This window comes from Ictalurus furcatus, chromosome 13, assembly GCF_023375685.1.
Source record: "Ictalurus furcatus strain D&B chromosome 13, Billie_1.0, whole genome shotgun sequence".
Classification (NCBI taxonomy): domain Eukaryota; kingdom Metazoa; phylum Chordata; class Actinopteri; order Siluriformes; family Ictaluridae; genus Ictalurus; species Ictalurus furcatus.
Window position 1 is genome coordinate 9,236,909 of NC_071267.1, and position 242,335 is coordinate 9,479,243.

Here is a 242,335-nt window from a genome sequence, read left to right on the forward strand (position 1 = left end):
TTCGTAGTGTATGAATGGGTGTGTGAGTGTGTATTTGATTGTGCCCCGTGATGGACCAGCACCCTGTCCAGGGTGTACCCCGCCTTGTGCCCGATGCTCCTTGGGATAGGCTCCAGGTTCCCCGTGACCCTGAAAAGGATAAGTGGTATAGAAGATGGATGGAGGGATTTAAGCAATATCCAGCGTTGGGGATTCGATTCTTGCCTCCAGCCTGTGTGTGCAGAGTTTGCATGTTCTCCCTGTGCTTTGGGGGCTTCTCCGGGTACTCTAGTGTCCTCCCCGAGTCCAAATGTCCGTGGAGTGTGTGTGATTGTGCCCTGTGATGAGTTGGCACCCCGTCCTCGTGCCTGCGGCCTTGTGCCCTGAGTCCCCTTGGATAAGCTCCAGGCACCCTGTGACCCTGTGTAGGATACGCGGTACAGAAAATGGATGGATGGAACTAGAGAGCTTTTTTATTCCTGAACTTTACATCATCCAATATTATATCCTGATATTATTTATTGGCCCTACTTCTGTCCCCCCCCCCCCCCAGTTCTTAAGGTTTGGATTAAACCCTTTCAATTCAAGTTAACCAATATAATAACTGAAAGAATTCAACAATAAACATAACTGATAATGGTGAGTGTGTCAATATCCCTCGACTAGTCTGTAGGAATATTTGAGAGTACTACATGATCAGACTCCATAATACATCCCCGATATGATTAGTCCCCACTTCATACAGGGCACATTGATCTACTGGTAAATTACTGCTAACCATCCCACGTTCACGATTAAAACACAAGGGTGACCATGCGTTCTCAGTAGTTGCAAATAGACCTTGGAAAATGCCAGCTTTTAGAGTAAGATCTGCTTCAACCAATGACCAATTTAAATCTTGCCTTAAGACCCATCTTTTCTCCTTGGCATATGACTGTATCTAACTCTTGGTTTTTTAAAACGTGTTTACTTAGTAATAAGTTTAATAAAGGGGTTTATACTTTGTGTATTTAATGTACGTGTGTGTGATTTTTTTTTTTTATGTTACCCTGTCTTGTGCTGTAATGTTGCTGTATCTTTTGAACCTCGATTCCTGTCACACATTCCAGCATTTTGTTCAGCTTCGGCTGTTTAGAATCGAAACGGAATTGAAATGTAGGAAGGATTCATTTGAAGGGTTGAAGATCCATTTCTCAGAGGATTTGAAGGGTTGAAGATCTTTCAGAAACCTGAGTGCTGCAAACGTAACCCTTTTGTTCTTCTAGGTTTAATCAGCAGTTAGGTTGCCATAGTGTCCAACTGGACCTCTCTTTGACTGACACTGTAAGAGTCAATCAAACACTAAGTGCGCGCGCGCGCTGCGTGTTATGAGAATGCAGTGTTTATTACAGAGTGGCACGTGACTCGTGCGCTTTAACGTCATCTGTGGATGGAAGTTGGAATGTGGCTCGTGTTGAGTCCTCCTTTATTACCGTGTGTGTGTGTGTGTGCGCGCGCGCGCGTGCGCTCTGGGCCTGTTCGTTCCCCCGCTGACCCGCTGCTGACCCGCACTCACAGACCCTGACATGCGGGTGAACTCCGGCACCAAGCCTCGCCAAGTTCACAGTCCATCAAAGGAGCAGATAACGGAGCGCGAGCGCCACTAACAGCGGCGGGGATAAGCTCCATTATCTTTAAAAACACACACACACACACACACACACACACACACACACACACACACACACACACACACGCGCGCGCGAAAATGCATGCGTATTATGCACAGGCCTATAAGCTGTTGATATGCATGTTTTATACAGTAAGTGTATTTCGATTAAGTTAATTAAGTCGTGAAATAAAGGATTCCGCATTGTCTGTAGTAATAGTAATAATAATAATAATTAATGGTGAGGAAGAGGAGACAGGACTGCGTGCTCTCTCTTACTCACACAGTAATATTATAATATATTACATCATAAACCCAGGCTGTGCTTTTGCTCAGAGGCGACACGTGGCGCGACTTTGCTACTGAATCTGCGGCCAATGGCGGCGCGAGCGTCTTTGATTTATCGGTATACTGGAGGGGGAGGGAGAGGGTTTTACACACACACACACACACGGTTCACTAAAGGGTCAGCTGGTCACAGTCTTTAAGGTGTAACACAGGTCTCCTCTGTGCCCTGATGCTGTACTTCATTTCAATTGTTTAGAACAATTTTCTTGTTTAAAACCAAGTTGAACTAAAACTCTAATAATAAGTTAGTACAATATAAAATCAGAACGTTTAAGTTATGTTCGGAGCAACCATGAGGGATCTAAGCTGACTTAAAAAAATAAGCTGTTATGTTTGTGTGTGTATGTATATGTGTTATATGTATATGTATGTATATATGTATATATGTATGTATGTATATGTGTGTGTGTGTGCGTGTGTATATGTATGTGTGTATATATATATGTGTGTGTATGTGTGCGTGTGTGTATATGTATGTGTATATATGTGTGTGTGTGTGTGTGTGTGTGTATATATATATATATATATATGTATATATATATATATATATATATATATATATATATATATATATATATATATAATCCTTTTGCAGTGTATCCATCCATCATAGCTTTCTCACAGAGATGCTATCAGTTTATAGAATTACTCTCTTCAACAGGCTGTGTTTAACACCTTGACTGTTCGGTTATAATGCTGCATTGTAAGACATTTCAGGTGGTTAAACTCCGAAACGAAAGTTCACCTGATAATGACCTTCGTTTAACCTCAAAAAGTTATCTTTAACTAGTCAAGACAATGGATTACATTCAGTTTAATATTTTGAAAACGTATAAACTCGAGTTCAGTATCCAAAACTTGAAAATTGGAGTTGAAGAGAAGAGACGAGTTCACATCACTTGATGGGGCTGTCGTGTTTTACAGTGTGGCCAGAGGGATGTACTGATCTGATCTGATCTGATCTGAACTGAACTGCATGGTTTTGAGGCTGATTCTGAAAAGCGGGATCTGTATTTAACTGGATTTGTCATATTTCAGCATTTAATCCACCTACATACTGTACGTATTGAGTTGAGTGACACAAGTCGGATCTTGTTAATGCGCACAGGACACACAATGTCCTGAAGCAGTTCTCATAACTCGGCAACAGAACATTTCAGAGTTCATACAGAATGGCAGTTTCGGGTCAGTATCTGAAATCAGACTCTGATATCGATAGAAGTTGAATAAGTGGTAGTGATCCTTCACTAGCTGGCCAGTATTAGGATATGGTGTACTATATTTTGGAATCTATTGGTATGATCTGTGATTGATTATAAATCCAGCTGGATACTTTTCAGGGCAGAGTTTAACAATGGGTAAAGCTACAGAGTAATGCCATATGACCCATAATTTGGCCAGACTCCTGTGGGTCATATGAGGTGTGGTGGTGCAGCAGGTAGTGTTGCTGTCTCACTGCTCCGGTTTGGGATTTGATCCTGAGCTCCAGTTACAGTCCGTGGCTCCTGTTTGGCTGAAACGGAAACTTGCAATCACATAAGTCTTTTGCAGTCTAGTTTGGACACGCCTGTGTATTACATGATGTATGTACTATATACTGTAAATATACAGTATATACTCACCATCCACTTTATCAGGAACACATGCACATTCATGCAGCTATCTAATCAGCCAAGCATGTGGCAGCAACGCTATACAAACCGTTCTGCAGATTCAGGCCAAGAGCTTCAGGTAATCTTCACATCAAACATCAGAATGCGGAAAAATTGTGATCTCTGTGACTTTAACTGTGACATGGTTGTTGGTACCAGATGGGCTGGTTTGAATATTTCAGAAACTGCTGTTGTCCTGGGATTTTCACCCACAACAGAGAGGTCAGAGGAAAATGGCCAGATTGGTTCGAGCTGCCAAGGAGGATATAGTAACTCAAATAATCACTCTTTTACATCTGTGGTGAGCAGAAAAGCATCTCAGCATGCCCAAAACATCAAACCTGGAGGTGGATGAGCTACAACAGCAGAAGACCACATCAAGTTCCACTCCTGTCAGCCAAGAACAGGAATCTGAGGCTATCATGGGCACAGACTCATCCAAACTGGACAGTTGAAGATTAGGAGAAAAAAAACCCCCCACCTGTGTCCAGTTTCAGCGAGTCTGTGCCTGACATATGATGTGTTTATGTCTTTCTTTGCATTTTCTCTTGTGAAATTCCTCCAATGGAGTTCAGCAGTGTGCTCTGGTGTTGTACTAGTGTACCATTCAGGGTGTATTCCTGCTTCACACTCAGTGTTTCTCAGAAGTGTCTTCAGATCCACCACAACCTCAATCGGGATACTGAAGATGGACCAGTGAATGAATGAAATCGGATCTCGCACACGTTTCTAGCTGATACACACATGGCATGCCTGCTCCATCACATTCCTCAATGCTCATACTGTGTGGAGAATCAAATGAATCAAAAATCTGCTCGTTTTATTCTGTGCTTCTCATTCAGCCACACTTAACTCAGTTTTTGCGTGGACTCGACAACTTATACACTCAAGGGGGGGAAACAAAGGATACTAAACGGTACGCTTTCTGTTGCTTATCTTTTGGACCTTTTAATATATGTTTCCTCTGGAAACATGGATCTTTAACAAAGATTTAAGGTAGGGCTTCTCAATTTTGTCGTAGCTAGTGATTCCTTTAACTGTAAAATCATTTCCATGAATCCCCTTATTACAGGTGTGACATGGGAATTGTTTAAACGTGTACAATAATATTACGCCTATTTGTTAAGAGCTATAGAGCATTTTATTCCTGAACTTTCCACTGACCGAACACATTAGGTCCAAGATGACATTATTTACAGACCTACTTGTTTTTTTTTTTAGGCTTTAGCGTGTTGGATTAAAACGACCACGCTAATAACTATTAGAACTCGATCTTAAATATAACAACATTGGTAATGTTGAGTTGGAAATTCATAACATTCTCAACATACATAATCATGAGGTACATAATTCGACCGTAATTACCTTTCATAGTAAAGCTTTAACTGCCCTTTTCCAGGTTAAAGATACTAACTAACAAGTACAAAAAGTGTACACTTTGTATCTTTAGTACACTTAGTATAAACTGTGTTACTGATACTGTAGGTGTCAAAGTAGATAGATTATTTATAAAATGTATAGGTTTTAAAAAGGAGTAAGTGGTAGAAAATGAATGGATGGATGGATGGATAGGTGTTAGAGGTGAAAAGTCCAATAGTTCAGTTTGACAGTTTTGTTTTGTTTTTTTTTTCAATAAAGGCTGAAAAACTGCAGTTTTAACTCATCGGGACCAACCAAATGTCCTCACAAGTTCAAAACTGTCAGATATTCCTAACCTTTTGGGGACATTTGTTTATAAGAACATGCACTAAGATGAAGGAATGGGTCCAACAGCCAAAAGCATATTCTAAACAACACGGTTTTCAATTCATTATCACTGTTAGATGATGCTTTCATCACATTTCAGAAATGATCTCTTAAACAAACCTGGCCTGATCCTGCTCTTTTGTCAGGTATCATGTTTAATGTATCGTGTTGCCTTCTGGATCATCAGTGAATGTTTGCACATTATGTAATAGTCGTGTACGAGTCCATCAATCGTCCTCAGTGTGAAAAGATGGATCTCAACATCATAGAGTCGCTGATGGAAAGGAGTCAAATATGTAGAAGATGCTGGAAAAGTAAAGAATGTGCAGGACCTGGAGGATTTTTCTGAAGAACAGTGGGGCGGTTTAACTGAACAATCATCACAAAACATACACACGGTCGTTGATCATCCAGGTAACGACACACAGTATCAAGAATCAAGCGTAGTGTAAACTTTTAAACTGGTTCATTTGTGTAAATTCAGTTATTATCATGTCTTGTGGACTATATGTAAACATCTGTCATGTGAAATAGCTTATTCAGGGCAGGACTAAATAAAAAAATAAAACGCATTTAAAAAAAATTATTAGCATTTTACAGATTCCTCAAGGCGTATGTAAACTTATGAGCACACCGTGACTTGTATATGACTTGTGCTGGGTACTGGTTGAATCAGAACTAATTTGGTAATTCTACAGCAATAAATGTGGATGCTTATACAATCACAACACATCCACGTCAACATTACGAGCCATTTTGTGTAGGTTCATGATACCAAGTCTGCTTGAGTTCCAGGTTGCGACACTACAAAACCTGCTAAAGTTCAAGCGCGTGAATACTTGAGCAACAAACCGTATTTGAGAAGTGTGAGGACATTTCGAATTCAGCCCATTTCATTACACTCTCTTAGTGCAATTCCTTAACCTCCTTCCCCAGCATTGGATTTTCAATTGTCAGCCAAATTTACACAGTTATAACTTTTAAACAGGTCATCGATATATAACTGCTTGCTATTCTGACTTTCATGTTCAGAAGAACTGGCGTATGTCCATCTATTAATGTTGTATTTGCATATTCAAATCCAACTTAAGATCAGAGATCACAAGTTATCAGTAATAGTCAATGTCTTTGTGAATAAATTACACGACACACAATTTTGTTGATCCCGTTTTATTAAAGCAGACAAAAACAAATGCATTCTGGGAAAAGTTACGCTCTTGGGGAGTTCTCACTGAACTTCATGTCGGAGATATAATTATGCAGCATCACCAGCAGGCTGGTATCTTCTGCATTCAATAAGAAGGGGAGAAATATAACTAGTGCTGTTTCAGCCATAACAAACTGGAGGAAAAACTGACCATGTGGCATCACTAAGAATTATGAATAAAGTTTCAATGCGATTTATTTATTTATTTATTTATTTGTTTAGGGACTGGAACAAGCCCCAGCCCTGCACTCACTTCTTATGTAGAGAATTTCTAGGTTCCATTTTGTGGTTTGTACAACAACAATTTGAATTTCATAAGCATACATACATATATACACATATATATGTAAATACCTTACATATACATATGTAAATAACTTAAGTAATATTTGGTGCAAAGTCTGCGGAAAGACCAAGAGCAACCAAAAGTCAAAATGAAATGCAGCTTTGCTTTGGCGGCTGCATCCGGACCAGTTATTGCTCGCTTTCTTCCGCCATAGTGTGATTTCAAAAGCCTTCGAACTTAAAAAAAAAAAAAAAAAAAAAAAAAAAAAAAAAGCTTTCATTTCACCCTGAGGAAATAAAAATGAAATAAAAAATAGAATTCCACAGAACATTTCAGACACAAGGAACTGTTTTGTACATAATGAAATGCAGTTTTACAGCTGAAGACCATTATTCCTTTACAAGAAAAAAAATGGTTTAGAATAGATGCAAAAGTTATTCAATCATCCTGTCATTTTCAGCCTTAAAAAAAATAAAACCCATTCATGCAAGGTTTTTTCTCCCCAAAGCCATGAATTGACATAGTTTGAGCCGAATTGATTTACTTCAGATGTGTGGGAAGCATGATTTTATAGTAGTGTTAAATAGAATTTAAAATATTTACACTAAAATCTTCACGGCCTAGCCCACTCCGGAGAATTTCTCAAAGATCTCGGCATGAACGTCAGTCTCGCGTGAGGACTTCATCATTCGTCATTTCCACATCAGCACTCCAGAGTAGTGATACAATCATTTCACTTCCACAATATACAAAACATAATCCTTGGCCATTAAAAATACATTAAAAGAAGAAATTACCGCTTAATTGTTTGCATTTTTAAACCGACCACTTTGTTTTTTTTGTTTTTTTTTAAATCCCATATTTACATTATCGATTCAGTTTGAAAGGGAACGTGACACAGCGGGAGACGTTTTGGCAGAGGGAGGAGTCCGGGTGAGCGAGCTACGCTGCGAAACTCAAAAGTGGTTCGGTGGAATCCGAGCCTTCGTAGTCGGCGCAGGAAATAAACGACAGTAGTCTTGAAGTTGGTCTCGATTCTGCAGCGTGCGTTCACATGTGGGATTGGGGAGTGCAGGAGGGAAAAGGTAAAAGGGACGATCTAGGAGTGCTGCGACATGCCGTTCACTAAACTCCTCAGCTGCTTCACCACCGTCTCGATCAGCTTCTGCTTGTCGCGGTCGTTTTTGCGGAACTGGGAAAAGATGTTGTTCTTTTTGCTTGTGTCCTTCATCCTGGGAAAACAACAGAAGGAAGACTAGGCTGTATGTGTCATGTACAAGACGTTCACGGTTCACTGTGGAGATGTGAGCACGTCATTTCATCTACGGTTACACAGCGTGTGAAGACGTTTGGAGTGTGGCTTTCCGCTCAGTAATGACGAAATTAACCTTAAATGAACCTTCTACTGCATGAATTATTAGCTCTTGAATTGAACTTGAATTAGCTCAAGTAATAAAAATATATTGAAAAAAATGTAGTTGGTAAATTGGTGCCGGATGGTAACAATGTGCAATGGTGGAAAGTATCATATAGTCAAGATTAACACAACGTTTATGAGATTATAATTCCTGCATTTTCCAGACTATAAATTGCAGGGGGGGTTTTTGTCACCTAGTATGCATGTAAAAGTTATATCTTCTAGAAAGGAATTACAGTTGTAAAGTATGTGGATGGATGATGTATTATCTTTTTTATGTCATGTCAGAATTCCCACCGTGGCCCTGTGTGCACGGAGTTTGCATGTTCTCCCCGTGCTGCGGGGGTTTCCTCCGGGTACTCCGGTTTCCTCCCCCAGTCCAAAGACATGCGTCTCTGTGGGGGCTGATTGGCGTGTCCGTAGTGTATGAATGGGTGTGTGAGTGTGTATGTGATTGTGCCCTGCGATGGATTGGCACCCTGTCCAGGGTGTACCCCGCCTTGTGCCCCATGCTCCCTGGGACAGGCTCCAGGTTCCCCGTGACCCTGAAGAAGGATAAGCGGTATGGAAGATGGATGGATGGATTGATGTCATGTCAGAGTAAAAACCCCCTTTTTCCAGTTACATAGGAATACAGTAGTACTACAATAGTACTATTAAAAAAATTGGATTTTTAAAAATGTATTTGTTGACATATGGCAACACCATGCAGTACAGTGTTAACAGTTTCGTGATGTAAATTCGATTAGTTTCAGTGTTTAAGGAAACATACTAAGTTTTTCTACTCTTATCTCCTTGTCATTTTCACCCTATTGTATGTACAGAAGTAATGAATAAACACCACAGAGTGGTTGTGTATGTGATTTTTTTTTTCTTTCTAGAACAGCAAGTCCCCATATTTAAGAGGTATTCTATTCTTCTAGCACCACAGCAATCTGCCAATGTTCATTTATTTATTTATTTATTTAAAAAGTCTCTTAGCATGTTTTATCCATATACAAGTGAACTAAATGTGGAACGTCTGTGCAACAAGTCGGTTCCTTAAGTTATCACGTCATTCCCTCACCAGCCTGTATTTCTTCTCTTAAGTGCAAGGTCCTTTGTCCTGAAGATTTTCATGTTTAGACAACTTACCCTCACATACAGGTTTCCCTGTATGCGCCGAAACTGGAGACTTCTTCCAAACACGCTACACAAATCTCTCATTATGGCATCCGCCATATATACGTCCTTCCTTGTGTAAGCCGCTACTATAGAAATGTAGCGCATTGGCACTAGTGCATTAATATAAACCTGTGATTCACCTTGTAGCTGGAACTACGCTCAGAACCATGCTGTTATATTCAATTCGTCAGACCGAGTCGAGAATTGTGAGTACCGTACAGTAAATTTAGGATTTTATATGGAGAGTTGTTTCACCGGTGTATGCAAGTACATTGCAAAAGGGAAATTGTGTGAAACTGTTACTACCTACCCTCGGTTGACTCTGTCACATGTTAGCATTCAAAAAGAAAGAAAATCGCATATTAGGTGCTGATGGGAACAACATCAGTAATGTTTACGTCACATCAACATAGGAAGGGAAGCTTCTTTAAAACATATCTTAGGACAAACAGGATATGTAATTAAATAAAGGCTAAAGAGGAATACTGACTTTTCCAAAAGTGCAAGTGCAGTGGACGGGTTGACCCGAAGATACTTTGAGGTGGGCTGGCCGTAGTCTGCTAGGTAAGTGGACCAGTCCCACACCATGAACAAGTCCAGCAACTGCAATACAAACAAACAGATCATTACATACAGTGTGCTGATCACAGAAGTAAACAAGTTCATTTACACAAAGACAATAACCCAGTATTGCTGGTGATCTTAATCCGATGAAAATGTGAAGCGCCGCAGATTGAGAGTGGGGGAGGAGGTGGGGTATTCGAGCTGCCGGCGGGGGTTACTTGTGGAGAAGCCTGGATCTGGCATTCAAAATGCAAAAGGAAGAGCAATCCCTTGGTGACCTCTGGATAACCTGTACAGGGATTAATCCCAGCTCTGCTCTGGCCTGTAGTCACACTGGTACACACCTTCCAACCACTTCACACTTCCAATTGGGAAATCAGACACACTGAGAAGAGCAGTGTCTCACCGCAGCTTAAGTACAATGTATGCTAATGGCTATGAAGCAATAGGGGGATGATTGCTGGCTGGCTCGTTCATTACGGAGGGTCGAATTTAGAGCTAATTCCATTTCACACCTGCTATGCGCTCTGTATTGGGGAGGCCTGATTGCCAGAGTGTCATGTAGTGCTGCCTGCAGTTCCTGCTGGGTTGCATTACAGCCACTAAACGAAGGGGGACACCGGGGTGGGACTGTGGGAGAGAGTCTGTAAGTGTATAGAAATGCCAAAGTGTATAGATTCCAGGACGCGCGTGTTTAAGTCTGACACGAAGTTTGTTATAGTAACGATGCTCACAAAGTCCAAATAACAGAGTATTGCTGTATCCCGATGTACTATTGGTCTTTCGTCTGAAAGAACTGGGACTCTAGGACACCTGTAGCTTAATGCAAAAGTTTGCATACCCTTCGCAAAATGAAGACAGCATAAATTTGATTGATGACAAGAGATTTAGTGCGTTGTGACAGAAGGTTATTTATTTCCTTTCATTTTATATGCATTGGGACAACTGAGGAAAGCTTGGGGGTGAAAACTTTTTTTTTTTCTGTAAAATGTCTTCCATTGAGTACAATGGAAGCTCTCAGATTATCTCACCACAACTCTGACTCATCTCCATATTTTATTTGGGCTGATGTTAATTCTCTCTATTGCGGTTCATCGACCCTCCACAGTCACTCAAATGAAGAACTCTGCCCAAGCAACACTCAACCTGTCAGAAGCTGTAAGCGCGTCCGACCCGCCTCCAGTCTACCTTTCATGGCCTGATTCACGTTCTTCATTAGTATTTCTTCTCATCCTTCGCGTTAAAAAGAAAACCACCACCTGCTTGATCGGTATCATCAAATCTGGATCAACAAGTTCCATGTCGGCCATGTTTTGGGTCTGTAGCATCATTTGATCATTTGCAGTGTGCTTCCCTCAGGGCATTTAATTAAAACTAGAACTAAAAGATCCACCAAGATTACAGATGAAGCAATAAACTGCATAAATCATAAGAGCTAGGGCTTTTATAATCTGCATGTATGAGGAAAATAATTAGATTCTTCGCACGCAACCTGATAACCAGAGTTCAGACACAGTACACCTGAGATGCTTTCAAGAATAAAGAGTTCCCAAATATCGAATAAACAAAATCTTTGGTGTGAGCATCATCAGCTTTAAACATGTTTTTGTGGTTTAAGAAGTAAATCGGCTCGGTTTGTTCCGAACATCTTGGAGAACGTCCAATTTTTCTGCAGACTTTGGGGATTTTTCTAGAAGAAACGGCAAAACTGTTTGAAAACCACTCGATACGTAATATGCTTCTATTAGAGAAATGCTTCTATTACACATTTTTTGGAGAAATGTTTACAATTTGCTACAATTTTTCCTGACGTGCTATTGCGAAAATAAACATCGAAACAAACAACTAAGATTAAATTGAGGCTTTCCCCCCCATGGCACTGTGCGTACTGGAAAGAGGATGCTGTAGCCAGTTCGGACCCGCTTATAAAATATCTTTAAATACAGTAAAAACAAAACAGAATCTGTGTTTTTAGGGTGCAACCAACAATGTGTTTGAAGATCTCGTGACTTTTGTCAGCTAAGGGTTTTAACTTCGGCAGCTCGAGTTACAGATAACAAAGAGGTTTAAAAATGGTTTGAAACAGCCCAGAGTAAACAGGAGTGACCCCATTAGGGATCAGATGATTGGCAGTGACATTGTGACCTCTGCATTCGGGGTCAGTATGTTCTCGAACAGGCCAATTCCAGTGGATCCATCTTAGGCGCTGCCTGTAGCCCTTGTCAAAACTGATACCCAAGTATCTCCCCCATAGCACCGGGGTTCTCATTGGTTCCCTGGATAGCGAGATGTTTCTGTGAGTGGCGTGTATTGACCGAGAGGTTAATCTTAAAGGGAAGGGCAGGGTGAGGCGGTAAAGCCTGACCACTGGCACTCTCCTCATCTCCTTATCTGAGAGCAAGGCGCTTGACCCTGTCCTGAGCGCTCAATCTGACTGCTCCCTCAGCTTGAACCAAAATCAGAGGATACTTGAAGCACAAAAATCCTTCTGACATTTGAGCCAGTCTACGGAATGCCTTTATCACTCATCACTAGCTATCTGGTAGGCTACAAAAATTCAACCTCGTTCCAGATCACGCATTCCACCGTTATGGCCGTTTCTCACCTCTGCCTCTTTAAATTGTTAGCAATTCTTCATCTGTGAGAAAATGAAGGGCTGACAAAAAAGGGTAAGGGCACAGACGGGTATGAAACTGTACGTGATCAGCGGACAATAGAGAACGGAGCTCGGACGAAAGCTGTCTGAAAAAGCTTGTCACCTTATCTAGCCGGTTTCCCGTTACGACATGTATGCGACCAAACGACACGGCAGATTTATCATATTAGATTACACGACAAAGACAAGAAAGACGTGTCTACAAGACTATACGAGGCTTTCATTAAAATATGTATCTTTGTTTTTGCTATACAAAAGAGGAACGAGATCATGATTAGAATTTCCGCTTTCATTTCCTGATATTTACATCTAGTGTTAAATAACTTGCATCGTTAATAACGTCACACCTTTTGTTTGAACCCAACCATTTTTCGAGTGATCAAAAATATTGGAACAGGCGTTTCCTGTTGCCCGGGTGTGCCCTGTTAGATTGATTGTTTAAACAATTAATAGCTCTGAATGTCTAATCTTGGTTTGAGGTCTGGGTTTCGCCTGTGAAGACTGAAATTGTGAAAAAGTATAAACAAACATGAAGATGAGAGAGATGTCTATGGGAGAAAACCAAGTCATTCTGAAGCTGAGAAAAGTGGGAAAATCAAATCAGAGCCATTGCACAAGCATCGGGCATGGCCAGTACAACCATTCTGAATGTCCTGAACAACAAAGAACCCACTGGTGTACTAACGACCAGACATGGAACAGGTCGAAAACAGCAGCAGTTAATGACAAACATTGTGAGAGCTTTGAAAAAAAACCCCTAATCAACAATCTGTCAACTGACCGATTGTGTGTCTACCACCGGTAACAATCACTTCCGAGACATATTACAAGCTCCAGCGCACATTAAACATAATACAGATGACTAAATCTGATAATAGCTTAATGACTACTTGATAAGATCAAATCATCGCGCGTCCCATTACTGGCCCGCTGTAGCTTCTTTACCTCGGATCAGTTTGTGACACTGGGCTGCTGAGATCTGGTGCTTACCTGTCGAAGGTCAATGAATGCCAGCTGTAGTGTGTCCCCCTGGAATCCCGGCACAGGCTCTGAACTGGCAAATACTGCAAAGATAACAAGAACGCAATGTAATAATTCTCAGTACTCCATTACTCCAGTCTGACCGAGTCCATTTATGACTAGCAACTGTTTACTGTTATTTGTAGAGAGTCATTGTATTGTAGATTCAGAATGCTTCTCTCTGATGGATATATAGTATTGTTTCTTTCAAAGCTCTTCTTTTTAAACATATCCACTTACCAAACTGTAACCAGGTACTTATTCCACACAGGCAGAGCAACAGATATGAACTCGTTGTCAGAGGTTACTGGTATTAAAATGTTCCAGTGTTATGCCTGGTGCAAATTGAACCACTGGTGAATTCAACTGGATCGTGAAATGATGAACTTTTCCCAGTTCTCGATTCACAGCCAGCGAGAGGCCTCGGGTATTTCCTGTGCTGCTGAACCCCGGTATGAACTCTGATTCACCCCGTCATACCGGCTTCAGGGCTTTACGGGGCAGCTACAAACCCCACACACACGACCCACATTTCTCCACGTGCGACAGTGACGTAGCATACGAACGGTTGAACGGCCAGGGCACACAGGGCACAACGCTTCTCTCTTTGTTCTCCATATGCCTATTTAACAGAACGATGATTTGCTTTGGTCCATGATCTCCTGTGCACGAGACACAGGAGATCGTGTTCTGCATTTAAGCGGCACAACAATACGCACGCTTCACATAAACGCCGTGAGGTGTTCAATACATTTTTATATTAGGTGCAAGCATTCACTGTTTCTCAAGAAGGCTACACGCTACATTTGGAACAGGATGATCTTCAGAAGCTAAAGATGATATTTACATGTTTCCCAGAAGACAAAATAATAACATATCCAGAGCAACCTGTTCAAAAGTTTACATCCCCATGGCCTCACCATGTTATCCTCAGTGTGAAAAGATGGTTGTAATATGTTGAAGATGCTGGAAAAGTAAAGAATGTGCAGGACCTGGAGGATTTTTCTGAAGAACAGTGGGGCAGTTTAACTTCTCGGGACAAACAAGGGACTCATGAAGAACTCTCACGAAACATAAACACAGTCGTTGATCATCCAGGTAACGACACACAGGATTAATAATCAAGCGTAATGTAAACTTTTAAACTGGTTCATTTGTGTAAATTCAGTTATTATTGTGTCTTGTGGACTATATGTAAACATCTGTTATGTGAAATAGTTTATTCAGGGCAGGACTAAATTAAAAAAATATATATATACACAAAATGCAATTTTTTATGATCTTATTTAAAAAAAAAAAAAAAGAATAAATTATTAACATTTTGCAGATTCTGTATGTAAACTTATGGTCTCAACTTTATATGACAGGTTATTTACTGTTCTAGTGAAAAAATGATCTGTTTGCACATGCTCATTGAAGAATAAGCTCACTCTTTATTTGGATCACTGACACCAACAGGCACGTTCCAGAATTTCCAAAATTCACACGCCTAAAAGATCACCGTGTTCGACACATGAATGTTTTTGTAACTACATGCGGATCACGTGGACTCCTGTTGCTAATATAACTCTCAAAAACCAGCCGGAACAAGACACGAGCTCTCAGTGATGCTGTGGCAAGACGCGCCAGGGTTATTTTCTGAACTTTCCTCAAACACTTTACACTTTCATCAACAGTGGTTAAGGAGAACTAAGAGACACTGCCTCCGTGCATGCAGCCATCTTGGATTCTGTATTTAATACGCATGGACTGCATTTATCCAGCTGATTTATTCACGAGTTGTTCTAAGGAACATTTACACAAGAAATTTGGTATTCATGAAAATCCCATAATTTCAAGGTGAAAAAAAAAAAAAAACCTTCGTAACCTACGCGTGTGTAAATTTATGAAGACTTACTAACGTAAAGATCGAATGCAGATCAAATCAAGCGCTTCCTAAACTTACAGCCAGTCACCACAGAGTGGCGCAGGGATGACCCGTCTGGTTCCATCGTCCCAAAGTCGTTTGGTTTTTTTTTTTTAAATGGGATTTTGGTTCAAAGCCTGAAATAAGGTCTGTGGTGACACACGAGCTCAAAATATTTTCACGTTTTATTCAACGACATCATGTATTACTGGTGTATTTTAAGTACGTCCGACATAAAGTACACTCATGAGTTTTTAAAGCTTTTACGTGTATTGAAAAAGGCGGTCGCTGACAAGTTGCTAAATGGGACGACAGAGGATGTCGGAGACGTTAAACGTCATCATGCCGAACAGGAAATAACGTTGCGGATAAACCGGTTCAGGCACAATTCCCCCAAAAAACGTGGATGAAGATTCATCCACAGAGTGAATCTGTATTGTTAAACTGTTTTTAAATACAGTTTGGAGAAGTTGTGGGAAGCTTGGTGGCGATGACGTTGAAGTCGAGCGACCGTGGTGCAGTTCGTTTGTAGCGTACGGTTAGATGTTTATGTCTGGCTTCAAGCGTCATAAAAGTTGTGTTCATTTGTGAAAATGATCTTGATGGACAGAACGTGTTCGTGTTGTAAACTTTTGTTGATCACAGATTATTTTTTGCAATAATTCAAAACCCTGTGAGATAATCCTATTGTGTTTTCCTATTGAGGGAACCGGTGTGATGATAACTTCCGGGTTTCGGTACAAAATGACGTCACCCCTGCACCGCTCTATTGGGCGATTTGTCTGCGTCTCTCCTCCTGTAAACGCCGTTATTGCCTTTTCTGCATTCGCCTGAACTGTTTTCATTTGGTTGCATATTTGATGCATATTTTCATTTGGTTGATTGCATTTTTATTTTTTGGATACAATTTTATTTATATTTTGCTTCTACGAGACGATGCACTTTAAGGATCAGTCTAATTTGATGCAAAGATTTGTACATGAGCAGGAGTGTAGCACAACATGGAGGTGAAAGCAGCGGTCGGTTTATTTAAATGTGAAAGTGCAGTAAAAATACGTTGTCCCTAAAATCAAAGAATAATCGTGATGATAAATAATCGAGATCTCAATATCGATCAAAAATAATCGTGATTATCGTTTTGGCCATAATCGTGCAGCCCTACGACACCTGCACCCCTGCATGTTCGTGCAATTTTTCAAATCAGCCAATCACGTGACAGCATGGTGCGAAAAAACAAATAACATCCAACGAACACCGTGTTGAAGAGGAAGGTCAGAGGATAATGACCAGAACGATTAAATCTGAAAAACGGCGACTCTTTACAACCGTGCTGAGCAGAAAAGCATCTCAGAACCAACAACATGCCAAACCTTGAGGTGGATGGGCTGCAACCACGTTCTGCAACCCAGAACAGGAATCTGAGGCTACAGTGGGCGCAGTCTCAATCAAACTAGAGAAGTTGAAGACAGTTTTTTTTTTCTTTCCAGTCTTCAATATGTTAAGTTGGCACAGTTTGGAACAGTGCTGTACTTTCACTGTCCATGACGATAAGTTTTTGAATCTTGAATGAAACAGAGTTTCCTTTAACCGATTCAGGACTAACAGGATATTCTGGATGTGTTACTTGTGTAAGAAGTTCAGATTTGGAAAATGAACATTATAAACACATTATAGAAATTAATTCGTTTTTGTTCTGTTCTTCTGCTCAGTACATAGCAATGCTGTGTCCTATTGCCCCAGACCATCTTATTACATTTTAGACCAATACAGCTACTAAAGGGTGTTTTTAAAATACCTAAATGTACCTTCATTTCATCTTAGTGATGATCAATTATAAAGTTCTGACAGTCGAACAACAAAAAGCCCCTTTTCCATACCAGGGGTTCCTCCAAGTGGGTGCGCGTAGTACGACACTTATATCTCACCCTCATTAATATAGATTTCCAAAAAGTATTGCCTTTTAGAGAAACCAAGCTGATCACAAAAAAAAAAAAAAAAAAAAACTGAAACCATCCTAGTTTACTTAGGTTTCTCTCCATGAGCTGGTTTTTAGCCACATGCTTGCCATATTTTCTCCGTCTTTCATGGAGACAGATGGCTTGGTGTTGGCTTTTACTCATCCGGTCATATACTATGTATATACACAAAATGAAGTGCACCACAGTGAGGACATCCCATATTTGGACAGCCGAAATTCCATCGTACGCCTGTATACCAAGAGTCCATGAATAAAATGTGCGAAAAAGGCCTTAAAACCCAGATCAGACCTTGACCCGGTTTTTTTTTTTTCCCTACAAAAGGAAACGAGAGCTTTCAGAGTGTGCTACATGCCTTAGATGTGGATCTGTTTATTTTAGAACGTTTCTGAAAGCAGTAATTACGGTGTCTGGGCGAAATCCACGAACAGGCACAGTGGCGCATGAAATGGCGCAAAAGGCGTCACGGTGAATGACCTACTTTTAAAAGAAGTCTTTTTGGGTGAGAAAACCAAAACTGCTGGCAAGGGCAACAGTATAACATCTATTAAAGCATTCACCCAACTGAGCGTGTGGTCAAATCCACACACAGCTCCTCTGTAAGCTTACCCGAAGTTTCTAGATATCTAGAGATAGCATTCCGGACACAGATTAAATCTAATCCCCAGACTGGAAAAGTCCTCTGACTGCAATTCAACCTAAGAACTGTTTTCAAGAAATTACCCTTATTTATAGTACATTCAAAAAGAGATTTCATACTGTTTTACTGACCACAAAACTAGTAAAACCTTTAGAAACTGTACTTCGACAGCCTTCAGTTCAGGATCTGTTACGATCCGTGCCGTACCCAAGTACCCGTGCTGAGTTTAGTTACCCTTTCTGGTACCTTAGGTACCACATGAGCCAAGAAATGACATACGGTATGGGTGGGGTGAAAAATATTGTATACTGTCACATCGATCTAGTTCAGTCGCACAGATTAACATCGGAAATGAGTCTCTATCAGCACAAAAATCTACATTAGGCTAGTGTAGTTTCTTATTCTTTAGAAAAGTGGCTAATTTGAGAGGCAAAATCAGATTTAAACTGTTTAAAGATTCAGTTTCATTTGACCCACACTAATGTTTTATTATCCCTATTAAACACGAGCTCACATTTCTGCCCTATAATACGTCTGCCGTCAAATCCCAAATGGCTCCTGTACTTCGTTTGCACCCTAGATAGGATAAAATACACGCCCTATCTAGTGCTCTCATGCGTAACGCAGAAAGACACCGCCTCAACAGTCAACAAACTCTGTGTTTTGATTAAAGATGGAATTATTGCCACATTTGGCTGCATTTAGGTGTATGGGCAGCCATTAAGCACACACGCAGTCAGGATACAGACAGCCCTGGGTACGGATTTGTTCGGTTGAGAAGCACCATCAGATCCTATTCAACAGCAGACAGAACAGTATGACAGACAGAACGGAAGATGACGATCACATTTGCATTCTCTTGTTAAACCTGCACTTCTGACCAATCGGGACGCTGTTGAACCGTCTCGTATACTCAAGCCGACTCTGTATGATATGCAGCAATAGTCACGGTGTCGCGGTACTCACGTTCACACTGGATGACATCCAGGTTGAACTGCTGGATGGCTCCCATGCTGACCTGCTTGAGCTCCGTGTCCAGAAGCATCTGCATCATGGACGTGGCGAGGTGCTTGCAGGCTGACATGCAGGCCGTCTGAGCCACTTTCCCCTACACACACACACACACACAGAAAGACAGCACAGATGACCTCAAGCAGTGCTGTGTTACCATTCCTCTGTGTACCACATTACATTTAGTATCATGAGCTGACGAGAGTTACATTTGACCTATTTTGTGTGTGTGCGTGTGTGTAAATAAAATTCTGATTTATATGGAGTCAGAAAATTACCCACATTTTCAAACGTGGCTCCTCAAAAATATTAACACAATATTATTAAATGCTAGGATACAGCTCGGACCATGAGGACAGGTGTTACAGACGTTCTTGCATTTTGGACACACACGTTGTTAAATCACATACTGATAACGACTGATCATGCAGGTCGACGCGGCTCATAATGAGCAGGATTACACATAGGGCAGGATTAACCGACCAAATTCAGTACACACACACGCACGCACACACACACACAAACACTCATGCAATAGCTGCTACACAAACACACACATGCTGATAACTTCAATATATATATATACATATTTTGTATTGGTAACATTTAACATGGTTAAATAAATAAATATAAGCAGGCAGAACAATTTCTACACATCAACACCCTTGTTCATTATTAGGAAGTGAGAAGGAATTCATTACAAGTTGTGTGTGTGTGTAAAATATATGTATATATATACATACATACATATACATACATATATAGTTGGGGAAATAAGTATTGAACACGGCAACATTTTTTTTTTTCTTCAGTAAATATAATTCCGTTGAGGGTATTCACATGAAATTTTCACCAGACATCAGTATTAACTCAAGAAATCTGGAAATATAAAGAATTCACAACATTAAAGTCCTTAAATAAAGCTATGTGTAATAAAGAGGAACGACACGGAAAAAAAGTATTGAACACACTAACTGAAATGTATTTAATACTTAGTGGAGAAACCTTTGTTTATAACGACAGCTTCAAGACACTTCCTGTATGAAGACATTAATCGGCCGCAGTATTCAGGTGTGATTTTGGCCCATTCTTCTAAACATATTGTCTTTAAATCTTGTTCAATTGGATTCGAGTCAGGTGATTGACTCGGCCATTCTAACACCTTGATTTTTTTTCTCTGAAACCAATTGAGCGTTTCCTTTGCTGTATGCTTTGGATCGTGTCCTGCTGGAAGGTCCAGCCACGTCTCATCTTCATCATCCTGGTGGATGGCAGCAGATTCTTCTCAAGAATCTCCTGATAAAGGGCTCCATTCATCATTCCTTCAATTATATGAAGTCTGGATGAACAGCCCCACACCATGATGCTTCCACCTCCAAACGTCACTGTTGGTGTAGTGTTTTCAGAGTGATGTGCAGTGCCATTTCTTCTCCAAACATGTTGTGCAGTATGACAGCCAAAAAAGTTCAATTTTGCCCTCATCTGACCAGACTACACTCTCCCAGTATTTCATAGGCCTGTCCAAATGAATTGTAGCAAACTTTAAATGAGCTTCGACATGCCTTTTCTTAATTAATGGAGTCTTGCAGGGTGAGCGTGAGCAGTGGAGTGCATTGCCTATTGTTTTCTCTGTGACGATGGCACCTGCTGCCTCCAAGTGTTTCTGGAGCTCTTTCCGAGTGGTCCTTGGCTCTTGGGCTACTCTTCTGACTATTCTTCTGACTCCCTGGTCAGAAATCTTGCAAGGAGCTCCTGTGCATGGCCGGTTGATGACTGAATGATGTTGCTTCCACGTGCAGATAACGGCCCCAATGGTGCTTACTGGAGGATTCAGAATTTTTAAAATACGTCTGTATCTGATTCCATCAATATGTTTTGCAACGATAAGGTTGCGAAGGTCTTGGGAGAGCTCTTTGCTTTGATCCATCATGAGATGTTTCTTGTGTGACATCTTGGTAACGAAAAGCCTTTTTATAGACCATCGATTTACTAACCCAGCTGATATTAATTTGCACAGATAGGAGGTATAATTACTTACGGATTTCAGCTGGTTCCCTGCCTTACCTTGCCTCGGAGAACTGCTTTTTCTTAGTGTGTTCAATACTTTTTTCCCCGTGTCATTCCACTTTATTACACATAACTTTATTTATGGACTTTAATGTTGTGAATTCTTTATATTTCCAGATTTCTTGAGTTAATACTGATGTCTGGTGAAAATTTCATGTGAATAGCCTTGTTGGAAATATATTCACTGAAAATTTTTTGACGCGTTCAATACTCATTTCCCCCACTGTGTGTGCAATATAATCATCATATCATCATGCTTTGTTTTTAGAGACTACCTCTAACTCTTTCAAAAAAAAAATGGCCCTAAAAACGAACCATTAAAACCCTCGTTGTCTACATGAACTGCCACTTTTTTAACGCCTGTGTCTACAATACACACTTCCATTAAGCATAATTGCTTCTGCTCCAATTCAAGACTTATCATCTTATCAAGCAACTTCATATGATCAAGAGAACGATTCACACGAGAAACTAAAACAGCCAACACACTGACATACTGGCAGCTTTATTAAGCGGTGTATGAGGCTAGGCCAGAGAGTAGAATAAAAGAGACATAAAAATCCAATCTGTTACAAAAACAAACCACTTCATACTGACAAAAAGTCAAATGGTCAGTCTACATGCCAGTGAGTAGTATCAGCGAATCCATTTAAAATGCCTAGCTAGTGTGCAAGACAGCAATTCGCTTCACATACACAGTAAGGTTAAAAAGGTGAGTCTGCTCTTTTCTTCTTAAATAATACTGAATGTACTCCGAGGAGAACACCAACTGCCTTGTACTACACTGTATACGTATGAGCTTATGAACAAACGTGATTGGGAAAGGAGAACGAGGCCAGTTATGGATGCCCACTGCACCACTGGGATCCAAACACATGAATTCTGGGAAAAGTTACAATTATTATGAAAACATACAACTATATATGACAACTGAATGAGACTACTCTTTATTAAAGTGCACCTATTATGGTTTTTCAGATATGACCTTTCATGTAGTGTGTTATAGAGCTGTTTGTGAATGAAAAAACGTCTGCAAAGTTTCAAAAATCAAAGCGCACGTCAAACCGAGTTATTGACTCCCAAAAGAAGGAATCGATTCTGAACAGCTGAAACGATTCGTTAGTGATTCCAGACTTACTTCCTGTACTAACCTACGTAGGTGTGTAACAAAAAAACCCGCTTCTGGTCTTAATTTTATTCAGACGGAGCTGAAACTCGTTATGGTAGTGGGCGTTTCCTTTTCGACACACACTGACCGTGGTAGACCAATCACACCAGACTGGGACATCTGACCAATTAGAGCAGAGTATGCTCTCTGAAAGGAGGAGTTTAGAATGAATCCTTTAGAACGGCTCATTGAACGAATGGTAATGGTAATGCTGCAGTTTAAATTATGAGCACGTCAAACTGTTTTTTGACCTTGGATGCGTGTCGATCTATCGTAGGAGACCTTTAAAACAAAATTAGGCTCGTTTCAAAACCATAATAGGTGCGCTTTAATACAAATACAAGATGTTTTCTGTATCAACATGGACTTGTCTCAGACTTCTTGGTATTTGTACTTGGACTTATCTCTGTCTCAGGCATTGGTCTCACTAAATAATACCTCGGTCTTGACCAAAAGTTTGAAGTAATAACGTTTGTGTTATTTATTTATTTATTTATTTATTTATTGAGATAACCGAATTATATGCCTACGTCTATTCTCCAGAACTATTCTGCAGGATTCTAGGTAGTTCTCAAGAGAACTTGTCTGGGATATATGAAATTGATGCAAGGGCTTGGCCTCGAAAAGGATTTGATGGTTTTTCGGTCTCGATCTTGATCCGTCTTGACTTGACTTCACAATGGCAGTCTGGACTACAATCCTGCTACGTTCACACAAGCAAGTGACAGCCAATCATTCATCTTCCATGTATCTTTTATGTGCGACACTGAGCCACGATTTCACCAACAGCAGCAAGCGACAAAGCGACAGTGCAACAAGCAATGTCTGAATCGAGATTTTCTCAGTTCTATGCAAATCACTCATGACGTGTTAAAGCGACAAGCCAAATGACTCCTATGACCAGTCCAATGACATGAGTGGGTCTACATTTCTTCAGTTCCCCAGTCACCACTTCAGTTCCTACCTTATTAGTTCACATTTACTGTTTAACACAAACAAATGAAGAAAACCCTATAACCGTAGTTTCACCTTATCCGGTCATATACGACTTCTCGTTAAATATGTGTAGAGACGGAAGGAAGTTAGAAGGAAGTAAAAGATCATGGTTGCTTTTGATGAGTGTACGCAGCTCTTAAGGGAGACCATAGCTTGCTTTGCAAATCTGCCAACAAAGCTAGTACAAAGCCAAGAATGTAACATGTAAATTAAATATAATACGTTGTAAAAAAAAAAAAAAAAAGTAGGTGTACAAATCGTGTAATGGGTAGTAGTCTGGAGTTTATAAATTAGGGCTACGATCATTTCTCATTAGAAACCCACACAGGGTAGCATATGACGGACTGTTCTCAGTGAGGCATAATCACATGTCAGGCAACGCAACAATTTTTAAATTGTTAATCTACAGCTAAGGCTGGCATAGCCATTCAGGTTTAGATGATGTATTATTCAGATTCAATCCTGGTCAGGGTCGCAGTGGATCCAAAGCCTGTGCTAGGAGAGTTAGGCATGCAGTATACCCAGAATGGGATGCCGGTCCATTACATGAATAAATGATGAAATAAAGAGTGAGGAGCAGACTCAGGCTTTTGGACCGTTCTGTATAAATCCAAATCGACTTAAGACTTAAGCTATGTTCAGTGTACATGAATGCACATACCACAGGACATTTCAAACCACACATTTCATTCTGCTGTCAATGATCAGGCTGCATTCTGACTTGAGACTTGAAGTGGCAACACAAAAGATGGCGGCTTTTTTGGAAAACGAAAACCTCCGCGTGTGAATCTCAAGTGAGAATCCGTCCTATGTCGAGCGGTCAGGGGAAACGGATCAGGTGTTCACAACATTTGACCTGGATCATGTTTGGAACAACAATGTGGAGAAGGAAGCAAAGCAAGCCTAGAGGCGAGTCCATACAGCGGACACGAGCATGCGCTTTTTTTTTTTTCCCCCCACTCTGGGGGTGTAAGGAGGGTGTTTACTTACCGACATCGCAGCATGATCATTGGTGTTATTCTGAGCAGAACCCCCAACAAAATAAAAAGAACAAAGACAGGGAAAGAAAGTATGGCAACAATAAATGGACAGATAAAGAAAAATCTGATAACCAAGCATGCCTGGTAGAAAGAAATACAAGGCTACAGTCACTTGGAGGAGAGAGAGGACATTCCTGGATATAAAACAAAACAAAAAACAAAAAGCAGTGGAGATCAAACAGGAGACAAAGTAAGATTTTTCAGAGCAAGGGCGAACTGGAGAGTAAAGCAGGCAAGCACTATGTCTTTAAAATAAAAACAGAAATGTACCTGTATCTGATGTTTAGGTTCATGGTTGCATCATTTAAATATATATGAAAGTCTTAAAATGTGTGGATGATGTGGTCCTAGGTAACCAGGAATGCTATAAAGTGTTCGGTTTAGTACTAGTAAGCATCAGTGTCCAATATGAGCTGCTACTCTAATCCTCTGCATGACAAGTTAAACATTTGTTTTCTCTCTTCTCTCTACTCCTTGCGTCTTTGTTGGGGTTTCAAAAAGGCCCTTCTGTCCCCATAAAATGACAGACGCACAGTAAAAGGAACAGACACGCCAACATGATGTTCTACAGGACCATCACACACACACACACACACACGCACATACACACAGCTCAACAAACATCTCAAACTACAACCGGAAACACACACAGCATCGTGTATATAAATGAGCACAACACCACGACGAGGCTGTGCGTGCTTAGCGAGGCTCACCGGCAGGTGTGTGAAGACCTGGAAGGTGCTACGCAGGAAGTTGATGAGATCCATGAGGTAGCCACTGGCCCTGCCGTCCGACTCGGCCATGCTCCACTCGTAATCGGCAAGCTGGATGAACTCGTCGATCTTCTGGTTGAGCTTGGTGTAGATCTCGCCTTCCGCTGCATGCCTGGCATCCTAAAGACAAAGGAACGGTGTCATGAATGTTCGTTTTCACTCAAATGACTTGCCTTATAGGTCTTCTTGACCTTTAATCCCATAAAACAATCGGTTTATATGCTAGTAGGCTCAGTATAAAGGTTCTTAACGGTGTCTTCTGAGAAAGGGTGGTCAAGTTTAGGGAATTAAAAGCTGCAGGATTAGTTACTATTGTACTATTTTTTTTAAATTATTATTATTCTTGTGATTAGGGCATTTTCCACTGTTGGCGCGATAATCCCGGGGCAATAGCGTCTACCTTATTCCAGACGTCAACTCTTTGCCAGGTATCTAACCTTAAACGTGGAGAGGCCGTAGAGTCTTGTGGTGTGGATGGTTTCCGGAGAGACGTTGGTAATGTTGGTGATGAAATCTTCCAGGTATTTACACGCTTGCTCTAAGTGGGTGGTATTTATGATGATCTGAACCAACTGCAAAACAGTCACATAACTCGATCACGCCACACTTGTTTACATACATGCTGTCAAACTGCGCTGGCATTTGATGCGCAGGGTAACCGCAGAAACGTGATGCTGACCTCAGTGAGTCCTATATGAGGCTTTCGGATGAGGTTCTGTAAGCAGCCGCTCAGCGTCCTCGTCAGCAGCAGGTTGGTGGATTTACGGAGCATGTCGTCAATCTCAGTAGAGCTGGAGGGAAAGATGAACCGGTTAGGAGACACAGTGTGTACAGATCTACATTTTAGTACACGGCAAAAGAGAACGTGGTCTTTTCATCTTTCTGTTTATGACTACTACTTTTGTCTACTACAGGCCTATAGTAGGCAAGTACGCGGTTTGGGACGCAGCCGTGCTCTCTTGTTTGCCGTCAAGCGGTTGAGCACTGCCGTGTGATCGTGTCCCGTCGCAAAATGCAGTGAAAACTCCCACACGACGTTAATAATGTGATTAAGGTGTTTACATGTCTGTAATACACCTCGATAATGCGACTAAAACAGGAATACTCCACACGTCTTAATTCAATTTGTGTTTACTTCGAGTATGACTTTAATCAGATTAAGGTAATTAAAAACTGCTGTTTACATGCTAGTTTCTGAATCAGAGTATCGTCTTAATCGGGTTAATATCGGATTATTATTGTCCATGTAAACGCACTGATTGTTGGTGGAAAATAACGTATTACTAGAACCCCAAATTTCCAGTGACTCTTGTTAGGGCTAGCTCTTGTTCCGGGGGGGAGGCATGTAGCCTTTAACCTTAACCTAGCTCTCACTGTCAACCAACTCAGCAGCAGCAACTAGGTGTGAGTATTAACAGGACGTTGCTAGAGTGTTGATTTTGCAGATAGTGTGTGTGTGTGTGTGTGTCAGTGTGTGGAGGTGTTGATTGAGAGGGAGGGGTTTAGGTAAGCAAACAGTCAATAGTGAGGTCCAGAGGCCACTCATTACCACACCCTTAACATGACAAAGAAACAATTAGAGAGGAGTGTGAACTGTGCGGTAATTTGCATTGACTGCCCACAAGGCAATTATCGACCCTAACTCCACCACACACACTCCACCTTCTTCTCCTTCCAGGGAAACAGAGCAGTTACAGGCCTCGGTGATGGTACCAATTCAATTCAGTTTTATTTGTATAGCGCTTTTAACAGTGGACATTGTCTCAAAGCAGCTTTACAGAAACGTATAAACACAGGATACAGATTTGAAGCATGTGAACGTATCCCTGATGAGCGAGCCGGTGGTGACGATGGTGAGGGAAAAACTCCCTAAGATGATATGAGGAAGAAACCTTGAGAGGAACCTGAGTCAGAAGGGAACCCGTCCTCATCTGGGTCACACCGGATAGTGTGAAAGCAAAGGGAAGTTCATTATGGTTTTATATGAAGGCTGTTTGTTGAACTAATTCACTAAAGGAGACTTGAGTGCAAAGTTGTTCGTGGTAAGTGCAGTCCTAAGCCCAACCGTAGTCCCAGCAACCACAGTGAGGATGTCCATGTGGAATTGAGGTCCAAAACCATTTCCATGGTACTTCAAGCGGTACCATCCTCAGCAATCTCCAGGCCAATAGGGATAACAGAACATGACCACAAAGTTTTGCTCAAACATAAACATCATCCGAGTAGAGCGGTACTCTTGGGGGGTGAAAATGCTTCGGCTCCACGTTACAGATGATGGAAATGCCATCTGTAAGACTGCAGCTACTCAGTCCCTCTCTCTGTTTGGGCCAGCACAACACCGACCATGCGAAACACCTCGCTAAATACCGCAGAGCTTAAACAGAACAAACATTGGCAGACTGGCTGTAGGCGGGTCAGCATGGAGCTTCCCACTGAGAGTTTGATCGAGGATCAGTTAAATCACTCTCTCCAGCCATATTTTTCCGATAAGAGCTCCACATGCCAGCGCTAACAAGAGATGACTGACAAAAGACCTAAGCTGCTGCTCAAATCCTGCTCGGAAATCCACCAAATGTTCAGTGATAAAACCTGCTTGCTAATCTATCACCTCTTGATCAATTTGTTTGGCCAATGGAAGCAATAATGGAGCTGTAAATAAGCTTTACTTAGAACAAATATCTTTGGCTTAACTTTAAAAGTACCTCAAGTCCCTAAACTATTATGGCTCTTTAGCCAAGATAGCATGTGTCCAAAACCTTATGCATTATTCCCGATAATATAAATTTTTTTTTATAAAGACACAGTTTCAGTGTCTGTCCATTTGCAGTAGTATTAAAAACAAACAAACAAACAAACAAACAGCACACCGATAGGCAGTGTAGAAATGATATACCACAGGGGCCACGGGATACCCATAATTCACTGTATTGTTAGGTTTGATTCACTTTTCCAATAAGAGCACATATACAAAGTGTTTTACTCCTCTTACACCACAGCAATTTGCCAAAAATTCTGTTTTTTATTAATGAATTCGTTTTTCTTTCAGTTACGTTCAGTGTTGTGGAACATCTTGTTATCGCTTCCTTCCTACTTCCTGTTATAACTAACATTACAACAGCTATAAACAGTTATTCCCCTCTCTTGTAGTTAATACAAAAAAATGCAGCTTGTCATGTTACAAAGACAAAGCCACAAAGACTTTCCTGTGTCTTAACTTAAAGCTTTACCTCTGACCGTTTACAAAGCTCTCAAACTGGAGACTCCTTCCACAAACGCTAAGTAAAGGTCCGCTCATAGAAACCGAGGAACAAGTCCCTGTGTAAGTTGTTACTATAGAAACGATAACACATTCGAAAGAGCACATCAATACAAACCTTGCAGCCGGAACTATTCTCCGAATCGTGCTGTTGTATAAAATTAGTCAATGCCTTCGAACCAATCAGAATGGCGTATTCAACAAAGTTCAAATTATTGTGTGGATAGCAAGCGAATGTTGTGCATGTTGGACAAAACCGTTTACTTCAATCACTAATTCAGTTAGAACAACCTTCTAAGTAGTGCTCCGAATCAGAGAGTATTTTTAAACCTCTAATGAAAGATATTCGGAGCTTGAGCCTCATACGCTGAATCAGTCCCTCCAGGATTTCGCAGAGATGAACGCAAAATCAAGCAAACTCGGCAAAATTTGGACGCTTACGGCAGATTTTCTGCATGTTTGGGCAAAGACGACGCGTCTTCGACGTCATCAGGACGTGCGTTCGGCCAAAGCCCTCTTCGATTCCCGTGCGCCGAACATGAGTACAGATAAAAGGTCCCGATGACCAACAAATCACTGCGAAAGACAATTTTATGCAATTGCAATGTCGCCAATTCAAGTAGTTTTCCATAGAAAAAGTTTAAACAAAAAGAATAACAAAAAAAAAATAAATAAAAAACTCTGCGAAATGGCATTAGTGGCCTGGTGGTTAAGGCTCTGGGTTACTGTTCAGAAGGTCGGGGGTTCAAGCCCCAGCACTACCAAGCTGCCACTGTTGGGCCCTTGAGCAAGGCCCTAAACCCTCTCTGCTCCAGAGCGCTGTATCATGGCTGACCCTGCACTCTGACCCCAACTTCCTGACATGCTGGGGTATGCGAAGAAAAGAATTTCAGTGTGCTGTAATGTATATGTGATTAATAAAGACTATCATTATATAGTCGAACATGCATATAGTCGAAATCCTGTACGGACTGGCTGAATGTACATCACTCAGGAGTTATCAGCGTGCGTGAGAACTGTGATCAGTATGACCCAGATGAGCGGATGGGATCTCCAGGAAGTGCACTCACCTGCGATGCAGTGACTCGGAGAACTTTAAACTGGCATAGATGAACTCCTTGACCTGAATGTAGATCTGAGGCACTGACTGGGACATGGGCAGCTTCTTTGGAAATGGTTGCTATAGAATAAAAGCACAAAACACAGCGCAGTGATGGCTTAATCCTCTCTGAGGTGCACAACTGTTTAAATTCTGCGTTTGGTCATTAGCGACGCTCTCTATATAAATCTGGCTATGTCCGTCTGAGAAGGCTGAACAAACCTTTTCGATCTCGGCATCGTGGAAGGGGAATCTACTGACCACAAGCTTGTACTCGGTTTCGTTTTCTACAGGGATGGGGCTGTAGTTGTCCAGCTCAAATATTTCTCTGCCGGAAATAGAAAAAAAGCACATGACTCTTTCCAGGATGCAGCATTTATATATATATATATATATATATATATATATGCACAGGACTAAAGTATCGATTCGGTATTACCTGAACACCAGCGCCCACTTCTTCAGCAGCGTTTCATTGTATTGATCTCGAATCTCAAACAACAGGTCGAAGAGTCTGTTCACCGAGAAGCCATAACTCTGGTCAAAACACACACACACACACACACACACACACACACACACACACGATGGAGAAAAACAGCAAACGTGTCAAAACCACAATGTCATAGAACTGTTGATATAAGGAAACGTGTGTACATATTCAATATCACAGAGTGACCAGAGCAAACTGCAAGGTAAACCTCACAGCGTGAGAACATGAGGTGTGAAATACCTGCAATGTGTCTGCAAAGATAACGATCAGGTTCTTCAGCTCTAGGACCAGGTCAGGATCGTTGCAGTAAGACTGTGGCAGAGGAACATGATATTAAGATTCTGCACGTAAGACTGCACGGCTTCGAATTTCCCTTCTGTCAGTCAAATGAGTCGTGAGTCAAATACATGATTCATATACAGAAAAAAGTTCAATTAAACAATAAAATAAAAGTTAACAGTGCTTTAAACGCATCTTCACTCCTGTCCAATCAAGATCCTTATTAAATTCGCCATATACTTTTAACTAGAGATGCACCGATACTGAATTTCTCGGCCGATACCGATAACCGATTATTCAGAGTGATATCGGCCGATACCGATAACCCATACCGATAGTTCTGCCTTTTATACCTTCTTTTAAATGAATAATAATTAATTCCACAATTCTGAAAGAAATGCAAATAAAAACGTTATTCTCTCCATTTCAACAAGTTGTTTCACAGTAACTGGTCTCATAAACAGAAAACACATTACTCTAATGAACATGAACACATGAGCTCAATTCTGAAGAGTAAAGTAAGATTATTAACTTATTGAATGATATTAATCCTTTTAACATTGACTGAATTGTAAAAATCCTCCTGTTAGTCTCACATTCACTCACCACAAACACAAGCATTTCTACTTCATCACTGAACATCAAACTGGTAATATATAATAAACTTTTTTATATATATATTAAATATATATTTTTCTGTTTATATACTTTTTAGTCAACTCATCTTCATTTAAATCTTTCAACGGTGTACTGGTGCTTTAATTCAGCTCGAGCAGCGCGGGGAAAAAAAATTAAGACTCCCGCTTCACTGCTGATAAGACAGGATATAATCGGCCCTGATCATCTGATGTTTTTAAACTACTAGCCGATGGCCCATAGCGTGAAAAATAGCCTTTATCGGCCGATACATCGGTGCATCTCTACTTATAACCTTTAAACATTTGGACCACAAATTAAAACCACAGCACTGTTTAAATCTCGACTGTGATTAGTCAGGAGGTGTTGAGTAATGATCTATGACGGCCGCTCTGATAGTCGTGCTGACTGGGATTAATTCACAGGATTATTTTAAAGCGCTCGTTCTGACGTCATCGTTTCTATAGTAACAGCTCGTTCACGTAACCTTCAACATGTTCACGGACCGATCGATATTAAACGGTCTAAAAAACAGCTAAATTATTTAACAAATATTATTAAAACATAAGCAAAGCATCAAATCTTTTGATATGCTGAAGGTTTCTGTAAGGAGACATTTATTTTTACGTTTACAGTGGTGCTTGGAAGTTTGTAGAATGTTCTACAGTATATTTCTGTATAAATATAATAAACCTCATGCAGCAAGACTACGACCATAAGCACACAAGTCGTTCTACCAAACAACGGTTTAAACGGAACGGCCAAGTCAAAGTCCTGACCTTAATCCAATAGAAATGTTGTGGAAGGACCTGAAGTAAGCAGCTCATGTGAGGTCCATGAGCTCAGAGTTGAAGCTGTTGTGTACTGAGGAACGGGCTAAAATTCCTCCAAGCCGACGTGCAGGACTGATCAACAGTTACCGCAAACGTTTATGTACGGTTATTGCTGCACAAGACACTAAAAGCAAAGGTTCACATGCTTTTCCACTCACAGATATGTAAATATTGGATCATTTTCCTCAAGAAATATATGACCAAGTATAATATTTTTGTCTCTTTTGTTTAACTGGGTTCTCTTTATCTACTTTTAGGACTTGTGTGAAAATCTGATGATGTTTTATGTCATAGTTATGCAGCTGGAGTCTCTAGTGTTGGCGCTTTGTAACCATCAGTATAGTATAATATAGTATTTCACTGCAGAAGAGTATACAGTAGTACAAATTGTGCCTTGAGTTCTAGCCTTAACTGTAAGGATCTTATTAGATCAGCTATGGTAGTGAGTGAGGATGGCACTGATTGTGATATTTGCAATTTCAGTGAACACACTGGAATTTATTCATGGACACCAGCGTTACACAGTTTCCTTTTACACTGGGATATAAAGTGTTCGCTTTACAATAGGGATGCACCGACGTATCAGCCGATAATCGGTATCGGCCAGTAAAAGCGATTTTCAGCGCTATTGGAGGACGGACGAATGTTTAAAAAGAGCTAACGATATCCTGTCAATCAAAAGGGGGCAGGAAAACGCGTCGGACAATTAGCCTGCAACTCGTGCTGTGTGTGAAGGAAATGTCTCCTGTTGTGGAATTACTTCGAATTGGTTGACAATGACAACAGCCTTGCAATTCGTATGCTCTGCGCTGCTAGAATTTTTCACGAGGTGGAACTAGCGCTAAAACTTTGAACACAACCGATCTGATGACCCACCTTAAAGCTCGACACAGCAAGGAGTATGACGTGTTCGTTAAAGCTAAAATGTAGGCTGCTTCAGCTAAAAAGGGACAAGCATCATCCCATCCAAAGGCTAACGTTACTCAACAGCAAGAGAACAATCTAACCGGACATCACAAAATAGCCCGAGACATTACTCGGAGAGTAATGGAGTTTATCGCGCTGGACGATCAACCGTTCTCCGTACTGGAAGACACGGGCTAGCCGAACGTTAATGTGAGTTAATGTGTTTTCTTTTTATAACCGAGACCAGTTACTCTGAAACATGGAAAACATGTAGATACAGAGAGAATAAAGTTTAATGTAAATCATTTACATTTCTTTCAAAGTTGTGCAATTAATTATCATCAATTTGAAACAAGGTATAAAACAAAATGTCGTTCTTAAATAATTGGATATTGGTATTTTTTTTGTATCGGCTCATCTGAACGCATTATGAAGCACTATTGATCAAACTGAATTAGATTCAATATCACACTAAATGGCTAACTGGCAGCCAGTCACTTATTGATCAAATACTCTGATGTATTAATGGGTCATTAAAAGCCATTAGCATCAGAATAAGTGCACGGCCCATCTCTCTCCCCTTGTGAGTGCGGGTGAAGAGAGGAGCGCTGCGTTTGACCCAGCCGGGGGATGTGACGAAGGGCCGGATTACTGAATGCCTGCACGCACAAAGCTGTTTTTTAACCTCTGGCTCATCCACCTATCAGACACACTGCGCATCATAAGGCTTCAGCACAGTGAGGTCTCAGCACCATGGTCTTTGGGAGGTCGGTTCAGTTGCGTTGCCGGAAATGTAACGAAACCTTACGGCGTGTAAACAATAACATTTTCATTCCTGCATCCAGTGCTTTCCGTCATCTACAGGATGTGCTCCCCAAACCCCTTTTTGAAAATGTAGTCTGTTACAACACATACTGTGTAAAATAGCAGTTTTAAATAGGGATGCACCGATGTATCGGTCAATAATCGGTATCGATGATCGGCCATTGGCTGATAGTTTAAAAACAAGGCCGATATATTATATCCTGTTATTTTATATCCTGTCAATCAAAACAGGGCGGGAAAAAGCATCGATTTCGTGCTGCGTCAATGTTAATATGAATTAATAACATTCAATAAGTTAAGAAATCTTACTTTAATCTTCAGAATTTATAATGTGATCATTCTGTAATCGCTAGTTTAAATTGTGGATTTAAAACCGTGATTAAACTGAAGTGCTTTAATACCCGAACCTCTTGATACTGCTGAATACAGACGAGTGAAAACACTTCCGAAATGCTTTCAGTGAGAACTGACTCGGTTTCTTTTTTTCCCCTGGAGCATTTTACAAAGCAAACTCTCCCCAATTTCTATTCCTTATTCCTACAATGAAACATGGAGCTCTGCTCGGTTTTTCGTCTTTTTCACATTCCCGTTTCTGTAAATCTTGGTTTGGGTCATGTGATACTGTCCCCTAGTGGACGTGCAAACAGTACGTGCAAACATTAAGGACGCCTATGTGAGCATCTGTGCACAGCAACTGACATGCTCATGGGATATGCGATATAAAAGAAATATAAAATCAACCCTCGTCCAGGTAGCTAGCTGTCCACATGGAGATTTTGCCTCAGTGTTTTTATGTTGTACATAAGTTTGGACACACAGTGTGCAGTCAGGCTTTGAATGTACTTTGTGCATACAACCACAGATCCTGAAATCAGAAAGGAGACTTCTTTCTTGTCTTAGGCCAGGTAGCCAACTCTCTTGACCTGCATTTAAGCCTGGGTTTGTCCATGCCAAAAAGTGGTACACCCTGAATAACCTTGGTATGTAACTTGGTAATCAGTGTTGGATGTACTAAAATCATACCTGGAAACTTGAATCAGAATCGGATCAGAAAAAAAACGTATATAAATCTGGCTTGAAGCTGACTGAAGTTTATTTATTTAATTTTTTTTGTCACTGAGACTGCAGAAAATACAGCTCAAATCAGAAATGCCAAGAAATCACATTAACAAAAATCATCTCTGTATAGTCCGTACAGTATTTTGAAGTTTTTTTTGTGATTGTTGCATTCAAAATTGCTTGATTTTGCTGTGAGTTTTTGCGTTTTTTTTTGTGCAGAAAACTACTCGAATTGGTGAAATCGCAACTGCACGAAATTGTCTTTCGCAGCGATGTTTATTGGCAAACGAGACCTTTTAGCTGTACTCTTGTTCGACACGTGAACTGAAGAAGGCTTTTGGCTGAATGCGGTAATTGAGAAAAAAATTTAAAGCTCCTCCGAGTATCGTGGTGTTTGCTTGATTTTGCATCAAATCACGGATGGACTGATCTATAATCGAGAAAGAAACATCAAAACATTTTACGACTGTCCACGCCACTGCAAAAGAATGCGAGCAATAAGGAAATGTCATTTTCCTTCAACCTTAACCTGAACGAATAAAATATGGAAGCGTAAACTCAGATTTTGTGCTTCGGCTTTACCAGCGTAAACATGGCTACCTTCAGCTTAGGCTCCTCTGCGTGTACCATGTGTAAAGGAAAGTCCTCCTCAGACTGGCATGCGTGGGTGCTGCTTTTTTGATTTATGATCCCTCACACTAGCATGGTTCCCTTGTTAAACATTGACATAGGGAGCAGTGGCCTGCCTTTAGCCGCCTCAGTGAGAAGCAGGGAGCGAGTGCGTAAATCATGACGCTAAATGAGCGTCGCTGTGACACGCAGCGTCAGTCCCCACCTCTGGCAGCACACCTCGTGCCGTTTACACAGCACAGTATGTGTGCACAAAAACACACACAATAAAATCCTGAGGCACACTTTCTCTTAATGTAATCACATACATATTACCAACACAACTGCCACTAAACAGCACAGATCACTGACCGAGACTACATTATATAGACTACTGTTATATAGGCTGAGACTACATTATATAGACTACTGTTATATAGGCTGAGACTTCATTATATAGACTACTGTTATATAGGCTGAGACTACATTATATAGACTTCTGTTATATAGGCTGAGACTACATTATATAGACTACTGTTATATAGGCCGAGACTATATTATATAGACTACTGTTATATAGGCTGAGACTACATTATATAGACTACTGTTATATAGACCGAGACTATATTATATAGACTACTGTTATATAGACCGAGACTATATTATATAGACTACTGTTATATAGGCCGAGACTATATTATATAGAGTACTGTTATATAGACCGAGACTACATTATATAGAGTACTGTTATATAGGCCGAGACTATATTATATAGACTACTGTTATATAGACCGAGACTGTGTTACATAGGCCGAGACTATATTATATAGACTACTGTTATAAAGGCCGAGATAATATTATACAGACTACTGTTATATAGATCGAGACTATATTATATAGACCAGCGTTATATAGACCGCTATATAAGATATAAGACTATGTTCGCCCTTCAGCGAAGCATGAACAAGGTCCAGATTTAAGAAGGCTTTAGTCCCCCTCCCTACGTTTTTTTTTTTTTTGTGTGTGTGACGTTTATTTTCAAAACAAAGCATTCGGAATGATAATTGGAACCATTTCCTGGTGAGCCTTTTCAGTGGTCGTCTATTCAGTCTGATCTAATGGAGAGGTCAGTTTGGCCTAATGAGGACAGATTGCAACAATAACAGCAGATTAAGTGTGAATATTCTAAACCGCCGGGGCTGACGGTGTGTTTGGAGGGCCCAGTCAGTTGTAAATCAGCGAGGGATTATGCAAACGTCCCATGGCTGGGGCTCACAGCCTGAGTCCTGCGGCCCGAACAAAGAGGTCAAGCCGGCCCTCTCCCGCTGCTAGCTGACTTTCAATCACAAAACAAGAGAGAGGGACTTGGACCAGGCCATAGAGGTAACAACTATAAGAGTGAGGGGGTCGAAAATAAATCCTCTTCTCTTCATGCATGAAGTCAAGTAAGTCAAGGTGTACACTGTATGTGTGCGTCTGTGTGAGCAGAAGTATATTTGCTACTCACCGAGTGTGTGCGGAGAACAGCGATGATTTTGGACAGGGCCATGTTCCACAGCTCGTCTGTGAACGCTCGGGTAACTAAACCTTGCGTGGCGTGCAATATGTGGTCCTCCACGACAAAAAACCTGCAGAGAGAAGAACGGTTCGACACCAGCTTCTGGGAAGTGTAATAAAATCGTGTATGCAATATCAAAAACAGAAACATACCCAACTATCTGGTTAAAGTACTTTCTGTAGCCCTCCACTGTTTCATGCTGGGAACAAAACAAGAGACACATTTAAAGAAGGGCTTACTAAAATAAAAGTGGTGGTGGTGGTTGAGAATATAGAAAGCACTCACCATGTTTGATTGGGGCTGCAGCACCAGCCTTGCTTGTTTTTTCCTTTGCTTTCTGTAATAATTTTCAAACGTCTCGCGGTCGCCCTAGAAAACAGCCGCAACGCACGACGTTAAATGTACATAAATTTATTAGTACACCATTTCTAGTGTGCTTGCAAAGCAAGGGGTAATAAATGTAGAAAACACACCAAAACAAAGTTTTAAATATGTAAGTGTATCCATGTGGTTTAATGAGCATATTCAAGTTAGAGGCCTAACGGAAACAAATTAAACAAATTTACACTAAGAACCATCTAAGATCTAAGCTTGCTGCCACCTACCCACTGTAAATGAAACACACTTCACCACACTGCGATCTTGAAAACATCTTACACACTAACGAGAGACATCGCAGGTATTTTTGCGGTGACTCGAACATCCTGTGTTGACAGATTTACCCTATGTCTAGTGATTGAGGTGGCTAGAAGGAAATAAAAGCAGCTAACAAATCCTTTAATCGTAAACCCTGGAAGTGGGAGTTTCCAGCTTTTGGCTGCCAGCGGAATTTCAGGTGTGTCGGGCCTGTGCGAGTTGTGCCACGGGAATATGACATGTGAATCGTATCAAAGTATGTTGTTGAAGTGCATTAAACGTGACCCATACTGACATGTTTTGACATGATTATGCATTTACATCGCCGTAGGAAAGCGATAGCTGCCAGGGGTTACAGCTGGGGCAAATAAGGACAAGCACTACCGAGTGAAAGCACTGCGAAGTACATCAAGAGTCTGGTAAGGTTCCTTTTCTAACCTGCAATACTAAATCATGCAGCTGGAACCAGACCCGATCCTCAATTCTCTACCAAGCATTCACATGATAACACTGACCTGACCTTTTTTTGAACCGAGCTGAAGGGCTGAATGTTTACCTTGGCTGCATCATGACATTTTTCAATAGCGCAGACTCATATGAATAGTTACGTATACTCATATGAATAGTCTCTTTTCAATTTTGCTGCTAAATGAAGACCTATCACTGTCATTGCTCACCATTCTGTTGACTTACAGTATAAAAGATTTGGTATTGGATTTCCAGCCAAACTGACAACACATTAAAAAAAGAGGATGTGAAAGACTTGAAAATAATAATAAAACCAATAACCTCAACCACTATAAAGCATGAGACCCAGACAAAAGCTTAACACCAAGACCCAGACTAGCACTAAGACACCAACCAAGACTAACACCAATATCCAGAGCCAGACTAACCATGAGACCCAGACCAAAGCTTAACACCAAGACCAGGACTAACACCCAGACCCAGACTATCCAGGAGACCCAGACCAAGTACTGTGACCCACACCAAGACTAAGCATGAGAGCCAGACCAAGGCTAAGCACTAATATCTTAACCAAAACTAAGCACAGAGACACAAAGACAGACAAGAGCCAGCCTAACACTAAGAACTTAGGCACAGACCAAAACTACGCACAGAGACCTGGACCAAGATTAAGCACAAGCGCCAGACTAAGACTAAGCACAGAGACCAAGTACCCTAACACCAGGACTCAGAGCCAGACTAACTATGAGACCCAGACCAAAGCTAAACACCAAGACCAGGACTTAGACTCAGACTATCCATGAGACTCAGACCAAGCACTGAGACCGACACCAAGACCAAGCACTGAGACCCACACCAAGACCAAGCACTGAGACCCACACCAAGACCAAACACGAGACCCACACCAAGACCAAGCACTGAGACCCACACCAAGACCAAACACGAGACCCACACCAAGACCAAGCACTGAGACCCACACCAAGACCAAACACGAGACCCACACCAAGACCAAGCACTGAGACCCACACCAAGACCAAGCACTGAGACCCACACCAAGACCAAACACGAGACCCACACCAAGACCAAGCACTGAGACCCACACCAAGACCAAGCACTGAGACCCACACCAAGACCAAGCACTGAGACCCACACCAAGACCAAACACGAGACCCACACCAAGACCAAGCACTGAGACCCACACCAAGACCAAGCACTGAGACCCACACCAAGACCAAGCACTGAGACCCACACCAAGACCAAACACGAGACCCACACCAAGACCAAGCACTGAGACCCATACGAAGACCAAGCACTGAGACCCACACCAAGACCAAGCACTGAGACCCACACCAAGACCAAGCACTGAGACCCACACCAAGACCAAGCATGAGACCCACATGAAGACTTAGCACTGAGACCCACACCAAGAACAAGCACTGGAACGGAGACCAAGACTAAGCACCGAGATCCAGACTGAGCATTAAGTTCAGGAACTAGACCTGGACTGTATTTATGCGGTCCCAAGATGAGCAGTAAAGTCATTACTCCCTTCTACCCAATCGATTCGGTTACACTAGGTAAGCTACCACTATGTCCAGCTGGAATTTCCATTAAAATCTGAAAAATCATTCGATCCTATAGTGGACAAATAGGTACTGTGATTTCTCCCAAGCACAGATATACAAGCTAGTCTAACCTTCCATGTCCTTTTTACTCTCTTGAGGTTCGTGCATGTTCTTCAATTCGTTGCAGTGCTATGGTTGAAATCCCCCAGCTGTCATTAACAGAGCCATTCATGGCCAACACATGTGCCACTGACCTATCTATCCTCCTGCAGTGACCATGCAGTTTTATCACAACTTGTATGCCCAAATCTCAGGCTTTTCTCTCCGTTTGTCTTTTTGTTACAACAACAGGAGGTTATGGCTCGGTCAATCCTACTAGACGCTGGAGTGTTTCCCTGCATTTTTTTTCACCGTGTTTAAAGACACAGGATTAGTGCTGAACAATGCGTGATAGTGGAGCGCAACAAAGCACTAATAATCTCACTCTGAACTCCTGATAGTTTGCACTGGGTTCAAGAGAGAAACAATAGCGATGGTATGCCAGTCTAAACTATAAAAAAAAATCCCTGCGCCAATGTAAGCCATTCATGTTTGGTGAGCTACTTTGCAGAGGCGCAATTCATTGATTTCACACTGTCAACTCAGAGAGGGGATGACTGAGCAGTGAGCCCTGCAGGAATGTTCCTCAATGGAGCAAAAAAAATCCCAAAACATCCTTTCATAACTTCATAGCACCCCACTGGTGGTGTATATAACACTGGTGATGTGCTACGTACCAAAATAGTGTAGATGTGAAGACACCGGTAAACAGGAGAGAAGTCCACCAGATCCTGCACTGTTAACACCTGAAGACAATGATCAAACACGGAGCCTTAGTATGAGCTTGACTTTGGGACAGAACTAAACAATCCCAAGTGCATTAATTCAACACATTAAAGCATCGTCTTGTATTAGCTTACAGTATAGTCTATGCATATCGCTTTAAAACAACCAAATCTGCCGTACTTCCTCATCAGCCTCCTCTTCATCGACTGTTTCCTCTGCAGCCAGGCCATTGTGCCGGACCGATGTTCTGCCATTGAGGCTGTACAGGGGTTTAGCACAACCGAGATTCGCCTGCTTCTGCACGGCACTGATAAACGTCCTGTGCTGCTGGGCCTGGACCAGAACATCAGTCCAGTTAGGAAAACACACTGAACAGCAAAGGCAAACAAATTCCAAGGATTCTCTGGATTCATCTTAATCCACATGCTTTTTTCAAAAGGTCATGCAGACTTCTTGCTCACTCCAGGATATACATTGTATTTTGTATTTTTTTTTCTCATCTCTATATACCTTGAAGTCATGTGAAGATGTGCCTCCAAAGTGTGTAGCTCCAAAGCAGAGATAAAAACAATGCAGACTCTTACCTGTTTCATCGCCGTTTCACCGATCTTATCTGAGTGCTTTCTGATACTCTCCAGGAAGTCTTTCAGGTCCGACATAGAGATCTCCTTGATCTCCTCGCGGAGTTTAGGCAGCGTCTCAGCCATGATCTGACAGAAACGATACTGGCTCACTCTGGGAATATAAATGTTCTCCAGCTGCTCCATGGTTTTCAGTGCAGCATAGTATCTGGTATGGAGAATGAGAACGTCAGTGACAGCATTACTCAAGCACATTATAAGCTAAAGTTTATCTAAAGGATCAGTGTGAAGAACATTTTCACAGTACTTCAAAGCAATTGCAGAATATACAGTACGCACACACACACAATAGTAACTTGTAAACGTTGTTAAATAATGTTAATACAATCTCACTAGAAATAACAGTAATGGTTGCTAAAATAGTTTTCTTGATTAATAATCTATTATGGAGTAGAAGTATACAGTTCATTCTCAATTTCAATCTGGGCGGCAAAATGTGGTACAATGTAGAAAAAAACGTAAGATAATATTGTCTTTGCTTGAGTTTTAAGCCCTTATGTGTTTTAAATTCAGTATATGAACGAAGTGCAATAGGGACCTTTTATTCACAAAATATCATGTGGTAGCCTGAGAAAACCCTACACATGATGAAACGGACTATGAACTGAAATAAAAAATTATTTTCTTTATTATTGTTGTCTCTTAACCACAAGAAAAGGTTTAGCATTTTCAAAAATGTGGAAAAATAAAAAATAAAAAAATGGAGAAAATTGCGCTTAACAATTCCATTGAAAGACACCAACACACAGGGCTGGCCGATATGACAAAAATATCATATCACGATAACTGACGACATTTCTACGATATGCGATGCGCATCAAGCTAGATCATTTAGCTAACAAATTGTCCGCAAAACAGTAGTGAACTAAACAAAACAAAATAAAAACGTTAAACTGAGTTTTATGATATGTTTCTTTAATGCCTACAAAGACTAAGAAGATGAAGTTTAAAAAAACGTCAAATCAAAGGCATCCATTCATCCATCCATCTTCTATACCGCTTATTCCTTTTCCCAGGGAGCATTGGGCACAAGGCACGGTACACCCTGGACAGGGTGCCAGTCCATCGCAGCACACAATCACATACACACTCACACACCCATTCATACACTACGGACACTTTAGACACGCCAATCAGCCTACCATGCATGTCTTTGGACTGGGGGAGGAAACCGGAGTACCCGGAGGAAACCCCCGCAGCACGGGGAGAACATGCAAACTCCGCACACACAGGGCCACGGTGGCAATCGAACCCCCGACCCTGGAGGTATGAGGCGAACGTGCTAACCACTAAGCCACCGTGCGCCCTGCAGCCATTCATTACCATTTAATTTTTAATGATTAAAAACGTAAACAATACATCACCATACCGACGATATCTCAGAAAATTGTATCGCATAATCATTTATCACGATATCGATATCATATAGATGTATCGCCCAGCCCTAACAACACACTGACTGTCTAAAGCGACTGCTACACACTGATTTAATTTGCATTCGACTTAATATATGTAATAAACAAAATAGAAAAATAATCAATATGACCATGAAAACTGACAATCTTTATACCCGCTTTTAATCCAAGCTGTTTTTAAACTGGCTCCTAATGTGATCTCATCACTGCAGAATGAGAGGAGACGGCAAGCTCGAATCCCGATGATGCCACGGCCATCCATGGCCGGGTGCTCAAGTGAACTAAACTGGCCGTACTCTCAGCGCGGGTTGGCATATTCTCTTTCCCATATCAATCACAGCGATGCCAGCCAATCATGGGCGTCTGCAAGCTCGTGTTTGGATAGAGCTTTCCTCTGAGTGTTACGCTACCCCCGACATCGCATGAGCAGCAGTTCGAAAAGATGCGGTCGGCTGGATTCTAACCGTGTTAGCTTTCGCTCTCCCTGATTGGTAGCTGTCGTACGATGGCGAGAGCTGAACATTCCCCCTAATACTTAATAGAAATATCTTTCTATTATTATTTTATCATTATCATTATGGTCTGTTTGCCAGAATTCAGCCATAGCGACATCCAGCGGGATCTCCCAGGACGCTATACATTTAGTCTGAGCTACCGACACCCAACGTATACATCCAATCGTATACATCCAATCTGGTTATGCCAGGATTCTATTTGGTAATCTCTAGAAAGACAAGTGTCACACTTAGGACTGGCTGACATGATATTTACCTAGTGGCTGTGGATCTAGCTAATACAATCTGTAATAGTACAACTGGTGTCCATTGGACTCATGATAGTGTCTGGTGCTAGATCACTGCAATACCAGTAACTTTTCTCATAAGAGAGACATTTCCTGAGTCATATGTTTTAATCAGAGATGCACCGATACCAAATTTCTCAGCCGATATCGATAACCATATTCAGAGTGATATCGACCGATACCGATAGTTCTGCCTTTCATACCTTCTTACAAATTAATAATAATTAATTTAAAAGAATTCTGAAAAAAAAAACAATGTAAATAAGAACTTTATTCTCTCCATTCCAACAAGTTGTTTCACAGTAACTGGTCTCATAAACAGAGAACACATTACTCTAATTAACATTAACACATTCACTAAATTCTGTTTTATCCATGCAAAAAAGTAAACATTAAAGCTGAAAACTGAAACGAAAAAAATCTGAAGCTGCTCCCCAAAATATATTCACATTTGCTTCCTAATTATATTTATGGCCTTGACTGTGATGATGCTTTCAGCGCACTTGGGTTTTTTCATACATCCATTAACTAATGTTTCGCACTGAATCGAGCTCGGTGCCCTTCCCAGGAAGCATTACCGTGAAAGCATCCCTGTCTGAATGGAGCAGGTCCCGGCCCAGTCATTAGCGAGCAGGGGCGACCCGCACATTAACGTAAGGAGGCACCGCGCTAATTGCCTCCATTTGGTGGAGGCCTGCAATGGGCAAGCTGGTGTGGGTTAGTGATGTGCAGAAGGGCACATACAAGGTCAATTGTCCTTGCGTTTGAATAGGTTACTCATTTATGATGTGTTATGACCGGCCGGGACAACGCTGATGGACAAAGGAGGGTCATTATTTGGAGGTTCGGTGTGACCCCGCGTTGACCCTGTGCGTCTTCTCTGAATGTGGCTTAACATCTTTCAGCTGTTTTTCCTCAAACGAAAGCAATGTGACCGATGCAGTAAAGTTTCAACATCCCCTCGAGCAGCGAGGTCAAAAACCTTCATAAGAAAACGTTTGACAAGGACGAGGATTGTTACCTTTTGGATTCAAGCTGTTCCTTCAATTTGCTGTACATTTCCAACACTGTAGGAAAAAACAGGACAGAGCAAAATAGCATAAATGATAATGGCGACACAATATTTTGCATTAATAATAATGAAAAAAGCACAAGTGAAGCGAATTCAGTGAAAGAAAAAGGAAATCGAGTATTTGAAGAAAAAAAATAAAAAAACCCTGCACTGTCCTGACTGCTAACTTAAAAAAGGGTTTTGATTGTCTGAAAACTTGTTGGCCTGTTTATCCCGTAAATCTCTCATACACAGGGAGGGACAAATCCATTAGCTAGCCCAAGTAAAAGCTACAGTGTGCTGCCCAGTTGCATGTTTCAGTTTCGCAGAAATCTAACTGACTAGGATAAAAACGGTACCTAACATATCGTAATATAATGCGGCGAGCTAGATGGCTAGATAAGTGCTTCAATACTGACACAAACATGTATGGGGTCATGGCTTAGGGGTTAGCACGATTGTGCCTCGCACCACCGGGGTTGGGGGCTCGAGTCAAACCTCGGCCCCGTGTGCGTGGAGTTTGCATGTTCTCAGTGCTTCGGGGGTTTCCTCCAGGTACTCCGGTTTCCTCCCCTAGTCCAAAGACCTGCATTGTAGGCTGACTGGCATTTCCAAATTGTCCGAAGTGTGTGAATGGGTGTGTGAATGGGCGATGGGTTGGCACCCTGTCCGCAGGGTGTCCCGCACCTTGTGCCCCCTGGGATAGGCTACAGGCTCCTCCCGCAACCCTGTGTAGGATAAGCGGTATGGAAAACAGATGGATGGACGAACACGTATATAAATTCCCAAATAGAGGACGACTCGTCCATAGTCCGCATCCTTCTTCTAACAGTGTCTGAGCTAGCACATCGCATCCGAGTCCTCGACAAATACTCAGCAAGTCCTTGCACAGACCCACAATTGTGGGTCTCTTTGCATCTGTCCTCCGTATACAAGTTTAACTACAGGAGTATTACAGTACATGGTGGCTTTGCGCTGCACTTTATTTTGCTCAGTTTCTTCAAAGATCCACGTATATCTGCATTTCTGATTCTGAAAAGGTCATACGTCATCCGTGCACGCTAATTAATCTGCCTAGTAAAAATGTATGGAGTTGCTATAGCTACAGCATTAGCTATATTTCCATCCAAGGCTTTTTTTTTTCGTCTATAACGTTTACCGTTATAGCCGATGGAAATGAAAACAGTTTGTGTCAAGACAAATAGCATTCACGCAAAGAAAAAATGTGTCACATGACAGTATCTATCCATCCATCCGGGGAAGAATAGGGATGAATAGGGATGTGCGTGCCATCCTGCTCACCGTAATCTTGAGGCGCAAGACACGCCAAGGAATTACGGTATGCAATTTCACTGGCCTCCGCTACATCCGGCCGCCTGATATAACTCTGCATTATCTTTTCTCTAATAGCTGTATACACAGCATATTCACATCGATGGACGGTCATTTTACTAACCCCGAAAGTCTCCCCCACTAGTCTGTACTCGGCGCAGGTTGCCAGTTGAACAGGGTGATGGCAATCCGCTTTCAGGTCAGAACCGGTGGTCGGTTGGGCGCAACATCAGGACCGATTAATTGTCACAGCATCTCAGATGTGGGCGGTGCCTTTCTAAAATGTTGCAGCCAGAGATTTTCAGTGAAGCGTCTCTCCACCACAACCTCCCAGAACGCCCTATTGCACGGTCTCTCCCAGACCCATGGGCTTCGTAACATAAGGGGAGTTACTTGGAGCCCTATCAGAGGAGCAGCTGCTCCATTCTGACGCCGTCTTCTGATATTTCATACGATTGTTTGTGACATTTCACTTAATTGCCTCAACACTCTCTCCATTTTACAAAGTCTCGAGAACACGTTGGACGCAAAAGGTATATAATTTGCGATATGCACAAAATCCTGTATGGAAACGACTCAAGGGCAGATTTCTTCTGTGATACACCAAAACTTATCCGGCAATTTGTTTCGTTTTTATTTTTCTACCGATGACATCACGCAACACCATTGTATCTGTAAAAGACCAATCGGATGGAAATGGGCAGGAGACAGCAAATTTTGTAAAAAAAAATAAATAAAAATAAAATAAAAATTCCACAAAAGCGTAAAAAGTGGATAGAAAGTGGCTACTGAGGTGCATCATTTACATTTAATAACGTATATAATGTATAATAATGTGTGTGTATGTGTGGTTAACTTTACAAATCTTACCAGGGATACAGAGCTGCAGTTTCTCCACAGTGGTGGCCATGTTCCTCTGCTGAACCCTGCAGCGAATCACCTCTTCTGTCTGAGCAGTCACCTTACATAAGGGAAGGTCAAAGAGTACAGAGCCCTCATAATTAATGAGACGGTTTCACTCGGCGCGACTGTCCGATCTTTTCTGACAGCAGAAGTGTTCACAAAAGCGAGCAGCGTACCGTACCTCTCGCCCGGCGTCTTGAAGTCTTCGATTGGTGTCAGTCACTTGGCCCTTAAAACATAAGATCACTTTTGTTAGACAAATAAGCGCACAATGCCCCGTTGTAGCTGCTCACCCTCATAATCAGATCATGCTTGATGAGGAGTCAGGGACAAAGGAACGCAAATTCAAATTAAAATGTGCAGCGGGAACTTGAACTTTTGCTCGGCGCGGAGCTATTAAGCGCGATAATCGCTTATGACAGCCCTTTCTAACAGATTCTGTGACAAACTTCTCGATTCGACTTGGGCTTTTTGAACTCTGTTTGCTCCTCCGGTTCTGTCAAACAATTCAAATCACTGACCCAATTGACCACTGGTCCCCTTCTTGATAACCTCAATGAGCTCTCTGCGCCATTCATTGTCCGGGGCAAGAAGCGGATTGCATTTTCTGGTAATTAAACTTTCGTATGAAAGCGCTGGGTGGCTGATTAAGAGCGAATGTGGGCACGCTGCGGCAGTACAGCGGCGCAGGTGCAGGGACCGCGTGACCGCGGACTTTCCCACATGGCACGTCTCATTAGGTCATCGGAATAAGAAAGGGCATTTCAGCGTTTGTTAAAAATCTCATTAATGCCAAGACAAAGAGGGGACGGTGACCCTGCTGATGCAGGGTCTGCCCTCTTGTTATCTGAATATGCTTTATATAATTAAGAGCTTTTGGTGAGGCACTCCTGCGCCGCTCGCTGCACATCTTTCCCGCGCCGAAGTGTAAAGAGAGCTAAAGAGAGTTGGCCTCCGATTCAGCTCAGAGGAGCTATCTGACTAACTTCTCATGGGCAACACGGAACACGAACTTTACCACAGATCATGAACTCGCAGCTCCTCCGTTACATATAAGTGGCACGCAGTAAAGTTCACCTGCATTCGTATTAAGGAATAAAATTGGAACATGAATTTAAAACATAACACTCAAAGTAAAACATTTAGCATGAAAACATACTATACTTTATAAAAAATGACTCATATTTGTAAATAGTTAATATATAAGGTAAATAAAAGATGTACATCAAAAATGAATCGAAAAACACTTCAAATAGCACAACAAAATCTGTCAGTGATGGTTTTTATTTCGCCTCTAGGGGCCGCTCTCGCACTGTATAATGCCAGCAGATCACTTGGGCCACCTCTAGTTCAAAGGAAATGTTCTTCATGAATAAATGACTTAAAAGTCAAAAGTGCACATTTCCATAAAATTGTGTAACCTGTGATGCACTGAACTACATTTATTGACAGTTTGTATACATACGTACATACATACAAACACAAACTGTTGGCAAAGTAACACTAACATAATCCCATCAGCTTTCTTGCCAATACTAATTCCCTAATATTCAGAGACTTATCATTGTTCATATGGATGCACAGCCCGCCTGAGGTGCTATTTTTGAGCGAGTAAACTATTAACAGCCTACTTGCGGCTTGTTTACGTCACGTCCGCTTACCATCAGTTTCTCTGCATCCGCTCGGACTTTGAGGAGCTCTGTGATGGCATCGACGAACCCTTGATGGTGGAAGTTGCACATCTTCTCGATCTCTCGGTCATGGTTTCGTATTCTGGCGTCCAGTTTTTCCATAAACCGCTTGTGCGCGTTAGGCTGGTCATCGTACACGGATCTGAAACGACAAGCAAAGTTATATCTCTATTAACTGCTTGCTTTCCCAGACTCTTCCATCGCTTCAAATATACCTCGTGGTTTAGACGTTTTTGGATGTGACCAATCAGCGTTCGGCAAAAGATCTCTTGTTTCATCAACAAAAACAGATCAAAATGTGTATATAATACGTCTGTATTTGCTAATTGGGTTGGGTACATATGATTTTAACTTGGCAAGTCAGGCTAAGAACATACAACTTAAGAGTGAGCAATATAGCCAAAATATTATCAGTGGGAATTGTTTCACTTTGATTTCGAAAACTGCCGGTGGCCAGTTTTTAATGCTAAGTTTAAACGTGTTAACCAATCATAGTTTATTAGGCGTGATCGTTAATTGGTCTGTGTCTAAACTGTCTGGGAATTTAAACCTGGATACACAAACACGACTTTGTCTTCTTCAACATCGTTAGCTGCCTGATGTCTGGTTAAACGTTGCCAATGAAACAGCTTTTCCCGAAATAGAAAGATACGCAGTTTGCGGCAAAAACTTGTTTTATTAGTGCAAATTTTTTCAAACCCCATCTGTACCTCATCTGACAAAATCGCACTCCGTGGTTTGCTTGATTAAAACCTAAACGCAAACAAACTAGACTTCCACGTACACACACTTTGACTGATCGTTCGTTTTCCATATTTGGAGTTCATGTAGCTAATTATTCGTAAAAACAAAAAACAAAAAAAAAAACAGTGTGTATCTCATGCTGTGATTTTATATTAATAGCAAAGCTTTCCTTTCATGCTCACGTCGTGCAAAGTTGCCTGATGTTAGAAATTTCTAAAAGAACCACATTTTTCTAGTGTTTTTTTTTTTTTTTTTTATTAACCGTGTAATGCAGCTAGCTAATGTTAAAACACTAGCTAAAGAAGTAGTAATCTAGTTACTAGTAACTAGGAGGTCGACCGATTAATGGGTTTTAGCGATTAACTGGCACCGATTACCGGTTATCGTCAAAAATCCACAGCAGTTGCGTCCGGTGCAGGAGCGGCTGAGAAGGGTTCGCTGTCGTTATACAGTACGGAATAAAAAATAGCACTGATTGTGAAAACTAGTTATGTAGAGACTTTTACTGCTCAAGTAATATTCTAATGCAAATTCAGTAGACGGTTTGTAGCTTTGCTCAAGTTAGAAAAATCTCCAGTCAACTGGTATAGGCAGTGGTGTGGGGCAGTTGTGGCTTGGTGGTTAAGGCTTTGGCTTACTGCTCAGAAGGTCGGGGGTCCAAGCCCTGGCACTGCCAAGCTGCCACTGTTGGGCCCTTGAGCAACATCCTTAACCGTCTCTGCTCCGTACCATGGCTGACCCTGCGCTCTGACCTCAACCTCCTGGCATGCTGGGATATGCGAAGAAAAGAATTTCACTTTGCTCTACTGTATATGTGATCAGTAAAGACTCATCATCATTATACGTGCGCACGACAATAATACCACTGGCACGCCGGAAAGCACGTTAAGGGTCTTTTCACAACTACATCGTTTACTCCGTGTGAATCAAACCGGATGTTTTTCTCTTTGACGTGGTACTTTTAGACAGGTTTAGCGAGGTGGAATTATTCCAGTTCCAAGCAAACACTAGCAATTGAAGCGATAAAAGGGATTCAAAACCCAAAACACGCCACGTATTTCCGATCGCTGGCGGTACTTCTTTTGTAGGCGTGTTCTTTTGTGTTAAACCGACAGAATGTCATGTTCTGGATATTTGGACCAATGACCAAAATGGGGAAGAAAAAAAAACAAAAAAAAAAAAACACTGGACGCGATATCCAAAACATATTCAGTGCCAGCTCCATGTTCTGAACGCTCGAGTGATTTTAGTCATTTCTACACACACTTGACAAGAGGTCTGTTTACCTTTTCCCCATCCCATCGCTGTATTTCTGACCAGTCAACGAAAGAGTTTTAGGAGTACGTTTTCAGCTCTACACGCCCCCTTAGCCAACCCCTTTTTGCTTGTTGTTGCCTTTAATTATATGCACTGTGAAACCAAACCAAACCGTTTTGGACTCGGCAAAACCGACCAACGTGAACGAGCACACCACATCACTGCTCCAAATGTTGGCTGTTCGATTCCAGAGAACGGCCATCGGTATTAAGGTTATCGACTGTCCTTGCAGCACTCAACACGAGCTGGAAAGGAAAAGGAAACAGGTGTTTCATGCTGCGTCGAGGGCTGCTGGAGCGTTTGTGTTCTTCACCTCTCTGGCCATGGCTCAGATGCTCCAGATGGCCATGCACAGTGTCACGCTCACTGCAGAGACGGAGACAGTGTGTGTGTGCGCTCACATGCTGGAGGTTACATAAGATCTGAACTCACAACCTTCTAGTCACTAGCGCACGAGCTTAATCACTGAGCCACAACTGTAATCTATAGTTTAATCTCTGCTTGAATCTTGAATAAAATCAGCAGATCCGGATCATCTTAAGAATCATCATTATTTGTACATCACTGTGACGGACTGAACACCAGGGTGAGTTTTATCTCAAAAAGGCAACAGCACCAAGCTTTTCCTGGATAATCGATAGGGTTCTGATTATTTCTTTTATTCTCAGCAAGAAAAATGTACTGGACAGAACAAGCAGTGAAACGTGTAAATCCTATCTAACTGAATCGCGTAGACGAGACAAATGGATTCCATTCGTGCTCCAAGAGCGCCTCCTTGTGGATCCGAACGGTCAAATCATTCTCCTGTCACTGCACCAGTGATGGTTTATTCCAACACTGCTCCTGAAGATGCACCTTCTTATGCCACTGAGGCTACAGGCTTGGATTGTATGATTTGTAAGATAAAAAATGTATGTCAAGTTATATAGCGCTTTTTTACACTGTTTCTCATTCACCCATTCACACACATACCAATGGTAGCAGAGCTGCCATGCAAAGCGCTAACTTGCCATCGGGAGCAACTTGGGGTTCGGTGTCTTGCCGAAGGACACTTCGGCACGTGGAGTCACGTGGGCCGGGAATCAAACCGCCAACCCTACGATTAGTGGACAACCCGCTCTACCACCTGAGCCACAGCCGCCCAAAACAAATGCAAATGGAGTCAAAACGATGGATGTGAAGATCTAGCTTGTCTCTCCCTTGAGAAGATACCACATGCACTGCATAAGAAGTCACTCTTGCCACTTGTAGGTTATCTCTCGTGGGTGGGTAACGACTGATACTGTTGTTGTTCACGGACAATTTATTAGACTATACACCTGCTCATTCGTGAACAGCCAATCATGTAGTAGCAGAGCAATGCATAAAATAATGCAGATACAGGTCTATCAAACATCCATCCATCCGTCCGTCCATCCATTTTCCATACCGCTTATCCAGTGTAGGGTTGCGAGGGAGCTTGAAGCCTATCCCAGGGAACTCGGGACATGGGGCAGGGGGGACACCCTGGACACATTCACACACTACAGACAATTTGGAAATGCAAATCAGCCCACAACACATGTCTTCGGACTGGGGGAGGAAACCGGCGAACCTGGAGGAAACCCCCCGAAGCACAGGGAGAACATGAAAACTCCACACACACAGGGTGAAGGTGGGATTTGAACCCCCAACCCCAGAGGTATGAGGCAAACGTGCTAATCACATCAGAATGAAAAGAATGAGCTCAGTGACGTTGACCGTGGCATAGTCGTTGATTCCTGATGGGTTGGTTTGAGTATTTCAGAAACTCGATTTCCTGGGATTTTCATACACACAAAATATACGCACACAAAAGTGTGCGAAAACCAAAAAACGTCCGCAGTGAGCCACAGTTCTGTGCGCAGAAACGTCTTGTTGATGAGAGAGGTCAGAAGAAAACGGCTAGACTCGTTCAAGCACGCAGGAAGGCTTCGGTAATTCAAATAAGCAGTCTTTACAACTGTGATAAGCGGAAAGGCATCTCAGAATCCACAGCATGCTGGACCTTGAGGCGGGTGGACTACAACAGCAGAACACCACTGAGGCTATGTCCACGTAAACCCGAGAAATTTGAAAACGTATCTTTGAAGTCCTGTAGTTGTGTACTGAGAAAACGGAGATATTCAAAAACAATGGCGTAGTTTGAGTCATGTGACCCGTTCGACTCAAAACAAACAAGATGGTGGACGACGTTATACTGCGGTTGTTGTGCATCTTATTGATTTTGATGGCTTTGTCAAAGATGGACGTCACTTTGTACAACCTTCCGATTGCGTTTTTAAATAAACACCTGAGGGAAACGACGCAGGCCAGAGCGTCTTACGTTTTTGGACGTTTCGGTGTGAACGAGCGATCTTTAGAAAACGCCAGTGTAGACGGAGAGCGTTTTCAGATCGATCCGGATCAACGTGCACGTCGCCTGAAGGTTCAGTTGACACAAGCTCACCCAAACTGAACAGCTGAAAATCTTCCAATCGTCATAGAAAATAAATGGTCCGCTGTCGCTTGCGACTCTTTCTGGTGTGAAAGTACGATACACAGAATATGATTCGATACAATACAATTTAGAGATGTTCAGAGATGATACAAGTCAGAATTTTGGCCTGAACCTCTGCTTAGGACGGTCCTAATCCGATAGAATTGAGAAAATGAAAGGGACCTGCTATAAAATTAGAGAACCACAGTGTTTTCCAGGCTACTTCACTAAAGAAACAGGATGTTGTCTGTGATTGTGGTTAGACTTCATTTGTCTGTCAAAATCTCATGCAAATAACCCGGAGCTTCACCCAGAGCACCAGACTACAGGTGTGGTCGTAAAGGTCGTAAAGGGACAAAACGTTCAATCATTTGTCTTCATATAAATATATGCAGTCAGGATGTGAACCAGTATGCGAGTATGTCTGAAAGTAATTGATTGCTAGAACAGCAAAGGAACTTTTCAAAGTGATGGACTTTGAACTGTATACAACGGTAATAAAAGCTGAATTATATTATAACAACTAGATTTATTTACAATTGTCCATTCTGATTGGACAGAAGGTGTTCGATTACGGTTTACAGTTACGTTTATATAGCGCTTTACATTGTATGGGGAGGGATCTCCTCAACCACCACTAGTGTGTAGCATCCACCTGGATGATGGGACGACAGCCATAGTGCATCAAAACACCCATCACACACCAGCTATTGGTGGAGAGGAGAGAGTGATGTAGATGGGGATTATTAGGAGGCCCTGATAGAGAACGGCCAATGGGAGAATTTCACCAAGACACCAGGGTTATACATCTACTCTTTTACGATAAGGGTCCTGGGATTTTTAACGACCACAGAGAGTCAGGACCTCGGTTTAACATCTCGTCCCAAAGACGGTGCCGTTTTTACAGTATGGTCTCCCTGTCACTATACTGGGGCATTAGGCCCCACACAGACCACAGGGTGAGCGCCACCTGCTGGCCTCACTAATACCACTTCCAGCAGCAACCTTAGTTTTCCCCAGAAGGTCTCCCATCCAAGTACTGGCCAGACTCAACCCTGCTTAGCTCCAGTGGGAAACCAGGCGAGAACTGCAGGGAGATAAAGTTTTACGTGGAGACGTTTATTTTGTGTTTTTGGAAGGAGGCAACAAACAAATACATCAACTACATTTGACTATGTCACGCGCACATTTTCTACTCATTGTAAAACGGACTCCAGCTTTCTCAAAACATTCAGCCTCACCACATAGCACATACAAATGAACAGGAATGAACTTGAGGAGTTTAAAAACGCTTGGCGCGCTGACCAAACATAACCCAAATGGACAAAAATGTCTGGTTCAGGTATGAGCCACGTTGGCCTGCGCCTGCAACCGTTTCCACACAGGATGTGAAGTCTTAATGGTTCAAGCTGCAGGTGTTTCCTGTGAATCCGGTGCAGCCTTTGTTCTGGAAGCTGGATGGAGGCGCTGAGAAACAGGGGTACACATACTATTAACTATGAACTTTTAAATGACGACATTTTGTTTTCTAGTTCTTTACATGAAAAGTTAGACTCCTATTAGGAGCTCTCAATCTCAGACAGATGAGGGTTGGCATACTCTCTCTCCACTGTCAATCACAGCGACTCTAACCAATCAGAGGGCATCTCTGAGCTCGTATATGAGGAAGAGGGCAGACAGTCTTTTCCTCGGAGCGTCGAAAAGATGCGGCCAGCTGGGTTCACGTATCTCGGGGGAAGAACGCAATAGCCTTCAGTCGTATGATAGCGGAGACCTTAACGGAGGGTCGAAATTGGCCAAGACTAAATTGGGAGAAAATCAAGGGAGGAAAAAAAAAAAGAGAATAAAATCATATCAGCATGTCTAATCAACAATCAGCTCTTTCAAGCTTGTTGTTTTATGAATTAACTGTGATTTCTGGCTTCTCTGCGGTCTCTTCATTATCAGAAGGCAGAAATCATGCAGTCTAATCTCACTTTCTCAGCACGCATGCTACTTCCCAAAAGACAGCTGATTCTGGGAACAGACGAAGCCCGTGTTGCCAAAGCAACGCTCGCTCTCTCTCATATATATATATATATATATATATATATATATATATATATATATATATATATATATATATATATTCAGTTTTTTTTTTTTTACCTTTCAACTTCACATGGAGTGTGAATGTCACGAATGTCTTTAGCATACATGAGTGAGTCAGGAAATGATCCAACATGCCTACAGCTTCCTCACTGCATTCAGAAATGCTGAAACCAGAGAGTCCTGCTCCTCGCACCCTTGCCCGATCTGCTTCCCCTCAGAGAGAGAGAGCGAGCGAGCAAGCAAGCAAGCATCAGCATCGCCACGTTTCCTCCTTCCTGTTTTCGCAAAGCGTGAAAAGACATTTCTTTGTGTCTTCTCTTAGGAGAGACAGTAAAGGAAGGAACACAGAACCTTTTCCACTTCCAGCCCATTCACATGCAGGAAATACACGCTCAAATGACCTCTCGTAAAAACGCTCCGGATTAGCTGCTTACAACAAACTACAAAAAAATAATGAAGACGCATCGTTAGTGATGAGAACAGAGGCTTTATTTAGTTCATCTACTAAATATGAGTATGACTTTAGTCGGATTAAGGTGATCAATAATCATTCAGTACATTTACATGGACAACAATAATCCGATATGAACCCGATTAAGACGATACTCTGATTAAGAAACTAGCATGTAAACAGAGATTATTGATGACCTTAATCCGACTAAAGTCATACTCGAAGTAAACACAAATGGAATTAAGACATGTGGAGTATTCCTGTTTTAGTCACATTACAGACATGTACACACCTTAATCACAGTATTAACATCGTGTGGGAGTTTTCACCGCATTTTGCAACAGGACATGTACACACTCGGCAGTGCTGAACCACTTGACGGCAAACAAGAGAGCACAGCTGCATCCCAAACCGCGTACTTACCTCCTATATAGTAGGCAAGATACATGTGTTTCAGCTACTATATAGAAGGCAAGTACGCGGTTTGGGACGCAGCCCACGGCTTCAAGCAGTCATCTATTTGCACGTACAGCATGACTAATAATTAACCGCACTTGAAGCTTTCGTAAAAATAAAAAATAAAAACACCCAGAACTGTATACGGTTCCATAACGAAGACCAACTGTATGTTAATACGTGGAATTCTGGAGGGAACGTCGGACGGCGTGGCGCGGGGACGTAATGACGTGTGCTGTTAATCGATCTATGTTCTATAACATGTAAAACCTGAACATGAAAGGAGTATTCTAAAGGCGACTCATGTAAACACCTTAATCAGAATAAGGTCAATAAGTAATTACTGCTGTAATTACGTTCTCAGTACGATTATGAGATTCATCCGCATCGGTCTCCGTCTCATCACATGACGATGGCTTTAAAAACAACACACAAGCCTCATCGTCGTCTCCTCACTCGACTGATCCTCTGTGCGTTCGGGGAAATAATCGAGGGTACGCACGTGACGTCACGGTAGGCGGAACTCACCGCGGTCACGCCCACTGAGCGGCAAAAAGACTTGGTGTACAGCGTGAAAAAACACGTCTAAAATGTAGGAAAAAGCTGTTGTGAGATCGACTGTGCTAACAGATTCAACAAGAACTCAGAGCTATCCGTTTACAGCATGCCAAAAAACCATTCAGTCCTTTATTACTAAGTCCAGCACTGTAAGTGTAAGTTCTTTTGGCATGTGGTGTTCATGTTGTACAATGATGAATGATTTGAAACATATTACTTTTTAATCGCTGCCTGTTTCCATTGATGAATAACGGGGGGCTCGTTCATTCTCTAACCGTTTACTGTTTTACCTTCACAGATATATAACGTTAGGAAGTGGAAGCAGTGTTAGCCACAAACAAACTAGGACTAGCTAGCTGACGGTTTACCAGATAAAATTAGTGCGGGGCAGTGGTGGCTTGACGGTTAAGGCTCTGGGTTACTGATCAGAAGGTCGGGGGTTCAAGTCCCAGCACTGCCAAGCTGCCACTGTTGGGCCCTTGAGCAAGGCCCTTAACCCTCCCTGCTCCAGGCACGCTGCATCATGGCTGCCCCTGCGCTCCGACCCCTACTTCCTAACATGCTAGGGTATGCGCGGAAAAAGGATTTCACTGTGTATATGTATACGTGATCAATAAAGGACTCATTTTGAAACGCTCCGCTGTCGTGTCATGTGTACAGACGCTTTCCACGTGATGGTGCAGGTGCATCACAGACGTTTTGAAAGCAGGTATCTGATTACAAACTAAACTGATCAGGATTATGTCGCTTTCGCTACGACACACACATCCACTCACACATCATTTCTCTTTCGCCAAAGAAAAGCGCACTTAGACATCTTTAGTCAGACTGACTGTTTCTGTTTCTTACCCTGTTATTATTATTATTATTATTATTATTATTATTAAACTCTTTACTCAACATGATCTTTGCAGGCGGAAAGTCAAGGCAAGGTCAGAATGTCATGTTGGGTCAAAACCTGTATATTATCGATGTCGACATGTCAACGTAGAACTTATTATTATTATTATTGTATCTATTGTATATTTATTGTCTTGTATTGGATGTCATTATACACCGCCTGGCCAAAAAAAAAAATATATTGTGTTGCACCACCTTCATCGTGGTATCGTTTCGACACCCTTACGCAACATCGCAGCGTTTATTTCCGTCCAGAGCCACGTTCATTTTTGGCCGAGATCTCGCAGTGAGAGACGAACCGTCCCGTAAAGTCTTCTCCAGCACATCCCAAAGACTGCCAATGGGGTTAAGATCAGCATTCAGTGGAGGCCAAGTCATGTGTGAAAATGATTCCTCATGCGCCCTCTTACAATCCGAGCGCGATGGATCTCGGTATTGTCATCCTTTTAGTAATACTTTCACAGGAGCTCCTGAACAGTGAATTCATCATAATTACTGAATAATACGATTCAGAATAAATGGTTTTGTAAGTCAGTCAATCACTGTGTAACATCAGGAGGCTGATTTTCAGTCGGCGATTGAATATTTATTAATTAAACGGCATACAGTATGGACGTTACTGTCTAACTGTGTCCACGGTTCAATCCTTTCGGGATGTTTTCTCCTCGTGTCCTCACTCCATGGGTTTCCTCTGGGTTCTCTGGTTTCCTCTTACCTCCTAAAAACATGTCAGTAGATGGACTGGCTATGCGAAATTGCTCTAGGTGTGAATGAATGTGTGTGTGCGTGATGCCCTGTGATAGACCGGCGTCCCATCCAGCTTGTATTCCTTCCCAACTCCACCATGACCAGGATAAAGCAGGTACTGAAGATGACTACAGAGATCCTGAAGTTGTTTAAAAACCTCATTCTTCACAAGTCCCTGTGAAGCACCTGGAAACGCGCAGTGTTATTCGACGTGTTGACGGAATTTCCACCGAAACAGGAAGTCAGGACAGGACGTATTTCTGCTTTTTAAGTAGCGAAAAGCATTTACCTTACCTCCCAGCCCAAGCTCAACAATGGCAACGTGATGTTTTTAAAAAAAAAAATAACGATGGGGGCGGGACATTTCAGATTTTACTGAGCATTTGATTGGACGGAAAACCTGATGAGAAGCTGAAGTGCGGAGTGATGTCATCAAAACTGTTGATCCGTATTGGTGGTAGAGAGAGACTGTACATTTTGAATGCGTACATCTTGTAAACGCGAATTTCATCACTGTTTTGGAGCGCAATAGCTTATAAATAACCTTAAGGCTGATGTATTCATACTAAAAGCCACAAAACATCCATTTTGATTTCATGGGGACTTTAAGGAGTGGCAGTCTGTCTTATTAAAATTACACCGGTTTATCCAAATAACCAGCAATCAGACTGATGCAGATGTGATTGTGTGTGTGATGAGTAATATTGTGGTGAAACCTGACACACAGGTTCCTCGGGTTACATCGCTAACATTACATTCAGGTCGGGATTAAATCTAGCATTTAAACAGGAGCTGTTCGGAGATGGTGATATGAAGCGGTCATCATGTTAAGACGGGGCGCATGGTGGCTTAGTGCGTTCGCCTCACACCTCCAGGGTCGGGGGTTCGATTCCCACCGCTGCCCTGTTTGTGTGTGTGTGTGTGTGTGTGCGGAGTTTGCATGTTCTCCCCGTGCTGCGGGGGTTTCCTCCGGGTTCTCCAGTTTCCTCCCCAGGTCCAAAGACATGCATGGTAGGCTAATTGGCATGTCCAAAGTGTCTGTAGTGTATGAATGGGTGTGTGATTGTGCCCTGTGATGGATTGGCACCCTGTCCAGGGTGTACCCCGCTTTGTACCCCATGATAGGCTCCTGGTTCCCCCTGAAGGATAAGTGGTATAGAAGATGGATGGATGGATGGATGGATGGATGGATGGATGTCAGATGGAGCTCAACAGCAGTGTGTTTGAGATGCTGAGTCTCGGCCTCACCTAGTTCTCGTTTCCTCCCCAATCACTTCCTCTCTGACGCGAATGAACAACCGACAGCAGGAGAGATAATAAACCGACACAGCCGACATGGATCAGTTATCCATTACTGTGTCAGTACCTAGGCTCAATCTTAGCAGCATAGCCACAGTGACGTTAGCTACATAGCTGGCTAGCTTTAGCAAACAAAGGCCCAACTCCATCTTCCATCTTCAGCAGAGAGGACAGAGCACAGAGCTGTACATGACAAGCACTACAACGAGCTGAAACCTCTTACCGAAGCGTTGGACCGATACAGGCCGTGTCCGTGCTCTCGATCTCCTGCAGAATGCGCTCATGCTCGGTGATACTCTCCAGGGTTTCACTCTCCGCCATGTTGCTCTGTCTTCATCACAGCGACAGTTTATGACAATGCGGGCTGAAGGCGCAGCGACTAGCGTCCGCCGCCAGGGGGAGCCATGGGGCAGGGGACGGGTCTCAAACAACTCGATGCTCCCTATATAAGCGCACTACATAGGTCGCGAAATACTGGTTTCTAAACCCTGCATAGTGCACTGTGTATCAGATCCGGGGCTATTAGGGATACAACCGAACACTACATTCAGTAACAGTGAGTTGGTCGTGTAGTGTAATATATAATTATAGCTTTATGTGGTAATGAACGTTGCACCACTGTGTCAGAGTGAAGAGTAAATGATAGCTCAGGTGCGCTTTATATAGCTTAGGTACTTTTTTAAGTAAAAAAAAAACCAAACAAACAAAAAACTATTCATTATCGATCGATCTTATTTTAAAATAAATCAAAGCAATATAAATATACTGTATTTAGTAGTATTGAAAAATGTGGATGAACAAATTATAGTTAATACATGTCAGAAACAACAACAACAACAACAACAACAATAATAACAATAATAATGTACCTTAATATACACTGGACTTAACTGTTTGTTACTGTTAATTATTATTATTATTATTATTATTATTATTATTATTATTATTAGTGTTGTTGTAGTTATTTCTGAAATGTATTAACTATAGCCTATATGTTAATATGTTAAATTATATATACTATATGCCAGAAATTACAAAAAGAAGAAGGAGAAGAAGAAGAAGAAGAGGAAGAAGAATTGACCTTAATATACACTGAATTTAAATGGTGTTATTATTATTATTGTTGTTGTTGTTGTTGTTGTTGTTTCTGGCGTGTATTAAGTGTAGCCTATATTTTAATATGTAAACTCCTATATATTATATGCCAGAAATGACAATAATAATAATAAGAAGAAGAAGAAGAAGAAGAAGAAGAAGAAGAATTTACCTTAATATACACTGGATTTAAATGGTGTTGTTGTTGTTGTTGTTGTTGTTATTGTTTCTGGAATGTATTAACTGTAGTTTATATTTTAATATGTTAACTCATATTTATTATATGCCAGAAATAACAACAGCAACAACATAACGTAGCATGATTAAATACTAAAGTCATTTATTCCATTCAGAAATGCTTTTCTCAAACCCGTGCACAAGTCACCCTAAACATTAAGGCTAAATTGTAACGAATAACATAATAGTAAGCTGTAGTGACAAATTAGATGTTTGAATTTTCCACAGAATAAGCAGTCTACTCTGTTCAGTCTACTCTATTTCATTCTTTCCAAACAGCACAACCGTGTGACGTAGATGTTTTAGATGTTTCTTGAACAATCAGCACCTTGTAAAATTGGACCGACGAAACAGAACTCAGTCATAATGCAGAATATAAGGCAAAGGTCAGCAATTTCATGGAAATAATAAACTCATGATATGGATAATTACCTTAAGGTTGTCCCCAAAGGCAAGTCTACTGACTCAAGTTCTGCAAAAACATTGCCGTAGACCTTTTCCTCTCGAACATCCTCTTCTGGGGGACTCGGTGGTGGAGCCCTCACTCTGCTGCTCTCCATGATCCCTTCACCATCAGGAGTGTGTGAAAGTTTCAGACAGGATAGCACAGAAACCAGAGTCAGCAAAAAACTGCAACCCCTGCAAAAAAGCCTGTCCTCGTGATCCTCAGTACTTTGAATCCAACATAGCGGCCATCATTGCTGTGTTTGTTAAATATTTCCTTGTGCTACAGCGTCATTAACTCTGCCTTCATACTGAAGGGAGATTGTAAGGAGGTGTGTGGTGGCAGTAACAATCTGACCATGTTTTTGAAGATAATATAATTATATATCAATCATTTTAATTCAGATACTACTCGTTAGACTAAATACGGTACTATAAAATGTGTGTGTGTGTGTGTGTTAGGTATCTTCATTTCTTAAGATCAGCCATTATATTAAAATGGTCCAACGTCATTCATACTGTAATCCTCATATTCTAACAGTAGATTTCATGAGACAAAAAAGACATGTTGTGACTCAGGTTCACGCTGTAAGAGCAACCAAGGACAACCACATGATGAAACATTCATACTCAATATTGACTGGTGAAAGTTCGGACCCTTCTTTGCCTCTAGTCTTTGCGGTCCATTGACTGAATTCATAAAGGATTATATATACCAAAAATGAATTCCATAAAAATATTTTCCCTCACCACAAATGTTTGCTTTGAAGATTGGTTTGTTAGTTTTGTACTGGAGTTGTACTGGTACATTTGTATTCGTTTCATGCAACAGCAGAATAAGCAGATAAGTATGCAGATGTAAATCAAATTGTGATTATATTATCATTCAAAACACTTCTGATGTATAATTCCACCTTCAAACTCTTCGTATGCATGTGTGAAGTGACACCAAACCATTTACTGCTTTAACTTGGCTGTTAGTATGTTGTAAGCGACAGTTATTAGCTAACTACGTTGTTGAGATAACAGTGTAGTGTGCCACAGTGTCAGAAGCACATAAGCAAGTCCATTTCCGAATTGCACAATGCTAATCCTTCCTTGTTAGGTACATTAGATTCATAGCACCATACAAAACAGTAGAAAACTTCAGACACCAAATATGTTAAAAGTGGGACGAAGGAAATGTATGAAACTAATTTATGCTGTGGATGGGAACTGCTTATAGTCACCGAAACATAAGAGTTAGACGGGGTGAGACATATTTGACGAGACACTTCTAATCCTCAATGTCAAAGCAAGGTCGCCACAGGCTGATAAAAATAAGACGTATCTAAGGGTTAGTGGAAGACGATTGGATCATGACTTAACTAGGAGCTAACTAGAAACTGAGATATCTCATACACGCAGTTGCACCAGATCAAATCTGATTGGTCAGAAGGTGTTGATTAATTTTACAATTTTCTACAGCAGCGCTCATCGTTTTTCTGCAAGGCTACAAGGCAAATCACACATCAGATCTTAATGTGCGTGTTCTAATAAGTTATTGTTTCTAAAGTAGCAACTAATTCACAAGATTGTCTCACAATCTAAGTCTGATGATAAATGGATTTTTAAAAAAAACAAACAAAAACTTGCGGTTATTTAACAAAGAAAAATGTCTCATTGTTGATGTGGTGAAGTTTTCTGTAAGGACATATGTAAATCATGGAAGGAGTCTCCAGTGTCTCCGGTGCTTTGTAATGGTCAGTAAGTTTTCCACCATAGGAAAGTCTTAATTTTTGATTAATTTAGTTCCAGAGAAAATAAGAAAACAGCTGTTTAGTTGATAGTAGGAACTAACTTGTTTTATGGACGTTACACAACAATAAACGTAACTATAACCAGATCGTAATCGTTAGTAAATTGTTGTGGTATAAGTAGAATAGAACATGATGAGACTTGATGTTATAGGAAACTTTGGGGTGGTAAAAGTTTACTGTCCCTAATTATAAGTGAGGACTAGAAATAGAAGGAAGACAACAAACTGGAAACACAACTCACATCTACAGTATAAACACAAGCTAGGCCTCACAAGGACGTAAGAAAAACATAGGTACTTATCCATGCACTCACTGAGCACTTTATAAGGAACACTATACTAATACTGGGTAGGACTTCCCTTTGCTCTTAAACAGCCTCAATTCTTTACGGTATGGATTCCATAAGATGTTGGAAAAATTCCTCTGAGATTCTGGTCCACGTTGACATGACTGCATCACGCAATTCCTGCAGATTTTCCAGGTGCTACGAATCTCCTGTTCTACCACATCTCTCCCACAAGGTGCTCTATTGGAGTCTGGGAAGGCCAGTGAAGATCACTGAACTCATTGTCGTGTTCATGAAACCGGTTTGAGATGACTTTTGCTTTGTGACATGCTGCGTTATCATGCCGGAAGTAGCCATTCGAAGATGGTAAATTGTGGCCATGAAGGGATGCACATGATCAGGAACAATATGCAAATAGGTTGTGGCGTTCAAGCGATGATTGATTGGTATTAACGGGCCCAAAGTGTGCCAAGAAAACTTTCTCCACACCATTGCACCACCTCCATCAGCCTGGACTGTTGACACAAGGCAGGTTGGGGCCATGGATTCATGCTGTTGGCGCCAAATTCTGATCCTACCGTCTGTGTGCCTCAGCAGAAATCGAGATTCATCAGACCAGGCTACATTTGTCCAGTCTTCCTGTCCTGTCCAGAGTGTACCCCGCCTTGTGCCCGATGCTCCCTGGGATAGGCTCCAGGTTTCCCCGTGACCCTGAAAAGGAGTAAGCGGTAGAAGATGGATGGATGGATGGATGGATGGATATCAACCCATGAAATATCCTCAAGCCTAAACTGGTTGTGTATGGGACACATGGCCACCAGATGGCAACATAAAACCGAGAGTTTTCAGACTGACCTGAAGAATCTTGTGCTTTCTGATGAATTTTCAGAACATACAGTGATTTTCAGTGCATGTTTTATTAAAGCTTCATTAAGCTGTTCTTTTTTTTATTATCTTTTTGAAATGGGCCTGTCCAATTTTTTATGAGGCTAATAATATAATAAGGTTGATCTGTGAAGTGGTGTATTTTTGCACATTTTTCGGTTGATATTTTTTTTTAAAACTGCCTGTCTGGTTTTATACGTTCATTATAAAAAATACGTTAGACTTCATTGTTGTATAGACTTAGACGTTAGACTTCATTGTTTTATAGTTTGCAGTGATTTAAAACATTTTTTTTTACTATAATCAAATTAAATGTTTCAAACAGAGACATTATAGCACATTTGCATCTGTTTTTGGTGAATTGTCATATTCACAATTTTGCTTGAAATGTTTTTACAAATTTTGGAACGAATTTGAAGTGTTAGATAATGCGCTTCACCACCAACATCAAAGCATAATCTTTCGTAAGAGTGGTGCTCATCCCTTCAGTACACTTCCAGAGACCTGTAAAAAGGTGCGTTGAAGCTATTCTTGTGGCTTGTAGTGGCCCAACACTGAACTAAAGCACTTTAGGGTTTTGGTTTTTTTTTTTCCTTTAATTTGTCACCCATCTTTAGAGCTCAATCAAGTGATTTTTAATGGGTAAAAGTTTTCCTTCAAATTGTTTAAAGTATCTGTCATACATGACTGTATACAATTTCCCAAATGAACTGACATTTTAACATTCTCATCTACTTTGATCCTGCAGACAGGTCAAGTGCCTGCATGACTGAATCCTTATTACCTTGAGGCTCTCGTGTTAGTCATTGTTAAAAATATATCAAACGTATAATCATAAAATCAGTCGTTTATCATGGGCAAGTCTTATCACATACAGCATTTGAGTTCCTTTAGGGCGTAATCTCTCTATCTTTTCCATCTCTCAGTGAGTCATGATACTGTATCTGAATCACCATGAATCATGTTAAACAGGACAATCACTTATTATGTTCAGATCATAAACTTGAGAAGTGTCATATATTTGGTGTTACATTAATAGGAGCATGCCTCATCTCTGTCTGTTAGAACAGACTGCCTCAGGATGTTGTCCAAATATGAGCATATACTTTTGAAAGTTATTTCTATCACAAAACACTCACACACGGATGTGGATTCATCAGTTACCTTCATTGTTTGTTAGCCGGGTTGTCCTCCCATTATTCTCCCAAACATTGCATGACAAACTCAGACGGACTGTTCCAAGGATTTCACAGCACATATTATTATTAATACAGTTATGAGCCATTATGTGCTTAAATGTTACAAATAAAAGCTCTTTGACACAAAGAGAATCTACATACTTATATACTTTCTCCCACATAAAATGTTAGGTATCCCACTATACATTTTCTGCTTTAATTGCCTAACTGTTTACAGTACAATCCATGCAGTAAAATAAACACAATAAATTTGCAGCAATTGTTTACAGGGTTGTTGTTGTTTTTTTTTCTGTGGACAATCATTATATCGACTGAAACGCACTAAACGAGTGGTTCCCAATCCCAGTCCTGTTGTCATGTTGCACTGGGTCACCTGATTCAGTTCACAAAGACCTTGATAATGTGCTAAACTGAATCATGTTAGAGCAGAGGGAAAGTATAAACCACACAGTGCAGGGGTTTGTCTAAACACTGCAGTGAAATGCCAACCATTGTCACGTTGCTTAAGCACCAAGGACCTTTCGGCGGGTTGAAACGACACCCAGTATGTTCCCTTTAGTAGCTACTGTATAATATGAAATATATGATGACTAAGTAAGCAATCAACATCACGTGCCATTACCACCCCAAAGTGTTTTATTCCTGTTAGCCTAGCAATTTGCCAACACGAACAACGTTTGACTTATTAAAGAACAACATGTCATCATTTTCGATCTGTGTATAGTTACATTAAATGCTGTGGAACGTCTGGGAACTAACCAAGTTAGTTCTTGTTATCGCTTATGTCATAGCAGCGATATAACAGTTGTTCCCTTGCCAGCCTCTCTTTTTTTTCTCTTCTCTTCCTATTAATACGACGACAAATCCCACGGCATATCATATTAAAGAGAAAACTACAAAAAGCCCTCAGTCCAACAAAGTTTCATGTGTTGGAAAACTTCAAGCTCTTTACCTGTAATTGTTACAAAGCACTGGCACTGAAACAATGTTAAATAAATGAATCTTCACAGAAAACATCACCATCTCAACAATGTTTATGTGTAAGTTGTTACTAAACCGTAACATAGAACGGATGCATTAATATAAACCTTTTTGCTGCTATAGATTATTAACCTTAATCGAAATCTTCCGACCAATCAGATTTGAGAATTCCAATTTCGGCGTTGGGGTATGAATGAGAAATGGGCTATAATTCTGAGGGATTCATATCATGCGAAATGTTTTATTTTAACACTTAGAGAGTGGGTAGCGCTTGATTTGAATACCACATGGGGCCTTGATAACACATTTATAAGCACTGCATAAATATTTGAAAAAGTAATACTTGAGGTTTTATGGAAAGGCGTCAAAATTGTGCGGTGACAAACATTTGGATGAGGATTGTTCTCTCTTTATGCAAAACATAAAACACATAAAACCTGTGTTACCTCACAGGTTTTGACATAAGCCTTTCATAAATTCTCCAGCATTGCTTCATAAAAGATTTGTGGAATGCTTGTAAATATGTTGTTAAGACCCTGTATAGATACCCTTCATATAATGTGTTACAGTGAAGGGTAAGAGCAATAGCCATGTGTACTGTATCACTGATGACCCAAAAATGTGTCCCAAATAGACCTTCATCAACAGTGCTACTTTTTAGATCAAATGCATGTAGCACTCAAAGTGTACACTAATTGCATGTTCCCAGTGTTCCCTGGATAAGATCTGAATCCACTATGTTCCTACCAGGATAATGTTACTGAAGATGTATAAATGAATGAATGAATGAATGTCATATTTCCACCAGATATGGCACAGAACTACACTACCCATCAGCCCCAGCACATAACACGACCATGTAAAATGTCTCACTGATCACTCACACCTGTTTCATGTTACTCCTAATAAGCACTCCTATTTAAGTTCTGGTTTCTGTGTGTTTCATTGTCAAGCTATTGTTGTATTCATATGTTGTCATGTCTTCGTATATTCTATTCATGTTTATTGTCCTTGTTTTCACATCGTTGGTTTTGTTAGTACCTTATGTAATAAATCCTATCTGCACTTACCTCCCATACCTGACAAAATGAATGAATGAATGAATGAATGAACATTACCATTACCAGAAATGAACGCAAAATCAAGCAAACGCTGCAATATGCGGAGGAGCTTGCAATTATTCAAAATCACCGCAGATTTTCTGCCGATTTGGGATAAGACACATCATGTCACGTCATGCTAACGCTAAAGTCCACTTTGATTCACACGTGTCGACATGAGTACAGCTAAATGTATTTGCAATTTTGCCAATTCAAGGAGTTTACTGTAAAAAAAAAAAAAGCACAAGAAACTCGCATCGCAATTTTATTTTTAAAAAGCTGCAGCAAAATCCATTTTTGGCAGCAACGATCACCAAAAAAACCCTCCTGTACGGACTGGGCTACAGATGGAGATTCATATTTTAAATCAACACATTTTCTTGTACGGTATTTTAACAATGTAATCTTCAAATAAAATATAATCAGAAATTTATGAATACAAATTTGAACCCATGGTTTATGGCATATTCTCAATGAGCCAAGCTGAAAGCGTTTCAACTTAGAGACATAATGGAAGTAATAAACTGGCTATGCTTTGCAGTAAATACCACTGCTACATCTGCAAGTGAAACCACAACCATCTAGACAACCAAACACCGCAAACTTTTAATTCCACACCATTTCTAAACGATTCTTGCTCATCTGTGGGGGGGGGGGGGTTTTCTTATCGAATGAGGCTCTCAACCCAGCCCTCAGTGCTCCCTCTCCAACCATGCTTTTGTTTTTGTCCAGCTGCTGAGACAGGTGCGCAGGCTTAGGCATGCTGGAAGCATCCACAGGATACAACTCGCTGGACTATCTGAGGGCCTGTGATTAAAAACCTGGCATTTAGATGGGTATGTGAAGTAAGGCAGCAATATAAGAAAGGTAAAACAATAAAACCTTAATCTTAATTGACCTTTTCCTATTATGGCCACCTCATAATAATCCACCCAGAAAAGTGAGATTCCAGCGTTATATTGTATTAAATATTAAGTATTAATGAAGTACTACAGATCACAGTTGTCAGAAACATTTCTTAGTTTAAACTCAGACATTGCTGGTGACATTACAAACAGGTATCTTGTAATTATAGTGCGAGAGGGACTATATTTATGTGTGACCTACAGCAGGAGCCATCTGAAAACTGGACTTGACTTGACAGACTGTCTTTCTTTACTGTAGATATAAAGCAGACACAGATTTCCCGTTGGTGTTGCACATTAAAAATCACCACGTTTCCCTTCAGACAGCGAACACATAAAATGAGTCACGAGTCAAATTAGGAACAACTTCTTCAACCATGTCATTTTAATGTATAAAGAATATTAAAAAGTACCAATATGTACCAATAAAATAAAATTTTAAAAAATTAGACACAATACTCACAGAAGGGCAGTTTATTTTTACTCTAAGAGTGAAATGATCAAAAATAATAAATAACCCAAATTATAATTAAGACTTTAACTATAACTATGTCTAAGATAATATATGTCCAGTGTTCTGACTGGAATTGTACTAAGTTATTCAGTGTAGTATATAAATATATAAATATGTTTGAATCTCCTGTGTCTGAAGACTTAAAAACAAAAGTACAGGTTTGGTCTTTAAAGTGGTACCCATGCTGTAAAGGCAATAATTCCATTACAATATAGAGGATGGAATTTTAATAATACCTTCAGTCAAGCATAATTCAGAGTAATGTTCCTCTCTGCATTGGAGGACAAGCACAAAAAAAGGACACGACTGCACAGAGACGCAGGTCTGATGTGTCACCACTCCGCAGATGTGTTATGACTCACGCATACACCCAACGGACCGAAAATTCATTATCGATCTACATTACATGATGATTCCTTTCATAGTCATCTCCTTGGAATAGTCAGAGGCCTCTGTGCCGTTTTCAGTTCCTCTCTTTCAGTCTGTAAAACAGTGCTTTTGATTAAACAGTTTTAACAATTAAAAGCACTGATGAACTCTACAGGATGGCATAAAAGCATTCAGAATACAGTCTAGTATATCATTCACATATCATGACAAACAGCATGGGTCATTTGCTTCCAGTTACACTGTAAATTATTTATACATTATGAATGAGTTTAAAACCAGACTGTAGTAATTCTCTCAGTATTGCAGATGTTATTATAGGTTTGGAGCTCTAACCTCTTGCTTTTTCCAGGATCCAGTGCCTACAGTCGGCTTTACTACAACCACAGGAGGACGAGCCGGTCTGCTCACCTGTATTTGTACAGTAAAAAAATAAAGTACACCGAACAGAAACTGAACAATACAATGAAGTTAATATAAACAGGTAATTCATTCATACTGGGGTAACTTGCAACTGTAACTGCCAATTCCTTACTAGTTTCTTATTCTATTCAAGAGGGGTTTTTCTGGCAGTTTTAAGAGGCAAAAATCACAGTTTTAAACAACAATTTAAGGTGTCAGATTTGTTTTTATGTATTTTCCCACAGCAATGTTTTCTTTTTCGATATTTTGCTTTATATTACGTTTCTTCCGAATGACGCAAGTAAAATCCATGTGCCATTTTCGAAGGGAAATCCTTCAATTTGCTTCAAATCTACTGGAAAATCTACCTCAGGCATGGTGCAAAATCTTATTTGAGATTTAGCCACAAATGCATGACATTGGTGGGTTTTTTTTTTCTTAGCCAAGTTCCACCTACCAGCCGACTCTCCAATATCATACCACAACTACCAACTGGGAACGGTGAAGGCTAATACATGCTTTCTCTGAGACACATGAAGGATCGTTTCAAACTGCTGCATCACAAGACAGCGAAAGACAACCGAAGGAAAGCACTTTCTACGCTCTTCCTGACACAGCTCAGAGACGACCAAAATTAGCAACTCTGTGTCGCTGTGATTGACAGGGGAGAGACGGTATGCCATCTCTCCCACTCGGAGAACACGGCTAATTTTCATGTTCATGGATGGATGGATGTCGCATCATCGGAATTTGAATTTGCATTCTCTGGACAGCGTGGCAAACGCTTTCTTCTTGTGGCACTTGAGATGCCCAGGATTTTTAAAAAATGTGGTTTGGTACGTGTTCCTTCAAATGTGTCTGTATTATTTAAAGCAGAGGTTCTCAACCTTTTGTAACTACAGATAGATAAAAGGCAGGCTAAGCTCCGCCTCTCCCCAGCAACAAGAAAATACAGAGGGAGAGGAAACGCAGGGGTTTTTCATTTATACACATTCTATTTGAAAAGCAATAAAAACACTCCCCCGTTAACATGTTTGGGTATAGGGGCAGCCATGTTCACTATAGTGCAACATGTGGCACCTTACCGGTTTGGCATCAGCAGGACATGGAGGCTTAGAAGGAGGCAGAGGCTTCATTCGTACCTCTGGAATGGGTGGAGCTGTCTGAGGTGGCTGTGGGTCCGACATTTTAAGAGGAGGCTGCAAAAGTTGACCAAAATATGACGAAATGAATTGTTCTGAAACTTAAATTTGGCATCAGGCATCACACAGCCATTTTCTACACTGCAATTGTGTGGTGCTGAATGGTCGAGCACTCACTCGCGGAGCTGTCCGTGTCGGCATGACTGTGTACGAGGCGCCAGGTCGGGTCGCGGTCGAACTTATAAAAGCAGGCTCGCTGATCTCGAGACGATCCTTTAAAAGCGCTCGTTTTGCTCCGGGGTTCTCAAAAAGAGCATTCGACTGCTCTGGGTCAGCTTTTCTATAAAAAAAAAAAAAGCAAACAATGTGTAGTGTTTTACTAAGTGCAATCACAAGCACTTCACTGTGAACAAAAAAAAACCCCCAAAACAACAAACTTCTGCTGACTCACGTTCGACGCCTCGATCCAGTGCCCTTTCTCTTTTTACAATAAATCCAACTTCCAAATCCTGCTGCCAATAGTAGTAGGACTCCAGCTGCAACCAAGATGCCGATGATCGTCGTATTTTTTGCTGCGAACCAAATACACAGCAATCAGCTTGAGAATCTGATGCAAAAGTACCAGTGACCAGAAAGAATAGAAAAATGATGATTTAGATTTGTGCAACAGTCTCACTTTGGATGAAAGTAAGTAATTCCTGTGGTAGCTTACCAGAAGGCAGGTCTGCATGTTTGACATCGCAGTATGGTGGAGCCCATCCCGGCTCACAGTGACAACGGTTTCGATGATCACAAACCTATCAGTACACACAGGGAATTATGTTCAACCCTATAATCACATTCTGCTTATCATCACACGTCTGCAATGACATTAAGAGTCTCACCCCATGTCCGCTACATTTCCCTGAGCAGTCTTCACTCCCACCGTACACTTTCACATCCTGGCACGTGTTGTGAAAGCAGACCTGCGAAAATCAGCACAAAAATGTACTAATTACAAACGTGATAGCAGAAACAGCAGAAAGGTAGCACAAACACAACGTTCTGGCATGCTTACTTTGTTCTGGCCACATTTTGTTCCTGTAGGTACCATGCTTAGGTTCTCTTCCTCAGATCTCTCCCCGACTATGTTGCATACCTCTCCGGTTATTCTCAACAACTGAGCTTTTAGACCCGTAATGGGATACTTATTTCCCCCGGTGCAAAATATTGTTCCACAGTATATATCTCTGTGAGAAAGGAAAGTTGAACATTATTCACAATGAAAAGCAGTGAAACGACACAGAGATTTGTAACATCAATGTGTATGTGAGTCGACCTGGGAAAACCTTTCACACAGCGAAATTGTTACATTTTTTGTTTACTATATACATTTTGGAATACATACATACTGTACAAACCTCAAAAACTGCAGGTTTGTCTGAACCGAAACGTATCTCTCTATTGACTGCATCTCAACCACAATTAAACGTCTAGCATAACCCCAGGCACTTATGGAGAAACTATTTAAGAATGTCTCACTACCCAATGAGAGTAAATCACTGTTAAGCCCCGCCCACATGAGAGGTTTGTGCCAGAATGACAGATACCACAGGAAAGCTTAGAAAGCTAAAAAAATAAATAAATAAATAAATAAATTTATGATATTGGAGTAAGATATTTATGTTTTCTTAAGTACACGTGTCAAAATCAGGTTTATTATAGTTTTTAAAATATTGCTAGTTTTTATTTTTATTTCGTTTTGTATTTTGGTTTTCAGTCACAGTTTCGTTTCAGTTAGTTTTAATGGTGCATAAATAGTTTTGATTTCATTTTTTCGAAAATCATTACCTTTAGTTTGTATTTACTTTTAGTATCGTTTTAAGTTTTTAATATCATGGTAAAAGCTTTGATATTTGTAAACGTGTATGTGACAAAGGTGGAATAAATGAACAAAATACAAGATTATCTAATATCTAACAAGCTACAAAAATCACTCAATGTTGAATTTCGCTGCATATCGGTCATTTTTCATTCGTCAACAGTGATGGATCCACTCCGTTCAACCTCTGTCCTTAAGTCAGACCCCCCCCCCCCCCCCCGACATTTAAAATACGAAAACATACGTTTTATTCTCTGAAATTCCATGTAGTTTTTGTTCGTATTGCAGGTGGATGTTATAGTTGCAGTTTAGTTTTCATACTGAATGTATGAGCTCAATGATCGGTGCTGGAATTGGCTGCAATGCAAGGGGCACCAAGTTGGTCAGGGCCAACCCTGCAGATTATGATGAATATCCTCTAACAATAGACTGCTTGCATAATCAATCCGCTAAATCCAAGTGCATGCAGAAAATGGGGTTGTATAAACAGACCTTAAGGTCTGATCGTTTGTCGTTTTTGGATGAATTGAGACTAAACGACGTCCAACAGATTTTCCCAGACTGCTACACATTTACAGTGAAAGTTACAGTTTGAGTATTAAAGATATAGGAATAGCAATTATTTCTGGCCCTAGATAAAAAGTTTCAGGTGAGAGAGGATCTAACCTAATAGAGATAGTTTCAACTTACTTTTCTGCACATCTTCTGTAGCCATCTTTGCTCCTTCCACAGTGGGAATCATTTTCCCCTAACGTATTCCTTAAAAAGCATCCATGTGTAGCCACTTTGGCATCTACGAAAGAAAAGAAGTAGGTTCATACACGACCAGATCTGCCATATTACTACATTATAAATATTAAATCAGGAAAGTATGTGTACTTCATAAATTAGTGTAGAAACTTGGAATCTTTGTTAGCTACATTAGCAACATGTGCTTCTGAAATGTTCAGAGAAGCAGATCAATTTAGGTAGCTTTACAAACTGCTCCTTGTACATCTGCAATGCAAACTTTGTGTACAATTCCAAAATGACGGTATATTACACAGTCCAATCTGTATATACTGCCATGCTGTAATGCAAGCAGATAAACATGTTACACATCCTCTAACATTTTCCGTTTGTGAGATTTGATTGTGGTGCACTGCCAGTCAAATGTTTTTGATCACTTTATATTTTAGCATTCTTGTTTCAATGGCCTCATGTTATTTATTCATCACTGATTCATCTTGAGTAACTGCTTCATCCTGGTTTGGGTGGCGGTGGATATGGAGTCTATCCCAGGAACACTGGGCGTGAGGTGGAAATGCATCCTGGATGGGACGGCAGTTCATTGTAGGGTGTGAGGTGGGAATACATCCTGGATGGGATGGCAGTTCATTGCAGGGCACCCAGAGGTAATTTAACTGTAGTCATCAGTTCACCTACATGTTTTTGGGAGGTGGGAGGGAACTGGAGAACCCAGAGGAGACCCATGTGGGCACATGGAGAACATGAGAAACTCCACACAGACAGTAACCTGAGCTCAAGATCAAATCAGGGACAATAGAGCTGTGAGAGATGACAAAGCCACCCACTGTACTGCCTGACCTCATTTTAAATTGTCAGAATTTTCAAAATACATTCACCCTATTTATCAGTCATCTATGGACAGGAGCAAAATTGCCCATGGTCTCTGGTTGGGAGGGATGGCATACTCTCTTTCCCCTGTCAATCACAGCGACACTAGTCCCTCATGGATGCCTGTGAGCTCGTGTATGCAGAAGAGGGCAGATAGCGCCTTCCTTTGAGTGAGATAATGGGCTCTGTGATGCAGCAAGAGTGTCGGAAGGAGCATTCACCCTCTCCTAGTAGCTGTCGTGTGATAGGGGCAAGCTGACTGTTGGGCGGGAATTGTCAGATGACCGAATTGGGGAGAAACATAAGGGAAACAAATGTAACCAATTAATAGGTATAAGTGAATTGAGAAATGCTTTAGTTAAATGTGTAGTGAATTGAGAAATATTAGAAAATTACTATGCTTTTGGAACAACGTAGATCTAATCTACGTAGCATACCACATATTTCGGTTTTACAGTTAATACCAGCACTATATGCCTAGCAGGTTTATTTTTTAATAAAGAATTTGTTTCGCGCACCATTAGGGTCTGCCAATAAATAAAGTATCATTTTGTTTGCTCTGAGGCAATAATAATGATTCAACTTTAATTAAATATAATACGTTTGACAACATTTGGTTTATATGCAATATAAGTACCTTTTCCCCACAGTCTCTGGCAGTGCTGGAGATGAGTTGGACATTGACCATTGTAGCAGTAACTATCTTCATGACGGCAAGGTATCCCATTCATTTTAAAGCTGTCTTCTGGACACTGTTCAGACGTTCCTGTGCAGTACTCAGCCAGATCACACTCATTCGCAGAGGCCCGACACAGACTGCCGGCCTGTTTTATCTAGAAAGGAAACAAAACGCCAGGGTATATCCATCCATCCATCCATCCATCTCCTACTGCTTACTCCTTTTCAGGGTCACCTGGAACCTGGAGCCTATCCCAGGGAGCATCAGGCACAAGGTGGGGTACACCCTGGACAGGGTGCCAGTCCATCGCACCATACACACTCACACACCCATTCATACACTACGGACACCTTAGACACGCCAATCAGCCTACCATGCATGTCTTGTAGGAGAGGACTGGGGGAGGAAACCGGAGTACCCAGAGGAAACCCCCACAGCACGGGGGGAACATGCAAACTGCGCACACACAGGGCCACAGTGGGAATTGAACCCCCGCGACCCTCCAGGGTCGTGGGAATTGAACCCCCGACCCTGGAGGTGTGAGGCGGACATGCTAACCACTAAGCCACCGTGCCTGCCAAGGTATATGTTATAAGGAAACCCATCCCAATAAGATAAGCAAAGATAATCTTAGTGCCTACTCAGCGAGGCATGAGGTCCCTTTCCAGAACCTTCAAACTGACTGTCCCTCAGTGGTGGAACTTCCATGAACTTCCAACCTCAATCCGGACCACAGAATCCTTCACCATCTTTAAAAAACGACTAAAGACCCACCTCTTCCGTGAACACTTAACTAATCCCTAACTTGTCCCTTGTCTGCACCAACACTGGCTCTTACACCTCTACTCTGTGCACTCTGCTCCTTTAAAACTCATTAAAAGACCTTGTACGCTAGCACTACTTGTATTGTTCTCTGCTTGATATATCGCTTTGCTTGTACTTCCTCATTTGTAAGTCGCTTTGGATAAAAGCGTCTGCTGATAAATGAATAAATGTAAATGTAAAGATCATTCCTACAACTGTACCTTCTCTCTACGGGAGAGAAGATGTAAGGAAGGCATAATTTGGATGAATATTACTCTCTTAGAAAAAGCACACTACTGTTAAATATGACTTGTGTCACATTGTCAATTGTAGTACTCCTATTAGTATTTTAACAGCTGTCCAACCTTGTGCTTCCTTATTTTTATGGCAGTGAGAAATGATACACATTGCTTCAATGATATGTCATATGACACAATTTCCTTTGCTTCAAATACTGACATATCAAACACAGTAATTATTTAAGCGGTGGGGTTGGGGGCGGAGACCCTTCATGTCTACATAAAGTCATTTGTTCCAGAGAAACACACACACAGCTGCACAGATGTTAAAACTTGATTTGGTCACCCAAAGCATTTCCTGTGCAATCCCTTAACTTCTGTTTTGATGCAAGCATCGCAGCGAAAACAACATAGAATATTTTGCGCCAACAAATGCACTTGGTTTTGTAAGAATACACAGTGACTGCCACAATTATTGTCACCCTTCATTGAAAAAATGAAAAAAATTATTTATCTACACTACGGTACCCTCTTTATCCTGGTTGGCGTCACGGTGGATCCAGAGCCTATCCCAGCACCATGTACACATACACCCAAGCACGCACACATTCATTCACACCTAGGGGCAATTTAATGTAGCCAACTTGTCTCACCAAATGTTTTTAGGAGGAAAGGTGGGAGGAAAAAACCTGGAAAAAAACCCGGGAGAACCCGGAAAAAACCCACATGAACATCAGGAGAACATGTGAAACTCCACACAGACACAGACGTAAGCTGAGTTCAGGGTCGTACCGTGGACCTTAATGCTATCTGCTGCACCACTATTGTAATTCTTGAAAGCCTTTTTTCATTTGCTCTCGGTCCCGAGGATCTGTGTTGTTGCCTTTAACAATGTCCTGTTTCTCTGGGGTATAAAGATGATGCTATACACATGCAAAAACACAGAGCCAGATGGTAATGCACCTTTGAGTTTCCTTCGGGATTTTCAGTTTCCTCCCACCTCCCAAACACATGCCAGTCAATTGATTGGCAAAGATAAACTGCACCATAGGTGTAAATGAATGTATGAAAGCGTGTGATGATCTGGCTTCCCATCCAGAATGTATTCCTTCCTCACTCCCAGGTTTTCCGGCATAGGCTCCGGATCCACTGCGACCCTTCAGCGGTCACTGAAAGTGAGTGAATTTTTGCTCATTTTCATTGATGCATGCTAATCACACTGGAAGACACTGTACCTGGCAGTTTTCACAGCACTCGCCCTGTGCACACTGAGATCCTTCGGTCAATTTGCAGGTTTGGGCATTGCAACATCTGTTGTTGCACTCCTGCAAGAGAAACAGGACGTTACACAAGAGTGAGTGGTTGTTACGCAAGAATGCATTATATATACAAAACAAGCACAAGAATATCAAAGAGTTGAGCGAGCGGACCAAATCAACTGACTCTGCTGCAAATTCTGAGGGTTGTATTTACAGTGGAAGGAAAACAAAAGAGGCAGCTCACTTCTACTGTCCCACAGTCACACTCCTCCCCAGAGTCGAGGAAAGCATTGCCACAGACGGGTCCACCATAAATTCTGTCTGAGCTGGGGTGGTCCAGCAAGCAGCTGGGGTTGGCATTCTCCAGAAATGTACTCAGTTGATCAAGACTGCAATCACTGAACAGCGCTGGGAACACTGAGGCAGCTGAGCTGTGATAAACAACACAGAGAAATGTGAAGTTTGTTTGCTAAAATATAACGAATGTACACACTCGTAGGATTAACTGCAGAGCTGTATTCCCTTATTTATTCCACTTGGTACGTCATTTAAACAGCTCATTATTGATTTGCACGAATGAAAGTTCTTACTTTACAACTTCAGTCATAATGCAGTCTGAAAGGCCACAAGTGCAGCCCTGTTCATCATGGGACATACCCATGTTGTGGCCCATCTCATGTGCGATGGTTGCAGCCAAGCCCAGCGGACTCGTGCTATGATCCTGAGCAATAAAGGAACAGTCATCATCTTTTTCTATATCGCATAGAAGCGTAGCTGTTAGAGAGCACACATTTCATGTACTTGTGTATGCATAACTGGCCTGAGATTACCTGATTAACACCTCCAGAGGCTTTAGTGCACATTGCAAATTTGTTTGCCAACCCTACGGTGCTACCCAAAAAATCGGCACCACTGCATGAAACAGAAAGCAATGAATACACCGGACTTATGCATGACGATCGTTACTATGGTCCAGACTCCTGGGTGTACTGTAATACTCACGTTACAAATTGTGCATTGTCATGCTTGACTCTTTTGAGCAGTTCCTTCTGACGCCACTGAATAAATCTGGTTAGAGTGTCACTCTCACTCACACTGACCATGATCTGATCTTCTACATTCCACACCTCCAAGCCCACCAGCAGCACACGGATACCGTGTGGACGATAGAACTGAGGAAGGAATAATCTTAGTTACGAGATATGAGACATGTAACAGAAAACATGCAGGATATAATATACTCGACTTTACACTAGGGCTTTACATTTACTCATTTAGCAGACGCTTTTATGCAAAGCGACTTACAAGTTCAAGTTCAAGTTCAAGTGGTTTCATTGTCATTTCAACCATACACAGTGAAACGAAACAACGTTCCTCTAGGACCATGGAGCTACAATAAACAACACACTAACCACATGATACGACACAGAACTAAATAAGATCTACAAATGAGGAAATACAAGCAAAGTGATATGTCAAGCCGAGAACAATACAAGTAGCGCTACTATACAGGAACTTTTAATTGAGTTCTAGAGAAGCTAAGTGCGCCGTGTAGAAGTGTAAGAGCCAGAGTAAGTTTTTTATTATTATTTATTTATTTATTTATTTTTATATAGAAGGATGATGTGGGGTTGGCATTTTAGGGTTTAGTTACATGTTCACAGAAGAGGTGGGTCTTTGGCTGTTTTTTGAAGATAGTGACCGATTCTGTGGTCCGGATTGAAGTTGGGAGTTCATATAAGCAAATATGAATAAATTATTTGGATTGAGCAGATCCTTTGGTCTAAACAAACACAAATACAGATTCGAATAAGAGGGGAACTTATTCATTTTTTGTTTTGTTTAGAAAGCCTGCCATGTCGACACACTAGAACCAGGATCTGGGAATCAGGAATGGGACACCAAAACTGGGACACAAAAGAAGTTGTGTTAGTGTCAGGTTTTTATTTTGATTGCAAGCTTGTTGGAGAAAAGTTAGTAAGGAATTGAATCGTATGTGAATACACTATTCGCGACTGGAAAGATAACGTGTTCTAAACGTATACAAATACAGGTGTAAATATGAGCAGCACTGTTTTACGTCTTTCTTTCTTTCTGTTTCTTTCTTTCTTTCTTTCTTTATTTATTTATTTACTGGAAAGCCAGAAAGGTTCACAGAGCATCTGGTTTAGACTAGAGGTGTGCGTCAGGATTGGGATCCAATGGAACGCGACAAAAAACACACGAGTGGGAGGTATTTCATTTCAAGTGATATGGGTGCATATGTAAAGGGTACAAGTATGAAAAGACCACATTAATTACCGTATAGTAAGCGCAGTATTATGAGTTTTCTTTTTCCTGGTCTATTAATCAGAGGTTTGCTCCAGTAGACCCATCTAAACACTGTCTTACTGATATTTCTATTATATTTCTGTACAAACTGGCCCCAGATTCACAAATATGGACATATGCTTTTAGTTTTAGAGCTGCTGCTCCATATAGCACAGACCATGCACTACATAATATTTGAGAACGAGGAAGTTCAGGAGTTGAATAAATCTATGTTGGGTAAATTACCACTTTATTTTTTGTTATAATTTACGAATGACGAGTTACTTCTTTTTTAAAGCAACCCTGGGGTTTATTTCAGGGTTTTCCAATGTTTCTGTGAGCACAGAGGTAAGGTCTTCCGCTTTAGACAAATATTTCGAAAGACACAAATTTGTACAGATAGTGAGAGATAGTGGCATTGTGTTCCACTCGTATATCAGATAGCAACAGTAAGAAAATAATACCTTATCAACATGATTTATGGCTTCCAACATCCTTGCCCGTACCATCTCGTCATTTGACTTGAATCTTCTGTACTGCAAGAGGGAAATACAAATCGTCAGTTGTGACCTTCTCATTCCAAAGAAAGGGGAATAAAGCCTTTGTGTGTGAATAAAGCTCTTACTTCACTATTGTCAACCACAAGAAACAGCTCCACGTATCTCTGGGTCTGAAATACAGTCTTCATCTTCTACAAAGATGAGGAAAAGCTTTAGACATAGTGGTAGTACAATAGTATTTTTGCACATAATGCGATCCAGATGATGACAGGAGTAATTTTAGAAACACATACCCAGCTGCTGCGTTTGAAGAGGGCTGAATTTCTGGGTTCCTTATCATAAACTGTGATAGCGGAGTCTCCATAAGCACTCCTCTTCTTCCTCAGGTATTCCTGCTTATAGAATGCATGGTCTCCCTCATTGTTGTCACTCAGGGGCTCGATCAGGTACATCTGCTTTTCAACCCTTATAAAACCTCTACAGAGGAAAAAATTCGACAGCCTATATGGTCAAACGTCATATTTATGTCTTTATGTCTAATGTGTTCACGTTACCCTTCTTCTCCTGTAGTAGCTATAATATTGGACATTACCTCATGCCAGAGCAGACTCCAACACTCACTGATGAATCCTCTATTCCATCAATATGGCCATGATAATAACAGTGGTGCTGCAAAACAGAAATAATCTATATTCAGCTGATGATACTTTGTAAAAGACGAGCAATAAGTATACAATACTTATATGTATAAAATATGACATCCCATTTGAAGGTATGGAATTGTAGAATTAATGTGCCTTAGATCAGATTTAAGTTGAATAAAAAGAAGTAAACTTACGTCAAGCTTTGGAGATGTGATCACAGTTGAACCGTCTGCTTCATAACGTATTTCAGTGTAATTGGGTCCAATGAGAAATCTATGATTTTGTTAAAAAGTTTTAAAATCTTTTTAATAAAGAGGCATTTACTTGGTTATCAAAATTATTAAACCCAGTAAACGTTTAGGTTTTTAATCTAAAAACTATTTATTCAGTGAATTATTCAGTAGCTATGGTGAAACTACGGTGCTGTGAAAAAAGTATTTGACCCCATCCTGATTTCTTCTGTCTTTGTGTAGATCTCATACAAAATTGTTTCAGAAATTTAAACAAACTCTAAGATGAAACAAAGGCAACCTGAGTAAACACAAAATACAGTTTTAAATGATAATGTTATTTATTGAAGCAAAAAAGTTATCCAATACCAACTGGGCCTATCATATTTAGTATGAGATACCCAAAAGTAGAAGAAATCATGACTATAATAGGAAAGGTTACAATTAGTGACAAGACTGATAAATGTGTGTTCTGGGAGTTTAAGGTAATAAAACTGCAAAACATATATAATTAATAATGCATAATGTTCTGTTTGTTTTGTTTGTTCGTTTGTTTTACCTGTTCTTTTGCAAGTGAACTGTATGATTATTTCCATTAAAGAACAACTGATATAGAAGTTTCTCAGGATACTTTTCATGTTTGTTGGATTCCAAAGCCTAGGAGATAAAACCTTTATTGATCTATACAGTATATGTGACAGCTTATCAAATGAAATCTTTTAAAGACACAAAAAAACCTAACACTATTAGGCCATAGTACAATTTGTCCACTTTTATGTAAACCCCAATTCCACTTAAAGCCATGGGTCAATGACTGACCTGTTTACTGACATGCTTGTGGTGCTCACTGAGTCGTTGCGGTCTCACTACATCATACCTCTCAACATGACTCATTGAAGGGATCTCAGTGAAGCTTCCTGTGAATAAACGGCCAGAACTTTGACAAAACCGCACAATTTTTAAATAGGTCAAGTCAGGTCAGGTCAAGTCAAATTGGTTTCATTATCATTCCTCGATATAACTCACATAATGTACAGTGGAACGAAATGTTTCATTAGCACCATGGTGTAACATGATGCAGTAGCACAGTACACAGGACTACACAAAGTGCAAATACACAACAGTGTGTGAGACAAGTACAAAATATGCAATAAATACTCAGGACAGTGCATGATAACTAGTCAGGAATACTGAACATTAAGGGTTTTTTTTTTTTTTTTTTAAAACAACTTAAAATAAAAGTGCAAAAAAAAAAAAAAAACAACAACAAAACAAATGGGCCAAGCCAAAATGGCAAAATATTAAGCTTTTAATGGTATAATCCAGTGGTTTTCAAAGTGGGGGCCGGGGGGACTCAACAATTTGGTGTGAAAAATAAATTCTCACTCTCAGACAACCACACACACACAATCAATTCCTAATGTAATGTAATGTAAAGATGTAAGATGTAATTATTAATGAAAAAAAAGGGGATATATTCAGAAGTCTGTATTTTTAATGTGTTTTAAAGACATCTTGCAAAAGGGGGGCCTCAGTCAAATGTTAATGCCATTTGGGGGGCCTTGCCCTGGTAAAGTTTGGGAACCCCTGATCTAACCAACAAATCATTTGCTTGTTTACTTTTGCTGTAGTGAACTGAAGCTAGGAAGTAAAATAAAATAAAATATAAAAAGTTGTTTACCCACAAGGCTTAAACATTTAAAGAAATCAAAGGTAAAAACTATCCCATGCTAAGTTACTTTATCTATTTGTTTCATTCTTGCTATTTTCCTGACCAATGATTTGTTGTTAAGAACATTAAAAACTTCATATTTTGCCATTTTGTGCTTGACCCGTTTATTTGCGCAGGAGTGTACACTCGAACAGCATGAGCAGTAAACAAACAAACAAACAAAGTGTCTTGTTACAACAAAAAGGGTTTCATAGCAGTTAATCGGTGTTGCATACTTTGTAGAGTCCTTGGGTGTTTACATAGATATAGACAGACAGACAAATATACGCATGTGTGTATGTGTGTGTGTGTGTGTGTGTGTGTGCAGTCTGTATATATTCTCCTTCAATTTCAACAACGCAAATCATCCCCAAAATGTCACCCAAAAGGTTTTCTCATACTGATGTTACAAGAAAGTTGAATGTTGGACACTGATCATAGTGTGAACTCATCTGACATATTCAGATCCCTGTTCATCTATAACTGCACCAGTACATTTCACTCGAGTTGCTTGCTGTCACTCCTTCATCTTTATTATTCATTTCTAAAGTGCTATAAAGAAGCTATTCCTTTTCCCTGAGAATGTAAATGATTCACTTACCCCAGTCACACAGACAGCAAAAGATGACAGCGATATAACGCATGGTTCTTCAAGTTCATAAGCGGGCATAGTTTATTCTCTGAGATAAAGAATGGGGAAGACTGAAAACACGCTTTGGCGCAAAGCCACGCCCCCTTAGAGTGGTGACGTAATGCTGTGAGAGCTCCAACTGTTGTAGCTAGGTCTGAACCCGAGCATTACACACACACTACACACTTATTCCGGGAACATTACACTGACTCTCTTCAGCTAGTGTGGGATCTTTTCTGTATACCTCTTATTTTAAAAAATAATAATAATAATAATAAATAACTGTGTCATCTTCATCCAGATGAAATAACACAGTTTATCCATGAAAAAGAGACAGAATCACTTATAGTTGCATCCCAGATTTTTGTTTACTATTTTATAGTCTTTAGTTTTTAGCACTAATCTGTCTAGATCACTATTTAGGCACACTATTTGGGGAAAAGCTAGAAAGGCACACCTACTATTCGGAGAGAGTCCAGCAACCGAATTCAGACGCACCACGTGATATCCTGTAAGAGGCTAATGACTCACGGTATTTTATTAAAGGAAACACACTCCCTGTTCCGCAGGCAAGATCAGATATCTTGCATTAAACAATTAAATAACTGCATAAATAATGTCATACTCTCACCTTAGCCTTAATCTCAGTATCCAAAAGGAAATGTTTTGCCTACATTTGAGTTAAAAGCACTCACAAAAGACTTTCTAACATTTTGTAGTGTTGCAAAGTGGAACAGAAATGGATCATGTTTTTGGGATTATATATCATGAATCTACACAAGGGCGGAGCTACAGGGGTGGCATGGGGTGGCCACCCTAAGTAAAAGCATTGCCACCACAGCATTGATATCCCAATGTATAAAATGTTAAATGTTTCCTGGACAGATTTATAGCAGCGTATTTTTCATGTATTTTTCAGATGCATATGAAATCCATCAGTTATAATGTAATGTTTTAATTTGTATTCATTTAGAAAATAAAACTATTGAGTGTAGTGTACAATTAGAACGCTAGATAGTCTAAACTGCATACTCATTGCATCTTATTATATTTTATCCAAGTAATAAGTGAAGATATTTGTTGGTGACTTGAATGCATCACAGCTTAACTTGTGACAGGGGTGGCTTGGCAGTTAATGCGCTGGGTTACTGATCGGAAGGTCTGGGGTTCAAGCCCCAGGACTGCCAAGCTGCCACTGTTCGGCCCTTCAGCAAGGCCCTTAACCCTCTCTGCTCCAGGGGTGCCGTATCATGGCTGACCCTGCACTCTGACCCCAACTTCCTGACAGGCTGGGGTATGTGAAGATGTGCTGTAATGTATATGTGACCAATAAAGACTCATTATTTGTTATCTGTCGGTGACTTCAATAAACCACTGAAGTCACTTGATGCATTGAAAGTTCCTAATATAATCTACATTGTTTGTCATGCTTAGTAAATTAATCTTGGCATTATAGTCTTAAACTTTACAAGTTTGTGTAAAACTCAAGAAATGTGTCAGAAGTTAAATATATCTTACCATCTAATTTAATTTATTTATCCATCCATCCAATCCAGTTGTCAGGTTCAGCCTAAATCAATCGCACAACAGTCGATTGCTTCAGTATTGCCACCCGTCCCACCCCATAAATAATTTTTTAGATCCGCCCCTGAATCTACAAAAAATAGACCATAATATTGAAATGGGAGGAAAGTCAACATAGCTTGATAAAATATTTACAACCAACTTGTGACTGCATAAGTATTCACCCCCATAACTGAGCTCTTGTGTAATCAGTTCCATCAGAAGTTATACACGTAATTAGTTGAATGGGGTTGTGTGCAATTAAGGTGTCACATGATCTCAAGGCCCCTGAGTTTGATAGAGGAAATACTTAAACAAACAGCATCACGAAGACCAATGAGCTCTCAAAATACAAATTAAAAATCCTAAACGTTGAACATCCCATGAAGCACCATTAAATCCATTAGTACAAAATGGGGAAAAAAAAATATGCCACAACTGCAAGTCTGCTTAAAGGAGGTCGTCCACTAACTCAGTGACTGTATAAGGAGGAAATTAGTCAGAAAAACAACCAGGGGGGCAAGGGAAATGCTCAACATGATGCTACCACCACCATGCTTGACACTGGGAATAAAAACCTAAAACTTTTTTCAACGACCAAAAAGTTACATTATGGACTCACCAGACCTCAGACTCTTTTTCCACATGTCTCCAACACGCATTTCGGCAAGCTTCAAACAGGATTTCATATGACTCACTACTCTTCCATAAGGCCAGCTTTGTTGAGTGTTCAGGCTGTGAGCCATGGATCATGCTCATTCAGAGTTACCCTTACCTCTTGTCTGCTTTATATTGTATAACCTAATATCATGCAATAAAGATTGAAATCATTTACAGATATTTCAATCAAATGAGCACAACTGTACCATGTAAGTACTGTATGTAATATCTCATAGTTCAGCATTACCAGTTCTGATCATGCAGTTGACTTTGCTCTTTGGTTCTGAAATGACCAATGGATTTGCAATATAACACAAAGGATTTACTGGTGAGACACTCCCCCATAGAGGGCAAACTGGGATAAGAGTCCCCTAATCTGCTCCCATGTCCACTGTTATATTAGCAAAACAAGGTCGATTGGATTAACAGTTTGCTTGGCATGACACACAATTACTAAGAACATGATAAAATTATTCACTTATATAATTACTCATATAATTACCAACATTATGCATAAAAATAGGCTGATGTGATGAGTAATGGGCACAAATTGTCTCATATTACAAATCATACTATCTGCAGCAGTTGGCTCAGGATGTGTGTGTGTGTGTGTGTGTGTGTGTGTGTGTGTCTGTATGTGTGAGAGAGACCGAGAGAGAGAGAGAGAGAGAGAGAAAGAGAGAGAGAGAGAGAGAGAGAGAGAAACTAAAGTAAAGCAGAAATGTGCATAATCAAATACTGAAGAATAAAAAAAACTGTGGTCAGTTAGAATATATCTTAATAATAATAATAATAATAATAATAATAATAATAATAATAATAGGACGGCACGGTGGAGCAGGGGGTTGTGCTGCCACCTTATAACTCGTTTGTTCTGGGTCTGATCTTGAGTTCGGATTACTATCAGGGTAGAGGTTCTGTGAATGTTCGTCCCATGTTTATGTGGGTTTCCTCCAGGTTTCCTTTGGGTTCTCCAACTGTCCTGCAGGGAAGTGAATTGGCTATGCGAAATTGCCCCTAGCTGCCCTGTGATGGATTATAGCATCCCATCTGGGAAGATGAAGAAGAAGAAGAAGAAGAAGAAGAATGAGCTCTTTATTATCTTTTGTTAAAAAGTGAATCAGTTTTTAGAGTATAGCTTACGGAGTGGATCATGCTTTAGGACATTGTGCCTCCACACCGGAACCAGACTGGACAATATATAACTCCCAATCACATGATTATTCATTGCACCTATTTCCTGTTAAAACCCTCATTCAGGTCACTGTATACACCAGTTCACTTACCAAGATCCTTTGCCAGGTTTGCCATTTCTTGTATGCGTCTCTGAGTGCTGATTTCTCTGTTTGTGACGCTTTGTGTGATTCTTGCTTCTGTCCTTCCTTTTTAATGATCGTGCTTCACTACTTTGTATTTGTCTGATCGATTGATCCCTGTCTGATTACTGACTACAGGTTTGTCTGCTGAATTGAATTATCAATGAAAGGCTTGCACTTTCATCCTCTTGCCTCCACTTTGTGACGTACAGAATGGATGTGTGTTATTTGTCATCCACCGAACAGCAATTTAGAATGTTTATAATTTTCCATAAAAAATTTTACAGTAAAAAGAGCTGCTTTTATTTATTTATTTTTCTTAGCTGACCAATGCAATCTATTTTGTTTCTTAAAAAAGCACACCACTTGTAAAAAAGAGGGTTAAGTGTTACTGAAAATGAATATGGGCTGAAGGTCTACTGCTTTTCATGCAAAGTACAAAGTCACAGCCTTCTTCTTATTCACCAGCGCCAGTAGGTAAACTTGTCCAGCAAGAAAAAGATGAAAACCATTGACTTTGTAAATTGCTGTCCTGTTAACTTTTTTGAAGTAGAATTTTTATTGCATCTGGATTATTACAAATTAAAAATATTTACGGAGATGGACACATACATGTACATACATGCCTTTGACTTGCTTAAGGCCTTCTATTTCAGCTCTCTGATAAATGATCAAACTTTTTATGTAAATTTCATGCAAATACGGTGTCTAAAAATGATTTTCATGTGTATACAAGTAATTTAGCTTCTGTTGAAAACATACTTGTATTTAAAATGGGTGTTTTTACACAAACTTAGAACACTTTTCGAGCCCACTGCTACCTTTTTCCTAAACAGCTCACCTCTTTTGTTGAAACTGCCTCATAAGTTACCTTTTAGAAATAATGCAGACTTGAACATCTCTGTTCTGGCTGGGAGCCAAACTAATTTCTCGCTCGTTCTTTGACTTTCAGTAAGCTCTTTATCCTGGTCAGGGACATGGTGGATCCCGAGCCTATCCCAGGAACACTGGGTGTGAGGCAAGTATACACACTGGATAGGTTGCCAGTCCATCGCAGGGCACCATGCACACACACATTCACACACTCATTCACGCCAAGGGGCAGTTTACAGTATTTTAACTAGTCCACCTGAGAACCCAGAGGAAACCCGCTAAGAACATGCAAAACTCCACACATACTAACCTGAGCTCAGGTGCACTACTCCAAGAAACTATCTAGATCAAATACATAACAATATTACCATTATATACCATTTTATGTTTGTATTTTTTCATTTAAATGATTAACACAGGTCTAAAATAGTAAACATTTAAACATCGAGAACTACACCTACTAGGTTAGAGTTAGGTATGTGCTTAGCATGTCTACCTTTCATTAATATGTGCTTTCACTGATCTGAAATGAAATAAAACTTACTCATATTGCCATTGTGTAAAATTTGATACTGCTGTTCGCGTGAACTTTTTTACACTGCAATTCTATGCATCATCTTCTGTAGTTTATATGACAAATCCTATAAGTGTTCCTATTAATTTACTTGTCAGTTGGTCTGATCAGATCTGCTCTGTACAAAACAAAACCTCTTTAATCTACGCTGCGCTCAGCCTGAATTGCTCTCAAACAATTATTAATAAGAACGTGTGCTTTTAAAATATTGCCTCAGTAATTCTTAACTAATCCAAATAATTATGCACTTGAAAAGACCATGCGAAAGTTCCATGCAAGAGATCAGGACTCTTTTAATTTTGCATCCTCTGACAGTGGTTTGAGGAGAGCTTACATCATGCTGGAAAGACTTTTTTGTGTGCGTGTCCCTAATACAGAAAAAAATTACGGGGAGTATAAGCTCTTTAGAGACGACATTTTATAGGACAGCCAAGGCTGCAGGATCGTGTGCCAGAATGCTGAAAACCAAATAGCCTTCACACACACACACACACACACACACACACACACAGAGAGCTTTCAGTCACTCATATTCGCTCCTATACACTATATTCCTTATATGTACAGTAAATATCAAATGTGCTATTTGAATATGCATGCAAGATTTTGCAAGTACCTGAAATATTTTATAACATCTTTCTTCTTTGAACTATTGATCAGCAGTGTTTTAGCAGTGTTTTGCTTAAAATGCAATTCAGTTTTATTGCTATAGTGCTTCTATGACAGACCGCCAAGAATCACAATTCAGCTTTGCAGAAATCTACACTACATGTCAAACATTTGGATACGCTAGATTGAATATAGTTTTCATTCAAGACATTTTAATAAAGGCTTCTTGTAGAAATTTGTTTCTAAAACAAATGTAAACGGTGACATTAATACCCATGTATATTTGACATTTTAATCATGTGGCAGAGGCTTTTATCCATAGCTTACAATTAAGCGTGAGCAGACAGGAGTGACAACTTGGCAGTACAAACTCACAACCTCTCAGATGTCAGATGTCCAGAGCCCAACCACTGAGTCACTTCTATCAAAAAAATTATTTATAAGTTTCCCCGTTTAATTTCCCCCAAAGTAGCAAGTTTCATTTTTGATCAAATGCAAAGCATTAGGTCATGGGTCTTTTGAAAAATATGAGGGTGTTTTGTTGCATAATTTTCAGATAAATAATATGAATTCCACAAAAATAAAATGAGATCCACAATTTACAAAACAAAATGCATATATACAATATACACTATATGGACACCCGACCATCACACCCATATGTTCTTGTTAAACATTGTTTTTCAAAGACGTCATTAACTTTTTGCTCTTATAACAGCCTCCAGGGCTTTCCATAAGATTTTGGAGTGTGGCTGTGGGGATTTGCCCCATTCATCCACAAGAGCATTAGTGAAGTCAGGCCCTGATGTTAGGTGAGGAAGCCTGGGATGCAGTCGGTGTTCCAGTTTCCACCTTTGTTCAGTCGGGTTGAGGTCAGGGCTCTGTGCAGGCACCAGGTTATGGAGCTCGCTTTGTGCACAGGGGCATTTTCATGCAGGTTTCGGTCTTTTAGTTGCAGTGTGGAATCTTAATGCTACAATGCTATACATCCTTTACAATGCAAAGACATCCTATACAATGGTGTACTTCCAGCTTTGCGGTGACTGTTTGGGGAAGGAAAACACACGTGTGAAGGTCAGGTGTCCACAAACATTTGGCCTTATAGTGTATATTGTGTTCTATAAATAAAAAGATTCTTTCAAAGGTATGTTTGTAGTCCACAAACAAAGTTTGATCTGCCGGCATTCATTTGTGGATGTGTTTGACTCGGCCAGTCAAAAGGACTGGCTCTGAGTTCAAGCCCCAGTACTGCCAAGCTGCCACTGTTGGACCCTTGACCCTCTGTTCCAGGGGAGCCTTATCATGTCTGACCCCAACTGCCTACCTAACTGGGATATGCAAAGAAAATAATTTTACTTTGTTGAAATGTATATGTGACAAATAAATGCTTCTTCTTAAATTACATGAAACATGCAGTTTCCCAGTTGGTAGAGCTTGGCAAATGTGGTTAATTCTAAATAGATTATTATTTTGTTCCTGAGCCTGGGAAATATGTGTGTGTGCGTGTGTGTGTGTGTGTGTGTGTGATACCAATGTATGTACAGGTTACAGGTTTCTGTTATTTTGTCCATCCCCAAGTACATATACAAGTGAAAGCAGCAAATGGAACATATATATCTTTTGTTGATGGGACTTCATGAATCAAGAGAAGATGAAGTCACACTTGGCTATGATTGAAATGATCATCATGCACCGAGTAAGTATAATGAGAATATAGAGAGCATATTTGTTCCATGCACTAGATCTTCTATGACCCTAGTAAACCGGGGCAAGAAGATTAAAAGTGTAATTACTAAGAACACCCAAAAGAAATTGAATTACAGTCCATGTTCAAGGGCAAATTAAAAAGCAGTAAACGTGTCTGCAAAAATAGAGAGCCCAAAAAATGTTTGATTAACATGTTAAACATTACTGATTTTTAAACAAAATTTAAAAATATAATCTTAATCTTAAGACTGAAATTAGAAACTCTTCAGTGGAAATAAATTCATTTTCATTTCCTGCGTATCCTGCATTAGTTTTTTATCTCTTTACTGTCACTAATTATTAATTAATTACAAGGCATTACACTGAATATGAAATATCTCACCTGTTATGTCAGTGCCTCTTTAAAGGCACGCCATTTACTCATATCATTGATTTTGATACCTGCTTTGCAAACAAAAGTATATACACTAAAGGAAAGCGTTGCATAACGGCTTGAATTTTATAGCTTGAACTCTCATGGAGTGCACGTCCGTTCAATCTCAAACAGTTTTATATATTACACGTGAGGCATGAGGGCTCACACTATCATAGAGCTTAAGCTTATTTATATTTAATGTCATTGCTGAGCCCTTCATAGCACGCTGGCTCACTGGTTTTTATCCCAAGCCATCTTTCTTAATAGATTTATATCCTTATTTGGTTTTTTAAAAATATCAAATTGATTTAAACTGCTTTTAAACCACACTCATTTTTATAGCCATTGGAAAACCCTTGCACTTCATGCAGAGGATAAAATAAGAAGGGAATAAATATACAGTGTAGTCTGGAAGCACTTAGAGACACGGTTTTTGAAGTCCGGCATTTTACCAAAAGAAACCGGACAATTTAACATTACAAAATAAAATGGCTTTCAGTTCCCGCTTTCCCCTGCTGCTGTAGGCTTTTACCCTGTCTTCAGTCTTTCAGCAAGTAAAATGCAGCTCAGTCATGATCAGTTTATGTAAGTAACTAGGTCAGTCAATGAAAATTTCACTTTGTAGCTTTGAAAAACGCCTTCTTTGCTGTCTTGAAATGTTTGTCGTTATGACCTTGCTGCCAGCTGAAGCTCCATCCACTACTGTAGTATACATTCCTATGGCACTATGTTTCACAGTTAAAGTGGTACGCTTTAGGTCAGGGGTGTATACACTATATGGCCAAACGTTTGTGGACACCTGACCATCACACTCTTATGTGTTTGTTGAAAATCTCATTCCAGATTTAGTCCCCATTTGCTGTTATAATAACCTCCACTCTTCTGCGAAGGCTTTCCATTAGATTTTGGAGCGTGGTTGTGGGGATTTGTGCTCATTCAGCTACAAGAGCATTAGTGAGATCAGGCACTGATGTCAGGAGAGAAGGCCTGGGATGTAGTCGGCGTTCCAGTTCATCCCAAAGGTGTTCAGTGAGGTTGAGGTCAGGACCCTGTGCATGGGCACTCAAGCTCGTACACACCATCCTTGGCAAACTATGTTCAACATTGAAATCTTGTACAATTGTGTGCTTCCAACTTTGTGGTAACAGTATGGGGAAGGACCACATATGGGTGTGATGGTCAGGTGTCCACATACTTTTAGCTATATAGTGTGTATATATAATATAAAAAAAAAAGATTTCCAACAACACTTGGAAAAAATATTGTAGGTAATATACAGTATGTTTAAACAGTTTGTGCATTCAGGATGTACTTTTCAGATAAATGCCAAAAAATGAACACATTTAAGAGAAGTTGTTGTGTAAACAAGCGATTGATACCAGGCAATGACTTTCCAGACTTAAATTGTCCATTTTGGTTGAGATGGTGCCCACTGTAACCTCAGATTTCTGTTCTTGGCTGGCAGGACTGGACCAAGATGCGGTCTCCTTCTGCCGTAGCCCATCCGCCTCAAGTTGAGGCATGTAGTGCATTCTGAGATGCTTATTTGGTCACCACAGTTGCAAAGGTTGCTCATTTGACAAGCTTTCCTGTCAGCTTGAACCAGTCTGGCCATTCATCTCTGACCTCTCTCATTTCTGCTGCAGAACTGGCACTTATTGGATTTTTTTTTCACCATTTTGTGTCATTTGTAGAGACAGTTGTGTGTGAAAATCCCAGGAGATCAGCAGTTTCTGAAATAACCAACAACTAGACAAGAGCACATTTTCCCCCCATTCAGATGTTTAAAGTGAACATTACCTGAAGCTCTTGACATCTGGTATCTGCATGATATTATGCACTGCGCTGCTGCCACATGATTAACTGATTGGATAATATAGTGAGCAGGGGTACCGGTATTCAATTCAATTCAGTTTTATTATTATAGAACTTACACAATAGACATTGTCCCAAAGCAGCTTTACATAACTATATAAATTCATGATATAGATGTACGAATTTATCCATAATGAGCAAGCCAGAGGCAACACTGGCAAGGGGAAAAACTCCCTGAGACAGTATGAGGAAGAAACCTTGAGAGGAACCAGACTCAAAACTATCCCCATCCTCATCTGGGTAACAATAAATAAATAAATAAATCCCTTCTACAAATGTGCTAATGCTACGTGGTCAAATAGTGCAATTATGTAACCAGGAAAATTCATTACATTTTTTACATGAAGTCTGTTTTGTTGAGCTTATCTACTGTTCACTGATGGAGACTTGAGTGCAAAAAACGGTTTGTGGTAATTGCAGGGGTTCATATTTAAGTGGATGGTGAGTGTATGGTTAAAAAATTGTTTGGAAAATATGTTTTATAGTTGATTTATGTTCAATACATTTGTGTATTCAGAATGTACCATTCAGTTTAATGCCAGTTGTTGTGTTATTAGTCACTAGACAATTCTTTTGGTCTTCCCCACCTGCCATTGGACTAAGTGTAATGTGGCCTGTTGCCTAAAACAAATTTGCTTTAGTAAACCCTTTCTTTAGATCATGAGCAGTTACTCAATATTTTTCCTTCCTTCGTTTTGGTATAGATTGACCTATGACATCTTCCGACATCCTGGTTCTGTTTGTTTGACACATCTACATCCTACAATAATCTTGGCTTATTCAACAGTTGCTCAGGAATTCCAGTAAGGGAAGAATCTATTTAGTAAAATTGCTAATGCAAAAATGGCATTTATTAGTTTTGTATTTTTGAGACAACAAATGACTCTTTAGAAATGTCCACACTTTCTAAAACCATCAATATTTTGCTGCTTAAAGTAAAATTGCACATATGAAAATGTAATAAAAGAATAAAAGCAGCAAATTGAACATTTTGAACTCCATTTACTGCAGAATTTCATTTACACTGTATAGACAAATGTTAAGAACTCGTTCTGAGGTATTTTGTGAAGAATGGACTACTACTATCTACTTTATCTTAACCATTCGTTCTTCTGTCAAATCTCTCCATCTCTGTCAAGAAAAGGTACCTCCTACCCATAGATCACTGGTGACACTGACAGCGAAATACTCACACCGAGACAGAGAATCAGCACTGTGCCTACGTGATTCTGGTACCCTTTGACCTTTAATTTCTACCTCATATTTTTCTCATGATCTGTAATTTTCCATCTCATAGAGTAGTCAGGCACGCTTTCTGAATTGCAGGTTTGACAGAAATGGAGGGCAGAGAAAAGTGGTGCTGATGTGCAACAGTGGGAGATTTATTTGTACTGAGAGCCTCACATTTCTGCAACTGAGGAATTGGTGGGCAGCAGCATTAAACCACATATCACGATTGACGTGTCCTCGGCAGCACCGTTAATCCCTGTCTTCACCACTTTCTCCTCTGCCAACTGGCTTCAGGTTTTCTGACCGTTTCACTCCATACATGCCAGCGGATTTAGGGTTTACTATCCCAACGTCATGTGGACTGTCTGTAGCATGATCATGACATGATTATTCAGTGTGCTTTTTTGAATTTTTCCCTTAGATGGATGTATAGGTTTTATTGGTTTAATCGGTTTGGATGTGTTGTCAGGTTTGTGGCTTCTGCAATAACAGTTATCGAGATGATATGGACACTGGCATACAAGACGCATACAAGGCCAATGGCATAAAATTTAAGCATAAAATGAAAAGCACTAGTAATTAAACATCATCATTGCTAAAACACCATAATTATTATTATTTTAATGTTTGGTTGAAAATCCTTTTTGATGAATGACTGCCTCAAGTGATTCGCTGGGTATTTTGTTTTCCTTTGTGATTCTAGCCAATTTCATCGAATTTGTTTTTGTTTTTGTTTTTTGCCTTCAGACTTTGCCTCAGTTGTACCACTTTTGTTAATGCATATTTAATGCATTAGCTATCATGAACAAACACTGAACTTCAGCATTAACAAACCATAAGGATTATTAACAAAATAACTTGTTTTAATAGGTTTTTTTTAAATAATAAACCAAATAAACCAAATAATCAACATCCATCCATCTTCTACCGCTTACTCCTTTTCAGGGTCATGGGGAAACCTGGAGACTATCCCAGGGAGCATTGGGCACAAGGCGGGGTACACCCTGTACAGGGTGCCAATCCATCACAGGGCACAATCACATACACACTCACACACCCATTCATACACTACGGACACTTTAGACACGCCAATCAGCCTACCATGCATGTCTTTGGACTGGGGGAGGAAACCGGAGTACCCGGAGGAAATCCCGGCAGCACGGGGAGAACATGCAAACTCAAACCCCGGACCCTGAAGGTGTGAGGCGAACGTGCTAACCACTAAGCCACCGTGCTCCCTCCAAGGTCAGATGAGATCGGGCTTTGTCAGAGTGGTATGGCCGTAAGCCCAAATAATCAACAATTTGCATTCATCAATGTTCATCCCATCAATGAGAAAAATGAAGCCCACAATGATCAATATAATCCACTGTACAATATAATCCATTAAGTGTACAGTAATTAAGTAGCAACATTCAGGTTTTTTAAACGTTTAGAAGCATTCTATAATGACATTTTTTGGATTTATTAATCATTGATTATAAATATTTGAAATGACCAAGAAGATGTATTTGGTTAACATTTAAACAAACATCAATTGTGCAAGTGTTAATTACTTTCTAAACATTATGTATGGATTATTAATGCTGTAGTTCATGGTTTGTTAATATATAATAATGTTAGATCAGGGAACCTTGATGTATGTAAGTGTTACTGCCTCAGTAAGTGAAATACAGCTCAGTATGTATATCTGGAATGGCCAGTCAAGAACGATTCAATTTGTAGAGATGAAAAAAAACATAGTTGCTTTAGTAGATATAATCTAAACAATATGGCAGGGAAGATGTATAGAACGTCAATGACATTTCATCTTAATACAATTTTGAAGAAGTCTGTGTCCTCGATGATATATGTTTTAGAATGTGTAATTGAACACATCCAATATGTTTTCTTTCATTTTTTCTGTTCTATATTGTTAGGAGCTAGTATTGTATGGAATCTGGAGCCACTGTGTACTGAATATCATTCTGCATACATCTGGTGGTCTTCATGATTTTACCCATGTGTCCAGGAAATGATTAGAAGCTTATACAAAGTATTTCAATGATAAAATATATGTTTACTTCCACCGCCAATGCTCGAGATAATGCTAAATGCAGATGTGTGTGTGTGTGTGTGCAGTTTTGAAGATTGTCTCTTCTGTGTGTGAGTAATTCATAATTGGAACAGCAATAGAGAATTATTTTTGCTTTGTACAATACAAATTCTTTTCTGTACAGTAATTCATTTTAATGAACACTCATAGATAATCACCAGTAACCAATGTGAATTCTGATGAACACCTTAAACAACCTTTCAAGGACTCTATTCAAGCTGAAAGATGAGAAAAGAGCCGAAGGACTGAAAAGCTTGCTTGTCACAGGCACAATATACTAGCCAGTGGCAATTTACATCCATTTTGGTACACAGTTACATCTGTTTCATCACTTGCATAAGGTTAAACAAGTAAAATATATTAGTAGCAACAAAGAAAAAACAACAACAACACTGATATAATTTTTTTCTCTCCTTTATACTTCTATTCTATTCTGTCGTCCAGTCCAATTCACATGCGCCATCTTGTGTGTTTATTGTCCTGTGTATTAATTGTATTGTTGTACTTGTCTCAGACTGGCTTCCTGTCCAGGGTTTCCCCCGCCTTGTTCCCTGAGTTCCCTGGCAAAGGCTCCAGGATCCCCACGACCCTGTGTAGAATAAGCGGTAGAGAATATGGATGGATGGATGTCTCACACTGTCATGAATTTGCACTTTATGTACTATAGTCCTGTGTACTGTGCCACCGTGTTGCACCCTGGTCCTGAGGAAACAACATTTTGTCCCAATGTATACAAGTTTTATAGAGGAATGACAATAAAAACCACTTGACTTGACTTCCTTACAAATTAACATGACCAGCAAAATGTAATATGATATTTTTTATATTAGTCTAATTAACTCTTACAGTATTGAACTAGGGCTTCTCAATACAGACAAAATAGCATTTTTGCACACAAAAAACCCCAAAAATTATTTATGAATATAACCACAGACTAATTTTCTGGATTTTTCTGGAATTGTTGTTTGTTAGAGCGCTCATTTTTATGTTGCCAAAAAAACCCAATATTGCAATAACAAGTAAAGAAATAATGCTGTGCAACCATATACTGAACTCACCGGGTTTTAGTGTTTATATAAGTTCAGTGTTCAGTGCTGTAAGAGTGAATTCTATACTGAAAGTGTTAACTGAACACTGGGGAATTTGTTTTGTATTCAGGCATATATCCATTAACCAAATACAGTCTCACACACACTTAAAGCAGACATGCTTTTACCGCTGTTTAATCTGTTACTGAAAATGTAGAGGCCTGTCCATCTCTGCTTTCCACTGCTGTATTTTGTGGATGATGCACAGGACTGAAGTTTGAGGGCAGAGTTCACGGAGGATGACGGTCTCTGAGACGCATTAAAAACAGAGGCCATTTTCTCTCTGTAGCTCTTCCTGAACCTTTTTGCAGACCTGTACAGGTCGCCTACAAAGCAATAGCAAAGCGGGTTGAGTGCCGAGTTGGTGAGGCCGAGCCACTGCGCAAAAGGTCGGCTCTGCAACACCCAACTGTGCTCAACGTGGCCAGGAACTTCTCTGTCCAGAGAGCCTGGCATGTTGAAGTCAATCCAGATATCGGCTACATAGAGAGGAAGCCAGGAGAGGGTAAAAAGCACCACCAGCGCTAGCACCATCTTGGCTATTTTCTTGCGCGACTTCAGCCGCGCTGCTGACCGGGTTGAGCTTGACATGGCAGCTTCGCTAAACTGGTCATCTGCACTCCACAGTTTCCAGGTAGTGAGAAAACATATGATGAGGTTGAAGAGGACTGGGAAGCCATACAGGGCGCAGAACAGTAAAAAGTTGTAGCCTAGGCGCAGCCGTGCTTTCGACCAGGTCTCGACGCACACCGTTATCACGTGTGAGCCATCCATTGTCAAGGAGAGCATCTTGGTTTCGTTCATAAAGACCAACGGAGCACACAGCCCGGATGACACCGTCCACACCGTGGCTATCATCGCACCAATCTTCCTACCGGTGAAGAAAGATCGTGCACGTAGTGGACTGTGAACATTGTAGTATCGGTTCAAGCTTATGACAGCCAGGCTCAAGACACTCGCAGACACAGACACGGCCTGAACGAACGGCACGGCACGACACAATAAGTCCCCAAACACCCAAGCATTGTACACCTGGTGGCCCAAGTTCACAGGCATGCACACACACACCACCATCATGTCACACACAGCCAAGTTTATCAGCAGCTTTCTGGTAGTGGAGGCACCAGCTAGTCTGTTCCTTCTTCGACTCAGGACCAAGAGCGCCATAATATTCCCCACAAATCCTGTCAGAAAGGACACCAAATACATGACCATCAGGACAATCGTGCCAGGTTCGTGTCCTGCAAAAAGAAAGTCTGCAGCAAAGGGCACTGAATCATGAACCATACTCCCATTATGGTCCTGTCTCAGGAAGGAAAAGTTGGTCGGCAGAAGGTGTCCAAATTTGGCATAAATGCTTGAAAAATTCATGTTTTGTCTATTTTTGTCCTAATCTGCTCATCGTGTACTCACAGAACAATCCAGTAAACCAGTTTAAAAATGAAACATGCAGGTGATCAGGACGCTTCACTCAGGCAAAACAAATCAAAAGAGACATGTCGTTTCATCATCATTTACAGCACGTGCGTAATTAGTCATGAATGATTATAAGGTACCGTCGGTCGCCATCACACGGAGCGCGAGCTGCAGGAGTGCTGTGCTGCTCGGGGAAAAGAGCGTGCAAAAAGTAAACGCACGCGCCTCGAGTCTTTACTGATGATGCTCCAAAAGTTGGTCCGTCCACACATCCACAGCCGGAATGTCTGCCTTCATTGTGAAGAAAGGTTGTAGACCTGGGGAGAAACAGGTGAGTGTACAGTACAGTACGCTGTCATCAAACTGCCGCTGTCATGAAGGTGAGAAAATTTGGCGCACGCGGATAGGAGGCGTGTGCACGCGCTGACAAACCCTCTGGCACTGTGTAGGCAATGTGCTGCACATCTGTGCCCGTGAAACCTTCCTGATGATGATGATGATGATGATGAGCCCAGGTTCCGAAATACAGTAAATCCAGTAATAAATAAATAAATAAATAAAAAGCCTCGGTTCTTAGCCAAGGTTCTTTCTCGCGACATGGTAGTGTCACGTGACTCACACACAAACAATTTCAGAATAAAATTATTTACATTATTATTAAAATTGACGGTGTTAAAAAGATCGTGTTTTGTGCTACTTTTTTTTATCCTATTTTGTCTACTTTACTAATGTGACCTGATCAGAAAATGCCTCTAGTAAAAATATAGTTTGATAGTGTGAATTGTTTTGTATAAATAGATAAATAGACAGATAGATAGATAGATAGACAAATAGATAGATAGATAGACAGATAGATAGACAGACAGACAGACAGATAGATAGATAGATAGATAGATAGATAGATAGACAAAAAGATAGATAGATAGATAGATAGACAGATAGATAGATAGATAGACAGACAGACAGATAGATAGATAGATAGATAGATAGATAGATAGACAGATAGACAGACAAAAAGATAGATAGATAGACAGATAGATAGACAGACAGATAGATAGATAGATAGACAAAAAGATAGATAGACAGATAGATAGATAGACAGATAGATAGATAGATAGATAGACAGCTAGTCATGTGAAAAAAAATTGGATTACCTTTGATGCTCTTTGTAACAATGTCTATTAATAAAGGTCATACACTTTATTAAATGACACATAAAATTGACATTTTGTAGTAATTTTCACAATTTAAATTAACAACAACAAAAAAATACAGATCGGTCACATGGGAAAAAGTAAGTACACCCCTACATTTATCACACCTTCAAATACCATATAATTAGAGTCATGTGTTGAATCTCATATCTTATCTCATATCTAGTGTCTGGTGTTCCCTTTGTTACTGAGGTGTGTGGTGTGAACTGCATCATATCAAAGTGCTTGAAGATGATGTGAGGCCATCTGTCCGAAAGTTGAGGTTGAACCGAAAGTGGACCTTTCAACAGGATAGTGATGCTAAGCACACTAGCAAATCCACCAAGGAATGTCTCAGAAAGAAGAAATAGAGGGTTGTGGAATAGCCTAGTCAAAGCCCGGATTTGAATCCCATTGAAATGTTGTGTGGGGATTTGAAACGGACAGTACATGCAAGAAAACCCTCAAACATCTTGCAACTGAAAGAATACTGCATGGAAGAGTGGTCAGAAATTCCAGAAAGCCGATGTCAGAGACCGGTGAACAATTATGCAGAACGCCTACAAGAAGTTATTTCTGCTAAAGGAGGCAATATTAGCTTCTGAGGCCAAGGGTGTACTTACTTTTTCCACAGAAGAATATCACATCTATTGATATTTCTGTTGAATAAATGATTGAAAAAGCCATTTTTACTTGTGGTTTTGTTCAAGTATATCAATTTCTTTAATAGGCACTGTTTCAAAGATGATCAAATGTTTGCTTGTCCAAATATGTAAAACATAAATAAATAAATAAATACAGTTTTTCACATGACTATAGATAGATAGATAGATATAAGGATAGATAGATAGACAAGGACCTAATTTTGATGGCTAGGAGACTGGGTCAGAGCATCTCCAGAAGGGCAGGTCTTGTGTGTTCCTGGTATGCAGTGGTTAGTACCTACCAAAAGTGGTCCAAGTTAGGACAACCGGTGAACTGGCGACAGGGTCGTGGGCACTCAAGGCTCACTGATGCATGTGTGGAGCAAAGGCTAGCTTGTTAAGTCCGATCCCAAAAAAGAGCTAAATAGCTAAGTAGCACAAATAGCTGAAAAAGTTAATGCTGTCTATGATAAAAAGGTGTCAGAACACACAGTGTGCATTACAGCTTGCTGTGTATGAGGCTGCGTAGCCGCAGACCGGTCAGAGTGCCCATGCTGACCCCTGTCCACCACCAAAAGAGCCCACAATGGGCATGTGAGCATCAGAACTGGACCATGGAGCAATGGAAGATGGTGGCCTGCTCTGATGATTCACGTTTTCTTTTACATCATGTGGACGGCCGAGAGTGTGTGCGTCTCTTACCTGTGGAAGAGATGGCACCAGGATGCACAATGGGAAGAAGGCAAGCTGGTGGAGGAAGTGTTCTGCTGGGAAATGTTGGGTCCTGGCATTTATGTCGATGTTACTTTGACAAGTACCACCTATTTAAACATTCCCTGTTTGGTATTCCCTAATGGCAGTGGCCTTTTTCAGCAGGATTATGCGCCGTGCCATACTGCAAACATTGTTCAGGAACGGTTTGAGGAACATGACAAGTGTTGATTTGGCCTCCAAATTCCCCAGATCTCAATCGAGTATCTGTGGGATGTGCTGGACAAACAAGTCTGATTCCCAGAGGCCCCAGCTTAAAGGATCTGCTGCTAATGTGTCAGATACCACAGCAGACCTTCAGAGGTCTTGTGGAGTCTATGTCTCAAAGAATCAGAGCTGTTTTGGCGGCACAAGGGGAGGGGGACCTACACAATATTAGGCAGGCGTTTTAATGTTATGGCTTATCAGTGTACATAAGCATGCACCCATGAAGCACTCATGCGCAGAAATGCTTTAGGTAGGTAGGACATTTGTCAGAACACTCCCTTGAAATAAAATTACTCTGATTATATGAGCTTATGTGAGGTAAAGACAAAGTAGCAAAATAATGTAAGATTGCAATACACTCCTACTGTATATTCACACTGTATGCACAATAATATGTGCACATGGGTAGGGGGAAGGTGATTTTTAAACCCTCAGTAATCCAGTGGTCCATGTGGTCTACATAGTTATTCAGAATAACTGTTTATAACTGCTTATTTTGAGATAAGCTGGACAGTTTTCACACCACAGATGTTTATTTTCATCTTAAAGCATGCTAAGTGGTGTCATTGTGCTGTCTAGTCCAGCATGGACTTTGTATTTATATACATATTTATATATCCTGTGTTTTCGCCATTTTTAGCCTCTTATCACAGAAACAGTTACTAAGATTTTTTTTTCCTTCGGATTCTGCAAAGGCTCACATGAAGCTATAACAAGCAGATTACGTCAGACACGAGTCAAACAATTCCCTGTAACGATAAGGTGCTTGAGATGAAGTCCATCTGCTCAGCTCCTATAAGGTGAATTAAGAGAGAGGAACGCACCTGGTGTTCTTGATACCTCAAGCTTTAAAACCAACAGGTAGATAAAAGACCCTACAGTCAGCTCCAGGGAGAAAGAACAAATTAAACAGATGAAATCTAATACTGACTGAACATCTAGGAGTCGATGACAAATTGTACTATGAAATCCTACTCAGAAAATAACAGATCCTCTAAAAGAGTGTACATTTGAACTGATGTGATAATGTGGCCTTTTTTTTTACATGCCTACAAACACTCCAGAAAATCACTGCAGATCATTTGAGCACCAACTGGAAGTTAGATGAATGTCAGTGAATGCAAAGTCTAAACCAGCTTTGTAAACCAAGTGAACTTTATGAACTTTTTCCAAAAGCACATTCATATTCCTGCTGTCTGAATGTACGTATATTAAGACGTTCACATTTGGTGGGGCTTTATTTTAATGCTGCTGATAAGAGCACTGCTTTGATTTAATGTAGCCTGAAGGCATAGTCCATAGTTTATTTATCTTTAAAAAAAAAAAAAAAAAAAGGCATTTAATTTTGTGAAATGAGGCAGAAAATAGGATTTAATGCACCAGGCACTTAGAGGAGGAAAAAACTTAGCAGCTGTCCAGTTACAGTCAATTCAGGAATTATTGGCATCCTTTTAAAAATGAGCAAAGAGAATATATTAAATGAATAATATATTCACTGAATGATATACTAAGTTTAAAGAGTCTTTTTCTGTTGAAAGCTGTTCAGCTTTCCCCTTAATGATGGATGATGGGTTTTATGTGTGCGACTGAAATGTTTTCCAAGGATGAAAATCTTTCGCATATATTCTTAAATATTTCTTATATGCCAGTAATTTTGCCATGCAGATTTTGAGGAAAAATACAGTTATTTCTCAAAATCCTTTTTTTTTAAATTATTATTATTATTTTTATATATATATATAAATCATTTTTGTGGTTGTTTGAATGAAAAATCTTTGTGCGTTTATATCATACAATCTTTTTGTTCATTCTCTTAAAGGGTGCAAATAATTCTGGAGCTCTGTGGATGCTCTAAATGTGTTTACCTACATTTCGATAAACCGCTAGACTCTCCCACTAGACAATTCTCTTTTTTCCCCCAACAAAGATCAAAAACTTTATAAACAGTCTTTCCAAATGAAGATGGATAAGGAGCTTTAAACCATTTCCTCAATGTGCGACCGGAAAAGAAACCCTCAGAAAGGAAATTCCTTTAAAACTAGAACTTTTGTTAACACTAAAACACTTCAGTTACAATCCTAAATATTATTCTCCGATAGGAAGTTTTAACATGTTTCATGTGAATCTCTTTATTGAATTAACAAGGAGAAAAGCTTTCTGAACAATTTATTGCACATAGTATCCGCACCGTTTCTCAGACTGATTGATGACATTTTTTTTGTCACTGCTTCATGCACACTTGAAGAGCTCCAGCTGTTTAGTTCATCTTTCTCCAAATTCCACCCAAAGTACTGAATTAGGTTTTAGACATGAGTAGTATTTTGTATATTTAGTTAAATGGACATGGAAGTATATACAGTGGTGTTTGAAAGTTTGGGATTTTCTATATACAGTACTGTGCAAACGTTTTAGGGACATGCAAAGAAATGCTGTAGAGCAAAGATGCCTTCAAAAATAAGGAAATTAAATGTTTCTACATTTAAATAAAATACTGTAAAGAGCAGTTAAACAACTAGGACAAAAATATTATACTTGGTCATTTATTTATTGAGGAAAATGATTCAATATTACATATCTCTGAGTGGCAAAAAGTATGTGAACCTTTGCATTCAGTATCTCGTGTGACCCTCTTGTGTAGCAATAACTGCAACTAAACGTTTGCGGTAACTGTTGATCAGTCCTGCACATCGGCTTGGAGGAATTTTAGCCCGTTCCTCAGTACAGAACAGCTTCAACTCTGGGATGTTGATGGGTTTCCTCACATGAACTGCTTGGCCACTCATAGATATGTAATATTGAATCATTTTTCTCAATAAATAAATGACCAATTATAATATTTTTGTTTCATTTGTTTAATTGGGCTGTCTTTATCTACTTGTAGGACTTGTGTGTAAATATGATGATATTTTAGGTCATATTTATGCAGCAATATAAAAAATTCACAAACTTTCAAGCACCACTGTTCTTAGAATTTAAGGACTACTGTTGTACATTTACACCATGACTATGGCTTAGGGTGCAAAAATGTGTCCTTTTTCTGGCCAATGTTTCTAATTTCAGTATGCATTTTAACAATGAACAATATAGATTACTTCCTCCAGAGAACTAACATGTAAATTTGTATGGATTTTCTAAAGAAGTTATTGACGTGACCTGGGAGAATTCCTGTGGTAATCATTTATCGTCCCACTAATTAAATATCGGCTGAAATTTTCCTCTAGCATGACAAAGAGACCGCGTTACTTTTTAATGACCCTCCACCAATCTTGCCCGGATGGGACAAAAATGTGAGAGACATGCTCATCAGCGTTGAAATAAATGAGCTGCCAAATGATATCTATAGTGCTGTCATTGACAACCTTTCAATATGTGTTACATGCGAGTTTATTAACAGACCACTAAGATTACAACCCCACACAGATCAATTTTTATTACTCAACACTCCTTGTGCATCACCAAAGGAGGTGTTTGTTCTGTTCGCTGCAATTACAAAATTCAATCAAATGTACATTAGTGAAATTATTAACAGCAATGGATGTTAATTTGCAGTCACTGCTAGTTGTTGCTGCTATACGGCAGTGATAAAATGAAGAAGGTTCAAGATGAAGAAGTCATCTGCATACTCTAACAACAAACATCAGCTAGTTTAACTTTAAATGCTTGATCAGCTGATGATCTTTTTTTTTCTATGTACAGGCACACGTAAAATACTCCATAGTATGTTATTGATTGCTGCATCGAGCTTAGACACTGATAAGGAACATGAGAAGTGCTTCATATTTGTGCTACACATTAAAAATAATTAAAGACATAAGGAAAATATACATAATAGGTGAAAACAACATAAATCAAAAGTAATTCAATAAAAAAAAAAACTATCAGATGGTGCACATGGATGCAACGCCTCTTAACCCTTTGAAAGTAAACATGACAGTAAATCCTGAAAATTTGAAATGTTTACTTACATGATATTAACAAGTACTGGTACATTTTACATAGAATTCCTTACAGTTCATAATGTTCCTGATAAATCCCTCACACAAACCTTGGGGAACGTAACAGGAACTGTAGAAGGAAGGAAGCTCTAAATTACCTAGTATTCAGGGCCAATGGAAGGAAAACATCCCACACCATCTGCTATATAAAAAGTTCATCAAAATATTATATGACACATATTGAAGGCAATCTGAATGTAAGCTCTTAGAGATGGTAAACATAGGAAGCATTCCTGTCATCTTAACTCTTTTTATCAGAGGCCAAAAAATGGAATTTGTGCCTGTTTTGGGGTGCCCATGTTCAGCATTAAATTTATTTGTGATGTCACAGTCTACAGTAGTGGTTAATGGCTGATGTGATAGTTGACACTCAGGGCTTTAAGAATTTGCAAGTTTTTTATAAGTATTTCTTTTTTTTTACCTAGCCTACTCGGTTTAAATGTTATGATTTTATTGTGACAGTTGTTATACAGTGTTTTACTACCAAAAAAAGCTTTAGTAGTACTGTCCGTTTTATCTCTGTACCAGTGATATTGTAGAGAGGTGTGAATTATTTACCCAGCACAGGGCTCACACCCGTCCCATTTCCCATCACGCTGCTCACCAGCTGCTGAACACAGTGAGTAACATGAATCATGATACTCTACACACAGAAACCCAACAGTGTCCTGACTAATCTTATAACAGACTTGCAGCGATAAAGTAATTAGTTTGTTTCTACTGATTGAAAATGTCCGATAAATCGATTCCATTCTGCCGGCAGAATGAAACGCCAATATACATTAAATCAAAACCCAAGTGCTATCAGTTTACAATGATTTGACCTACATCACATTTACATACAGGGAAATAACCATTCCACCATATTACCGGATTTTTCCTCCTCAGCTTTGAATAATAACTTGAGATTTGGTTGATGCATGACAAAGTTGCCAGCACCATTCTTCTTCTACTGTCAGCCTCTTTTACTCAATTTAGTGGGGGTCTGTGTAGATGATCTCAAGATGGGCGAGTCACATGGGATCAGGATTGAATCGGCGACATGGCAGTTCATTTTCTTCTCGTCGACTATGAGTCATTAATCTGGGAATGAGGTGTTTCTCTGGTGGCAGCTTGGAAGAGATATTATAATGTATTGTATTCACAGCCTGGTGTTGACAAGCTTCACATTCATAGATGCAACAGAGATTATACACACTCAACAAACTTAGCAAAGTTCCAAATACCACAAAGTGAAGACAATGGTCTATTATAGTGGCTTCAGGTTTTCAGCAGTCTTTATTATGATTAATCACACACTGGATTTCCATTCACACCTCAAAGTCAGATTACCCAGATGTTAAAATGCATCAAGATCTGACTTCTGAACCTCTTAGCTGGTCCACTGTCTCTGTTGGTTGAAGGCTCTGTTCTAGAGATTCAAAGTAAAATGAGGAACCTTGGAGTAATTTTCGATACCAGCCTTACATTTGATTCTTTTGTTCAGAGCACTGTTAAAGCATCCTTTTTTTTACCTCAGAAATATAGCAAGACATATAGCAAAATATATGCGCCCTATGCTAAACTGCTCTGTGGCTGAAAAGCTGATTGACTCATTTGTTATCGCTCGTCTAGATTACTGTTATGCCGTTTTAGCCGGAGTGTCTAAATCCACAATAAATAAATTGCAATACGTACAAAACTCTGCTGCCAAGATCCTGACTTGGACCAGGAAATCTGATCATATTACTCCTGTTTTGGAGTCCTTGCACTGGCTCCCGGTCAGGTTCCGTGTCGATTTTAAGATTATGATGTTGACATACAAGGCATTACATGGATTGGCTCCTCATTATATATCTGCTTTATTAATTCCTTACACCCTAAATCGCAGACTGCGCTCCTCACAGTGTAATCTGTTAACTGTTCCACAAACACATTTAAAATCTATGGGTAAGAGGGCTTTTTCTGTCTATGCGCCTTCCCTTTGGACCTCTCTTCCCCCCGAACTCAGGGAAGCTCAGACCTTTGGCATTTTTAAAGCTCAACTCAAGACACACTTTTTTAAATTTGCATTTGACTGTTGATGTCTACTTTTATTATTATTATTAATGTTGTTATTCTTATTAACTTTTGTAATGTTTTATTTTTTCTGTGTACTGCTTATTTTGTGTACAGCACTTTGAGAAGCTGCTTTTAAAGGCGCTTTATAAAATAAAGATTATTATTATTATTATTATTATTATTATTATTATTATCCATGAAGCATGATCAGAATTTTAAAAGTTTAAAATCTCAATAGCCACCCGATTCCTGCCCAGAACCTACAGTACAGTGGTTTAACTAGAGTTAGCATCCTAATTAGATTTAGCATTAGCAAGGATTGCCATGACATCACTTTTAAGCACACTCAGTCATTTAACTGCTTGAAAGCCACATTATAACACTATAAACACACAAGGTTCAGCTGATAACAATTTATTGAGATGGTCAAGAGTGACTTTGCTGCCCTAATTTTTTTGTTTGCTTGTTTGTTTTGAAATAATAAGGTTTGGTATTAGCATTGTTAGCATTGTAAGCCACACAATAGGTTATTCAGCTGCCTTATAGTCAAGTTACAACATTAAAAATATGCAAACTCCGGCTCAAACCGATTTTTGAGAATGCTCAAAAGTTCCTTTGCTGTCCTGTTTTTCTTTGTAATGCAAAAATATCTACTTGATTTGTTACATAAAGCAGACCAGTCAAACAATTTAAATCTTTATACAGATTGCTCACAGGAGAATTATTTGGCTGCGCTGAGTGCTTACCAATTTTCTCATCTACATAATACAGTTGTGCGGAGGCCAAAGCTTAAGTAATTTTTTTTGTCGTGTTCTACATATTTTCCAGGTTATTTTTTTACGAATAAGTAGTAATAATAATAATAATAAAGACTTTTGCACTTTTAATTCTGTTCAAATTTCAGCTTTAGTTATATATATATATATATATATATATATATATATATATATATATATATATATTATATGTATAAAGGATAAAGAAATATTTTTGAGTTGCTCATGTGCAGAACAATATTCCACTATATTATGCCTGTGCTTCTTAAAATAATGGAATAAACTCATGACATAGCGCCTTTAAGAGTCTCCAATAGGGACAACCAAAGAATTTTATAAGGATGTATGCATGTGTATATATAACATATAACATAATTGTGGGTTAAGACATTAGTATGTTTTCTTAAGGCCTAAAGTGCAATGTATAAAAGGAATGATCAGCAGCACTACATTTGGTCGTTTCCTTTTGTTACAGTTAACTACTGCAGACTGTAATGTTCATATGTTTTGTATTTGAACTTGACCCAGGGGCCCTGGCCACTAGAGTCCCTTTGACAAGCATAGCTTTGGAGAGAATATTTAGGCCATTATGCTGTCACACAACATGATACACCACGAGCCAGTGAAATGAGTCATTGTTATTGGAATGTGGCTCTAAATTTGTAATCATTGAGTGGTCAGTTAGGTCCTAACTCTTTTTAACAGGAGCTGGATAAGTGGATGAAAAACAAACCCATGGATTACCATAAAACCACACTAAGTAAGTCGACACTAAGAGAAGTCAGATAAGATAAATTTTCCCTAAATGTGTCTGAGTAAAAATGAACACCAAACTAAAATGGGCTAAAGAAGACTCAACATGCTATCACTGCTAGCCACTGAGTTGCAGGTGAGTTAAACAGATGGGTGATTTGGTTAATGAGTTTGCGAGGTGAAAAGCAAGGAAGAAGCCAATTACCTAAAGTAAGACGGCCTTCTGCTTATCACGGAGACTATTCAAATACCCATCATGGATGTGTAATGTGGTAATGAATCTGTTCTACTGTTCATATTTTATGTAGCTGGAAGAATGCATTGAAGAATAAGCCTTTATATTTGTCATATATACATAATATCTTTTAGTCAGTTAGTTACAGTTACATTTATATAGCGCTTTTCTCAAAGTGCTTTACATACTATGGGGAGGATCTCCTCAAAGCACCACTAGTGTGTAGCATCCACATGGATGATGGGATGACAGCCATACTGCGCCAGAACACCCACCACACTCCAGCTGTTGGTAGAGAGAAGAGAGTGATGTGGCCAATTCAGGGATGGGGATTATTAGGAGATAGGCCCTGATAGAGAAGGGCCAATGGGGGAATTTCACCAGGACACTGGGGTTAAACACCTACTCTTTTACAATAAGTGTCCTGGGATTTTTAATGACCACAGAGAGTCAGGACCTCGGTTTAACATCTCATCCCAAAGACAATGCTGTTTTTACAGTATGGTGTCCCTGTCAATATACTGGTGCATTAGGCCCCACCCAGACCACAGGGTGAGCACCACCTGCAGGTCTCACTTCCAGCAGCAACCTTAGTTTTCCCCAGGTGGTCTCCCATCCAGGTTCTAGCCAGGCTCAACCCTGCTTAGCAGCAGTGGGGAAACCAAGCAAGGGAGATATGGCTCTGGCAAACAGTGGCAGCTTGGCAACCTTCTGATCGATAACCCAGAGCGTAAACCGCCCAGGTTCATGTGAAGTGGGATGGGGAGGGAGGTGCTTAGGTTCCTGCCCAGAGGCAGATGATTTACCAACCCATCCCTTTCCTGACCAACATCAGTATGTAAACTCATAGGTTGGCAAAAACATTTTCTCACTGAGGGTAAAAAGAATAATCAGAGCACAAGGTCCACCACCTGGTCTGTTCAGTTTAGAAGGGCCTCTTGAAGCAAATATCTGTTGGGGGTATTTTTGCCTCTTTGATGGCCCTTTTCAAACTTCAGCACTTCAGGTCAGCAAAGAAGCTAGTACTGTTTCCATCTACAAACCTGATCTACAGTATGTGTGTACGCTGAATAACAGAACAGTGTTCAGAAGATAAATAAAGCACGGTGAACATGAATCAGCTACTGTTCAGCAGCACGGTGTTATCATGTACTGATGGTAGATAAATCACCATCCCAAATATATCATCACCAATTTGTAGGCTTTAACTGAAGATGTGTATAACCGATAAAGCACAGCGTCATTAATCTTAATGCAACTGAATGCTGCTGATACAATTATCACGTTTCTTTTTCTGTTTTGTTTTGTCTGTGAGAAGGAAACTTTATTTACTTAATGTCACTTATGAAGGGAAATATAAATGAGATTTAAATTACTCCTAAAAAAAAAAAAGGCAGTTCTTTAGGGACTCTGATTATGTAAAGTAATATATCATTTCATTAACGTTTCACTGAAAATGTAATTATTTAATGAATTATATCATCATCTCCTTTCTTCCCCTTTCCTCGCATTTGTTTCATTGGGGTTTTTTTTTCATTTCTCATAATCCCCCCCCCAACCCCCAGTTATATTAAACACAATTTTCTTTTGTTGCACACAAACGCAAGGGAACTTTTAGTTTGTAACGCTGGTTGTTTTGGCGGGTTTGTCCGAAAAAAAAAAAAAACAGAGCTTGTTTGTTTCTAACTTCACATTAGCGATGTTACTGTTGTTAAGAAATGAACCAAAAACTATGGTAATGTTATTTTTGCGTGTCTTTAGCTGTACGTTTTTGCTAAACAAAAAAACAAAAAAAAAAACGACAAATTGTTAGTACCAACAGTTCCAGCGTTACAGTATATATAAGACTGTTGGTGGTTGGTAGCCATGAAACATTGCAGGGTTACGGTAAATTCCAAATGCATACGTAATGGACATGAAGTGCACTAGATAGGGTGTAGACGCTATGCTGGTGTAGTGCACAGATATAGGGAGTAGGGAGCCGTTTAGATTCGCCCTTTGTTAACGTTCGAACCAGCTAGCGGGGCAATACTAAGACGATGGCGTTACCGCTATAGGCTAGCTTGCTGTGGTGGGGGAAAAAAAAACAAAACTAGCCGTACGTTCAATTTAATGTGGAAACCCCTGATGTTTGAGTTTGTTTAGTTATTTTACTCTGCAATTAAGGTTTACTGGTGCGTTAATGTATTCATTCGACTATCTAGAGAGTTAGCCAGCAATAGTTCTTGTTTGTTTTTCGTGTCACTCCAGGAAGGATAAAGTGAAGCCATGAGTGAGTTCAGGATACACCATGATGTGAACGAGTTGCTCAGCCTCCTTCATGTCAGAGGAGGTGATGGGGCCGAGGTGTACATCGATTTACTGCAGAAGAACAGGACTTCTTATGTTACCACCACAGTGTCTGCACACAGTGCTAAGGTAGGCACTGGGTTAACATGCATGAATCCCCACTTTAGATAAGATACCATGTCTGTCTTTGACCCACTTTTCTAGTTAAAAACTTAAAGGAAACAATGCACCCTGAACGACTTTCATACTCATTCATTATTTCTTCACTAAGCTTTATCCTGGTCAGGGTTGGAGCGGATCCAGAGCCTATACTGGGAACACTGGGTACGAGCTGGGAGTACACCCAGGATGGGTCTCCAGTCCATCTCAGGACGCACACAGTCACACTTAAGGACAAGTTAGAGACGCCAGACCGACTACCGGCATGTTTTTAGGATGTGGGAGGAAACCCACACAGGGAGAACGTGTGAAAATCTGCATATCTAGTAACCCGAGCTGGCGAGAAAGAACGAAGCCTTTATTTGTCATGTATACATTGCAGCACAGTGAAATTATTTTCTTCGCATATCCCAGCTTGTTAGGAAGTTGGGGTCAGAGCGCAGGAAAGGCGCCAATGGAGCAGGGAGGGTTAAGGGCCTTGCTCAAGGACCCATCACTGGCAGCTTGGTGTTCCCGACCTTCTGATTAGTAACCCGGAGCCTTAACCGTTGAACGATCACTGCCCATTAAACGTGTTCACGATGCCGCTGTTCTCACATCTGTTGTGACTTTTTTTAGTTTCAACTTATTCTTCTACACATGCGTCCGTTTTCACTTTGGTTTCCTACATTACCAACAATGACGTTTGCCTTCCTCCTGAATAGTTTTGCTGTAGTATTTAAGTTCAGTTTTATTTGTGTAGCACTTTTAACAATGGACATTGTTACAAAGCAGCTTTAAAGAAATTTAAAGCTGGATCTAAATTGATCAATTCAGCTCTAACGAGCAAGCTGGAGGCGACGGTGCTGAGGGGAAAAAAAACTCCCTGAGACGATATGAGGAAGAAACGTTGAGAGGAACCAGACTCAAAAGGGAAGCCATCCTCATCTGGGTGACACCAGATAGTGCGATTATAAATAATTCCCTTCTATGATCGTGTACTATATCTGCAAAAAAAAAGTGCAACTGTGAAACCAGGAAATTCATTATTGTATTAACATGAGGTTTATTTTGTTGACGTTACCAACTGTTCACTGATGGAGACAAAACTGATCGTGGCACTTGTAGTCCTAAGCTACCGTAGCAAAATTGTTCGTATCAATTGCAGTCCAAAGCCATCTTCATGGTTTCAAAGTGTATCTTTAGGCTGTCCGTGTGGGGCCATCCTCAGCAACAGGAAGTGGTTTCCAAATGATGAGAACTCCAATCAGAAGAAGCGTCAAGATGGATCAGGGAGGTCCGGAGAGCAGAAGGGGTCATGATCACTGGTATCTCACTGGTATCTCAGGAGTAGCATGTGTAGCTCGACCGAGAGAGAGGGGGAGAGAAACATGGATTATTAGGTATTAACCCTAACGCCATCGTGTGTTAGAACGCCACAGATCACAAACTAGCTGAGCCGAGTCTCAGCCGTAAATGTTTTGCCACAACGTCCCCACTAACTCTACGCTGGATTCCTAAAAATGTCGAGTGAGAAAAGGTTTATTGTTTTTAGGAGCCACTAGTGAGCTATCAAACTCTACTGTAACTGAGCTAGCAGTGTCACTCTGTGAGGTCAGTATGGCACACAACTGCAAAGTTCTCAGTGGAATAATGAAAGCACAGCACCAACGAACAGATTAGCACCACAATTGCTCAAATCATCACAAATATTTCAGTATAAACATTTGGCGTGTTTCAGGGCGGCGTTTCACCTTAAGGCCTCAAGTGTGATTGCTGTCTGTAATCTGACTGATGAACATTGTATCTCTGCAGTACATAGTGGAACTACTAAACCGTCACGTTTTTCAGGTGAAGATCGCAGAGCACTCTAAAACACCCGAGGACTTTTTGAGGAAATATGAAGAGCTGAAGTCGAAAAATGCACGCAACTTGGATCCTCTGGTTTATCTTCTCTCAAAGCTGACGGAAGATAAAGAGGTATGTTTGAAGGCTGATATAATAAAATATTTAATTGTATTAGATTAGATGATTCATGCTGTTGGGCAGGTCTGCAATGAGTGCCATGCAGACAGATGCATTTTGTAGGTATACCGTTACTAAAGTGTTTGTTGATATATAGTTTTTACCCCCTCTCTGTCCTGTCCATCAGTGAACAGGGACCACCAGGGGACCATTTTTAACCCAGTCATGACACTGAGATAAGACGATATAAGTGTAAAAATCTCAGCGTCATTGCTCGGGTGAGAACAGTCCATCGACCAATATATCCATTTGGTAGCAGTCCTGGTGTCGGAAATGGACCATTGATGACAGGATGAGGACCGTGAACAGAAGCTCTACATGGACTGAATGAGTTATAATCTACTGGTCTAATAAAGTGACCTATAACTGTATGTCTGTTGTTTTTCCTCAGACTCTGAAATTTCTGCAGCAAAATGCTAAGGAGAGATCCGAGATGGCGGCGAACGCGACATCAAGCAGCACAACGTCCTTCAGTATTCCCCCAACCAGTAGCAAGATGTCAATGCAGGAGCTGGAGGAACTGCGCAAAAAGCTCGGGAATGTCACAGCCAGCTCCAACGTTCCACAGGTGTGACCTTATTTATTTAACTTTATAAATTTTAACAATCTGGAAAGTTTATTTAATAAATAAGAACGTGTTCAATCAGTGATTACTGGCACATGCCTAATTGATGACTTCAGATTTTACAGTTACACAGTTTATTGTGATATTCAACACAAAAGATGCTCTGTTCTCTGACCGGTCGTTCAGAAGGAGATTGAATGGGTAGGGAGCTTCGTAGTGTAGTGCTCGTGATTCTCAGATTAACTCTGTCCCATTCGCAAGATAGTATAAAGGTAGTTCTAATGGTGGTTGTCTTTCAGGTTGTCTTACTTTGGACCTCATGCATCCCTACTCTGAGGAAACAATCCCAAAATTCTGTTCACCTTACAAAAGTTCAGAAACGCTCAAAAGAACTGTCACTCCAACTCTTCCACCTGAGGAATCTTTGGCCATTTTTTAATGCATGCTTAGCTAAAGGTGTTGTGGTTTTTTTTTTTCTTCCAAATTATTGATGATAACGTTTTCTCATATTGATCTGGGCATTGGTGGACATAAGTGACCATGGTATAAGGAAACTAGTCACCCTCCCCATGGTTATGGTTAGATCTGGGAAGATTTTTTTCTTGCTCCCTTCTTGGTGCTTTTAATGACAACATTTCAATGTTCTGTAAACTTATATACAATAATTCTTTTCTGTATAAATCCATATTATTTGTTTGTCTTGTTCTTGAGGAGTGTGTGTAATTTAGGCCAGGGCTTAACTGTTATTTATTTATGTGATTTAAGATTACATTCCGACATGGCATTAACCTTTTAATTAAATATTTAACCAGATCTACACCATATGGCCGAAAGTTTGTGGACACCTGACCACCATACCCGTATGTGCTTGTTGAACATCTCGTTTAATCCTACCTTTGCTGTTATAATAGCCGCCACTCTTCTGGGAAGGCTTTCCACTAGATTTCCGAGCATGGCTGTGGGGATTTCTGCTCATGCAGCCACAAGAGCATTAGTGAGGTCAGGCACTGATGTTAGGAGAGGGTTTATTTGGTGTTCCAGTTCATCCCAAAGGTGTTCAGAGTTGGAGTTGGAGTTGAGGTCAAGACTCTGTGCAGGACACTCGAGTTCTTCCTGTCCAACTTTGGCAAACCATGTCTTTATAAACCTCGTTTTGTCCAGCTTTGTGGCAACAGTTTGGGGAAGACACACATAATGTATATACGTGTGGTGATCGGGTGTCCACAAACTTTTGGCCATCTGGTGTACATAAGAGGTACCCTGATATGAAGAAATAACAGACACCTGCTGGCCAATCAGAAACGATTATTTGTGATAGTCATGGTATGACATGATGACTAGACAGTCACTAACTGCTTGTAACTTTGATTATAATGGCATGCGGTTAAGGTGATATGACAATGTAATATTCTTGTTTGGTTGTCTATGTGCAGTCTGCTGAAGTCACTCGCAAGCTGCTAAGAGACAGACACAACAAGAAGAACCCCACACAGCCTATTCCTGTCTTCCCAAACTGGGTGTATGACAGACCTGCGCTGATCGGAGATTTTATCACTAGCTCTGCACCAATGGGAGATCCAGTCGTGGCTATCGGTATGTATTGTGAGCCCATAAATGTCCCTGAGTAACCAACTCCTTTAAGGATCCATGTTGAGTTTTACAGCCAGGGTTGCAAAGTCTGATTATACAGATATTCTGATATAACTAATTTTAGATTGTTTCAACTTATCCCAGCAGCAGTGTGTAAATTGGCTGAGGTGATGCAGGCTTAATCTCCGTTCATTATCTTTTGCTGGGCACAGAAGAACACTGATGGCCACACAAGTTGTTGCGTAAACAATATAAGCCTTAATATTACTTCTGTCTATCAGCAAAAGTGAGTCTGTACACCAATCAGCCATAATATTTTGCGCTTGCTGAAAAAGTTAATGCTGTCTGTGATAGGAACGTGTCAGAACCCCTGTCCACCGATGAAAACCCTACAATGGGCGCATGAGCATCAGAACTGGACCATGGAACAATGGAAGAAGGTGGCCTGGTCTGATGAATCACGTTTTCTTTTACATCATGTGGACGGCCAAGAGTGTGCGAGTCTCTTACCTGCGGAAGTGATGGCACCAGGCCGCACTATTGGAAGAAGGCAAGCTGGTGGAGGAAGTGTGATGCTCTGGGCAATGTTCTGCTTGGAAACCTTGGGTCCTTGCATTCATGTGGATGTTACTTTTACACGTACCACCTACTGAAACATTGTTGCAGAACAAGTACCCCCCTTCATGGCAACGGTATTCCCTAATGTCAGTGGCGTCTTTCGGCAGGATTATGCACCTTGCCACACTGCAAAAAATGTTCAGGAATGGTTTGTATGGAAGGTGTTGATTTAGCCTACAAATTCCCCAGATCTCAATCCGATCGAGCCCCTGTGAGATGTGCTGGACAAAAACGTCCGATCCACAGAGGCCCCACCTCGTAACTTACAGGACTTAAAGGATCTCCAGCTAACGTTTTGGTGCCGGATACCACAAGCACACCTTCAGAGGTCGTGTGGAGTCCATGTCTCGACGGGTCAGAGCTGTTTTGGTGGCACAAGGGGGACCTACACAATATTAGGCAGGTGGTTTTAATATCATGGCTGATTGGTGTATACAAAGAAAATAAATCAGATGTTATATTAAAAGGGCGGTTTGCCAAATTTAAAGCATTCTGTTAACTGGAGAATTACAAATGCAATGAAAACATTTAAACTGACATTCCCCCTGCGTTGAAACCATGTATGCCTGCCTCATGGGTTTGCTTTCAGGGGAGAGTCAAGCAACTGTTTTGACTGTGGGCAGAAAATCAGCAATAAAAGATTCTCTCTTCTTGGAATAGTCTGGGTATTTACATTGTAGTTATTTTACTATTCATTTATGTAGACGTGGGCGAATACAGTGTCTAGAATAAACACGGTATAGAACAAAGGTCTTACTCTCTGACATTCCTATGTTTTTAAACGTACAACCTTCCAGCCACTGACTCTCAGAGCCTTAAGTGCAGAGGTATCATTGCATTGTTTTTACTTACGGTGTTATATTATTAATTCGGCTGTGCACGAGTTACATGGGCAATGTGCTGTCTATGTTTGTGTTTCCAGGTACAATGCCGCTGACCGTGCAGGAGCAAGCTCTGGTTGAGGACCTGCTGTATGTACTGATCGGTGTGGATGGGAGAGACATCACAGCACAGCCCGTGCTCGGCAGACAGAGTCGCGCTTTTATAGTAGACCCTTCTCTGGACATGTCCATTAAGGAGCTTGTGAACCGGATATTACCTGTGGCGTCCTGTTACTCCACTGTCACCCGGTTAGTGAAATTATCAAGCTGATCCATGAAGCAGTTTGGGTTACAATGTCAGTATTTTGGTTTGAGGTCTTGAAAGTAGATGCAGGTTCATACTATTCAGGTTTGTTTTCAAAACTCTGATTGTTATTTAAACTCTCTTAATTTGAATCGTGTCTGATTCGATGCTTTGGATGGCCCTGCAGCTTCACAGAGGAGAAGTGTTCCTTTGAGTATGGTCAGGTGAACCACGCGCTCACTGCTGCCATGAGGACACTGATGAAGGAGTATCTCATCCTGGTGACGCAGCTAGAGCATCTTCACAGGCAGGGCATGCTGTCCCTACAGAAGCTCTGGTTCTACATCCAGCCCACCATGCGCACCATCGAGGTTCTGGCCTCCATCGGTAAAGATGTGGTTGCATTATAGTGTGTAAGGCTTTCAGTATTTTACTGAAGGTTTGTTTTTATTTTTTCTCAAATATGAGCCTGATTCTAATAAAATTGGCTAATATGTCTTTTGCAGCTCGTCAAAATGGCAGTTTTATCAATCGTCTTATTTTTAAACTTTAATAGAAGTACTGTCCGGTGAAAATAATTATAGGGTTGTCGTGTCTGAAAACACATCTACTGCTCCACTTAACATGCAGTTATTTTCATGCTGTGGATTTTCTCAGCAGCACAAATGCTGTTGCGCAGAAATACTGCGTGCTCATAAAGGTTCCTCTCAAATGAAATGCAGAGGAGGTAGCAATATTTTGAAGTGTCTGTTATTTCAATACTGTGCATGCTGAATATTGTATAAAAATGATGATTATTATAATTATTTAGTAGTAAACATTTAGTAGTGGTGTGGCTGAATGCTTAGATTATCTCTGAAGCATGATAACCACACTATAAGACATGCTTGTGTGTATATATCGATGTGTGCGATATATCCAGAGAGTCAGCTAAGAGCTATTTCTCTTGTCCTGTGTTTTATTTTTTTGTGTGCAGCCACTTCAGTGGACAAAGGAGCCTGCATGGGTGGCTCAACGTTAAGTCTACTTCATGACCGCACCTTTAACTACACTGGGGACAGCCAAGCCCAAGAGCTGTGCCTCTATCTCACCAAAGCAGCCAGTGTCCCGTACTTTGAAATGTTGGAGAAATGGATCTACCGGGGAATCATCAAAGATCCATACGGGTACAGACATTAAAAACAGCAGTCAACCCAGTATTGCTGATCTTGCTGCTTAACTCTTTCTGCTTCATTCTGATCACTTTAGATTTATTACTTTTCACTTCCTATATGGGAAGTATATCATCATAGACAATTGAAGCAATATTTGAATGAGTACTAAACCAGATATATTTTTTTTTGAAAGCGAGTTCATGGTTGAGGAACACGAGCTTCAGAAAGAAAAGATCCAGGAGGACTATAACGACAAATATTGGGATCAGAGATACACCATTGTGCAGCACAAAATCCCGTCTTTCCTTCAAAAAATGGCAGATAAAATCCTTAGTACAGGTGAGATTAACATCAGTGTTATGTTAAATTACACAAGCTATAGGTGAGATGTTGTTGATCTGCTCATTATATATCTTGTCTTCTTGTCATTTCCGTTTTCTCAGGGAAGTACCTGAACGTCGTGAGGGAGTGTGGGCGAGACGTGACCTGTCCGGATGCGAAGGAGGTTCTGTACACTTTAAAAGAGAGAGCGTATGTGGAACAAATTGAAAAAGCCTACAACTATGCCAGTAAGGTTCTCCTGGACTTTCTCTTGGAGGAGAAGGAGCTGGTGTCACGGCTGAGGTAAACGTCCTGCATGCAGATGAGCTTCGCATGTTGTAATTCTGTTTCGCTTTAATCCAAACAGCAGACGGTTATACTGTTCACATGTGCCGAACATATCTTGACAAAACGACACAGAAATGCTTTTATTTATTGAATCATTTCCAAATTGCTTTGGTATTAGAGAAGTAAAACACTCCAGGGTGTCTGTTATAGGAAAATAATCAACTCCAGGGTGCTTACACATTTTATGTGTTTTTGAATATTTCCTTATCTAAAGGAATGCCTGATCATGATTTATTCCTTACATTTTTGTGAATTTTCTAATTGTAAACGCAATAGTATTAAAGTTGGTAGTTTAATTAATTGACCAAGCTAAAAATCGTGTCGATATGAGCATGTAGCCCTGCCGTGCTGTTATGATGCTGTGCAAATTTATGAAATCAACAATCCTGTGTGTGTGTGTGTGTGTGTCTGTGTGTGTGTGTGTGTGTGTAAGGTCTATCAAGCACTACTTTTTGATGGACAAGGGAGACTTCTTTGTGCACTTCATGGACCTCACTGAAGAGGAGCTGAAGAAGCCTGTTGATGACATTATCCCTTCTCGCTTAGAAGCACTGCTGGAGCTGGCTCTGAGAACAAGCACGGCCAACACAGACCCCTTCAAAGATGATCTAAAGGTCTATTATTTAAGGTTATTTATCACTGCCTAAAGCTCTGCCTAAACCCAATTTAAGTAATTTAATATTCCTGACAATAGCATTAACTATTAGGCATCCGCATGACGGCAGGGCTTTTATACACCATGGAAACAGTGTGTGAAATTCACAAACTGTCAGGTTAATGGGCCATTTTTGTACCTGTACAAAGTAATGAGAGGTTACAATGTTCATGTTGTTCCGGTTGTTTTCCAGGTTGACCTGATGCCCCATGATGTCATTACACAGCTACTGCGTGTCTTGGCCATAGAGACCAAGCAGGAAAAAGCTATCATCAACGCCGACCCCACCGAGGTGTCCCTCAGTGGCCTCGAGGCTTTCTCTTTCGACTACATTGTCAAATGGCCGCTGTCGCTTATAATCAACCGGTAAACAGCTATACGTATGGCGTGTGATGTGCAGTCTTGTGGTATTTGGTATGATTTGTAGCAGGGAGGACGTCAACACTGTATTTGTTCTTGCAGGAAAGCGCTGACAAGGTATCAGATGCTCTTCAGACATATGTTTTATTGCAAGCATGTTGAGAGGCTGCTCTGCAATGTTTGGATCAGCAACAAGTCGGCCAAGCAGTACTCCTTACACTCCGCTAAATGGTGAGATTAAAACCCGTTGACTCTGGTTGTTCAAGCATAGAAAGTACATTAAATGCATAAAAGCGTATTAATCTTTGCGTGTGTCATCTGAATGTCTATTTCTCTCTTCTATCTCTAGGTTTGCTGGTGCGTTTGCTCTCAGGCAGCGCATGCTAAACTTTGTCCAGAACATCCAGTATTACATGATGTTCGAAGTCATGGAGCCCACATGGCACATCATGGAGAACAACCTGAAATCGGTGAGTAGAATTCATTTCATTCAGTTTCTTTATTTAGAGGAACACCGTGAACGTTTGCGGACTTTATTCGTTCTCCTCTATCGTTCTGGAACGTAACCTAGAGACTAAAGGGATTCATCTTCATTTCTTTGTCTTTGCAGGCGTCCAATATTGACGACGTTCTTTGCCATCACACAAGTTTCTTGGATAACTGTCTGAAAGACTGCATGCTGACCAACCCTGAACTGCTGAGGATTTTTTCCAAGCTCATGTCCGTGTGCGTCATGTACACCAACTGCATGCAAGTGTGTATCCCAGAATTCATAGTGACCGTTTCAGGATGAATTAGTCAGGATTGTTAAGCCGTTATACGCGATGTTAAGTTTCTCTTTCTTTTTTTCAAATTTGAGTTGAATGACTTATCTTTTGTGTTTTGTGTAGCTGTCCATTTTAAGTATACTAATCTATGGTAGTGTTCTTGATCGACTAAACACCTGTTAAACTGGAGATTTACCTCGAGACTTGTCATTTTACAAGAGTTTACATTAAGGTCAACTAACTCAACTAACCATAAAATTTAATAAATCAGATGTCATTTTAAAGTGACAAAATAAGTTAACTACACACAGTGCCCTCCACTAATATTGGCACCCTTGGTAAATATGAGCAAAGAAGGCTGTGAAAAATTGTCTTTGTTGTTGATCTTTTGTTAAAAAAAATCACAAAAATACTCTTCTCTCATGGATATCAAACAATTGCAAACAAAACACAGGTTTATCTGAGTCTTCTCCTATAATGTCTGATGAGGTTGGAGAATACATGGCCAGGGATCTGAGACAATTCCTCCATTCAGAATCTCTCCAGATCCTTCACATTTTGAGGTCCACGCTGGTGGACTTTCCTCTTCAGTTCACCCCACAGGTTTTCTATGGGTTTCAGGTCAGGGGACTGGGATGGCCATGGCAGGACCTTGATTTTGTAACAAAATGTTGAGGTCCTCTGGCAGAAAAACAGCCCCAAAACATTCATCTGACCATGACCTGATCATCTGACCACAGAACCCGATCCCATTTTTAGTTCTAGTAATGTCTGGCAAGCTGAAGACGCTTGAGATTGTGTTTGGATGAGAGTAGAGGCATTTTTCTTGAAACCCTTCCAAACAGCTTGTGATGTAGGTGACTTCAGATTGTAGTTTTGGAGACTTTCTGTCCCCAAGGCACAACTAATTTCTGCAGTTCTCCAGCTGTGATCCTTGGAGATTTTTTAGCCACTCGAACCATCTTCTTCACAGTGCATTGGGACGATATAGACACACGTCCAGTTCCAGGTTGATTCATAACATTTCCAGTTGACTGGAACTTCTTCATTATTGCCCTGATGGTGGAAATGGGCATCAATGCTTGTGCTATTTTCATATAGCCACTTCCCATTTTGTGAAGCTCAACAACCTTTTGCCACACATCACAGCTACATTCCTTGGTCTGACTCATTGTTATGAATAACTAAGGGAATTTGGCCTGTGTGTTAACTCATATTTATACCCCTGTGAAACAGGAAGTCATGGTTGAACAATATCCTGTTCCTACTCACCCAAGTGTACTAAAAAATGTAAAATATCAATGGGAATATACTTCAAATATATATTTCTCTTATGAGTTCATGGAGTGCCAATAATTGTTGCACACCTATATTTAAGAGAGATTTTTTTTAATAAACCTATGTTGTGTTTGCAATTGTTTTGATATCCATGACAGCAGAGTATTTTTGTGATTTATTTATTTATTTTAAAAGATCAAACGGTTAAACAATAAATACAAATTTTCACAGCCTTCTTTGCTCATATTTACCAAGGGTGCCAATATTAGTGGAGGGCACTGTACAAGTAAATTGACAAATTTTTCTTCAATCCATGACTGAAAATAATTCCACATAAATTACCACGATTAAATTACAGCACGTTCTTAAATGTTGATAACTTAAAGAACCTCGGCTTCACTTCTGAATTTTGCCACTTAACAACCAGAAACATCTTACTGGTAGTGTGAACGTTGGTTTCTTCAGATGTTGATTATTTGGCTAATTTGGTTTATTCTTCAAAAACCATTTATTGCTTTATAAACTGTTAGCTACTTTGTTAATGCTACTGTGTATTAATGCTAAAGTTCATGGTTTCTCCACATTAACGTGCTAAATCATGTTATTTAAAGGAACCTTAATGTAAAGAGTTACCATTTAAGTGTTTACCGACGAGAAACAGGATTTTATTCGAGTACGGAATAGTGTAAGTTGTTTTTACAAATTTCTGTATTTGTATTTCACTGAAAAGCGAGCTCCCTCAGTAATAGTCACGTTTGAATCGATCTTAAGGTTATGCAATTTGGTATGCGGTAAGAGACCGCCAAGTGCAGGTTTCATCCCTTGTGATGTCTGACCCCAGGCTTAAGAGCACTCGTTTTGTTCTAGCGATTCACCCAGAGCATAAGGATGGACAGTGAGATAAACCGATTAAGTCTGGAACATGGCACCATGGAAGGTCCTCCAACACAGAGCGAACGCACTGAGGAGGCTGAGAAGAAAAGACTGGCCTCCAAGGTAATGGCGTTTTAATGCTGTGTGCAGTGTTATGTCACTAGATTAGCTTAAATACAATATATATCTGGTTTGTTTACTTAAACAGCACTGTTTAATAGTAAATGTTTGTTTCTGTCTACGTGCAGTTTTTAGCTGAGCACGTGGATTCGCTGCAGTCAGACTCGGGCTTTGAAGGCACCATCAGTAAGTTTGACAGTAATTTCAGCACACTGTTGTTGGACCTGTTGGACAAGCTGAGCATTTACAGCACCAATGACTGTGAGCACAGCATGATCAACATCATCTACAGGTGAGTGAGCCCTTAATACTCGGGGATAAAGTATAATCACAGTGGCCTGGGAAAACTCATGGAATGTGGAACGATGGAAATTCAGGCTTTTTTATTTTAATTTTTTTAACTTGTGTTTGAGATGCATGCAAAAGAGAAACATAGTTCAGGAAAGCCTGTAGTTGTAAGAAGGATATGTAGTAAAGAATGTTAACTGGACCATGTGAAGGTTTTCCCAGGCCGCTACTCATATACAGTTCTAGCAAACATAATGTAAGCTATGTAAACTCTTGCAATAGTGGAGTGCTTTTTGTTTTTTGCCAGGCTTGACTTTAACGGGTTCTACACTGAGCGTCTGGAGCGAATGGCGATTGAGAGGGGTCAGAAGACTGCCACGTAGCACTCTCCAACACAAGGACCTTCATAAAGTCCACATCAAACAGCAATAAGGGGCTTAATGGCATGTTCTGCTCCTTACAGTTGTGTTTAAAATGAACACCCTATACCCGTCACGTTACCTAAAAGTCTATTCAGAAGAGTTTTCCTGTACATTTAAATAACAGCTCGGCCGTGGCTGAGTAATTTGATGCGTCTTTATTCATCCACAGGACATGTAGCAGCGTTGTGTTGTAATGTAATATAAACAATTCTTTAAATTCTAACAAAATGAGTAGTGTTTGTGGGGTTTGTTTTGTCATCAAGTGTTATTGTTGTAAAGTTCAGAAACATTAAAGCGATCCTACGCTTATGGATCATCTGATTGCAACGTTTGCACACTTGCTAATACCCCAGAGAATAATTGCTAGAATTATTGTTTTTGACCCTAGGCTTTTTGTCCGAACAATTATCAAAGTTAGTACAGATTGTTTCAGTAAAATTGCATTAAGTATAACAGTAATGTGCAAATAATATGGATCACCAAAGTGAGACCGGACCTGTGATGCATAATAGGTTTACAGCGTAAAAACACACTGATTCATTAGCTGATGCTAAAACTGAGTAATACCTAGGGCTGAAATAAGGCACAATAAAAATCAGACTGAAATAAATACAGCACAATACAATTACTGAACAACACGAAGTGCAAAGATGCAGTGAATAATATGGTGTACTGTATAAAAGTGTGCAAATGATGCAATATACTGTACAGTTTATGACCAAAGGTTTGTGGACACCTGACCATCACACCCACATGTGCACGTTGAACATCCCAATCCAGCTTTATTCCCCCTTTTCTGGTATAATATCCTCCACTCTTCTGGGAAGACTTTCCACTAGATTTTGGATCGTGGCTGTGGGGATTTGTGCTCATTCATCCACAAGCTCGGGTGAGGACGCCTGGGTCAGTGTTCCAGTTCATCCTGAAGGTTCAGTGGGGTTGAGGTTAGGACTCTTGAGTTCTTTCATTGCAACCTTGGCACACTATGTCTTCATGGATCTTATTTTGTGCACAGGAGCATTGTCATGCTGGAACAGGTTTGGTTCCAGTGATGCTACAGCATTCAAAGATATCCTATATCATTGTGTACTTCCAACTGTGTGGCAGCATTTTGTGGAAGGAACACATGTGGGTGTGATGGTCAGGTGTCCAAATACGTTTGACCATTTAGTGTATTTATGCAATAGACATACAGTGCCCTCTATTAATATTGGCACCCTTGGTAAATATGAGCAAAGGTGGCTGTGAAAAATGGCCTTCTTGTTTAACCTTTTGATCTTTTGTTTAAAAAAAAATCACAAAAACACTCTGCACTCATGGATATCAAACAATTGCAAACACAACACAAGTTTATCAAAAAAATCTGTTAAATATAGGTGTGCAACAATTATTGGAACCCCTATGAATTCATATGAGAAAAATATAATTTCAAGTATTTTCCCATTGATATTTTACATTTTTAGTACACCTGGGTGACTAGGAATACACAGGCCAAATTCCCTTAGTCATTCATAACAATGGGTAAGAGTGAGGAATGTAGCTGTGATGTGTGGCAAAAGGTTGTTGAGCTTCACAAAATGAGAAGTGGTTATAAGAAAATAGCACAAGCATTGAAAATGCCCATTGGACGTGTGTCTATATCGTCTCAACGCATTGTGAAGAGGATGGATCGAGTGGCCAAAAAATCTCCAAGGGTCACAGCTGGAGAACTGCAGAAGTTAGTTGCGTTTTGGGGTCAGAAAATCTCCAAAACTACAATCTGACATCACCTACATCACCACAAGTTGTTTGGAAGGGTTTCAAGAAAAAAGCCTCTGCTCTCATCCAAAAACAAACTCAAGCATCTTCAGCTTGCCAGACATTACTGGAACTTCAAATGGGATCGGGTTCTGTGGTCAGATGAAACCAAAATAGAGCTTTGTGGCAATAAACACCAGAGGTGATTTTGGCACACACAGAGAGGTAGCCATATGGAAAAGTACCTCATGCCTGCGGTTAAATATGGTGGTGGCGCTTTAATGTTTTGAGGCTGTTTTTCTGCCAGAGGACCTGGACATTTTATTAGGATACATGGCATCATGGACTCTATCAAATATCAACAGATATTAAATGAAAACCTGACTGTCTCTGCTAGAAAGCTTCCTCGCGGTGCAATTAGAGGGTGCTTCTCAATACTCAAATCAATGCTTCCTCGTTTCCGTCCTCCAGCCCGTTACTCAGAAATCAATCAACGTCAACCATATTAAAGGACATCTCAATTCTCTAACTGTACCACGAGGAGGTGAGGAACGAGAAGTGAGGAAGCTTCCAGAGGAGCGAGGATACACAGCTGTATCCTATGCGGAAGTGTTGCTTGTCAAAAAACTTGACGTACGTATCAATTCCCCTCCTCCTTTACATCTCATCCTTGCATCCTTCCCTCGCATCCTGAGGGGGTGGAGCTAAGATGCACAAATAAGGAATGAGAAGCACAGAGAGAATTAAGATTTCCGGGTCACGGGCTGGTGGACAGAGGAAACGAGGAAGCATCAGTTTCAGTATTGAAAAGCACCCAAAGTATTGACTAAAATGGTGGCAATAATTGTTGCACAATAATTGTTGCCCCCCCCATTAATATTTAAGAACAGGCAGTGCATAAAATCATAAAGATTTGCCCAAGTTGAGGGTTTATTATTCACACAAATCTAAATATTTAAAATGAAAAAATTCTCATTTACATTCTCCATGCTATTGAGTACTTCTTATATACAGTGCTCTCCACTAATGTTGGCACCCATGGTAAATATGAGCAAAGAAGGCTGTGAAAAATTGTCTGTTGTTTAACCTTTTGATCTTTTGCTCAAAAATTCACAAAAATACTCTGCTTTCATGGATATCAAACAATTGAAAACACAAGTTTATAAAAAAAAAATCTTTGTGTTATTTAATTAACAGCTCGGAGTGGTGTAAAATAGCCTTAATAATTTTACTGATGGTTCTTGTATCTTACTTTCCCTTACTCTGAAGGACAAAAATGTGTGTATATATATATATATATATATATATATATATATATATATATATATATATATATATAAACTTATTTTTGAAAACTACCTTTTACTGTAAAAGATAGTGTTCAATAAAGCTGTCTGTATTGACATTGTGCACACTGTGTGAGAGAGAGAGAGAGAATGTACATAATGTTCACCACTAGAGGGCGACAGAGAGCCGCGTCTCCGTTCACTAACTACACCTCCTTTATAAATGTGATGCTCATGGATATTTTGTTCACCTACTGCTGCTTTAAACTTATTCTTCTACACGCTCAGCTCATATACAGAAAATAAACTACGTGCTCTCCGCATTCCCTGATCTGGTTCATTATTAGAGCAGGTAGGTATCATGTTGAATGTGTGTAAATCCACACCCTCCTCCCAGTGTCCTGCCCTACAGATCCTTTGCTTTAACTTCCATGAGGAAACAAAACTGAGGACTACAGCAAAAACACGCAGACATGATGGCAGGATTAAAAAAAAAACCTTAACAACTTTTTTTTTTTTGGATTGTGTTGGGGTTTTTTTGACGTGCATCAGTTATGCTGCGTGTTGTGGTTGAGTCTGCTTCGGGTCTTCCTAAAAAGAAGCTCGGCAGTCCGGACCCCATCACATCTGTGGTGTTTAAAGGTAACTACTGAAAGAGGCACACTGGAAGACCAGAGTCTATGCTTTTCACATGACTAAATCTGGGAAATTTAGTCCAGACTCCAATAATTAATAATATTTGCAGGATAAAAGATGTTTGAAGATAAAGATAAAAGGATTTGAAGATGTGTTTGATAGTTTTGGGAAACTGGAGGAACTGTACAGTTTCCATAGACTGCTGCAGAATATCATACAAGTGTTCAGTTAACTCTCTCAGTGTTCATAACTCTTACAGTTAAAAATGAACACCTACAGGGCGAAAGTTACTTTTAGTATTTAAAAAAAAAAAAAAAACTCCCAAAGAGTTACATCTACAGGGTAAAATGAACTTTTTGTCTGCTTAAAGAACATTTACAGGACTAAATTATAGCTCATAGAGTTGGATTAACAATTAGGTGTTTAATAAACAGCTAGGCTAAATTTAAATGTGAAATGCTTAAAGAACACTTTAATATTGAATGATGTCTTTAATTGTTTAAAGAACACATACAGAGATAAAGTAAAGGTTAGTATTGAATTAAGTTTTTATTGATGTTGATTTATTGGCCCTGCGATGGATTGGCACCCTGTCCAGGGTGTACTCTGCCTTGTGCCCCATGCTCCCTGGGATAGGCTCCAGGTTTCCCCATGACCCTGAAAAGGAGTAAGCGGTATAGAAGATGGATGGATGGATGGTTGATTTATTGATTGATTGATTTTCTCGTCTTTGCTGAGACTGGTCTTTCTTGGCTGGTGTGGGTTGAGGAAACAGGTCTGTCAAGGATAGTTGTGTTTTATTTTGTTACGGAGTGTGCGGGTCAAAACAATGATTCAGGATGTTCTGGTCATATAATTATTATTTCTGTCATAAGCATAATGGCATGGTCCTGTTTTGGAACGTTTTCCACATCAAAGCTGTATGTAGACATTGAATGACAAATTCTTGCTCTATTCTAAAACTTTTTGTTGTTGTTGTTCACTTTGTGCTTGTGTGCTGAAGGTTTAACCCAAAATCTGAGCTTCTTACACATTTTGCACTTGCATTAATAAATACATACAGTTGCAATCAAAATGATTCGACCCCCATTGCAAATCAGGCTTATTGTCAAAATGTACAGACTTTCAGCTGTTTGCGACGAACAAATCAAACAAAAGTGATTGAAATAGTTCAAAAGAACGAATTCAACTGAAAATGCAAATTCAACTGAAAATGCAACTTATAATGATTTCTCCAGGTTCAAAATGATTCAACCCCCTGAATAGAATCCCTCACAAATATGCAAAACAGGTGTTTTCTCAAGCACACCTGATACAACTAATCAAGGGCTTCATTAGTTGCACCAGGTGTGCTTGAGCTGGAACACAATAATAATGTATAATAATAAAACTGAAATACCTGAACTGGCTAGGGGTAGAAAATGTATGAAATACCTGGATGGGACAGAAAAAGGAAGCTATCAACACCTGCAACCAGATTTCTGAGAAGGCAGGTTGTGAAAAACCCTCGAGTGACTACAAAAGACTTGCAGCAAGACTTGGTGGCAACAGGCACTGAGGTTTCAGTGAGCACAGTAAAGGCACGTACTAAACGTAGAAAGTTTCCATGCCAGAACTCCAAGACGTACACCACTACTGACCCAGAAGCACAAGAAAAGTCGGCTCAAAATCATATAAGTAAGACGCAGAAGTTTTGGAATTCTGTTTTGTGGAGCGATGAAATAAAACTGGAACTTTTCGGCACGATGGATCAGCGGTATGTCTGGAGAAAGAAGAATGAAGAAAGAACACTCTGTCCACAGTCAAGCATGGTGGTGGCTCGGTGATGCTCTGGGGCTGCTTTACATCCTCTGGCACTAGAAACCTGCAGCGTGTGGAAGGCAAGATGGATTCATTGAAGTACCAGGAAATCCTAGGAGAAAACTTCATGCCGTCTGTGAGGAAACGGAAGCTTGGGTGTCACTGGACCTTCCAACAGCACAATGATCCCAAGCATACCTCAAATTCCACCAAGGCTTGGTTGCAGAAGAAGTCCTGGAAGATTCTACAGGGCCATCACAGTCACCTGACTTCAACCCCATAGAAAATCTCTGGTGGGATTTGAAGAAGGCGGTTGCAGCACGCAAACCCAAGAATATTTCTGAACTGGAGGCCATTGCTCATGAGGAACGGGATAAGATTCCTCAGGAACGCTGCCAGAAGCTCTGCATATCGTTTGCAGCAGGTCATAACAGCAAAAGCGTGCTCTACTAAGTACTAAAGATGATTGCCCTGAAGGGATTGAATAAATTTGAGTCTGGAGAAGTCATTATAAGTTGCAATTTCAGTTGAATTTGGGGAAACCACTTGAAGCGTTCTTTGTGTTGAACTATTTCAACTGCTTTTGTTTGATTTGTTCATTTCAAACTGCTGAAAGTCTGTACATTTTGACAATAAACCTGATTTGCAGTTGGGGTTGAATAATTTTGATTGCAGTTGTACTTAAATACAAAAGACCTGCATACACATTGCATACACTTACACATATTTAGGTATTTACAGTTAACTCAACTTTATTGTTCTTTTCTTTTTAGGTGAAACAAAGAAAACTCGGTCCATCAACAATGAAATTAATCCTGTCTGGAAAGAGGTAGGACTGCAATGATGCACACTTAAAAAAATGCTTGGGCTCTCAGCTCCAACCATCAATAGTTTATAATAGTTTATTAAGTGTTTAAACCTTCATTTGGTTTTTCAGTGAGATTTCCCTGTAGCACAAAATCCGAAACAGTTCTTTCTATGTAAATAAACACAGTACAGACTGAACTCAGGATGTGCTCTTTTTTCCCCCAGACACTCGAATTTGATTTAAAGGGTTCCCCTCTTGATTCCTCCTCCTTCATTGATGTGATTGTAAAAGACTTTGAGACTCTTGGAAAAGACAAGTAAGTCCTCTGCTCCTCTGCACAAATGTAAACGTCTGTACTGGGCCACATTTTGTTTTTGTAGCTAGTTTATGTTTTTAATAAAAAATTCCATTGCTAAATTAATTGCTAATGTATTGCTATTAGACAGGGAATCTAATAACATATCATTTTTAAAAGGTACTATAATTTAGAGGCCTTTTATACACAGGTCCAGGGTCATTTTGATTTTTAATTCAGATTTTGAAGCATTATTATAGAGGTGTAACGATTAGTCGATTTGGACTGATGCATCCTTTCTCACAGTACACTGGCATTCGACTAGAAATCGACTTATCGGATATTTTCAATCAGTATAAACAAGCGAATTATTTTATTCGCTGCAAGTCTGTTATAAGATTAGTCAGGACACTGTTGTGTTTCTGTGTGTAGAGTATCATTGCTCTGTGTTTAGCTGCTGGTGAGCAGGCGAGGGGTGTGAGCACCTGCTGGGCAAATAATTCACACCTCTCCATAATAACATTGATACAATGATACAAAACAGACAGCACTACTAAAGCTTTTTTGATAGTAAAACACCATATACAACTGCCACAATAAAATGATAACATTTAAGCTTAGTAGGCTAGGTAAAAAAAAAAAAAAAAGAAGAAGAAATACTTATGAAACTGCAGATTCTTAAAGCCCTGAGTGTCAACTTTCATATGTGCATTGACCACTACTATGGAGGGTGGCATCACAAATAAATTAAATGCTGAACACAGGCACACCCAAAACAAGCACGAATTCCATTTTTCACTCTCTGGTAAAATGAGTTAACAGGGAAGTAATAATAATATTTTTTCATTTGTTAACTGGATTTTATATGCATTTTTTTAAACTGCACTGATTCTGTAAAATGTGATTCATTACAAGATATTACTGTAAATATTATTACAGTCAGAGTTACAAGTGTAGCTCAATTGATAACGTAAAATAACAGTACAGTTTTATGGTAATTTCATGTAATGTTATTCGGTAGTAATTCATTGTAAAATATATTGGATTATTTTTTCACAGTCTAGGCATGTCATTCATTTGCAGTGTGTGTGTGTGTGTGTGTGTGTGTGTGTGTGTGTGTGTGTAAAATGTACTAAGACCAGCAGAATACCACTAAATCAAGGGATTATCCAGTTGTCTCAGTGTCTCAGATACAGTATGTCTCAAGACCACATTGTTGATCCCATGAAGTCAGTCATCACACCCACAGAACCAGGTTGAGACTTGTTGTGTAATGCTGTGAAACGGGGAGGAGAGCAGAAAAACATTTGCTAATATTGGAGGTTGAGACTTGTCGTGAAATGCTGTCTGTTAGACGGGAGGAGATATTGCTAATATTGCAGGTTATTCAGGAAGAATTAATAATAATAATAATAACAATAAAAAAGGAATGTAGTATTATAATTATTGTTGTTCTGTAATACGATAATACAAAAAGAGGCTACTGTAAATGTGATTTTAATGAGTTTTCACATTTTTTTTCCAAAACAATTTATGAATGGATGTAAATGCCTGAGCACACACTTGACATCCAACACCCACTTCCTCCACTAGCACCCCACCCCGTCCATAGATAAAAACACAGTTTTTATAGAACAACTTCTTTAAAACATACAGAACTGAGCAAAACATTTGGGCACTGTAGAGTCTGAACACTAAACATTCATTCATGCCACATGACAATCAGTCCAAACATTCAGAGTCATTAAGAACTTAAAATCGTTCAACATTAAAACCTTCAGCCAGAAGAACAACAAGGAGACCTGCAACAGATGGTCCTTCAACATGTTCCCAAAAATCATTTAAAAACATGGTAAATGTGGGCTAAAAAAAATACTGTTGTCCTCAAAAACCTAACAGATGAGGACTCATGTCCATCAGTAAGATAGGCCGCATGCTTCCCAGGTGGGAAGACACTGCTTGGTGTAATTAACATCAAACACAAAGGAAGCCTTGAAACAAACATCAACAGCCTCTAGCAAAGAGTCTGTTTCAATGGTCTGAAACAATGGTGAAGGTCACTGGTATGTCACTGTCCCTAAGGCACAAAATGTGCAGGAATGTTTGACTGGTCTCTACATTTTGCAAAAATTCCACCATGTTGGTCCGCACCTGTTAATTACACAACACTCACTTAATGTTGCAATTTTACTGACATTTAAGTTATCAGGCTTATTTTGTGGACGTATCAAAATGCAAAAATAAAATCACCAACACAATTGATTGCAAACACTGTTTAAACATTACCAAATAGGACCAAATGCAAATAAAATTTGTATTTTAATTCAGTATTTGCAAACTGAATTTAAAAGTTATTTTTAAAGTAGTTTTTTTTTTTTCAGACTATTCATATTATCATTAGTAATACTTTACATACTGGTAGCTAAGACAACATTACATTTTTAGGTAACAAATAACGTTGCATACCAGTATGCAGTAATCTCGTGGTGTAACGTTATTAAAGTAAGGGGGCATAGCGTTTCTAGCTAGCTACTTAATGCAGCTAGCTAGCTAAAAAAGATGTGGATTTGCTTAACATGAAAATGATGTATTTCTCCTTAATTGGATTAGTTGTTATTTAGGCAGTAAACATTGCACGTCATGGTGCATTAACTTGAACAATTATCAAGTTCTCAAAAGTTGAATGTTTTGATAAAATCATTACAGAAGACATACACAAACTGTCATTGAACTTATCCCCATCGCTTCTTCTGATAAGTATGTTCGTGGAATATGCAAACAGACTTACACTGGTGTGATTTTGCGTGTGAAACGCTAAAATATGGGAAATATGGCTGTGTACTGATTTAATACGGAACATGTTTTTTTTCCCCTTTTAAATATATGATGATTCCATAATATATGGAATGGTTGGCAACCCTAAAGGATAAAAATTAGCTAAAGCCAGATGAATTAAGCCAGGAGACATAATTTAAACTGCATATTTCAAAAAGACTGCAGATATAGCTGGTTTTCATCTAACAATATAGCGATTGTCGAGGCATTTTATTGTCAAAAAATACAACTTGGTAGCCAATTAGCTATTTAATGTTTCACAGAATAAAAAACATTAACCTCCAACACCACCAGTATCACAGACTGTATTTTTAACAGTGAAATGAACTTGTTACCACAACTTATTAAAAAAAGTAGGTAAATATTAACTTACCATAAAATCTTACCCGCTGCGAGTTGTGTGAAAGTCTGAAGGCAAGTGAAGAATCCAGAAAGTTCTACAAAGAATGAAAAATGAATAAACCAGTAGCTGGGTCAAAATAACCCAACCGGCTGTTTAGCTGTGAATGAACCCCTTACCAGGCTTGGGGAGTAGCGGAATACATGTTACGGCTTTACGTAATCAGGATACAAAAAACTGGTAACTGTAATTACATCAAAAAACAAAGTAATCAGATTACATTTACATTATGTAAATACAACCGCAATTCCAAAAAAGTTCAGAAACACTCAGTAACACTTTCCAGCCTTTTGTTGCCCCGTCCCAACTTATTTGAGACGTGTTGCGGCCATCAAATTCAAAATTACCTTATTTTTTTTCTTAAAATGGTACATTTCCTCACTTTAAACATTTGATATGTTTTCTGTGTTCTGTTGTGAATAACATATCGGTTTATGAGATTTGCAAATCATTGCATTCTGTTTTTATTTACATTTTACACATTTTTTTAAAAAAAAAAAAAGCTCTAAAATAAGCTCTAAATAAAAGTATCTTAGATCATATTGCTTTTCTCCTGACTTTATTTACATATGTGACCTTGAAGTAATCCAAAAATAATCATATTAAATTACTTTCATAGTGTGATACTTGGATTAAGTTACTGATTACATTTTTATGAAGTAATTTGTAATTGTATCGGAATACATTTTTAAATAAACCCTCCCAACCCTGCCCCTTACAACCGATTTGACCCAGCATGAGCAACCCAAGTGTTTACAGTACCACAAACAACCCAGAATTTTGACTCAGCACAGTCAACCCAGCAACATGTTTACAAAAACAACCCAGCACTTTTTGAGTGTATAGGTGAATGGATAACAGCTTCATTCAAATCATTGTTCAATGCATAATATTATTGTCCGTAGCCGGTAGTCAGGGTTAAACGGGTTTTAAACTGGCATGTTGAGCTTAAGCAGCATCCTGCTGCCACCTGGAGTTTGTTCACTTCTTGCTTCATATCATGAGCACTTGTTTCTTGTTCCTTTGTAAATTGGCAGACAGAACGTTCCTGTAAACTTCTGAATTCATTCTGCTGCTACCATCATGAGTTACATCATCAATAAAAGATTAGTGAGCCTGTTCCTGAAGCCGCCATGCAAGCCCAAGCCATCACACTACCTCCACCATGTTTCACAGATGAGCTTGTATGTTTTGTATCATGAGCAGATCCTTTCCTTCTCCACACTTTGGCCTTTCCATCACTTTGGTAGTGGTTAATCTTGGTTTTTATAAGTAATATTTACTTATATATATATATATATATATATATATAAAAGAAAAATGCTAGTTAAACATTCTTAAATTTTTTTATGAGAATAATCTTGGTCACATGTCAACCCTACTTCAAATATTTTTAGTTAAATGTAATAATTGGTATCATGAGTAAATCTCACTGCATATTTTTTTAGTGTACAGAGTCTTATTTTTATAGTTGAATGGATAAGATTTTCATTCAAATAATTGTTCAGTGCATAATAAAACTGTCCGGAGCGGGAAGTCAGGGTTAAACAGGATTTAAACCGGCCAGTTGAGATTAAGCAGCATCCTGCTGCTACCTTGTGTTTGTTGGCCTGTTGCTTTATATCTTGAGCTCGTGTTTCTTTGTACAATGCGTGTTAAATATCTAGGTCTTATTCTGTTTGCTTTAGTTGGTTGTGTGCTATGTTGAAGTAAGATTAGTCACATACATTGTGTAGTCTCAGGGTGGAACCGAGTGAGAGTCATGCATACAGAGTGAGAGAGGAAAGAGTCTTTACTGTGCTGATTGTCCAACCGAGTGAGCGAGAGAGGAATCAAAGCCACCACATTTATAATGATAAAACAGTATGGAGTCCAAGTTCACTGTGCAAATTCTATGTACTTCTAATGCTGTCAGGAGGAACCCATTTTTCGGAGAACACTGTGCCAGATTGTAGCCCACTTCCCAGATTTTCATAATACAATTCATTATTGTTTGCTGTGTAGTGAACTGCGTCAGATTTGGAAACAGAAGGAGCTGTTAGAGTCATTAGCTAGCGAGCGTCTCAATAGCTCGTCCTACATGCCCTGCAGCTGTAACTGTTTCCATGCTGTACCGAACCTCCCTCAATTGTGTTAAGCAAGGAATAAAACACAACAGGGCATGTTATTACTGGAAAATAATCAGTGATTAGGTGATGTGAAACTGTGAGCCAGTACCACTTCGAAGTTGATCACACTCCTATAACAGCATGTCCTGAAGTGTGTTATTCCTATTATACCATAGCAAACTGTAGGTGGGTGCATTTTATTTATTTATTTTTTTCGAGTGAAAGAATGACACATCATAGTTTTAGTTAGTTCAACCATACATGTCCCCAAAAATGTTGAAAGCTTACTGACTGTTACAAAGCTGTGACACTAGAGACTCCTTCTACGAATATTAAGTAAACATGTCCTTATAAAAAGCTTTGCCATATCAGTGCTTATACATTTTACTTTGTTGAATAACAGCATTAAAAATATATATATATATATATATTATTAGTCTTAGATTATGTGGAGCATCTGCCATATAAGTCCCTGTGAATTAACTGTTACTATAGTAATTATATATATATAAAAAAAAGTATTAATATACAGTAAATGCATGAATTTAAACTTGTTATTCTTTGAATAGATGGCACTATTGTGGATGCTGCTGTTTCAGAAAATTAATCAACACTGTGGTGTGAACATATTTGCATTAACAGGTTTGCCTCCAGAAAAAAATTGTGACGGACAGTTTGGCAGAATAAGCAACCAGGAATTGCCTCAGGATCAGTGACTGAAAATGAGCACGTGACCAGGAAAATAATTGATATGGAGTGTTTGTGTTTGAGGGTGCAGTCAAGGCTTTCGCACACACTGATATACAGTAGATCATTGGTTGCTGGGGTTTAGACTGAGACTATACGTAGCAAACTATATGCTTCTGTTTTATTGTCATATAAAGATTGATCATCACTGTGTGTATACCGTATTGATCCAAAATCATGCTTTTAAGCATACCACTGCATGTTTGGTTATGAGAAGACCATAGAATATTTCCTTATCTGTACTGGTGGCTCCATTATGCTGTCAGGGGCATTTATTTGGGTTGTATGGTTTGTCTCCACTTGTCTCGTTAGAGTGAAGCATCACTGCAAATCAATATAAAGTTGTTCTGACTGGTTTCGCTTCCAAGAAACTCCGCCCCCATCCACCATGCACGAGGGCCCGCCGAATGATTTGTTGACTCTGAAAATGATGTCAATTATATACCACGGCCTTCACAATCACTAGATCTCAACGCAGTTGAACACCTACAGGAGATGTTAGAGTGATGCCATCATCAAAAACATTAGGACGTTTGACACGTACCTCCAGGGTTGGGGGTTCAAATCCCACCTCCGCCCTGTGTGTGTGGAGCTTGCATGATCTCCCTGTGTTTCAGGGGTTTCCTCTTGGTATTCTGGTTTCCTCTCCCAGTCCAAAGACACGCATTGTAGGCTGATTGGCATTTCCAAATTGTCTGTAGTGGGTGAACGTATGCGATTGTTGCCCTGTGATGGGTTGGCATCCCATCCAGGCGGTACCCCGCCTTGTGCCTCGAGTTCCCTGGGACAAGCTCCAGGCTCCCCCACAATGGATGGACGATGGATGGACTATTATAATGTTTGTATTCCAAGAGCAAATTCCAGTTATTTCAATTATCATACACTGGAAATAATATTACCTAGGCTAGTATAGAATAACATTAACATTAACATTACAAGTGCTCTACACAAGAGAGACATAACATTCTTCACTCCCTCTTTAAGTTTCAAACCAACAAAACACACACCAATGGAGTTGAATTAATATTAGCCAAACCATGACTAACAATTAATTAAAATGTGTGCTTAAGGAGGTCTAGCATGTTAATATCCACATCATGTATGTTACGAATAAGTCAGTGTTTGTAGATGAAGCACTCCCAGTATGCACATAAAGTTCCACAGCAAACATTCTCTCTCCGGTTAAGCTTTGAAATACTTGTGATGATAGGCTGGCAAAGCCTGTATGTCTTTAGTGAGCTAGATGAATGTTTGCACTGGGAGGAGGTTTCCTCTTTGCCTGACATGTCACAAAACACACAAAGCTTCTTTTTTATGGGAGTCAGGCTTCAGATAAACTCAGCTTTGCTCTTCCTGAAAAATTCCTGATTTTTATGAAGTGCAGACAGTGCAAATCTCAGTTTGCCTTGGCCTCTGTGTCCGGAGCTTTAAGCAGAATGCTAGGCATTTCCCCTCTACATCATTAACACAGTGCCTTGGTCTTATCAGGCAGTGTTGCCTCAAATTCCAAGGCTCAGTCAAATGAAAACCTTAAAAGTGTGACAAATTTGATAAAACAATGAATGTTTCCCTGGTAAAAATGTGGTCCATTGTTCTCAGTAGCCCATTCTACTTTTACCAGAGGCCAAAAAATGGAATTTCAGTCTGTTTTGGGGGTGCCCATGTTCAGCATTGAATTTATTTCTTATGTCACACTCCATAGTAGTGGTTAATGGCTCATATGAAAGTAGCCTACTAGGTTTAAATGTTATAATTTTACTGTGGCAGTGTTTAACTATCAAAAAAGTTTTAGTAGTGCTGTCCGTTTTATCTCTATATCAAGGTTATTGTAAAGAGGTATATGAATTGTTTGCCCAGCAGGGGGCTCACAATCCTCTTTCCCATCACCCTGCTCACCAGCTGCTAAACAGTCAAGATAGTCTACATACAGAAACCCAACAGTGTCCTGACTAATCTTATAACAGACTTGCAGACTTTAATTTGATAAAATAATTCTTTTATTTACATTATTTGAAAATGTCTGATAAGTATGGAACGCCAGTGTATTGCGAGAAAGGGTTAAACCTGATACACTTTTGTGGCACCTAATTGCAATAAACAATGTAAATAAATACAATTATGGTTTTAATTTGTCTCACTCTGATATTAAAGTTTTAATAGTTTTGCGTTCATCGTCATGATCTGTTAGCCGACACAATCACTGCAAAATTTGATCTGACCTTTTGTTACAGGTTTATTGGCTCTGCAAAAGTCTACTTAAAAGACCTAGCAAGTGGTCAAGTAAAGTCAATCCCTTCAAAGAATTTGGCTTTAGTCAATGACAGTGGGCAAAATATTGGAGTAAGTGCTCTAACTTTTTCATTTTTATTGTGTATTCATTTTTATTGTGTTTACCTTCATTTTTAACGTGTAAAAAAAAAGATTAAAACAGCTTTCCACTTATAGTTTACCTTACTTGCCATGTTCATAAACATTCTACGCGTTATAAACGTAGATTTCATTTCATAAAGCACATGAGAGAAAGCAAGCCTAATGTTCTTAATCTTTAAAGCCAATCTCTCTAACTGTAGGCCACGATCGATCTCGTCATTGGTTATGAACCGCCAGCTAACGCTCCTCCGAACCCAAATGATCAACATGATGGTGGTGTGGCAGGGAATGCAGGTATGTGTTAGGTCACTCTGTCTGGAATTTGTTTTTGTCCTTCTAGGAATTGTTACTGATACACCCTAAAGCAACAAAAATTTAGATAGGTAGGATGCTGGACTGCTTTTTTTTTCCAAAACAGCTTCTATTCTCGGTGGAATGCTGTTGAACTAGTTTTCAAACATTGTAATGGTATCATCTATTCATTGTATAAAACCCAATATCATATTACCAACATATTGTTTACTAAGGTCTACATTTTATGTTCTGGTCATTTAAAAATCTCGGGCTAATATTAGCTCACGAACCTCATGTGAACCTTCTAGTGTAGTTTTGACAGAAAGAAGGAGATTTAAATTGGATCCTTCAGCCATTTGTAGAAAACTCCTAAAATAACTCTTTTTGTTGTTGTTGTTGTTTCTGTGGTTTTTGTCTAACTGGCACACCTACATCTCGTATACCCACTGCTTTCCTTCACTTTTTGAAGACTTTTGACATTTACATCAAATAAAAAATGTAGGTGTACAGGCAGAAAACTTAATTGCTACCTATTAGTTAAGTAGTCATTTGGTTTTAATTGAACCTGATGATTGTTTCATATTTTCTGTACCTTTTAAAAAAAAAAAAACATGACTTTATTACTATTTACTATTTACTTTATTACTTCAGTTAGATAACACAAACACACAAGAGATCTTAATATACACCAAAAAAAAAAAAAAAGGTTACAAGTGCAGTGAAGCACAAAGGCACGCTACGAAGAAAACACTATGAATGCAAACAAGAACAAGCTACCGTAGAGTAAACACAAAGGCGGTATACAGTGCTAAATGAAAACAGAAAACTGGTTATCCGGTAATTGGGTCCGTGTGATTTGAATTGTGGTGAAGCAGAACATTGGCCACACACCACTGAGACAGTGACATTACCCTAGTCTTAGTCTACTGCAGGGGCATAACCTGGCTTTTATTTCGCTCCCGAATAATTCTCCACTTGGAGCGGTTTGTCACTACATAACTGAACATCAGTAAAAGAAGACAGCCTGTCATTTTATATCTTCAGTGAACGGAGGTTAGACCAATCAGACAGGGTTTACAGTAAAATACGTGGAAACACTCATGTTTTATTGGCTGACAGCTCTCAATTCTGCCAAACACAAGCTCACAGTCAGTGTGGAAAAAAAATGGATAAAATGTAAAAACGCTGATTATTTATTTATTTATTTATTTATTTACCAGTAAATGGGTTGAAACTGAAACCGTAACATCCTCTCGTTCTGAGCAGGAAAACATGGTGTGTATTTATGAGTTTGTGAGTATATTTATGAGTTTATGAATATGAGTTCGTGAATATGTATAAGTTACATGAACATGAAATGAGTAGAGCATAAGGGAAGATAAAGTACTTTTCATGACACTGTAGCAGCTAAACCCATACAGTGATAGCTTAGTTGTGCCTCTCCTTGGCTAGCGACACCAAACTAGCCTAGTCTCATGTTAGATCGCCAGAAGTTTTATATTTTATCTGTCTGGTCGTCCTGCAAACAGTGATAATACCCGAGGCAAGTTTTATGATAAATACAACTTTTTGTCCAATTTTCAATTAGCTTTTATAAGCAAGAAAAAGATTCATGCAAACAGTCTATTTGGAAGTACGTTTTAAAAAGTTTTTTTATGGAGAAGAATCTCAGCAGTTCAGCTAACACCCCTGTTCTGCTGAACAAGTTTCCATTATGTCTTTATCAGCTGACATTGTGGATTTGACATTAGTGCCATGTCGGTTTCAATAATGCATAGTAGTTTGGATTGTGTTTTGATTAGGCAATGATTAACCCTTTGCTGCATGGTTTTGCCATGTGGCAACAATGAATGTTCCTCCAATTTTTTGACAACAATTATTTTCCTATGTAACTGGAAAAGGGGGACTTTTAGCCTTGAAATAACAAAAAAATGCCATTTCACATGACCAGGAAGTGCTGTTTGCCCTTTGAGTATTTGAGTATACATTTTGAGTATTCTGTTAAATGGTCAAATGTAATTGTTGTCATAGCAACAACATGCCATAACAGAAGTGTGGTATGTGCATTCATGAATTGAAACAGGCCTACATAGCAAAAAAGACACTAGGCTTCTCTAATAGTATATTTACATATTTTTTTTTACATTCAAAGTAAGAAAAACTGTTGTAATTTCAGACATTTTGCGATTGTGCCTTATTTTCTAGATTTTACGCTTCAAGAGAGACAATTAGGAATTCAAGAGAATTAATTTAAAAGATGTTTTGATCAAATTGTGCATTTACTTTGAGTGAGTAAATCCATCCACATTATTTTTACAGCTGTAATTCCTTTCTAAAAGATATACCTTTTACATGCTTACTAGGTGGCAAAAAAACTCAATACATTTTGTGTTATTTTTGACTGTCATGTAATGTGGGATGGAGACGGATGCAAGTTAAAAGGTTTTTTTTAAAGAGACAGGCAGACAAATCCAAATCAATAAGCAAAAACATAGTCAAGCGTGGGTCAGGCGATCTACAAACGGGCATAAACTGAGTGTAGACAAGAAACGAGGAAATGAGGGTAGGATCAAAAACCTAAAATCCATCATATGGTTCAGGGGTAGTCAGGAAAGTCCACTGAGAAAAAAGGATGGCGTTAAGTGCTGGCATGGTTATCCTGGTGCCACCACTCCTCTGCTTTTCCATGTTGAAGTACAGTGGGATGGAGATGGATGCAAGTGCAGTTAAAAGCTTTATTAAAAGAGACAGGCAGACAAATCTAAATCAATAGGCAAAAACATAGTCAAGAACAAGCGTGGGTCAGGAAGCACGCTTGACTGGATGATAGTTTCCACCATTGCACATTGTTGCCAAACGGCAACAATTGAATTTTAAATTTTAACATTAATGTAATCTAAAAAATATATGTTTTTTTCTCTTGAGCAGGTGGGGCTGATGGAGATGAAGATGCCGCTGATACGGGGGGTTTACCATCTTCTGCTCAGCCGGGCCAAAATTCTCAACGGAGGACTAGAAAACAGCGGCCTTTATCCAACAAACCGCAGGACTTCCAGGTACAGTGACTTCCATACCTTGCATAAGAAAGGACTTTATTCCTAAATCAGTGCCATTTAACTTTAGTACTGCTTCAGTTCAGACACCAGCTTTGTAAGTGACCAGATTTTTCTTTCATAATCAAGATCCGGGTCCGGATCATCGAGGGTCGCCAGTTGCCTGGAAACAACATAAAGCCTGTTGTGAAAATAAATGTGTGTGGAGAGACCCACAGAACTCGCATCAAAAGAGGAAATAACCCCTTCTTTGATGAGGTACCAATGTAAATCTTTACTGACAGGATCGATGTTGCTAGGATGTACATAAACACTCAAGTAAACTCTACTCTTTGTCAATGCGCTGCATAAATAAATAATTATTTTATTATAACTTTTTGCAGATGTTCTTCTACAATGTCCACATGCTGCCATCAGACCTTTTTGATCAACATGTCAGCATTCGGGTTAGTACAAACGATTCACATAGGAATGTGCTGACATGAAAATATCATATCAGGTTCAATCAAAGTTTATTATATTGTTGTGTTGCCTTTAAAACCACTATTATATGTTTACCTCTATCTGTATTGTAGTACAAGCTTTTAGCCAAAAAGGACCTCGGCAGAATTCAGATCTTCTTTGAGTGTCATCAAATCGACTCATTTTTTTGGCACAGAATGTTTTGTATTGTCAACACTAGCCTAATCATTGTATATTTTACTTGATATTTTTATTTGCTTCAAATTTGCTTTTGAGTATTTTAATGACATTATACAGTATGTTCTATGTTGTCTTAAGCGTATTCAAAAATGGAGAGATAAATAATTCTCTAAACTATATGAAGAAGCTGTTCACTTCTGCTACAGGTGTACAACTCTTCATCACTGAGGTCTGACAGTCTTATGGGAGAATTTAAGGTACTCTATATATTCTCTACATCCAGTAGTGTAAAAGAGTGAATTGCACTATGGGATTCATGACGTTAAAATTCATTTGTTTTATTCTCCTTAATGTCTCAGATTGATGTCGGCTACATCTACGACGAACCAGGTATGTTTTTGAAATTCCCCACTGCGGCTTGATTAACATATTATTGCTAATGTTCACTTTAACGGAACAGTGACATTGTGTGTGCTTTTTACTGTTGGCTGTAGCTCACTGTGTCATGAGGAAATGGCTGCTTTTAAATGACCCTGATGACTCGAGCTCTGGAGCAAAGGGCTACCTGAAAGTCAGCATGTTCATCGTGGGGACCGGGGACGATCCTCCGGTACTCATTTTGTCTGATTATGTCTGCATGTCCTCATTATTGTTTTAAGGAATAACACTATAATTGACAAAATAATGGAGGGTAACACAGTAACAAGGTGCTCAGTAGGCCTCCTGAGTGGGGAAAAAACTGACTAGTATTCCTGCCTAATTGGACAGGTGGAGAAGAGGGAGCGAGACAGTGATAATGATGATGTAGAGAGTAATCTTCTGCTGCCAGCTGGAGTCGCACTGAGATGGGTTACACTGCAGCTCAAGGTGTTTCGTGCCGAGGATGTCCCCCAAAGTAAGCCAGAATCTCACAACACACCATTATATCAACTAATATTTCTGTACATCATGCAGTGCTGTAATGTGTTTAATGGAGAACGTCTGGAGCATACCTGGTTCATGACCATGTTTGAAGCCTTACATTATACAGCCATTTGTTTTAGTCCTGTTTTAGCAGAATAAGTAAAGAATAGAACACAAAATGTGTGCTGTTATAGAAAAACAATCACGTAATCATGTTGATTATTTTCCAATAGCAGCACATTGGGAAAAATGTTTTACAGCAGCAATTTGCCATCAATTGCAAATTTTTATGTACTAAAGAATAAGGTCATACTTTTTAATCTGTCTATAGTGAATTTTTTTAATTAATTATTATTTTTTTTGTGGAATGTCCATGTGACAGTGTAGTTCCTGTTATTGCTTATGTTATAATAGTTATAAACAGTTGTTTCGGCACTAGCTTCAAAAAAGGTTACAGCTTTACCTCCTGGAGAGGACACTGGAGACTCCTTCCAAAAATGTAAGATGTAAAACATCTCACAGAAAGTAAGTAAGTAAGTAAGTGTTACAAAACGAGACTATACAGGAAGCAAATGCAGGTCAAAGTCTTTATTTACAACTAAAGTCGACGTACAAGAAAACGGGAAACAAGGTCTAAACATAAAACTTGAACAGGAATCTAGAACATGGCCTGGAAATACTACCGCTTAGCACAATTACACATGTAAACATTTACTCATCTATCATTTAACTAGAACTAAGGCATGAAACAAGAAACTTGCATAAGACATGGAAATGCTACCGCGTGGCACAACTACCATTTAAACCTTTACTCATTTAACTAGAACCGAGGCGTGAAACATGAAATCAGAGCAGGGCATGGAAACGTTACCGCGTGGCACCATTACACATGTAACTCCTTTACATCTAATCCTGTGCGAAGTGTGCAGCAACACGAGGGCTTTAAATAACTAATGTCATTTACCTTAAACGCTGACAGCTGGTAACAATTGAGACGCGCCCTCGCATATCCACCAATAACTAAACAAGGAATAGACAAAACAGAAACAAACGCACATGTCCATTGTAAACAAAGTCTCCGTGGTTCCTATGTAACTCGTGAGCATGTGCTCGCTCTGGTTCGTGCATGCGCGCCCTCCGGCTCTCCGCGCACATCGCCGCCGCAGCACCATCTGCTGGCGAGATCGTGATAGAACCCCCCTCCAAAGGCGGTCCTGGTCCCCTGGGTAACCTGTCTTTTGCTGCATCAGGAAACAGAGCAGCCTCCGCCGGGCAGCAGACAGGCGGAGCCCCAACCTCAGCGGGGCTGGGGCATGGGGCGATGTCTACCACGGGGCTGGAGCTCGGGGCAACGTCCTCTGCGGGGCTGGAACACGGCGATACGTCCTCTGCAGGGCTGGAACGCGGCGAGACGTCCTCTGTGTGGCTGGAACGCGGAGAGACGTCCTCTGCGGGGCTGGAACGCAGAGAGAAGTCCTCTGCGGTGCTGGAATGCGGAGAGATGTCTTCTGCGGGGCTGGAATGCGGAGAGACGTCCTCTGCGGGACAGGACAACGGGACAGCTTCCTCAGCAGGACAGGACATCGGGACAGCTTCCTTGGCGGGACAGGACAGTGGGACAGCTTCCTCCTCTGGACAAGACAGCAGGGCGGGTTCCTCAGCAGCTGCGACCTCCGCGTGGGTCTCCAGCTGGAGCTCCGAGGTCGCGATGTTGACCTCAGGCAGAGGCTCCGAGGTCGCCTCATTGACCTCGGGCTGGGACCCAGAGGTCGCCACGTTGACCTCGGGCTGGCGCCCCGAGGTCGCCACGTTGACCTCGGGCAGGGACCCTGAGGTCGCCACGTAGACCTCGGCAAGGACCCCGAGGTCGCCACGTTGACCTCGGGCTGGGACCCCGAGGTCGCCACGTTGACCTCAGGCGGGGGCCCCGAGGTTGCCTCGTTGACCTCGGCGGGGACCCCGAGGTCGCTACGTTGACCTCAGGCTGGGACCCCGAGGTCGCCACGTTGACCTCGGGCAGGGACCCCGAGGTCGTCACGTTGACCTCGGGCTGGATCTCCGGAGCTGAGACCTCCCCGTAGGTCTCCTGCTGGAGCTCTGAGGTCACCATGTTGACCTCAGGCGGGGTCTCCGAGGTTGTCTCGTTGACCTCAGGCTGGGACCCCGAGGTCGCCACGTTGACCTCGGGCTGGGGCCCTGAGGTCGCCACATTGACCTCGGGCGGGGACCCCGAGGTCGCCACGTTGACCTCGGCTGGGGACCCCGAGGTCGCCGCGTTGACCTCGGGCTGGGACCCCGAGGTCGCCACGTTGACCTCGGGTGGGGGCACCGAGGTCGCCTCGTTGACCTCGGGCAGGGACCCCAAGGTCGTCACTGAGCTGAGACCTCCCCATAGGTCAGGAAACTAGAACATGGCCTGGAAATACCCTCCAGCTCTCCGTGCACATCGCCGCCGCAGCGCCATCTGCTGGTGAGATCATGACAGTAAGTAAGTAAATTTTATTTATATAGTACATTGAAACACAACAAAGCTGACTAAAGTGCTGAACAGAGTAAGAAATGTTTAATAGAAAACAGAATAAAACCAAATAGAGACAGATAATAGCCAATAGTAAAAAATAGATTAAAACACCTGGGAGAAGAGATATGCTTTCAGCCACTTTTTAAAAATAATAATAGAAGGTGCAATGCGGATATCCACTGGCAATTGATTCCATAAACGAGGGGCACTGACTGAAAAATCTCTATCTCCCTTAGTTTTTAAACGGGATCGAGGGACTTACAGAAGAAACCTATCAGAAGATCTTAAAAATCTGCTAGATGAATATGGTGTAAGAATATCTTTGAGATAAGATGGCGCTTGATCATTAAGAGTTTTAAAAACAAACAACAAAATCTTAAACTGGATCCGAAAATGTACCGGGAGCCAATGGAGCGATGCTAAAATTGGGGTCACATGATCATATTTCTTTGCACTGGTCAACAGCCTTGCAGCTGCATTTTGAACCATGTGGAGATGAGCAAGAGACGACTGAGGAAGACCCAAGTACAATGAATTACAATAATCTAAGCGCAATGTGATAAAAGCATGAATATAATTTTCCAAATTTCGGAAAGATAAAAATGTTTTAAGTTTGGAAATAATCCGTAATTGATCCGTAAATTGATCCGTAAAGGATGATACCAAGGTTCCTAACCTGGGATTAAATTGAGGGGAATTGATTACGAAGCTCATTAATGAGACCATCTCTCAACCTTGGGGGACCATCAATTGCAAATTTTTATGTCAAAAAGAATGAGGTCATATTTATTTATTTATTTATTTATTTATTTTTCTTCACCATATCACCATAATTACATTTACATGTTTTTTTTACTTCATTTATGTGGAGCGTGTAAGTTGGTACTATAGAAATGATAACATGTTAAAGTGTATTAATATATTACTGCACAAACATATTAGTATAAACCTGTGATTTGCCATGTAGCTGAGCCATGCTATTATAGAAACTTAATCAACACCTTCTGGCCAATCATAATTGAGATTTCAACAGTGTTGTGATATAATAAGGCTATAATAAAGATTATTATTATAGCCTTTATCCTGCAGCCCTATCCCCATTTCATGTAGCACTATTAGTAAAAGAGTGTTTTTGTACTGTATATCTTGCTGTATACAGGAACGGAACCACATTCTCTCACTCATATCAGTCCTATTAGCTTTTTGTAACATCCCTAACACAGTTTACTGATAATGTTCTACACTTTCAGTGGATGACTCCATCTCTCAGTCTTTGAAAGAGGCATTTGGAGGAGAAAGCAATAAAAAGAATCTAGTCGATCCATTCATCGAGGCCTGGTTCGCTGGGAAGAAGGTATAGCATCATCAGGAATTTTACTCTCAACTGAGAAAACTTTGGGTGTAATGTATCTTTGAGTTATGCTTTTTGTTTTTCTCCATAGCTGTGCACAAAAGTAATTGAGAAGAATGCAAACCCTGAATGGAACGAACTGCTTAATCTTCAGGTTAAGGTAATAATGATGGGCGGCTTTGCGATTTCTTTATGTGTATGATTATTTTATATATATATAAAATAGCTTAATGGAAATATTTTTCCCCATCTGTAGTTTCCATCTATGTGTGAACGGATCAAACTGACTGTATTCGATTGGTGAGTTCCTTTAACACATTCTTGGCTGGTGACTCTGAGGCAAAGCTGTAGAGGAGACGAGAAAATGAAGCATGCTTGTAGTGTTGCTTTGGGAGACTGTCGCAAACTAAACAGGACTTTGTAATGGGAGATTGTGAAAGCTGGGTGGATCCCGGCAGACTGTATGAGTCAGTGTGGTGTTTTCCCTCCCTCTCCCACAGTGCATTCCTCTGCTAAAGCCCACTGAGAGAACTGTGGAAAATCTGAGGAGATCCAGTGCTGGGCTGTGACTGCCACGCATATCGACTCACATGCTAACTCATTTTAACTCACTGAGTCTCTCAATCCCTTCCCCCTCTTTAGGGATCGCCTCACGAGAAATGATGCCATAGGCACTACGTACTTGAATCTGACATCAATAGCGTCCTCTGGTGGTGAAGTCGAAGGTATGGCATTTAGGGTGTAGTCTGAATTATAGCATTACATCTCAGTGTTACAGTATAAACCAGCACTTAGTTGGGGTACTGCACTGTAATGAAATGGGTTGTTCTGGGGTTTCCTTTTTAAATGTCTTTCCTATTTTTTTTGTTCTGCTGTACTAGACGAGGATCCAGGAAATGGGTTTCCAGGATATACAGGTTAAATAGGTTCACCTCCCTTCAGTATTTTCATAGCACTGTGCATGCTGGTCAGTAGTTACAAGCACAATAAAAAAAAAAAAAACTAAAAAAACCCCCAGATTTGTCAGTCACTGTTTCTTTGCTTGCTTGTTTAGTGTTCGTTAGTAATATTCTATAACTATGCCGCATACCTAACGATATAATGTTATGTCATATACCCTGAAGAAAGGGTTGCAAGTAATCGTATATTACTTGCTCTATTAAGCAAATTACCAGTAGTGCATGGGCTTATATATTTAAACCTTCTTTTGTTGTATGGAATGGAATGAAACATGGAATGTCTTTTGTTGCCTTTCTTCTTCTATAATGCATCTTGACAGATACACTGTATCGATAAGTGAGTTGTGAAAATACTGTTATTCACAGTGTATGACATTTAAGTAGTTTTGTATTGTGCTAATCGGTATTGTCAATGTAGATATAGCATCCTTAATACAGCATACCTCAATCAACTAACACGTGTAACGCTTATAAACCTCTGGAATGGCTTTAGCATTAACAGTGTGCTTAAACCGTGCTATATCTACAACAATGTTGTCATATCTCTAACATCTCAGTCTACAGTAGATACCCTTCTCTGGAATGCAATAGCTCAGCTAACCCTGTCATCATTTTAAGAAAGCCATATGTAAATAAAAGATCTGCCTTTCTCACAGGAGAAACTGGGGAGTCTGGAATTGGTTTTCTGCCTGCATTTGGCCCAAGCTACATTAACCTTTATGGCGGCCCAAGGGAGTTTACAGGATTAATTGATCCTTATGAAGACCTTAACTTTGGAAAGGCAAGTTCTTGTTGATATTGACAGCTTTTCTGAGAATGTTGTCATCAGAAAAAACATTTTACACTTAATATACTCAATAGAACTGAACATTTTTTAAATAAACTAATGATTTAAAGTTGCATTTGATGATAATTATTCAAGATTTCCTATCAGCTTTTCTCAAGTGACAACTTATATTTCATTTAACAATATCCTCAAATGTTTCTCAAAGGGTGAAGGGGCTGCCTACAGAGGACGAGTACTCATCGAGCTTTCCACGAAACTTGAGGGAAAGGCAGATAAGGAAGTGGAGGCCATACCGAATGATGACATCTTGGTTGCTCAGGTAGTTACATCAATTGAGCATTTGTGATACTAGTGATCTCTGGCCTTTTGTTTTGCATGTCGTGTTTTATGTCATTTTAATTCATGAATTGATTTTACAGAAATACCAACGAAGGAGGAAGTACTGCCTGTGTGCTGTGTTCCACAGTGCCACTATGATACAAGAGCCCGGGGAGCCTATTCAGTTTGAAGTTAGCATTGGGAACTATGGCAACAAGCTGGACTCTACATGCAAACCTCTCGCTTCAACCACTCAATACAGCTGTGCCATGTTTGATGGTAAAGACCATAAATAGACTGATGTACTAAAGAATCAGACCTGGCAATAAAGCCACTTGACTTGGTTTTGAGTACACTGAAACTGAGTATTGTATTGAGTACTGTACAGAGGAATCAAGATGGTATCTAAGTATCCTACAGGGTATACTAAATGTACTGCAGAATTTAAATGTTTTAGAATATAATATTAACATACTTAAGTGCATTGGAGTGCTTTGGAGTATACTGAGAGCATTCTGTGAAATCAGAGTGATTTTAATTTATAATGAGAGTATACTCTGAAATCAAGGTGGTTTGGAGTATACTGAGAGTATACTGCGGAGTCATGGCAAATTTGCAGTGTAGTGACAGTATATTGTAGAACTGGTTTGGTTCCATAGTGTATTGGGAGCATAATCACTGTGGTTTCAGAGAAAACTAAGTTCATACTGTCGAATTAGTTTGGTTTCAGAGTGTTCTCTGGAATCGTGGGTCTGGGGTATACTGAGGCATATTGTGGAATCAGTTTGTTTTCAGAGTATATTGAGAGTATAGTCTAGAGTCAGCGTTATTTCGGGGTATGCAGACAGCATATTGTGGAATCATTTTAGTATCAGAGTATGTTGAAGTTATACTGTAAATTTAAGGTTGTTTTGTGGTATACTGTCAGCATACTGTGGAATCAGGGTTGTTGTGTGGTATACTGACAGTGTACTTGGAACCAGTTTGATTTTTAGAGTATATTGAGAGTATACTGTGGAATCAGTTTGATTTTTAGAGTATATTGAGAGTATACTGTGGAATCAGTTTGATTTTTAGAGTATATTGAGAGTATACTGTGGAATCAGTTTGATTTTTAGAGTATATTGAGAGTATACTGTGGAATCAGTTTGATTTTTAGAGTATATTGAGAGTATACTGTGGAATCAGTTTGATTTTTAGAGTATATTGAGAGTATACTGTGGAATCAGTTTGATTTTTAGAGTATATTGAGAGTATACTGTGGAATCAGTTTGATTTTTAGAGTATATTGAGAGTATACTGTGGAATCAGTTTGATTTTTAGAGTATATTGAGAGTATACTGTGGAATCAGTTTGATTTTTAGAGTATATTGAGAGGATACTGTAGAATCAGGGTTGTTTTGTGGTATAATGAGAGCATACCGTGGAATCCGTTTGGTTTTTAGAAGTATATTGAGAGTATACTGTAGAATCAGTTTGGTTGTTAGCTATTGAAAGGATACTGTGGAATCAGGATTGTTTTGTGGTATACTGAGAGTATACTGAGGAATCAGGATTTTTTGGGGTTATCCTGAGAGCATATTGTGTAATCAGTTTGGTTTCAGAGTATATTGAGAGGATACTGTTGAGTCAGTTTGGTTTTTAGGGTATATTGAAAGTATACTTTGGACTCAGGGTATATAATGAGTCTACAGTTGAATGGTGGTTTTGGATTATACTGAGTATATTGCAAAATCAGGTTGGCTCCATCTTAATGATTCTCTCCATTCTGGCTTTATAGGTAATCACTACTACTACTTGCCCTGGGCTGACACAAAGCCTGTTGTTGCCGTGATGTCATTTTGGGAGGATATCAGTCATCGCTTAGATGTTGTTAACATCATTCTCCACATTGCAAACCGTTTGGTATGTATATTGTTGACTGGTTATAGACATTAATTCTGCACTCTTAAAAATTCAGATAACTTAATTCTCTCTGAGATTAACTGGAGTTGTAAACTGTTTGCCATAACCTGCTCACTAATTCCAGGAAGATAATATCACCGAGCTGAAAACTGCAGTACAGGCTAAGGTCTCAGACACAAAACTGTTTGAGATTTGGAACAAGCTTTTAAGCCAACTCATGGAGGACATTAGCAGGTGAGGCTATTTTTATTTCTTGTTGCACATTTTACAGCATTATGCTTTAAGTATTAGAGTTTATTTACACATGTAGTATCAATATCATCATGTAAAGATTGGCTGATATGAAGGTTTGCCATCAGTGTTTCATCAGTATTTCTAAATCCAAAATCATTCCCCTTAGCTGTAAACTCCCAGACCTGGAGGGTGTGGCTAACCTCACAGCCCTGGACATCCAGATTAAGAAGCTACGAGACAGCACCTTCAAGAGCATCCTGACCGCAGCTCAGTACATGTTACAGGAGAGTGATAACATTACAGAGAGTGTGGCCACTATTGACAGCTGGCTGGACAAACTTAAACAACTGGCTGAGGAGGTGGTTACTTTTTCAGAGCCTGTTAAACAGCTATTTCCTTTTTATGTTTCATTTTAAGTTTCACACAACTCACTCTCCTGCTCTAATTCTACAGCATGATTAGAATGTGAATTGTATTTGCAGTTCATATTTTCAATCTTATGAGTTTTATATGTTCTCTACAGCCCCAGAACAGCATGCCTGATGTGATTATCTGGATGTTGAGAGGAGAGAAACGGGTGGCCTACAGTCGCATTCCAGCTCATAAAGTTCTGTATTCAGTGCAGAGCGAGGAGGCGTGTGGCCAGTTCTGTGGAAAAACCCAGACCATCTTTCTAAAGGTACTATTTTACTATTAGACCACTTCTGCTAAAGTAATAATATTGAGCATTTCCACTACTTGTGTACTATGTACTAATAGCACTGGCTAGAACTTGACTCAGTATAACACTATGTCCTGAAAAGCTAACTGTCTTCTTCTGCAGTACCCAATGGATAAAAACAAGGGTTCCAAGATCCCTGCAAAAATACGGGTGAATATGTGGCTGGGATTAGCTGCAGTCGAGAAAAAGTTCAATGCTTATGCTGAGGGCACATTCACTGTTTTTGCAGAACTGGTAAATCCATTTATATTTACATTATATATATCATCTACCCAATCACGTTCGCTCTTCAGTGAGGTTGCTGGAGAAATGATAGATTAGGAAAAAAATTTTTTTTCTTTTTGACAGTATGAGAACCAGGCGAAAATGTTGGGCAAATGGGGTACTTCGGGTCTGCTGAATCGCCCTAAGTTCTCTGACGTAACTGGCAAAGTGAAACTAAAGCAGGAGTATTTTATGCCCCCTGGAGGTTGGCAGTGGGATGGTGACTGGTTCGTGGATCCAGAGAAAAGGTACAAAGATTAGCTTGATGGTTAGCTCGATTTTAAGTGTACAGTGTATAATATCATAATTAGTGACTAGTATGCTAACTGTAATTGTATTGTGATATGTGTGATAGTTTGCTGACGGAGGCTGATGCGGGACACAGTGAGTTTGTGGACGAAGTATTCGAGAATCAGACTCGTTATCCTGGAGGAGAGTGGGCAGCAGCGTCAGAACCGTATACAGATGTGGTACGAATATCAGTACACGTACAATATACAGTACCTTAGACTTTAATAGTTGGATGCTTTCAAGGGATTGCTTTGATGTAGAAATAACATGTATAAATAACCTGACAAACTTTTTTGAGAATTCTGAGCATAGTAACTGCTTACAGAATGGAGAGAAGGCTCGTCCCCCAGAGGAGATAGAGTGCCCACGTGGATGGAAATGGATGGATGAGTGGACCTTTGATGAGAAAAGGGCAGTGGATGAGAGAGGTTAGCCTCCTTACATACAGTACATTGTCGCAATAGGGTTTAAAAAATTAATTATGCTAGACAACTGCCTATTTTGTCTGTATTGAGAACGTGTTTTTGGTTGAAGGTTGGGAATATGGCATCACGATTCCTCCTGATGATAAGCCTAGGTCATGGGTGGCAGCTGAGAAAATGTACCATATCCACCGCCGTAGAAGAAAAATCCGACCGCGCAAAAAAGTGGCTGGTGATGCCTCAGCAACTGAGGTATGGTAAATCTGCTATCTACTCAAATACAATTTAGTCAGTTGTTTAATCACATTATTTTCCCAATAACAAATTCTTATTAAATATGGATTGACATTTTGAGCTCACCTCATCAGTTTATTGTGTTTCCTTTCCGCGTTATTCTTTTCCTTACTAGAAGAAAGATACAGGAGATCCAGAAGGTTGGGAGTTTTCTTCTCTTATTGGATGGAAGTTCCACCAAAAGGAGCGCTCCTCTGATACGTTCCGCCGACGCCGCTGGAGAAGGAAGATGGGACCTTCTGATAGCATCGGGGCGTCAGCCATCTTTAAATTAGAGGGGGCACTGGTGAGTAAACTTAATGAAGCTGTCAGCACTAATTTACAGTGTGTAAGTTCCTGAAAGAAATACACGAATTTAATTCATTTATAATAACTATTCTATGGCTTAGGGTTTTGTATTTGGTTTACTTTACAGGGAATTGATATGGAAGGAAAGGGGGATGAGAAGGGTTCAAAATCAGATGCCACTAACTTGTTTGGAGCCAATACACCCAATGTGTCATGTACTTTTGACCGTAAGTAAGATGTCGTTAACTCTTAAGTTACTTTTCATGAAAAAGATTGATATTCCCAATTTTAAAAAGGTAATTTATTCTGTTTAGTTTAATACTGTTCTAAGTAATGTTTCTGTGCTGTGTAAATGGTAATAGATTGTCTTTCTTATTCATCCATTCATATGTGTATGTTAATCATTTCCAATCTTCTATTGTTGCAGGAGCCTATGAATACCACCTACGGGTCTACGTTTACCAGGCCAGAAACCTGCTTGCCTTGGACAAAGATAGTTTCTCGGGTTAGGGAACCACTATCTGACTTTTTTTTGTTGTTGTTGATTTTATGTTAAGTCTTGTGTTTTGTAATGGCCCTTGATTTTTTTTGTATTGATTTGTTTACAGATCCATATGTGCATGTGTCATTCTTGCACATGAGCCAGACCACAGAAACAGTCAAGTCCACCTTGAACCCAACTTGGGATCAAACTCTTATCTTCAACAGAGTGCAAATCTATGGGGATCCCCAAACCATTGCCTGCAACCCTCCTCAAGTTGTGTTGGAGATATTCGACAATGACCAAGTGGTTTGTCCTTATTTTCCTAAACTACTTTAAAAAGCTGTAGGTTTTAAATTTTTTTTTACATTTATGGGATTTTGCAGATGCCCTTATCCAGAGCGACTTACATTAATCTCATTTATACAACTGAGCAGTTGAGGGTTAAGGGCCTTGCTCAAGTAACTCCTGACATTCTGGTCAGTAACGCAGAGCCTTTAACCACTGAGCCACCACTGCTCCAGTAAGTAAGGAATAAAACATGACAAATCATACTGAAAATAATCAGTGTTGGGGTCAATTATTTTCCAATAACAGCATGTCCCAAAGTGTTTTATTCCTCTTTACAGGATTACATTTAAATCGATTAACAACTGACAAGTCATACCTTTTTTGTTTATACTTGTACTTAATATACGTTTAATGGCATATCAGTGATAAAGTAGTTCCTGTTATCAAATACATTAAAACAGCTCTGAACAGTCATTCCCTCACCAGTATCTCTTTCTCTCTCTCATTATGTTAATAAGCCAAAAAGGTACAGCTTGTCATGTTCCTGAGAAACCACAAATCCCTCCGTCCTAAAGATCATCTGTGTCTGAAAACTTAATGGAGCAGCTTTACTGCTGACATTTACAGCTTTAGCACTGACCCTGGAGACTGACAAAACTAAACCATATGAACAATTACATGCGTTTAAATCTATTTATGTCAAGTGTCTGACATACAAGTCGCTGTGTAAGTTGTTACTCCAGAAACGATAATATATTAGAATCTGTGATTTGCATTGCAGCGATGTAAGGGCTGCTAGCTGTATGTTCTGACCAATAAGATTCAAGAATTTAACAGCGCTGTGGTATAATGGAATTTTGTCAAGCTCTAATGTTTAATATAATCTTAGTGAAAAGTACTGAGGAAGTTGCAGATGAAAATACAGATTTTATGCTAATGTTTATAGTTTTACGACGGGCTTATAAGCTTATATATATATGGTATAGTGGTGGTGTATATACGTTGGACATACAGTGCCTTGCATTGTATGACTGCTCATCACCTCAAGAACAACATCCAGACAGTGAAGCATGGTGGTGGTAGCAAAATGTTAAGTGTTACCCATGGCTTCATGATTGTTTCTCTGACTGCCCTCCTTAGATGTCACTGACATGAGTTGTCATGGCTGTGTCTTATTCTATACTTTTTTAAATAATGGGTTTAACTGTGCTCTATGTGAGGTTCAAAATTTTGAGATATTTTTTGATAATCAAACTCTGAGTGATACTTTTCCAGAACTTGTTCTTCGTGATGCTGTTTCTTTAGGTCAGTTCTCTAACAAAACCTGGGGCCTTCAAGAAAGACATGTATTTATATTGAAATCACATGACACTTTAACGTCATTCAACTAATTATATGACTTATTTCACTTTGCTTATAAATTATGACTAATTTAGTGGTTTCACAGCAATGGGATTTAATAGCTGCAGTGGGGGGGGGGGGTGTTACTGTATTGTGATGTAACTTTGACATAATTTCGAGATACTTCAACATGATCATGCATGTTCCAGGGCAAAGACGAGCTGTTGGGTAGGAGTATCTGCCTGCCATTAGTGAAACTGAACCCAGCCATGGATGCATCTCCTAAGCTTCTCTGGTGCCCTGTCATGCACAAGGAAGTGCCTGCTGGACAAATACTGGTTTCTGCAGAGCTCATTTTAAGGAACAAGGTATCTAATTCCTGCTAAGAAAGTATCACTGATCATGAACTGATACTAATTCTGTGTAGTCGTAATGTGATATGTCTGTGATTTTTTCCTCAGGGAAATGAGACTGAACTTCCCCTTGCCCCATCAAAGAGAGGAGACATGCTATACATGGTGCCTCAGGGGGTTCGTCCTGTAGTGCAGCTCTCTGCCATAGAGGTAAACTGAGCTTTAAATCCTTTTGAACATAGATATGCAGCAATATTTGTTAACTGAATACCATTACGAAAGATGGTTTCTCTTCTCTAATCAGTTGCAATCACATCTGGACCCACAGTATGTGTCATGTCACATCAAACCAGTGACTACCTTTTCCATCCTTCACTGTGGCCTACAAACATGGCCGCCATGGACTGCAATTCCCAGAACACTCATTCATTCTAATCACACACACCTGCATCCAATCTCACACACAATCACACCACAGTTTAAAATGACTTTCGAGGCACGTTAATGTGGTCAAAAACAGGCAATGGGTCAGGCGATCAGCAAACAGGCATAAACAAGGCATAAACAAGGCATAAACAAGGCATAAACAAGGCATAAACAAGGCATAAACAAGGCATAAACAAGGCATAAACAAGGCAAGAATCGAGAACAAGATCAAAGAACATGAAACAAAATGAGGAACAGGGTACAAATGCTTGGTATGGTGATAACACTCAGTAGTTCGCAAAGAGTGAAAGCCTCGAAAGTCCTTTTAAACTGTGGTATGATTGTGTGTGAGATTGGATGCAGGTGTACGTGATTAGAATGAATGAGTGTTCTTGGAATTGCAGTCCTTGGAATGTTTGTAGGCCGCAGTGCAATATGGGAAATGTAGTCACTGGTTTGCTGTGACATGACAGTATGTTTTGGACTGATGGAAAACTTTGTAATTGTTGATCAAGTTGTTTTTTTTTTTTACATTTTAATGTGATTTGTATAGATTCTGGCATGGGGTTTGCGCAACATGAAGCCCTACCAGTTGGCACCTGTGACCTCCCCAAGCTTGGTGGTGGAGTGTGGAGGTGAGAGGATTCAGTCTGCAGTCATCAAGACCATGAAAAAGAGCCCCAACTTTCCTGGAAATGTTCTTCTTTTGAAAGTGGTAAGATCTGTTTTTGTGTTTTTATTGAGAACAAACTGATTTGGATGTTAATGAACTAAGGCATCTGTTACCTCATCCTGAAGCTCTTGCCCAAAGAGGAGATGTACACACCTCCAATTGTGCTGAAAGTTATTGATCATAGGCCATTTGGGAGGAAGCCTGTAGTAGGCCAGTGCACCATTGACTCACTGGAAGAATACAGATGTGACCCGTATAGCACCATGGCTGAAGTGGCTATGTCATCTAAAGGTACCATCTTCTATATATTAATCCTCTAAAAGCCACATTGTCTCTGTAGGATGTTGTATTGTGAAGAGAAAAGGTGTGTTGTAGATTTTGTACAGTACTTTGCTGTGAAATTGTCATATATGGTTTTCCTGCAGTGGCTTTAATGGCAGCCGCCCCTCAAGAGCTCCATATAAACATAGAGGAAAGACCTCTTCTCGAAACACAGGTGGAGTATTTGGCATAATCTCATTACTTAACCTGGATTATGTTTAGGGCTCTTTTGTATCCGTGTCTATGAGCGTGTTTTTACTGTCAGCATTGTGACTTTCAGTTTATGCACGGCATCTCAACAGCGTTTGACAAAATGGCCCCATCTTTTCCACTCCGTGTATGTATGGTATAAATGACCTGAACAAGTTGGGAAATGTTATGGTCACTGTGAAAATCCCTCATGAGAATCTAAAATCACTTAATTGTTCTTCTTTCCAAAATTCACTGCTTTGGAAATTGGGGAGAAATCGCTGAATCCACACATTAGCAATGCGTCTGTATCATTTGCTCATCGCTTACCTTCCTGTGATTTAGAGTTGATTTAGTTTAAACCTGACTAACACAGAGTCTCTGCTTTCAACATTATTGCTATTGTTATATTTTCGGCTCATTTAATGTTTAACATTATCTTCTTTTTCTGTTCTTGGGATCAAACCTGACAGCAAGAGAAGGTGAAGTTTTTTGTTGTTTTGTTTTTTACATATTAAGTATTCGAATAATACTCAGTATTCCAAACATAGTGCACATTGAAACATTGAAGTTGTTGTTGTTTTTTTGCTTGACATTGTATTACAGGAGAAAGAGATGATTGATTGGTGGAGTAAGCTTTATGCTTCAATTGGAGAACATGAGAAATGTGGCCCATACCTTCAGAAAGGATATGACACCCTGAAGGTAAGCTCTTAGTTACTGTACGTTAAATATTTACCTTTGTCAAAGGAGTGTCTCAGATAAATATGGGCCAGATATTTTATGTAAGATGGAATTCTCTCAGACGGCATGTAAAGGTGTTTCACATGCAGCTCAGATGTTCATATGCCTATATAAACATATTACGTAAGCTAATAATCGGTCAACGAAATTAAGCACAGATATTTATGTCAAATTTTGAATGTTGCTGAATTGTTAATATTGTTACAGGTGTTCAACTGTGAACTTGAAAACGTGGCTGATTATAAGGGGCTAACAGATTTCTGTTCCACCTTCAAACTCTACCGTGGAAAGAGCGACACCGGTGAGGACGATCCCTCTGTAGTCGGGGAGTTTAAGGTAAAAAAAAAAAAAAAACGTTCTGTGTGGTTTTTCCTGAACAGATTTTTAAAAATGGATTAATTAAGAGTATTAAAATGTATACTATAGGAAGAATCATTTTTACTTTCTTAAATGACTGTATGTTTGTATGACCAATTGTTTTCAGGGATCCTTCAAGCTCTACCCGCTTTCAGATGACCCGGCCATACCTTCACCTCCACAGCAGTTCAGAGAGCTTCCTGACAGCGGCCCTCAGGAGTGTATCGTCAGGATCTATGTGATCAGAGCAGTTGACCTGCAACCCAAAGACAACAACGGTTTAGTAAGTGTCGTGCGCGTTAACACAGCATAAGCATTTCACCTAAATCACAAACTGTATTTCTAAATGATACACTTCTGTTAAATGTCACTTAAACTGTTTTCTATGTAGTGTGATCCATACATTAAGATCAGTTTGGGAAAGAAGACTATGGATGACAGAGACAATTACATACCGAATACCCTAAACCCAGTGTTTGGAAGGTAGTGTGATTTTTTTTTTTTTTAAGAAAGGATTACAGTCATTAATGTTTTTGTTCGCCATGTCATTATAGTTAACCACATTTTCTTTCTCTCATCAACAGAATGTTTGAGATGTCCTGCTTCCTCCCTCAAGACAAAGACCTGAAGATCTCCGTTTATGACTTTGACCTGCTTACTCGTGATGAGAAAGTTGGAGAGACGGTGATTGACCTGGAGAACCGGTTACTTTCTCGTTTCGGGTCCTACTGTGGTCTGCCGCAGACTTACTGCATGTGAGACACCATATACGTAAACCTTTAAGTTATTTCAAATAGGGCTGTAAAAACTCAATAGGAAAGTGTCTGGCAACAAACTTTGTTATGGATTAGTTGGTTTACGTTATAACGCACACTGTGGCACGCACTACGTCACTTAGCTTATAGTTAAACCTTTTTTTTTTTTTACTGTTGATAAGCGCTACATTGTTAGGGTTTTATTATGTACTGTATATTTTGTGTAAAATCACCATCCTGCTTCTTGCTTAAATCAATTCATCATCCTGCTTTTGGCTCATATCAAAGGTGCTGTGAGTCGATCCCAAAAAGAAGTGATTCACTGACTCCATAAACTGAAAACGATGGTGATTCAGCTTCAAAGACTTGGAATCGATTCCAACCACCAAAAATGATTCACCTTGTGCAAACAGAGCAGATACTACTACCATTTTACTGACTGAGATACTGACACACACTGCATATAGATATTGGGTTTTATTTTGAATTTGACTGGTCAGAAATGGGGAGGCACGGTGGCTTACTGGTTAGCATGTTTGCCTCGGACCTCCAGGGTTGGGGGCTCGATTCCCACCTCCAACCTGTGTGCGTGGAGTTTGCATGTGCTCCTCATGCTTCGGAGGTTTCCTGCGGTACTCTGGTTTTCTCCCTGAATCCGAAGACGTGTTGTAGGCTGATTGGCACTTCCAAATTGTCCGTAGTGTGTGAATGTGTGTGCATTGTGCCCTTGGGTACAGGGTGTCCCCCGCCTTGTGCCCCTAGTCCCCTGGGATAGGCTCCAGGATCCCAGCGACCCTGTGTATTATAAACAGTGCAGAAGATGGATGGATGGATGGATGGGTGGATGGATGGATGGTCAGAAATGAACAAATCAGGGTTTGAAATATAAGTAAGACCTGTTATTAGTTGCAAAAAAAAGTGTATGGAACCAGTAAAAGTGTACAGAATACCATGACCATACAGTGTCTGATTGAAAACAATCTTGGACATGAGCATTTGACAGTATTCTCATATAACAACAGTAACAATGTCTGACACATGTCAGTAATATTTCATTGTATTTCATGACCTGTTATTTAATTAAGCCTATGTAAGAGCTGTGTAATAATATTAGTGGACTGAAATGCTGGGAAAACGCTTTTTTGGATACAGAGTTTTAATATTTAATATCATTTAAATTAATCCAACTAATCAATTCATACGAAAAATAATGATAAGCTTAATTGGTTATCAAAATAATCATCAAACTATTGTGAATGAGTCTCTGACCTGCAGATGTTATTCCTGAGAGAATAGATCTGGGTCAAATCAGTGGCGAGATCAGCTGAAGCCGTCGCAGATTCTTCAGCACCTTGCACGTCTGAAGGGAGTGTCTCCTCCTAGATCTGAGGACAACGGGAACACCTTAACGTTCAATGGGCGAGAATATCAGCTCTCTGACTTTGGTGACTTTTTTTTTACGTTTTATTATTAACTGGTGTGCTAAACCTTCCAAAGTATTCAGTTCTCTAATTTATTTGAATTAATTATTAATGAATACTTTTATAAATATCTGTAGAGGCTAATAAAGAAATTCACCAGCACCTGGGCCCACCGAATGAGCGGATCGCACTGCATGTTCTCAGGACACAAGGCCTTGTTCCAGAGCACGTGGAAACCAGAACACTCTACAGCACCTTCCAACCCACTCTGTCTCAGGTTTTTACTATATAATCGCCTCGTAACGCACCACTCTGAACATCTGTGTTACTGGAACAGATTTTGGAAGTAACTTAATATGTAAAGAATAAAAAATGACAGGACATTCTTTTATAGGAAAATTATCAATAGCAGGGTGGAGTGATGTACGCTGTTACCACCAGTTGATTATTTTCCAATATAGACACATCCTGAAGTGTTTTATTCCTCTTAAACCTCAACAATTTGCCTATTACAATGTTTAATTTATTAATGAACAGCATGTCATTCAATGTTGTGACATGTCTGTGGGACAAGTTAGTTCCTGTTATAGCAGCTATAAACCGTTGTTCCATCACCATACACTTTTTTTTTTTTCGCTTTCTTGAAGCTAATAACACGAGTAAACGTAGCTTATGTTACAGAAAAACCAGAAAATACAAAAAGGCCTCTGTCAGGAATATTCTGAATCCACATACATAGCACTGACACTACAGACTCCTTCCATAAAGCTTCAAATAAAAACCCCACAGAGAAAAATGCCTCAATACATTTTTAAATCCCTTTATTATTAGCCTTAGATTATCTGCCATACAAGTCCTTGTGAATTAGCTGTTACTGTACAAATGATGATGTATTAGAACAAGCACATTAATATAAACCTGTGAATTACCCTTGAATTACAGCTGACACTATTGACACTCAGAGTTTATGACCAATAAGATTTGGGAATTCAATAGAACAGTAGTATAAATACACATCATCTTTAGAATGCTAACCCTAAGTTGTATTTGTACTCCGTCTGTTATAGGGAAGTCTTCAAATGTGGGTTGATGTTTTCCCCAAAAACCTTGGACTTCCTGGACCTCCTTTTGATATTACCCCACGCAAGGCTAAAACGTAAGGAAAAGTTACTATTAATGACCGTGAATGACTCTTAACATTTCTTATAGGTGCGCAAATAACTAGTCATTGTTCCATTCTTTTCCACCAGACATATGTTGCGCGTCATCATTTGGAACACCACTGATGTCATTTTGGATGAAACCAGCATCACTGGAGAGAAGATGAGTGACATCTATGTGAAGGGGTACATGCAAAAACCTCACATTGTTTAATAGATCTATCATCAGTGCTTTCTTATTTAGAGAAACAGCATTTTATGTTGTTTGGCTGCGTGTACTTCATAGGTGGATGGCAGGAAAAGAGGAGGACAAGCAAAAGACTGATGTCCATTATAGATCTCTTGATGGTGATGGAAATTTCAACTGGCGATTTGTCTTTGAGTTTGATTATCTGCCTGCTGAGCAACTGTGCCTGGTTTCCAAAAAGGTAATGCACCAATCTATAGGTAAATGTGACAAGATGACTACTATATTATACCATAATGATATAATTAGGGTATGTACATTGAGTGATTGAGTGTGTTATTTAGCACAGTAGGCTCTGGTTAGCTTGACACTGAATATGGCTGCCTGAATTGCACTATGACTCCAAAATCATTGGTGTTTTGGCATTGAGGTTCTAGACCAGGGCTGGAGAAATTATCCTCAAGTAAATGTATGGATAACGTCAAAATCTTACTCAATTAAAAGTGGAAGTATCCAGCCAAAAATGTACTCAAGTGAAGAAAAAAAATGTTGCTCCTTTTAAATTAAAAGTTGCTACTTTTAAACAATGTATTCATTGTTTTTTACTGAGGAAATCTAGTCCATGTCATGTTTTGGTATGAAAAGTAACTTGTATTGGTTATCCAAAACTGTTAGAAGATGATGTATGATAAGATGATAAAACAACTACACTGTTTTGCCTGAAAACATCATTCAATCTCTGTAAATTTGCTGCTCATATGCATGACTATCAAGTAAATAACCAATATATACCATTATCTAGAATGTGAGTTGCTGCCTAGCCAATTACTTTAGCTACTGGAATGGATGCTAGCATTAGCAAAGAAAACCTGGCATTAGCAAAGAAAACAGGCTAACTTAATTAAATATGGTCCGTTTATGTGATGAAATGAGCAAAATATACCTCAACACGTTTTTTCAAATGAAATGGAGTTCATTCTGTCTAGAGAGGTAAAGGAGTCTCATTATTTTATACAAGTCTTTGCTTACTTACTCCAGAATATTGTAACATTTTACCAAGGTAGGGCCAGGAGCGCTCATCTTTAGTGGGTAGCTACTTCATTGTGTAGCATGATAAGCATGTCACAGCAGATTACAAATTGTCACGATTTTTGATCGTTTTGATAGCACTGATGTACTTGATCGGATGCTAAACTGAAATGATACAATAGGATGCTAAACTGAGCCCATTCAATTGATGCGTATATAATGCCCAGTCATTGTCTAGATGAGAAGAAGAAGCCTTTGTGAAGGAGTACTTTGAAGGTCTATATAATAATGTAAGGAGTAAAAAGTACATTTATTTTATTGGAAATGTAATGAAGTAAGAATACAAGAATACATTCAATTTCAATATCACTTGAGTAAAATATAAATCCTTAAGTAAAAGAATACTTAAGTATAGTAACCAAGTACTTTACACCCCATTCCAGCTCACTAGTAAATCATAAAATGCATTCAAAAGTTAGTATATGAAGATGAATACCAGGACGCTTTGTTTTATAAAAATACTCAGAAGGTGTTTCCTCTGAACAGGAACATTTTTGGAGTCTCGACAAAACAGAATTCCGGATTCCACCTCAGCTGATCGTTCAGATATGGGACAACGATAAGTTCTCCCTGGATGATTATCTTGGTAAGATTTCTCACCTATTCTGTGTATGAGACATCTGAAATTCTCTTGCTCATGTAGTAGAGGGTGCTAATTTGCCGTGTTTTACAGGCGCTGTTGAACTGAATCTGAACAATCTCATCTCCCCTGCTAAAATACCTGAGAAATGCAGCCTGCACATGCTGGATAATGTAACTAAATCACCTCAGAAATTCGACCAGTCCAAGTCCCTGTTTGCCCAGAAGTCGGTCAGAGGATGGTGGCCCTGCTACATTGAAAAAGATGGAAAGAAGGAGCTTGGTGTATGTATAGCTTAGACAATGGCAGGAAATATGAGATTTATTTAAGACTTTGTAATGTAATTCAATACATTCATCAGAGATTAATAAATAAATAAAAAGGCACTACTTTTTAGGGGAAAGTGGAGATGACACTGGAGATAGTGAATGAGAAGGAGGCAGATGAGAGGCCAGCAGCAAAAGGCAGAGATGAACCCAACATGAATCCAAAGCTCAACCCACCAAAGTAATCACCAGCGGCCATGACAAAATATATAAAGTTTAATACAATGCTGACATTTGGTAACGTCTCGTTTTTTTATTCATTTAGCCGACCAGAAACTTCCTTCTTCTGGTTCACCAACCCATGCAAGACCTTGAAGTTCGTTGTCTGGCGGAGATTCAAGTGGCTGTTTATCGGCTTGATTATATTGATATTAGTGCTGCTGTTCCTTGGAATTCTTCTTTATTCATTACCGGTAAGGACAAGATTGAATTTACCAAATAAAGAGCTCATAGTGTTCTTCGGATCATAGAGTGCTATATTATAGTGAAGGCAACTTCTTATTTCCTTCATATGGCAGGCAGTGCATTAAGGATTTGTATTTTGTTCTTACAGAACTACATCTCAATGAAAATTGTGCAACCGATTAAATGAGATGGACATCAGCTGTGGAGCGACAGTCAGCCAGAACACACATTTTGTATTAACGGATCCAAAGTATTGTTGAGGAGCTATGCTGAAATACAGAGTTTTACCGCACCCACTATACATTTTTATATAGGATTTTATCTTATTCACACCATCACACTCACGACAATGGGCTGTTTTAATAACAGTCATTTAATAGCTTAATCTATGTTATTGAATTCAAAAACTCATATGTAAAATACATAATAAAGAACATTTTAAATGATCTTTGCACCAAAGGTGTGTTCTTAGTTCCCTGCTTACGGACATCAACAGGTATATACGGTATACACTGCAATCTTTAGACAAGGAACAGTAATATGATCAGAATTTTAAGGCAAGACACTACAGGTAGAAATGACAATTTTGGTCACATCAGTTTGTTAGGTTTTTTGGGTTAATGGCAGTAGTAATAAAAATCTCTACACTCAACAGAAAAGCGTTAATTTCACTCTTTTCTCCACTCACAACCACTACATTATCGTTACATTATATACATTATTATGATATACCTATGAATCTAATAAACCACTATGGTGGTCATAACACATGAAATCACATTGTGTTTTAAAAACTGTTCTCAGTTTTTTTTTCATTTAGAACCAAAAAATATCCTGATGACCTGCGTTCATGAATATCAGAAGGAGATCACAGAAAAAGTCATTTCCCAAAATGTTGATTATTGTTGGATTTATGTCAGATTTCATACTGGGGGGGAAATAGCATATAATATTTTTTTTTTTATAACAGTACGTGGTATTTTCTTGTTTAAGCAATAAAGAAATGATTTTCCAGCAACCTGTTCTGTATAATCACTTCTCATGAAAGTGAAATAAAGATTTATGTTCGAACAGCATTAAAAGGTGAGATTTGTGGTTTTATTGAGTATGCAAATATATGCATATGTAATTAGCCTCATTTGCATAAATACATTTCGGAAAATTCCGATGCAAAAAAAAAATACTTTTAAGAATATGAATGATCGACTGGCAAAGATTAATGTTGGGGATGTCTACTGTTAATTTTTTTGTTTAATTATATCCTTAAGTTAATTTATAATGACGTTTATTTCAGGTTGCCAGCGTGACGCATTTGATGACGTCAGGAATCAAGGGGGTGGGGGTTATAAAGTGGTGGAGCTAGGTCTGTCATCATTACTACATAAACTCACCGAATATTCTTTCACATATTTTATTTTTAATTATTTAAGTTAATGCTTGGGGGTTTTTTTTAATGTATTTATTCCTTAGGAAAATTAGTCTCAAGGCAGTCGGTTTTGTGGAGTGAAGGTAAGTGGATGTGTTAGAAAACACTGAGAAAAACTGACTAGCAAGAAAACAAACAAACAAACAAACAAACAAACTAGCAGCCGTTTGAATGAATGAATAATGAATGAATGAACAAGTCAGCTGTAAACTGGTTTATAGCTGCCGTATTTTGATGAAGATATATAAATATGATGTTTTGAAAGCACTTAGTTAGCTGTGTGTCACTGCTGTTATCTATCTGGCTAACTCACCATTTATCACCAGCTAACTAGCTAACTTCCTAGCTTTACTTTTCTACTCCCCCCTAGTGTTTTTGGATGGAAGTAAAATAATAATCAAGGAAGTCAGAGGCAACACCCATGACGAAAATATTTTTTTAAAAATGACAACAAACAAGAGTTAAACCAAGAAGTAAAGACAAATTGGGTCAGAGAAAAAAAATTAAAAAAAGTCAGGAATTGATGGAACATTTTACCTAGAAGAAGTTAAATCCTTTTTGCTGTTTGTGTTGATTTTTATTTTATCTATAAAAACAAACCCAGCTCTGATTAATCTAATGTCTTAACCACAGGGGTGGCTGGTATAAATTTGCCAAGAGGGCTACAATAGTTTAGGCCTAACTTACAGTTTAAGCTGATTTTTATTCTTATTTTTTTTTTAATGAAACACGAACGCAGGATGAAGTTGATGTGCACAGTTAAATATCTGAGGATGTAATAGTAAGGTTAAAAAACAGAACGCGTCCAGGGACGGGCAGTATTTCTCATGATTACGAGCTGTTGTATTTTGCATTTAAGTGGTAGGTTTTTGTTCGAGCGGGCTACACACCTGAACTGCTCTATGGGTAGTTATTCTCTGCAGCATCCAACGTTTCAGAGACACTATCTGTATTGTAAACTGTTCATGAACAAAACAATGTGTTTCCCATTGTCTGCAAGTTTCCAGGGAAGAGATGATGATGATGATGATGATGATGAAAAAACGGCGGCTGTTAGTGCATATTTAGTAAGTGTATGAGATTTAACATACTCCCTGATGTCCTTTATTATTCATCACACTTTTTACTAGTTGTCAGTCAGTTACAGTATATGTTCCGATGGTTATCTCACTGCTGACTTTTTCATCTATTACCCTCTACTTGGGCGCACGGTGGCTTAGTGGTTAGTACATTCGCCTCACACCTCCAGGGTCTGGGGTTCGATTCCTGCCGGGGCCGTGTGTGCGCGGAGTTTGCGTGTTCTCCCCGTGCTGCGGGGGTTTCTTCCGGGTTTCTTCCGGGTACTCCGGTTTCCTCCCCCAGTCCAAAGACATGCTATGCAAGCCTATGGTAGGCTGATTGGCATGTCTAATGTGTCCGTAGTATATGAATGGGTGTGTGAGTGTGTATGTGATTGTGCGATGGACTGCGATGGACTGTCCAGGGTGTACCTCGCTGCTCCCTGGGATTGGCTCCAGGTTCCCCCGCGACCCTGATGAAGGAGTAAGCGGTAGAAGGTGGATGGATGGACCCTCTACTTGTTCCTTTTTTTTTTTTTCTTCCACTTGATCAAGTTCCTTACTCCATTGCTTCTCATTATTTTTGTGTCTGACTACGATTCCCTAAAAACTTCAGCATTTTTGAGAACCCTTGATGGGCCATGATCTAATTCTGTTCATATTTAATGCATTATGATCTATTGTGATGATTAACACCAGTAGGCTCTGAAAGTAGAATAGGGTGTTTTATAAGAAAAAGACGAATTAACAGAAACTGCATGCATTTTTTAGGACAGTGTGATTAAATTAATTGTACTGATTAAAGTTGGTGGGTTTAAAAATATATATATATTTTCGTATAGCCGTTTTTCAAATCTTTACGCTCCATCAACTTTTCTTTTTTCAGTATATTTACAGGGCCTGCAGTCCTTGAGTTTGACGTCTGTGTCGTAAATGACACAATAGCAACCTCTATTTTTCTGCACTCGGACGTGACTAAGCTGAAAGCCCTTTGGTTGTGTAAACAGCTACTGAAATAAACATGCTGTATTGCTTCCTGTGCTGCAGCTATCAAACTCACATCTCAGCATGCCATTGCTGACCAGAATTAAACCAAACAAATATAAATTATTGTATTTATTTCTGCACACTGCCAAGCTAGTTAGACTTCTTATTTTTGGGAGGGGGAGGAATTTTAAAGGAGGTGATGGGGCTTGCTCTCTCATTTACCTTATAATATTAATGACCATGTGACCGATACTGGTATCTCTTGTGTGTCACTGGATTGTTTGTGTGCTTTGTCTTCCAATATTCTCTGCAATTTGACTATTTGCCAATTCCCACCCACTTGCAAGCTCTCCCCATCATACAACAGCTACCAACCAGGGAAGGTGAAGACTAGCATGTGCTTCCTCAGACACGTGAAACCAGCCAACTGCATCTTTTCGAACTGCTGCTCATGCTGCATCACAGGGCAGCGTAACGCACTCTGAGGAAAGCGCTACCTGCCGTCATCCATGTACCTGAGCTCACAGACACCCGTGATTAGTTAGTGTCACTGTGATTGACAGAGGAGAGAGTATGCCAGCACTGCCACCCAGTTTTTCTCTTTTGGACTCCTGGATGGCTGTGGCATCATTGGGATTAGTGATGAAACACCTTTTCACCATAGAAAAGTAACACATTACTGTTGACTCTGGGCTACCATGTTGTTGTGATGCCAGGCTTGATCTGTCACACAATTCGGGCAAGGTAGATGTTGCCCGATTTCCCAACTTGGAATTCAGATTCACAGGGCCATTTCCGTTGCGTTTGGAGATTTGGATTATTTCTGAGTGATGAGTACAATGGATTTCAGCATAACTTGTAATCTCCAGTTTGCTTGTTTTTGAATGGTTGTTAATACAGTGATACCGTGAAACTTTGTATTTCTTTTCTTCTTTTTTTTGGCTAGGCTATCACATGGTGAAAATTTCAAACTGTAACATTACTGTATGATTTTTATTATTATGTATATTTTTTTGTGCCTTTTTCTCAGTGCACTTTCTGAAGGAGTTCCAGTATTTATAACGTGCTCCATATGGCCAAAAATTTGTGGACACCTTGTTTTAGGTGATCGTTTGCTTATCCGGGAAGCAACGATCCCTTCGGTTACGTGACTTGTTAGTATATCCCAGTAGTTGCATACTTTTTTGGCCGCACACAAAATTATATACGTGGTTTTTTTTTTTGTTTGTGTGTTTTTTTTTTTTTGTTTTTTTTTCTCTTCACAAAAAGTGTTCATATCTTTTAGCACTTAGTCTAGGAGAATTGGAACACAGCATACGTCTTCGTGGATCTCGCTTTGTGCACGGGTGCATTGTCATGCTGGAAGGGGAAATCTTCGCGCTACAGCATCCAAAGGCATCCTATTATACAATTGTGTGCTTCCAACTTTTCCAGGTTTGGAGAAGAGGCACGTGTGGGTGTAACAGTCGGGTGTCCATTAGTAAAAAAAATAGTATAGTATTTTTATTTTTCAGTTTTATTCGTATAGCGCTTTTAACAGTGGACATTGTCTCAAAGCAGCTTTACAGAAACGTATAAACACAGGATACAGATTTTAAGCGTGTGAATTTATCCCTATTGAGCAAGGAAAAACTCCCTAAGATGATATGAGGAAGAAACCAGACTCCGAAGAGAACCCATCCTCATCTGGATAGTGTGAAAGTAAAGTTAAGTTCATTATGGGTCAAAAATATATATATCTTTTTTTTAAAAAAAAAAAATTTTAATTTAAACTATTGTTTATAACAGTAAGTCTACATTGTGAGGTGTGTGTGTGTTGGTTGTCTGTAGTCTGTATGGAGTAGCAGTGGTGGACACTGACGTGAAATGTGATCTGCGGGTTATTCTGGTGGTGTGTGTCTGTGTGTGTGTTTGGTGTCTATTTAAGAGCCTCAGCTCGCTCCTCCTCTCCACCTCTCCTCCTCACTGAGCTGCACAGAGGCCATATTGGTGTTGTTGGGATTCAGGCGCGAACAGAGCTGCTAGTTTTCTCCCACACAGCTTTACAGCAGGGTTTGTTCGCTTTATATACGCCCACCACGACACACCTAAACGTCGTGTGTGTGTCGCAGACTGCGAACAGGTGGCTTTCGAGCTGTAACCTATAGCAGGACGCGCTTTTTTTGTTGTTGCGCCGCGTTATTATTATTATTTATTTTTTTGTGTGGGGAGGAAAAATTACATAATTGTCGGAGGCGCTAAGCTCATGGCACTGCAGTGAATCGCTTCACAAAGGTACGTGTTTCTTCACACTGCCGCATCTATACCATTTAGTTTCTAATCCCAAACAATGCACGTCCTAACCATTTGTAGTCTTTTGTGCTCTGGAAAGCGGACTAGTAATGATCAGTGTGTCGTAGAATGGAAATTCACTCCGTCCCATCTGCTTGACCTTGTATCTTCTTTTATCATTCTTTATTATTTGCTGTTTTAATCTGAAATGATCGCAATCCATCATGTCTGCTCTGGATAACATTTCTTCTAATTTTAGTTCGGCCACATGCTTTTTAATTTCCCTCTGTGTAAGGGTTTTGGGACAGCTTTGGGATTGTAGGACAGAGCTGAGCTGAGCTGAGCTGCTGGGAGTGCCTTGGCCTTATTCCCTGGCTCAGCGCAGAACATTGTCCACATGATCCTACAGCTAGATAATGTTAGTACTTAAGACATGAGGCAACCCAGAATGCAGTGTAGATGTGTGTTGAGATGTTGGTGGAGGTGTTTGTGTGACTGGGACGCTCTCTCTGCAGAAACACTGCGCTCTTTGCTGAGTAAACTCCATTGCCTTGACTCTTGCAGTCTGAGCTGAAAGGAGACCATGGTGTATTCTAAAGTGCACACACACACCACCGCTCAACAGCATGATGCAGACAACACGGGCTATACCTACTCTCTCAGGTGAGCGCAAGCTTCGAGACTGCTTTAGTTATCTATTTATTCTTAAACTTTTTTTCTTTAATGGCGATGCGAGACTTGATGGCTGGGAAAGGATTACTTCGGTCAACCCCGTCTAAAAAGAAATCCTTATTCGTTTGTGCTGATATGTGCCCCGATATTGTTTTTGTTCCAGATTGGTTTTGGACATATTGCCTAAACTGATGTTAAAACCAAAGCCAAATCACTAACCTAGCCTATTTAGAATCGGTCATTCCTGCTGGACAGAAATGGTTCATGTCTCCTCTTATTGTGGTTTTTTTTTTTTTCTTCTTCTTCTTCAGATATTTGATGTTCTAATTAATGATTGCCTTATATTGATTTATATAATGCAATCAAGTCTCAAACAAAACAAGCACAAATGCAGCACAAACAAATGGTTTTATTTCATTTCTATTTGTAGCACGGCCCAATATCGCGAAAGTGAATTTATTGCGAGATTAAAATACTTTTTTATTATTATTATTATTATTATTATTATTATTATTATTATTATTATTTTTATTATTAAAGTCTTATTTTACTAACAAGGTTTAGTATGTTTTTTAACAGCTTATTTTTTTATAGAGTTAAACTAGAATTTTGATTTTATTCCTCATTTTGTCATGTAGAATTGTTTTAATCCATTTTATTGTTAACACTCCATATAGTAGTTGCATACTTTTGTCAAACTCTAAGTCAAAAATTCAAACCTAAAATATTAACAAAATTCTGCTAGCGATGAGAGCCCCCCCCCCCCCCTTTTTTGGTTGTTGTTGTTGTTTACATGTAGCTAATGTGGCTGCAAACTAACATTGACTCCAAATATCTACAAACTGTCTCTGTTGTATTGACACACAATACAGAGGTTTCCTTTATTTCTTTAAAAAAAAACAAAAAAAAACTATTTCATACATCAGTAATATTCTCTTATTTTTAAAATCTTTCATTTTGTTGCAGTGTAAATAATAATAAAAAAATACATATATAATATATACACATAGACTTGCCTTTATTCGGCTATGACTTCAAGGGGTTGTGTTTTTGTTTGTTTGGGGTTTTTTTTTTTTTTTTTTTTGGGCCTCTTACTCTCATTTCATCTTGATTATCTCCCGACCACAGGCTTACACATGCAAGCTCAGTTCTGTATTTGGTTTTTATGTGGTTGTATTCCAGCCAACTTTACAGCACATCTCATTTGCATCACATGTATTCAGCCAGTATGACCTGTTTTTGTTTTAAAAGGTGTAAAAATATTGTATCAGGTATTAAACATGGCGATAAGTGTAACCCCCCCCCCCCTTTGCAGGATGTGCATTCCTAAAGAACTCTCATGTTGTGTCACATTTTCTGTTTCATAGCCTCTTCATAATGTGCATGAACAGGCATGACAGTGTAACTGTATGGTGCTTGTGGTGTTCTTTTAAAAATCTGAATTTTGGGTCTGGTCCAAGTAAATGGCTTGAAGCTCTGAGCCCTTCATCAGTGTATAGACTTTTTCTTTCTTTTTTTTTTAATGGCCAAAAATCCAGCTTGCAGTAGTTAGTGTGATTTATGTTGGACATGGAGAGCCGATGAACTGAAATGAGAAATGTACTGTGCGTTCTGAAATTGTTCTTTCAATGGGTGTGTTCCTCTTTCAGGAAGTTATGGAAATAGAGTGTGTGTGTGTGTGTGTGTGTGTGTGTGTGTGTGTGTGTGGGGCACTGTTGCTTAGTGAACCGCTGTAGCATGTGTGTGTGACCAGTTGTCCAACTGAAATAAATTTTCACCGTCATCTCTGGTTCATTCAGAACAGCACTAGTTTGAAATGGAATTGTAATAGCACTTCCTAGTTCTGAGCCCAAAATATTTACTTGTAGTATTAAAAATGAAATAAACTATTTATTAATTAGAACTGGCGTACAAATGCAAGTCAGCGTGGGTGTGAGAGAAAATAAGACTGAAATAATGATTGACATGGGCTCTGTCTGTCTTGTTATTCAGGTCTGAAGAATTACTTTTTTTTCTCTTTTCTTTGTTTTATCTTACATGTTGCACACCCCAACTGGTATTAATGTCTTTTACAGTGAGTCAGAAAAGCCTGCAGGCTTCTTGTCTGTTTGCTTAAGTAAATACAATAAACATTTCTGGAAGGATGCAGTGTCTTCATCATGGTATTTTTAGCATGCAGATGATTCTGCTGCAGGAGAACAAGACAGCTAAGAGATGGCTTATTTTCTACATCATAAACTAAATACCTCAGTTGATAAAATGAAACCTGAACGCAGGATCTTTTGTACAAAAATTTTTGCTTCAACTGTTTTATTCAGAAATGGTGTGCTTTTTTTTTTTTTTTTTTTTTTTTTTTTTTTTTTTTGTAAAGTGCACACTAAAGAAGATCTGAGTCTGCCTTGCTGTTTTGCTTTGTCATTGAAAACCTGGCTGCCGTCCTCAAGTACAGCGTGTTAGTGCTGACGTGCATTCTTGCTGATTAGGTTTTCTGGATTGGGTTGGACGACCTGCTGCTACGCTATCAGCTTCTGGCATATTTGTTCACACCCACCCTTCAGCATGCGCTTCATCCAAACATCTCTCAGTGCTGTGATGTCGTCATGTGAAGCAGGATCCGGAAATTTAGCAGTGCTACACTGATTGATGTTGTAAAACGGACTGCTCCCAAGCTCCACCTTATTTTGGGTGGCTGTGGCTCAGGCGGTAGAGCGGGTTGTCCACTAATTGTAGGTTGGCGGTTCGATTCCCGGCCCACATGACTCCACATGCCGAAGTGTCCTTGAGCAAGACGCTGAACTTCGAGTTGTTCCTCATGGCAAGTAAGCGCCTTGCATGGCAGCTCTGCTACCATTAGTGGAAACGCTTTGGAAACACTATATAAGTGCAGACCATTTACCAGACCATATTTTCTTCATCTTCCAATCACTGCACTGTCGCTGTCCTCTATTACCTCGCGTTATCAGCACTTGCATTTCCCATGGACGTACACTATGTAGACAAAAGTTTGTGGACACCTGACCACAAACGCATACTGTATGTGATTCTTCCCCAAACTGTTGTTACAAAGTTGAAAGCACTCAATTGTACAGGATTCCTTTGTATGCTGTAGGATTTCTTCAATTTCCCTTCAGTGGAACTAAGCAGCCAAAACCTGTTCCAGCATGACTGTCAGTGTGCACAAAGCGCGATCCATAAAGACATGAAGTGTGCTTGCGCACATACTTGCACGCTATTCTGTGTCATTTTGTAGTATAAATAGTGCGAGTAGTGTGTTCACACTGAAAATTCCAAGAAGAAGAATTGCGCTTCAAGTTTCCAGATAATGCGTGCATTCAACTGAAAAAACGAAGTGAGGATGCTGGACACTTCCTGCACTTAACAGTCGCAGCATCGCTTACGTAGCGGTAGAGGGGAGGGGCTACCAGGCGCTGATGTCAGCACAAATCTGCTCAGAATCAAAAAAAAGGTCATGTTTGTGCATAAAAGGTAACATTGACGAACAATAAACTGAAGAAATTCATTTTCGTTGGCTCTGGGTATTCTGCTAAAGCTAGTGGCATCGCATTACGTGCGTTTGACGTCATACGTCATCGACTGGGAAACGCCTTATATTTCCCAGATTGTTTAATACCATGTGTTCGCTGCACTAGAATTTTATTTCGGTCTTAGCTGGTGGAGGTTCTTATATTTGTGCTCAGAGGTGCAGAGTTGGGTCTAATTATTTTTTGTTGGTTGAAGTAATTGTTTTTTTAATTATTATTATTTTTTTACCATTACCAATCCTTCTTGTATATACCGAAAGGCTATACTCCAATTCTACCCAAAGTCTTTCCTGATCCTTAACACTGAGTACTTGAGGTAGCCAGCTTAACTCCATGACTCCGATCTCCATTTTTAGAAACTTGACCTAGATAGTAACCAACCCTGCATGGAGCTAAGGATCAGTCAGATAGCAGTCAGATCAGTCACTCAAAAGGTAAACGACAAAAGACGTCCAAGTCTTGGTTTTTTGACTAGATAACGGTGTTGTGTATATTATACTGTTCAAGTTTGGCTGGTTAACAGATGACACCAGAACCATGTAAAATACCTGGCTCCATTTTCCAACACCATCAAATCCTCTCTGTCTTTCGAGCACCGTTCTTTTTATTCGTCTGTTTTGTAACACAAGCTGTCAGCGATTTTGAAATGAAAACCTTTTGGTCCAGTCATTTCAAGCATTGCTTTAATAAGATGTCAAGGGTTCACTCGGCTCTAAACATCCTAATCCAGCCGGATAGTGTATGGATTTATTTTTTAGTTGATGAATACCTAGACATTTCCTTTTTCATAGCCTGTTTCTGAATGATCATAGCCAGGCTATAACAGGATATAGACAGTTTATCAGAAGCTGTTTTTTTTTTTTATTTTTTTTTAAAACAGTGGGGGGAGAAAAAAGAAAATTGCTTTCAGCAGCTTTAATGTAATGCTGCATTTGGTTTAAAACTTTTAACTTGACATTTCCAACCTCTGACTAGGGGGGAAAAACCAAAGAAAACGCCCCACCAACTTGGGAAGGTGTCCTCAATCCCGAGTAAAACCAAAACAACAAAACAAAGTAGCACTTCTTTACTTTTAAATGAGAGATGCTGCGTATGCAAGTATTGTTTTTGAGCAGTCAACATTCAGTAGGTTTACATGGACAACATTAATCCGATGTTAACCCGATTAAGACGATACTCTGATTAAAAAAACTAGCATGTAAACAGCAGTTTTTTTTATTACCTTAATCCGAACAAAGTTATACGTGAAGTAAACACAAATGGAATTAAGACGTGTGGAGTATTCCTGTTTAAGTCGCATTATCGAGGTGTATTACAGACATGTAAACACCTTAATCACACTATTAACGTCGTGTGAGTTTTCACCGCATTTTGTGACAGGACACGATCACACATGGCAGTGCTCAACCGTTTTACGGCAAACAAGAGAGCACGGCTGCGTCCCAAACCACATACTTGCCTCCTATATAGTAGGCGAGATACATGTACTGCATAGTAGGTGAGATGCATGTATTTCGGTTACTATATAGTAGGTAAGTATGTGGTTTCGGACTCAGCCCACAGCTTCAATCAGTCGTCTATGTGCAGGTATAGCATGACTAATAATTAACTGTACTTGAAGCGTTCATAAAATTAAAAACGAACACTGTATATAGTACCATAACGAAGACTAACTGTATGTCGATACGTGAACTTCTGGAGGGAACGTCGGACGGCGTGGCGCGGGGACGTAATAACGTGTGCCGTTAATCAAACTATGTTCAATAACATGTAAAACGGGTACATGAAAGGAGTATTCTAAAAGCGACTCATGTAAACACCTTTATCACAATATTGTCTTATTCAGAATAAGGTCCATAATTAGATTACTGCTGTCCATGTAAACGTAGTCACGTTGTAGCTTGAAATCGAAAATGGAGTCCTTCAGAGTTGCAGACGAATGCAGTCTAAGCTTAACGTGAGAGAAGAGAATCAGGAAAAGGAAGCAAGGAAGGCGGATAAAGGAATATCCTGAGTCATCTAAGCTGCGTCGTTAAATGCTGAGGCTTTTTGTTGTTTCATGTGCAGAGCATATCTTCCTGTCCTGTTCCTATAAAATGCATTATTTTGGCTTTCAATAATAAGAAATATCCCCTACATGTCGTTTCTACTTTGGGAGCTCTCAAATGTTTTTTGTTTTGTTTTTGTTTCCCCCTCATTTAAATAAAATTTGCATTTTGGTTAAGTTCAGTTATGGCCTTGGGGAGAGATTGTAGGACAGCGAGAGAGAGAGAGAGAGAAATAACATAACAAATCAGCCACAGCATAACAGAAACTCCTCCTGTGTGACACAGCAGAAAAGTGTTCCTTGAACCCCAACATCCCTGGAGTCCACGAGATTGGTTGTGCTGTCTGCGTGGGAGGGATGGCATTACTCTCAGAACTTTAGCCATTCATGAGCATCCGTGAGCTCATGTATGCAGAAGACGGCAGTTAGCACTTTCCTCGCGTTGAACAGATCGACAAATTGTTAAAGCTTATTCCCTCCAGGATTTTTGCGATCGCAGAAATGATCACAAAATCGAGCAAACTCTGCAATATTCTAAGGAGCTTGCAATATTGCAAAATTACCGCAGGTTTAGGCCAAGACGCGACATCATCGTGATGTGCATTCATCCAAAACCCTCTTCGATTCACGTGTCAGACATGAGTACAGCTAAAAGGTCTCATTTAACAACAAACATCACCTCGAAACACTTTCAAGCAATTGCAGTTTTGCCAATTCAATTAGTTTTCTGCAAAAAAAAAAACAAAAAACCACAAACTCGGCAAGTTGCATTGCAAATTTTGAAAAATGCTGCAGCAAAATTAAACAATCACCAAAAAAATCCTTCAAAATTCTGTACAGACTGTGTAATTAATACTAGTTTAGTTTCGAGCTCAAGTTTGAAATTCATATTTAAAAAAAAAAAAAAATAACATTTAGAGTCCGACTCTGACATACACGCGCGCACACACCCAGCAACAACCAGAATCTTGTTAATCACGACTCGACCACACCTGGTTCCTCCTCTGGAGTTACTCCAAAACCCTGTAAGAAACACCTCTGTAAATGTTAGCACTCTTGAATTAGCCTAATTTTTGCATGTTGTCCATTATGTAGATGAATTCATTTTCATACGCCAGGTACTGCACGGCTGTTGTGTAGCTGTCCATCAGTAAACTGAAATACTGTTCAACCAATAGCTGGGAACTAGGAACGTAGGTGAAAACTCGTGCACCATTGGTTTAATGATTTTTGCAAAATATCAGTTAAAATCATTCTCACCGAGCTGAGCACTTGTATGTTGGTCAGTTTTGTATGACCTATGCACTGGTTAAGTTGATCATTGCTCTCTGAAGCATTACTTCTTATAAGAACTGTATTACTGAGTTTTTGAAAAGACACTTCGGTTAATATAATGTGAAGCAATGCTAATTTAAAGGCATGTTTTTCTACGCAGATCGAAAAATAAGGGGGTGTTTTATCTGCATAACATACAGTCCTGAAAATCTAGCTTCATATTGTTCATCTAGTACTCTGGTGTTTTTTTTATGTGTATTTTTAGAAAAGAAGGCCAAGGTGGCACTGAGCAATAAAGAAAAGCAGAAACGCAGGACTCGGGAGGGAGGGAGGGAGTCGTATGAGTCATTGAGTGGCTTCAGTGCTTCCAGCAGGAAGTGGAGTAAGCATTGATGTCCCTCCCTCAGAGTTTGCCCAGATCTGCTGACTAGCTGTACGTTTGTGCGTCCGCGAGTCCGTGTAGGTGGTAACGTATGTCCACTGGGATTTCTCCATGGCATGAGTGTTGACGACAGGTGGAATTTGGAGAGCTGGGGCTGGACTGTGCTGTGTGTATTGCCCTACTTTCAGGTTTAACTCTTTAACACTTTTTATTCTTATTTTCTCCTCTTCTTGTGGACGTGTGAACTGTGTGCATTTGAGGTCATGTTCTCGATTAGCTCTGAGCGTTTGTGTTGCACAACTATAAACCTTTGAGGCTGTGTCAAGGTCATCCTGCAACATTAAGTGAAGTTGTAGTTCATATCGGTGCATGCCAGCTGCCTGAGTTTCAGCTGTCTAGGCAAATGTAGCAGGCCTGTTGCAATCAGAACGGCTCCAAAGTTCAGGAGCATGAACGCTGGAATTGTTTCCAGAGAAATGGCAGTTGGTGGTTTTATGGAATTTTTTTTTTCTTCTCTTTCTCAGATTCCCCCCCACACCACCGCATTGGAAACATTTAGTCGACTAGAAACCATGGTCAGGGGCAGAATGTGGAAACATCCCACCCCTCTTTTTTTTGGGCTTTAACGTGTGGCTGAGATTTGTTGTTCGGGTGGGCGGTGCTTCCTTCTGTGTTTAGCGCCGAGTGTGTTTCCTGGTCGTTGGGTCTTCCTGTGCTGGTATACAGCCGTAACCTTTCTACACTTAACCTTTTTTTTTTTTTTATTTTGGAGAGATTAAGTTATTTTTAGTGTCCTACTCCTCCATTCCAGTATCCTCACATGCACATGGCGTGGTTTGAATTAAGCCGAGGCAGGAAAGACGAATGCTGCCATTTTCTTTATTTGGTATGAAGAACGAAAAAAGGCAGAGACAAATCGGTTTATTTGACGTTTGAGCTCCAAAGATGCTCAAAACTCAATAGTGTTCAAAATAACTCAAAATACTCATACTCAATAGTGTTTAGTAGATTGTAGATTGTAGTTCATGATGCTTTCTCTTTCGTTTTCCGATTGTCTTTGTGTTGCAACGGATAATAATATCATCACCGTGTGTCCCTCAGCTCCAGCTACTCTTCGTCTGCTCTGGAGTACGAGAGGGAGCACAAACTCGCTCCTGTGTTCGAGTCGCCCAGGATGTCGCGACGCAGCCTGCGCCTGCACACCAACTCCACTCACTATGGAGACGACAGCCTGCTGGACTCCTCAGTCAACCGCGGCGCTTCCTACAGTACCGAAAGCCGGGTTCACCGGGAGAGCAAGTGAGACAGCTTTACTACTAATCAGGATAATCTAGATTTACATTAGCGGTGACTGGAGACTAGTCAGTTCCAACGTGAGCGCACAACCCAAAGATTTATTATTCGGACACAGTGACAGGATGATGGAACAAATAGAATTGTTATATTTTTTTATTTTTGACCTGTCCTGACTTGACTGTCAATTAAAATGCAATAAATGAGCAATTTCTGGTCGATCTTTTGCTCTATGCGCTCAACAACTCATCTAGTTACTTCCGATTACTTTCTGCTATTTGTGTCTTAACCTCTATAGTGGTCTCTGTTGATGTTCTGCATACAGTTTATAATGTTTAGTATTTGTTTTCGTTTATAGTGACAGCCTGACAGACCCAGTTTGCTCATTATGTCCCATGCTTATACTTGATTTAGTGATGTGTGCGCTGTCATTTTATAAAAAGTGAGCAGTAAAGATTTTAAATTGCATCAAGTCTCCAAAGTGTGGCTTTTGCACCATAATTACAGTCTAAAAATATCGCAAGGGTTTCATGATTTTACATTTAATGGTTGTGCTTGTTTATATTAAAAAAAAGAATCATAGGCTTACTCCTGATGATGTCAACATAGATAAGAAATGTCAGTGGGCATTTGATGTTTTATATCATTAAAAAAAAAAAATTCCTACTTAAAACAGGTATGTAATGAGCATTTTCCAATCTTCACGTTTATATTGGCAGTGTGTGAGCTATATCTATATCACCAGCTTGGTGAGCCGCTTCCTCTTCCATTTTGCCCTATATGGAAGCCAATTTCCTCCAGGTAAAAAAGAGAAAAATTGCGTACCATATTTTTGTCCGCCTTATTTTTGGCGGCAGGAGCAATATGTCAACAAATTTTGACTTCTCCAAATTTAGACTTATCCCAGAAGTTTGACTTCTCACTTTTTATTTATCTCGGAATTCTGGATTATCTCAATTTTAACCTATTATCTCAAAATTCTGATGTATTATATTTCTCTGAATTCTGACTTATTTTAAAGGTTGTTTTTATTATTTAATTAAGTCTGACGTATTATCACAAAATTTGACTTATCTCGAAATTCAGACTTATTATCTCATAATTCTGACTTCTGAAAATATTAATGAATTAGAATTAATATTATTAATTATATAATATTTGACTTATTATTTAAGGGGTTTTTTTCTTGCTCATTTATTATTGCAAATTAGCTTGGACTATATCGAATGCTTGGCCAATATATACCAAAACAAAGATTTATGTTGGATTTTTAAATATTTGTAACGGGCAAATCTTCTTTTTAAACACAATTTTGGGATTTGGTTCAAAGGAGCTAGCCCCTCTTGTATAGAAAACATGTGTTTAACAACGTCCAGTATTTTTTTGATGCATCATTTTAACTGCTATTTATGTTGGCTTTCAAATGCACTTGCCTACAAAGCTGGCTAATAAGGTTATCCTGCTAAACCGCTTTGAGATGTGCATTAGATAAGTGTGAGATAGGGCTATGCAGGTAGTGAAAATATTCTTCTCTATTACCATATGTCAAAAGGTTTATGATGATGATGATGATGAGAAGTCAGACATTTCAGATAATAAGTCAGTATTTTGAGAAGTGGGAATTTTGAGATTAAAAGTCAGAATTATGACAAACCAAATGTTATGCAATTTTTAACTTTCCCCTCATGGTTTACTTGATTAGCAGCACCATTTGCTGTGTTCCCTCCGCCGGCTTCCTGTAGCTGCCCACATCAGATTTAAAACACTGATGCTTGCCTACAAAGTCAAAAATGGACCTGCGTCCGCCTACCTTAAGACACTTATCACTCCCCACGCTGCAACATGCTCCCTCTGAGCCTCTAGCACAACTCGACTGGACCCACCGTCCCTCAGGGTACAAGACCTGCATCAAAACTCCTGGCATTCAGGTGGTGGGATGAACTGTCCCTGTCTGTCTGAACAGCTGAGTCACTGTCTGCCTTCAAACAAAGACTAAAGACCTACCTCATCATCAAGCACTTTCCAGCTACTTTTAAACGAATGACTGTAGTCACTACCTGTTTATTATTTATTAAAAATCATTTCACCATCAGAATGTTCAACATTTTGCATCCTATATACTGCATGTCCAAGATATCCTCGACGCATGACACACAAAAATTACCCATAGTGATCAAACTGTTAGTCAGTGTCGAACTATAAACGCGTCCCAGTAGTCCATTCGTATAGCTTTGCTTGTCCGATGTTCCATCTGTGCTCTCGGTGGGGTGCGTCTCCATCAGCTCTCTAGGTCGTGAATCAGTATATCGTGTACACGAGTTCGGGTGCGGGTAACGACCCTGACTCACTACACACTGGGACACTGATGGTTCAATTTCCGGTGACATGACCACGTACTCGCGTTGTAAAACATCACCACTGCCATTTATCAACAGGCAGGACTGATATCTGTCAGACATTATATGATAGAAATTTGTTCGCTTAATCACACACTGTTCCGACTTCAAGCAGGATTGTAGGCTAGCTTATTATTTATTTTAATTCATTAATCCCTTAAGTCGTTCAACTCAAACAAACCGCATATAGAATGTCAAATAAAGTAAAAAAAAAATCACTAAGAGCTTGAGAGCTACAACAATGATAACAAACTACTTTTTTTGTAGGTGAAGTTGGCTGAGAGTCCACATCACCCCCCCCTTTTAATATATATATATATATATATATATATATATATATATATATATATATATATATATATATATATATATATATATATATATAAATAAATATAAATAAAGGGAGTGAGAGCTCTAGTGCACTGGAAGGATTTTGCAATTGAGACGGCCCTTATAATGGCTGATCAGTGCTCTGACCGCTGAACTAGGGAGCTGATTGAGATGCATTCTTGGTGACCTACGAGATTCATGGGAGGAAGGATTTAAAACAAAAAAAAAAACCTCATGAATGATTTTGAATCTCAATGAAATGTATTGGATGCAGTAGTGTGCTCTCACCGAGCTTTGCAACAGCGTCTACAGCAAGTGTTCCATCCTGCAGGATCACTTTGGCTTAAATTGCTCATTTGTTTATATTTTGGGAAATGCAACCAATGAAATTAGTTAGAAAAATATCTCTAATAGATACCGACAAAAATAAGAAATGCTGGTTGCATACCACACACCTTCATTTATGACATTTACTTACCATTCATTGTGGCGTTATTCCTTTTTATGGATTAATTATTTATTTTTTTAATTCCTTCTCATCTGTCCTGTTTTCTGGTTTGTTTGTTTGTTTTTAGGACCGTGAAGAGCAGGAGGTCTCGACGCTCCGTATCTGGTTCAAGTACGCTACTTCAGACTCCGGTGAAGGGTCAGTCCTTGGCACTGCAGGCCCACAACAGCAGCATGCACAGCTGTGCTGCAAGCGACGCCTCACTGCTGTCCTCCCTGCTAGACGAATCGAGCATCCAGGAGCGCACACTCGTCGACAGCTTTTGGGGTCAGTGCCCTTTACCAGAGTGTCTGTGATCACATTAGTTCATATTCTGGGCCACGTGTTGCTGATTGATTGCTGATTGATTGCTGATTGATTGTTGTTTTTGTTTTTCCCCCTCCATCCTGATTTAGGGTTGGATAAGGATGGAGATCTCAAAGGTATGCCATTCACTCTTATTTTAGAGGACGTTAAGAAAGCTTTTGTTGTGTTATACAGTGTGGATTAATGGCGATCTCTGGCTAAACTGAATAAGCATAAGTGTGTGTCACGCAAGGATAAACGCTAGATATGTATAATGTCTTATTTCTTCTTTGCTGTAAAGAGTTGACTCAAGCGTATCTATATTAACTGAAAAAAAATTACTTTACACAATTTTTCATTTACCTCAAATATAGTCAATCAGCCAAGGCATTTTCTGGGTCTGGGATCATTGTTCATTTTGCAATTTATCTCCAAGACACTTGAATATACACTCACCGTCCACTATAAAAGGAACACCTGTACAGGTCAGATTGGTTCAAGCTGCCAGGAAGGATATAGTAACTCAAATACGCACGCTTTACAAGCATAGTGAGCAGAAAAGCATCTCTGCATGCACAAAACATCGAACCTGGAGGTGGATGAGCTACAACAACAGATGATCACACTGGGTTCCATTCCTGTCAGCCAAGAACAGGAATCTAAGGCCATCATGGGCACAGAATCGCCCAAACTGGACAGCCCATCTGGTACCAACACCCATACCACAGTCAGTCACAGAGATTACATTTCTTTCCCATTCTGGTGTTTGATGTGAACATTAACTGAAGCTCTTGATCTGTATCTGCATGATGTTATGCATCGTGCTGCTGCCACATGATTAGCTGATTGGATAACTGCACAAATGAACAGGTGTTCTTATTAAAGTGGACAGTGAGTGTATGCTCAAATCTTGTATATATTTTATATTTTTCCCTCCAAATTTTATAACATAATTAGAATAGTTCTTTAAACATGGAACCATACAATTTACAACTCTCTGCTTTTGTCTCCTGGAATCATAACAAGGTGTGCCAAGTCATTCCAGTTTTCCAAGGTGGCAGTCACTTTTCATTTGTATACGTCAGACAGTAATAACTTAAAGCTACAGTGTAATTATTGAGTCAGGTGAGGAAAAAAGTACTTTTTAATGAGAAGTTCCAGAGCTGCTGTGAGTCACAGTTCAGTCAGTGTAGGTTGTTTGGTCAGTATTGACGAAGGATTTGTACTTTTGTAAGGCAACATCAAACATCACACACAACTTTAGCAAACATTAATTAGTAATCTGACTACACAGACCGGTGAGAACCCGCAAGTCCACCAGTCGAGAGGGAGAGAAAGTGAACGCGAGTCAACACTAATCAATAAGAAGGAAATGGATTGATGAGATGCGGCTCTTTTAGAGCTGCAATAACTAATACATAAAATCGATGACTTTCGATTATGATCATCGTTGTCTGTGAATCTCATTATCGATTAGTTGGGGTACATTTTACTTCCGTTCCGAAAACGTGCATCGTACAGATAGTACAGACCATAAGTTGTGTGTAAACCAAATGACGTATTATACACTTGCACTGTGTACTCTACCGTCTAGTGCAGTGGTTTTCAAATTGGGGGCCTCCCGGGGGGGCCTCAAAAATTTGGTGTGAAAAATAAATTCTCACTCTCAGACAACCACACACACACAATCAATTCCTAATGTAAAGATGTAATTATTAATTTTAAAAAAAAAAGGGGGATATATTCAGAAGTCTTTATTTTTAATGTGTTTTAAAGACATCTTGCGAAAGGGGGTCCTCGGTCAAATGTTAATGCCATTTGGGTGGCCTTGCCCTGGAAAAGTTTGGGAACCCCTGGTCTAGTGTATGAATTTTAGAAAGGTAATATCATCTCAAATAGGACACGAGCGGTTTTTTAGTAACCGGAACCATAAGCCGTTTCCCTGTCAATGGGACATGACGTCAAACACACGTAGGGCTGCAACGAATGATTATTTTGATAATTGATTAATCTGTCGGTTATTTCTTCGATTCATCGATTAGTTGGATTAAAAGGCCAGTTTTTATTTTCTGTATTTTTTTCGAAAAAACATCTTATTTCACATTCTGCCTGATGTTGTCCTTCAGTCATTGTGCAAATTGAAGGCTATGAAAAAGGTATTAAATGGATCTATGTGGGCCATGATGTACATTGTGCAAAGGATTAAAAAAAAAAAAAACATATTTTGAAAACAAAAAACCAGCTGATTGTCCACAAGCTTTAAAGCAGAAGTTAAATCACTATATTAAAAATGCTGAAGACAAACAAAAGCACAAACTAAGTGTTAAATGGTAAGAGGTTGAATGTTCTGCAGTAACACACACATTCACTCATCTGAACACAGTAACGTTACGTGTGCGACCCAAGTATATAGTCAGTTTGTGGATTTTATTTTAAATATACCAAAATTTTTTTTCGAAATTCTGCCCCCCCCCCAGTCTGATTAATCTGAAAAATAATAGTCCGATTAATCATCGTTAGTCGCAGCCCTAATTTCTTTTGTCTTCCGAGTTGATGAGAAGAGTGTAAATCACGGTCGTCTTATTTATCCTGATTGTAGAATTTGTCACGCAGTTGTGAAGTCGTTTTGGATAAAGAGATAACGGTTGCTTTATAATGTACATTTTATATAGCTATGCGCAGTCGCGCCGTGGTATCAGCGATGCACTGATTATGCTCTGTGACAGTAACACTGACTATTTTATCTTCATAACACTTCTGTAATACCACAACAGCAGCAGATGTTTTGGATTCTGAGCGTCACAAATACTTCGCACTCCAAACTGCATATCGCCCTACTAAATATTATGTCGGTGCGTCTTACAGTGATCTTATGTAGGCAAACCAATTAGTGCTCAATATGTGGCTTGGAACACAGTCTTGTTAAGACAGATGTGAGATTAATCCGCATGGTGGAGATCAGCGCTGCACAACCAGCAGTAGCATTTTTCTTCCCTAACTTCTGATCTTGCGTTCAGTAGCTTTGGGAACTGGACATGGTTTGAGCCATATGCTCTATTTAAACCTTTTTTTTTTTTTTTTTCCCCCCCTTTCTTTCTACAAAATTAAGTACAAAGATAGAGAAACAAATATCAGCAACGCTGATTGATTAAATTTGGGGTAATTGGAAATGTAAACTAGATTTATTTTTTTTAAATCATTTATTTTTTAATGGTTGCAAAACTGTAAATAAATACCAGCACGTTGTTAACATTCACTCTACGAGGAACTATAAGGTGCCTGATGTGCATATACTTTCCGGATGCTTTCTTTAGATCGGACTGTCCATGCGGACCACAGCTTCTCCCTCAACAACAGCGGCACGCACGTGGCTCAGACTCAGACCTCCACAATACACAACAGCTATTTCTGCAATAACTGCGTGGCCAGCCGCTCTGACAGGAGAGATGCTCTCCAAGCCTACACCTCCTCTAAAGCCTGCTCCTCCTCCTCCTGTTCGTACTCCTCGGCCGCTCTGCACAGCACCGCAGTGGATGGAGCCGCCTCGGCTGCAAGCGCGTCCTTCTCCTCTCCCCACACTACAGTGTACAGCCGAGAGCGGAGCCGCCGACACAGAGCCGGTGAGAGATCTCGGTGTTCTCTAGAACGTACTGCCAAGGTGTGGGAGTGTGTTATGTGCTCTGAGCATTTTAAACTTCCTTTCTCATGCTCAAGCTGCACATTGAGTCCTGCGGGTTTACCGTAATAACTGAAAGAGACCTGCTCAATTATCGTTGGCTCATAATTGATGTTCAGAGCTTTGTACTCCCATCAAACTCCCATGAGTTCCTGATCTTTGATTTTGAGTTCATATCTCGATGCCACTTTTTTTTTTTTTTTTATAAATGCGTGTTATTCGATGATTTTATGTTGGATTACAGGTTATTGTGGAGCACCGTGATTCAATATCCGGATGGATTTTAATATCTGCCTGTGGTTTGTCTGTAGGTGTGCTCGGAGTGGTCTCAGAGGCCTTCCTGCATTACAGCAGGAGAGTCTGTGCCTCTGTAGTGTGTGTGTTTTCCATACTCGTGCAGAGCGTTCTCAAGACCGGCCAATTAGGCAAAGGTATCAGTGTTCCATCTGCCCCTGAACTTTTTTCTCTTTTCACTCGGGCTTCTTAACTGGTGCATGGTGTGATCTGAACATTTCACCTTGTTTTACCTTCTCTCCTATGGCTCCAATCAGCACCCATGGTTGTTAAATGAATGCATTTGATAATAAGTAAGCAGGTTGGGGTGTTACCATGACAGCGAGTGTAAATATTGGTTTTTGCTGGGCCTTTTATTTATGCTATGAGAGAAATTTTAACGTCAGTTTTTTTTTTTTGGGAAGAATGGAAGGAAGCAGAGTTGGCACTAGAGAATCCAGACAGTCGATCTACAACACGTTGTCAGTCTGACTGCGACTCCTCTATACTAATAGTGATGGGAATCTACTAACCCAAAAAAAAAAAAAACCAGCACAACCCATTCAACGTTTAAGTATGAGTAACGAACACGGTGGATTTATATTGGTTAAGGCTGGTGTAAGTAAATGAAGTGTCCCATGTTGGGTTGGGACTTGCAGAGGAGGCACCACAATGCCTCGACCGTTATCGCCTGGTATTAGGACACTTTGTTGGGTGTTTTCTTCATAATGAAAAAGAAATATGCTGTTCTTGTCGTCGTCTCCCCCCCCCCCCCCCCCCATGTCCTTTCATGTCAAAATGTGTCTTGTGTATTTGACTCGACTAACTCGCCGGAATGACTTCTGTCCTGTAAACACCTCAGACTAGGATTCACACTGAGATTCACACTGCATGCAAATCAGTGTCCACACAGCTACCGTGCTAGTACTCTGAGTTTCACGGCCGTCTTTAACCTCTGTCCTCAACTTCACAATTTTTTTTACCATCAAGAGATTTTCTCATGCTGACAGTGTTCCTGTTTCTGTGTGTTTATCTGTTGAAGTAAGAAGGTTATTTAAGTTGTATTTGTGTTCACGTGTTGCACTTTGTGTGTGTGTGTGTTAACCTCGATCTCTCTCCAGTCCAGCTGTGCTCACTGACAGACCGGTGTGTGAGGGTGTGCAAGAGGGCAGGTGCAGCCCTCACACGTCCGGCCCAGTTTATTGGGCTGGGGAAGACCAGCAGTGGCCGTGTTAACGGAGGTAATAACGGAGGCTCGAGCGCTGCTGTCTCTCACCGCTTTAATTCTTTGCATGAATGACGAGTCCTAAAAATTTTTCTTGGTTAGGTTGAACACTGAATCTTTTACTGTGTTCTGATTTATTATTTATTTATTTATTTATGTATTAATTTTCCCCCAAAACTGGGGCTCCTGCTGTTCTTGCTATTTCTGTTGTTTTCTAATCGGAGCGTCACCTCTGGCGCTCGTCTTGTCGTGTCGCCTTTCGTCCCCTGTCTTTCATTTCTGGTGTCGATGTTACGCTGGTCATAGAATGGTTTGCACAAAGTGCTGATTCGAATTCTTTCATTCTATATTATCTTCTCGCGCCGCTTCAAGTCCTGACATCTGCACGTTTCACCCACCAGCCACTTCTCCGCAACGTCCAACACTATTTAACCCTTCGGGCAGAAGAGCCGAGCACGATGTGTTTCACATAAACAAATGGCTCGCTCTCTCCTGTGGACATTACCTTGGTTACATGCAAATCCTGCCTGTCTGTATCCACCCCTTCACATCCTGGGCTCTGATCAGCGGGAGAAAGGGCAAAGACTGCAGGCGGAACTGAGGGAATAGAATGATATTTTTTTTGTCTTGTTGTGCTGGTTTTCTGTAGGTCATGCTAGTTACTGTGGAACCATGAATGTAAATGAAACGGTGACTCAAAAGGACCCGCACACTCTTAATGGCCCTCTGTGTAAGTATAGCTCTACATGTCTCTCTCTCTCTCTCACACTCACACACACCCTACAAAAAAGAGGTGCTGTACCTACTCGCGCTACAAGTCTGTATGGATTAAGTTCGATGCTCCACACTGCATTGAAAACTGTTTTCTGAAAACTTTAGGCGGGCTTTTAGTGCATTGGTGTTTATTCCACTACCTGTGCTTTAGGAACCGGTGAAGGTGTGTTGATTCGTTTGCCCGGCATAATGCTCAACAGATGAGTCATGTCCTCGGGCACAGCAAACAAAACGTACATGACTCACAAGCACGTGGCAGCAGAACTTAAACATACTTTGCATTTGTTCACAAAGACACATCTGTTTCATTTCTCTACAGCAGACCACAAATCGGTTTGCTTCTGGACGTTATGTTTACCATAGTTTACTCTTTTGGTTTTAATTGAATCTAGTTCACATGCATGATTTTTTTATTTTATTTTTTTTTTTTATAATCCTTTTGCCATACATGTTGAATCCCAACAGGCGACGACTGCAAAGAGAAACAGACTTCAAGGACAATCGCGGTCTCCACAAGTTCTTCCGGAGCCCCGTGGCTAGTAGAGGCTTTGTGGGTCCTTGTAACATTCACAGGTTTTGTACTCGCTGGTTCTTAACTTGCTTTTGTAGTCTGTTCCAGTTTTTGCTTCATGTGCTCAGTAACTATTTAATAATATGTATTGGGACATGTGTATGTGTAATCGGATCAATAAAAGGGTAAATGACTTTGCTTTCCCTCCCATTGACGGTGTTCAGGCAGCAGTGTGTTAAAGGTGGGCCAGGACGTTGTTTCGGCAGCCTGGTTTATCACGAGGAAGATTCTTTCTGTTCTCTATTTGGCTGCAGTGTCTCCAGGTCATTATGATGGGATTTTCCAGCTTCTTACAAAATCCCTGCATGAGATGTTGCTGTATCCAGTTGCAAAACTCCTGGGCATTATCTGTTTCCCTAACCCCTTCTAATCCTGTTTCAAATACTGTACCTTTTTGTGGCTTTTTTTTAGCATGTAGGCTCTTATTAACATCGTGCCTCTGTGTCAGCACGAAGGCAAATCATTCTAGTCGACACAAGCATGAACTGTTAGTCATCAGTGAAAAGTTTCTAGGCGGGTTGCCTTGATTTGGCAGGGGGACAGTATTCTAGCTTTTATGAATTACTCCAGCTTGGTCGGTTCTAAGTCAGAAAGAAAGGCATTGCTTTGTAGCTGTTTTTAGTTAAAGCCACAATTGGGCAATTCAGAACCGCAGTAGTAGTCATGATACTGAGCTTTCTAACACCGCCATGAATAACAAGCAGCATCCTGAGGCGTGTAAACAGTCAATGATTTAAAGAAACATGTTAAACCTCTTATTTTGATTATCTAAAGGGCTGAATTGACCTCCAATTGTGGCTCTAACTGGAATAAAATCTACCTTTTCATATATTGTCGAGTCCTTTTGGCATCAAATGCTTTCCTCACACAGCAGTACATGTCCTACATGTGCTAAATCTTTGCTGTAGTGTGTAAGGTGACCGTGCTTCTCTCCCTAACCCATTGACTAACACAGCGAAGTGAAGGCGTGGCTTCCTACTCCTCCTCTCAGCTGATTACTTACTCTAATCTGTGTGGTCGCAGCCCCTGCAAACTCCCTAACCCGTTGTGCTTATCTTCTCTGTGGCCTGATTTGTGGCTGATTGTGTGTGTGTTTACATGTAGGCAGTGCAGCTTCAGGGGCGTTCCAGTGGCTGGGAACGGCCTGGTACCAGTTGGTCATGCTCATGTCTCTGTTCAACGTCTTCTTCTTGACTAGGTGAGTCTTCATAACCGTTCATTTTCAGTCCGAGATTTGGATCTGTGCATGTAGTAGCCTGTCAGATTCCATTTGAAATGGAGTTCGGACTTGAATCTCTTCCCTACGTTTCGCCATGTCTTTGAAATCGAACAAGACTGAATTCATACCATCAGACATAACTTTTGCGGTGAGCGTAGCGCTGTACTGTGCATTTTGTATTGCATTAAAACATTGGAGGTGAGCAATATCATTTTTATGATTCATGGCATTGTAACATCTGCCTAGTGCACCATGTGCTCCATTGAACACCATTCGCGTGTCTGTCAAAGTATTATGTGATATCACTTTTAGGGCAGGTAGATTAACTTAATATTTGTCTGTTCCATAATTTAGAGCTATGTGAATCATGTATATTATATTACCTGGATTTTATTCAGAGCTCTTTTCCTGCATCAAGCAGAATAACATGAGTCTTTTGGGCTAAAATTTAGTTTTGATAGACTTTCATTAGGCAACTAAACATTGACTCTATAAATATTTGAATGTGCATTTTTCAGCCTTCAGATTGATCAGGACTATGATAATTCGGTGTGAAATTTGTTCGGAGACCTGTTTAACATGCGTAATCTTTTTCTGCAGGATCCTGCCCATACTTCAGAAACTTTTCCTGGTTGTTCTTCCCTTTGTGCTTACTCTTGGTAAGTTCCTTGGAGGCTCCTATTATGAATACCTGATAAACCTTATGTCATTTTCATCTCCTCTATCCTAATCTGTTTTCCGCTATGTAGCCGTCCTGTGGTACTGGGGGTTGTTCAGCTTCTCGACCATTTGGCCTGTAGCGAACGTGACCAGAGACTCGGCCGTAAATAAAGCCGTTGACGTTCAACCCGAGATCACGTTATCACACCCGACCATTGAGGTTCAACCTGAGATCACGTTATCAGACCCGACCAGTGAGGTTCGACCTGATCTTGCAGTATCAGATACGACGTCACGGGTAAATGAAGATCCCATATGTTAATTCTGCGTATCAAGATTAACCAGTGCAGTATTAAAGTTGACGTGGTTTCAGCAGGAGCTGCCGGTCGTATCCGAGGCCGATTCCGAACGACTCTCGCGGATCGAGCAGAGCCTCGAGATGCTGTGGGAGAAGGTAACGACGTCAGGCGGCAAACAGGACGAGCGGCACGCCGAGGTACTCGGGCTGTGCAGCTCACTAAAAGAAGAGCTGCGTACAAACACAGATAAAGAGACCATGGACCAGTGGGTGGGCAAGCTTCTAGAGCAGAGAATAAGCCTGCTGAGAGAAGAGATCGCAGAGAAAGAGACTGAGCACTCGCAGCAGGTACGTCTGAAGAAACTAATCCCGTATTTCCAGGCAGTACCAGTAGATTAAATGGCCTCATGCCAGGATAACTAGCAGAGAGCATTTTTCTCTTGTCTTATTCCTCCAGCATCCGGAAGAGTTTGAAGCCGGCTACCACACTCAGGAGTCCCGGCTAGCCAAGATCGAAGCTCTTCTTCAGGACCTGGCGCAAAGAACAGAGGTACTATAATTCACTAACTGATCCTAATCACGTCTCGTTTCTGTATGGCTCATATAGCTGAAAGTGTGCTGTTTTTTTTTTTGTATTTAAAGGAGTTGCAAACAAGACCAGAGGCTGAGACACCGTCTATTGTCAGGTCTGTCTGTTGTTGTATTATAATTGTTACCATAAGACTCACTTATCTGTATTAGAGATATAACATTTCTTTAACTGCTGCATTTTTAAAATTACACTTATTTCTAGCATGTTATTCAGTTTCATTTGAGTGTTAATGAATCTAACGTTTTACACTGCCACAAACAAAGACGCGGCATCAGCGGTTGCGCTATGCTATACGTTCATATCACGTAAACTAACTGTTATCAAACCGAGGGCCTCAGAAAAGTTCCAGAAGTACTAGGTTACGTCTGTGTTTAAAAATAGACATTATTACAATTGTATGTCACGCGTTACAGCCAACCCGTGCCCGCTTAATAAGCTGTAATGCCATTACAACTGCACCAGGTCTGTCGTGTGTCCCAAGTTAATGTCTGCTGCCGGAAAAATAGCAAGTTTCTGGTAAGACAAGGTCATAAGCCGTCAACTTAAAAACCATAAAGATGGCTTTGAACCTCAATTCATGTGAACAGTTATGTTATGATTGCTAGGATTTTCTTGCTATTATAGCCTTAGCACTGCAATTACCACAAACAGTTTTGCACTCAAGTCTCCATCAGTGACCAGTGGAGTAGTTCACCAAAGTTCACCAAAACAGACTTCATGTAAAAACTGTAATGAATTTTCCTGGTTACACAATTTCACTATTTGAGCACCTTTATAGAAGGTACTTGTTTATAATTATAAATATCCGGTGATACCCAGATGAGGACAGGTTCCCTTTTGAGTCCGGTTCCTGTCAAGGTTTCTACTTCATTTCGTCTCAGGGAGTTTTTCCTCGCCACCGTCGCTTCTGGCTTGCACGTTAGGGATAAATTCGTACATTTAAAATTTATATTCTGAATGTATATATTTCTGTAAAGCTGCTTTGGGGCAATGTCCATAGGGGGGGGTTTGCTGCATGTGCTTTTGTCATTCAGCCAAAATGTGTTCGGTGGGGTTTTCTTTTTTTTCGCGCTGTTTTCAAATGAGTATAAATGAAAAGTTCAAATAATATAAGGTCTGTGAAATTTGTTGTGGTGTTCAGCTGAACTGCAAGGGAAATTTTGCCCCAAAGCCTCTCAATCACACCTGACCATGACTTTCTCTGTAGTGGGGAAATGGATAGCGCTTCTCACTTGACTCTGTTGGCACAAGTGCGCAAGCTGGAGGAGGCTCTGAGCGACATCAGGGCGGACCTGCAGGGGGTGACGGGCTGTACAGGACGGTGCGGGCAGCTGGATTCTCTTCATGACACAGTAAGTCCCATACTTGGTGCCATTTAAATCCTTACTGTGTTATTCATGTCATGTGGCTTGGTGGTGTCATCTGTAATAGCATTTCTTTCTAGTGGCAGTGGTCATGACGTTTTAGACGACAAGATGTATTCATGCCAGTTCGATTTGCCTTTTAGATATCTGCGCAGGTCAAGGAGGAGCTTCGGGTTCTTCTGTACGGCAGCGAGCAGAAGGACATGAAGCTGCCAGGTTCTTTAGTGCAGTGGCTTTCGACTCAGTTTGTGAGCAACTCCGACCTGCTGGCCTCACTCGGTGCTCTGGAGAAGAGCATTCTGGGTAACTTGTCTCTTCAGCTAGAGGAGATGCAGCAAAAACCAAGTGAAGAGATGATCACGCAGAGTGTCCTGCAAGCCACTGAGCTATCCGGCTTATCAGAAGAGGTAAAAGTGTCTCAAATCTAGCTGCACTGATTGAAAATTATTATTTTTTTAGATAATTCCTCTACACAATCACTCACTCTTTACTCTACTTTACTTTTTTTCCTCACCAGGCTGTCCAACTGATTGTACAAAATGCTCTGAAGCGCTACTCTGAGGACCGCATTGGCCTTGTGGATTACGCTCTGGAGTCTGGAGGTACAGTATCGAAACCAAATGCAGTAGTGCTGGTTTGAGAGGAACCCTGACTAAGTAGTGTGGTTTTGGTTATGAATTAATAATTAAAGTGCTGATCGATCGGTTGTTCTTCATGGCTGCACCGATGCAGTAGTGTTTGCAGTAAGCAGTATTTTCTCAGTCTGCGTATACGTAACAGAGGAGCAGGTTCTGCATGGAGTGGGATATAGCCTCCCATTGTTGGATGTAAAAAAAATAAATAAATAAAAATGCGGCTAGTTGAGTCGAGTGACGGAACCAAAACATCTCATGTTTACCGAAAGCTTATCACTGTGTGTTCATCTGCGTTTTACCTGTGAAGCTGGAATGGGTTAGTACAAATGCCTGATTTTAATATAAAAACATCTGCACTGGAATCAGTTTTCTCCTTAAAGCAAACAAAGCAATAATAATACATGCAGCTGTTTTGTGTGTGTGTGTGTATATGTGCAAGTTCAACGATTATTTGGATTAGTTCCGTTATAAGGATTAGTATTATCACTAGGCATTGCAGAATAATAAGGACCTGTGGTGTTCTCTCTATACTATACAAGAAGTGACTTGAATTAATTATGCTTTACATGTTTTACCCAGCACACAGTTCTTGTTTAGAATTTGGCGATAAAGCTAGAAGCTTCCTCCAACTAACTTGCTCGTTTATTTTGTGTTTTTTTTTTTTTAATTCACCTGTCTGTTCCTTAGCCTCTAACCTAGTTCGTAGATCATCTCCCCTCGGCAGATACTGATTTATTGTATTTGGCGATGAACGATGATTCAATCTCGTTTATCCTGAGTGAATTTATCGTCTAATCATCATACAGAAGTACTCCGCTTGTTCGAACGGCGAGCTATGGTGCTGGTGTTTTAGTATTTAGCTTTTGCCCACTCTGACATTCAAGTGATTGAAACCAAAGTTAAAGCGGCTCGTAATTCGGCTCGTTCTGATTAACGTTAGATTAGATTTCACTTATCCCGAGTGACGGTGTTACACAGGTACTCTGCTTGGAGTGAAGGGCTGTTGGTGTGTGTCAATAAAATGAATCCTATCCAAACAGTTCCAGTCCAAAGTGAAGTGTATCTTCAGTTTTACAAGTGTTTTAATACACTCATGCTGAGGCTGTGACTTAACCCATTAATGTTTTAACATATTCTGAATATTTCTTTTTTATTTTTGGGAGGAATTTTTAAAAAATCGACTATTGCTCTTTTTAAACCAAATCCCAACTAGATTTGTGAATAGTGCAACATATGACATATTGAGAACTGTTAGAGTGAGACAGATGAGGAAATGTGGCGGTTTAAGAGAGAGAACTATAACCCAGTAAAATTTATACAATTGTTTTATAAATTTGAGCAAAAAAAATGAAGTTAAACTTGCTCTTAAGTGTCATTTATTTCTTACATATGACACCACTGTTCTAAATTTTGTATACTTTTTTGCTGAAAAATTTTATACTAGAAACCTGTGATTTTTTTCTGCCTTTAGTAAAATGTTTAATTGTACTGTTATTGTGGTTGGTAATGTTAGTAGAAGAGTTGGAGTGGTCTGATTTGAGCTCAAGCGAGACTTTTTTCTCGCTTTAGGAAATTGAGTTTTCAAATTAGTCGTGTAAATGAAGAGTTAGAGATTCTGTAGTTGCTTAAAACTGAGGAATCAAGGTTCGATTTCTTCAATGGCGATCTTCCAGCTGCTGTTCTGAGCGTGTCTGGTAAAGTCTAAGCTGCATGACAGTTGTACGTATGTGTTTTGTGTTTAGGTGGCAGCATCCTGAGCACACGTTGTTCTGAGACGTACGAGACAAAGACTGCACTGATGAGTCTGTTCGGTTTTCCTCTTTGGTATTTCTCCCAGTCTCCCCGTGCAGTCATACAGGTAAGATCCGTTCTATATTCATTCAAATAATGCTATACAACTTCTTCATGCTAATTTACTCCCTTTTTTTCTTCCTTCTGTTTTTTTTTCTTCTTTCCTTTCCCCATTTTCCCCACATCAGCCAGATGTACATCCTGGTAACTGCTGGGCATTTAAAGGTTCCACTGGCTATCTGGTGATCCGTCTGTGTGTGAAGATCGTTCCCACAGCCTTTTCCCTGGAACACATACCTAAAGCTCTCTCACCTACCGGCAACATCAGCAGCGCCCCACGCAACTTCTCAGTCTATGTAAGGCATGCTACTGAAAGTAGAATTCCATAGATATTTTTTTTTTATTGATGTGATAGGGAAATGGCCACACCTGGCTCATTTGGAGCGTTTGATTCGGAACCTGGTACACCCCCCTCACCCCCTTGGTTCGGTTAGTTTAGACGTATATGAACACTGCAATCGTGCTCGGATCCGCACCAATACAATCGTTCCGGTGGTCTCGGACAAATTAGCTCTGGAGCGGTTCACTTGTAGTGAGAAAGCAATCCGACCCAGCGAACCACAACCTGTATAGCAATGCATGATGGGAACTCCATTACATAAAATGTGTTTTTGTTTTGCTAATGGCTCGCAGCGTAAATCGCAGTTTAATTTGGACCAAAAACAAGGTAAAGTGCCTCGTTGAAATTTGCTCGGATGAACATATTTCTGAACAATTTTCAAAAACGCTTAAAAACACAGAGGTTTACAAGGTGTTTAGTGAGTGTCTCTAAGAGATGGGCTTGAATCGCTCTGTGGAACATATAGATTAGATCAGTTATAATAACTACAGCTAAAAAGAAAGTCACAATAAGCTGGCGGAGCTGCTGACTGCTGACGGTGCGTCTTGATGGATGACCGCTATGAGCGGAACCTTGGATAAATAAACAGGCGCGCTCTGTCCAATGAGAGGACAGTTTACTTACGGGTGACTTGCATGAACACATTTTGACACGTTTTGAAACGTCTCCTTGTGAAAGCGAACCGAGCCAAGACGAAAACGCAACACTGTAACAACTTGAGTCCCCGTTTCCGAACAAAGCACAGATCTACAGGTCTGAAACATTTTTGGCACGCAAAGCTAAATGAAGAAATGTATCTTCTGTCGTGACAGATGCATGGACTGTTGCACGTTTCAAATTCAATATATTTATTCTATTCTGTTTATTCGATGGGACTTTTGAGGCGTTGCAGTCTTGTTAATGACAGAAACAGTGCTAAAGTCTAGGTAGCCATCTATTATAGTCATTGGAAAAACTTGCTCCATGCTGCAATAAAATGTGATGACTTCTCACTCGCTCATACCAGGACTCTCGTTTCATGAATTAACTCAGATTGGGGGAGGGGACCCTATTTATTACATGACCACTTTAAATGATTAATTACTTAGCGTTAACATCTGAAATGTGTTTACTGATTTTAAAATTCTTGCCAGTCAGATGTTGAGTATCGATATGCTTTGATGGGTTGAGTTCAGTGCAATAAAAGTTCAACAGGTCAATCAGTTTTTCTCTATAATTACAGTTTTGGTATTTAAAAAAAAAAAAAAAATGGTATTAAAGATGTGAAAGCTTTACAGAAAAGCATGTCTCATGTTTATGCCACTCATTTGTGAGTCAGCTTAGTGAGATATTAAAAATATTAAGCTATTGTTGTATAAGATTTCTTTTTTTCTTCTGCCGTTCTATAAAGGGTCTAGAGGATGAGCAGCAGGAGGAGGGGCAGCTGCTCGGGCAGTACGTCTACCAAGAGGACGGAGACGCTCTACAGACCTACCCAGTTACGGTGAGGGAAGCGCACTGCATGCTTAAGCCCTATTTGGATGGGATTCAGTCTGCATGGGGTCCTGGAGTAGTTTCCTATTTTACAGGAGCTCCTCTATGATTTTATTTCTGTCCGCGTCGTCCTTGTGGTTTTTTTTTCTCCGTCCTTCTAACCCTAAACCTTTCGGTGTCCTCTCCTTCTCCAGCTCTGTGAAAGCTCAATATTTTCTGACTTGTGAGAGCGAGTTTTTCTGATCCCATTGATTCGTAGCTTTTCCGTTCACAGCGCCTGTTTTGCATCCTGTTTGTTAAATCTTATGTAATGAAAAGCTCACAGTAAACGTGTCACCTGTTTAGGTTATTAGACTTAAGGCTCATTCAAATAAATTACCTAGCCTAGGAGTATTTATCAAATTTGTGAATTGTCAATCTGTATAGAATTATTTGTTTACAAATGTCCAGACAAACAACTAGCATGAACTAAATGACTGAAATCTGTGGAAGTCTGTTAATGTTTCCGTTCTTGATCTCCCTTCAGGTCAATAATCTATATAAAGCATGTGATTGCTGAAGCCCATAGAGGACCTTGAGCATATCAGTACTTTGAGCTTGCTATTAGAGCTGAATGATGATGATGATGATGATGATGATGATGATGATCATAGATTTAAATTAAAGAAAGTGTAAATGAGTGGAATGTATGCGTAACGTAAATAAAGGGTACATACTACAATGGGGGTTATATAGATTAAGTGTAGTGCACAAAGTTTCTAGAAAATAAGCCCTTTTTTCCCCAGAAGCCCTTCAGAGGTGTGTGTGTCAGAAATCCTTTGCTGTTGAGTTGTTAATCATTCTACTAGATATGAAACAAAAAGGGTGTTAAGGCGTATGCACTTTAGAGATCAGGACAGTGCTGAGTCATCAGTTCAGCACCTGTTGGTAATATTGTTTTACATTATCATCTTGCGCTTTCCAGGAAAACAACACTGAAGCCTTCCAGATTATCGAGCTGCGAGTGCTGAGTAACTGGGGTCACCCAGAGTACACGTGTCTGTACCGCTTCCGGGTGCACGGCGAGCCTGTACAGCAGTGATCAAACACTAAACTGGATGTGGAGTTTCACAGAGGAGGTACCACGCCACTCTACTCTGTCCCAGTGTGGAGACACGTTACATGATTGCTTGCTTTTAACCGTCAAGGTTTTGCCTCTACGCCTTGCACTCCTGTATCTCGGACAATACGGACAATTCATCTCCATCTGGAACTTTTTGTTTTTATTCCCCCTCCTCTGTGTGATTTTTACTCCAGCATGCGACACAAACGCAGAGCAGCGAACTCGGCGTGGTCTGAACTGCACTGAACAACTCAGTATGATTAATCGAAACAAAATGGACTACAGTGTATTTTAAACAGCATGTTGTAAATATTGTCAATAGTTTGTCCGCTTTAAGTGTGTCCTAATAATTTTGCATTTTCCTATATATAGTGTAATGATTTTCAAGTGCCCAGCTAAGAGAGACTGTTATTAATCACTATTTATTTTTTTATGTATTTGTGTTGATCTTAGTAAGACTTTATATTGTGTATTTTTGTAAATGCTTTTCAAATCATTTTGTAATTATTGAGGGACCACAGGATGGCTTTTGCAATGAAGTTATATTTTGTTTGTGTGGGATGTTCAAATAAAGACTAATTTTTTTAGATGTTTTGTGTAAAATGTATTCTTTGTGATTTGTAGTATTTTGTATAAACAGAAAGAGGGGAAATGTACTGCTCTATAAACCACATACACACTTACTTGAAGACCATAATCTTTTTCTGTAATGAATAGTAAATTATTTGACATGGCAGTCAGGGTGGGGAGGGGAAACACGGTCAGACCCCAGATGGTGGCATGATGCAAACTGGAAACTACCCATAAAGCCATTCTGGTAAACCTTTGATTCATATAATACACTCCGACCAAATGTTTGATCACACCCATATTATTCTTTCCCAAACTGGGAGTATACAAATGTACATCCTGTTTTTGTAGCATTATAATTTCCTTTTGCTGGAACTAAGGAGTCCAAACCTGTTCCAGTATGACCATACCCCTGTGCACAAAGCGAGCTCCATGAAGACATGGTTTGCCAAATCTGAACTGGAGTGTCCTGTACAGAGCCCGGACCTCAACCCCACTGAACACCTCTTTGATGAACTGTAGCGCCAACTGAACCCCAGGACTCCTCTCCTGATATCATTGTCTGACCTCACTAATGCTCTTTTGGCTGAATGAATCGGCACAAATCCCCACAGCTACGCTCCTAAATCTAGTGGAAATCCTTCCCAGAAGAGTGGAGGTTCACAGCTAAACAGGATTACATCTAGAAAGGGATGTTCAACAAGCACGTACGGGTGTGATGGTCAGGTGTCCACAAACTTTGGGCCATATGGTGTATATTTTATGATGCAGGTACACTGATCCTTAGTGAGCAAGCCAGAGATGACGGCAGCAAAGTAACGACTTGAAGGAAGAACCAAACACAAAAGGAAACCCATCCTCATCTGGGTGACGGCTGAGAGTGCAGATTATACAACCCCTGGCAAAAATGATTGAATCGCCACTCTCCGAGGATGTTCACCTCGCCTTTTTACTTCGTAGCAAATAAACAAATCACAGATATGGCACAAAACAATTTTTGTTTAATAGATGAACTTTCCAGCTTTATGAAACACCTCAAATTAATTAAAGTACATTATTTTAATTAATGGCATACTTTTTCCAGATCAAGTAGAGGGAAAAAAAAGAATGGAATCACTCAATGTAGAGGAAAAAATTTCCAAATTGTCCAGGCTCTGTGTGTGTGTGTGTGTGTGTGTGTGTGTGTGTGTGTGTGAACGAGATTGTGCCCTGCAATGCGTTGGCACCCCATCCAGGGTGTGCCCCGTCTTGTGCCCCGTGTCCCCTGGGACAGGTTCCAGGCTTCCCCATGCCCCTGTGTAGGATAAACGGTACAATGGATGGACGTATGTTTCAAGTTTATTTGACATATGCACAAAATGTTAGTGAGAACATTGTGCATTGTAGTGCTTCTTGTGAGCCCCAGGTACTCTACAGCTGTGCAATATAATACATACATACATACATATATATATATATATATATACATATACATACATACATATATATATATATATATATATATATATATATATATATATATATATATAGGGAGAAGAGGGGGAAAGAGATTATTTACAAATAAATTATATATATATATATGTGTGTGTGTGTGTATCTCTCTCTCTCTCTCTCTCTCTCTCTCTCTCTCTCTCTATATATATATATATATATATATATATATAGGGAGAAGAGGGGGAAAGAGATTATTTACAAATAAATTATATATATATATATATATATGTGTGTGTGTGTGTATCTCTCTCTCTCTCTCTCTCTCTCTCTCTCTCTCTCTATATATATATATATATATATATATATATATATAGGGAGAAGAGGGGGAAAGAGATTATTTACAAATAAATTATATATATATATATATATATGTGTGTGTGTGTGTGTATCTCTCTCTCTCTCTCTGTATATATATATATATATATATATATATATATATATATATATATATATAGGGAGAAGAGGGGGAAAGAGATTATTTACAAATAAATTATATATATATATGTGTGTGTGTGTGTGTGTGTGTGTGTATCTCTCTCTCTCTCTCTCTCTCTCTCTCTCTCTCTCTATATATATATATATATATATATATATATATATATATATATATATATATATATATACACACATACATACAGAATAGCAGAGCCTAACTATAAACACTGGAATGTACGCAATATGAATTTAATTCATTCTTATGGTTTTGTAAATCACTCGTCTATTCTTTCACCTCAATGAAATGAAACGCTCAAAAACAACAAACATTCCTACGTCGCCCGTTCCCCCCTCAGCTTCAGAATAAGCCCCGCCTTCTGTATTAGGATTGGTTAGTGACACCTGTGGTCAGTAAATCTGTCCAATCAGCTTTGTGAGTACTATTAGCCAATCATAGTACAAGGACGATGTCCGTCATAATACGGATAGTAAAAAAAATCAGAGGGAAGGAGTTCATGGCAATGGGAGCAAAAAGAGGGCGTTAAAGGTTTATTCCGAGTTGTTTCTGGGTGGTGGCTGCTGTCTGTTTAACTGGAACTTTTCTCGCTAAGTAAAAGGCAGTTTGTTAACTCAGTTTACACAGGAAGTTCTCATAATACGGTTTGATTTACTGTAGGGATTTTGCTGTTGTTGTGAAGGCGGTTTAACTCCAGTGAGAGAGAGAGAGAGAGAGAGATATATATATATAAATATAAATATATTTATTTGTTTATTTCTTTAGTCTGGTCAACTAGCAGTGACATGCAGGCCATAAAGTGTGTGGTGGTCGGAGACGGGTGAGTGTGTGTTTATTTACCTGCTCTTTATTTACTTTAGAGCCTCGCGCCTCCTTACATTACTAACTAACTAAATTAATTAATTTCTTAATTAATTAATGTCATTGTTAGTGATTCTTATCATCTGTTACTGTGAAGCTTTGTCATGAGACTCAGAGGCAGAGCCTAGAAAACTAAATAACCCAACATCACCGTGCACAGCTATCAGACATGGCAGGATTCATATCATCTCTCTCTCTCGCGCGCGCGCTCTCTCTCTCTGCCTCCCTCTCTCTCTCTCTCTCTCTCTGCCTCTCTGTCTCTCTCGTTCTCTCTCGTGCTCTCTCTCTCTCTCTCTCTCTCTCTCTCTGCCTCTCTCTCTGCCTCTCTCTCTCTCTCACGCACACTCAGGCACGTTCTTCGGCTCCGGTAGTTTTCCGCATTCCTTTAGTGTTTGTCTTTATAATGGAGTCAATCCTGTGTTGTTAAAAGCTTAACGATAAATAACACGCTTAATAATCTTTATATATAATGTTATTGGTTGGTCATAAGTACAAGTGCATGTCGCTAAACAAATCTGTTTATCCAGTTCGCGTTTTAAACATGTAGATATGTTTGGATCATTTCATGGCCCCTCAGTAGTGTTATAGTTGTGTCATGTCAGCAAGACAGTACAGTTTCCACTTAAAAAAGTTTCTCAAATAAATACACCCTCTCACCTTTTGTTAATGAAAGTGATATATCATTATAAACAGCCATTTAAATAACTAAAGTCATTTCATTCAGGTTGTAGGAGAGATGTGTGTAAAGCAGTGCTTCTCAATGTGGAGCCTGGGGTTGGTTTGTTTTGACTGATAGAGTTGGTGGTGGTGGTGGTGTTGTATTTGTGTAGTTTTTGGTCTGTTTGGTCCCTCAAATTGAATGGGTTTAATGTTGACTTGCAAACAACAAACCAAAAGGTCTGCAAGTACAGCAAGGTCAGCTTGGGCGTAATGTGTTTTGGACCGTTCGGGAATAAAAAGCATTAATAAATAGACACAACATTATTGTACATGTATAAATCTGTACTGAGGGGTACATGGGATTTCTTTTACAATGAAAGGTTACCAAAAAAAAGTCTGTACAAAAACCTCCTGGTTTAAAGGGTAAACTAGCTTTTAGGGACATGCAGTTCAGGGTATAAACTAAATGTTAAACTCGGGGGGGACCCTTTTAAGCGTCAGGATTTTATGGGAACATGAATCAGAAAAGGCTCAGATAATCCTGTGATAAATTTAAGAATATAAATAATTCCGAGCTCGATCAGTCAAGCACTTCTGCTTATAAAGTTCTGTTTGACTTTTCACAAAATAGTGTTCTAATGTTATATAAATATATTCTGTACATGCCACTGAATGCGTGTGTGTGATGTATGAAAGTATTGTAACAACAAGGCCAGTTCTGTTTTCACTATACACCGAAGATATTTGGGTTTGAGATCAAACGATGAATTATGAGATGACAGATAAAAATTTCAGCTTTCATTTCCTCATATTTACATCTAGATGTGTTACAACAACTCAGAACATGGTGCCTTTGGTGGCAGACTACCAAATTTTTTAGATGAGTAGACGTATCGTAACAGATAGTCTTAAAGTAAATAACACTTGATATTTGGTTGCGTATCCCTTGCTTGCAGTAATGGCATAAAGCCTGTGACTCATTGACATCACCAAACTGTTGGTTTCTTCTTTTGTGATGCTTTTCCAGGCTTTTACGGCAGCCTCTTTCAGATGTTGGTTGTTTCAGGGGACTTTCTCCTTTCAGTCACCTCTTCAGGAGGTGAAATGCTGCTCAACTGGGTTAAGGTCCGGTGACTGACTTGGCCAGTCTAAAACCTTCCACTTTTTCCTCCTGATGAAGGTCATTGTTGTGTTGGTAGTGTGTTTTGGGGTATCGTCTTGCTGCATGATGAAGTTCCTCCCAGTTAGATTGGATGCATTTCTCTGTAAATTGGAAAACGGATTGTTTCTGTAGACTGTAGAATTCTGCCACTATATTTCTGCACTTGAAGTCTTTTGTGAGACCTTCACCCCTTCCCCGTGGAGGTTGTTGATGTCACTGTGTCATTTTTGGGTTTTTCTTCACAGCTCTCACAATGTTTGTCATCAACTGCTGTTGTTTTCCTTGGCCGACCTGTTCCGTGTCTGGTTGTTAGTACACCAGTGGTTTCTTTCCTTTTCAGGACATTCCAAATGGTTGTGTTGGCTGTGGCCAATGTTTGTGTAATGCCTCTGATTGATTTTCCCACTTTTCTCAGCTTCACAGTAGCTTGCTTTTCTCCCTTAGAGAAAAGTCTTCATGTTGGTTTATCCTTTTTAACAACAAATGCAGTCTTCACAGGCAAAACCTAGGGCTCAAACCAAGAGTAGACATTCAGAGCTATTAATTCTTTAAAGAATCAGTTTAACAGAGTGCACCTGGGTAGCAAGAAACACCTATCAGTCGCATGTTCCAATATTTTTGATCACTGGAAAAAAAGGGTGGGTCCAAACGAAAGGTGCCATATTCTGAGTTGTTTAACACATCTAGATGAAATATGAGGAAATGAAAGCTGTAATTCTTATGTCGTCTCATAATTCATCTTTTGATCCCAAACCCAAATGTCTTCACTGTATAGCAAACAGAATTGGCCTTGCTGTTCCAATACTTTCGCAGGGTCCATATAAATACGGCACTTTACTGTTTGAGGATAGACGCTCGCCTGTGTGTGTTTTAAAACATTGAGAAGTGGCCATTTAATGTTTAAAACTTTATTACTTTAGAGCTAAATATCTTTGTCATGTAAAATAATCGATCAAATCACATTAAATGACTTATTTAATTAGAACCGTCATTTTCCATAAAACTAGAGAGATCTGTGTTTTAAAAAAATCTTGTAGTATCTCTACATTTGAAAATGTTTTCTTATCCAGTATAGGGCAATATTAACACTGGTGCTATTTGAAATTTGGTATCATGGTACGCTGTAACACCAATAATGTACACTTTTTCTTAGCGGATGGTTTTTATTTTATTTTTTAAAATACAGGGCAGTCGGAAAAACATGCCTTCTGATCAGCTACACCACCAACGCCTTCCCCGGAGAATACATCCCCACAGTGTGAGTAACATTATACTCTCCTGTGTTAAAGTCCTGAAAATCCACTCTGAACAGCCTCTTATTGTGTGTCCATTCATTTCTCAACCACACTGTGTTCAGTAGAAGTATTTGTCATGTACATTCAAACAAATTCATTCATTCATTCATTCTCTCTATTTCTCTCTCTCTCTAGGTTTGATAATTATTCTGCAAATGTGATGGTAGATGGGAAGCCAGTGAACTTGGGGCTGTGGGACACAGCAGGACAGGAGGACTATGACAGACTCAGGCCTCTCTCCTATCCTCAAACGGTACAGCGCTTCATTCCATCCCCACCCCCAACTCCCCATATGAGCCTGTCGTGCCAGTGCCAATTGTAATGAAAAATCTGTGCTTATGTGTTTCGCGGTGCATAAAGTATCTTATTGTGTCCTAACCACTACTTATTCTGGTAATGAAACTGAATGCTTCCTCTGTTTGCACTCTACTACCTATTAAAGATCTCTCTGTTTCTACTTTCATACCAGTTCCACAATGCAGTGCTGAATCAGGAAAGGGAACGGAAATGATCTTGCATATTCTATATTTCTGATGAAGTTTCATCTCATATTTGAGTGTTTTGTTTTTTCTCTCTCTCTCTGATTTCTATAGGACGTGTTTTTAATTTGCTTCTCGCTGGTGAGCCCTGCCTCGTTTGAGAACGTCCGTGCCAAAGTAAGTAGCTCCCCTATCGAACCTGTGTGGTTAAGAAAGTAAAATTAAATGAAGTGTTGGACACGTGTAGAAGAACATCTGGATGGCAAGGAAAGAGGAAGAGCCCGATATAATGTGTCTGGTCTGGAGTATTGCATAAAGCAGTTCCAGTATTTTGTGTGCACAGAGTCTTGTGGCTGTAATGTTGTGTGTGTGTGTGTATGTTTTGAAGATTACGGGCCTCAAAAGTTGACTCATCACATCACCTGAGAGGTGCAGTAATTGGGACTGGGTTTGTAGGCGAGTTATCATGGTGATGTGTTTGAGTAAGAGAATAAATGAAGAGCCACTGTATTAAACTGGATGAAGGTGAATGTCGGTTCAATGCGTGATGGATGTCGGCTGGATTTAGTGCAGCATAGGTCAGTGGTTGCTCACACTTTTGCACCAACTCCCTTCTAACGCAATCCGACTATTGGGAAAATATGGATCACCATACTTATTTATTTATCACAGCTTTGAAAGCTTTTATTTCCTGAACCATCCACCCAGTTACACTATGTGAAAATGTAGATTTTGTTTGACAGTAACACCACTTCCTGTCAACCACAGTAGTGTGACTGATAAGATGTAGATTTGAGTACATTTTGGTTACTAATTAACTTGCTACCGGAATTGAACGGCTAAAAAAAATTATTGCCTGAAACAAACATGGCGAGAAATAATACTTAACCATGCGGTTTATAAATTGAAAGACGGACAGGTAAACGTCATGCATCCAGGAAGAATGGTCTTTTTAAGGCAGAATGGATGCTTGTGTCATTTCAAAAATTATACAGTCCCTGCATGTCTCGATTTAATCTCCTTTGGCGTTTCAAACTCGTGATTAACCTATGACGGTGTTCTTATTTTAAACCTGTTACAGTATCAGTCTATCTCTGTGATCTGGGTAAGTGTGTGTGTGTGTTTAGCTTCTCACACAGTGGATAATGCTTTGACAGTGATGTCAAGTTTCAGAGCCATGTCCAAGCAGGTTTACTTATTAAAGAAATATATATTTGTGTGAAGTCTGAGTGAGCTGTCTGCTCTTTTTTCCCCCCACAGTGGTATCCTGAGGTTAGACATCACTGCCCCAACACCCCAATGATTCTTGTTGGGACCAAGATCGACCTAAGAGACGACAAGGACACTATTGAGAAGCTGAAAGAAAAGAAACTCACCCCCATTACTTACCCACAAGGCCTTGCTATGGCTAAAGAAATAGGTTAGTAGTAGAGTTAATGATAAAGCCTGTCGGGTTTACAGTTTCAAAAACGAATCGTTTGCTCCAACTTGCACAATTATGCGATTTTTAATTTACCCTAATAGCTACTTAGAATTTAGTTAGCGTGTACCTGTAGCTTTGCACACACGTGCACTATTTGTGCTTGGTTTTCTTGTATGTGGCATCCCATGAACCATGCATTTTGTGTATGCGATTGCACTATTCGATACGTTTCTAATCTATGTCCAGGTTCTGTGAAATATCTGGAATGCTCAGCCTTAACTCAGCGTGGCCTTAAGACGGTGTTCGACGAAGCCATCCGCGCAGTCCTGTGCCCACCGCCCGTCAAAAAGCCGAAGCCGAAGTGCCTTGTCCTCTGAAGAGGCCGTTCGTAAAGAACCGTCTGCAGTCTGCACTTGCCTGAGGAGAGATGTCGGGAACAGTGGGGAGGGAAGATGTGTTGGGAGAAAGAGGGAAGCATACCCGTATGTCTTTCTTAACTATTGTAATTCTAATTAGAATTGCTTCTCCAAGTCTGTTTTAGGATCCTAGAGTTTGTCTCCAGGAGATGGGGACACTTTTCCTCATTATGTCCATTCACCCTTCGTAATTCCTGCTGCCTTTTAATAATGTGTTTTTCATGTTTATGTAAAGGTAAACCAAATGATCTTTTTTTTTTTCTTTATTCCATCCATGAGAGCCTTTATATTTTGTTCACACACTGTTTTTTGTTGTTGTTTTTTTTTTTTTTATAGAAAATGAAAACTTGCCAAAAATGCAAGGCTACCTAAAATAGCTTTTGCTTATTCTCTAAACACTAATTTAAAAAAAAAGTTAAACTCCTTGACTTGTTTACAAGTCCACAATGTATAAGTTGCTGACTGCTTATGAGATAGATAGATAAAGGTTATTGATCCCTGAGGGGAAATTTGGGAATTGCTTTTAGGATTTTTTTGTTTGTTTGTTTTATTAGTATACTCATTATTTAGTGTACATATTGGGGTCAAGCATTTGGTACATAAATCTTACACTAGGAGGCAGGGGGGGGAGCACATTTTCACTGATTCACTGTCATCTGAGCACTCTAAATTACAAAACAGAATTTGGCTCTATGCTTATTATAATATGTGCAGTCATTGTGAAAGATGTTTTTATTGCAACACAGTATTGTATAAAGTCTGTAGTTTGGGTGATAAACGGATAGATGTTTTGTAAGCATATAGAACGAGAGCTGTTTGTCCAAAATCTGCTGTCAGTATGAAATTCCGTAGTGTATCTTGGATAAGCAAGTTTAATTGAAATTCCTTTCAACATTGAGAGGACACAAGAGAACAAAGATACTTTAATAACAAGTCGAGAACCATTCCCAACAGATGGCTTTATTTTTTTTTTTCCCCTCTCTATTTCTTATGTAAAATTTCAATCATGTCTGAATTGTTTGTTTTTAGTGTGTACACCACTACACTTCTAATGTATTAATGAAAAACAGTGTCCTCTGTCCCAAGCTTTAATGATTTCATACAAGTGTTAATCAGTTAGTGAATTAGTTTCCACTGTCATGATTATGTCTGGTGAATAGAGATTTACTTCATGTCTCTTTGTGCTCCGTTTCTGAAATGAGAGTTTCTCTCTCTGCTGACGCTTCACGTCATGTCCGTCACTGGCTGCTCTTCCACTTGTCAAACACAAGCTTAGCAGCGACTGCATCTTGTATCCCCATTCCTGCATTGCAAAAGAGAAACCATACTTAATCCACTTCACTTTACACCCAGCAGCTGATGATTTTCTCAACACTTGACTCATAGTTTTTGCCAGTCGTTTATAAGCATGTATGAGCAACAAGCAGAAACAGATCTTAGCGAATATACTTTAAGTATGTTTCATTTCTAAGACTGAATCATCACTAGCTGGAAACAGTCAAGCTTTAAATAGAGCCCCTTTTATTGTCTCAGGGGAAACAAAAGTAAATCTCAAGTCATCTAGCAAGAAAGCAAACATTAATGAGACTTAGCAGTTTATATTTTCTTATCAGCAGGAACTCTGTCTACTTATGAAAAACAGTGCGACTTCTTCCTTGAGCCTAATTTTGCCTGTCCTAAACGGAAAGTATTTACCCAGTGACTTAAACACTGTCGTCTTGTTGCGCAACGCAGGTCGAGTTCCATTTAAAACTTCTCCAAGTTCAGCAAAAACTTCTGCCTGGAGGAACACCAAAATTAGATTCAGATTAACCCTTGAAGTTAATACATTTATTTTTTTCCGCAGGCATGTCCCCAGAACAAACTGGCAAGAAGTGGAGTTTGTGCTTAAATGTTTAAAACTAAGTGCGTATTCAATCATGAGTACTGGTGAAAGTGATTACTACAGATATTATTGCTGTGATTCCAAACAGGACAATAAAGTTATGATTAAGAACACCTTGCATGTTTTCTGAATTTCATTTTAAATGAGTCGCTGTATATGAAGCTATAAATAATCAGTGACGAAGTGCAGGCTTACCCCAGACAGAATGATGTCTCCTGACTCCACTGCGGCTCCGTCTCTGCTGTCCACGTAAATTACAGCGTCTCTCATCAGCACGTCGTCGAGTTCTCTCCAGTCTGGCCGACAAGCCCCTACCGCTAAGGTTGCAGAGAAATGTTACACTATACCTGTATGAAATTGTTTTTAATTAATGTGCCATGCCGAAAGATGCAGATGCAGATGGTTCTAACCTGCAACATGAGCACCGGGTTTAACCCACTCCCCAAACAGCACTGGTTCACTAGAATTAGTGACGGTAACGATGATGTCCGCTCCATGCACTGCCTCTTTGGCAGAAGAAAATACTTTAACAGGACCGGGGACACCCGCAGCAAACCGCTCAGCTGTCTCCAACCTCCGGCTCCACACACGCACCTAATTATAATACAGTGAATTATAATACATACTACACGTAAAAATATTAAATAATTTATAACTAAATAACCTTATCATAGGTTATCATAATATAACAGATGAATCTGGTGCTGTTAAAAAGCAGCTGAAAAAGTTCCGAACAAGTATCGATCAGTAGTCCTCCATTAGAGTGACTGGGTAACGAGGGCATTAGTCAGAGAAGCAAGAGCACAAAGGTAACACTCAACATGATGCTACCGCCACTGTGCTTCACTGTGCTGATGAAGTTCTCAGGGTGATGAGTCAAACGTAGCACTTTGTCCCAAGACCAACAAAACATTCAGTTTTGGTCTCACCAGACCCAAATATCTACCTACACATGCCTTTTAGCACAATATTTTAAGGTGTCTAGAATAACAATGTGTATTGAATATGTCAGGAATAATAATAATAATAATAATAATAATGGTGTGATTTGGCTCAACCGCACCAAAGTCCTGTAGTATTTTATTCCTCTTGTACCACCGTAATTTGCCAACAATTACATTTTTACACAAATCCATTTACTAAAGCGCCATACAAAGTGCTTGCATCCATTTATAGTTACATTTAGGTTTATGGAATGTCCATGCAATAAGTCAATCAACCATGGGGTGGTGTAATGTGGCATGTGGTATATTGCCAAACATTCCTACTCTGAACACTGAGGTGCAGCTATGGCATATCGCAAAGTGAAACAGAACTGATGGATGTTTTCACCTTTGGATGGATGGAGTTACCTCTTTAAAGGAAAAAAGCTGTGTGAAGATTTCATAATGGCTGGAAGCCTGGTGTCCACAGCCGAGGATGCACAAGACGTCCGACTGAGCTGGCATCAGAAGCTAGTGGAAGAAAAACAGTGTTTAAGTGTCACGCCTGCATCATATTGTGACACTATATAACCTGATATCCAATAGCTTAATAAGGGACTTACTTTAGCAGAAATGGCTGACACAGCTGCTGTTCTTTTATGGGTGATATCTGTTCCATCCATAACCTGTCCAAGAGAAAAAAACAACTACAGTAACTACAGTATATATCAGTCATCCATGTGTATATTTTCGTATATAGTTATACTATGGTAATGTCTTACAGTGCCTTCAATAAGTATTCACCCCCTCTTAAACGTTTCCACTCTTTGTAGTGTTACAATCTAGACCTGAAATGGATATAACTGGGATTATATATGTTATAAATTCACACAAAATAGCCCATGATATTGAGGGATCGGTATAATCTGCAAAATTGTCTGCAACTATCTCCATAGTCACGTAATTTACTGAATAGACTTCACCTGTGAGCATTTATAGTGTCATGTGATATGAGTTTGTTAGAGGGGAAAATACCTAAAGAAACGGCATCGTGAAGACCACGGAGCTATCAAAACAAGCTCAGGACAAAGCATCAATCACTAGTCCTTCATCAGGAGGACATTCACCAAGTGAGTGACTGGTTAAAGAGGGCATTAGTCAGGGAAGCAAAAGCCCAAAGGTAACACTCAAACTGATGCTACCGCCACTGTGCTTCACTGTGCTGATGAGAATCAAACGTAGCACTTTGTCCCAAGAACAAAACGCTGTTCAGTTTTGGTCTCATCAGACCCAAAAACCTACCTACAGCATGCCTTTTAGCAGCAAACTCCAAGTGGGATTTCATAGGACACTTTTTCCATACAGAATAGCTTTGTGGTGTTTAAGACTACGGCTGTAGCGGAAGTGAATACTAAAGCAATATACTGTGTATATAGCATTGTGCCCTATATTATAGTATTATTTATATTAGTTATACTTTAGCTGTAATAAATCAGTTTACACTCAAGTATGTCAATTTTATCCCTCTATACACACACTATAGGAAATTCTGGGCAAGTTTGCTGTAAGGGTTGTTGATTTCCTGGACTAACCACTGTGACATTGCCATATTCAGGGTTAAAGAGTAACACAGTGGCTTGTGTGGATGGTAAATTTAAGCTTTCTTCACGTCTGTAGAAAGCCACCATCTTCATGCACAAAGTGTCCTCATGTGCAATGTATGCAGGCATCATCCCCAGAAACCTGTGTACAGAAATCAGTGAAATGATCAGTTAGATGTATGGTCTGATTCTGAGTGTGAAGGATCATGCTCATACCCGCTGTGATTTTGGATGGGGATCACAGATCTCACGGGCTGCACCACATCTGAACTGTCGCTCCGGGAAAACTTTCCCAAAACTTCTTCCAGGCGCGGGATCAAATCGTCGTAACTAAGGAGAGGTGCAACGACATCGTTGTTTAGAAACACGGGCTGTTCTGTCATTTTTTTTAACTCCAAACTCTTCAGCCAGGAGATGTCTCGTACAGCCTGTACTCGCTTCTGACTTCGACTTTGAACTAAACGGTGCATTCGTGTACACCATGACAGGCCCCGCCCACCTGACAGCCATGCTCTACGAACCCGGAAGTAAATCTGTTTTTACGTCAGCATTAGCTGAAATAAATCGAAAACGGGTTGTTTTTGGTGTCTTAATTGAAGACAAAACGCAGAATATGTTTTCAATAATCGATTGTTTCTGTGAAAACTTTTTATACTGGAATCAAAATACTTGAAAGATGACTTATTTACTCTGAATCAATCAATATTATGACAATAAAAATGCTAAAAAGCGTAATCTTTTGTCTTAGGCCTCTAGAATGCAATTTTTAAATAATGAATTATTTAATTATTTATTTAATTATTATTTAATTATTAATTATTATCTTAAAAAATGTTTGTGTGTGTGTGAGAGAGAGAGAGCCCTGTGATGGACTGGCTTCCCATCCAGTGCTCCCAGTTCAAGCTCCACCCTGCCCAGGATAAATCAGTTACTTAAGATGAATGAATGATGAGGACTTGTGTCTGGATTGTACTTCTTGTTAGCACATGATAATACAAATGTTATTGTTTATAAATCCTATTTTCTTATTGATTAAATAAATAAATAAATAAATCATGGCAGTCTGTTAGGTCTGTACCCTGTTGAATGGATTGTAAATATGTACGGTATACTCAATGGCCACTTCAGTAAGTACAATATGTCCATCTTGTATCAATATTTGCCTGAAGTTGAGAGATAGTGTGTGGTGTGTACAAGCGCATCAAGCACAGCAGTGATGTACACACAAAGAAATGTAGATGTCTAGTTTTATTGTCACTGCTGAGCTAAGAATAATCCCTCACTAAATAAACAACACTTGAGCAATTATCACATTTCTAATATTTATTTTTGCATACAAAAAACAGGAGTAAATGTAATGTCACATATAAGAGCAACACATCAGCTAGTGATGAAATGTAAATCAAAAAGCCCTGATCTCAATAACGTATTGCAGCCATTTATATGAAAATTAGAAATCATAATCATTATTACATTTGGGATACAACACTGTAACCCAATTGAAATTGGTTATCATATTACTTTCCCTATACCTGCTCATGACAAAGGAAAAACTCCTTAATCATGAGGACAGCACAAAGGTTACAGAAATTAAACACAAACATTAACTCGACTTTCAAGTTAAAAATTTTAAAAATTAATAATAATCACAACAGGCTCACACCAACAGTCTCTCAATCGCCATTTGCACAGACTGGATCTGAGGTTTCAGCTGCGATCCTTCCTTAATGGTGACCGATGTGGCAATAACTGGTCTTGACACACCACAAGCTCGTCCAAGGGCCTGCTTGGACCTCACGAAGACGTAAGGCACATTTTTGTCCTCACATAGTAAAGGAAGGTGTAGAATAATCTCCAGTGGTTCAGCATCAGCGGCCATAACGATGAACTCAGAAATTCCACGGTTCAGTGTTTTAGTGGCTGTGAACGATACCAAAAGAGCATTAAATACAGTACCAGGCATAAACAAGCCATTACATTTTACATACCATTTACATTTATAGCATTCAGCAGGGTGATTTAGAGATGCTCCAGGTTGTCTACATGGAAAACAAAGTCTTCTCTATTACGTCTGTTACAAAGTGCTGACACAGGAACTCCTCCTGTAAATGTTAAATGATGTTCTGTCTCCTTACAGAAGGCTTTGCCCTATTAACATTTATACAGTGTTCTTTGTGTTTATTATTAAACTTAGATCATGTTTGCAAACAAGTCCCTGTGTATGAGATGTTAGAATGAACACATTAATACACTATCTGGCCAAATGTATGTGGACACCTGACCATGACACCCATATGCGAGTCTTAACCAAACTGTTGTCACAAAGATGGAGGCACATAAGTGTATAGGATGTCTTCATATGCTGTAGCATTACAATTTCCCTTCAGTGGAATTAAGGGACCTGCTCCAGCATGACAATACCCCTGTGAACAAAGCGAGCTCCATGAAGACATGGTTTGCCAAGTTTGGAGTGGAAGAACTCGAGCATCCTTCACCTCAACCCCAACGAACACCACTGGAATAAATTGGATCACCAACTGAACCCCTGGCCTCCTCACCCAACATCAGTGCCCGACCTCACTAATGCTCTTGTAGCTGAGTGATCACAAATCCCCACAGCCACGCTCCAAAATCTAATGGAAAGCCTTCCTAGAAGAGTGGAGGTTATTATAACAGCAAAGGGGGACTAAATCTGGAATGAGACACTCAACAAGCACATATGAACTGTGATGATCAGGTATCCAAAAACATTTGGTTATACAGTATATAAACCTGTTATTTGCCTTGCAGCTTGCACTACTTTCAGACCTGCTGGCACAGAAAATGAATTAATGTGGATCCTAATTTTGAATGATCTGCCAAATGTCTGAGGAAAACATAATCTTGGCTTCTTTTTTTGCCTCAGTGCACTGCAGCTGGACCTAACGCCGAGTATACCAAGAACAGGAGTCAGATCAGATCCAAGTAAGAAGTCTCATAGATCCATGTGTAAACTTTACTGTACATTAATTGCTTGTGGGGGAACTCTTACCCTCGTTTGCTCCTTTGCGCAGCTGCTTGTAGTTGGATGCCTGCTGCACAAGATCCAGTATAGTTTTGCTCAGAGTAGCATCAGCCAAAGGGTAGGCCTTGGGATTGACTTCAGTTTCAGTCTGAAAGGAAGGCAAATAAAATGCTGAGGATTGCAGATCACAGACTTAAATGTGAAACTAAGCCTAGTTTTCGATTTCATGCATTACCTACACAAGTCTACACAAAGTACAGGGCCAATGATCATCATGTGAGTTCAGAATAATCCACAGGTTTAAGACTAACTATACTCTACTTAACATAGATCATCATCATCATCATCATCATAAGTATTTACACTAATGTGGAGTTAGATAAGCCGCTAGCTGTTTTAGTTACACATTTATTTACATGGATAGAGGATCGTGTCTAAAGCAGCAACTGGTTTTGATACTCACCATGATTTTAGAGATTTTATCAGGTCCTCTCGGCGAATGCTTCACAGAGGACAAACACCTACAGGCTTGAAACAAAAGCTTGAAATACAAATAAAATAAAAATAATAATAAAAACAAAAAATATATTGCAACACTACCCCTAACGCACAACGTTAAGAATACGTACTGTGTTACTGCTGGTTGCAACACGTGTGTTGTGAGAGGCACTGCGCATGCGCACGTTTCTTCTGGACCGGAAGCAGGAAGCGGGTTTCAATTTTTTTTTTTCCAATAGTAAAACCCAAGTCAGAACTGGAGAGAAGAATGTTATTGAGATTTTGAGTTTATTGGAAACTGTAGGAATTACCTATTTTTTAAAAAACATGTTTAATTATTTATTTATTTTTATTTATTTAGTCAGCTGTTGTTTTTTCAATTATTTGATATATGGAAATGTGTGCGGTGTGTATGAATATGTATATACCATTTCAGTCGTATGTTATTTGTATGTTATATTATGTTATTTGTTTATAATATATAATATGTATATATATGTATTTACCTTATATAAGTTCTGCTCATTTCTTATGTTCAAGTTTGGTATCTTGTTTTGGCTCGGTTGTTCTACATTGATACATTTTGGGGGGAAAAGCAAATCAAGTCATACAGTACATACATCCATCTTCTATACCGCTTTATCCTTTTCATGGTCACGGGGAACCTGGAGACTATCCCAGGGAGCATCGGGCACAAGGCGGGGTACACCCTGGACAGGGTGCCAATCCATCTCAGGGCACAATCACATACACATTCACACACCCATTCATACACTACGGACACTTTTGGACACGCCAATCAGCCTACCATGCATGTCTTTGGACTGGGGGAGGAAACCGGAGTATCCGGAGGAAACCCCCGCAGCACGGGGAGAACATGCAAACGTGCTAACCACTAAGCAGGAGTGAGGGGAGGGGAGGGGAGGGTACAGGGGAGAAAAACATAAGACAAAGTTAGTTCCAATACATTGCTTTATCTCTGATGACAAGATAAATAATGTCCCAGAAAATATATTAATTAATTAAACCAAACTAACTGGATTATCATTTAATATTATCACTAATCTTAACAAGAAGACGAGAGTTCTTCCAAGCGTTTTCCATTGTTGTATTATTTGGTGTGGATAAGGCTTTAGATTTAATTAAGACATTGTGTACAGTAATAAATTAAATTAGTCACTTCATAGTTTCCCTGTAAATACTTAAATAATTCTATCCGAATCTGAATATGCTTCACTATTCTCTAAAGAGGCTTTTGTTTGTTTGTTTGTTTATTTACTTGTACAAGAACAGCGTACAACAATTTTCAATAGCCATGTCAAATATAATGTCTATGACAAAATATTCAAATAATAAAAAGAAAAATAAATGAACAAACAGAATACCATCCGAGTTTTAAATGAAATTGGGACACCTAGGCCAAGCAGTCGGGGAACAAAATGTCTTGCTTTACAAAATGTCTCTATATTTGTTAATATAGACTCCTTTTCATATGTGCTTGAAGAACATTGCATTCCAGATTTATTTCCCCTTTGCTGTTATAATAACCTCCACTCTTTTGGGAAATCTTTCCACTAGATTTTGGAGCGTGGCTGTGGGGATTTGTGTTCATTCAGCCACATGAACATTAGTGAGGTCAGACACTGATGTTAGGTGAAGAGGTCTGGGGTTCAGTCAGCGTTCCAGTTCATCCCAAAGGTGTTCAGTGGGGTTGAGGTCAGTGCAGGACACTTGAGCTCTTCCACACCAACCTTGGCAAACCAATGTTGCATCTCAGTTCGCATACTTATACTATGTACTAAAGGTATGTACTCTTTTTGTGAAGAAAAAGAGTATGCAAGTACTAGGACATACTAACACATCACGTAACAGAAGAGAACGTTGCCTAGTTACGCACACTGTCACCGTAAACAAGCTCCTTGTTGCATTTCAACTTCCTATATACATTATATAATTCGATTCACCATTTCCTTGACTTATTTATCCACCTTTCATTTACACCTCTCTAAAATGTCTCAAAAAGCAAACTGTCACAAAACTCCTGCTCCCTCATGCAAGGAGTTGTGGGAAATACATATTAGCTGAAAAAGTGTCCATGGATCCACACTTCTACCGGGAACAGTAGACCATCCGGGTACATTTGGGAAACTCATTTCGACATACTACCATCTGGGACGCACTAATTCTAATCTCCAGATACTATTTAGGACGGAGAGTAGGCGAATTGGGACGCAACATGTGTTTATAAACGGCGCTTTGTGCACAGGGACATTGTAATGCTGGGACAGGTTTGGGCCTCTTAGCTCCAGTATCTTTGTGCTTTCAGCTTTGTGGCAGCAGTTTGGGGAAGAACCACATATGGGTGTGATGATCAGGTGTCCACATACTTTTGGCCATAGTATAGTGTATGTGAGCTTGGCTGTGCTCCGGTCCAGCAGGTGTCAGTGTTGAGCTCGAGCGTGTCTTTAGGTAGAAGAGGAGTGAAACGTGGGTGCTTGTGGGTAGGACGTCCAGGTCAGCCATATTGTCTTCTTCAACCGCTTGAAGGAGAGAGAGAAAGACAGAGGGAGAATGAAGGGGATCCGGGGAATAAGCCAGCTGTCGGTGAGCATTTTAAAAATTATTATTATTGCAGCTTGTGAATGCGTTGTAAAGAGGTGCAGGTTGAGTTTGTAGTAATGTGACTAACCCCCGGTTCCTCTCCTGTGACAGGCTTCTTGTACACCGCATACTAACCTCCATACTATACTATACTATACTAGCTAGTATGACAGTATAGTGCGCTGTCAATGGCGCTGTAACGTTCCCACATACTGTTTAGTGTGTTAGTATGCGGCTTTAGCCCTAGCCATTAGTGTTAGCCGGTGACAGGTTATCTTGGCCTTGCTAACGTGACCTACACTTCAGTTGAACAATTTGGAGACATTATCTAGTGCAGGAAGTCTCTCAGTTGTGTTTCTGAACACTTTATTGCCCTCACAACAACTTTGTCAATAATAAAGCCAGTTATGTCGTTTACCTTGAATGCTAACTGGAGCTAAACAGCTATGATAGCAGGTTCAAACTGTTTTTTTTGTTTTTGTTTGTTTTGTTTTTTTTTCGTTTTTTTTCTCTATTGCGTATTAGATTTAAAAGTTTTGTCTAAAGTGTAAATTAACGCCATTTTGTTTTTAGGAAAATGACTAGTTGAAACTATAAATGCTCTCTTATAAATGCTCTCATCAAGCCATTGCTGGATTCTCAAATGATTTTGAAGTGCCCCTGAAAACAAAATTTTGTCTTTCAAGGCTTTTTGTACTTGTCCTTTAGTGTTGTGGACACCAATAAAAATAATACACTTAGAAACCAAAATGTAGTTTTGGAGAAATTCATCAAGTTTTTGATCATTTAACCTAGTACTAATCTTTTGTTTTGTCCAATCAAATATGCTCTAGAATGTCTGTCCTGCCCCTGGGGGTGGAGCTTGCTGTACAGTAACAGCTTTTAGTAATAAATATGGTTCATTAGTATTTTTTCTTTTTCTTTTCTTTCCCAACTTCCTTGACTGAGGGGGGGAAAAAACAGTTTGAAGTTTATTTCTCAAGTATTACTAACTTGGGGCTGTTCAGTGTCAGAATGTCTTATTACCTCAGAATCATCAAGAAGCCAATGCGGTCTTAATACGCTGTTTGGGTCTTCTCCATCAGTAGGAGGAAATAATGTAAATCAATTAGCATAACATTTTAAATGAATTATAAGCTTACCAGTCAGACCCGTCCTGGTGTTCGACCTCGGTTCAAACGTGTACGACGTAACTCCAAAAACCCACAGCGCCTCGTCCTCTAGGATATCGTCACTGTGAAAGCTGGCAGTTGCGGGTCTCCGTATATACAGTTGCAATCAAAATGACTCGACCCCCCCATTGCAAATCAGGTTCATTGTCAAAATGTACAGACTTTCAGCTGTTTAAAATGAACAAATCAAACAAAAGCGATTGAAATAGATTAACACAATGAATGCTTCAAGTGATTTCCCCAAATTCAACTGAAAATGCAACTTGTAATGATTTCTCCAGTCTCAAAATTATTCAACCCCTTGAATAGAATCCCTCAAATATGCAAAACAGGTGTTGATGTTCTAGAGTGTATTTGATTGGACAAAACACAAGACTAGTAGCAGGTTGGATAATTTTGATAGCAGCTGTAGCTAGTTCCCTAAGCTACTATCACGTTAGTTTATGATTCAGCAGGGGTGTGGTCAGTCAGTCTGGACAGGATTTCGCAGAGTTTTATTGTGATGGCTGTGGCAAAGAAATGCTTGATTTTGCTGCAGCTTTTTTCAAAATGTTTGTCAATTGCGAGTGCACTGAATTGTTTTGCACGCAGTGCTGTTTGTTATTAAATGAGACTTTTAACTGTACTCTTGTTCGACACACTTGAATCGAAGAGGGCTCTCACAGAATGCGTGTCGTGATGATGTCACGTGACTCGTCTTGGCCCAAATGTGCGGGAAACTCAGCAGTAATTTTCAAAAATTGCGAGCTCCTCCGTACATGACGGACGGCGTTTGCTTGATTTTGTGTTCATTTCTGCGGTCGCAAAATCCCGGAGGGACTGCTCAGTCAAGCACTTCGATACGCCGTCAGTCGGACTTCCTGTTTCAGAAGACAGTACGTCAACATATAGAATCAAACGAAGCCGTTTTGTTGGGACTTTAATTACTTGGATACTGTAACAACAAACTGGCCAAATTGTTCCGTCTCTAGAATCTCTTCATGAGTTAAAGTGGGTGTTTTAAAGGTTTGAGCCATTGGCATCATGTTTCCAGTTCCCATACCACCCCGTGAGTCTGGATACAAGATCCTTTTAGAGTTATAGTCCTGAAGATAAGATGTTGCTCTGTTTGCTTTTGGATATGAGTTGCTCTCGTGCCAATCCTGCCATCTTGTAAGGATATTTTTATCTCCCATTCATATATTGTTATTCCATAACCTCGTTCCTTTATCTTTGTTCTTATTGGTAAGGAGGTTTTTTTTTAACGTGTTATAAATCTAACGTTTTTCTTCGTTGATTTTATTTTCTTGTGCTTATGTTAAAATATATTTTTCATGTGTAGATGCACATGTTGTCATTTTACCAGGTATGAGCTGTATAACGTCACTTCTTCCTTTCTGCTTTGCAGAGGAGGCTGTATGCAGCGCAGGCTGCCTGTAAGGTTGAGGTTTCCGAGGCGTTCAAGCTCGTGCCACAGGAGGTGCAGGTCAGTAAATGTTCACACACTGTCTGTACAGAGAAAAGTTCATATGGCCACCTGAGGCCATGTACACTTGTCAAGTGTCTACGTGGTCTCCTTCACACTAACGAGGGTGTGCTTGCACAGACTGATGACAAATTACAGGCAAAACCTGATTCAATGAGTTGAGAAACATAACAAGTGCAGCTGCATCCAGAATGAAAGCTTGACCAGGCCCAGGTGACTTCTATTTTAGCTGAAGATGGCAAGAAGAAAAGATCCGAGTCACTTGAGCGTGAAATGAGCGTGAAATTTATTCACATTCAATGACCATGATGCTTGTGTGTTAATGCGCTGTGTGAAAACAAGCATAAGGGCAACTGTTCATGTGACCGACTGTTAGTACAGACTTTTATACGGTGCTTAAACCACTCTTTACAAAGCTGAAAGCACGTTTGAGAGCTAAATGTTGCCAAAGCGATCAGCACTGGCCTACACATTTGTGGAAAAAGTGATCTGTTCAGATCAGTCACCCTTCACCGTATTCTCAACGAGTAGGCGAATACGTGTGCAGCGTACACCAAGAGAATAGTACCAGCCTGAATGCTTGACCCCTAGAGCGAGGGGGTCTGGTGTCTTGCGGACATGCTTTTGGGTCCACTTACTTCCTTTGAGGGAAGGGTCACTGCAAATCAATACAGTTATTCCGACTCCTGTGATGAACGATTTCTATTGATGGGAATGCTCTCTTCCACGGTGACCATGTCCTCATCCATACAGCACTACAAGAGCCCACTGAATAGTTGGATGAGAACGAAAATGATGTCACTTATATGGTATGGCCTTCACAGCCACCAGATCTCAACCCAACTGAGGGTCTGAGGTCTTAGACAACTGCGCTATACCACCATCATCATCAAAACTGCAGCTTGTGGGAATCTATTTTGGCCGATCTTTTTGGTTTTCCTTCTTCCGGAATATTTCCAGTGACTTGTAGAATCTGTACCAAGGTGCAATTAAATCATCTTATGGCTTGTGGTATCCCAGCCACTTTATTAAGACACCTTTTTATATCGTATTTTCCTTTAATTTGTCACCAAGCTGCATATTTGCTAGTTAGGCAAGAAGGGTCGCTTTTCATTATACTGCTTTGAACGGCCATATGTGAGGACTGTAAGTTATTTTAAGGATTCGGCAAAATAATCTCATCTATAGATCGACAAAATTAACACTTTAGGGTTTTTTGTTTGTTTGTTTGTATTTAAAGCTAGTAATAAAATTAATAATTATTATGGTAGCATGCAGGTTTGGATAGGCCAAGTTTTCATGACTCTCAATTGCTCAGTATTTCAATATTAATTGCTGTGAGAATGAAAAACTTTATTGTGCATATCAGTGTGAGTACCAGATAACCGAGCAAAACCCCTCGACAAACCTTGGCTTTTGTGTTTATATTTTTTTGTTTGTTTTTTAAAAGCCAATCTGTGTTCTCATGTTTTGTTGTCTAATCTGTTTATTTTAAATGCCTAACCCCTTTAGCCAAAAAAAATAAGAAAAAAGTTTGTATTCCATCAGTCTTGAATCTGTTTTTGATTGGCTCCTGCCAGTCACTGTGTAGTCAGACTTCTTTCATGCCTAAAGTTTGGGCATGATACCGTTTGACACCTCGGCTCTGGTGTCGAAAATACGAGTGTGAATTTCCCACCGATTCTGACACTTTTCCCCTGTCACATCACTGATTTATGAATTACTATTACAGGTTTATGGTGACTCTTAGCAGCTCTGGAATATCATATTATAAAGTAAATTTTGCTCCCCTGACTCAATCGTTTTTATTAAAACTCCTGTAGCTTTCAAATAAGTCAGTGGACTGGCAGTTGCAAGGTTGGAAACATTGCATCCAATCTAACAGCACTGGTTATAAACTGATCACTGGATGTGTGCACCATTTTCACGTGTGTATACGTGTGTCACGTGTGTATGAGTTTTAAATTACCATGTAGCTTTTTGTCTTAGCTTCAATGAAAAAAAAAAAAAAATCATGTAAATATTTTTTAATATAATGGTGTAAAAAAAAAAAAAAAAAGTGTCTCTGTCTGAATTTCTCTCTCCAAATGCCAGATTAGAGACTAATTAGTTTGTTTCTTTTATAAACATAAATACTTACGTACCAAGCCATTCATACCAGCTCACACTAACTGATTTATTTCCGCCTATGTAGGTGTCCAAGTTGCCCAGCGGCCTTGTGATTGCCTCCCTGGAGAACTATTCCCCAGCCTCTCGTATCGGTGTTCTTGTGAAGGCTGGCAGTCGCTATGAACCCCACGACAGCCTGGGCGTCACACACGTGCTCCGACTGGCGAGTGGCCTGGTAGGTTGTGATTATGGTTAATAAATAATAATGAAATGCATTTTGTGTACTTGATTACTCTATATGTTTAGTGTATTTACATGTACTTGTTCAGACTACCAAAGGAGCCTCTGCGTTCAGGATTTGCCGTGGCATTGAGGCTGTTGGAGGAAGTCTGGGGTAAGTGTCCTGGTTCTCCTTGTTGTGTGTTATTAATGTTTTATCTACTTTTTAACGCGTCACATATATTTATACAGCGTGTCTACATCCCGGGAAACCATGGTCTACACCGTGGACTGTTTGAGAGATGACATGTAAGCACATGTTGATGCGTTTTGATTTAAGGGTTTAATTTTTGTGTTGAGGTGTATATCTTATAGTGTGTGTGGCTCTGAATGTAGTGACACAGTCATGGAGTATCTGATCAATGTGACCACTGCACCAGAGTTTCGGCCATGGGAGCTGTCTGACCTCACTGCCAGGGTGAAATTGGACAACGCCATCGCCAGCCAGAACCCACAGATTGGTATGTTCCCGTTAAGATGCAGTGCCCTCCACTAATATTGGCCCCCTTGGTAAATAATGAGCAAAGACTGCTGTGAAAAATTGTTAAAAAAATTCACAAAAAAACTCCGCTGTCATGGATATCAAACAGTTGCAAACACAACACAGGTTTATAATTTAAAAAATCTTTGTTAAATATAGGTGTGCAACAATTATTGGCAGCCCTATGAATTCATATGAGAAATATATTTGAGGTTCATACTTTCTTTTCTATCCATAGTAAGGATGCTCAAGATTATGTTGATTTTCTTATCTCCTAGACAGTAAAGTGACATGGCTGACACGCAAAGTATAAGAAATAGGCTTACCTCTGCTCCATGTTAGTAAAGTAACTGAAAATATATATGAAATTACTGATCCCATGGAATTTTCTTTGTTAATAATGCACCTGATTTGTGTATTCGTAGTTTCTCTTAATTGCCCTGTATGCGTTAGATGTTGCTATATTATGGCATGTAGAAGTCAGCTGTATACTTGATCAGTGGTTGAGTTCTGGTTCGGTAGTTAAGGCTTTTTGCTAGCTGTTGGTTCCTTGAGAGCCAACAGGGAATCCTATCGCAATTGTAAGTCGCTTCGGGTAATGTTGACGTTGCTCTGTTCTTCCAAGGTCTCCTCGAGAATCTGCATGCTGCTGCTTTCAAGAACGCCCTTTCCAACTCTCTGTACTGCCCAGAGTACATGGCGGGCAAAATCACCACAGATCAGGTGAGACCTAAACTCGTAATAATTGTTGTAGATGTACTGTAATGTTTATGGAACTGTCTATTTTACTCTAACTTTTTCCCTCCACAGCTGCACGCCTTCGTTCAAAACAATTTTACAAGCGCACGAATGGCGCTCGTTGGACTCGGTATGTTGATCTGTTATGTATTTTCTTTACTGATTTCATTTACTCCAATACATGTAGCTAGTCTAAAAGTGTGGTTTTATTTTTAATCGGGAAGATCGTCTCCCAAGAGCGGAATCGAACTCCCGTTGATCGTGCGTCTTAAAGCACTGCTGTCTGTTTTATAGGTGTGGACCACGCTGTTCTCAAACAAGTAGGAGAGCAGTTCCTTAACATCCGTAGCGGAGCAGGCACTGTCGGGTCAAAAGCCCTATACCGTGGAGGTAGGGCTTCAAATATAAACCCCTCCTTTCTGAACTAATACATGCTTCAGCAAATTGTGAACAGAAATGTCTGATTTTTTTATTTTATTTATTTATTTATTTTTAAAGCTGAATTGATCAATAACTGAGGTTCCTTTATTTTGTTACAGTATTAGAAACCTTTTTATTAACGCTTTTATATTTATTATTGAGTTCTTATAGCTATTATCATCTGACTGGTCACTTGAACTGAATGGGGTTTAATCGAAACCTTAATAACTGAGAACATGTTGGCCTCAAAATAATGTCAACTTGGTCCTAATGTGTTTTCTCTGTGGAAAGGTCACAGATAGAGAGCTCTATGTATCCAGTAAGTTTATAGTAAACATTTAAATAGCAAGCCTAATATTTGAATAATTGGATTATGTTTATGAAATAAATCTGTGCTGAATTGATTTTACCGTTACAGGGGTCCTATGTGCAAAACGTTTGAGGACCCACTGTTCTAGAGATCTTAATGTTTACTCTCTAGTTACAGCACTTAAGCAGTATAAAGTGGACTCGGTGAAGTAATAAGCCGCGTTGTTTGTGCAGGTGAGCTGCGGGCTCAGACAGGAGGCAGTCTGGTGCATTCGGCCGTGGTGAGCGAGAGTGCTGTGGCCAGCTCTGCCGAGGCCGTAGCTTTCAGTGTGCTGCAGCACGTCCTGGGAGCTGGACCGCACGTCAAGAGAGGCGCCAACACCACCAGCAAACTGAGCCAGGCCATCTCCAAGGCTACGGCTCAGCCCTTCGACGTAAGTGCATTCACTCACCAGAATGAACAACCTTCACGAGTTCGGATTCCCAGTGTAGCTTGAGCAATAATGAGACATTTGAGCGAGCGTGTTTGTGGAACAGGTGATCCACAGTTATTTGTTGGAAAAAGTTAAGGATAGTTAATTGACTGATAAACCGAGGGTTAAAATCCATTCAGCTGGCTGTCATTGGTTCTCGGTTTGCCAGAAATATGTTCTCAACAATGTGAAGGTTGTATAAAGTGACATTAATCTTTAACAATATCAAACTGGATAGCAGGCACAACAACTGGAGGACAACATCCACCATCTTGTTTGTTTCGAGTTCAATAGGTGATATGACAGGGCCACATGACTGAAAATACATCATCGTTTTTGAATATCTCCGTTTTCTCAGTCCACACTACAACGCCAAAACAGTGTTTTCAAATGTATCCACTTGTGAGAGCTCAGTTTTCACTGGACCAACACTGCGTTTTCATATTTATCATATATATTCATATTTATCCGGATTAATGGAGCGCGCACGGTGGCTTAGTGGTTAGCACGTTACCTCCAGGGTCGGGGGTTCGATTCCCACCGTGGCCCTGTGTGTGCGGAGTTTGCATTTTCTCCCCGTGCTGCGGGGGTTTCCTCCGGGTACTCCGGTTTCCTCCCCCAGTCCAAAGACATGCATGGTAGGCTGATTGGCGTGTCTAAAGTGTCCGTAGTGTATGAATGGGTGTGTGAGTGTGTATGTGATTGTGCCCTGCGATGGATTGGCACCCTGTCCAGGGTGTACCCCACCTTGTGCTCCATGCTCCCTGGAATAGGCTCCAGGTTCCCCGTGACCCTGAAAAGGATAAGCGGTATAGAAGGTGGATGGATGGATGGATCCGGATTAATGTGGACGTAGCCGAAAAGGCACTGTTTTTGTTTTTTTGGTTTTTTTGGCCTCTCTGGTCAGCTTGTTTATAAATACTTGTTTGTCCATAATTGTTTTTTCATGGTTATAATTATACAGTGTCCTGACTGTTGTCCTCAAAAAAAAAGTTAATTTTTGTTGATTTAATTAGCTCTCGCTGTATAGAAGTTTGTTCAGTTTATGTTTTCAAACATGCATTTTGTCTTTTTCTTCTTCTTTCTTTCTTTTTTTCCTCACATGTAATATGTATAAATTAATATACCTATCATTTTAGTGATACTGGAGTTTTGTTTTTTTTTCCCCCCTCACAATTTCGATTAACCTCACAGATGGCAGTTTTGACACCTTATCACCTTATTTTGTTCCTGAACAGGCCTCTGCCTTCAATGCCAGTTACTCTGATTCTGGGCTTTTCGGCGTGTACACTATCTCCCAGGCTGATTCAGCTAGAGACGTGAGTCAGATTTACATTCCTGTTACCCAATGTCAGCTGCCTAATTATAAAAAATACCTTCTGATGGAGCCTGACAAATGCTTGTTAGAACGACGTCTTGGACACACAGCCAGTTGTCTCTTACCTTTTCTTCTGTGTTTGTTTTGTCAGGTGATCAAGGCCGCAGTTGGCCAAGTCCATGCTGTTGCACAAGGAAACCTGGCTGCAGAGGATCTAAGCAGAGCCAAGTGAGTGTCTATCTAAGAAATATCTGCTTAGATGCTTCTCTCAATGGCCTGTGAATTATGATTTCAAATCCTCGAATTGTGTATCTAGGACTCAGCTGAAGGCGGAGTACCTCATGTCCATCGAGACCTCAGAAGGCCTGTTTGAAGCTATTGGGACTCAGGCGTTGACCGAGGGCACTTACCATACTTCAGAGGCAATAACCCAAAAAATCGATGCTGTGTCTTCAAGTGATGTTGTCAATGTAAGCCACGGATCAGAACAGAATTTGAAGTTATTGTAATGCAACAGTCATTTTATTTCAGTTGCTTGTTTTCGTTTTTCTTTTACTTATAACCTTCCATATTGCTTCTGTATTTGTCTCCAGGCGGCGAAAAAGTTCATGTCAGGGAAGAAGTCAATGGCTTCCAGTGGACATCTGGTTAACACACCATTTGTGGATGAAATCTGAATGTCCTTCAGTGTTCCACTAATTATTTTGTCACCTCTGCGTAGCTCCTTTTATTAAAAAAAATACCACAAATAAAACCACAGTTCCAGCAAACATACTGTCAACGTGATGATGCTGTTATCTCCATCTTGTGAGGAAACAAAGAAAAGACGAGACTTCATGCTTGTCCATTTGAAATGTATAGCACATGTAAACTAATGAGTAAAGTGTATTAGGAAAAAAAAAGTGAAGTGTGTCGTGTAATGTTTATCAGCAAATTTATGTAGTCGTGCGACATTGTGGAGCAGGGGGTAGTGTTGCCTTCTCCCATCTCCAGGTTTGATCCTGAGCCGGGTTTCTTGTGTTCTCCACATGTCTGTTTTCTCTTTCTCCCAAAAACTTGCATGTAGGTGGATTGGCTCGGTTAAATTGCCTGTAGATGTGAATGTGTCTGCATGGTGCCATGCGAGCATACCTGTGTTTCCAAGGCTCTGGATCCACCTCTGCCCTGACCAGGATAAAAGCAGTTTCTGAAAATGAATGAATTGATTCAATAATTTGAGGCAATGCTTTAGGGCTTAGTTTCAGTTCAAAAGAGTGCATGATAGCGCTGCATCCTTCCACTAAACTCTGTCCACCCTACGGAGCTGTCATGTTAAAACTGATAATGTGTTGGTAATGAATTGTGGGTGCTGTGTGGTCCTGCCCTACTGGGAAACAAAAAACTAAAGAAACCGTCACAGAAATTCTAGTAGTGTCCACTACAAATACCATTACAAACCATTAGCTAACCAAAACATTATCATTTCCATTATTGGTCCTTAATGGTATCCTATAGATAATAACATGTCATCAATAGAAGGCAACAAATTACCAGTAGAGACCCACAGGGACCATTACAGTTTCCACTAACAGCAATACAAATCCCATTATAAATATTAAAATAGTTACAAATCCTATGAGGGGTTCATATCCTATTGTATGTAAATAACGATTCCCGTCGCTACCCTGTGTGTGCGGAGTTTACATGTTCTCCCCGAGCTGTGCGGGTTTCCTTCAGGTTCTCCGGTTTCCTCCCTCAGTCCAAAGACATGATGCATGGTAGGTTAATAGTCATGTCCAGAGCATCTGAACTGTGTGAATGCATATGTAAGTGTACCCCGCCTTGTACCCCATGCTCCCTGGGATAGTCTCCAGGTTCCCCGTGACCCTGTAGGATAAGTGCTATAGAAAATGGATTGCTGTGTGGATTGTATGTAAATACAATGTTGTGCATTCTGACAGAACAAAATTGCTCTTTATTATGAGTTAAATAGCGCTTAAAGTTTTTATGTATGTTAATAATTATGTCAAGGTTATTTAATATTTTAGCACATACCGTAGTTTGATGAACTTTCTACACAAACGGACTAAAGGAAGCACTTTATTTAGACTTTTTTGTTGTTGTTGTCCCCAGTTATATGTAACAGACGTCAACAGTGACGTTGATGTGTCCAGACCCCCGCCCCCCCTTCCCTTCATCCCTTCATCCCTTCACTGAAATCCCGTTGTTTCTTTTGCCAGGGAACACAATCTCGCGAGAAGTGGCTATCCCGAGGTGCACGCGATGGTTGTGAGACCCGCGCGGGTCTGTGGAAATGCTTCAGTTTGCACAACAAAGGAAGAGCAGAAAATCCGCTGAAATAGTAGGAATATTCAAGGCGCTGGTTAAGCACTCGGTTTGGCTAGATAAGGATATGTTTTTTTGTGGCGTTAGTCAACCGTATTCGGTTATCAGATTCACATTCACATTCATGATGATATATTATGAAAGGCACGAGCGCTGAGCGGTCCTCTAGAAAGGGTGCGCGCGCGTTCACCTGCTGATGGGCTTCATAACGCCTCCATAACGCCGTGAGTTCACTGCTGAGGTTTCTTTATTAGCTGAATGTGTCTGATGGCTGCCGGTTTATGGGGTGGTGAGGTTAAAAACAACTCATGAGAAAGTTGCATTACAGCATTTCACGTGAGAATATAAATACCCGACGGACTCTGAGCCACACCGTTGCTTTGTAGAAATTATGGGAAATGGATAAACTCACCATTATTTCAGGATGTCTGTTTCTTGCTGCCGATATTTTTGCAATTGCCAGCGTCGTGAACCCAGACTGGATCAACACTGGAGAAGAAGAAGGTAAGAACTCTGGTCAATGACTACAACACCGTTAACTAGAGCTTTCTTTACCTTTACCAGGTTGTATACTGTAGTATTCCATCCATCTCTTCAGTTAAAACTTTTTGCTCCTACATCCTTGTACATCCATCTATCCATTTTGTGTACCTCCTGTATATTCTACACGGGGTTGCAGGGAAGCCTGGAGCCTATCCCAGGGAGCTCAGGGTACAAGATGGGGTACACCCTGGATGGGGTGCCAACCCATCACAGGGCATAATCGCACACACATTCTCACACTACGGACACTCTGGAAACGCCAATCAGCCTACAGTGCATGTCTTTGGACTGGAGGAGGAAACCGGAGTACTCGGAGGAACCCCCCTGAAGCACGGGGAGAACATGCAAGTCCGCAGTGGCGGGATTCGAACCCTCAACCCCGGAGGCAAATGTGCTGGCCGCTAAGTCACCGTGCACCCCCTTCAACATCCTGTTATAATCATTACAAATGGATTCAAAAGTGTATATGTTTATGAACATAACACTATTAACTCCTATTATTGAGCTGTTATTACCTTTATCCTTACCTTTACCAGTGTACTATAGTATTCCATCCATCTCTCCAGCTCAAACTTTTTATCCGTGCATCCTGTTACATCTCGTACAGTCATTACAAATTGTCCAAAATTCAGAAGTGTAGCTGTTTATGACCACATCATCGCTAGGAGAAATAAGTGGCACCACCTAAATTACTTCTAGGATGTGATCTGATTTGTTTCCTGGTGTAAAATTGAGTGGTCGCATACAGGTCCGTAATAACGTTATAGTTACTGATTCGATCAAAATACCTACAGCAAACCCCACAATACTGACTGAAACAGAGGTGACACTATACACTGTTGTCTGGAAGAGCTTTTCAGTTAGCTTTTTAAAATAGATATTTACCCCGACTCAAACTGCTCAAATGCTATACCCTACAGAAACGCACACACACGCTCAGAAATAAAGGTAACTAACGGTACTTTTCCATGTTGCCGGGGTGATACCATCAAGGTGACGTCGTTTGTACCTTTCCAACTAATCTACGGTACATAATGATTCTTTAAGGAGCATTGAAGTACCTGTAAAAGATAATTAAAGGTACACCGATGTACTCTTGATGGTACCGCTCCAGTGACAAGGAAGAATAGCGTTTGGTACCTTTACGTCTTATACAAAGCAGCTTTTTTTTTTTTTATTCAATTAAACACATTTCCCAGTGTGAATGTGTGGAAAATTAGACCGTGTAAAAAAAAAACAAACAAACTGTAATCTCAGTGTAATACTAGCATACTATACGAAATATAATATCCATCCATCCATTTTCCGTAACGCTTATCCTACATAGGGTCGTGGGGAGCGTCGAGCGTATCTCACAGAACTCGGGGCACGAGGTGAGGGACACTGGGGACAGGGTGCCAACCCATCGCAGGGCACAATCACACACACTACGGACAATTTGGAAATGCCAATCAGCCTACAATGCATGTCTTTGGACTGGAATACTCAGAGGAAACCCACAAAGCACAGGGAAAACCGCATACACTTGGCGGAGGCTGGTTTCGAGCCCGTAGCCACGGGGGTGTGAGGCAAACATGCTAACCACTCAGCCACCATGCTCCCTGATGTATACTATAAATATTATAAATATAGGACAGGATGGTGGTGCAGTGGGTAGCGCATGTATATGCATGTTTCCTCCAGGTCCTCCAGTTTCCTCCCATCTCTTAAAAAACCCCAAAACACACGACAGTAGGTGGATTGTCTATACTAAAAGTGTGATTTTTGTGGGTGTGATGCCCTGTGAAGGACTGGTGTATTACTGCCTCACACCCAGTGTTCTCAGGATTGCCTCTAGATCCTCCGTGACCCAGACCAGGATAAAGCAGTTATTGAAGATGAATGAATAAGACTAATAGACATCTCAGTCATCTCAGAGATTTGATTTGAAGACCGATTTGGTGTGGCAGGATATTAAAGGGTTGGCAGCTGCGACCCCAATGCCACCATGTGGTCAAGCCCAGACAACCAATTTAAAAATTTCTCCAAGGACAGCAGAAACTAAATCATAATGTAATACATAACAAAGTTCAGGCTGAAGTTAAAGTCAAAGTTTGGGATAGATTCAAATATATTCACCAATGTCGTGGACCCAATTTTAAATCTGTTTCCTGGGTTGTAAAAAAGCAGGAGCATTTACTCAAAATGGTGATATTCATGAAAATCCAGTTTGTTCAGAGAGGGAAAAAAAAAAAGCAAAACAGTGGGAGACCACCGTTAACCAGTCGACTGACCTCACAGGATGTGATGGACGTCATCATCACGCATGTTCACTTGTCAAGAATACTGTGAAGGATGACTCATCTGACCAGATCTCTTTTTCCACAATTCTGCACCACTAAACTCTCAAATGTGCATTTGTTTTTGTAATAAGGGTTTTATGCACTGTAGGGAGGGAACCGAATACAGACACATTAGTGGGGTCGAACAGATAATGTGTTCTAAACGGATACATATATGAATAGGGTGCGATCTTTTTTTTCTTTCTTTTCTCTTTTTTTTTTTAAAGCTTGCCAGAAATATGGTTTAAACGAGAGGTTTGCATCGAGACTGGGATCTCGTGGGGTACGACAGAAGAGTCACGTGAGCGAGAGGCTTTTATTACTGTCATGCAGGTGCGAACGAGCAGTTACATTATGAAACTCTCAGGACAAAGAAAGGCCTTGGGTTAACACGAACTTGTGGCTCTGCACTGTGGTGTAGCCAGGAAAGAAATTCAGCGTGGTGAGGAAATGTACTGAATAAAATCGCACCGTGATCGGTACACTTATATTGATCAGTCTGATGCGATCACGGGTTTTGAGTGGATACCAGACAGTACTGGCACGACTTTGATATTTAATCATTTAAGGTACAATCAACCTTCGACTGATCCTGCCATATTAATAACGTTGCCTTAAATGACCTTTTGACAGTTCCATTGAAAATGATTCAAATATCATGCTGGGAATAGTGAAAATGACATTTTATCTTATTAAACCAGATCTGCTCTTTTTTTTCCTCATCCTGCAGTAAACTCCCAGTACTTCCTGTTCAGCAGCTGTCACCTCCATGTGCCTGAGCTCAGAGTGGAGCTGACTAGCTTTCAGACAGAAAATGGAAAAACGCATGATAATCCTGTTTCTGTCCGTAACAGCTGGGCGGCAATACAACGTGATTAAGCAAACTAATTGAATGTAATCATAATGATGATCTTTTATGAACATCGTTATAGCTCAATGACTGCTCAAAAAAATCTTATGACATTGAATAACATTTGCGGTCAATAACTGCACTATAATGATGCTCATTAAAGGTATAAATTTGGGCTGCAACTAACGATTATTTTCATAATCGATTAATCGGGCGTGTTTTTTTTTTTGATTAATCGATTAGCCGGACGATATAAAACTTATAAAAATATAAAACTTTACATGAACACAATTGTTTGTCAAATTTATATATATATATATATATATATATATATATATATATATATATATATATATATATATGTGTGTGTGTATATTCAGAGTGTTCAGAGTGATATCATCCGATACGATGACCGATACCGATAGTTCTGCCTTTTATACCTTCTTTTAAATGAATAATAATTAATTCCACAATTCTGAAAGAAATGTAAATAAAAACTTTATTCTCTCCATTTCAACAACTTGTTTCACAGTAACTGGTCTCATAAACAGAAAACACATTACTCTAATTAACATTAACACATGAACACAATTCTGAAGATTAACTTATTGAATGTTATTAATTCATATCAACAGAATTAATTGACTGAATTGTAAAAAAAAAACCTCCTGTTAGGCTTCACATTCACTCACGACAAACAAAAAACATTTCTACTTCATTGAACATCAAACTGGTAATATATAGGCCTAATATAAACCTTTTTTTGATGATATTAACTCATATTAACATTAACTGGATACGAAACATACTACTCTACAAATATATTTTTCTGTGCAATATATACTACTTTTTGTCACTCCTCTTCATTTAAATCTTTTAATGGTGTACTGGCCCTTTAATTCAGCGAGAGCAGCATGGGAGTAGCGCGGGGGAAAAAATTAGACTCGACGCCGCTTCACTGCTTCTCACTTCCAGTTACTAATAGATCACTTTCGTTATAATAAACGACAGAATTTACACTGCAAGCGTGCGAATATAATGACAATAAACTGGAATTAAACTAAATCTTTTAAGCAGCTCGCACTAGTCATCCTATCTAGGATGAATTCTCCAACCTTGTGCCCGGTGTTGCCGGGATAGTCTCCAGATCCACTGTAACCCTGACCAGACAACTGTGACCAGGATAAAGCGGTTACTGAAGATCTACACTGATCAGCCATAACATTAAATCCACCTGCCTAATATCGTGTACGTCCCCCTTGTGCCACCAAAACAGCTCTGACCCGTCGAGGCATGGACTCCACAAGACCTCTGAAGGTGTGCTTGTGGTATCTGGCACCAAGACATTAGCAGCGGATCCTTTATGTCCTGTAAGTTACGAGGTGAGGCCTCTATGGATCGGACTTGTTTGTCCAGCACATCTCACAGGGGCTCGAACGGATTGAGATCTGGGGAATTTGGAGGCCAAGTCAACACCTTGTAAACTCTTTGATGTTCCTCAAACCATTCCTGAACATTTTTTGCAGTGTGGCAAGGTGCATAATCCTGCTGAAAGAGGCCACTGACATTAGGGAATACCGTTGCCATGAAGGGGGGTACTTGTTCTGCAACAATGTTTCGGTAGGTGGTACGTGTCAAAGTAACATCCACATGAATGCAAGGACCCAAGATTTCCCAGCAGAACATTGCCCAGAGCATCACACTTCCTCCACCAGCTTGACTTCTTCCCATAGTGCATCCTGGTGCCATCAGTTCCACAGGTAAGGGATGCATATGCACCCGGCCATCCACATGATGTAAAATAAAATGTCATTCATCAGACACCTTCTTCCTTTGCTCCATGGTCCAGTTCTGATGCTCATGTGCCCATTGTAGGTGCTTTTGGTGGTGGACAGGGGTCAGCATGGGCACTCTGACCGGTCTGTGGCTACGCAGCCTCATACACAACAAGCTGCACTGTGTGTTCTGGCACTTTTCTATCATAGCCAGCATTAACTTTTTCAGCAACTTGTGCTACAGTAGCTCTTCCGTAGGATCAGACCAGACGGGCTAGCCTTCACTCCCCACTCGCATCAGTGAGCCTTGGGAGCCCATGACCCTGTCGCCAGTTCACCGGTTCTCCTTCCTTGGACCACTTTTGGTAGGTACTAACCACTGCATACCGGGTTCGCAAGAAAAAAGTGAGGTCAGGCACTGATGTCGACCGAGAAGGTGCAGTCAGTGCTCCAATTCATCCTAAAAGTGTTCAGGTCAGGGCTCTGTGAGGGTCACTCAAGTTCTTCCACTCCAATCTTGGCAAACCAATGTCTCTATCGACCTCAATTTGTGCACAGGGGCACTGTCATGCTTGAAAATGTCTGGGCCTCTTAGGCCCTGTTCTCACACCTGTTTCAAGTGATCCAATCACAAGTGGACAGACAAGATGCATAGCCGTTCACAGCTGGCATTATGAATGCATCTACTATGACCTCTTGTGTATGGATTTCCTACATCACTTCCACTGGAGGAAGGGTTCGCGCACATTTATTACGCCTTCTGCTGCATTTATGTTCAGACAGAAATGTTCAGCGAATCCTATTTTATGTACGTGTATGGCCTGTTTCGAATGCTTCACTCATGTGATCTGCTAATGAAACTTATAAATGAATGGCAGATGAGACAACAAAAGAAACTATGAAAAGCAGCTGCTTTCATTTCTGCTGTTTTAGCCACAAGAATTCTATGGGTCCAGTGTGAAGTTCAGTGGAGAGTTATTAGAATTTCAGCGTGATTTCCAAACAGTCGCAATGACACGGACGATTACTTGGTCCTTCGTTTCTGTCTCAGGCGCATCGAGACACAGTTGCCTTCACATTTACAGACGTTATGTGACCATACGCGTCCCAAACCACCTCCACATGTGGTTTGAGCGATTGGACCGCAATGCATCTTTGGGATTCGCATTTGACTCCACTCACACTTACGATCTGATCATCCAGGACGCATGTTAATCTCAGGTGTGAAAGGTAGAGATCGACCGATAATAGGTTTTACCGATATTTTTCGTGATATTTAAGCATTTTTTCCATAATCGGTTATCGGTTTTGTAATATCGGATCCACCGATAAATGGCGCCATCTTGTGGGCGTGCACAGGTAAAGTATACATGTTTTGCTTTAATTAATAAACTTTTTTTTAACATAACAGATATCAATGCGCAAATGAGATGTGTTGAGACGCTTGATATGTAGTTTAAGCAGCTTGGCGCGAACAAATCGAGACAAACTCGCGGAGTCATGAAATCTGTTTACCTCATCAAAGCTTTTATTTTAAAAAAAAGACACTTTAGTAACAGTGCACTTTATTTTAAAAAAAATTGCACTCTTTTTATGCACCCTCTATTTATTGGTGTATAAATAAGAGTTTTGTTTTGTATGCAAGGAGGAAATGAAATTGTGTCAAAAACAGAAGTAAAACAATAAATAAATATTGGTTCTGCATATCGGTTATCGGGCACATAAACATGCAAGTAATCGGTATCTGTTATTAAAAAAAATCAATCTCTAGTGAAAGGGGCCTTAGTTCCAGTGAAGGGAAATTCATTCAGTTCAGTACAGCATGCAAAGACAACCCAAACAGTTGTGTGATTCCAACTTTGTGGCAATAGTTTGGGGGAAAAACCACATATAGGTGTGATGGTCAAGTGTCCACAAACTTTTGGCCATATAGTATATAGTAAACTGGAAAATATTTTAAGGGGGTTAAAAAATTGGTCACGGTGCTTTATATTAGGCTACTACTTTGTACTAGAAAATAATGTGCGCAGGTACAAGAAATAATAATAACTGCATGAGCAGGATTTAAAAAAAAAAAAAAAGTCCCACACACGGTTCCAACCAGTTATCCTATGCAAAAGAAAAGAGCCTTCTAAAAGAGCCTTCTGGTTTAGGCCACGTCCACTTCAGTTTTAAAGCAAAATACAGAGACTAATATGAATATTTGGAGCATGAAACAGAAACAGATACACTCTGCTATAATATCCCTCTCTGTGGACTTACATTCAGTCAATTTAGTTTCCTGCCATATCACTCTAATGCAAGAGCATCACAGTAATTGAATTTCCAGCTCTATTTACTGATGTCTTTCCCAAAGAACTTGATCCAGATGTCACTTCAGTCACCATTCCTATTGAAACAGTCATCATTTAAATTTTGTGACTGAAGCTCCTGTCCCAACAATAAACTCTCATCTCAGCATAGATATGTTCCTCTTGCTGTATTTATCCATAATCATGGTCAACTGGGTCTGGGCAGTATTTTCATACATGCCACAGAGTATGACAGGAAATGAATTGCATCATGTAGGACACTTGTGTAGAAGCATCTGTCTTCGTTATGTTTCTCCACTCCTCTAGTCAGTTTTATTTTTTCATTAATTTGTCTCCAGTCTGTATACAAAGACAGACTTCCTGGTACCTATGTTTTCTTATTACGCTCTAGTTAATGTGTAGGAAATGAACAGGATGTGCCACACACATTTAATAAAGACATTCTGCCTCTGGGAATGTTTCCATTATAGCACTCGGTATTACATTATTAAAGCTTACAGGAATCTTGAGTCAGCACAGAGATTTAAAGGGGAAATGTAATTTACTCGGTTTTTTATTAAGACTAATTTGTTCAAGATTAATTCTGATAGGATTTATTTTTCTTCACCGTCAGCAAAGATGGAAAGATGGTTTAAAATGTGCTAACACCGTCATTTTTTTTTTCTTTTCGGTCACACCGGAACAAAAAAGTTTGAACTTTTCAGAAAAGCAGAGGGGGATGTCAAGCGTAGTTGGATAGCGCAACCGATCATGTCACAAGTTAGTGAGTGACTCTACAGCGATTCATGACATGCTACTATTTCCATCTATCCATTTTGTGTACCGCTCATTCTACACAGGGTCACGGGGGAGCCTGGAGATCTCGGGGAACTTGGGGCACAGGGCGGGGGACACCCTGGACAGGGTGCCAAGCCATCGCAGGCCACAATCGCATACTACAGACAATTTTGGAAATGACGATCAGTCGTGTCATTGGACTGGGGGAGGAAACCGGAGTACCCGGACAAAACCCCCAAAGCACGGGGAGAACATGCAAGCTCCGCGCACACAGAGCAGAAGCGCGATTCCACCCCCAACCCCGGAAGTGCAAAGAATCGTGCTAACCACTAAGCCACTGTGCCTCCTATGCTACTATTTATGATTGCTAATATTAAAATGTTGCAATAAAACTAAATGTAGCAATTTGGCTATTTTCGAGACATTCACCGGTACGTGACGTGACATTGCCCTTTCAAGTCAAACAGGTATAATCCGATTCTCTTGATTTACTCCAAAGCTACAGTGCAGACAAACAACCTCTTTATTGCCAGAGTTAAACCAGTATTTATGTTATCTTTCTTAATGAGGATAATAATATAGCTAATCTAGATATCTAGGCTAATTAGTGAGCTGATACTAGCGAGGACTGTTAAGAGCGGCATTATGTTTGAGTGTGCGCATCATGTGAGTTTTTTGTTTGTTTGTTTTTTAAGCACAAAAGATAGCTAGCACTTTCAGTCCAGAACAAATCCCAAGGGTGACAAGCATCCTTTAGGAAGAACTGAGCCGCAACTAAACATGAGGGCCGGAGCATGCGTTTGTATTCAGTTTTGTGGGGACCTGCACCCGGAAGTCTTGATTTCAGGTTAGGGTTAGGGTCAGGGTCGGTGCCGGGGGGTTGTTATTACACATCAGCCATGTGGTGCCTTGCGTAATCCAGCCATTTTGGGATTTATTAAGCAATGCTGATTCTCCTGTGCGCTTCAGGCGAGTGAGTCATACAGCAGCCTGAGTAGAATAAATGGGGGGGAAAAAGAAATAAAAACACCCACATGCATAAATGTAGCCCAGGGATAATGTATAATAGTGTTTCCAACAGGTGAATCATGAGCCATGGGAAGTTACACACCACATGAATTATAAAGAGCGAACTCTCAAACATAATTGTGTGTGTGTTTCAATCCAGGCGCCCTGACCATGGGGCTGGTTTGGCAGTGTCAGACGATTCATGGTCGGGACAGGATATGTTCATCCCCGAGCCTTTCCCCAGAATGGCTCGCCACTCTCTTCTTTATCATCCTGGGCATCATTTCACTGTCCATCACTTGCGCCCTGTTGGTGCTTTCACACTGGCATCAGGAGACGGCGAAGTACGCCCGCTGGATCGCTTTCACAGGAAGTGAGTAGTGCTTCTGGAAACATTAGCCTCGTTCAGTCCAACAAATAAATAGGCAGCATTCAGTTGATTTTGAAAAGTGCATGCTGTTTTTTAACGACCTTGTCTTTTCTGTTTCAGTGGTCCTCTTCTGTCTGGCAGCTCTTATATTTCCAACCGGATTTTATGTCAGTGAAGTTGGTGGACAACCTTATAAGTTACCCAACAGCACCGTTGTGGGATCTTCATATGTACTTTTTGTCTTATCAATATTTTTCACAATCGTTGGACTGTTGTTTGCTGGGAAAGTCTGTCTGCCTGGCTGACCAAAAGCTCCGTCGCTAACGTGTCTGTCGCAAGCTATAGAACTTTGCGCGAAGCATGGCGTTCCCTTTCTGACGAAGTGAAAACGTGCTCTAAAACTGACCCACAAAGACAAACGACAAGATTTTATATGCACTATGTCAAGACTTGTGTATTAGAGCTGCACTGTATCGTTGGCGCAGATGTACTTATTTGTTCAGTGTTGTCTTCTACTGATCATTGTTTTTAAAGAATCCATTCTATTTTGTTCTTTTGATGTCGTCTTTGTGATGGTTATCCTCGATGTCATGGCATGTAAAAACAATGACTTAAATACAGTGCTCATTTTTTTGGCTTAAAGGTAAAAGCAGGTGACAATGACGATATTGCCTGGCCAAGCTGAAAAGGTGTTCTTGCTGCACAGGAAGTCTTTTCAAGCCACAATACCAGCACTGTCCTTCTCCTCCAGGATGAAATCTCAGCTTGTTATTTATAGCTGAACTCCTGTGCCACTTTCAGATTTATCCATCTATTTGCGAGATTCATCCGTGTATGAATCGGTCCCGTTTCCTTGGCAACAGCCAGCATTTAGAGAAAAGCAGTGAAAAAGCGAGAAATTTCTTTCCTCTTTTCTTCTAAAAAGATGATTCGTATTCATCTTTATACATCCCTGTTGATAAACAATAATTAAACAATTAAATGTCAACATTAATGAAATAATTACATTTCATAAAGAGAAACGAGAACATGTTACAGTTAGTATCATACATGATGAGAACGAGGTTGAGAAAAGACAGTTAAATATGTAAAACTATAATGATTTTATTTTTAGAAGGATGTTTATATTTTGTGCATTCAGGAAGTCATTAGCCAACATAATGACAGCATTAAGCAAACATCTGGGAGTTTATAATACAGATAATTATCAGATATTATCTAATCGATGGTCTATAATCAGCTTCGGAGGATCAAATGAATCAGTGTTCAGCAGGATCACGAAGCACTTTATTAGGAACACCTGTACACCTACTCATTCATGAAATTATGTAATCAGCCAATCATGCGGCAGCAGTGCGATGCATAAAACCTCAGTGTGAGCGCAATGATTTTGACTGTGATATGATTGTTGGTGCCTGAAGGACTGGTTTGTGGATTTCTATAACTGCTGATCTCTGGGAATTTTCACACACAATAGTTTCTAGAGTTTATTCAGAATGTTGCAATAAAGAAAAAACATCCAGTGTGGAGCAGTTCTGCGGATAGAAATGCCTCGTTGATGAGAGAGGTCAACAGGGTGAACGGCCAGACTGGTTCGAGCTGACAGAAAGGCTACAGTAATTCAGATAACCGCTCTGTACAGTTGTGAACAGAAAAGCATCTCAGAATGCACAACATGTCAAACCTTGACGCAGATGAGCTACAACAGCAGAATAACACGTCAGATTCCAGTTCTGTCACCAAAGAACAGAAAGCTGAGGCTACAGCGAGCACAAGTTCACCAAAACTGGTATTAACGGGCCCAAAGTGGGAGCAAAAAACATTCCCCACACCGTTACACCATCTCTACCAGCCTGGACTGTTGACACAAGGCAGGTTGGATCCATGGATTCATGCTGTTGGTGCCAAATTCTGACCCTATCATCTGTGTGCCTCAGCAGAAATCAAGATTCATCAGACCGGCTACATTTTTCCAGTCAATCATCGTTTGAATGCCACACCTATTTGAGTATTGTTCCTGACCATGTGCAACCATT

At 40.0% G+C, this 242,335-nt stretch overlaps 11 protein-coding genes across 23 annotated transcripts; 6 read left to right on the plus strand and 5 right to left on the minus strand.

Annotated features, from left to right (window-relative positions):
• Positions 1 to 5,549: 5,549 nt before the first annotated feature.
• On the minus strand, positions 5,550 to 61,870 carry exoc6 (exocyst complex component 6). 2 transcript variants are annotated; one of them, XM_053639366.1, is made up of 22 exons: positions 60,971 to 61,870; positions 48,117 to 48,288; positions 46,637 to 46,684; positions 46,423 to 46,513; positions 44,191 to 44,236; positions 40,896 to 41,100; positions 40,492 to 40,644; positions 40,263 to 40,331; positions 37,103 to 37,186; positions 36,970 to 37,016; positions 36,767 to 36,887; positions 30,353 to 30,424; positions 30,059 to 30,156; positions 29,842 to 29,947; positions 29,591 to 29,700; positions 25,944 to 26,055; positions 25,702 to 25,836; positions 25,205 to 25,384; positions 19,176 to 19,317; positions 13,658 to 13,731; positions 9,938 to 10,050; positions 5,550 to 8,098 (listed from the first exon to the last, which is right to left on the minus strand). In XM_053639366.1, the coding sequence occupies exons 1-22, from the start codon at positions 61,096 to 61,098 to the stop codon at positions 7,966 to 7,968; spliced, it is 2,439 nt and encodes an 812-aa protein (XP_053495341.1). In that variant the 5' UTR covers positions 61,099 to 61,870; the 3' UTR covers positions 5,550 to 7,965. The 2 variants fall into 2 exon arrangements, with proteins under 2 accessions (XP_053495341.1, XP_053495342.1); XM_053639367.1 differs by lacking the exon at positions 60,971 to 61,870 and adding an exon at positions 59,430 to 59,578 and having other exon boundaries at positions 5,552 to 8,098.
• A 6,193-nt stretch (positions 61,871 to 68,063) lies between these two features.
• Positions 68,064 to 83,687, minus strand: adam8b (ADAM metallopeptidase domain 8b). Its single transcript, XM_053640331.1, has 23 exons — positions 83,038 to 83,687; positions 81,545 to 81,642; positions 81,285 to 81,382; positions 80,690 to 80,768; positions 80,444 to 80,520; positions 80,145 to 80,328; positions 79,977 to 80,042; positions 79,816 to 79,887; positions 78,044 to 78,213; positions 77,872 to 77,953; positions 77,632 to 77,762; positions 77,286 to 77,472; positions 77,018 to 77,107; positions 74,698 to 74,893; positions 73,134 to 73,236; positions 71,640 to 71,811; positions 71,467 to 71,547; positions 71,295 to 71,379; positions 71,034 to 71,154; positions 70,760 to 70,922; positions 70,526 to 70,639; positions 69,375 to 69,449; positions 68,064 to 69,133 (listed from the first exon to the last, which is right to left on the minus strand). Exons 1-23 carry the CDS (start codon positions 83,078 to 83,080, stop codon positions 69,077 to 69,079), a joined length of 2,544 nt encoding a protein of 847 aa, XP_053496306.1. The 5' UTR covers positions 83,081 to 83,687; the 3' UTR covers positions 68,064 to 69,076.
• A 13,466-nt stretch (positions 83,688 to 97,153) lies between these two features.
• LOC128617325 (gastrin/cholecystokinin type B receptor) lies at positions 97,154 to 98,571 on the minus strand. Its single transcript, XM_053640404.1, has one exon. It carries the CDS (start codon positions 98,441 to 98,443, stop codon positions 97,154 to 97,156), a length of 1,290 nt encoding a protein of 429 aa, XP_053496379.1. The 5' UTR covers positions 98,444 to 98,571.
• A 12,170-nt stretch (positions 98,572 to 110,741) lies between these two features.
• Positions 110,742 to 124,266, plus strand: tubgcp2 (tubulin, gamma complex associated protein 2). 2 transcript variants are annotated; one of them, XM_053640368.1, is made up of 18 exons: positions 110,742 to 110,837; positions 111,353 to 111,520; positions 113,381 to 113,509; positions 113,946 to 114,122; positions 115,553 to 115,712; positions 117,250 to 117,457; positions 117,640 to 117,839; positions 118,429 to 118,618; positions 118,800 to 118,945; positions 119,050 to 119,230; positions 119,709 to 119,889; positions 120,124 to 120,296; positions 120,393 to 120,521; positions 120,640 to 120,760; positions 120,901 to 121,044; positions 123,203 to 123,331; positions 123,457 to 123,620; positions 123,924 to 124,266. In XM_053640368.1, the coding sequence occupies exons 2-18, from the start codon at positions 111,371 to 111,373 to the stop codon at positions 123,997 to 123,999; spliced, it is 2,658 nt and encodes an 885-aa protein (XP_053496343.1). In that variant the 5' UTR covers positions 110,742 to 110,837; positions 111,353 to 111,370; the 3' UTR covers positions 124,000 to 124,266. The 2 variants fall into 2 exon arrangements, with proteins under 2 accessions (XP_053496343.1, XP_053496342.1); XM_053640367.1 differs by lacking the exon at positions 110,742 to 110,837 and adding an exon at positions 111,087 to 111,200.
• Positions 124,267 to 127,416: 3,150 nt separating this feature from the next.
• myof (myoferlin) lies at positions 127,417 to 165,852 on the plus strand. Of its 3 annotated transcripts, XM_053639475.1 has the most exons (55): positions 127,417 to 127,703; positions 130,271 to 130,326; positions 130,530 to 130,621; positions 138,922 to 139,030; positions 139,261 to 139,354; positions 142,283 to 142,410; positions 142,537 to 142,665; positions 142,791 to 142,853; positions 143,256 to 143,306; positions 143,409 to 143,439; positions 143,544 to 143,659; positions 143,818 to 143,944; positions 147,724 to 147,827; positions 147,916 to 147,984; positions 148,081 to 148,124; positions 148,467 to 148,549; positions 148,706 to 148,741; positions 149,440 to 149,564; positions 149,776 to 149,889; positions 149,990 to 150,167; positions 151,669 to 151,793; positions 151,918 to 152,027; positions 152,194 to 152,386; positions 152,551 to 152,706; positions 152,851 to 152,982; positions 153,097 to 153,260; positions 153,368 to 153,482; positions 153,629 to 153,731; positions 153,838 to 153,977; positions 154,135 to 154,305; positions 154,435 to 154,534; positions 154,735 to 154,812; positions 154,916 to 155,097; positions 156,630 to 156,788; positions 156,882 to 156,983; positions 157,753 to 157,914; positions 157,998 to 158,163; positions 158,298 to 158,368; positions 158,474 to 158,530; positions 158,856 to 158,864; positions 158,989 to 159,087; positions 159,334 to 159,462; positions 159,611 to 159,766; positions 159,875 to 159,966; positions 160,068 to 160,238; positions 161,535 to 161,683; positions 161,797 to 161,936; positions 162,727 to 162,815; positions 162,910 to 163,005; positions 163,106 to 163,247; positions 164,582 to 164,681; positions 164,769 to 164,959; positions 165,073 to 165,182; positions 165,267 to 165,414; positions 165,555 to 165,852. In XM_053639475.1, exons 1-55 carry the CDS (start codon positions 127,616 to 127,618, stop codon positions 165,591 to 165,593), a joined length of 6,183 nt encoding a protein of 2,060 aa, XP_053495450.1. In that variant the 5' UTR covers positions 127,417 to 127,615; the 3' UTR covers positions 165,594 to 165,852. The 3 variants fall into 3 exon arrangements, with proteins under 3 accessions (XP_053495450.1, XP_053495448.1, XP_053495449.1); XM_053639473.1 differs by lacking the exon at positions 158,474 to 158,530 and having other exon boundaries at positions 127,418 to 127,703; XM_053639474.1 differs by lacking the exons at positions 148,706 to 148,741; positions 158,474 to 158,530 and having other exon boundaries at positions 127,418 to 127,703.
• Positions 165,853 to 170,708: 4,856 nt separating this feature from the next.
• On the plus strand, positions 170,709 to 200,520 carry sun1a (Sad1 and UNC84 domain containing 1a). Of its 6 annotated transcripts, none has more exons than XM_053639523.1 (24): positions 170,709 to 171,151; positions 171,713 to 171,811; positions 180,168 to 180,365; positions 183,661 to 183,860; positions 183,989 to 184,015; positions 187,193 to 187,498; positions 187,866 to 187,985; positions 188,949 to 189,068; positions 189,702 to 189,782; positions 190,292 to 190,399; positions 190,562 to 190,660; positions 191,502 to 191,595; positions 192,217 to 192,275; positions 192,366 to 192,574; positions 192,650 to 192,922; positions 193,032 to 193,124; positions 193,217 to 193,260; positions 194,374 to 194,518; positions 194,674 to 194,937; positions 195,048 to 195,132; positions 196,908 to 197,023; positions 197,145 to 197,312; positions 198,747 to 198,839; positions 199,794 to 200,520. In XM_053639523.1, exons 2-24 carry the CDS (start codon positions 171,732 to 171,734, stop codon positions 199,908 to 199,910), a joined length of 3,099 nt encoding a protein of 1,032 aa, XP_053495498.1. In that variant the 5' UTR covers positions 170,709 to 171,151; positions 171,713 to 171,731; the 3' UTR covers positions 199,911 to 200,520. The 6 variants fall into 6 exon arrangements, with proteins under 6 accessions (XP_053495498.1, XP_053495497.1, XP_053495499.1 ...); XM_053639522.1 differs by having other exon boundaries at positions 170,710 to 171,151; positions 171,664 to 171,811; XM_053639524.1 differs by having other exon boundaries at positions 170,710 to 171,151; positions 171,664 to 171,811; positions 192,653 to 192,922.
• A 2,423-nt stretch (positions 200,521 to 202,943) lies between these two features.
• LOC128617004 (ras-related C3 botulinum toxin substrate 1-like) lies at positions 202,944 to 210,740 on the plus strand. The gene is made up of 6 exons (XM_053639936.1): positions 202,944 to 203,266; positions 206,316 to 206,387; positions 206,560 to 206,677; positions 207,018 to 207,080; positions 208,164 to 208,323; positions 208,573 to 210,740. Exons 1-6 carry the CDS (start codon positions 203,232 to 203,234, stop codon positions 208,701 to 208,703), a joined length of 579 nt encoding a protein of 192 aa, XP_053495911.1. The 5' UTR covers positions 202,944 to 203,231; the 3' UTR covers positions 208,704 to 210,740.
• On the minus strand, positions 209,687 to 213,624 carry crym (crystallin, mu). Of its 4 annotated transcripts, none has more exons than XM_053639934.1 (8): positions 213,368 to 213,624; positions 213,143 to 213,293; positions 212,174 to 212,236; positions 211,980 to 212,081; positions 211,038 to 211,221; positions 210,823 to 210,944; positions 210,438 to 210,522; positions 209,687 to 210,045 (listed from the first exon to the last, which is right to left on the minus strand). In XM_053639934.1, the coding sequence occupies exons 1-8, from the start codon at positions 213,619 to 213,621 to the stop codon at positions 209,981 to 209,983; spliced, it is 1,026 nt and encodes a 341-aa protein (XP_053495909.1). In that variant the 5' UTR covers positions 213,622 to 213,624; the 3' UTR covers positions 209,687 to 209,980. The 4 variants fall into 4 exon arrangements, with proteins under 4 accessions (XP_053495909.1, XP_053495907.1, XP_053495908.1 ...); XM_053639932.1 differs by having other exon boundaries at positions 213,089 to 213,293; XM_053639933.1 differs by having other exon boundaries at positions 209,687 to 210,522.
• An 832-nt stretch (positions 213,625 to 214,456) lies between these two features.
• Positions 214,457 to 216,851, minus strand: snu13b (SNU13 homolog, small nuclear ribonucleoprotein b (U4/U6.U5)). The gene is made up of 4 exons (XM_053639908.1): positions 216,785 to 216,851; positions 216,619 to 216,696; positions 216,183 to 216,303; positions 214,457 to 215,071 (listed from the first exon to the last, which is right to left on the minus strand). Exons 1-4 carry the CDS (start codon positions 216,830 to 216,832, stop codon positions 214,809 to 214,811), a joined length of 510 nt encoding a protein of 169 aa, XP_053495883.1. The 5' UTR covers positions 216,833 to 216,851; the 3' UTR covers positions 214,457 to 214,808.
• A 2,103-nt stretch (positions 216,852 to 218,954) lies between these two features.
• LOC128616989 (cytochrome b-c1 complex subunit 2, mitochondrial) lies at positions 218,955 to 228,920 on the plus strand. The gene is made up of 14 exons (XM_053639907.1): positions 218,955 to 219,257; positions 221,814 to 221,891; positions 224,086 to 224,235; positions 224,330 to 224,394; positions 224,472 to 224,528; positions 224,616 to 224,740; positions 225,386 to 225,483; positions 225,571 to 225,628; positions 225,793 to 225,888; positions 226,462 to 226,661; positions 227,939 to 228,019; positions 228,170 to 228,246; positions 228,335 to 228,488; positions 228,612 to 228,920. Exons 1-14 carry the CDS (start codon positions 219,225 to 219,227, stop codon positions 228,693 to 228,695), a joined length of 1,356 nt encoding a protein of 451 aa, XP_053495882.1. The 5' UTR covers positions 218,955 to 219,224; the 3' UTR covers positions 228,696 to 228,920.
• Positions 228,921 to 229,037: 117 nt separating this feature from the next.
• On the plus strand, positions 229,038 to 241,368 carry LOC128616991 (modulator of smoothened protein-like). Its single transcript, XM_053639911.1, has 3 exons — positions 229,038 to 230,847; positions 240,090 to 240,302; positions 240,420 to 241,368. Exons 1-3 carry the CDS (start codon positions 230,742 to 230,744, stop codon positions 240,602 to 240,604), a joined length of 504 nt encoding a protein of 167 aa, XP_053495886.1. The 5' UTR covers positions 229,038 to 230,741; the 3' UTR covers positions 240,605 to 241,368.
• The last annotated feature ends 967 nt before the right edge of the window (positions 241,369 to 242,335 follow it).

Bases quoted from the DNA above. Each gene is read 5' to 3' on its own strand.
- crym (XM_053639931.1), bottom strand. From the start codon at position 213,621: ATGCACCGTTTAGTTCAAAGTCGAAGTCAGAAGCGAGTACAGGCTGTA. The intron at 211,222-211,979 runs GTAACTCCATCC...TATTATAATTAG, and splicing joins AGCTTTTTTCCTTTAAAGAG to GTGCGTGTGTGGAGCCGGAG. The intron at 210,523-210,822 runs GTAAGCCTGCAC...GTGTTCCTCCAG, and splicing joins GAGACATCATTCTGTCTGGG to GCAGAAGTTTTTGCTGAACT.
- myof (XM_053639475.1), top strand. From the start codon at position 127,616: ATGCTGCGTGTTGTGGTTGAGTCTGCTTCGGGTCTTCCTAAAAAGAAG. The intron at 151,794-151,917 runs GTATGTATATTG...CACTAATTCCAG, and splicing joins TCCACATTGCAAACCGTTTG to GAAGATAATATCACCGAGCT. The intron at 160,239-161,534 runs GTGAGACACCAT...CTGAGAGAATAG, and splicing joins CTGCCGCAGACTTACTGCAT to ATCTGGGTCAAATCAGTGGC.
- LOC128616991 (XM_053639911.1), top strand. From the start codon at position 230,742: ATGGATAAACTCACCATTATTTCAGGATGTCTGTTTCTTGCTGCCGAT. The intron at 230,848-240,089 runs GTAAGAACTCTG...GTTTCAATCCAG, and splicing joins CAACACTGGAGAAGAAGAAG to GCGCCCTGACCATGGGGCTG. The intron at 240,303-240,419 runs GTGAGTAGTGCT...TTTCTGTTTCAG, and splicing joins CTGGATCGCTTTCACAGGAA to TGGTCCTCTTCTGTCTGGCA.
- snu13b (XM_053639908.1), bottom strand. From the start codon at position 216,832: ATGCGCAGTGCCTCTCACAACACACGTGTTGCAACCAGCAGTAACACA. The intron at 216,697-216,784 runs GTACGTATTCTT...TTGTATTTCAAG, and splicing joins TTGCAACCAGCAGTAACACA to CTTTTGTTTCAAGCCTGTAG. The intron at 215,072-216,182 runs GTAAGAGTTCCC...TATCGTTCACAG, and splicing joins GCGCAAAGGAGCAAACGAGG to CCACTAAAACACTGAACCGT.
- LOC128617004 (XM_053639936.1), top strand. From the start codon at position 203,232: ATGCAGGCCATAAAGTGTGTGGTGGTCGGAGACGG. The intron at 203,267-206,315 runs GTGAGTGTGTGT...TTTAAAATACAG, and splicing joins TGTGTGGTGGTCGGAGACGG to GGCAGTCGGAAAAACATGCC. The intron at 206,678-207,017 runs GTACAGCGCTTC...TGATTTCTATAG, and splicing joins CTCTCTCCTATCCTCAAACG to GACGTGTTTTTAATTTGCTT.
- LOC128616989 (XM_053639907.1), top strand. From the start codon at position 219,225: ATGAAGGGGATCCGGGGAATAAGCCAGCTGTCG. The intron at 225,889-226,461 runs GTAGGGCTTCAA...TTGTTTGTGCAG, and splicing joins AAAAGCCCTATACCGTGGAG to GTGAGCTGCGGGCTCAGACA. The intron at 228,247-228,334 runs GTGAGTGTCTAT...TTGTGTATCTAG, and splicing joins GAGGATCTAAGCAGAGCCAA to GACTCAGCTGAAGGCGGAGT.
- LOC128617325 (XM_053640404.1), bottom strand. From the start codon at position 98,443: ATGAATTTTTCAAGCATTTATGCCAAATTTGGACACCTTCTGCCGACC.
- exoc6 (XM_053639366.1), bottom strand. From the start codon at position 61,098: ATGGAGAGCAGCAGAGTGAGGGCTCCACCACCGAGTCCCCCAGAAGAG. The intron at 37,187-40,262 runs GTACGTAGCACA...GCTGTTTTCTAG, and splicing joins TTCACATCTACACTATTTTG to GGCGACCGCGAGACGTTTGA. The intron at 29,701-29,841 runs GTTTGTTCAGCC...TTTATTCTATAG, and splicing joins ACGATGCCGAGATCGAAAAG to CAACCATTTCCAAAGAAGCT.
- tubgcp2 (XM_053640368.1), top strand. From the start codon at position 111,371: ATGAGTGAGTTCAGGATACACCATGATGTGAACGAGTTGCTCAGCCTC. The intron at 118,946-119,049 runs GTGAGATTAACA...CCGTTTTCTCAG, and splicing joins AGATAAAATCCTTAGTACAG to GGAAGTACCTGAACGTCGTG. The intron at 120,297-120,392 runs GTAAACAGCTAT...TTGTTCTTGCAG, and splicing joins CTGTCGCTTATAATCAACCG to GAAAGCGCTGACAAGGTATC.
- adam8b (XM_053640331.1), bottom strand. From the start codon at position 83,080: ATGCGTTATATCGCTGTCATCTTTTGCTGTCTGTGTGACTGGG. The intron at 81,383-81,544 runs GTCAGTCATTGA...TTTATCTCCTAG, and splicing joins ACAAGCATGTCAGTAAACAG to GCTTTGGAATCCAACAAACA. The intron at 77,108-77,285 runs GTGAGCTGCCTC...TTTCTCTTGCAG, and splicing joins GTGACTGTGGGACAGTAGAA to GAGTGCAACAACAGATGTTG.
- sun1a (XM_053639523.1), top strand. From the start codon at position 171,732: ATGGTGTATTCTAAAGTGCACACACACACCACCGCTCAACAGCATGAT. The intron at 180,366-183,660 runs GTGAGACAGCTT...GTTTGTTTTTAG, and splicing joins CGGGTTCACCGGGAGAGCAA to GACCGTGAAGAGCAGGAGGT. The intron at 183,861-183,988 runs GTCAGTGCCCTT...ATCCTGATTTAG, and splicing joins ACTCGTCGACAGCTTTTGGG to GGTTGGATAAGGATGGAGAT.